Below are 275,324 nucleotides of genomic sequence, written 5' to 3'. Positions count from 1 at the left end.
TATCATGGACTAATAGCAATTTAAATCATATCAAAATTGTATACATAAATTGATATCATGGCCTAATAGTGATTTAAACCATATCAAAATTGTATACATAAATTGATATCATGGACTAATAGCAATTTAAACCATATCAAAATTGTATACATAAATTGATATCATGGACTAATAGCAATTTAAACCATATCAAAATTGTATACATAAATTGATATCCTGGCCTAATAGTGATTTAAACCATATCAAAATTGTATACATAAATTGATATCCTGGCCTAAAAGTGATTTAAACCATATCAAAATTGTATACATAAATTGATATCATGGATTAATAGCAATTTAAACCATATCAAAATTGTATACATGAATTGATATCATGGACTAATAGTGATTTAATCCATATCAAAATTGTATACATAAAATGTTGTCATAGACAAATAGTAATTTAAACCATATCAAAATTGTATACATAAATTGATATCATGGACTAATAGCAATTTAAACCATATCAAAATTGTATACATAAATTGATATCATGGACTAATAGTGATTTAAACCATATCAAAATTGTATACATAAATTGATATCATGGAATAATAGCGATTTAAACCATATCAAAATTGTATACATAAATTGATATCATGGCCTAATAGCGATTTAAACCATATCAAAATTGTATACATAAATTGATATCATGGACTAATAGTGATTTAAACCATATCAAAATTGTATACATAAATTGATATCATGGAATAATAGCGATTTAAACCATATCAAAATTGTATACATAAATTGATATCCTGGCCTAATAGTGATTTAAACCATATCAAAATTGTATACATAAATTGATATCCTGGCCTAATAGTGATTTAAACCATATCAAAATTGTATACATAAATTGATATCATGGACTAATAGCAATTTAAACCATATCAAAATTGTATACATAAATTGATATCCTGGACTAATAGTGATTTAAACCATATCAAAATTGTATACATAAATTGATATCATGGACTAATAGCAATTTAAACCATATCAAAATTGTATACATAAATTGATATCATGGACTAATAGCAATTTAAACCATATCAAAATTGTATACATAAATTGATATCATGGACTAATAGCAATTTAAACCATATCAAAATTGTATACATAAATTGATATCATGGCCTAATAGTGATTTAAACCATATCAAAATTGTATACATAAATTGATATCATGGACTAATAGCAATTTAAACCATATCAAAATTGTATACATAAATTGATATCATGGCCTAATAGTGATTTAAATCATATCAAAATTGTATACATAAATTGATATCATGGACTAATAGCAATTTAAACCATATCAAAATTGTATACATAAATTGATATCCTGGCCTAATAGTGATTTAAACCATATCAAAATTGTATACATAAATTGATATCCTGGCCTAAAAGTGATTTAAACCATATCAAAATTGTATACATAAATTGATATCATGGACTAATAGCAATTTAAACCATATCAAAATTGTATACATAAATTGATATCCTGGCCTAATAGTGATTTAAACCATTATCAAAATTGTATACATAAATTGATATCCTGGCCTAAAAGTGATTTAAACCATATCAAAATTGTATACATAAATTGATATCATGGATTAATAGCAATTTAAACCATATCAAAATTGTATACATGAATTGATATCATGGACTAATAGTGATTTAATCCATATCAAAATTGTATACATAAAATGTTATCATAGACAAATAGTAATTTAAACCATATCAAAATTGTATACATAAATTGATATCATGGACTAATAGCAATTTAAACCATATCAAAATTGTATACATAAATTGATATCATGGACTAATAGTGATTTAAACCATATCAAAATTGTATACATAAATTGATATCATGGAATAATAGCGATTTAAACCATATCAAAATTGTATACATAAATTGATATCATGGCCTAATAGCGATTTAAACCATATCAAAATTGTATACATAAATTGATATCATGGACTAATAGTGATTTAAACCATATCAAAATTGTATACATAAATTGATATCATGGAATAATAGCGATTTAAACCATATCAAAATTGTATACATAAATTGATATCCTGGCCTAATAGTGATTTAAACCATATCAAAATTGTATACATAAATTGATATCCTGGCCTAATAGTGATTTAAACCATATCAAAATTGTATACATAAATTGATATCATGGACTAATAGCAATTTAAACCATATCAAAATTGTATACATAAATTGATATCATGGACTAATAGTGATTTAAACCATATCAAAATTGTATACATAAATTGATATCATGGAATAATAGCGATTTAAACCATATCAAAATTGTATACATAAATTGATATCATGGCCTAATAGCGATTTAAACCATATCAAAATTGTATACATAAATTGATATCATGGACTAATAGTGATTTAAACCATATCAAAATTGTATACATAAATTGATATCATGGAATAATAGCGATTTAAACCATATCAAAATTGTATACATAAATTGATATCCTGGCCTAATAGTGATTTAAACCATATCAAAATTGTATACATAAATTGATATCCTGGCCTAATAGTGATTTAAACCATATCAAAATTGTATACATAAATTGATATCATGGACTAATAGCAATTTAAACCATATCAAAATTGTATACATAAATTGATATCCTGGACTAATAGTGATTTAAACCATATCAAAATTGTATACATAAATTGATATCATGGACTAATAGCAATTTAAACCATATCAAAATTGTATACATAAATTGATATCATGGACTAATAGCAATTTAAACCATATCAAAATTGTATACATAAATTGATATCCTGGACTAATAGTGATTTAAACCATATCAAAATTGTATACATAAATTGATATCATGGACTAATAGCAATTTAAACCATATCAAAATTGTATACATAAATTGATATCATGGACTAATAGCAATTTAAACCATATCAAAATTGTATACATAAATTGATATCATGGACTAATAGCAATTTAAACCATATCAAAATTGTATACATAAATTGATATCATGGAATAATAGCGATTTAAACCATATCAAAATTGTATACATAAATTGATATCATGGACTAATAGCAATTTAAACCATATCAAAATTGTATACATAAATTGATATCATGGACTAATAGCAATTTAAACCATATCAAAATTGTATACATAAATTGATATCATGGAATAATAGTGATTTAAACCATATCAAAATTGTATACATAAATTGATATCGTGGCCTAATAGTGATTTAAACCATATCAAAATTGTATACATAAATTGGTATCATGGAATAATAGTGATTTAAACCATATCAAAATTGTATACATAAATTGATATCATGGACTAATAGCAATTTAAACCATATCAAAATTGTATACATAAATTGATATCCTGGACTAATGTTATGTATTTATGTTTAATACAGTTATAAATGTATCATCTTTTGTTACGTAACCTTTAGTGGCAGATTAAGCAATGTAATCTTTCCCCTCACTACCAGCTGTATAGCAACCAGCTTGTTTATTGGTATAGACAATTTCAAGCCAATGCCAAGACAGGAAAGATCATCGGCGCCAGTGCTTGATTGTTTTTAAGCTAAACGTGTGATTATCTTAGCTAGCGTGGCTAACAACTTGGCACTATATATTGTGGCATTACAGATTGAGGGTATTGGCTAGCTGGCTCGACACGCACGGCAGGCGTTGTTTCTTTGCAGGGTTCTTTTTCCCCGTTAGACTAGTACTCTGCTACGACGTACACATAGTCAAAATATACGACAGTGCCAAGACGTCAAGCAAAACGATGGCATCTGAACCAACGCAGCCTGAAACCGAAATGTCAGAGTCAGCAACGTTCGAAACTTGGGCTCTTCAACATAACATACGACAAGAAACACTAGAGGTTCTGCGTAAGAAACAATGCGATAGCCTTCAAGTACTTCAACTTCTTTCTGCTGAAGAAATAGAATCGGCATTCAAGTTATCACTCGGACAACGCAAATTATTGGTTGCAGCCATTTCTACATTACATCGTGACACGCTGCCAAGCATTTCCTGTTCATTGAACTATTTGCAACATGGCGTTGCGTCCAACAGACTTACATCAAGAAATGGGGCAGATATCACGCGCAGAGAAGTCGACGGTACACCGACTGAAGAATACTCAGGGCGAAGTGGAGCACCACCACTCGGTAACACGACGTACAACACATTACCAAGACTTTTCGAACAGCCAAACGAACAGTTCATGATGCCCAGACCCGAGAGGACGTCACAGCCAGGTGCAGCGATCGATGCCGTACAGCTCCCGTCAAGCTTAGTGGACGCGACGACGCTAACAAGAATGGATCAGGACCCGATGGTATACTTACAACTCAATAGAGGTGAGAAACCGTTGGAAATAGTCGATTTTGTGTCGGCTAATACCATTACTGAAGACGAACAAATCCTCACGGACTCTGGGGGTAGTAAAATCGTACTCAGGTCGTCACAAAACAATCGCAAACCTAGTATCTCTAATGTGACTTTTTCTCAGTGGTGCGCTGCTAATACACGTATCATGCATAAACTTATTGTTACGGGTTACCTTAATTCGAAGTCCATCCATCACTATTTGTCTTACACTGTTAAAATTTGCGAGTTGGCAGAGTCCAATACCTGGGTCTCTGTCCTAAATTACGACAGGGAATACCGTTGGATGCAGGCAAATTATAAATTTCCATGGGGAAGTGATTCCCAGCATTTGAATAACACACGGCTAATTCCTAAAACTTATCAAAATAACCCCCCTCATAAACAGAGAGGGTTAGTTGCAGCCAATGGTGTTGAGATATGCAGAAATTTCAATAGCAAGTTGGGTTGCAAGTACACTAATTGTAAATTTGAACATTGCTGTATCTTACCACATTGTGGAAAGAATCATTCCCAGATTGATCATGCAAAAAACTAAGTGCTACCAGGGGGAAGGTATCTCTTATCAAACAGTCACATTCGTTAACCGATTATTATTCAAATTGGGAATGGGAACTGCGAGATGATCTTGACAAGGAATTTCTTTTAGATGGCACCAAACATGGTTTTCATATTGTGGATAATTGTGATGGGCTCTTCAAATCTGCTGAAACTCATAATTATGCATCAGCCACTGATCATTTAAACCATATCAAAATTGTATACATAAATCGTTATCATGGCCTAATAGCGATTCAAACCATATCAAAATTGTATACTTAAATTGTTATCATAGACTAATAATGATTTAAACCATATCAAAATTGTATACATAAGTTGATATCATGGCCTAATAGCGAATCAAACCATATCAAAATTGTATACTTAAATTGTTATCATAGACTAATAATGATTTAAACCATATCAAAATTGTATACATAAATTGATATCATGGACTAATAGCAATTTAAACCATATCAAAATTGTATACATAAATTGATATCATGGACTAATAGTGATTTAAACCATATCAAAATTGTATACATAAATTGTTATCATGGACTAATAGCGATTTAAACCATATCAAAATTGTATACATAAATTGATATCCTGGACTAATAGCAATTTAAACCATATCAAAATTGTATACATAAATTGATATCCTGGACTAATAGCAATTTAAACCATATCAAAATTGTATACATAAATTGATATCATGGACTAATAGTGATTTAAACCATATCAAAATTGTATACATAAATTGTTATCATGGACTAATAGCGATTTAAACCATATCAAAATTGTATACATAAATTGATATCATGGACTAATAGCAATTTAAACCATATCAAAATTGTATACATAAATTGATATCCTGGACTAATAGCAATTTAAACCATATCAAAATTGTATACATAAATTGATATCCTGGACTAATAGCAATTTAAACCATATCAAAATTGTATACATAAATTGATATCATGGACTAATAGTGATTTAAACCATATCAAAATTGTATACATAAATTGTTATCATGGACTAATAGCGATTTAAACCATATCAAAATTGTACACATAAATTGATATCATGGACTAATAGCAATTTAAACCATATCAAAATTGTATACATAAATTGATATCATGGAATAATAGTGATTTAAACCATATCAAAATTGTATACATAAATTGATATCCTGGCCTAATAGTGATTCAAACCATATCAAAATTGTATACATAAATTGATATCATGGCCTAATAGCAATTCAAACCATATCAAAATTGTATACATAAATTGATATCATGGACTAATAGTGGTTTAAACCATATCAAAATTGTATACATAAATTGATATCCTGGCCTAATAGTGATTCAAACCATATCAAAATTGTATACATAAATTGATATCATGGAATAATAGTGATTTAAACCATATCAAAATTGTATACATAAATTGATATCATGGAATAATAGTGATTTAAACCATATCAAAATTGTATACATAAATTGATATCATGGACTAATAGCGATTTAAACCATATCAAAATTGTATACATAAATTGATATCATGGACTAATAGCGATTTAAACCATATCAAAATTGTATACATAAATTGATATCATGGACTAATAGCAATTCAAACCATATCAAAATTGTATACATAAATTGATATCATGAACTAATAGCGATTTAAACCATATCAAAATTGTATACATAAATTGATATCATGGAATAATAGTGATTTAAACCATATCAAAATTGTATACATAAATTGATATCATGGACTAATAGCGATTTAAACCATATCAAAATTGTATACATAAATTGATATCATGGACTAATAGTGGTTTAAACCATATCAAAATTGTATACATAAATTGATATCATGGACTAATAGCGATTTAAACCATATCAAAATTGTATACATAAATTGATATCATGGACTAATAGCGATTTAAACCATATCAAAATTGTATACATAAATTGATATCATGGACTAATAGCAATTTAAACCATATCAAAATTGTATACATAAATTGATATCATGGACTAATAGTGGTTTAAACCATATCAAAATTGTATACATAAATTGATATCATGGACTAATAGCGATTTAAATCACATCAACAGGCATTAAGTATTTCTCTGCTGAAAATAAAAATGGTAATAGTTTAGAGATAGTAACATAATGGTGTGAATAGCATGTAATGCTTAGGTGATTATATAGCAGTGGATTAACAATACAATTGCCATTTCAGGCTGTACCTAAACGAGGACTAAAAATTTAGGGTTTAATACAACAATATTTAGTATCAGTTTGGTAGTATTTACTGAGTTTCCGATAACTGTATCAATAATGGTACAGACAAATTGACAAGAAACACTGTTAAGGTAGAGATGCAGTTTATTTGGCTTGCTTTTTAATTGAGTAATTAGACAATGAAGATGGTATTATATATCCAACATGTTATATATTTTCTGAAAGCTTATTATACAAACTTTGTGAAACTTGTCTTTATTTTGAATATCCAGAATGCGTTTTTGATTTTGGGTCAAAAATATGCTTTTTTGGGCAAAAGTTGTTTAAAAAAAATTAGCTTAAAAACTTCAAGTCCGTTTGTGGGTAAAATTACATCACTGGATACCTTGGTATACTACTAATTCAAATGCGTCTGCTCATCTCTCTAATGGCTATCAAAATCGCACAGCATGACCTCAAAGTTCACTATTTTTTATTTTTGCATAATTTATATATCTATATTAATTGCGGACTTGTTATTTTTGTTCCACTCGCCCTAATAAACTGTCCGTACGCATTTTGAAGGGGGAGCACCTTGTCAATAATGTGTGAAAATTTCGAGGCAAATGGCCAAAGCGTCTATCAGCTATTTTAAATTAAAACCCAAGAATTCACCAAAAATAGAAGACGAGAAAAGGGCTAATTTGCATATTTGCGTGTTCAACCGGGAATTACTGCTTTGTCATACTTCGTCAGACTTTCTAGACTATTGAAATTGAAAGTTAACATATAGAAATAGACATTTGATGCAAAATCGTTGAATCAGAACAACTGCTCTTGAATATATAAATCAGAAACACGTCATTCGTACCAGTGTTTTGATGGGGTCAGTAAAAACACGTGGCAATGCCCGGTAAATATGACGTCATTTCATGAATTATTAAACAGGAGGCGGTCCTAAGAAGGTGACCTTTTATCACGACCAAAACATCATGGCTTCTCTTCAATGTATTTTCAATAAAAAATCTACGAGTATTTCAGAGCCTATGGTTTACCGTGAAGAGTACAAAGTGAGATATTAAATTATTTATCCTCGATGATATTTATGTAGTATTGAGAACCAACTCCAGGAAGCGAACGCACAGTAATGAATAATCGCGTAACCCTAGAATTGAAACGCGAGGCACAGAAGTTTTGTTCAGCGTTTCCAATCGATTTTTTCCACTGCAACATATTTGTTAAAAGAAATATTTGAATTCTGTTCATTTTTTAAGGAAGCAATTTTTTATTTTTTCCGATTTTGGTAACGCCTTATTCAGGGATTTTCTAAGACAGTCGCAGACAATCAGCGCACAGATACACGTACAAAACATGCTGTTGTACTACTGGCGACGGTCGCCTGCAAGAAGAGAGCTCCAGCACATACCGTAAAAATTCTAAAATTTCGACGGGTTTTTAAATAATTGGTTTTGGAAATCTGACATGTTTTTGAGTGCAAAATTAAGGTGCATTTTCGAGCAGTCGAATTTTTCTGAATAGAAATCAGCAAATGAAAAAATGGGGATGCTAGACAGTGTGTTTCGTTAGTTTTGGAAAAATGGATTGTCTGTCAAATTGACGTAAACTTCCCCATTTTTCACGGTAAAAGCAAAGGTCGTGTCCGAGTTGTAGGCTAAAAAAATCAAAATCAAAACAAAGTCATCAATCAGTAAGTATTATAACAAGGAAAACAAAACATCAGACACGGAGAAGCGGTCAGCACAAAACTAATACATGTAGGTCAAAAGAGTTGTTAATGTATCAAGTTATCTCTCTCTGTGATTTATTTTTCATGGAAATTATTTGCTTGTTTTCAATTAATTTTAGCGTACCTCTGCAATTTATTTTAGCATTGTCAGTTGTTTCATTTCACGGAGTTCATCCGGCTACGAACAAAGCTGTCTCGCACCACCTAGCAAAACTTGCGAATGATCGAAGTACAAAAGATACGTGAAAGTTTGTATCTCCCGACCCAGTGCAATATATCCGGTTAGAATCAAAGCTCACGTGTCCCTTATTTGAGGGACCAGATTCTGCCGTAAATTCGGGATGGGATTTAGAAAAAAATAAAATGGGACTTTTAAGGTGTATTTTGGCGTCATTTTCGGACATTTCAATCATTCCTGATGCCTAAAATAGAGTCTAAGTTTTACCGTAGTCATTGGCGTCTATTCAAGAGTATGATGTTTATTGTGACTAGCGTGAATGGGTAAGCTTCGTTTCGACAATGAGCTGTTATCACGGTAAACAATGTTAAATTATTCTTCACATGCTCAGTTTATTTTTTGAGAACAATTATTTAAAAATAAAATCTCCCAGTCGATCAGAAACTCGGATTCACGCCTCCAAGGAAAGTCACGTTTGGACGCTCTCATCGATTTTGTTTTTCATTCGGCGGTCTGATGCCTTCAGTGTAGATTTTGCCTCTTCCGACATAGAAATCTTCTGAATCTTCTTTCTACCTCTCTTTCTTTTCACGCCACGCATAATGATAAAAATTAGGAAAAAACGCCGAGGAAATATAATGTTTGGTTTGCTAGCGAGCGAGAGCTGATTTGAGAATAATTGCACATGCGCGTGATTGAATGAACTATGACCCGTGCAATCGCGATTTGCATATTGTCAATCAAAGGTCCTGTTATTTGCGTACTCATGCAAATTAGGCAATTGGACATAAACATTGCCACGTGTGAGTGTTTTTTTATTTTTAATCAGAAAATAACCAGCAATTTTAACGGTGTTCCAATAAGAATTCATTGATCAAATTTTCACAGAATGTTCTCTAGATAAAAATCTATATGAAAAACGAAAAAAACTATTTTTGATTGAAATTCACAAATAAACTGCATCTCTACCTTAATTGCTATACAAATCTAATGAAACTTACTCTATTTGTTAATTCAAATTTATCATTTTCCAGACTTTCTTTTAAGTATCCATTCTCTATTTTCACTTCAACAAGTTCTTTGGAAATCTGTAACATTAAAATATATATTATACTACTAGTATTAACATATATGCATTTAAAACACTAAAATTATCATAAGGCCAAACAAAAAATAGCTTTTGCTTCTCGTCATCGTGCGAATCAGTTTCAAACATGCACCGAACACATTTTTTTGCAATTTAACAAAAGAAGCAAAACCTTTTTTTTTTTGGCCTAATAACATGTTGCAGTAAATTAGCCAGAACACTTTATGAAGGAATTTAAGGCCAACATTTTCATAATACTTACAGATTACACTGCATCTATCCAATGAAATGGCTTTGGTTCTAAATTAACACATATGTTTACAGCTTATGCTGGGGATATATATGCATATCTTAGATATACTTACCTCAATCTTTTCTTCTTCAGCACTGATACTTTTCAATGATAAGTCATAATTTGAATTGACCATTTCTTTCAGTTTATCTTGTAATACTCTGAGTTGATTCTCCAACTTGTATTTTTGTGTCAACCAATCATCCTATATGTATCATTGCATTTTCACATGATGTCATAATCTAATTATTATTAAACATTTTATGCTTTATGTATGTTTACAGTCAATAATGAAGGTTTTGATATAACAACATTATAATAGTATGTTTGATATATTTACAATTTGCGAAGTCAATTGAAAGACTAGCTGTTCTAACTTTACTTATACATGTATGTAAACAAGCCATTGTAACTCAAAGAAATCTAAATCCATTGAATTCACTGTTTGCAATTGTTTAGGCATTTTCAATATCTAGGACGAGGTATGTAAATGTGTCGAAATGGGCGTAGTGCGAGTGGTTAGTGTTAGTAGCACTAATCCGAAAAAGTACTAGATCTAGCGCTAAAATGTACATAGTGCGAGTGGTATTGATATTGTGTTGTCAACGACGTCGAGACATCCCGTAATTTTCAGAAAATAAAATAATATTTACGTAAAATTGTATCTTTCATTCATTGGAAATGTGCTGCAGTGGGAAAATTGAGAATGTACATGAATGTCATTGTCCACGTTTGTCGTAATAGACTTTTGAAAAAACGTGATCGGCCGGGAAACATCATCTAGCTCATCTTTGATGTCGATGATAGTTTGCAATTGCTTACACAAGTAACCAGTTAGCAGAATATGATATAACATCGCCGATTTTTTAACGTGACCATATAATATATGTCTAGACACTTTCTCAGCAATAATATTTTTTAGGAGTCCTTAGGATTTTTTGTTGTAGACTCTTGAAATCTTGTTCTTGTTACAGTTGCTAATAATTAAAACAAGTGAAATCTGTGAAGTTACAAGTTCGTCTGTTGAATTTCCGGTTGTGAATGCGTATTTTATCCCTTCACAGCTAAACAAACCCAGTGCGCATGTGTGATGACCGTAGTTTCATAATGTGGTATATTTTATGGTCACGTTGAAAAAACGGGACCAAGGGCGATTTTTTGGCAGTTTTTAACGTTTTTTTTCCAAATATTTTGGCGTAATTTTTCGGACATTTCAATCTTTCCTGACGCCTAAAATAGTCTATATAAGTTTTTTATTCAAGAGCGTGTTATTGTGACTAGTGTGAATGGGTAAGCTTTGTTTGGACAAAGAGCTGTTATCACTGTAAATAATGTTAAATTATTCTTCTAATGTTCATCAGTTCATCTTTTGAAAACAACTATTTTTTGATTTAAAAAAAAAATTCATTACATTTTACCATCAACATCCTAGGCAAAAGATCGTACTACGACATCGGCAAACAATTAAACAAATTTATTTTTTGTGCGTTATTATAATCACTACTGACTAATATTCAACAATTGTGAAATGCAGCATGACCGGATTGCGCAACCATGATCATTTGCTACTACGCAATGCAGTTGTGTTTTTATTTGAAACTTCTTTTAGAATATACTTTCGTTACCAATAAAATAAAAACAAATGTATTTGAAAAATGACACTGGGCGACATTGTAAGTCGGCGTTGAAAGTCTGCGTAGTTAGATACATGTACTTCAATGAAAATGGAAGTCCCCAAAAAATATTTGATGATTATTTTTTGAAATTTTGAGCCCCAAATAAGTGCCCATCAGCCGTGAAATCCCCAGGGCGATTTTTCAGATGGGCGAATTTATGGCAGAATATAAAGAAAGTATTATTATGGACATCTCGCGCATATTGCCGATGTTTTATACTGTTTGTAGTTTGCATATGAAAGTGGATGCCCCTCCTATCATTCGACGTCGTTGACAATGCAATAACAATGCCACTCGCACTGTGCACATTTTAGCACTAGATCTAGTACTTTTTCGGATTAGTGCTACTAGCACTAACCACTCACACTACGCCCATTTCGACACATTTACATACATGCTAGGACATAATATTACTAGTATTTGTTTGATATATACTTGATTGTAGTGCAAGCTGTATGTTTGATGACAACCATAAATATCTTTACAAGCTTTTATAGGAGGCTAATTAATGCTTTTTATGCTTATCAAGCAAAATACTTGTTTGTGTTTAAATTGGAATGCAAGATGCAGCATTGGATCAAGACAATCTACTACAAGAGTCGACTACAAGAATAAAAACAAACATGGCTGCCACCAGAGTTTGACCAGACTCCACATAAAGAAGTTTGTCAATTCTGTTGTAAACTTTTTGGATTTCAGCATTCCCATGATATATCATTGGGAGAAAAAATAATAAGGTTATTACGCATATAGTATATTAACCGAAGTAAAAGCATAATGATATTTGACATAATATATGAAGGCCAATAATTTATAACAATAAGGATGTGTTATTTAATTTAATATATACTGTGAAATACTTTATTTTTGCTGGAATTAATTTTTGCTGAAAAGATTTTTTGTGTGTAATTTATGGAACTTATTTTTACTGATTTTTGATGAGTTGAATGTAAAATTTATTTTCACTGAATCTTTTTATTCAGCAAAAATAAATTCTGAGAAAAAAGTATTTTACAGTACCACAATACAGTATAGGTAAAAAGAGATGGAACTGAAAGTCATCATCCTATACAATGTAGTAGGTAAATAATATCTAGTGTACTGTATGTTGTAGCTACAATGATTTGAACACTTACTTTGTTTTTCATGTTCTGCTGTTTATCTGCTTTTTTTGCTGCTATGTGTTCTCTTTGGGTGGATAATTGAGTGATTTGTTGCTCTAGTTTATTTATTCTGGTTAGATATCTCGTCAACAGAATCTATTAGTTAAAAGAAATACAATCAAACCTATGAACAACCACCAAAGTGATTTTATTGAAATGGTCTTTATAGACAGGTTGTTCTTATGTGAAGGTTGAATTATTTTTCAAGGATTGCCAACTTATATGTTTGGCCATTTCCTCAGAAAATAAAGAGACGGTTTTGTTGCAATCACATTTATTTGTCTTTGAAAACTAGCAGCCTCTCGGCTGAGATAGCTCCGCTGTTATTAATGCACATTTCAATTAAAGAACTGAAGATATCATCAGAAAATGAACAACATGTATAGTATTAAAGCAATCAGAGTTGCTGTTTTCAACAAAAATTTGAAAATATAACTTTTTATCAAAAATATTCATTAAAATTAGATAATTGAAGAACAAAATCATCTCGAAATGAACAAATCTGAGAGAGGTCTACCTGTAGTACCTATGTAGTTTATATAATATCAAAGCAATTAGCAATTGGTTTTTAACAAGAAGTCGAAAATATCACTTTTTACCAAAAATGACAAAAATATTCACCAAAATTAGAGAATTAAAGATATCATTACAAAATGAACAAATCTGAAAGAGGTCCACATGTAGTACCTAGATATGTAATATCAAAGCAATTGGACTTCAGGTTTTTAACAAGAAGTCGAAAATATCACTTTTTACCAAAAATGACAAAAATATTCATGAAAATTAGAGAATTAAAGATATCATCATGAAATGAACAAATCTGAGAGAGGTCCACATGTAGTACTTACAAATGTAATATCTAAACAATCGGACTTGCGGTTTTTAACAAGAAGTCGAAAATATCACTTTTTACCAAAAATGACAAAAATATTCATCAAAATTAGAGAATAAAAGATATCACAAAATGAACAAATCTGAGAGAAGTCCACCCAAGGTACCTACATACCAAGTATCAAAGCATTTGGGTTAGCGGTTTTCAAGAAGAAGTCGAAAATAGCATTTTTGACCCAAAATGACAAAAATATTCGCTATAAATAAGACAATTGAACATATCCACACGAAATGAACAAATCGGAGAGAGAACCACCCAAGGTACCTTCCTAGAAAGTTTCACAGCTATACAGTTTGTGGTTTTTAATAAAAAGTCGAAAATGTAAAGTTGATGACGGCGACGCCGACGGACAATCAGTAATACTATAAGCTCCGCTCGACTTCGTCGACAGCAGAGCTAAAAACCAAATTGATTCATAAATGGAATGATAATTATTATGTTGGTCTCCAATATATTAAATAATCATCAATGTTTCATAACAATGAGAAGAATTAAGATTACCTCAGCAACTGTTGTGTTTGTTATTGGGTAGTTTTTGATGGAAGATAACTGCTTGGCTATGTACAGCATAGATGTGGTAGAAATGCCAACTGCAGGATAGAAGTGCAACATAGCTGCAGTACAACAATTACCACCAAGTATATCTTGGAATAACCTTACAAATTGAACCTCACTGAAAAGATATTAATACAAACAATATCTTTATTTAAAAATCAACATTTGTGTACTACATGTAAATATAAGCCTGATTACTTAAGGATGTGGTAGAGTTATCATGCTCTAAAAAGTAAAAACTGTTTTCATGGGGAAAAGTGTTTTGAGGCATAGCAAATTATATATTTTCTTGAAGCCCTTGTTCCTGGCTTGATCTGCGACATGTACCACGAATTAGTCACGTGATTACTAAGTAAACATAGAGGTATTATTTTGAATAAAAAGTGAGTTGTGTATAAAAACCGTAGGGGTTTTGTAAAAAGAGAAAGATGAAAAATCAATTGCAGCATCAGCCCCGTCAATGCCTCGAGAGTGTTATAACATAGATTGGATATTTGTTTACAATGACATCAATTTACATTTTTCCTGTCATTTCACCCATAGACGAGTAATTTAAAAGCCTTTTATTTTTCATTGCGAGATGTTATCAAAAATGCTTCAAGGGTTTTATTCTGTGCCAATACATTATCAATGTGTGTGAATTTCATGAAAGTAGATCAATTTCTGACAACGCACAACTCACTTGAATGACCTCTAAGGCGTCAGATTTCTTCTGCCTGAAAACGCCAAAAAACAAAACATTTGTCACGTTGCGCTAATTTTGGACATTTAAAGCATCAGATGGACTGATTTTTACTACAAAACACATAACATGGAGTCACTTAGTAGCCTTGCAGTATTAAAATCCCAAACTATATAGTTTTGGGCCCGTATTCGTCCTCCAAAAAGGAGCGAAGTTGTTACAGTACACAGCGGCCCCGCATAACATTGAACAGTTAGAGAGATAAATGACGTCATCTCATTATATATTCAAATCATGTTTACATGCGAAGCGTGGTCTGTAAAACAAACGCTTGCCTAGTAATTGGAGAAAGAGGTCGACATGCCTGAACGCCAACCCCTAGTGCGAGTTAACTCAACAACATCCGACTTTTTGTCTTGTTCCAGCAGACACTCGACTTTCACCGCAACCTCGGAAACAGTGTTCTTTGTCGATGGGTGGCCCGGCGGCAATCCCACATAAGACACTAGTTTTTTCAAACCTCACCGACCTCTCCCAACTGCTCGTCCGACCAATACAGATTTTCGGTTGATATTAAATTGTCTGCCCGACTTTTTGGAAGATGGAAATTGATCATGACGAAATTTTTCAAACTTGAAGTGTGAATCCCATTGTACTGTCGGCAATGCATTTCTGTTATAGGTAAAGTTTCGCTTCCTCTGAACTGCGTTTTGAGTTTTTCCTTGTCGTCCTCTTTTTTGTGATTAATCAATCAGGAGCCGGAGTTGATATGACCGCGTCGTCTTCATGTGCACTGTTTCCGTTGTGAAGGGATTATGCAAATTACGCAATAAGTCAATGTTATTGTTTGCGTCCAGAATTGTATCTCAAAAACAAAGTGTACAATATCCCGTTATGCAAGTAGTTTTTCTTATTTTTTAACAAAAAAGGGTATTCTAGATGTGTATCAGTTTTAATTTTTATAAAATTATGAGCAAAAATAACTTTACAAAAGTAATAACAAAAAAAGCAAAATTCACGAAAATAACCGCATCCTTAACTGCATTTAATGCTTCAATAAATGACACAAGACACAAGGTTTTGGCAAAAGTGGAAGGGGGAGCGAATTGCGGACGCAGGCGTCGCAGCGAACAGCTCCATGATGCGACTCGCCTGTGAATTGCATCATGACGCTGAGCGCGTGGTACCTGGTTACAACCTTCCACCAGCAGAGACTGTACAGGCGGGCGTCATGGCTGGCGTCCCCCTGGCGGGAGCTTGCAGATAGACTCACAACCCCAGGAGGATGGACAGCGTGGGTACCCGTGTAAAGTCTGCTTGGTCTGTGGTGGAAACCCCCTTACCTGTTTATTGCTAAGGTGTTCATGAGCAGATAAACATGAGTTACACTTGAGTGAGATCGGTAATGGTATAGCAAGTGGTTATATAGAGACCTTTGCATGAATGGGTGGGTGGGAGGTCTGCCAAGACGATGTGTATCGTACGGTGCGGCAAAACGAACTGATGCTTGAAGAGGATGCGAGCACAGATAAGCAAATGAACAGTCTGGCGTAAATTAATGTAAATTCGACTGAAGGACGAAATGTGAGCAAATATTGCATGAAGTACAATGTGGCATGGGAGGTGTCAAAATATGAAAGGGGGATGCCAGCTTGGTCAATGCATGTCATAATTGAGCATTAACACAGATTATAAATTATATTCATAATCATACTATTAATGCTTCAATAAATGACACAAGACACAATGTTTTGGCAAAAGTGGAAGGGGGAGCGAATTGCGGACGCAGGCGTCGCAGCGAACAGCTCCATGATGCGACTCGCCTGTGAATTGCATCATGACGCTGAGCGCGTGGTACCTGGTTGCAACCTTCCACCAGCAGAGACTGTGCAGGTGGGCGTCATGGCTGGCGTCCCCCTGGCGGGAGCCTGCAGATAGACTCACAACCCCAGTGGGATGGACAGCGTGGGTACCCGTGTAAAGTCTGCTTGGTCTGTGGTGGAAACCCCCAAATTTAAAGGCAGGATGATGTGTTGCGGGAGATGGGCTTTACACGAAGAGTAAAACTAACTGAAAATTTACCAAAAAAAAAAAAACAAATTGAAAAACTTGCACAGCAACATAACGAACATACTGTAAATAAGAAAAAGAAACAAGCTAAAGAAACCGATAAAATTACAAAGTCTATCGCGATAAGATAAAAAAAAAACATGGTTAGACTGATAAAACATTAAACTAAATACACTGCAAATACACGTAGCGAAAACAAAATGAAATCTCAAAACAAATGACGAAGATACAGTTAAAAGAAGAGCAGTCAGCAATGGACAAGTGACCCGGACCTGATCGGATAATGCTGGGGGTGTGCTAATGTAGGTCTGGTAGGCGTCGCTGCGCCACCTGCCAAGCGCCTTGATCAACCAGTCCGGGAGATTTGCGTTGGCAGCTGTCGTGGCTGCGCCACTGCGGAAACTGCGAGTAGTGTAACGGTTACCATCTGGCACAGATGCGCGAGTGAGAAGGTCTTGAATGTGGTTGCTAACAGCTTGCCGCGTGAGGAAAGTACGTTTGGCGAACTGGAATGCAGGTAGGTGAGCGACGGAACTATGTAGTGCTTTGTACGCCTGGTATGCCTGCACAGCGCAGACCGATGACTGTGACGGTGCGATGATGATGTTACATCCCCGGCGGAATGGGTTTGTCTTAGAAGCCTTGAGCGCAATGACGAGGTCTGTGTTGCAAGTGATGTCTGCCATCAGTAAAGTGCGTTGTGGGTCGAAGGTGGTTGACACGGGTGCGACAAATTCGCTGACTCTCAAGAAGCCGAAGAACGCCAGTGTGAAGGCAGACCACAACATAGCTTTGTCATGGTTGCAAATAGTGGGATGGTTTGCGACGGTGTTCTTAAGAATTCGCATTAGTGCAATGGTAATTGGGAGTTTTACATGATTTGGCACGCCGTAATGTCTTTTAATGCCTTGCATAGTGAAGTGAAGCAGGAGGTTGTTGCGTATTGATGAGGTGAAGCCAGCTTCAATGTGTGCACAAATGATAGCTGCAAGGTAAACTTTTAGCGTACCATAGGTAAGTGACGACATTGCGAGATGTGTCATAAACAGAATCGTTGAGCGTTGCGTTAGTGGATAAGGATTCATTCCATACATGCGACAGAAGAGAAGATAGCGAGTTTGTCCCGCATGATATGTCCGTCGTGTACCTGGTGCAATGCTCAGGTTGATGTAGTGGCAGGCTTGTTGTGTGAGGTTGACAGGACTACGTCGCATATCAGAGCTGTTAAGAGGGTGCACAGGTCTGGAGTTTTGGTTGGGACCCAACATGAAAGTTATTAGATGCTGAAGTAAAGAACAGCAGTCGGACAAGTTGCATAATCTGTGGACATGATGAGGAGCCTTTTTTCCATATTTGGACGACTGATATGTTATCGCAGTGAAACCGTATTCAAAGACCTTACCACAAGTGGCCCCAAATTAAGGAAGATAGTTTTTTGTCTCGGTATCGCGGTGGCTAGTGGCAGTGTGGCCTGCAGAGTGGCAAGACGAACAAATGTGGAGACGATTATACCGACATGGAGTTTCGCAGCGATCTTGATTGAAATTACGGCACGCTGTATTGTTATAATTGTCAGCAGATTCGTTCACCCATGTATAAGGATTCCTGCTTCGTTGGCATTCCTGTTTGGTATGACCTTTTTGATGACAGTCAGGACATGTTGGAATGAGCAGATGGAGTTTTTGTTGACAGAATTTGTAATCAAGTTGGTTGTTAGGCAAACTCCAGTTCCGTAGGCCAGGGTAACGTGAGTAATCTAGACGGAATTCTTTGTCATAGGTGATCCATGCTTCTGGCTTGAACTCAAGAGCTCGGCTGGCGATGTGACGCTGGTAGTTGAATAGATGTACAGCCTCATGGGGAAAATAATGTGCCCTATAGGCAGCAAATGTTGACCAACATTCTAGCCAGTTTGCTAGATCGCGAATTTCATTCTTTTTTGCATGTTTTGAGAGAACAGCGACTGAGGGATCGTCAGAGTCCAAAGCCACTCGGGTGTTTGAGATCTGGGTGGCATTTGGTTTTCTTGAGTCAGGGTGTAAATCGGACAAATCAACAAACTTACCCCGGTTTGCTAGTTGATTGAGTATTTGCTGGTCGACGTGTGGTAAAAACAAGTCTGCAGGTGGGATGATAGGAGGAACTACAATGCTGGCATTGTTCATCATCGGCATCGCCTGTGTCACAGTGTTGATACCGGAAGCGGAAGTGAGAATGCCCTCATCGGCGAAACGTTGTTTGGGAGCGGCCATGTTGGTTGCATTGAAATGACCCTCGGTAGCAAAATTTTGTTGACTAGGATTAGCGTGAGCTAGCGATGCTTGGCTTGTAGTAGCTGGAAGTTGTTGGTGAAACATTGAATTGTCTTGATGAGCGGTATTATTGTGTACGATCGCATTATGTTGACTAGCTATTGGCAAGGTCATCGGAAGGCTGTTATTTGTGAGAGAGTCAGTTGCCATCGAACTTGATGGTGTTGTTTGGCTTGGATCACGTGATGACGCGAGGCTTGCCGACAGTTGTGGAGCAGCGGGCGGTTGCGAAATATTATTCGGCTGCGTCTGACAGTTCCCTTGCTGTTGTAGGCTACGAACGAGATCTGCGAGTTCGCTTCTGCTAACTGTGATGACATCGCTGGGGGAGTTCGTTGACTGTACTAGTACAGTGGGATCTCCATTGCGTGCTGATGATTCTTGCGGCGGTGAGTCAGTTACGTCTATAGTCTCAACATTTTGGAAGCGAGCTGGAGTACGACGATTTCGTTGGGACTTGCGACCGCCACGGTTGGTTTTAAATCTTCCGCGTTCTCGAGGCATGTTGGAACTGGATGTCGTGAAGAAAGACTGGTATTTGTGACAAATGAATGGCTGAAATGCTTTATCAAGGAATTCTGCCAAGACGATGTGTATCGTACGGTGCGGCAAAACGAACTGATGCTTGAAGAGGATGCGAGCACAGATAAGCAAATGAACAGTCTGGCATTAATTAATGTAAATTCGACTGAAGGACGAAATGTGAGCAAATATTGCATGAAGTACAATGTGGCATGGGAGGTGTCAAAATATGAAAGGGGGATGCCAGCTTGGTCAATGCATGTCATAATTGAGCATTAACACAGATTATAAATTATATTCATAATCATACTATAAAACAGACTGTGTTCCTGTGGTTGCAGTTATACAATAGTTAACAGGTTCAACATTTGTAAGAACAGGATATTTATGGGTTCAGCATTCAATAGGTCATTAGGTTTGACCCTCCAAAACATTGCATAGCAGCAGCATCAATAATGCAGACTTAGTAACTTGGATGAAACAAGAGCGTTTCAGTACCTGGAAGTGTAGGTTAATGGTTCTAGTCCCAAAACATGACATCGCAATACAATCATGCAGTGTTTAAATTTAAATATGCACAGCAAATGCAAAATAACCTGAAGCAGATTTAAGAGGTTAATAATAGATATGAAAGTAGTTCAAATCACAAGACAATATAAAGATAACTGGTAAGGCTGTTTGTCCTATATATGAGTACAATATAATAATTATCCTACCCAGAATTCATAGCTTTATGCCCTGGTGCCAGTTGCAAAGTTCTTAAAATGTTATCCATTAGATTGCCTTCAGAATTAGCTAGCTGTATTTCCAATGACATGTCAATAAATGTAAACCAGGATTTGGTAGAATGGATAACATTGTCATAGATCTATAGCACACAGAATAATAACATTAAAAGTTCAGTATATTATGATACAAAGTGGTCATCTCTAAGGCAGTAACAATTATTTATATGTGTACATGCTTAAACTAATTGTCAGGCTTTTATTTTATTAAAATGATAATTGTGTTCCATATTGGAAAAAAAGACATCATAAATTTTAATCACATCATATAATATTGAGTTATTTTATGACAAATTAGTCATATTGTTGGCAGTTTTGTAGTAATTTGATAATCGTTAGTGCCTCATTGCAACAGGGTATTTGAAATGAGAGACTACATTTGATGTTATTTTTTAATTATAGTTTACCTTTCTTTGCAATAAAGAAAGTGATATACACGTCAACATTTTAAGAATTGGACAGCAGCTAATAAACAATAAAACTTTTCCACAGATTTTTTTTAGTTTAACAGCAGTCAAAATTGATGTCCAACCATGCAATGATGTCAATAGAAAATGAAATCAGATATGCCTGGGAATTGTTTGATGACAATTTTTGTTTTTTGAACTAAAATGATGACCAGTTGGTGAATGGTCAACAAAACAAAAATACAATTTGCACATGGTGTATAAAATTATATTTTGTCATTGCATCTACTTCAATCTACAAATTGGTTCAAGTATGTCTGATAAATGACATCGGACAGATGCATGGACAGATGCAACCCAAAACAAAAGTACATATTTCAGACAACTTTCCCCTATGGATAAAAACACAAACTGAGTGTAATTGCAAACATAGTAAAATCACTTACAGCTGTCAGTTCCACCACAACAACAGTAACAGTATTTTTTAGACCACTAAAACTTTTTTGGGACCATGCTTGTTTCAATATAGCAGTTGCACCTGCAGATGTCTTCACTGGAATCTTCTGTAATTGCTTTCAAAATAAAATATGAAAACATTATTGAATTGATAACTGTAACTTTATTAGGCCTTATTTGTTTCTCAGTGAATTACTGTCAACACAGCTCTGTACATATACCATGTTTTGGACACAGAAGTGCAATGACAGAAAAATACAAAACAGTTTGCAAAATGTTTGACAGAAAGAAGTATGTAATTTGATAGTTAAAAGAAGTTTTCTATACATCTAAGATGCATTTAGCCATGATGTTTTGAGAGTGAGAATCATCTCTGAAAATGTAACCATGGTATCTGAAGCAGCTGTACTGGATTCTGACGTAAATTCGCCCAACGGCTGGTGGAGTTCAAATTTTCAATCAAAGTAAGCTTTAAGAACTCCCATGTGCTGAGAGTATTGGAGACACATTAAATATAATTCAAAATTACTTGTACTTGATTGAGATTGTGATGGAAAAGCTAAAAACTAATAATGCAAATTACTTGAGTGTACCAAGTTTTATTGAAATGTGATTGAAATTGAAATAAAATTATGAATTCTTATGCTAATTAGAGAATTAATATAAACAGATTTTAACCCCAAACTAATCAGGTTTGTACATTGTCCTAGAGCATCTTTGTACTAAGTTTCATTGAAATGGAATAATTCAATATGGATGTAACAGACATACTGATGTTATGGGCCGCATTCACCATGGCCTTCTTCGGATTCTTACGAGTAAGCAAATTTGCCTCTCCGTCGAAAACAACATTTGACCGTGAACGCACACTTCTTCGATCTGATGTTAATCTTGGTAGTGCAATCACCATCTACATCAAGGCAGCCAAAAATGATCCATTTCGGCGTGGCCACACACTGACTAAGTCTCATCTGACTCCTCGGACTGCGCAGTGCAAGCTTACCACAAATACATTGAGGCAAGTACACGTACCACTTTCTCCCAGCATGCACCAGCATTCCAGTTTACCAACGGCTCATATGTAACACGTCAAACCATCACCGACTCAATCAGAACCCTCCTCATGCAAGAAGGGAACCCAAGTGCAGAGAAATACTCATCACACAGCTTTCGTGCTGGAGCCGCCACAACAGCCGCCGAGGCCAACCTTCCCGACTGGCTCATCAAGACCCTTGGACGATGGCACAGTGACTCATACCAGCTCTACATTAAGACTCCAGCCACAATCCTTCATGCAGTGCCAAGGATCCTCGCCAACCACACCGAACCTCAGAACTAAGCCAACCAACTCACAATGTTTTTCAAACAACGCTATTAAGACATTCTATTCTTTTGCTGGCTCTGCTTGTATTTCACTTGCAATCCACACTAGTCATTTTTACATTTACCAATCGTCTCCAATCAACATTATAGATCTTTTGTTTCAATTGTTATTCACTTGCAATTTTTATTCGTAATTTTACTACATTGTAATTCCTGCTCTGTAACCATGTACTCGTACCCCATGAAGACTCTCCACATTCTAGAACAAGCGATGCTTGCCTCACCACATCATGCGAATTGTTCAATTCCACCACCTCCTCTTTAATTTAGGGAAAGTGCCGCACAGAGCATGCTGGCTCTGGTCAGGTACGACGTTGCCCTTACCATGAAATGAGTCAAATATATCTAAGTCTCCTGTCATGGGGTCGGCCGCTACGACGCCTGATGCAGAGCCACTGTGCCGGCAGGTGTTACTCAGGTAGCATGCGTCGCCACCTCATAATGACACTCAGTGGTTTTGAGGATCACTATGAGGTGACACGTGACGACGCCAAGTGTGACATTCACTTCCCCCACTTCAAACGGCAATCCTGTCTCATGTGTCATTTCTTAGCATTAACACAGATTTAAAGACAAAAACAAGTGTCAAGGATCTTGGACCTGGTTTTCAACAAGATATCTACAGTCATTTGTGATGATTGGCAAATCCTCGCAAGTAAATGGCATTACTAAATGCCTTGTAGAGCCAACAAACTTGATATGGTATGGTAAAACAGTTACCATTTATGAATTACACTGTAAAATAATTATAGAAATAATTATAGAAATGCTCCAATGCTCAGTTTTACTTACCATGATAATATCTTCTATACCTACAGAATTAATATATTTGGATGTATTTTTTATTTCTAGTAAGTCATTCACATCATGCTTACATAATTCATACATCTGCATAGCAACCACATGCTTCACACAAGTATCTACAAATCAATGACAAATGAACCAGAAATCAATATAGCAATGGTTTGGATTACTCAGATACTGGTATTACAGACAACACTAATGAGACACTATAGTCACAACATTTCAAAACCTTGTGAAGCAATTAGCCGTCGCTTGAACAGCGCATGGGACCAACCAACAACCAACAACTTTAATAATTTCCATCCCATAGGACCTAATAGTTGAACAGCACATGGAAACAACAACTTTTATCATTCCCATCCCATAGAACCCAATAGTTGAACAGCACATGGGACCAACAACTTTTATCATTCCCATCCCATAGGACCCAATAGTTGAACAGTGCATAGGACCAACAACTTTTATCATTCCCATCCCATAGGATCCAATAGTTGAACAGTGCATAGGACCAACAACTTTTATCCTTCCCATCCCATAGGACCCAATAGTTGAACAGCGCATAGGACCAACAACTTTTATCATTCCCATCCCATAGGACCCAATAGTTGAACAGTGCATAGGACCAACAACTTTTATCATTCCCATCCCATAGGACCCAATAGTTGAACAGTGCATAGGACCAACAACTTTTATCATTCCCATCCCATAGGACCCAATAGTTGAACAGCGCATAGGACCAACAACTTTTATCCTTCCCATCCCATAGGACCCAATAGTTGAACAGTGCATAGGACCAACAACTTTTATCATTCCCATCCCATATGACCCAATAGTTGAACAGCACATAGGACCAACAACTTTTATCATTCCCATCCCATAGGACCCAATAGTTGAACAGTGCATAGGACCAACAACTTTTATCATTCCCATCCCATAGGACCCAATAGTTGAACAGTGCATAGGACCAACAACTTATATCATTCCCATCCCATAGGACCCAATAGTTGAACAGTGCATAGGACCAACAGCTTTTATCATTCCCATCCCATAGGACCTAATAGTTGAACAGCACATGGGACCAACAACTTTTATCATTCCCATCCCATAGGACCCAATAGTTGAACAGTGCATAGGACCAACAACTTTTATCCTTCCCATCCCATAGGACCCAATAGTTGAACAGCACATAGGACCAACAACTTTTATCATTCCCATCCCATAGGACCCAATAGTTGATCAGCGCATGGGACCAACAACTTTTATCATTCCCATCCCATAGAACCCAATAGTTGAACAGCACATGGGACCAACAACTTTTATCATTCCCATCCTATAGGACCCAATAATTGAACAGTGCATGGAACCAACAACTTTTATCATTCCCATCCCATAGGACCCAATAGTTGAACAGCACATGGGACCAACAACTTTTATCATTCCCATCCTATAGGACCCAATAATTGAACAGTGCATGGAACCAACAACTTTTATCATTCCCATCCCATAGGACCCAATAGTTGAACAGTGCATAGGACCAACAACTTATATCATTCCCATCCCATAGGACCCAATAGTTGAACAGCACATGGGACCAACAACTTTCATCATTCCCATCCCATAGAACCCAATAGTTGATCAGCGCATGGAAACAACAACTTTTATCATTCCCATCCCATAGGACCCAATAGTTGATCAGCGCATGGGACCAACAACTTTTATCATTCCCATCCCATAGAATCCAATAGTTGAACAGCGCATGTGACCAACAACTTTTATCATTCCCATCCCATAGGACCCAATAGTTGAACAGCACATGGGACCAACAACTTTTATCATTCCCATCCTATAGGACCCAATAATTGAACAGTGCATGGAACCAACAACTTTTATCATTCCCATCCCATAGGACCCAATAGTTGAACAGTGCATAGGACCAACAACTTATATCATTCCCATCCCATAGGACCCAATAGTTGAACAGCACATGGGACCAACAACTTTCATCATTCCCATCCCATAGAACCCAATAGTTGATCAGCGCATGGAAACAACAACTTTTATCATTCCCATCCCATAGGACCCAATAGTTGATCAGCGCATGGGACCAACAACTTTTATCATTCCCATCCCATAGAATCCAATAGTTGAACAGCGCATGTGACCAACAACTTTTATCATTCCCATCCCATAGGACCCAATAGTTGATCAGCGCATGAGAACAACAACTTTTATCATTCCCATCCCATAGGACCCAATAGTTGATCAGCGCATGAGAACAACAACTTTTATCATTCCCATCCCATAGGACCCAATAATTGAACAGCGCATAGGACCAACAACTTATATCATTCCCATCCCATATGACCCAATAGTTGAACAGCGCATAGGACCAACAACTTTTATCCTTACCATCACATAGGACCCAATAGTTGAACAGCGCATAGGACCAACAACTTTTATCATTCCCATCCCATAGGACCCAATAGTTGAACAGCGCATAGGACCAACAACTTTTATCCTTACCATCCCATAGGACCCAATAGTTGAACAGCGCATAGGACCAACAACTTTTATCATTCCCATCCCATAGGACCCAATAGTTGAAAAGTGCATAGGACCAACAACTTATATCATTCCCATCCCATAGGACCCAATAGTTGAACAGTGCATAGGACCAACAACTTATATCATTCCCATCCCATATGACCCAATAGTTGAACAGCGCATAGGACCAACAACTTTTATCCTTACCATCCCATAGGACCCAATAGTTGAACAGCGCATAGGACCAACAACTTATATCATTCCCATCCCATATGACCCAATAGTTGAACAGCGCATAGGACCAACAACTTATATCATTCCCATCCCATATGACCCAATAGTTGAACAGCGCATAGGACCAACAACTTTTATCCTACCCATCCCATAGGACCCAATAGTTGAACAGTGCATAGGACCAACAACTTATATCATTCCCATCCCATAGGACCCAATAGTTGAACAGCGCATAGGACCAACAACTTTTATACTTCCCATCCCATAGGACCCAATAGTTGAACAGTGCATAGGACCAACAACTTTTATCCTTACCATCCCATAGGACCCAATAGTTGAACAGCGCATAGGACCAACAACTTTTATCATTCCCATCCCATAGGACCCAATAGTTGAACAGCGCATAGGACCAACAACTTATATCATTCCCATCCCATAGGACCCAATAGTTGAACAGCGCATAGGACCAACAACTTTTATCATTCCCATCCCATATGACCCAATAGTTGAACAGCACATAGGACCAACAACTTTTATCATTCCCATCCCATAGGACCCTATAGTTGAACAGCGCATTGAACCAACAACTTTTATCATTCCCATCCCATATGACCCAATAGTTGAACAGCGCATGTGACCAACAACTTTTATCATTCCCATCCCATAGGACCCAATAGTTGATCAGCGCATGGGACCAACAACTTTTATCATTCCCATCCCATAGAACCCAATAGTTGAACAGCCCATGGGACCAACAACTTTTATCCTTACCATCCCATATGACCCAATAGTTGAACAGCGCATAGGACCAACAACTTTTATCATTCCCATCCCATAGGACCCAATAGTTGAACAGCGCATAGGACCAACAACTTATATCATTCCCATCCCGTAGGACCCAATAGTTGAACAGCGCATAGGACCAACAACTTTTATCATTCCCATCCCATATGACCCAATAGTTGAACAGCACATAGGACCAACAACTTTTATCATTCCCATCCAATAGGACCCAATAGTTGAACAGCGCATTGAACCAACAACTTTTATCATTCCCATCCCATATGACCCAATAGTTGAACAGCGCATGTGACCAACAACTTTTATCATTCCCATCCCATAGGACCCAATAGTTGATCAGCGCATGAGAACAACAACTTTTATCATTCCCATCCCATAGGACCCAATAGTTGATCAGCGCATAGGACCAACAACTTATATCATTCCCATCCCATATGACCCAATAGTTGATCAGCGCATGAGAACAACAACTTTTATCATTCCCATCCCATAGGACCCAATAGTTGATCAGTGCATAGGACCAACAACTTATATCATTCCCATCCCATATGACCCAATAGTTGAACAGCGCATGTGACCAACAACTTTTATCATTCCCATCCCATAGGACCCAATAGTTGATCAGCGCATGAGAACAACAACTTTTATCATTCCCATCCCATAGGACCCAATAGTTGATCAGCGCATAGGACCAACAACTTTTATCATTCCCATCCCATAGGACATAATAGTTGATCAGCGCATGGGACCAACAACTTTTATCATTCCCATCCCATAGGACCCAATAGTTGATCAGCGCATGAGAACAACAACTTTTATCATTCCCATCCCATAGGACCCAATAGTTGATCAGCGCATGGGACCAACAACTTTTATCATTCCCATCCCCTAGAACCCAATAGTTGAACAGCACATGGGACCAACAACTTTTATCATTCCCATCCCATAGAACCCAATAGTTGAACAGCACATGGGACCAACAACTTTTATCATTCCCATCCCATAGAACCCAATAGTTGATCAGCACATGGGACCAACAACTTTTATCATTCCCATCCCATAGGACCCAATAGTTGAACAGTGCATAGGACCAACAACTTTTATCCTTCCCATCCCATAGGACCCAATAGTTGAACAGTGCATAGGACCAACAACTTTTATCATTGCCATCCCATAGGATCCAATAATTGAACAGCACATGAAACCAACAACTTTAATAATTCCCATCCCATAGGACCCAATAGTTGAACAGCGCATGGAAACAACAACTTTTATCATTCCCATCCCATAGGACCTAATAGTTGAACAGCGCATGGAAACAACAACTTTTATCATTCCCATCCCATAGGACCCAATAGTTGAACAGCGCATAGGACCAACAATTTTTATCATTCCCATCCAATAGGATCCAATAATTGAACAGCACATGAAACCAACAACTTTAATAATTCCCATCCCATAGGACCTAATAGTTGAACAGCGCATGGACCAACAACTTTTATCATTCCCATCCCATAGAATCCAATAGTTGAACAGCACATTGAACCAACAACTTTTATCATTCCCATCCCATAGGACATAATAGTTGATCAGCGCATGGGAACAACAACTTTTATCATTCCCATCCCATAGGACCCAATAGTTGAACAGCACATGGGACCAACAACTTTTATCATTCCCATCCCATAGGACATAATAGTTGATCAGCGCATGGGAACAACAACTTTTATCATTCCCATCCCATAGGACCCAATAGTTGATCAGCGCATGGGACCAACAACTTTTATTATTCCCATCCCATAGAACCCAATAGTTAAACAGTACATGGGACCAACAACTTTTATCATTCCCATCCCATAGGACCCAATAGTTGAACAGCGCATGGGACCAACAACTTTTATCATTTCCATCCCATAGAACCCAATAGTTGATCAGCGCATGGGACCAACAACTTTTATTATTCCCATCCCATAGGACCCAATAGTTGAACAGCGCATAGGACCAACATCTTTTATCATTCCAGTTCAATTGGACACTAATAATTTTCCAAAACTAATACCACGTGTGGTAGTCCCGTCAGAACATACTCTAGTTTTAGACTGTTGAGTGAACAATCTGCTGAAAAATAAAACCACAACCCCTCTGATGTGAGATGAATGACACTAGAAAATAAGAACAAGTGTCTTCGTTCTAATGTATATATTATTTAAATAGCAATTTTATTTTCACACTCAGTGTGCATGCTGTGTTTAATCACAATCTTACCATTGAATGTCAAGTGTTGAAAAATCTTCTCTAAGAATATAATAAGACATGCAGTAGTATCGTCTCCTGCCAAGTCTGATGGATGCTTGCCCAAACACAGTAAAGATACATTGAAGCCATGTAGGAAACTAACCATCAAAGGTTCTATAGATTTTTTAAATATCTCATTATTATTCTCAGATTCTTTAAAAAGTCTCCGAAACCTGTAACAAATTTGAAACCAATTAAAGATTTGTAAACAAATAATAAGCAAAATTCAATTTTGCTCTACTTTGGTGATCAAATTCTGGCCCACTTTTTGGCATTAAGTCTTTATACTATGTACCAAAACAGTTGTTAAACACAATGTAAATTGCAATCAATGAAACAATGATCAAAATATGTCTGAAAAACGGTCAAAACCATCATGTGTTATGTCTATATGTTTGAATCAATTCAAGGCATGCATGAGAAATGAATGCTGGGAACTAAAATGGACACCAGTCAGTCAGGGCATACATAAGAAATGGATGCTGGGAACTAAAATGGACACCAGTCAGTCAGGGCATGCATGAGAAATGGATGCTGGGAACTAAAATGGACACCAGTCAGTCAGGGCATGCATGAGAAATGGATGCTGGGAACTAAAATGGACACCAGTCAGTCAAGGCATGCATGGGAAATGGATGCTGGGAACTAAAATAGACACCAGTCAGTCAGGGCATGCATGAGAAATGGATGCTGGGAACTAAAATGGACACCAGTCAGTCAGGGCATGCATGAGAAATGGATGCTGGGAACTAAAATGGACACCAGTCAGTCAGGGCATGCATGAGAAATGGATGCTGGGAACTAAAATAGACACCAGTCAGTCAGGGCATGCATGAGAAATGGATGCTGGGAACTAAAATAGACACCAGTCAGTCAGGGCATGCATGAGAAATGGATGCTGGGAACTAAAATGGACACCAGTCAGTCAGGGCATGCATGAGAAATGGATGCTGGGAACTAAAATAGACACCAGTCAGTCAGGGCATGCATGAGAAATGAAGGCTGGGAACTAAAATGGGCACCAGTCAGTCAAGGCATGCATGAGAAATGGATGCTGGGAACTAAAATGAACACCAGTCAGTCAGGGCATGCATGAGAAATGGATGCTGGGAACTAAAATGGACACCAGTCAGTCAAGGCATGCATGAGAAATGGATGCTGGGAACTAAAATGGACACCAGTCAGTCAGGGCATTCATGAGAAATGGATGCTGGGAACTAAAATAGACACCAGTCAGTCAGGGCATGCATGAGAAATGAATGCTGGGAACTAAAATGGACACCAGTCAGTCAGGGCATGCATGAGAAATGGATGCTGGGAACTAAAATGCACACCAGTCAGTCAGGGCATGCATGAGAAATGGATGCTGGGAACTAAAACAGACACCAGTCAGTCAGGGCATGCATGAGAAATGGATGCTGGGAACTAAAATAGACACCAGTCAGTCAGGGCATGCATGAGAAATGGATGCTGGGAACTAAAATGGACACCAGTCAGTCAGGGCATGCATGAGAAATGAATGCTGGGAACTAAAATGGACACCAGTCAGTCAGGGCATGCATGAGAAATGGATGCTGGGAACTAAAATAGACACCAGTCAGTCAGGGCATGCATGAGAAATGAATGCTGGGAACTAAAATGGACACCAGTCAGTCAGGGCATGCATGAGAAATGGATGCTGGGAACTAAAATGGACACCAGTCAGTCAAGGCATGCATGAGAACTGGATGCTGGGAACTAAAATGGACACCAGTCAGTCAGGGCATGCATGAGAAATGGATGCTGGGAACTAAAATGGACACCAGTCAGTCAAGGCATGCATGAGAACTGGATGCTGGGAACTAAAATGGACACCAGTCAGTCAAGGCATGCATGAGAAATGGATGCTGGGAACTAAAATGCACACCAGTCAGTCAGGGCATGCATGAGAAATGGATGCTGGGAACTAAAACAGACACCAGTCAGTCAGGGCATGCATGAGAAATGGATGCTGGGAACTAAAATGGACACCAGTCAGTCAAGGCATGCATGAGAAATGGATGCTGGGAACTAAAATGGACACCAGTCAGTCAGGGCATTCATGAGAAATGGATGCTGGGAACTAAAATAGACACCAGTCAGTCAGGGCATGCATGAGAAATGGATGCTGGGAACTAAAATGGACACCAGTCAGTCAAGGCATGCATGAGAAATGGATGCTGGGAACTAAAATGCACACCAGTCAGTCAGGGCATGCATGAGAAATGGATGCTGGGAACTAAAACAGACACCAGTCAGTCAGGGCATGCATGAGAAATGGATGCTGGGAACTAAAATAGACACCAGTCAGTCAGGGCATGCATGAGAAATGGATGCTGGGAACTAAAATGGACACCAGTCAGTCAGGGCATGCATGAGAAATGAATGCTGGGAACTAAAATGGACACCAGTCAGTCAGGGCATGCATGAGAAATGGATGCTGGGAACTAAAATGGACACCAGTCAGTCAGGGCATGCATGAGAAATGAATGCTGGGAACTAAAATGGACACCAGTCAGTCAGGGCATGCATGAGAAATGAATGCTGGGAACTAAAATGGACACCAGTCAGTCAGGGCATGCATGAGAAATGAATGCTGGGAACTAAAATGGGCGCCAGTCAGTCAAGGCATGCATGAGAAATGGATGCTGGGAACTAAAATGGACACCAGTCAGTCAGGGCATGCATGAGAAATGGATGCTGGGAACTAAAATGGACACCATGTCAGTCAGGGCATGCATGAGAAATGGATGCTGGGAACTAAAATAGACACCAGTCAGTCAGGGCATGCATGAGAAATGGATGCTGGGAAGTAAAATGGACACCAGTCAGTCAGGGCATGCATGAGAAATGGATGGTGGGAACTAAAATAGACACCAGTCAGTCAGGGCATGCATGAGAAATGGATGCTGGGAAGTAAAATGGACACCAGTCAGTCAGGGCATGCATGAGAAATGGATGGTGGGAACTAAAATAGACACCAGTCAGTCAAGGCATGCGTGAGAAATGGATGCTGGGAACTAAAATAGACACCAGTCAGTCAGGGCATGCATGAGAAATGGATGCTGGGAACTAAAATAGACACCAGTCAGTCAGGGCATGCATGAGAAATGGATGCTGTGAACTAAAATATACACCAGTCAGTCAAGGCATGCATGAGAAATGGATGCTGGGAACTAAAATGGACACCAGTCAGTCAAGGCATGCATGAGAAATGGATGCTGGGAACTAAAATGGACACCAGTCAGTCAAGGCATGCATGAGAAATGGATGCTGGGAACTAAAAGTAAAACAGACACCAGTCAGTCAGGGCATGCATGAGAAATGAATGCTGGAAACTAAAATGGACACCAGTCAGTCAAGGCATGCATGAGAAATGGATGCTGGGAACTAAAATGGACACCAGTCAGTCAGGGCATGCATGAGAAATGGATGCTGGAAACTAAAATGGGCACCAGTCAGTCAGGGCATGCATGAGAAATGGATGCTGGAAACTAAAATAGACACCAGTCAGTCAGGGCATGCATGAGAAATGGATGCTGGGAACTAAAATGGACACCAGTCAGTCAGGGCATGCATGAGAAATGGATGCTGGGAACTAAAATGGACACCAGTCAGTCAGGGCATGCATGAGAAATGGATGCTGGGAACTAAAATGGACACCAGTCAGTCAGGGCATGCATGAGAAATGGATGCTGGGAACTAAAATAGACACCAGTCAGTCAGGCCATGCATGAGAAATGGATGCTGGGAACTAAAATGGACACCAGTCAGTCAAGGCATGCATGAGAAATGGATGCTGGGAACTAAAATGGACACCAGTCAGTCAAGGCATGCGTGAGAAATGGATGCTGGGAACTAAAATAGACACCAGTCAGTCAGGCCATGCATGAGAAATGGATGCTGGGAACTAAAATGGACACCAGTTGGTCAGGGCATGCATGAGAAATGGATGCTGGGAACTAAAATGGACACCAGTTGGTCAGGGCATGCATGAGAAATGGATGCTGGGAACTAAAATGGACACCAGTCAGTCAGGCCATGCATGAGAAATGGATGCTGGGAACTAAAATGGACACCAGTTGGTCAGGGCATGCATGAGAAATGGATGCTGGGAACTAAAATGGACACCAGTCAGTCAGGGCATGCATGAGAAATGGATGCTGGGAACTAAAATGGACACCAGTCAGTCAGGGCATGCATGAGAAATGGATGCTGGGAACTAAAATGGACACCAGTCAGTCAGGGCATGCATGGGAAATGGATGCTGGGAACTAAAATAGACACCAGTCAGTCAGGGCATGCATGAGAAATGGATGCTGGGAACTAAAATGGACACCAGTCAGTCAGGGCATGCATGAGAAATGGATGCTGGGAACTAAAATGGACACCAGTCAGTCAGGGCATGCATGGGAAATGGATGCTGGGAACTAAAATATACACCAGTCAGTCAGGGCATGCATGAGAAATGGATGCTGGGAACTAAAATGGACACCAGTCAGTCAGGGCATGCATGAGAAATGGATGCTGGGAACTAAAATGGACACCAGTCAGTCAAGGCATGCATGGGAAATGGATGCTGGGAACTAAAATAGACACCAGTCAGTCAGGGCATGCATGAGAAATGGATGCTGGGAACTAAAACAGACACCAGTCAGTCAGGGCATGCATGAGAAATGGATGCTGGGAACTAAAATAGACACCAGTCAGTCAGGGCATGCATGAGAAATGGATGCTGGGAACTAAAATGGACACCAGTCAGTCAGGGCATTCATGAGAAATGGATGCTGGGAACTAAAATAGACACCAGTCAGTCAGGGCATGCATGAGAAATGGATGCTGGGAACTAAAATGGACACCAGTCAGTCAAGGCATGCATGAGAAATGGATGCTGGGAACTAAAATGCACACCAGTCAGTCAGGGCATGCATGAGAAATGGATGCTGGGAACTAAAACAGACACCAGTCAGTCAGGGCATGCATGAGAAATGGATGCTGGGAACTAAAATAGACACCAGTCAGTCAGGGCATGCATGAGAAATGGATGCTGGGAACTAAAATGGACACCAGTCAGTCAGGGCATGCATGAGAAATGAATGCTGGGAACTAAAATGGACACCAGTCAGTCAGGGCATGCATGAGAAATGGATGCTGGGAACTAAAATAGACACCAGTCAGTCAGGGCATGCATGAGAAATGAATGCTGGGAACTAAAATGGACACCAGTCAGTCAGGGCATGCATGAGAAATGGATGCTGGGAACTAAAATGGACACCAGTCAGTCAAGGCATGCATGAGAACTGGATGCTGGGAACTAAAATGGACACCAGTCAGTCAGGGCATGCATGAGAAATGGATGCTGGGAACTAAAATGGACACCAGTCAGTCAAGGCATGCATGAGAACTGGATGCTGGGAACTAAAATGGACACCAGTCAGTCAAGGCATGCATGAGAAATGGATGCTGGGAACTAAAATGCACACCAGTCAGTCAGGGCATGCATGAGAAATGGATGCTGGGAACTAAAACAGACACCAGTCAGTCAGGGCATGCATGAGAAATGGATGCTGGGAACTAAAATGAACACCAGTCAGTCAAGGCATGCATGAGAAATGGATGCTGGGAACTAAAATGGACACCAGTCAGTCAGGGCATTCATGAGAAATGGATGCTGGGAACTAAAATAGACACCAGTCAGTCAGGGCATGCATGAGAAATGGATGCTGGGAACTAAAATGGACACCAGTCAGTCAAGGCATGCATGAGAAATGGATGCTGGAAACTAAAATGCACACCAGTCAGTCAGGGCATGCATGAGAAATGGATGCTGGGAACTAAAACAGACACCAGTCAGTCAGGGCATGCATGATAAATGGATGCTGGGAACTAAAATAGACACCAGTCAGTCAGGGCATGCATGAGAAATGGATGCTGGGAACTAAAATGGACACCAGTCAGTCAGGGCATGCATGAGAAATGAATGCTGGGAACTAAAATGGACACCAGTCAGTCAGGGCATGCATGAGAAATGGATGCTGGGAACTAAAATGGACACCAGTCAGTCAGGGCATGCATGAGAAATGAATGCTGGGAACTAAAATGGACACCAGTCAGTCAGGGCATGCATGAGAAATGAATGCTGGGAACTAAAATGGACACCAGTCAGTCAGGGCATGCATGAGAAATGAATGATGGGAACTAAAATGGGCGCCAGTCAGTCAAGGCATGCATGAGAAATGGATGCTGGGAACTAAAATGGACACCAGTCAGTCAGGGCATGCATGAGAAATGGATGCTGGGAACTAAAATGGACACCATGTCAGTCAGGGCATGCATGAGAAATGAATGCTGGGAACTAAAATAGACACCAGTCAGTCAGGGCATGCATGAGAAATGGATGCTGGGAAGTAAAATGGACACCAGTCAGTCAGGGCATGCATGAGAAATGGATGGTGGGAACTAAAATAGACACCAGTCAGTCAGGGCATGCATGAGAAATGGATGCTGGGAAGTAAAATGGACACCAGTCAGTCAGGGCATGCATGAGAAATGGATGGTGGGAACTAAAATAGACACCAGTCAGTCAAGGCATGCGTGAGAAATGGATGCTGGGAACTAAAATAGACACCAGTCAGTCAGGGCATGCATGAGAAATGGATGCTGGGAACTAAAATAGACACCAGTCAGTCAGGGCATGCATGAGAAATGGATGCTGTGAACTAAAATATACACCAGTCAGTCAAGGCATGCATGAGAAATGGATGCTGGGAACTAAAATGGACACCAGTCAGTCAAGGCATGCATGAGAAATGGATGCTGGGAACTAAAATGGACACCAGTCAGTCAAGGCATGCATGAGAAATGGATGCTGGGAACTAAAAGTAAAACAGACACCAGTCAGTCAGGGCATGCATGAGAAATGAATGCTGGAAACTAAAATGGACACCAGTCAGTCAAGGCATGCATGAGAAATGGATGCTGGGAACTAAAATGGACACCAGTCAGTCAGGGCATGCATGAGAAATGGATGCTGGAAACTAAAATGGGCACCAGTCAGTCAGGGCATGCATGAGAAATGGATGCTGGAAACTAAAATGGGCACCAGTCAGTCAGGGCATGCATGAGAAATGGATGCTGGAAACTAAAATAGACACCAGTCAGTCAGGGCATGCATGAGAAATGGATGCTGGGAACTAAAATGGACACCAGTCAGTCAGGGCATGCATGAGAAATGGATGCTGGGAACTAAAATGGACACCAGTCAGTCAGGGCATGCATGAGAAATGGATGCTGGGAACTAAAATGGACACCAGTCAGTCAGGGCATGCATGAGAAATGGATGCTGGGAACTAAAATAGACACCAGTCAGTCAGGCCATGCATGAGAAATGGATGCTGGGAACTAAAATGGACACCAGTCAGTCAAGGCATGCATGAGAAATGGATGCTGGGAACTAAAATGGACACCAGTCAGTCAAGGCATGCGTGAGAAATGGATGCTGGGAACTAAAATAGACACCAGTCAGTCAGGGCATGCATGAGAAATGGATGCCGGGAACTAAAATAGACACCAGTCAGTCAGGCCATGCATGAGAAATGGATGCTGGGAACTAAAATGGACACCAGTTGGTCAGGGCATGCATGAGAAATGGATGCTGGGAACTAAAATGGACACCAGTCAGTCAGGGCATGCATGAGAAATGGATGCTGGGAACTAAAATGAACACCAGTCAGTCAGGGCATGCATGAGAAATGGATGCTGGGAACTAAAATGGACACCAGTCAGTCAGGGCATGCATGGGAAATGGATGCTGGGAACGAAAATAGACACCAGTCAGTCAGGGCATGCATGAGAAATGGATGCTGGGAACTAAAATGGACACCAGTCAGTCAGGGCATGCATGAGAAATGGATGCTGGGAACTAAAATGGACACCAGTCAGTCAGGGCATGCATGGGAAATGGATGCTGGGAACTAAAATATACACCAGTCAGTCAGGGCATGCATGAGAAATGGATGCTGGGAACTAAAATGGACACCAGTCAGTCAGGGCATGCATGAGAAATGGATGCTGGGAACTAAAATGGACACCAGTCAGTCAAGGCATGCATGGGAAATGGATGCTGGGAACTAAAATAGACACCAGTCAGTCAGGGCATGCATGGGAAATGGATGCTGGGAACTAAAATAGACACCAGTCAGTCAGGGCATGCATGAGAAATGGATGCTGGGTACTAAAATGGACACCAGTCAGTCAGGGCATGCATGAGAAATGGATGCTGGGAACTAAAATAGACACCAGTCAGTCAGGGCATGCATGGGAAGTGGATGCTGGGAACTAAAATAGACACCAGTCAGTCAGGGCATGCATGAGAAATGGATGCTGGGAACTAAAATAGACATCAGTCAGTCAGGGCATGCATGAGAAATGGATGCTGGGAACTAAAATAGACACCAGTCAGTCAGGGCATGCATGGGAAGTGGATGCTGGGAACTAAAATGGACACCAGTCAGTCAGGGCATGCATAGGAAATGGATGCTGGGAACTAAAATGGACACCAGTCAGTCAGGGCATGCATGAGAAATGGATGCTGGGAACTAAAATGGACACCAGTCAGTCAGGGCATGCATGAGAAATGGATGCTGGGAACTAAAATAGACACCAGTCAGTCAGGGCATGCATGAGAAATGGATGCTGGGAACTAAAATGGACACCAGTCAGTCAGGGCATGCATGAGAAATGGATGCTGGGAACTAAAATAGACATCAGTCAGTCAGGGCATGCATGAGAAATGGATGCTGGGAACTAAAATAGACACCAGTCAGTCAGGGCATGCATGAGAAATGGATGCTGGGAACTAAAATAGACACCAGTCAGTCAGGGCATGCATGAGAAATGGATGCTGGGAACTAAAATGGACACCAGTCAGTCAAGGCATGCATGAGAAATGGATGCTGGGAACTAAAATAGACACCAGTCAGTCAAGGCATGCATGAGAAATGGATGCCTGGAACTAAAATGGACACCAGTCAGTCAGGGCATGCATGAGAAATGGATGCTGGGAACTAAAATGGACACCAGTCAGTCAGGGCATGCATGAGAAATGGATGCTGGGAACTAAAATGGACACCAGTCAGTCAGGGCATGCATGAGAAATGGATGCTGGGAACTAAAATGGACACCAGTCAGTCAGGGCATGCATGAGAAATGGATGCTGGGAACTAAAATGGACACCAGTCAGTCAGGGCATGCATGGGAAATGGATGCTGGGAACTAAAATATACACCAGTCAGTCAGGGCATGCATGAGAAATGGATGCTGGGAACTAAAATGGACACCAGTCAGTCAGGGCATGCATGAGAAATGGATGCTGGGAACTAAAATGGACACCAGTCAGTCAAGGCATGCATGGGAAATGGATGCTGGGAACTAAAATAGACACCAGTCAGTCAGGGCATGCATGGGAAATGGATGCTGGGAACTAAAATAGACACCAGTCAGTCAGGGCATGCATGAGAAATGGATGCTGGGAACTAAAATAGACACCAGTCAGTCAGGGCATGCATGAGAAATGGATGCTGGGTACTAAAATGGACACCAGTCAGTCAGGGCATGCATGAGAAATGGATGCTGGGAACTAAAATAGACACCAGTCAGTCAGGGCATGCATGGGAAATGGATGCTGGGAACTAAAATAGACACCAGTCAGTCAGGGCATGCATGAGAAATGGATGCTGGGAACTAAAATGGACACCAGTCAGTCAAGGCATGCATGAGAAATGGATGCTGGGAACTAAAATAGACACCAGTCAGTCAAGGCATGCATGAGAAATGGATGCTGGGAACTAAAATGGACACCAGTCAGTCAGGGCATGCATGAGAAATGGATGCTGGGAACTAAAATGGACACCAGTCAGTCAGGGCATGCATGAGAAATGGATGCTGGGAACTAAAATGGACACCAGTCAGTCAGGGCATGCATGAGAAATGGATGCTGGGAACTAAAATGGACACCAGTCAGTCAGGGCATGCATAGGAAATGGATGCTGGGAACTAAAATAGACACCAGTCAGTCAGGGCATGCATGAGAAATGGATGCTGGGAACTAAAATGGACACCAGTCAGTCAAGGCATGCATGAGAAATGGATGCTGGGAACTAAAATAGACACCAGTCAGTCAAGGCATGCATGAGAAATGGATGCTGGGAACTAAAATGGACACCAGTCAGTCAGGGCATGCATGAGAAATGGATGCTGGGAACTAAAATGGACACCAGTCAGTCAGGGCATGCATGAGAAATGGATGCTGGGAACTAAAATGGACACCAGTCAGTCAGGGCATGCATGAGAAATGGATGCTGGGAACTAAAATGGACACCAGTCAGTCAGGGCATGCATGAGAAATGGATGCTGGGAACTAAAATAGACACCAGTCAGTCAAGGCATGCATGAGAAATGGATGCTGGGAACTAAAATGGACACCAGTCAGTCAGGGCTTGCATGAGAAATGGATGCTGGGAACTAAAATGGACACCAGTCAGTCAGGGCATGCATGAGAAATGGATGCTGGGAACTAAAATGGACACCAGTCAGTCAGGGCATGCATGAGAAATGGATGCTGGGAACTAAAATGGACACCAGTCAGTCAGGGCATGCATGAGAAATGGATGCTGGGAACTAAAATGGACACCAGTCAGTCAGGGCATGCATGAGAAATGGATGCTGGGAACTAAAATGGACACCAGTCAGTCAGGGCATGCATGAGAAATGGATGCTGGGAACTAAAATAGACACCAGTCAGTCAAGGCATGCATGAGAAATGGATGCTGGGACTAAAATGGACACCAGTCAGTCAGGGCATGCATGAGAAATGGATGCTGGGAACTAAAATGGACACCAGTCAGTCAGGACATGCATGAGAAATGGATGCTGGGAACTAAAATGGACACTGAATTAAATCGTCCAGGCATACATCTGATGATATGTTGAAATATTGATTGTTAGTGTTTGTTTGCAACTAAAAGGTTAAGAAAAATAAAAAAATGTATGTATATAGAAAAAGTGTATAAATCTCCCATTATGTTAAATGGTTTTGTATTATTAACAAAATCAGTCAAAGCACAGTCTGAGATATAAAAGAACACATAAAAACAAAACATCATAGCCACCTGTTAAATTTTGTGTTTTTATACTTTATTTTGTAATTTGATCAAAATCACAAAATAACTACTAGAAGCTAACATTTTGTCTTGCCTTTGGACTAAATTTAAACAATATCTGTAAAAGTGAACCTAAGAAATGGGTAGAAAAAATGTGAAATGTGAACCAGAAATCAACCATAATTGACGTGAATACAAAGACTTTGTCCGGTCCGGACTACGGTAATAGCCCCTCTATACACCCAGCGACACCGACGCCAGCTGACTGTGGTAATAACATACAAAATTACTGCACGTCAAATACAAAATTGTTTAAAAACTCTCAAAACAGCAGCCACTCAGAGCTACATAATAATAGAGTGTGAATGTCGTTTTGGCAAGTTGAATTCCCGCTGACGAAAGACAAAACAACTACAACATCTTATGTCTGCGGATCTTAGTAGTCATCGATACAAGTTTCCGGCTCAGATCATCACAACAAGATCTAACTAGATCTGCTAACTAGAAATAACTCCATTTTATTGTACAACGTCATTACTCACGAGTATGCCGATGTTCCGTCCCTGTTGCCCACGGACGTTTGACCGAGCAGACGAACACCGCAAAGCTCCGCTGGACCGCCAAGTCTGCAAAGTACCTCTATGTCCATTATTCTTTGAAAATATTGATACGCTACGGTGAGAAACAAGGGTAAAGGCGTGTACGACCCAAAAATATAGACGATTCCTGTCATATCACGAAGACAGCACAAAACTCCTTCCCAGAGGCCATAGCGCGCACACAAGTTTCTTCATTACAATCACCACTATCGTCGTAAGTGGCGCCCTTTCATCGATTTACAGTTTTTGGTGCTTGTGCGACTTCCTTTGAAAACATGATAGGGATCTGACGCCAGCACCATTTCAAGTCAGCCAAAATGTACAAATATAATGATACCCTTTTCAGACAACTTCGCAAAAAGTTTATCTCGGACTAATGGAATATTTTTTGACATGATTTTCATTCATGAGCAGTTTATTCTGAAGATTGTTATGTCTTGAATGGTGCGTTTTTTAAGGTTCATATTTTAACAATTTAATTAATTTATGCTGAAATTGTAGACCTCACTTTTCAAATAGCATGTAATATGGGAAAATATTACATGGCTTCATACTGATGTCATTACTGCTTGATACGATATAGTAACATAGATTAAAAAACAAACAGGATTTGTTTGTTTCACGGTAACCCAGCATTCGCATATTACGTTCGCCATGTATAAACTCACAGAATAGCTATTTTATTGAAAAAAACACACCAAAACCAGGCAATAGACTGTATACATATAACCTGTATCGTTTTGGGGGATTACGAATACCAAATAAGAAGTTAAACTTAAAAAGTTGGCTCAAAAAGTTAGCAAAAAGTATGACAATCGAAAATTAAGGAATAAATACTCGAAATATGCGCAAGGCAAATTTGTTTCTGGCAACACCTAGGAAGGCTAAAAAAGCATGATAAAAGTGAAGCTCTAAATTTCCAGAAAAATAAAGATGCAAAAAGAGGTGAAACTCCTGTAGAGAAAATCAGTTAACAGCTTCGAATTTGAGGGGAAATACTGTATAATGATGGCTACTGTGGATGCATGAATGAAAGAAACACATAATTACCAAATCGTCAGCAAACTTGCCAACGAATCGCATGTGTTGATGTCTGGAGATCGTTAACAATATTTTTTTCTCGTTTTGCTCTATTTTAAATTTTAAATATTGAACTCAATAATAACAATTATTATGGAAAATTCATATACCGATCATTTCCCTCTCTAAAAGTATATTTGCCTCCTATTGAAAATGGGATGGCCTAATCTGATAACGATCCCCAGATGCTAGTTTGAACACAAGTCGGTAAAGATACGTGCAACTTTCGAAGTACTATGTGTAAAGTCGGCAATGTTACGTACAACGTCCAAAGTACTATGTGTAAGGTCGGTAAAGTTACGTACAACGCCCGAAGTACTATGTGTAAAGTCGGTAAAGTTACGTGCAACCCCCCACCCCCACCCCGGGGTGCCGCCCGACTGGGGTGCCATTTCACGTTATCTTGTTTAGAAGTGGGTAGTCATTTATCAATGTTCTGGTTTAGAAGTGTGTAGCATTTATTTACTTTTTCAGAGGTCCTTATATTCAAAGCTAATTACTGGAAGAGGCTGAATAAAATGCCTCGCCCAGGTGCGCTCACTGGTTGCGAAAATTGTGAGCTGGTGTTTTTTTTTCACCGAAAAAACTTGTGTTTAGAAGTGGGTATATAAATAGAAAAAAAAAATGTTTTAGAAGTGAGTATGGTTTACGAGAGGTGGGCTTCACACCCTTACCCACTTAATGTGGAAGTAGCCCCCCCCCCCCGAGCGTGCAACGTTCGAAGTACTATGTGTAAAATCGGTAAAGTTACGTACAACGTCCGAAGTACTATGTGTAAAGTCGGTAAAGTTACATGTACGCACAACGTTCAAAGTACTATGTGTCAAGTCGGTAAAGTTACGTCCAACGTCCGAAATAGTATGTGTAAAGTCGGTAAAGTTACGTACAACGTCCGAAATGATATGTGTAAATTCGGTAAAGTTACGTACAACGTTCGAAGTACTATGTGTAAAGTCGGTAAAGTTACGTACAACGTCCGAAGTACTACGTGTAAAGTCGGTAAAGTTACGTACAACGCTCGAAGTACTATGTGTAAAGTCGGTAAAGTTACATGTACGTACAACGTTCGAAGTACTATGTGTCAAGTCGGTAAAGTTACGTCCAACGTCCGAAATATTATGTGTAAAGTCTGTAAAGTTACGTACAACGTCCGAAATGATATGTGTAAATTCGGTAAAGTTACGTACAACGTTCGAAGTACTATGTGTAAAGTCGGTAAAGTTACGTACAACGTCCGAAGTACTACGTGTAAAGTCGGTAAAGTTACGTACAACGCTCGAAGTACTATGTGTAAAGTCGGTAAAGTTACATGTACGTACAACGTTCGAAGTACTATGTGTCAAGTCGGTAAAGTTACGTCCAACGTCCGAAATAGTATGTGTAAAGTCTGTAAAGTTACGTACAACGTCCGAAATGATATGTGTAAATTCGGTAAAGTTACGTACAACGTTCGAAGTACTACGTGTAAAGTCGGTAAAGTTACGTACAACGTTCGAAGTACTATGTGTAAAGTCGGTAAAGTTACGTACAACGTCCGAAGTACTACGTGTAAAGTCGGTAAAGTTACATGTACGCACAACGTTTGAAGTACTATGTGTCAAGTCGGTAAAGTTACGTCCAACGTCCGAAATAGTATGTGTAAAGTCTGTAAAGTTACGTACAACGTCCGAAATGATATGTGTAAATTCGGTAAAGTTACGTACAACGTTCGAAGTACTATGTGTAAAGTCGGTAAAGTTACGTACAACGTCCGAAGTACTACGTGTAAAGTCGGTAAAGTTACGTACAACGTTCGAAGTACTATGTGTAAAGTCGGTAAAGTTACGTACAACGCTCGAAGTACTATGTGTAAAGTCGGTAAAGTTACATGTACGTACAACGTTCGAAGTACTATTTGTAAAGTTGGCAAAGTTACGTCCAACGTCCGAAATAGTATGTGTAAAGTCTGTAAAGTTACGTACAACGTCCGAAATGATATGTGTAAATTCAGTAAAGTTACGTACAACGTTCGAAGTACTATGTGTAAAGTTGGCAAAGTTACGTCCAACGTCCGAAGTACTATGTGTAAAGTCGGTAAAGTTACATGTACGTACAACGTTCGAAGTACTATTTGTAAAGTTGGCAAAGTTACGTCCAACGTCCGAAATATTATGTGTAAAGTCTGTAAAGTTACGTACAACGTCCGAAATGATATGTGGAAATTCAGTAAAGTTACGTACAACGTTCGAAGTACTATGTGTAAAGTCGGTAAAGTTACGTACAACGTCCGAAGTACTACGTGTAAAGTCGGTAAAGTTACGTACAACGTTCGAAGTACTATGTGTAAAGTCGGTAAAGTTACGTACAACGTCCGAAGTACTACGTGTAAAGTCGGTAAAGTTACGTACAACGTTCGAAGTACTATGTGTAAAGTCGGTAAAGTTACGTACAACGTCCGAAATATTATGTGTAAAGTCGGTAAAGTTACGTGCAGCGTCCGAGTACTATTTGTAAAGTCGATAAAGTTACGTACAACGTCGGGAGAGTTACGTATAACATCTGAAGCAATATGTGCAAAGTCGATAAAGTTACCAGTAAAACCTGCTACGTGCAATGTCGTGCAATCAAGCTGAAACTCTTTGTGTCAGCAAAATTTGACCCTCAAAATGAAGGACTGGCGTTTCAGAGAATCTTCGGCGCAAGGTTGGTGAGCAGATCTCGCCCATCTGTGCAAAATTTCGTGCCGGCGCCTCTACGGTAGGTAATACATGTACAGAGATGAATTAGTTGTGTCCAGAGACCTTAAAGCGCGGTAGTCGTCGTGCTGCGCATGTTCGTCATTTGTGTTGATAAATATTGATCACAAATATGAGGTTTGATCTGGGCGCGACTTGCACTGATTACCGCCGGCGACTCCTTCGATACCTTCCAATCACATGTAAATTACCTAATTAAACGCTTGGAAACGTGTCAGTTCGTACTCGTTGATCTGCGCAACAGTCAAAGTCTTTGTTTATATGAGACCCATATATCTCGCACATGCGCAGTGCGACAACTACCGCGCTTTAAAGATTCGTGGAAAGTGTGCAGTTTGTGTCGCCAAGAGAGTGCGTGAAAAGTCGGTAAAGATAGGTTGAATGTTCGTAATACTACATGCTAATTTGGTAAATCTATGTGCAATGTCGGGAAAGTTACATGCACAGTAAAGTTGCAACTGGTTGGCAAGAAATAAAATTGCCTGAATAGTCCTAAAGAATGAGCGATTGTGGTCCATCTTGTTATCATAAGCAGGTTATAAGAGCGAGGTTATTTGTAGTTATGTTGGCGATCGCCTCTGTGTCTGCGGAAGTACTATCAGGGGGAAATCTCTTCTCTCTGGGGTTCTACACTGTCAGGGGGGAAACTCGTCTCGTCTCTCTATCTCGTCCCCTTGAGGTACGGGATCGGGAAAGTCACTTTAACTGTACAGTCAAATAAGGCACACACAACGAAATACGTTTCAGCTCTCGTCTTAGTCGATCAATCGAGCACTCTATAAGACACGAAACCCTGGGGAAAAAATCCCCAAGACTCTCGCAAGGCTGACCCAAGACTAGCCCAAGACTGGACTCTCTCAAGGCTCGCCCCTGGACTCTCTCGGACCCTCCGACTGCCCAAGGCTGCGTCTGTCGTGGAGTATTCGCCAAGACCAACTCAAACTCTCTTTATTCATTTTCAAAACTCTGACCAATTACAATGCAGTAAAAAGACTCTAGGGCGTAACCTTCAATCATAAAGCCAATCACACTAAGTACTGAATACGTCATATCTTTTGATTAATCGTTCACTACATTAATAACTACGGATGTCAGAATAGCGACGGTATCTTGTAATTAGTTCCAAACCACTGAGCCAAGTTCCGTCCAAAACTTCAAATAGACCTAAACGATGACAGACATAACACAGCAATTCAGCTAATAATCAGCTAATTAAGTCGGTCAACAGATACGCGAAAACAAATTCATGACAGTACTATGGGAGATTGCATGATGGGAGTGAAAATTCTTTTGACCAATAAAATAATTTTAGAAAAGTGAAAACTAGAGTGACTGTGAAATAAAGGTTGGTTTTAAATGTTAAATGTCATGGAATCTGGATGAAATAATGAAAGGAAATTGAACTGGTATGAAAGGGAGGTAACTGTAGCTGGAATGCAAGGTCAAATTCCGGGGATCAAAATACGTCACAATGCATTCATCATTGCGGCTGCAAAGTGACAACAACTATGGATGCAGTAAAAGACTTGATTTGCAGTTTGCGTGAATGGCCGGGAAAAACACATGCAAATTCTGTGTTTCAGTAACAGTGTCTGCTGCTTTTTTGTGCAATGAAAATTAATACAAGAAATGCTGCCAAAAGACATTTCCTTCTAGTAAACAAAACGTTTATCTTGTAAATGTTATGGTTCTGTTACAGCAAATCTCAGAAGTATTGGGGCATCCAATTTGCAAACTCGCTTCGAATCTCGCTGGCGCCGATTTGTGGTCGCGTCTACTCGGGGCGAGTCCATATTGCTTAGATGATATAAAATGCTTTTTCGCGGTTTGAATAAAGAGACATGTTGAGAAACAGTTTCCTACAAAGGAGGAGAAAATAAATTTTCACATCCAACCGCTAATAATATTCGACCTCATTCGTCGTTTTGGAGGTAGCCATCAGGACATCGATTACGAACAGCGAGTTACGAAAACATTGAGTCACAGAAATGACCACGCCCATGTTTTTGAAACCACGCCTACTTTTGTGAAACCACGTCCAAATTGTAACTCGATGTTCAAGGATGACAGTCGTCGTGGCGCGTCCTGTTCGATATGGGACTCATATCGACGTATACAACGCGTGTAAAATACGACCACCACGCTTTCAATTAACAGTTAACAGAACTTCGAGTTACGTGCACCATACATTTCGAACTTTAAATAACAGTTAATCAAACTTTGAGTCGGGGGGAACATATATTTTTTGTTTTGTATTTTTTTAACTCGAATTGTAATTAACAGTAAGCAACGTAGATTGTAGTTATTGTTCATCCAGATACTGTCTTTCATTTTTTACCACGCAATGAGATTGCTTGTTTCAACTTTTTGGGCTTAGTCCCTGTACATCTTCACAACATTACAGAGGCCAGAGTTGTGATACTTCCTCATCGGCGTCATCCCATATTTTCATCATCTCAGACTCTCTCTCTCTTTTATTATATAACGATTCATTGTAAATTAAAAAACCCACGAATGTCTTCCGTGTCACTGGTTCAACGTGTGAAAGCAGGCAAACATATTTTCAAATCTTCACATTACTCGATTTTGGTGCGTTTTGTTGCAATAATAACAGTAACATTGTTGCGACATTACACATTACACGTAGCACATGAGTTACCAACTCGAATTCGAATAACTTCTAATTAAAGTTACAAAATTTGAAAGTTACTGAATGTGGACGTGCAACACAGACCAAAATGTATGTTGCCCGTAACTCGAAGTTCCGTTAACTGTTAATAATGATTGAATATCGAATTACAATTTGGGCGTGGTTTCAACAATATGGGCGTGGTCATTTCTGTAACACGATGATTTCGTAACTCGATGTCCGTAACTCGAACAATTCAGCATCTCAAGCAGTTTGCCAATTCGCTAGTGAGTTTGCAAATTGGCTGTCCAAATACTTCTGAGACTTGTAATAATTTTCTAGAAACTGTACAGCAAATCACCGATTTTTATTATTTGTGGTCCATAGTTTTTCTAAATTTCAGGTTTTATTGTTCATAATTATTTACAGTAATAAAACAGTTTTCCGTTCTGAAACCATTTCCAGTTATTATGATTGTGTACATGCCCCCCCCCCCTCACATTAAGACAGGGTGATATGTACGGATATGTGCGAGTATGTTTCATGGAATAATAGGCCACTCCCTTGCTTCAATTCCAACTATATCTCTAGAAATATCACTTGCCGTTTATCATCCGTATTTCGATATCCCACAATGTGTCAATTGCGTGCCTGGTAATTCTAACTACTTTTTTTGCAAAATTTGCCCAGCCTTGCTTCTACCAGTCATTTAAGTGAACTCCCATATTGTCCTTCACAGTGAAAGTTAATGCAGATATATTGTAAATTACACAGAGGTAACACTACTATACATTTCCCTTTACATTCCCCTGCATTACACAACAGTCTTTGAGCTGAGGCAGTTATGGTTCTACAACCATCACCAGTTCTCTTGTGTATTCTATAGTTTTGCAAATTCATTCCATGTATTAAACGTTGTGTCAGTTCGCATACTCAAGTACTTTGTAGATGATATGTTTCTATAGTTTTATTTACGACCTTAATGTTATCACAATTATGGATTGTTCTCTGGGGTGTTTTAATTAACATATAATTAGTTTTGTCTGTGTTGATGGTTAATTTATTTGCATTGCACCAGTTGTGTTATTACTAAGATTGGTGTCATCTGCAAAAAGGCAGAAATCGAAATCGCTGGTAAAGTTGGCAATATCATTAATGTACAAACAAAATTGGACCAAGAATAGATCCCAGAGAAACACCGCAAGAAATATTTTTTGTGTCCGCTGGGCTCGTGTCAATTACAACAGATTGGAGAGGTAGTTTATAAACCACTTAGTACTGTACCCCTAAATCAATAATTTTTGAGTTATATATATATATATATATATATAGTCATTTGTTTGTCAACAATGATAACTAATGACAGAGAGAAACAAAACAAGTCTGTATTTTGTCTGTACATTTTATACATTTTTTTTTAAATGAAAAATAATTGCTGTTGACAATATGCACATTTCTAAACCCACCATAAAGTTTGCTGGTTCACGGGAAATTCACATCCACGTAATCGCTTCCCATGTTTGAAAAAGACGAAAAAAATCCCAGTTACATGGAAAGTCGGAAAGTTATGTGCAAAGTAATACACCAATCGACAACAAAATTCCACTAGCGAATCGACCAGATTCCACTAGCGTATCGACCAGATTCCACTAGCGTATCGACCAGATTCCACTAGCGTATCGACCAGATTCCACTAGCGTATCGACCAGATTCCACTAGCGTATCGACCAGATGGAGGAGGTGAGCATTTTTTTTGTTCTACGTCGTCGAAAAAGTCCAACATGACGATCAGAGAGAAACCATCATACAAGTAATACATTGTTTTGAGACAGTTATTGACCCAGGAAAGACGATGCAGGTAATTATGATTAGCCATTGCATGCATATCTCGTACCCCTCATGGGAAATGACTGCATCATTAGGCACACAAGTCAGAGATTGGGTGACAGGTAGGAAAATGAAAAAAATACCAGGAAATGTCTTAATAGGTTAGGAAAATAAAAAAAATACCAGGAAATGTCTTAATAGGTTAGGAAAATTAAAAAAAAATACCAGCAGTCGATGATCAATACAGTACAGCTGGTGGCACAGAAGTCACAGGGAATATCATCGTCTAAAGGGGTAAACAAGAAGTCAAAATGAATTAGATGTGATAGAAAAGGTCGATAGGCTCACACCATGGGCCGGCTTAGTTGTGACTGTCGTGTAGATATGTGTCAGGTAAATCAAACGGTGACCTGCAAAAAACACCTGGTACCTGCTATGAATGAAGTACTAGAAAATAATGAACCACAGCAGATCAAATAGAGTTGGAAGCCTCATCTTGAAGTAGCACATTTCCGACATATAGGGGTTTATTTTGATATGAGGGATTAATATTTGATATTAGTTCTGCATCAGAACTGTAGAGCAACTAAATCCTGAAATGTTTTGAGGGAAAAAGGCCTAACACTGAATGGAAAGAAATGTGTAATCCCAAAGTCTCATAACAGTCTCAATATGAGCATGCTATATGACCACTAACAGAAAAAAGTTTTTCTGAAAGGCTTGTGAACCTTTAAGTTCAACAGAACTAAGTTTTCTGGAATTGGTAACAGTTATAATAGCCGAACCGCTTCTGCCTATGGATACTTGCTTTAGAACACATGGTAGCCATTTTATCTGAAATTTGATGATGGCTCAGTTTAATTCAGAAAGAGTAATGAAGATAGCACAGTGCTTTAAAAATGCAATTTGTATAAAGAGCCAAATAAATTCCTTCTAGCCACACACAGCTACAGGAATTTCACCAGCCAAAGTGAGTTTCAAAAGATATATGAACAAAGGTGCCAGAAATAGGAGAAATTGGTGTGAAAAAAGAAGATGGATAAGACCTAGAAATACAGAACTGAAACAGGAATCAAAAGATTACCTAGATGCAGGTTGAAATACGAGGGAAAGCAGACTTCTGCAAGACGACAAGATTTAAGAAAATTGTCCCTACTATACGAGAAGATTCCATATTGGAGGCCAAGTGAAATGATGCAATCTTTTGCAAGTGTGCAACATTAGCACAACACATCTTGTGTTAGAAATTACCTTGAAATGACTCTGATATTTTGTGCGATACGATTTCTATGTGACAATAGTGCAACTCTACCTGAACCACCTGATAGCACATTCACACTTTTAGAGTATAATTTGTGTTACTAAACTATTTTGGTATACACAGAGTGACAGCTGTATGTAAGTTGTGGTAGTGTAGTCTGATCTAATATAATAGTATATTAATTTGAATTAGTGTTTAGATATACCAGAGTTTGAAGACATTTGTGTTATACAATATGCAAATTAAGGACAATTATACTGACATTCAGAATGTTTTTTTTCTAAGGGTTACATCTCTCATTTACATATTGTGATAAAGATGACAACATGCATTAGTTAAATCTGATGTTCAATCCAACCTATCAATTTCTTAAACATTGGTTAGGACTATTCATTTAAGGACTTATTTATTTTATTTTTTATCAAGTAACGATTCTTAAGTACTAAATCAAATGATATTGAAAAGGAATTTCTTTGCACCCTGGCATTAAACATTCAATAATCCAAATGACGATGATGAACTACAGGAGCCTGGATGATGTAGTTAAAAAAAAAAAGTTGAAAAAGACTTAATATGCAAATAAGGTAATTAGTATGGATGAATTTGAAGCCACAGCCAATCAATCCTTCACATTGTCTCTTGGGCTTGGCAACTATGTATCAAATTTCATTGAAACGCATTAATTGGTTCTAGGAATATCATTGGAAAAGCTGAACAACTATTTTTATTATAATTATGTAATAAATATGCACCCATTTTAACCTAAAACTAATCAGGTCTTCTCATTGTCCTAGAGTATCTAGATACCAAGTTTCATTAAAATGCAATTATTGGTTCTTGAGATAAGTGGAAAAGACATACATACATACATACATACATACATACATACATACATACACACAGAGCAACTACAAAGACTCCCTTTGTGTGCTTTTCACACTGTAGTAAAAAAACACATTCAAGCACTGCAATTCTTGAATAGTATTTTATTTTACCTTGTAAACATAATGAAGTTGCATACATTTCAATTCTAATACATTCACATGGATGTTACATACATTCATGTGTACTTTGACATTGGTTCAATCCAGGTATAACACGACTTTGTTACTCCTTGATCACACTAGTAGAAAACATGGTGTCATTTGGGGTTTGGAGGAAATAGCTTAGCTATTACCATTTTTAAAGACAACCTAAAAATGTTTTATTTTCCAAGCAAAGTTATTGATATATGTTTTCACATTGTATATTTTAATTATTTATTAAGAATTGTTTATTGTTTAGTGCCATTGAGATGCAGTCGAGTGCTCTAAATGTTTGCAAAAATAATAACAAATAAATGTAATGGTGCATTAAACCTTACATGAATTGACAAACAAGTTGATTATATATTCAAAAAAATGTAGCCATTGTATCTGCACTGAAGCATTGGCTGTATATAAACGTATTGCATTGATCCAGACTGGTGGTCTTTATGTAAATGCATCTTTTGCAGAGATGTATCATTGTAAGTTTGTTGGTCACACATCTTCAGTTGACTCGAAGCATAGAAACAAGACAGCATTTGATGGCTTGAGAAAATCTGTCAACAAACAAGCTGTTCTCTGATTGGTCTGATTGTTAGGGTTCTGTATCCAATCAGGAACAACCTTACAAGTAGCTAGTTCCACATATTGGACTGTTAGCACAATACATGTGTGTATGTTTAAGATAGCACTGTATGACTGCATGGAAACCATGGGAACTGCTGATTGTCCAACAAAATATACAACTTTAAAAAAACTGAGGTAGCACATTCCAGCCATGAACAGCAAGCTGCGTGGATATACTGAAGACTTCATCAGTCTATTAGTGTTTCATACTCATCATATCTGGCACTATTAATAAAGAGAAAAAACATAGTTAAACTATTGAACACCTTGTCCATTTTAAAAGACATGCCTAAATCTTTTTACCAAACGCTTCAGCGTGGTATTAAGAGTCTGTTTTCAGGGGTGGGTGATACCAAGGTGGTAAATGGTTGCACATATTGGGGTAATTCCTGGAATTGCAATAGAGAGGGTTCAGGCCGAAATACAATACATAGTGTTTTCATGTTTTGTCTGGTATTCTGCTGCTGTAAAAAATAAACTGCAGTACATATGTAACAATATGAAATACTTCCTTTCACTGTAAACATTTTTCCCCTAAAATAAATTCCAGTGAAAATGCCATTTCCCTCGTACTCTATTGAGCCTTGACACAGCACAGTGAAAATTGGATTCACATGTAATGCTTGAACACGAAAAAAAATTAAGTGAAATTCTATGTGACTTCATGAGAGTTGAAAATTATATGACACTCAACCCTACCACTCCATACACAGTGTAAACTGCACCCCCAAAACATCCATTCACTGATGTATTATATTTGAATTCAGGAGAAATTGAAATAAACAAATTATATGACAACAAGCTTAATTATAATTTCAGCTTCTAGTTCAGCACTGGTTAAATAAACTACCTCGTCTTTATGCCAACTTGAAGTTATTCATTGCCTAGATCAGTGACTTCAAAATCTATGTTTCAATCCCAGGAATTTCACTTGCTATTAATTGCATGGGAGTGCCAGTCTTTTATTTTCTATTGTAATATAAATTTCTTGCGATTACTCAATACACGAAGCTGTAACCACAGACCGTCTAGGTGCTGTAACTAAATCCTGGAATAAGCACCGGTTAGGCAGGCTTGAACTATGTATTTGAAACCAGCTGAGAGATATTATCCAATCCTATAGATTTCTCATTGTTTGGTAACTATTTGCTGCAAATGCAACAAAAATCAATATAAAAATATTACCCACACAGCATTCTACAGGTTACTTGTCCTGTCAGTGCTTGACCAGAATAATTGATTGAATGTTTGAGCAAAGTATATATAAGATGGTGAGTTGTAATCAAACATTTTACTTTCATCATGTGGATCTATATAATTTTACAGAAAATAAAAGCATTCAAAATAAATCTACTGATCACTACCTTTAATGAATGTATTAAGGATGCGGTAGAGTTATCATGCTCTAAAAAATAAAAAATGTTTTAATGAGGAAAAGTGTTTTGAAGCATAGCAAATTATATATTTTCTTGAAGCCTTTGTTCCTGGCTTTTTGAAAAAAATTATCTGCGACATGTATCACGAATTAGTCACATGATTACTAAGTAAACATGGAGGTGTTATTTTGAATAAAAATGAGTTTTGTATAAAACCGTAGGGGTTTTGGAAAAAAAGAAAGCTGAAAAATCAAGGCAGCATCAGCCCTGTCAATGCCTCGGGAGTGTTATAACATAGATTGGATATTTGTTTACAATGACATCAATTTACAGTTTTCCTGGTATTTCACCCATAGACAAGGAATTTAAAAGCCTTTTATTTTTCATTGCGAGAAGTTATCAAAAAATGCTTCAAGGGTTTTATTCTGCACCAATACGTTATCAATGTGTGTGAATTTCATGAAAGTAGGTCAATTTCTGACGACGCACAACTCACTTGAATGACCTCTATGGCGTCAGATTTCTTCTGTCTGAAAACGCCAAAAAACAAAACATTTGTCACGTTGCGCTAATTTTGGACATTTAAAGCATCAGATGGACTGATTTTTACAACAAAACACATAACATGGAGTCACTTAATAGCCTTGCAGTATTAAAATTCAAAACTATAAAGATTTGGGCCCGTATTCGTCCTCCAAAAAGAAGCAAAGTTGTTACAGTACACATCGGCGCTGCATAACGTTGAACAGTTAGAGAGATAAATGACGTCATCTCATTATATATTCAAATCCTGTTTACATGCGAAGCGTGGTCTGTAAAACAAACGCTTGCCTAGTAATTGGAGAAAGAGGTCGACATGCCTAAACGCTAACCCCTAGTGTTAGTTAACTCAACAACATCCGACTTTTTGTCTTGATCTAGCAGACACTCGACTTTCACCGCAACCTCGGAAACAGTGTTCTTTGTCGATGGGTGGCCCGGCGGTAATCCCACATAAACCACTAGTTTTTTCAAACCTCACCGACCTCTCTCAACTGCTCGTCTAACCAATACAGAATTTTGGTTGATATTAAATTGTCTGCCCGACTTTTTGGAAGATGGAAATTGATCATGTTTGCTGACGAAATTTTACCCTCTTGGTTTGAATACTCAAACTTGAAGTGTGAACCCCATTGTAGTGTCGGCAATGCGTTTCTGTTATAGGTAAAGTTTCCCTTCCTCTGAACTGCGTTTTGAGTTTTTCCTTGGGGGCCTCTTATTTGTGATTGATCAATAATCAGGAGCCGGAGTTGATATGACCGCGTCGTCTTCATGTGCACTGTTTCCGTTGTGAAGGGATTATGCAAATTATGCAATAAGTCAATGTTATTGTTTGCGTCCAGAATTGTATCTCAAAAACAAAGTGTACAATATCCCGTTATAAAAGTAGTTTTTCTATTCTAGATGTGTTTCAGTTTTAATTTTGATAACATTATGAGCCCAATAACTTTACAAAAGTAATAACAAAAAAAGCAAAATTCACAAAAATAACTCTACCGCATCCTTAATCTGAATTTTGTACATATATTATTCAGTACATAATTTTTATGAAATTGAACAAGAAATACTGAGTAACCTGGTGACAATATATAACGATGACAACAGACATAGTAACCACAGGCTGCTTTCCCATCATCTATTGATGTAGATATAGGCTTAATGCTATCATATGTTTCTTTCACACATTACTTTAATCTTTTAAAGTTGACTGACTGTTACACTGTATCTGCATTCTACTTTATTAGGCAATGCCAATTCCAAATATGGAATGATTACTGTAAAATGACTAATTTTCACTGGGTTTAAATTTCACTGATTTACCATTTTAGGCATATTCAGTGGGTTTTAAATTCACGGTTTTATCATTTAGATAATGTGTTCTATGCTAAATTTTACATATTCACTGTGTTTTAATTTAGCGCATTTTTCCAGTCAGCGAAATAAGCTAAATTAAAACCCAGTGAATAATTACCCTCTTTACAGTATGTAATAATTCTAAGATGGAGAACAGTTTGGTTAATTAATTGCGAAAAAGTTCTAATAATTTTCACCATCTTGCTCAGTTCTCAGCTGCACACACCAAGCATACACATAGACATTTAGTGTTAGGATCCTTGTATAGTATTAGTAGTGAAAATATGCTAATTAAAAGCAACCATAATCCACCTATGAATACTTTCTCATTTATAACAAATTAGATTTAATCTCATGAATAACTTAATCTCCTCTAGAGAAACCATATGTTACTTTCATGTTATGGGATCTCGGCATGTGCTGAAATTTGTAATCATTTGTGTTCACAGAGGGGTTACAATAGTTGCATTCATGTTAGTCGAAGTCGACTTAGGACCCATTCAGCTTGTGCCGAAATCACACCCGCATTCGTTGATCTGTTAATAGACCCAAACATGAAAAACAATATGCATATGATAATAATAATAATAAAATTATATCCATTTGCTGTTATTTCACATCTATGTAGCTGCACATAGATATACGTTGCTGATGACGGTTTGCATTAATTTCATTCATTACTATAGCATCCAACCATATACAGCTGCACATAGATATACGTTGCTGATGACGGTTTGCATTAATTTCATTCATTACTATAGCATCCAACCATATACAGCTGCACATAGATATACGTTGCTGATGACGGTTTGCATTAATTTCACTCATTACTATAGCATCCAACCATATACAGCTGCACATAGATATACGTTGCTGATGACGGTTTGCATTAATTTCATTCATTACTATAGCATCCAACCATATACAGCTGCACATAGATATACGTTGCTGATGACGGTTTGCATTAATTTCATTTATTACTATAGCATCCAACCATATACAGCTGCACATAGATATACGTTGCTGATGACGGTTTGCATTAATTTCACTCATTACTACAGCATCCAACCATATACAGCTGCACATAGATATACGTTGCTGATGACGGTTTGCATTAATTTCACTCATTACTACAGCATCCAACCATATACAGCTGCACATAGATATACGTTGCTGATGACGGTTTGCATTAATTTCATTCATTACTTCATTACTACAGCATCCAACCATATACAGCTGCACATAGATATACGTTGCTGATGACGGTTTGCATTAATTTCATTCATTACTATAGCATCCAACCATATACAGCTGCACATAGATATACGTTGCTGATGACGGTTTGCATTAATTTCATTCATTACTATAGCATCCAACCATATACAGCTGCACATAGATATACGTTGCTGATGACGGTTTGCATTAATTTCATTCATTACTATAGCATCCAACCATATACAGCTGCACATAGATATACGTTGCTGATGACGGTTTGCATTAATTTCACTCATTACTACAGCATCCAACCATATACAGCTGCACATAGATATACGTTGCTGATGACGGTTTGCATTAATTTCATTCATTACTATAGCATCCAACCATATACAGCTGCACATAGATATACGTTGCTGATGACGGTTTGCATTAATTTCATTCATTACTGTAGCATCCAACCATATACAGCTGCACATAGATATACGTTGCTGATGACGGTTTGCATTAATTTCATTCATTACTACAGCATCCAACCATATACAGCTGCACATAGATATACGTTGCTGATGACGGTTTGCATTAATTTCATTCATTACTATAGCATCCAACCATATACAGCTGCACATAGATATACGTTGCTGATGACGGTTTGCATTAATTTCATTCATTACTATAGCATCCAACCATATACAGCTGCACATAGATATACGTTGCTGATGACGGTTTGCATTAATTTCATTCATTACTATAGCATCCAACCATATACAGCTGCACATAGATATACGTTGCTGCTGACGGTTTGCATTAATTTCATTCATTACTATAGCATCCAACCATATACAGCTGCACATAGATATACGTTGCTGATGACGGTTTGCATTAATTTCATTCATTACTGTAGCATCCAACCATATACAGCTGCACATAGATATACGTTGCTGATGACGGTTTGCATTAATTTCATTCATTACTATAGCATCCAACCATATACAGCTGCACATAGATATACGTTGCTGATGACGGTTTGCATTAATTTCATTCATTACTACAGCATCCAACCATATACAGCTGCACATAGATATACGTTGCTGATGACGGTTTGCATTAATTTCATTCATTACTATAGCATCCAACCATATACAGCTGCACATAGATATACGTTGCTGATGATGGTTTGCATTAATTTCATTCATTACTATAGCATCCAACCATATACAGCTGCACATAGATATACGTTGCTGCTGACGGTTTGCATTAATTTCATTCATTACTATAGCATCCAACCATATACAGCTGCACATAGATATACGTTGCTGATGACGGTTTGCATTAATTTCATTCATTACTGTAGCATCCAACCATATACAGCTGCACATAGATATACGTTGCTGATGACGGTTTGCATTAATTTCATTCATTACTATAGCATCCAACCATATACAGCTGCACATAGATATACGTTGCTGATGACGGTTTGCATTAATTTCATTCATTACTACAGCATCCAACCATATACAGCTGCACATAGATATACGTTGCTGATGACGGTTTGCATTAATTTCATTCATTACTATAGCATCCAACCATATACAGCTGCACATAGATATACGTTGCTGATGACGGTTTGCATTAATTTCATTCATTACTATAGCATCCAACCATATACAGCTGCACATAGATATACGTTGCTGATGACGGTTTGCATTAATTTCATTCATTACTATAGCATCCAACCATATACAGCTGCACATAGATATACGTTGCTGATGATGGTTTGCATTAATTTCATTCATTACTATAGCATCCAACCATATACAGCTGCACATAGATATACGTTGCTGCTGACGGTTTGCATTAATTTCATTCATTACTATAGCATCCAACCATATACAGCTGCACATAGATATACGTTACTGATGACGGTTTGCATCAATTTCATTCATTACTATAGCATCCAACCATATACAGCTGCACATAGATATACGTTGCTGATGACGGTTTGCATTAATTTCATTCATTACTATAGCATCCAACCATATACAGCTGCACATAGATATACGTTGCTGATGACGGTTTGCATTAATTTCATTCATTACTATAGCATCCAACCATATACAGCTGCACATAGATATACGTTGATGATGACGGTTTGCATTAATTTCATTCATTACTATAGCATCCAACCATATACAGCTGCACATAGATATACGTTGCTGATGACGGTTTGCATTAATTTCATTCATTACTATAGCATCCAACCATATACAGCTGCACATAGATATACGTTGCTGATGACGGTTTGCATTAATTTCATTCATTACTATAGCATCCAACCATATACAGCTGCACATAGATATACGTTGCTGATGACGGTTTGCATTAATTTCATTCATTACTACAGCATCCAACCATATACAGCTGCACATAGATATACGTTGCTGATGACGGTTTGCATTAATTTCATTCATTACTATAGCATCCAACCATATACAGCTGCACATAGATATACGTTGCTGATGACGGTTTGCATTAATTTCATTCATTACTATAGCATCCAACCATATACAGCTGCACATAGATATACGTTGATGATGACGGTTTGCATTAATTTCACTCATTACTACAGCATCCAACCATATACAGCTGCACATAGATATACGTTGCTGATCACGGTTTGCATTAATTTCATTCATTACTATAGCATCCAACCATATACAGCTGCACATAGATATACGTTGATGATGACGGTTTGCATTAATTTCACTCATTACTACAGCATCCAACCATATACAGCTGCACATAGATATACGTTGCTGATGACGGTTTGCATTAATTTCATTCATTACTATAGCATCCAACCATATACAGCTGCACATAGATATACGTTGCTGATGACGGTTTGCATCAATTTCATTCATTACTATAGCATCCAACCATATACAGCTGCACATAGATATACGTTGCTGATGACGGTTTGCATTAATTTCATTCATTACTATAGCATCCAACCATATACAGCTGCACATAGATATACGTTGCTGATGACGGTTTGCATTAATTTCATTCATTACTACAGCATCCAACCATATACAGCTGCACATAGATATACGTTGCTGATGACGGTTTGCATTAATTTCATTCATTACTATAGCATCCAACCATATACAGCTGCACATAGATATACGTTGCTGATGACGGTTTGCATTAATTTCATTCATTACTATAGCATCCAACCATATACAGCTGCACATAGATATACGTTGCTGATGACGGTTTGCATTAATTTCATTCATTACTATAGCATCCAACCATATACAGCTGCACATAGATATACGTTGCTGATGATGGTTTGCATTAATTTCATTCATTACTATAGCATCCAACCATATACAGCTGCACATAGATATACGTTGCTGATGACGGTTTGCATTAATTTCATTCATTACTATAGCATCCAACCATATACAGCTGCACATAGATATACGTTGCTGATGACGGTTTGCATTAATTTCATTCATTACTATAGCATCCAACCATATACAGCTGCACATAGATATACATTGCTGATGACGGTTTGCATTAATTTCATTCATTACTATAGCATCCAACCATATACAGCTGCACATAGATATACGTTGATGATGATGGTTTGCATTAATTTCATTCATTACTATAGCATCCAACCATATACAGCTGCACATAGATATACGTTGCTGATGACGGTTTGCATTAATTTCATTCATTACTATAGCATCCAACCATATACAGCTGCACATAGATATACGTTGCTGCTGACGGTTTGCATTAATTTCATTCATTACTATAGCATCCAACCATATACAGCTGCACATAGATATACGTTGCTGATGACGGTTTGCATCAATTTCATTCATTACTATAGCATCCAACCATATACAGCTGCACATAGATATACGTTGCTGATGACGGTTTGCATTAATTTCATTCATTACTATAGCATCCAACCATATACAGCTGCACATAGATATACGTTGCTGATGACGGTTTGCATTAATTTCATTCATTACTATAGCATCCAACCATACATGTATACAGCTGCACATAGATATACATTGCTGATGACGGTTTGCATTAATTTCATTCATTACTATAGCATCCAACCATATACAGCTGCACATAGATATACGTTGATGATGACGGTTTGCATTAATTTCATTCATTACTATAGCATCCAACCATATACAGCTGCACATAGATATACGTTGCTGATGACGGTTTGCATTAATTTCATTCATTACTATAGCATCCAACCATATACAGCTGCACATAGATATACGTTGCTGATGACGGTTTGCATTAATTTCATTCATTACTATAGCATCCAACCATATACAGCTGCACATAGATATACGTTGCTGATGACGGTTTGCATTAATTTCATTCATTACTACAGCATCCAACCATATACAGCTGCACATAGATATACGTTGCTGATGACGGTTTGCATTAATTTCATTCATTACTATAGCATCCAACCATATACAGCTGCACATAGATATACGTTGCTGATGACGGTTTGCATTAATTTCATTCATTACTATAGCATCCAACCATATACAGCTGCACATAGATATACGTTGATGATGACGGTTTGCATTAATTTCACTCATTACTACAGCATCCAACCATATACAGCTGCACATAGATATACGTTGCTGATGACGGTTTGCATTAATTTCACTCATTACTACAGCATCCAACCATATACAGCTGCACATAGATATATGTTGCTGATGACGGTTTGCATTAATTTCATTCATTACTATAGCATCCAACCATATACAGCTGCACATAGATATACGTTGCTGATGACGGTTTGCATCAATTTCATTCATTACTATAGCATCCAACCATATACAGCTGCACATAGATATACGTTGCTGATGACGGTTTGCATTAATTTCATTCATTACTATAGCATCCAACCATATACAGCTGCACATAGATATACGTTGCTGATGACGGTTTGCATTAATTTCATTCATTACTATAGCATCCAACCATATACAGCTGCACATAGATATACGTTGCTGATGATGGTTTGCATTAATTTCATTCATTACTACAGCATCCAACCATATACAGCTGCACATAGATATACGTTGCTGATGACGGTTTGCATTAATTTCATTCATTACTATAGCATCCAACCATATACAGCTGCACATAGATATACGTTGCTGATGACGGTTTGCATTAATTTCATTCATTACTATAGCATCCAACCATATACAGCTGCACATAGATATACGTTGATGATGACGGTTTGCATTAATTTCACTCATTACTACAGCATCCAACCATATACAGCTGCACATAGATATACGTTGCTGATCACGGTTTGCATTAATTTCATTCATTACTATAGCATCCAACCATATACAGCTGCACATAGATATACGTTGATGATGACGGTTTGCATTAATTTCACTCATTACTACAGCATCCAACCATATACAGCTGCACATAGATATACGTTGCTGATGACGGTTTGCATTAATTTCATTCATTACTATAGCATCCAACCATATACAGCTGCACATAGATATACGTTGCTGATGACGGTTTGCATTAATTTCATTCATTACTATAGCATCCAACCATATACAGCTGCACATAGATATACGTTGATGATGACGGTTTGCATTAATTTCACTCATTACTACAGCATCCAACCATATACAGCTGCACATAGATATACGTTGCTGATCACGGTTTGCATTAATTTCATTCATTACTATAGCATCCAACCATATACAGCTGCACATAGATATACGTTGCTGATGACGGTTTGCATTAATTTCACTCATTACTACAGCATCCAACCATATACAGCTGCACATAGATATACGTTGCTGATGACGGTTTGCATTAATTTCATTCATTACTATAGCATCCAACCATATACAGCTGCACATAGATATACGTTGCTGATGACGGTTTGCATCAATTTCATTCATTACTATAGCATCCAACCATATACAGCTGCACATAGATATACGTTGCTGATGACGGTTTGCATTAATTTCATTCATTACTATAGCATCCAACCATATACAGCTGCACATAGATATACGTTGCTGATGACGGTTTGCATTAATTTCATTCATTACTATAGCATCCAACCATATACAGCTGCACATAGATATACGTTGCTGATGATGGTTTGCATTAATTTCATTCATTACTACAGCATCCAACCATATACAGCTGCACATAGATATACGTTGCTGATGACGGTTTGCATTAATTTCATTCATTACTATAGCATCCAACCATATACAGCTGCACATAGATATACGTTGCTGATGACGGTTTGCATTAATTTCATTCATTACTATAGCATCCAACCATATACAGCTGCACATAGATATACGTTGATGATGACGGTTTGCATTAATTTCACTCATTACTACAGCATCCAACCATATACAGCTGCACATAGATATACGTTGCTGATCACGGTTTGCATTAATTTCATTCATTACTATAGCATCCAACCATATACAGCTGCACATAGATATACGTTGATGATGACGGTTTGCATTAATTTCACTCATTACTACAGCATCCAACCATATACAGCTGCACATAGATATACGTTGCTGATGACGGTTTGCATTAATTTCATTCATTACTATAGCATCCAACCATATACAGCTGCACATAGATATACGTTGCTGATGACGGTTTGCATTAATTTCATTCATTACTATAGCATCCAACCATATACAGCTGCACATAGATATACGTTGCTGATGACGGTTTGCATTAATTTCATTCATTACTATAGCATCCAACCATATACAGCTGCACATAGATATACGTTGCTGATGACGGTTTGCATCAATTTCATTCATTACTATAGCATCCAACCATATACAGCTGCACATAGATATACGTTGCTGATCACGGTTTGCATTAATTTCATTCATTACTATAGCATCCAACCATATACAGCTGCACTTTCCTCCATCGTCACGCCATACTAGTATGAATCACTATCAGTACCGTAAAAACTCTAAAATTTCACCAGTTTTATATAATTGGTGTTGAAAATCTGACACGTTTTTGAATAGAAAATTAAGGTGCATTCTCGAACGGTCAAATTTTTCAGAATAGGAATCAGCAAATGGGAAAAAAAATGGAGATGATAGACAGTGTGCTTCGTTAGTTTTTAAAAAATGGAATGTCTGTCGAATTGATGTAAACTTCCCCATAATTCACGGTAAAAAGTTGTTGTAGGGTAGGCTAAACAACTCAAAATCAAAACAAAGTCATCATTCAGTAAGTATTATGACAAAGAAAACAAAACATCAAGATGCCGAAAAGAGGTCAGCACAAAATTAATAGGTCAAAAGAGTTGTTAATGTATCAAGTTACCTCTCTCTGTGATTTATTTTTCATGGAAATTATTTGCTTGTTTTCAATTAATTTTAGCGTACCTCTGCAATTTATTTTAGCATTGACAGTTGTTTGCTTCATTGAATTAAACGGAGTTCGTCTGGTTAGAACAAAGTTGTCTCGCACCACCTAGGAAAACTTGCGAATGTTCGAAGTACAGGTACCCATTGGACAAAATGCTGCCCAATCTGCCGTAAATACGCCTTGGGTTGTTAAATGACAGTTTAGATTATAAAAAAAATCAAAGGGGATTTTTTAAAATAAAACAAGCAGCCTGTCGGCTAATGTTAGCAATGCACATTTTACATTGTGAAGATATCATGACAAAAATATTCATCAAAATTAGAGAATTGAAGATATCATCATGAAATGAACAAATTTGAGAGAGGTCTACCTGAGGTACCTATATGTGTGGTATCAAAGCAATCAGACATGCGGTTTTTAACAAGAAGTCAAAATGAAACAACTAAAGTAAACTAGGATATATTAGAGCCAATGAATTCGTAATTTCTGACAAAAAGGGCCGGGAAAAAATACCCCTCAAAACAAATCACCGTCATAAGTCATCGTGTTGAGGGGCGGTGAACAAATGAGACATCGATTGTCAAATTGTTTGGGTAATCATCGCACGTCGATTCATTTCATTTGTACAGGGTACTCTGACACAAAAATAAGGTAAATCAGCCTACTTAGTGCTAATGATTTTGTGATTTCCCATAAAACAAGTCATTGAAAATTACACAGTCCCCGTTAAATTTTTGAAAGTTTTCTTTGTGCTCGTCATATTAAAGCGGAGGGGTTGTCGCGAGCGTGTCCTTAAACATGAGTTCCAAGTGGCGTATACAACAGATTGTTTATTTACATCAAAACACGTGTTCCGTGTTGTAGTAATATGGCCAAAAATAAAAACAGCCGTTATTCGGCCATCTTTGATCTGATTATGAAACACACTGATATGTATGATGTATGTGCCAAATACGAATGAAAATAGTACATAAATTGTGGAAATATAGTAGTAAGACCAAAAAGTCAGATGGCTGTCAATCGGCCATCCTTGACCAGATTTTGAAACAAATTGTCATGGACATGCATCCTAACATGTATAAAGTACATGTATGTGCCAAATTTGAATGAAAACTGACAGAGCACATCCAAGATACTGCATAAAAAACAAAAACAAGATGCCTGCCAGTCGACCATTTTTGATCCAATTGCGAAATAAATAGTCATGAACATATATCCCTAACATGTATAATCTGTGTACCAAGTTTGAATGACAACTGACAAAGCATGTCCAAAATACAACATTTTCAAAAAACAAGATGGCTGCCAGTCGGCCATTTTGAATTGAATTGCTGAACCACTGCATGTGCATATGTCCCACATAAGGTACTAGGCACATGCAAAGAATGAACGGAATTGGTTCACAGGATTCTGAAATATGACTCTGGACAGACTGACGCACGGACGGACACACGAACGGATGGACAGACAGACTCAGGAACTCAAGGATGGTCGGGAACATGTATGATCTATGTACTAAATTTGAATGAAAACTGACAAAGCATGTCCAAAATGTGACATTTTCAAAAAACAAGATGGCTGCCAGCCGGCCATCTTTAAACCAATTGTGAAATAAATCATCATGGGCATGTATCCTAACATGTATAATCAATGTACCAAGTTTGAATGAAAACTGACAAAGTATGTTCAAAATACAACATTTTCAAAAAACAAGATGGCTGCCAGTCGGCCATTTTGAATCGAATCTCTAAACCACTGCATGTGCATATGTCGCACATAAAGTACTAGACACATGCAAAGAATGAACAGAATCGGTCCAAGGGATTCTGAGATATGACTTTGGACGGACGCACGGACGTCCGAACGGGGACTAATAAAATCCCACAGCCAATAAGAAACTTGGATTCACGCCTTCGGGGAAAGTCCCATTTAGATGCTCACATCAACGGTAAATTCGAAACGAATTTCTGTCTGTGTCATTGTAGGTCAGTAGTCACTGAAATGCGGACTGTAGTACGAAAAATTAAAGAAGTGAACAGTGTTTTAACACTGTGGAAAGCAAAAAAAACTTGTGCTTCTGTACAAGAGCATGCGATCAGTAACAGGTTTACCTTTTTTTGCACGGAATATTACGCTGAATAACCAGGCCATATTTTTTTGTTTGTTTTGGGTGAAACCAAAACGTGCCGAAATTTTTGAATAAAAATAAGTAATTTTTAGTGAAGTCGAAAATTTGGAGGTCAATACAAATACTGAAACCCGGCAAACAACCAGACAGGCGAGTATTTGAGTATTCAGGCAGCAAATCTTGACACGTGCCTAGTTTTGGTTAATATCAGGGCCTGATATCAAGTTTTTTTCTAAACATGGTGACTCTGTCCCAACCGTTCAAGATCTCTAACTTGAACATCACTATAGTAATTTGTACAAGTACATGTACTTAGGGGCACACAGCAGTTACTTTGCAAGATGTAATTAAACTCAAAGATTACAGACAGATATATCAGTGCTGCTGTATTCAATGATAATTTAGCATAAATACAAGTAAAAAAAGTAATTCTCACCTTCTAGGACAGCAACACATCCACCAATATTTATCATCATCCATTTTAAATATACCAGATTCTGGTTCATCAGCACATTCAGACATGAATTTCAACACCTCACTTTTAGGACCACCATGTCTCTGATATTCCTATGAGATGATTACAAAGTTAGTGAGTCTACATAAACCTAAACCAGTACATAACAATAAGACAGACTATTAATGCTACTTCAACTTGACTCCAAATGTTGATTTCTCAATTAAAATATGATGTACAATATATTCTATTTACATCTTGCATGTTTTGTGATGTACATGACTAGTGTTGTGTACAAATTTAGAAGCATGTAAGTAAATTTAACTTAAAACATTTTGTCTGATGTAGTCCACCCACATGGTTATTTTCTACATAATTGATGCATTACTTATACATTGACCGTCACATCTTTATATGACTGTACATAAATTCAGTTGAGTCAAAGCAGAATTTGATATGTTGAGAAAAAACTGTCAACAAAGAATCTTTTCTCTGATTGGTCTGACTCTAAGGTGTTCAGTAGTCAATCAGACACAATCTTGTAAGTAGCTTTGCACTGACTCTATAACTTACCTTAACAGTTTCATAAGTATCCATGATAACTGAGATAAACAAGCTGAGTACAACGTAGATAAACAAACTAATAAATGTATAGAGAAAAAGTCGACTATATATCCATACTATAGTACTTTTATTGGACATCTCAGCAAAGGTGGCAAACATGTCATCTCCATTCACTAAAGAGAACATGCATTCTGATGCAGTGTTCAGGTCTTTGAACTGTCAACAAAAGAAAAGACATAATACAAGAATACAGTGGGGCAAGTGTTAGGATATCGTGACATAGACAGTTATCCTGACATGCTGTCTTGAATTTGATCATCAAACAAAATTAGATAATGTTTGAATATGACCAGTCAGGGTATATCAGAGATATGGCTCTGGAACAGAATCTGTTAAAGCAAACAAAGCCTCATAATGTCCAATGATTGTATCAAGTTAAAACAAAATCCATCCATACATGACCGAGACTAAATTTTGATGAAAGTTTAGCACAAAAATTACCACCGCTTGAATGGGATCATGAAACAAATGAAGGTGTCCAATGTCCAATGAATATATCGGTGAAGATATAGGATGTACCGGTATTGATTGAATGTGATCGAACCAGGCATGTAATAGTGCATGAGATTAAAGCTTCTGATTCCACTGGAATATTTCTAAAATATTTAGTATTTATAACTACCTTTGGATGATATGGTCCTAGTACAATCCATCCACAGAAACCATAACCCATAAATAACACTATAACACAGACCATGAATCTAATAACACTCGGTGCAGCTGTCTTCATTGTAAGTATCAAAATCTACATATACAACACTAATTGGTTATACATTGGTTATGTGTTGGTGACTACTTTTTAAGCAGTCTCAAGGCACATGATGTATTCTTGTGAGGAAAAGATGTATAATAAGGTTATTACGAGGATACTGCAAAGTATGCACAAACACGTACGCCGTCGCATCGACCTACGGTGTGTGTCAGTTGATACACCTACTGTCTTTGTGGATACTTTTTGGTATCCTCGTTATACTGAATGTAACCATGACTTACATTATATTTTGGGAAGAAACCAAGGTAATGCAAGACACCAAACCAGACAAGTAGTGATCCAGTACCCAGTAATATACTACATAAATCATAATTACTGGCAATCTAATATGACGACAAATAAAGATAATAAAGTAAGGATGTAATTATTCAAATATTTAACTAATGTCTTGTATCATACAATGCAAACAGATAATCCATTAACCTTGTCACCATCAGACATTCTCACCCCAAATCTTTCTGTACTTTATTCTTATACTCTTCAATATTTCTATAAATGAACCCTAATTTTGGAGCCAACAAACAAAATTTGAGACAATTTTCAGTTGAAGGAAAGTGGAGACTGAACTATTTTGTGAATCTCTAAGGAACTAGTGGTGAAAGGGTTAATGATACTATAAATGCTAATCAAATATGAACAATAACACAATAAAGTAAAAATTGTGGTCATACATAGAAAACTCACAGGGATCGACCGTGTCAAGAAAGGTGGAACCAAGTCAAAGGTTGCACATCATGATAATGTTCACTATTTGTGGATGGGTAAAGTAAGAAGAAACGATGAGAAAATTTGTTTTCAAAGTTGACCAAGAGGTGGATTGAACAGAAAATGTGTGAAATTATTTGACAATTATGACATCGATAAATTTGTGATGTTTTCATACAGAAAACTATAAATAAATACATGTGTGTATATATGTTTTTCAATGCATGAACCCCCCCCCCCCCCTCCTTCAAGAGGCAAGTCACACAACCCCTGATAAGTCGTGCTTTTTGCTTGAATCCCAACACCCACAACTCAGCGAGGGGTATTACTATGCTGAAATTAACAATGTTGTAACACACATTTTTAAATCAGATCAACATCATTAAGTATTGGTACTGAATACAAATGAAAGCTTGGGGTGTACTGCAGCGGCCATTTCCAGTTAGGAAAACAAATATACATTGCAAAGTGATTAAAAAGTACAAATGTTAACATCTTACCCTAGATTCAAGTTGTAGTTTCCACACTGATCCAAATATTACAAGGATGTCACTAACAACAATCAGAACATACCAAAAATTGATGAATCTTAATTTGTCATGTCGCTTTAATTCCTTGTTGAAATAATTACGGAAGAATCTGATGGTCAACTACAAATGAGAAAAACATTGAGTCAGTCAAACCATACCAATTGAGCACAAAAACCCTGTATTCTCTTGTTTATGCCAAGCTCTTTCAGTAGTGCATACATGTGTTAATGAGAATTTCAAAGTAAATTTGTTTTTTCGATAAAATCCATTCAGTAAGTAGAAGTGATCACATGTTTTTGAACTTGAAATATATCTAGCATTAGAAAAAACAATTCATTGATTAGAACAATTGTATTTGGCAAAATTAACAATCAAGAACACAAAATTATGTCTTGTCTTTGTACCAATATTGAGCAAAATCTGTCAAAAGGCATGTCAGAGAAATGGCCACAGATACATGAAAATAAGATCAACATTGTGTCCAGTTTGCTATTGTGTATCACATCCAAAGGCAAAGCATCATGGGACTGTTCATACAGAATTTACCGGGAACTAAATTTTGGCACAGGCATGCCTGAGAAATGCCTGCCATTCAGTTAAATTTCATCAAAAGTTCAAAACAGCTGATGACAATATTCATACCATTATGCAAAAAATAAAAAAAATTAGAGTCAAAGTTAATTTTTAGCACATAAATGAATACATACAAACAACTGACATTTTTGCATCCACTGCAATTGTCAGAGAACTAAACTCTGAAATTAACAAGTTTTAAGCAGTATTTTGAAAAGCAGATAAAATTGTCCTTTACTCTGTATATGATACTCATGTCCTTATGACAGACATGACAGACACTGCAGCTGTTTTATTTGTGTGCATGTAAGATTAATAGTTTCATAATTTAGCAACACCTCAAGGGAAGAATGCAACAGGTCAAAGGGAAGAATGCAACAGGTCAAAGGGCAGAATGCAACAGGTCAAATGCCACAATGCAACAGGTCAAAGGGCACAATGCAATAGGTCAAAGGGCACAATGCAACAGGTCAAAGTGTAACAGGTTAAAAGCTGGAATATAACAGGCCAATAGGCAGAATGCCATGTCAGTGTAATTTTTGCTTGTATGCTACAAGCCATTAGGCAACAAGTTTTATTCTTGTGTCATGAAGTAATTTTATTTTATTATTACAGATCTGTAAAAGTTTGGGAAAATTAAACCCAGTTAGATCATGGTCATAAAGTCCCATTAGGCGCAATGACTAGTTTTATCATTACCTTACAAGACTAGTTTGCTATGAATATAACCCTATTGTTTTTACTTGAGGCTGGTACTAGAAAGTCTAGGAATGGACAAGTATGCATAGTGAACTGTGCACATAAAAAGTCTGTCTCTACACAAAGAGGAACCAGATAACAGCATTGAGAAAAGATGGACACTTTGTGTCGTCTTTGAGAGGTGATGTGACGGTGTTTGGAATTCATTGTGTCAGAGTGACCATTAGTCTGTCAACCAAACTGGTGACATCATAAAAAGGCAAACAAGATGATTTTGTAAACTTTGGGTTATTGACAACAATTATCCATGTATGACAAAAAAGATGGTAGTGCCAATCGAGTGAGCTTTTCGAAACCGAACTGATTACATGATACGATAAAATATCATGAGTAATTATAAAACAGAAAGAGTGCCTATAACTTTATGACTGGAAACAAGATATTGAGATATCCCGATAGATGCTATTGTTGGTTAGTTTGACGGTTCCAGGGTATAGTACCATAATTAAATTTAAAAGTGAGTTTCTTTCAAATAAGAAATGTCAAAGTACAGACACTAACACCAAGGCCAACCAGAACTTACATTTCGTAGTCTCCAAGCTTTTATTATTGAGCGCAGACACAGTAAAGCTGAAATGCTGCATATAATGATAATACCAATATCAAAGATTATTACAGCCACCCTTTTAATAGCCTCAGCTGTAAAACAAAACGTGAAACAGTGTTCTAATGTTACAACAAAGCAAAACTATTTGTCTTAAGAGGGTTCAAGTTGTACTCAACTTTTGACTTTTCAGTGTGCTTCTGCACATGTAAGTAATGCTTGAAAGGAAATAAATTCCCATTGTACATAGAATATTTATAGGAGTACTAAGTATCCAATAGAATATTTATAAGAGTACTAAGTATCCAATAGAATATTTATAGGAGTACTAAGTATCCAATAGAATATTTATAGGAGTACTAAGTATCCAATAGAATATTTATAGAAGTACTAAGTATCCAATAGAATATTTATAGGAGTACTAAGTATCTAATAGAATATTTATAAGAGTACTAAGTATCCAATAGAATATTTATAGGAGTACTAAGTATCTAATAGAATATTTATAGGAGTACTAAGCATCCAATAGAATATTTATAGGAGTACTAAGTATCCAATAGAATATTTATAGAAGTACTAAGTATCCAATAGAATATTTATAGGAGTACTAAGTATCCAATAGAATATTTATAGAAGTACTAAGTATCCAATAGAATATTTATAAGAGTACTAAGTATCCAATAGAATATTTATAAGAGTACTAAGTATCCAATAGAATATTTATAGGAGTACTAAGTATCCAATAGAATATTTATAGGAGTACTAAGTATCCAATAGAATATTTATAGAAGTACTAAGTATCCAATAGAATATTTATAGGAGTACTAAGTATCCAATAGAATATTTATAGAAGTACTAAGTATCCAATAGAATATTTATAGGAGTACTAAGTATCTAATAGAATATTTATAAGAGTACTAAGTATCCAATAGAATATTTATAGGAGTACTAAGTATCTAATAGAATATTTATAGGAGTACTAAGCATCCAATAGAATATTTATAAGAGTACTAAGTATCCAATAGAATATTTATAAGAGTACTAAGTATCCAATAGAATATTTATAAGAGTACTAAGTATCCAATAGAATATTTATAGGAGTACTAAGTATCCAATAGAATATTTATAGTAGTACTAAGTATCCAATAGAATATTTATAGGAGTACTAAGTATCCAATAGAATATTTATAGGAGTACTAAGTATCCAATAGAATATTTATAGGAGTACTAAGTATCCAATAGAATATTTATAGGAGTACTAAGTATCCAATAGAATATTTATAGTAGTACTAAGTATCCAATAGAATATTTATAGGAGTACTAAGTATCCAATAGAATATTTATAGGAGTACTAAGTATCCAATAGAATATTTATAGGAGTACTAAGTATCCAATAGAATATTTATAGGAGTACTAAGTATCCAATAGAATATTTATAGCAGTACTAAGCATCCAATAGAATATTTATAGTAGTACTAAGTATCCAATAGAATATTTATAGCAGTACTAAGCATCCAATAGAATATTTATAGTAGTACTAAGTATCCAATAGAATATTTATAGGAGTACTAAGCATCCAATAGAATATTTATAGTAGTACTAAGTATCCAATAGAATATTTATAGGAGTACTAAGTATCCAATAGAATATTTATAGCAGTACTAAGTATCCAATAGAATATTTATAGGAGTACTAAGTATCCAATAGAATATTTATAGCAATACTAAGTATCCAATAGAATATTTATAGGAGTACTAAGTATCCAATAGAATATTTATAGTAGTACTAAGTATCCAATAGAATATTTATAGGAGTACTAAGCATCCAATAGAATATTTATAGTAGTACTAAGTATCCAATAGAATATTTATAGGAGTACTAAGTATCCAATAGAATATTTATAGGAGTACTAAGTATCCAATAGAATATTTATAGCAATACTAAGTATCCAATAGAATATTTATAGGAGTACTAAGTATCCAATAGAATATTTATAGTAGTACTAAGTATCCAATAGAATATTTATAGGAGTACTAAGCATCCAATAGAATATTTATAGTAGTACTAAGTATCCAATAGAATATTTATAGGAGTACTAAGTATCCAATAGAATATTTATAGGAGTACTAAGTATCCAATAGAATATTTATAGCAATACTAAGTATCCAATAGAATATTTATAGGAGTACTAAGTATCCAATAGAATATTTATAGTAGTACTAAGTATCCAATAGAATATTTATAGGAGTACTAAGCATCCAATAGAATATTTATAGTAGTACTAAGTATCCAATAGAATATTTATAGGAGTACTAAGTATCCAATAGAATATTTATAGTAGTACTAAGTATCCAATAGAATATTTATAGTAGTACTAAGTATCCAATAGAATATTTATAGAAGTACTAAGTATCCAATAGAATATTTATAGTAGTACTAAGTATCCAATAGAATATTTATAGGAGTACTAAGTATCCAATAGAATATTTATAGTAGTACTAAGTATCCAATAGAATATTTATAGGAGTACTAAGTATCCAATAGAATATTTATAAGAGTACTAAGCATCCAATAGAATATTTATAGGAGTACTAAGCATCCAATAGAATATTTATAAGAGTACTAAGTATCCAATAGAATATTTATAGGAGTACTAAGTATCCAATAGAATATTTATAGGAGTACTAAGTATCCAATAGAATATTTATAGTAGTACTAAGTATCCAATAGAATATTTATAGGAGTACTAAGTATCCAATAGAATATTTATAGCAGTACTAAGTATCCAATAGAATATTTATAGGAGTACTAAGTATCCAATAGAATATTTATAGTAGTACTAAGTATCCAATAGAATATTTATAGGAGTACTAAGCATCCAATAGAATATTTATAGTAGTACTAAGTATCCAATAGAATATTTATAGGAGTACTAAGTATCCAATAGAATATTTATAGCAGTACTAAGTATCCAATAGAATATTTATAGGAGTACTAAGTATCCAATAGAATATTTATAGCAATACTAAGTATCCAATAGAATATTTATAGGAGTACTAAGTATCCAATAGAATATTTATAGTAGTACTAAGTATCCAATAGAATATTTATAGGAGTACTAAGCATCCAATAGAATATTTATAGTAGTACTAAGTATCCAATAGAATATTTATAGGAGTACTAAGTATCCAATAGAATATTTATAGTAGTACTAAGTATCCAATAGAATATTTATAGTAGTACTAAGTATCCAATAGAATATTTATAGAAGTACTAAGTATCCAATAGAATATTTATAGTAGTACTAAGTATCCAATAGAATATTTATAGGAGTACTAAGTATCCAATAGAATATTTATAGTAGTACTAAGTATCCAATAGAATATTTATAGGAGTACTAAGTATCCAATAGAATATTTATAAGAGTACTAAGCATCCAATAGAATATTTATAGGAGTACTAAGCATCCAATAGAATATTTATAAGAGTACTAAGTATCCAATAGAATATTTATAGGAGTACTAAGTATCCAATAGAATATTTATAGGAGTACTAAGTATCCAATAGAATATTTATAGGAGTACTAAGTATCCAATAGAATATTTATAGGAGTACTAAGTATCCAATAGAATATTTATAGCAGTACTAAGCATCCAATAGAATATTTATAAGAGTACTAAGTATCCAATAGAATATTTATAGGAGTACTAAGTATCCAATAGAATATTTATAGGAGTACTAAGTATCCAATAGAATATTTATAGCAGTACTAAGCATCCAATAGAATATTTATAGAAGTACTAAGTATCCAATAGAATATTTATAGCAGTACTAAGCATCCAATAGAATATTTATAAGAGTACTAAGTATCCAATAGAATATTTATAGGAGTACTAAGTATCCAATAGAATATTTATAGGAGTACTAAGTATCCAATAGAATATTTATAGGAGTACTAAGTATCCAATAGAATATTTATAAGAGTACTAAGTATCCAATAGAATATTTATAGGAGTACTAAGTATCCAATAGAATATTTATAGGAGTACTAAGTATCCAATAGAATATTTATAAGAGTACTAAGTATCCAATAGAATATTTATAGGAGTACTAAGTATCCAATAGAATATTTATAGGAGTACTAAGTATCCAATAGAATATTTATAGGAGTACTAAGTATCCAATAGAATATTTATAGGAGTACTAAGTATCCAATAGAATATTTATAGGAGTACTAAGTATCCAATAGAATATTTATAAGAGTACTAAGTATCCAATAGAATATTTATAGGAGTACTAAGTATCCAATAGAATATTTATAGGAGTACTAAGTATCCAATAGAATATTTATAAGAGTACTAAGTATCCAATAGAATATTTATAGGAGTACTAAGTATCCAATAGAATATTTATAGGAGTACTAAGTATCCAATAGAATATTTATAGGAGTACTAAGTATCCAATAGAATATTTATAGGAGTACTAAGTATCCAATAGAATATTTATAAGAGTACTAAGTATCCAATAGAATATTTATAGGAGTACTAAGTATCCAATAGAATATTTATAGGAGTACTAAGTATCCAATAGAATATTTATAGGAGTACTAAGTATCCAATAGAATATTTATAGGAGTACTAAGCATCCAATAGAATATTTATAGGAGTACTAAGCATCCAATAGAATATTTATAGGAGTACTAAGTATCCAATAGAATATTTATAGGAGTACTAAGTATCCAATAGAATATTTATAGGAGTACTAAGTATCCAATAGAATATTTATAGGAGTACTAAGTATCCAATAGAATATTTATAGGAGTACTAAGTATCCAATAGAATATTTATAGGAGTACTAAGTATCCAATAGAATATTTATAGGAGTACTAAGTATCCAATAGAATATTTATAGGAGTACTAAGTATCCAATAGAATATTTATAGGAATACTAAGCATCCAATAGAATATTTATAGGAGTACTAAGTATCCAATAGAATATTTATAGGAGTACTAAGTATCCAATAGAATATTTATAGGAGTACTAAGCATCCAATAGAATATTTATAGCAGTACTAAGTATCCAATAGAATATTTATAGGAGTACTAAGTATCCAATAGAATATTTATAGGAGTACTAAGCATCCAATAGAATATTTATAGGAATACTAAGTATCCAATAGAATATTTATAGGAGTACTAAGCATCCAATAGAATATTTATAGGAGTACTAAGCATCCAATAGAATATTTATAGGAGTACTAAGCATCCAATAGAATATTTATAAGAGTACTAAGTATCCAATAGAATATTTATAGGAGTACTAAGCATCCAATTGAATATTTATAGGAGTACTAAGTATCCAATAGAATATTTATAGGAGTACTAAGTATCCAATAGAATATTTATTGGAGTACTAAGCATCCAATAGAATATTTATAGGAGTACTAAGCATCCAATAGAATATTTATAGGAGTACTAAGTATCCAATAGAATATTTATAGGAGTACTAAGTATCCAATAGAATATTTATAGGAGTACTAAGTATCCAATAGAATATTTATAGGAGTACTAAGCATCCAATGGAATATTTATAGGAGTACTAAGTATCCAATAGAATATTTATAGGAGTACTAAGTATCCAATAGAATATTTATAGGAGTACTAAGCATCCAATAGAATATTTATAGGAGTACTAAGCATCCAATAGAATATTTATAGGAGTACTAAGTATCCAATAGAATATTTATAGGAGTACTAAGTATCCAATAGAATATTTATAGAAGTACTAAGTATCCAATAGAATATTTATAGGAGTACTAAGCATCTAATAGAATATTTATAAGAGTACTAAGCATCTAATAGAATATTTATAAGAGTACTAAGCATCCAATAGAATATTTATAAGAGTACTAAGCATCCAATAGAATATTTATAGGAATACTAAGTATCCAATAGAATATTTATAGCAGTACTAAGTATCCAATAGAATATTTATAGCAGTACTAAGTATCCAATAGAATATTTATAGGAGTACTAAGTATCCAATAGAATATTTATAGGAGTACTAAGCATCCAATAGAATATTTATAAGAGTACTAAGTATCCAATAGAATATTTATAGGAGTACTAAGTATCCAATAGAATATTTATAAGAGTACTAAGTATCCAATAGAATATTTATAGGAGTACTAAGCATCCAATAGAATATTTATAGGAGTACTAAGCATCCAATAGAATATTTATAAGAGTACTAAGTATCCAATAGAATATTTATAGGAGTACTAAGCATCCAATAGAATATTTATAGGAGTACTAAGTATCCAATAGAATATTTATAGGAGTACTAAGCATCCAATAGAATATTTATAGGAGTACTAAGCATCCAATTGAATATTTATAGGAGTACTAAGTATCCAATAGAATATTTATAGGAGTACTAAGTATCCAATAGAATATTTATTGGAGTACTAAGCATCCAATAGAATATTTATAGGAGTACTAAGCATCCAATAGAATATTTATAGGAGTACTAAGTATCCAATAGAATATTTATAGGAGTACTAAGTATCCAATAGAATATTTATAGGAGTACTAAGTATCCAATAGAATATTTATAGGAGTACTAAGCATCCAATAGAATATTTATAGGAGTACTAAGTATCCAATAGAATATTTATAGGAGTACTAAGTATCCAATAGAATATTTATAGGAGTACTAAGCATCCAATAGAATATTTATAGGAGTACTAAGCATCCAATAGAATATTTATAGGAGTACTAAGTATCCAATAGAATATTTATAGGAGTACTAAGTATCCAATAGAATATTTATAGAAGTACTAAGTATCCAATAGAATATTTATAGGAGTACTAAGCATCTAATAGAATATTTATAAGAGTACTAAGCATCTAATAGAATATTTATAAGAGTACTAAGCATCCAATAGAATATTTATAGGAGTACTAAGCATCCAATAGAATATTTATAGGAATACTAAGTATCCAATAGAATATTTATAGCAGTACTAAGTATCCAATAGAATATTTATAGCAGTACTAAGTATCCAATAGAATATTTATAGGAGTACTAAGTATCCAATAGAATATTTATAGGAGTACTAAGCATCCAATAGAATATTTATAAGAGTACTAAGTATCCAATAGAATATTTATAGGAGTACTAAGTATCCAATAGAATATTTATAAGAGTACTAAGTATCCAATAGAATATTTATAGGAGTACTAAGCATCCAATAGAATATTTATAGGAGTACTAAGCATCCAATAGAATATTTATAAGAGTACTAAGTATCCAATAGAATATTTATAGGAGTACTAAGCATCCAATAGAATATTTATAGGAGTACTAAGTATCCAATAGAATATTTATAGGAGTACTAAGCATCCAATAGAATATTTATAGGAGTACTAAGCATCCAATAGAATATTTATAGGAGTACTAAGCATCCAATAGAATATTTATAGGAGTACTAAGTATCCAATAGAATATTTATAGGAGTACTAAGTATCCAATAGAATATTTATAGCAGTACTAAGTATCCAATAGAATATTTATAGAAGTACTAAGCATCCAATAGAATATTTATAGGAGTACTAAGAATCCAATAGAATATTTATAGGAGTACTAAGCATCCAATAGAATATTTATAGGAGTACTTAAGTATCCAACAGAATATTTATAGGAGTACTAAGTATCCAATAAAATATTTATAGGAGTACTAAGTATCCAATAGAATATTTATAGAAGTACTAAGTATCCAATAGAATATTTATAGGAGTACTAAGTATCCAATAGAATATTTATAAGAGTACTAAGTATCCAATAGAATATTTATAGCAGTACTAAGTATCCAATAGAATATTTATAGAAGTACTAAGTATCCAATAGAATATTTATAGAAGTACTAAGTATCCAATAGAATATTTATAGGAGTACTAAGTATCCAATAGAATATTTATAGGAGTACTAAGTATCCAATAGAATATTTATAGCAGTACTAAGTATCCACTAGAATATTTATAGGAGTACTAAGTATCCAATAGAATATTTATAGGAGTACTAAGCATCCAATAGAATATTTATAGGAGTACTAAGTATCCAATAGAACATTTATAGGAGTACTAAGTATCCAATAGAATAATTATAGGAATACTAAGTATCCAATAGAATATTTATAGGAGTACTAAGTATCCAATAGAATATTTATAGGAGTACTAAGCATCCAATAGAATATTTATAGGAATACTAAGTATCCAATATAATATTTATAGGAGTACTAAGCATCCAATAGAATATTTATAGCAGTACTAAGCATCCAATAGAATATTTATAGCAGTACTAAGTATCCAATAGAATATTTATAGGAGTACTAAGCATCCAATAGAATATTTATAGGAGTACTAAGCATCCAATAGAATATTTATAGGAATACTAAGTATCCAATAGAATATTTATAGGAGTACTAAGCATCCAATAGAATATTTATAGGAGTACTAAGCATCCAATAGAATATTTATAGGAATACTAAGTATCCAATAGAATATTTATAGGAGTACTAAGCATCCAATAGAATATTTATAGCAGTACTAAGCATCCAATAGAATATTTATAGCAGTACTAAGTATCCAATAGAATATTTATAGGAATACTAAGTATCCAATAGAATATTTATAGGAATACTAAGTATCCAATAGAATATTTATAGCAGTACTAAGCATCCAATAGAATATTTATAGCAGTACTAAGCATCCAATAGAATATTTATAGGAGTACTAAGTATCCAATAGAATATTTATAGGAGTACTAAGCATCCAATAGAATATTTATAGGAGTACTAAGTATCCAATAGAATATTTATAGGAGTACTAAGTATCCAATAGAATATTTATAGAAGTACTGAGTATCCAATAGAATATTTATAGCAGTACTAAGTATCCAATAGAATATTTATAGGAGTACTAAGCATCCAATAGAATATTTATAGGAGTACTTAAGTATCCAATAGAATATTTATAGGAGTACTAAGTATCCAATAAAATATTTATAGGAGTACTAAGTATCCAATAGAATATTTATAGAAGTACTAAGTATCCAATAGAATATTTATAGGAGTACTAAGTATCCAATAGAATATTTATAGGAGTACTAAGTATCCAATAGAATATTTATAGCAGTACTAAGTATCCAATAGAATATTTATAGGAGTACTAAGTATCCACTAGAATATTTATAGGAGTACTAAGCATCCAATAGAATATTTATAGCAGTACTAAGCATCCAATAGGATATTTATAGGAGTACTAAGTATCCAATAGAATATTTATAGAAGTACTAAGTATCCAATAGAATATTTATAGGAGTACTAAGTATCCAATAGAATATTTATAGAAGTACTAAGTATCCAATAGAATATTTATAGCAGTACTAAGTATCCAATAGGATATTTATAGGAGTACTAAGTATCCAATAGAATATTTATAAGAGTACTAAGCATCCAATAGAATATTTATAGGAGTACTAAGTATCCAATAGAATATTTATAGAAGTACTAAGTATCCAATAGAATATTTATAGCAGTACTAAGTATCCAATAGAATATTTATAAAAGTACTAAGTATCCAATATAATATTTATAGGAGTACTAAGTATCCAATAGAATATTTATAGGAGCACTAAGTATCCAATAGAATATTTATAGGAGTACTAAGTATCCAATAGAATATTTATAGGAGTACTAAGTATCCAATAGAATATTTATAGGAGTACTAAGTATCCAATAGAATATTTATAGCAGTACTAAGTATCCAATAGAATATTTATAGGAGTACTAAGTATCCAATAGAATATTTATAGGAGTACTAAGTATCCAATAGAATATTTATAGGAGTACTAAGTATCCAATAGAATATTTATAGGAGTACTAAGTATCCAATAGAATATTTATAGGAGTACTAAGCATCCAATAGAATATTTATAGGAGTACTAAGTATCCAATAGAATATTTATAGGAGTACTAAGTATCCAATAGAATATTTATAGGAGTACTAAGCATCCAATAGAATATTTATAGGAATACTAAGTATCCAATAGAATATTTATAGGAGTACTAAGCATCCAATAGAATATTTATAGCAGTACTAAGCATCCAATAGAATATTTATAGCAGTACTAAGTATCCAATAGAATATTTATAGGAGTACTAAGCATCCAATAGAATATTTATAGGAGTACTAAGCATCCAATAGAATATTTATAGGAGTACTAAGTATCCAATAGAATATTTATAGGAGTACTAAGTATCCAATAGAATATTTATAGGAGTACTAAGCATCCAATAGAATATTTATAGCAATACTAAGTATCCAATAGAATATTTATAGGAATACTAAGTATCCAATAGAATATTTATAGCAGTACTAAGCATCCAATAGAATATTTATAGCAGTACTAAGCATCCAATAGAATATTTATAGGAGTACTAAGTATCCAATAGAATATTTATAGGAGTACTAAGTATCCAATAGAATATTTATAGGAGTACTAAGCATCCAATAGAATATTTATAGGAGCACTAAGTATCCAATAGAATATTTATAGGAGTACTAAGTATCCAATAGAATATTTATAGGAGTACTAAGTATCCAATAGAATATTTATAGGAGTACTAAGTATCCACTAGAATATTTATAGGAGTACTAAGTATCCACTAGAATATTTATAGGAGTACTAAGCATCCAATAGAATATTTATAGCAGTACTAAGCATCCAATAGGATATTTATAGGAGTACTAAGTATCCAATAGAATATTTATAGAAGTACTAAGTATCCAATAGAATATTTATAGGAGTACTAAGCATCTAATAGAATATTTATAAGAGTACTAAGCATCCAATAGAATATTTATAGGAGTACTAAGCATCCAATAGAATATTTATAGGAATACTAAGTATCCAATAGAATATTTATAGCAGTACTAAGTATCCAATAGAATATTTATAGCAGTACTAAGTATCCAATAGAATATTTATAGGAGTACTAAGTATCCAATAGAATATTTATAGGAGTACTAAGCATCCAATAGAATATTTATAAGAGTACTAAGTATCCAATAGAATATTTATAGGAGTACTAAGTATCCAATAGAATATTTATAAGAGTACTAAGTATCCAATAGAATATTTATAGGAGTACTAAGCATCCAATAGAATATTTATAGGAGTACTAAGCATCCAATAGAATATTTATAGGAGTACTAAGTATCCAATAGAATATTTATAGGAGTACTAAGCATCCAATAGAATATTTATAGGAGTACTAAGTATCCAATAGAATATTTATAGGAGTACTAAGCATCCAATAGAATATTTATAGGAGTACTAAGCATCCAATAGAATATTTATAGGAATACTAAGTATCCAATAGAATATTTATAGGAGTACTAAGCATCCAATAGAATATTTATAGCAGTACTAAGCATCCAATAGAATATTTATAGGAGTACTAAGTATCCAATAGAATATTTATAGGAGTACTAAGTATCCAATAGAATATTTATAGCAGTACTAAGTATCCAATAGAATATTTATAGGAGTACTAAGTATCCAATAGAATATTTATAGGAGTACTAAGTATCCAATAGAATATTTATAAGACTACTAATCATCAGATGATACTTACTTTTGTCAGCAATAAAGTTTCCCTGATATGTTCCATCTAATGCACCCTCAGCATCTAACCGAATATTCACTTTTCCATTATGACCATTATTGTCAAACATGATCTACAACAAGTAAAATTAAATTAGAAATTTAATGATGCATGTTTTAAACACCTTTTATTTTGTTCATGACATTTAAGGCTATCCCTGAAACAGGCCGTACTGGCATCAGTAATTATTCAACTCAGTTATGATTTATTGGCAGAATACTTAAGTGGAGTGTGAGAAATGAGTGTTGGCGAATAAAAAAACTGATGTTGGTATCAAACCTTCATTATTTATTTGGGGAATAATATTCATCAAAATACAAAATAAAAATATCAAACGATTGATTATATAAGAGACAAATATTGTATTGTAAGATAACTTACTGTGATACTAAATATGTATATCTCAGGTGGTGATGCAATGTGAAAAGCTTTCAAGTCAAAGGTAACTTGAAGTTCAATCAATCTGAAACAATTACAACACAGTCATGTATTACATTATTTGAATTATTAGTAACATGTGCTTACATAATGCACTTCTTAGTATATTACTGCACATAAATGCAATGCATAATATAATAAACAAGCAGTCTGTCAGCTGAGATAGCTCCGCTGTTAGCAATGCACATTTCAATTAAAGAACTGAATATATCATTAGAAAATGAACAATATGTATAGTATCAAAGCAACAGGACTTGCTGTTTTCAACAAGAATTCAAAAATATCATATTTTACCAAAAAAATATTCACTAAAATTAGAGAATTAAAGATATTATCACGAAATGAACAAATCTGAGAGAAGTCCACATGTAGTATTTATATATGTAATATCAAAACAATTGGACTTGTGGTTTTCAAGAAGAAGTTGAAATTAGGCAAGGGTTCTTCGAACCCGCCTATTCACATAGTTCATACCCACCATAGACTCCGGTCAGTCAAAATGACTATTTTGAACTGTAGGCATTAATCAGCGATTCTGCCGGTGACGGAGAGATAGAATCTAGGTCAGGGGAAGCCCCATGACCTCAAGATTCTTTTACCCCTTACGTCACGAACCCACGTGACCGAGGCCACATGGCAACGCCATAGGCAGCCGTCCATCACTCTGGTTCCTTTCTCTCTGCCTCGAGGACTTAGACCAACACGACGGAAAGAGTGGGGAGGTTGGGGGGGGGACCGGGAGTCTATGGTGGGTATGAACTATGTGAATAGGCGGGTTTGAAGAACCCTCGCCTAAATTCACTACGTTCAATTACCCACCATAGACTCCGGTCAGTCAAAATGACTATTTTGAACTGTAGGCAGAGTCAGACACCGATAGGTGGCGGGTTTTTCCGAGCAAACAGAATAAAAAGGAATGATGAAAGTCTTTTCCCAGTCCGGGATGAAAACAAACTCAAAAAGACCTAAGTTAAGACCCAAGAAGGGTTGTGTCTTACCTTGCCTGTGCTGTCCCAGAAGCAAGAAGCCAATGCTGCTGTGGTGACAGGGTTCGGTGTGCCCCAGAAAGCTAGACCCAAGCCGAACTCGGGGGTGATAAGCTTGAAGTAGGACCGAAACAGTTCGCATGAGGGCGTAGGTCGACAGAAGCGAAACCTGGGAGCTTCCAGGAAGTGCTAGTGGAACAGACAATCTGCCCGCAAAAATGCAGAGACTGACTTATTGCCTATGCGCAGAGGCCCCTGCAGTCGTTCGGGCTGGGTCAGCAAACAAAGCCTGACCGGCTACGACGGGGCCTAACCTGAAGAGACCCTGCTCAATAGATTGGGAGTCTCCTAGGTAGTAGTTGATGAAGACGTTCTGCGTTCTCCAGAAGCCTGCCCTCAGAATGTGTTTGAGGGGGGCACCTGACGCTAGCGCTAGTGAGTTAGCAATCGCACAGACCTCATGTTCTTGTACTTGGTGTCTCTGCAAGGTCTGTGTTGAGGAGGATAGTGTATTATAGACCTCCAGTACAGTCGCAGTAATCCACCTGGGGATGGAAGTCGGGGAAACCGGCATATCCCGCTTGCCAGGGCCGTAACACAAAAACATGTGTTTGGTTCCCCGTCTAGAAAACCTGGTACGGTTCTCGTAGCAACTCAGCGCTCGGACCGGGCAGAGAAGCAATTCCTCCTGATCCTCCGGACTGACAATATTTGCCCGCCGGGGGATGACGATCGATTGAGGATCGTGTCCTGGGATTTGGTTCTTGGCGAGAACCCGATTCGTGTCTTAGTACAACTTGATCGCCCATAAAAGCGGCACAACCGTCCGCAAAGGATAGTGCGTGCCTAGCTTTGGCCGGCGCCTACCTGAGGCGAGGGCCAGTAGGAAGACTATTTTCCACATCAAAAAATTGAGTGGTGCTGATTGGAGAGGCTCAAAAAGCAGTCTGCTTAGAGCAGACAACACAGCCGACGAGTCCCAGTTGGGCGGCTCCCTTGTATGGGGTCTTGGCGTCTGGAAAGCAGTAAATAGTCTCCTAAAAATAGGACAATCGGCTAGTCTTGTTCCCGTACGTTCTGAGTGGTGGGGGACAAGACCGACCTGTAGCCAACGCGAGCGCGACCGAGGTCATCATTTCGATGATCCGTGTTAGTTCGCGGAGGGACACAGAGGGAACGCTGACTAGGCATTCGGCTAGGCTGCCTAGCGCTAAGCAATACGCCTGAAATAGCTAAGCCAAGCTTACCTCTGTGTCAAAACTCCATGCCCAGGGACACCAACTGCACATTGGGTCGAGGTGGGACTTGTCGATTTACCAATGAGCCCAACTGGTGAAGTAAATCCCGTGTTAGCCTGACACGTTTGGCTATTACCCCTTGCCCGGGTTGTTGGTAACCGGAAGTCTGGGTACGAATTGAGGTGTACTGACATCTGGTGAAGCAGCAGCACTACCTGGTTCATCACTCTGGTGAACACGTAAGGCGCTGTGCCTAACCCGAACGAGGAGGCACCTGAGATTCAAATACTTGGCCCAGCTGGGCGATTCGAAGGAGATGGCAACTCGCTGGGTGCATCGGTACGTGCAGGTAGGCTAGCCAGTCAAAACAGTGGATGGAGAGAAGAACCCTGAATGGTGTCTCCATGTGGAACCGATCGAGGAGCACGTACTGATTCAGTCTGCCTAGGTCCAAAACTGGACGCCTGCCATTTGTAGATTTGGTACTACGAACCCATTTGGGTAGAAGCCTGGCCTTAGCTCCGGCTGATGTACCCTGTGTATGGCGTCTTTCCCCAGCAAACTGCTACTTCCTGTCTGATTGCTTCTGCCTTGCGGGAGTCCCCTGGCAGTGCCCAACAGGGGAGACACTGATGGGGGGAAAAGGAGATTTCAGCGGTATCCCGTAAACTGATGTTACTACCTGGAAAGGTCCAGAGATCGGTCACCCGTTGTCTCCAAACCGGACTACACCGGCGCAATCTGTGTTGACAGGGATATGTGGCCACGTGTTCGGCAGTTGCGAGGGGGAGGGATGGGGTGTGCTTCCTTCCCCATGAGGTGAGTCCCCAAGGCCTGAAGTAGTCACCAAGTTGTGACCTGGCCATTCACCGAACACGTGCCTGTTCCCCCCCCCCCCCCCCCCCCGGTTGCAGAGATGAGCGTCAAACATGCCTCCCCTGCTGCCGGGTAGACGTCCACCCAGGGAGGGCGAGGAGCCACCACCTGGGTCTTACCTCCCTCGGGGCGCGCCACTAACCTCCCCTACCATGGAAGGGTATAAGCGCTTGCCTCCTGGCTGACTCCAGCTAGCGGACAACGCCCTAGGGCGTTGTGTTTTCTGTGCTTGGGGTGCCCTCCGATTGCCCATGGTAGGACCAACTGGCTAGCGGATTCAAACTGAACCCTCCGGTTCATTGCACTCCGAAGCTCCGAGACTGTACCCACCATTCCCTGAACAAAGAGGGTGGAGGAAGTCCAGTCTGCGTCACTGAGGCGGGGACGTACCCCGGCTCAGCTTGTCGGCGAAAACATGTGCGTCTAAGGCCGCGTCTCGTAGCACGGTTGTGACCCTGGCCAAGAGAGCCAGGCGACACTAGGGGGTGTCGCATGTAGATGTGCGGTGGCCCACCAGTAAAAATGTCGCCTGGTCTAGGAGGCTGGTGCGTTCTGCCTCCAAGGTCTCCAGAGTGCTGGTCACGCATAATGTGCTCAAGCAACTCTGCCCTCAGGGCTAGATGGGTCGTCTTCAATTGGAAAGGACACCCATGGAATGCGGCTATCCCCCTTTGCCTGGTTTGCCAAATTCGTGGTACCGGAGTCTGAGGAAGGAGCCTTGGAATCCGGTTGGGGGCGTTTTGGTCTCATCCCACGCTATGGGGTCTGATCCCGAAACCACACCGACCGGGTAGCGTTTGGTCCAGTGGGAAGTGTTGCCTTATATTATCCCCACTCGGGGGCCTTAAGCATTACCTCCTCCACGGCTGACCAACGCCGCCCATCAACACCGTTTGCATGCTCTGCGCCCCACTCCGCACTCGGAGGACAGGGAGAGACTTGCCGACGGGGTTGCTTTGGATCCCGACGCCCGTGATCCCATAAGCGTTGAAGCAACCTTAGGTGGTTGCTTTAGAATCAAGGGTGGGGGTATATACATCGTATCACTGGGATCGATGATACTCCGCCTCACCCCAAAAGCGTGGCTCACCGAGTCATACAGATGGATGACTCTGAGGGAACGCCCGGAGTACCGGCTGTATCCGACGTGAGCGAACTGCATCTCCTTTCACTTTAATATGTGAGAGGGAGCGTGTTCGACTGTGCGTCTCATGACAGGGTCGGTTCCCTCTGGGGACGCCCATGGGTCGGTAAGAAAGGAGTCAAAACCCACAGCGGGGACACAAGGAAAAACTCGTTACCATTGTACCGTTATCGCGTGATGAACCCTAGCTGGCTGAAAGTAGGGGGGGGTCAACGTGTGCCCTGCCCTGAAAGCCCTGCCCCGAGATCGGAGACTTGGCTGCCAACACCCCGTTGGCCTTCAGTGCCCGAGGATCCAGAGAAGGACCGGGGCAATTAGCCTGGGCCTCGGCCACCCCCCAAAATAGTGGGAGAGCCGTGCCTGGGAACGGGGGGTTCCCCGGAAGAGACGTGTTTGAATGCAAACATGCTTTCGTGTCTCTTCCTGCTTGCCCACCGAGGGGACACAGTGGAGACAGCTCGCTCCGACTGCGTCTGATCTACCCAGCCTGCCAGGGACGCAATTGCCCTGACAGTCCTTCGACCAAAGCCCTCAACTCGGAGGCAAACTTGGCGCCGTGCGAGGAAGGGTCCACGAAGAGACCCGCAACAGGCCCCATAGGAGGAAAGCCTCCAGGGGCTGCAGCCTCGCTGCAGCCGGTAAAATTGGGTAAAAACACCGCCTGAAAAAACAGACTGTGAGAATGCCCTCCGATCAGCGGGGGAGACCGAGAAAATATCGGTACCTCCGCCGTCGGGCCTCTTACTCGACGTCCCGGTACATGAAGTACCGGTAGCCGAGCGTGAGGACTTTCCACTCATGCAAAACACGCAACTCACTTTAACCGATTTGTTTACTGGACGCACGACCTTGCTGTGACGCGGTCAGTGTCAGCGATTTTGATGGCTTTGAAAGAAAATCTCAGGCCTCAGAACTCCAGTGAAAAAAACACGCTTTCACGCAAAACAACCCGAAACCCACACGTAGCCACGACAAAGTATCTCGGATGCGGGTTCTATGCTGGTAAATTCTGAATAAACCACTGTACGGTCGAAAGACTAGGAGACCGGAAGAAAAAGGCAGCGAGCCTTGGAGCTGTCATTACATCGATATATTGCTAAATACATTAAAAATAAAAGATGACATGCATGAGGGAGACGAATTACAGTTGTAAAAGGTGCCGTCATGAAATCAACATGTGACTACGTAGTGGCGCCGGATTTTGATTTCTTTGCTGTGAAAAATACTACACACAAAGGGGAAAACGACACGAGGGTAAAAAAAGACAAGGAAAACTTATCCTACCAGCTACCATGTCGAATGCCGAGCAGCGGCAACAACCCAAGCTATAAATCCGGACAGGAAAAAAAGCAGGCAATCCAGCAGAGCTCGCTAGATTTCATCTCCACTCGAGGCGGAGAGAAATTAAGAGTGATGGATGGCTGCCTATGGCGTTGCCATGTGGCCTCGGTCACGTGGGTTCGTGACGTAAGGGGTAAAAGAATCTTGAGGTCATGGAGCTTCCTCTGACCTAGATTCTATCTCTATGTCACCGGCAGAATCGCTGATTAATGCCTACAGTTCAAAATAGTCATTTTGACTGACCGGAGTCTATGGTGGGTAATTGAACGTAGTGAATATATCACTTTTTACCAAAAATTACAAAAATATTCATCAAAATTAGAGAATTAAAGATATCATTACAAAATGAACAAATCTGAGAGAGGTCCACATGTAGTAACTATATATGTAATATCAAAGCAATTGGACTTGGTCCAGGCATTTCTAAGATACAGGTCCGGACGGAAGCACGGAGGTCAAAACTGCGTTCGAACGGGGACTAATTAATTTCATATCATGTTTTTAACTATACTAAGATTTATCTGAAAGTAATATATGGCTTTTTCCTCCAACATTACAGAGCAATATTTTGAGATATAAATGAGTAATTTGAACCAATGCAGTGTAAATATGCATGTTTGGATAATTTTCCATGACATATGAACCAAAGCAGTGTAAATCTGCATATTTGGATAATTTTCCATGACATTTGAAGCAATGCAGTGTAAATATGCATATTTGGATAATTTTCCATGACATTTGAACCACTGCAGTGTAAATATGCATATTTGGATAATTTTCCATGACATTTGAACCAATGCAGTGTAAAGATGCATATTTGGATCATTTTCCACGACACTTGAACCAATGCAGTGTAAATATGCATATTTGGATCATTTTCCACGACACTTGAACCAATGCAGTGTAAATATGCATATTTGGATCATTTTCCATGACACTTGAACCAATGCAGTGTAAATATGCATATTTCGATCATTTTCCACGACACTTGAACCAATGCAGTGTAAATATGCATATTTGGATCATTTTCCATGACATTTGAACCAATGCAGTGTAAATATGCATATTTGGATCATTTTCCACGACATTTGAAGCAATGCAGTGTAAATATGCATATTTGGATCATTTTCCATGACATTTGAATCTTGAACTGACATAACTCAGATTGGCTCTATCATGAGCAGTTATTTTTTTTAGAATTTACTCTAGCTGGTTCACTGTCTATAGAATCAGTGATGTGCCAAACATCATGCCACATTATTTGTAAGCATATATAATAAGATATAAATTCATAAAATCCAATTACCTTCTCCATGTTATTGTGAGATTATTGTCATGGAAAAAACTTTGAACTGTTTCATTCACTTTTTGCTTGCTATAATCACGAGGTACACTGAAGTTGGCACAGTCTGTCAAGACAACAATTATGATAAAATATTAGGAAGCACCTGTTGTATTCTGTACTATATAGACTGTAAATGATCAATGTATTAAAGCCTTACTATATATGCTTCTTAGGTTGTGAACTGTGTACTGTTGCCCACTATACATGCACTGTTGCCCTCTACACATGCACTGTTCCCACTATACATGATAACACGTCTCTCTAATAACACCTCTCTCTAAAGATCTCCAATATGCAATAAACAGATCAATGTATCAATGTAGCCAGATCTGAAGGCCTTTGCCGCATTCTGGCCATGCTGTGTGGCGCGTATCGCGTGGACGGGTTTCACGTTCTCTGCACGTAATAAGCTCGGTTATTAAGCATCCTTTTTTGGGGATGCCCGGTGGCCGAGGGGAAGACGTGTAGTGGCGTGAAGCTAGGCGATTAGGTGCCGTACGCGAGCGCCGGTTCGAGTCACGCACGCAGTACGTATTTACTATAATTAGACATAGTCTTTACCTTGCCGTTTATTCGGTGTTATTTGCTTACTTTACTTCCTATGTCGACAGCAACTATGAGTTTAAAAATTATTTCTCAGTACTTATTCACTGTTAAAATGCTGTACCATTACTTTCACCATCCTACTACAGCCAGATCTGAAGGCCTTTGCCGCATTCTGGCCATGCTGTGTGGCGCGTATCGCGTGGACGGGTTTCACGTTCTCTGCACGTAATAAGCTCGGTTATTAAGCATCCTTTTTTGGGGATGCCCGGTGGCCGAGGGGAAGACGTGTAGTGGCGTGAAGCTAGGCGATTAGGTGCCGTACGCGAGCGCCGGTTCGAGTCACGCACGCAGTACGTATTTACTATAATTAGACATAGTCTTTACCTTGCCGTTTATTCGGTGTTATTTGCTTACTTTACTTCCTATGTCGACAGCAACTATGAGTTTAAAAATTATTTCTCAGTACTTATTCACTGTTAAAATGCTGTACCATTACTTTCACCATCCTACTACAGCCAGATCTGAAGGCCTTTGCCGCATTCTGGCCATGCTGTGTGGCGCGTATCGCGTGGACGGGTTTCACGTTCTCTGCACGTAATAAGCTCGGTTATTAAGCATCCTTTTTTGGGGATGCCCGGTGGCCGAGGGGAAGACGTGTAGTGGCGTGAAGCTAGGCGATTAGGTGCCGTACGCGAGCGCCGGTTCGAGTCACGCACGCAGTACGTATTTACTATAATTAGACATAGTCTTTACCTTGCCGTTTATTCGGTGTTATTTGCTTACTTTACTTCCTATGTCGACAGCAACTATGAGTTTAAAAATTATTTCTCAGTACTTATTCACTGTTAAAATGCTGTACCATTACTTTCACCATCCTACTACAGCCAGATCTGAAGGCCTTTGCCGCATTCTGGCCATGCTGTGTGGCGCGTATCCCGTGGACGGGTTTCACGTTCTCTGCACGTAATAAGCTCGGTTATTAAGCATCCTTTTTTGGGGATGCCCGGTGGCCGAGGGGAAGACGTGTAGTGGCGTGAAGCTAGGCGATTAGGTGCCGTACGTGAGCGCCGGTTCGAGTCACGCACGCAGTACGTATTTACTATAATTAGACATAGTCTTTACCTTGCCGTTTATTCGGTGTTATTTGCTTACTTTACTTCCTATGTCGACAGCAACTATGAGTTTAAAAATTATTTCTCAGTACTTATTCACTGTTAAAATGCTGTACCATTACTTTCACCATCCTACTACAGCCAGATCTGAAGGCCTTTGCCGCATTCTGGCCATGCTGTGTGGCGCGTATCGCGTGGACGGGTTTCACGTTCTCTGCACGTAATAAGCTCGGTTATTAAGCATCCTTTTTTGGGGATGCCCGGTGGCCGAGGGGACCACGTGTAGTGGCGTGAAGCTAGGCGATTAGGTGCCGTACGCGAGCGCCGGTTCGAGTCACGCACGCAGTACGTATTTACTATAATTAGACATAGTCTTTACCTTGCCGTTTATTCGGTGTTATTTGCTTACTTTACTTCCTATGTCGACAGCAACTATGAGTTTAAAAATTATTTCTCAGTACTTATTCACTGTTAAAATGCTGTACCATTACTTTCACCATCCTACTACAGCCAGATCTGAAGGCCTTTGCCGCATTCTGGCCATGCTGTGTGGGGCGTATCGCGTGGACGGGTTTCACGTTCTCTGCACGTAATAAGCTCGGTTATTAAGCATCCTTTTTTGGGGATGCCCGGTGGCCGAGGGGAAGACGTGTAGTGGCGTGAAGCTAGGCGATTAGGTGCCGTACGTGAGCGCCGGTTCGAGTCACGCACGCAGTACGTATTTACTATAATTAGACATAGTCTTTACCTTGCCGTTTATTCGGTGTTATTTGCTTACTTTACTTCCTATGTCGACAGCAACTATGAGTTTAAAAATTATTTCTCAGTACTTATTCACTGTTAAAATGCTGTACCATTACTTTCACCATCCTACTACAGCCAGATCTGAAGGCCTTTGCCGCATTCTGGCCATGCTGTGTGGCGCGTATCGCGTGGACGGGTTTCACGTTCTCTGCACGTAATAAGCTCGGTTATTAAGCATCCTTTTTTGGGGATGCCCGGTGGGCGAGGGGAAGACGTGTAGTGGCGTGAAGCTAGGCGATTAGGTGCCGTACGCGAGCGCCGGTTCGAGTCACGCACGCAGTACGTATTTACTATAATTAGACATAGTCTTTACCTTGCCGTTTATTCGGTGTTATTTGCTTACTTTACTTCCTATGTCGACAGCAACTATGAGTTTAAAAATTATTTCTCAGTACTTATTCACTGTTAAAATGCTGTACCATTACTTTCACCATCCTACTACAGCCAGATCTGAAGGCCTTTGCCGCATTCTGGCCATGCTGTGTGGCGCGTATCGCGTGGACGGGTTTCACGTTCTCTGCACGTAATAAGCTCGGTTATTAAGCATCCTTTTTTGGGGATGCCCGGTGGCCGAGGGGAAGACGTGTAGTGGCGTGAAGCTAGGCGATTAGGTGCCGTACGCGAGCGCCGGTTCGAGTCACGCACACAGTACGTATTTACTATAATTAGACATAGTCTTTACCTTGCCGTTTATTCGGTGTTATTTGCTTACTCCCACTATACATGCACTGTTGCCCACTATACATGCACTGTTGCCCACTATACATGCACTGTTGCCCACTATACATGCACTGTTGCCCACTATACATGCACTGTTGCCCACTATACATGCACTGTTGCCCACTATACATGCACTGTTGCCCACTATACATGCACTGTTGCCCACTATACATGCACTGTTGCCCACTATACATGCACTGTTGCCCTCTACACATGCACTGTTGCCCTCTACACATGCACTGTTCCCACTATACATGCACCTTTGCAGACTATACATGCACTGTTGCCCACTATACATGCACTGTTGCCCACTATACATGCACTGTTGCCCACTATACATGCACTGTTGCCCACTATACATACACTGTTGCCCACTATACATACACTGTTGCCCACTATACATACACTGTTGCCCACTATACATACACTGTTGCCCACTATACATGCACTGTTGCCCACTATACATGCACTGTTGCCCATTATACATGCACTGTTGCCCACTAAACATGCACTGTTGCCCACTATACATGCACTGTTGCCCACTATACATGCACTGTTGCCCACTATACATGCACTGCTGCTCACTATATATGCACTGCTGCCTACTATACATACACTGTTGCCCACTTCACATGCACTGTTGCCCTCTACACATGCACTGTTGCCCTCTACACATGCACTGCTGCCCACTATACTTCACTGTTGCCCACTATACATGCACTGTTGCCCACTATACATGCACTGTTGCCCACTATACATGCACTGTTGCCCACTATACATGCACTGTTGCCCACTAAACATGCACTGTTGCCCACTATACATGCACTGTTGCCCACTATACATGCACTGTTGCCCACTATACATGCACTGCTGCTCACTATATATGCACTGCTGCCTACTATACATACACTGTTGCCCACTTCACATGCACTGTTGCCCTCTACACATGCACTGCTGCCCACTATACATGCACTGCTGCCCACTATACATGCACTGTTGCCCACTATACATGCACTGTTGCCCACTATACATGCACTGTTGCCCACTATACATGCACTGTTGCCCACTATACATGCACTGTTGCCCACTATACATGCACTGTTGCCCACTATACATGCACTGTTGCCCACTTATACATACACTGTTGCCCACTATACATGCACTGTTGCCCACTAAACATGCACTGTTGCCCACTAAACATGCACTGTTGCCCACTAAACATGCACTGTTGCCCACTAAATATGCACTGTTGCCCACTACACATGCACTGTTGCCCACTACACATGCACTGTTGCCCACTACACATGCACTGTTGCCCACTACACATGCACTGTTGCCCACTATACATGCACTGTTGCCCACTATACATGCACTGTTGCCCACTATACATGCACTGTTGCCCACTATACATGCACTGTAGCCAACTATACATGCAATGTTGCCCACTATACATGCACTGCTGCTCACTATATATGTACTGTTGCCCACTATACATACACTGTTGACCACTATACATGCACTGTTGCCCACTATACATGCACTGTTGCCCACTAAACATGCACTGTTGCCCACTAAACATGCACTGTTGCCCACTAAACATGCACTGTTGCCCACTAAACATGCACTGTTGCCCACTAAACATGCACTGTTGCCCACTAAACATGCACTGTTGCCCACTAAACATGCACTGTTGCCCACTATACATGCACTGTTGCTCACTATACATGCACTGTTGCTCACTATACATGCACTGTTGCCCACTATACATGCACTGTTGCCCACTATACATGCACTGTTGCTCACTATACATGCACTGTTGCTCACTATACATGCACTGTTGCCCACTATACATGCACTGTTGCTCACTATACATGCACTGTTGCCCACTATACATACACTGTTGCCCACTATACATACACTGTTGCCCACTATACATGCACTGTTGTCCACTATACATGCACTGTTGCCCACTAAACATGCACTGTTGCCCACTAAACATGCACTGTTGCCCACTATACATACACTGTTGCCCACTATACATGCACTGTAGCCCACTATACATGCACTGTTGCCCACTATATGATACATAACTGAGCATTTGTAAACTTTCTCAAGATAATGAGATAAAACCATTAAATATACTTACATTTGCTGGTATTAGAATTAAAATTATAATTTGCAGTAAAGTTCAGCTTAAAATATTCCTTAACGCATACTTTTAATGGTGGGATGTACTCAGAGCTATGATTTCCAGTGTAATGGTAGGTACCAATAGATTTTGACTCCACCTGGGCATACTGAAGATCACATAGAAAAATAATTAATTTCTCTCTATGTGCAGTTATTGGTAATGATATATGTACTTGACATTTATAAACTACATAAACTTAGAAACCAGTACTTTCATTCACAATTTGATTGACCTTGACTTGCTACACTTCACACAGCAAAAAAGCCAAAACCTCCCCTAATTGTAGTTGACTAGTTCTCAATATCATACAAAGGATCTAAATTATGGAACACAATATGATTTTTAACAAGATAAACTTTTTTTTTCAGGTCATTCAAAACATCTATTAAACCATTGTCAAAATATTAAACTTTGAATTTGCCTATTTATTTATTTATTTATTTTTACTGTTTAGTTTTCTGTTGTTATAAGACACTGTCATCAACTTCTGTTCACTTATTCACAAAAAATCATTTTCTGATTTCCAAATCAACATACTTTTATTTATCTTATTAAACTATTTGTATTATTCTTATTAAACTATTTGATTATTCATGTTATGTTGTCACTACCATGCAATTACTATTGGGGGAATAAATATTTATTATTATTATTATTATTACTTAAATGGAAAATAAAATAAAATTGGTCTAGTTATCCTGGAACTGATTTAGATTTCAAATATTGCATGAATATAAATAAGTCTTTGAACAAAAACACCAAAACTATTTTGTTCATCATTAGACCATTTAGCCTCTATTATAGCATATAGCATAACTATTACAACCATGTACATTGAGAATATGGAATAAACAAATGAATGTACTGGTAATATGTTTTTTTTTGCATAGTAAAAGTGAGTATAAAAGTCCTGAAACAATGCAATAATATGTTATCTAAGCATTGTATGTGGGAAATACAGGCTAAAAAGTTGTCATATTTATAGAAAAAAATTAATTTATATTCAAGTTCCTCAAATAATATTATATGTACTGCATTAATCTCAATGTCCTTTATAGGATAATACAACAATTGTACAAATTAATAGTACAGCAACATATCTAAGCAAAATGTGTCCTTTAATATTACATATATTGTATTAATCTCAATGTACCTAATAAAATATTATAGCATGAATTGTAAAGAAGTTTCTAAATAAATAATGCAGTAACATATTTAGGCGAAATTTGCAAAATTTGAAAAAGGCAAGAAACACAGCACTTGTCACTGGTTTGATATATAATATACGATATTACACTTGTCACTGGTTTGATATATAATATACGGTATTACACTTGTCACTGGTTTGATATATAATATACGGTATTACACTTGTCACTGGTTTGATATATAATATACGGTATTACACTTGTCACTGGTTTGATATATAATATACGGTATTACACTTGTCACTAGTTTGATATATAATATACGGTATTACACTAGTCACTGGTTTGATATATAATATACGGTATTACACTTGTCACTGGTTTGATATATAATATACGGTATTACACTTGTCACTGGTTTGATATATAATATACGGTATTACACTAGTCACTGGCTTGATATATAATATACGGTATTACACTTGTCACTGGTTTGATATATAATATACGGTATTACACTAGTCACTGGTTTGATATATAATATACGGTATTACACTAGTCACTGGTTTGATATATAATATACGGTATTACACTTGTCACTGGTTTGATATATAATATACGGTATTACAATTGTCTGATTGATGATTACTAACATCTGGTTTTTATTATCAGCAGTATAAATGTCTTCATTCTGTCTAATTATTTCTATGTCTAACAAATGTTTTATTTCAGCCGAATTCTACCTCATATCTTAAATATTGCACATGCTAGTTACATCAAAATTAAACTTGGTTGACACTTTATAGTGATTGATAAGATTCACAACTTTAAAGATGATCAGATAAAAATTGTTTGTGTCATTGTAACCACAAAAAGAAAATATCCAAATTTGAAAGAAATTGTATAGAAACTGTTTTTTTCTATAATGCCTTGACTGATTTTTACCTTGTCTGTATCATCGTAGAAAAAAAGCAAATATCAGTCATGGCATGATAGAAAAAAAATGAGGAATGCACTAGGTGTACACAAAATACCTACTAGTAATATTTATTATCTCACCTGCATTAAAGTAAAATTAAGACGATCATAAAAGGTGTCTACATCATACACTGCATAGGAACCAGCAGTACTTGGATAATATAAACCATCAAAACTAGAATCCCAACTATAGAGAAATAACTGCTCAAATGCTTCAACATTTTGTTGTTCAAAATCAATAACTGAGAATTGATGATTACCAAAAAGAACCAACTGAAACAAAAGAAAGGATAAAAGTTATATTTGTGACATGTACAAAGTATAGTGAGAAAAGTCAACACTAGAACAATGTACAGCTTACATAATATTTGACACTATCAATTATTGGTGGGTCTATTTTATCATATTACTGCATGTAAAATACGTTATTTCAGCTAATTTAGTGAACTGTAATTTGACTAATTCAAGACATAGCTAACTTAAAAGTATACATGTCTTCTTACAATCAAATTATTGGCACTTTGGCTAAATTAGGATTTGCTTAAATGGCACGTAGCTATATAAAGTGCCATGAATAAACAAATTTTGTGTTTATTATCAAATTTTCCCACATTTTTATAGTTTGTTTACACAATAAACCCACCATGTTTCTTCCACATTAAGATTCTTTGTCATGTTCATTTGCAAAATTATCTTCAAGGGTGTTTTTACATGTATTTATGTACATTAATTAATGTTTAGCTGATGTTAAATGCTTCCAAGAACATTTCTTCCATCTTATGAGAAAGTCAAGACAAAAGCTACAAACCTGTAATGTCACAAGTAAAATTTTAAAAAGTTGAAGACCTAATTTCCAAGGTTTTCTGCCCTTTGCTCGATATTTTTCACATGGATTCATAAAAAAGAATTTGAGTTTTCTCCTCATTGTCTCCTCAACTGTGGTGGATGAATTCACAGAAGCAGCAGATATCATGGAGTCTTCACGTACAGGTCTTCTGCTATTCATTGTCCCGTAGGTCACTGAATCACCCATGTTGTCTAGTTCTGTAAAACACAACAGAAAAAAAAATGTCTCATGATATATATGAATAACAACAAATATCGTTAGATTAAGAAAGGTCAAAATACTGAGACAAAGTACAAGCTTGAGAATGTGGGTTTCTGCGGTCAGTAACAGTGAAAAATCTAAATATGAAATAATGAATATTCAGGATGAATACAAACTAATTAATTACTTGCTGTCATTTCTTTGTAAGGCAATAGTTAAGGAAAAACATAATATTACATCTTTAACAAAATCATGGTGACAAAATTTGGTGCAAAAAAATACTGGCCAACATCTTGGCAGTTAAAGTATTTGTCAAATTGTACATGCTGGTTACATTGAATTTTAACTTGGTTGATATTTATAGTGATTGTTAAGTTACTGTAACTTGTAACAAAAATAAAACAATTTAAGTGATATTTGACCAGTATCTTGAAGCAGGATGAACTGAAAGTACTTGTGTGTTAATTTAATTGGTAAATAATTAAAATTAATTAATTAATTGGGTCTTATTAATTTCTGAACGACTTTCCAAATTAAATATTTGTTTCTGGTTCTCCTTTTTGTATGTTTTATTGGTATAAAACATTGGTTTTTATTAGTTGAAAACAGCCACATGTAATTAGTATGCAAATTATATAAATTTAGTCATGTACCAACATGCTAGTGCTTAGTATCAACAAAATATGAAGGAACAACCAGCCTATCTGCTGATATAGTGATGCTGTTTAAGATGAGAAGGACCATGCAGACTGTCTGCTGATATAGTGCTGCTGTTTAAGATGAGAAGGACCATGCAGACTGTCTGCTGATATAGTGCTGCTGTTTAAGATGAGAAGGACCATGCAGACTATCTGCTGATATAGTGCTGCTGTTTAAGATGAGAAGGGCCATGCAGACTATCTGCTGATATAGTGCTGCTGTTTAAGATGAGAAGGACCATGCAGACTATCTGCTGATATAGTGCTGCTGTTTAAGATGAGAAGGACCATGCAGACTATCTGCTGATATAGTGCTGCTGTTTAAGATGAGAAGGACCATGCAGACTATCTGCTGATATAGTGCTGCTGTTTAAGATGAGAAGGACCATGCAGACTATCTGCTGATATAGTGATGCTGTTTAAGATGAGAAGGACCATGCAGACTGTCTGCTGATATAGTGCTGCTGTTTAAGATGAGAAGGACCATGCAGACTATCTGCTGATATAGTGCTGCTGTTTAAGATGAGAAGGACCATGCAGACTATCTGCTGATATAGTGATGCTGTTTAAGATGAGAAGGACCATGCAGACTGTCTGCTGATATCGTGCTGCTGTTTAAGATGAGGACCATGCAGACTATCTGCTGATATAGTGCTGCTGTTTAAGATGAGAACCATGCAGACTGTCTGCTGATATAGTGCTGCTGTTTAAGATGAGAAGGACCATGCAGACTGTCTGCTGATATAGTGCTGCTGTTTAAGATGAGAAGGACCATGCAGACTATCTGCTGATATAGTGCTGCTGTTTAAGATGAGAAGGACCATGCAGACTGTCTGCTGATATAGTGATGCTGTTTAAGATGAGGACCATGCAGACTATCTGCTGATATAGTGCTGCTGTTTAAAAAGAGAAGGACCATGCAGACTGTCTGCTGATATAGTGCTGCTGTTTAAGATGAGAAGGACTATGCAGCCATCTACAATATTAGTCCAGCCATATTCAGAATAACAAGAATACTCACTGAATCTGAGGAATGAATCAAATCAATTAGACAGTGGTCCGTCCAACGTACCTATATATAAAATATCAAAACAATTGGCTGGTGGTTTTCAAAAGGACATTTGTAGTGAGTATGAAACCCATACAATTGACGGTCAAAAATATAAAATTGACTTAGACTGGTAATCAGTAATATGAATAGCTCCACTCGTCTTTATCAAGAGCAGAGCTCGCAAAATAATTTACATGTAAATTAATAAATTATTAGAAACTCGTATTAGATATTCAACTACACAAACAGCAAGCATGTACAAAGTCTTGATTTATTTTAACTTCAAAGATGTGCAAAAAATTAAATTAGCTAATTACAATGAGCAGATCACTAAGGAAACTAAACAAGCAAACATTTGAGCAAACTGTTAGAATATAAACAAAACATGCTGATAGTTAATTAGTATGCAAATTAGCTAATTAGCACAAATTAATTTCAAAATAACATAGTGACATACACAAACAGTATTTATATTATAGCATTATCAATACCAGTGGATTTTATGACGTCATTGTAGCTGATTATTCGCGATAATGTATCCAATTAATGAGCATCAAGGCCCTGTCCCATGGATATGAATACAATGTTGTTTTCAAAAACGAATTTTGTGAGGGCATCGTCGTCTGCTCTGTACACTAGAGCATGTTCAGTTGAAGCATTCCATTTAGTACGTGCACTTCTAGATTCCGCGACTGATGCTGCTGTTCTCTTGATTAGTTTGCACTATCGTGTTGATGAAGTGAGGTTAACCGAGGGCGATTTATCCAAGCAAATGTGATAAACAAAGTGGGGGTACAATGTATGTCTACGAGTACAGAAAGATGAATTTGTTAGGTTTTTGTAGTGAGGAGTACCACACAATTTGCGAAACGAGATCGATGATGACTGACGTGACTTGTATTTCCGCAGCGTCGGCTCCTGGTAAATGTCACAGTCCGGGCACAGTTTGCATAAGCAAAAGAAAGTATCTGTGTTTTCAGGTGTGTATTTTTTTTATTTATACAGTCAGATTAAAATGTTGTATACCACCTGCAAATACGGCGTACCAGTCACGGTGCGCCGTTCGCTCGGGCGATCTCTGCAATGCGATCTCTGCAATGCTACTCCACACCACACATTCTCACTCGCAATGGAAATGAGTTCAATACAATAATATTGATGAATTAAAACTAGTTTCTTTCTTAGTTTGCCATATGAGATTGTGGAAACAATTTGCAGAAAGACATTATAAATTATTCAGATTCTCAGTGACTGAGAAACTATTTTGTTCACAGTGGATTTTCTCAAATTTTCCGCTTTTTAGAGGCAGCAAATTCACTGGTATTGACAACGCTACAAAATAATAATAATAATGAACTCAAGCACACTTTGTGCTCACGCCTCGTACATACATGTTGCACAAAGTGAGCTTTTGCCCATTATGGGTTGGCGGGTCATTCATTATTGTTTAATTATATACCGGTACTTTCAATCCATTCAAGCAAAAGGTTATAGTACACAGAAAAATTATAAAAGCCATTAATTAGTATGCAAATTAACTAATAAAAATGAACTCCATATACATGTATGTACTCGGCTAACGCCTCGTACATATATGTCGCACAAAGTGAGCTTTCGCCCAATATGGGTTGGCGAGTTTGGTTGTTACAGTACTGTGTCAACAAGACAACACAACATTGGGTGATGCACAGTACTGTGCCAACAAGACAACACAACATTGGGTGGTGTACAGTACTGTGCCAACAAGACAACACAACATTGGGTTGTGTACAGTACTGTGTCAACAAGACACCACAACATTGGGTGGTGTACAGTGCTGTGTCAACAAGACAACACAACATTGGGTGGTGTACAGTACTGTGCCAATAAGACAAATAGATCTTCGAAAATGAAATTATGATGCAATATATGAACTAAATAAACAAGCAGCCTCTCGGCTGAGATAGCTCTGCTGTTAGCAAGGCACATTTAGTATCAAAGCAATGGAACTTGCTGTTTTCAACAAGAATTCAAAAATATCACTTTTCACCAAAAATTACAAAAATATTCACCAAAATTAGGGAATTTAAGATATCATCACGAAATAAACAAATCTCAGAAAGGTCCACATGTAGCATTTATATATGTAATATCAAAGCAATTGGACTTGCAGTTTTTAACAAGAAGTCAAAAATACCACTATTTACCAAAAATATTCACCAAAATTAGAGAATTGAGGATATCATCACAAAATGAACAAATCTGAGAAAGGTCCACATGTAGTACCTATATATGTAATATCAAAGCAATTGGACTTTTTGTTTTTAACAAGAAGTCGAAAATATCACTTTTTATGAAAAATGACAAAAATATTCACCAAAATTAGAGAATTTAAAGTGCCTGTGAAATGGCTGCTATTTTCACGCCTAAAATTATCCATTGATACATAAATATTATTAATTTTTATGTTTCTAAGCATGAATTATTTTTTTTAAGTGAAAAAATGTGTTTTAAACTCAATCTATGTCAATTTTATTTTTGTGTATTTTAAAATGAGGCTCCTCATTAGCTTCTTATTTGCATACAGAAATTCCCCTTGTGACGTCAGAAGGGGAAGTCGCATGGTAGCTTGCATTGCCGATACGTGTAAATAAGGCAAATTTCTTGTGCAGTTTTCTCGTCTTTGACTAAATTTTCACTTATGTACTTGTTCGTCGTGGAGGAATGGACCATAACCAACACATAGTACCAATTTTTGATGCATGGGGTTGAGTTAGATGCAAAATATGTCCGTTCTGGTGTAGCTGGTCACCGGCGCACGTGTGTACACTGTCGCTGGACAAAATAGAATTTGACGTCAGAATTATCTCGTTATTTAGCAGGTTACTAGGCACGTCACTACACTGTTGTATTTCATCGATCGTCTGAATAAAACTTTCAAAATTAAAATAAAAGAACATATTTTGACATTCTAAACATTAGACTATAGTGATCACTATAAAATACTTAAAAAAACGACAAATCACAGTTACTAAATAAATGACAGCCGCGTGGAAATAAATTGAAATTTTGTTGAAATAGGTGAACGCGTCGGGTCACGACGAGGGCAAGTGCGTTAAAAGTGGCGTTTAATTGGATAACAAAAATAATCGGGATCGACACACATACAGATAAATTCAGAGTGGATTCGAATTATCATGATCCATGGAGTGATTCTCATAATTATAACATCATATTAAAACTTTATTTGGTGGAAACACATTGACCAAGCCCGGATTCTTATTTCATAAATTATTACGCAGATCAAGCTGCAAGCATGGAGGTAAAAAAAGAACAGAGGTGTGAATTCGACATTCAACAGTTTACACCAATCACCAAACAATTAAAAAACTTTTAGCTTTCGAAAATGAAAACAATTAGCAGAGTGTAAGGGCTGTGTAATTTCCTGTTTGTCCGACGCTTCGTTTTCGTGTCACTGTCAGAATTATTGCTACCTTTTACTTAACAGGGACTAAATGGACAATAATCAGGATCGCAAAAAAGTCAACTCATTTGAAACACTTGCCGAACGTCTCTCTCTTCTGAAATCCGCCTCGGTGATCATGGTTCGGAATCTACTTCTTTCAAAAGTGTTGTGCCAGGTTTGTTGTCGGCGTTTCTCTTCAAACCTAGTTGTTTTTTCATGGACGAGAACAGTTTCTCCAAAAAAGAGTCTGAGGTTAAGTGGCTTTCGTCCACTGATGTCGCACCTTTGGATCGATTAAAAACGTGTGAATACTTACACTATGACTATACGTTTCACTGCAACTGCCCACAACACAACATCTAAAAACTCTCTCTCAAAAAAAATAAAATAGACAAAAAAAAACAGAAAAAAAAAACGCCGACCGAAAAATGTATATTGTTTAAAAGTATACTGAATGACCAGTGTTATTATGGCTCAGGGGTATGACTTCCTATCACATTTTGGCATTTGGTGGCACACTTTCGGTGAGAGTTGGAAATCGGGAAACAGTCGACCGTTTCAGGATAGGTGGGCGTGGCTACAACACGAGAAATATCCCAAATTTACTTGGATACGAGTATTCATTTTCGGCAAAAAAATCAATAACTGCCCATTTCAGTGGGACACAGATCTAAAATGGGAAACGTGAGGGTGGGCATTGCACAGGCACTTTAAGATATCATCACGAAATGAACAAATCTGAGAAAAGTCCACATGTAGTATCTATATATGTAATATCAAAGCAATTGAACTTGCAGTTTTTAACAAGAAGTCGAAAATATCACTTTTTACCAAAAATTACAAAAATATTCACCAAAATTAGAATTGAAGATATCATCATGAAATGAACAAATCTAAGAGAGGTCTACCCAAGGTACATATACACCAAGTATCAAAGCATTCAGGCTTGTAGTTTTCAAGAAGAAGTTGAAAAAGTAAAACATTGACACACGACGACGGACAATCACTCATATGATAAGCTCCGCTCGACAAAGTCAACAGCGGAGCTAAAAATGTGTATACTGCTAGTCTAAGTCCCGGGTCCCTGTAAAGTTCATTGGATTTTGTGTGTATGGCAACCTGTGAATGGGCATGTTGCCCAGTATCGCTGGCAACCAGACAGAAAATGAACCTCTGGTTGTCATGACATTGATCTTTGCAGACATAATCAACCAATGGTAAAAGTGGATTAACGCAATCCTGTTGTTACATTGTACCATGGAGAGGTACTAACGGAAGACGCTATAGTTTTAGCTTTACCCTATGGTTGTTTGTCAATGTTCGTTCACAAACATTGGTCTCGTTAGCTCTTAGCCCCTTCTTACAATGGGTTACGCTAATCTCAAGCATTCGGTAACGGAAGGAGCCACAACGCATCTCAAGTGATCATTTAAGCCTCTTAAGTGGTTTATTTCCTTTTGTTTCAACCTAAGTTAATCCTGATAAGGACATTATCTAATCTAGCTCATCTTTGATGTCGATGCTTACACAAGTAACCAGTTAGCGGAATATGATATAACCTCGCCGATTTTTTAACGTGACCATATAATAATAATATATGTCTAGACACTTTCTCTGTAATGATATTTTTTAGGAGTCCTTAGGATTTGTTGTTGTAGACTCTCGAAATCTTGTTCTTGTTACAGTTGCTAATAATTAAATCATGTGAAATCTGTGAAGTAACAAGTTCGTCTGTTGAATTTCCGGTTGTGAAATGCATATTTTAACCCTTCACAGCTAAACAAACCCAGTGCGCATGTGTGATAATCATAGTTTCATAATGCGTGGAAGGGTGATTTTTCAGCAGTTTTTAAAGTTTTTTTTTATAAATATTTTGGCGTAATTTTTCGGACATTTTAATCTTTCTTGACGCCTAAAATAATCTATTTATTTATTTATTTTTATTTAAGAGCGTGTTTATTGTGACTAGTGTGAATGGGTAAGCTTCGTTTGGACAAAGAGCTGTTATCACTGTAAACAATGTTAAATTATTCTTCTAATGCTCAGTTCATCTTTTGAAAACAACTATTTTTAGATTTGAAAAAAAAAATCATGCCATTTTCCCCATCAAAATCCAAGCCAAAAGATCGTACTACAACATCGGTAAATCTCTTCCGCGATGCATTCAATAACATTAACATATTTAAATGAGCTATGGTGATTTGAACACGTTGGCATCATCCAGCATTTTGATTGGTTAATTAGCGATTTGACCTCAACTCAAGCAAGAGAAACATGGCGGATACCATACAGCATCAAGTGTTTATATGCGATCGGAATCATTTGCTTACGATGAAACTAAGTTGAATTTTATTTGAATTTCATAACAATTCAATGAATTTATTTTTTGCACGTTATTGTAATCATTACTAGGTAATAATCAACAATTGTGAAACGCAGAATGACCGGATTGGGCAACTGTGATCGTTTGCTACTACGCAATGCATTTGTGTTTAAAATATATTTTCATTATCAATAAAATGAAAACAAATGTATTTGAAAAATGACACTGGGGAACATTGTAATGAAATTTCAGGCGGTATACTTTTTAATTCAGCAAGAATTATTAATTATTGTTAATTCTGTAATCCTCGGTAGTTTCTTTCGTCTTAGGTGGCCCAACTGACGGCATTGAAAGTCTGCGTAGTTGGATACTTCATTATGAAAATGGAAGTCCCCCAAAAATATTTGATGATTATTTTTTGAAATTTTGAACCCCAAATAAGCGCCCACCAGCCGTGAAATCCCCAGGGCGATTTTTTGGATGGGCGAATTTACGACAGAATCCGGTATTATATATAGAAAGTATTATTATAGACATCTTGCGCATATTGCCGATGTTTTATACTGTTTGTAGTTTGCATATGAAAGTGGTTGTTGATGCCCCTCCTATTATTCGACGTTGTTGACAATGAATGCGATAACAATGCCACTCACACTGTAAACATTTTAGTGCTAGATCTAGTGCCATTTTAGCACTAGATCTAGTACTTTTTCGGATTAGTGCTACTAGCACTAACCACTCGCACTACGTGCATTTCAACACATTTACATACATGAGACAACACAACATTGGGTTGTGTACGCCACTGTGTCAACAAGACAACACAACATTGGGTGGTATACCGTACTGTGTCAACAAGACAACACAACAATGGGTGGTATACCGTACTGTGTCAACAAGACAACACAACATTGGGTGGCATACCGTACTGTGTCAACAAGACAACACAACATTTGGTGGTGTACAGTACTGTGCCAACAAGACGATACAACATTGGGTGGTGTACAGTACTGTGTCAACAAGACGACACAACATTGGGTGGTATACCGTACTGTGTCAACAAGACAACACAACATTGGGTGGTGTACAGTACTGTGCTAACAAGACAACACAACATTGAGTGATATACAGTACTGTGTCAACAAGACAACACAACATTGGGTGGTATACCGTACTGTGTCAACAAGACAACACAACATTGGGTGGTGTACAGTACTGTGCTAACAAGACAACACAACATTGGGTGGTGTATAGTACTGTGCCAACAAGACAACACAACATTGGGTGGATACTGTACTGTGTCAACGAGACAACACAACATTGGGTGGTGTACAGTACTGTGCCAACAAGACAACACAACAGTTCCTGCTTGAGATGCATTTGTATCACATTAAGGGAATATATCTCGTTTGGTTAGTCCTGACTGTAAGAATCGCTGGTTAGTAGTGGTAGGCTAGATGCGTGCTTTATTGTGTCCAAGAGAGTTGTTAGTAACAACAATGTTACAGAACAATTAATGTGTAACATGATCGATTCACAGTCAATTCGTCCCAATTCACATTCGTCCCAACACATTCGTCCCACAAGTCGATTCGTCCCAATTCACATTCGTCCCACAAGTCGATTCGTCCCAATTCACATTCGTCCATTTTTTTTAATTTTTGGTCAGCGTTACGATCTTGAGCAGGATCAATTTCTATGCCAACTGTTACTGACACGCTAACTAATAACTCTACGTTACGTGTACGGTGTATTTGTATTTATTTATTAACTAATAACTTGTACGTTGCATGTACGATGTATTTGTATTTATTAACTAATAACTTGTACGTTGCATGTACGATGTATTTGTATTTATTAACTAATAACTCTACGTTGCATGTAAGGTGTGTTTGTATTTATTTATTAACTAATAACTTGTACGTTGCATGTACGGTGTATTTGTATTTATTAACTAATAACTCTACGTTGCGTGTACGGTGTATTTGTTTATAACGTCGGCAAAAACAAAATGGCATAATGAACAATTACGCATGCCAGTGCATGACGTGTACGTGAACAGTTCGTTGTTTGGATGTGTTTGTGCTTATTTGGCGAGTTAGTAGTGGGCTAACCTTAAATCTGATGAATCGACTTGTGGGACGAATCGACTTTGGGACGAATAAACTTGTGGGACGAATCGACTTTGGGACGAATCAACTTGTGGGACGAATCGACTTGAGACGAATCGACTTGTGGGACGAATCGACTTGGGACGAATGTGATTTGGGACGAATCGACCGTCTCCTACATGATCGACGTATTTACGTTTACAACTGATTAAGAATAATAACATTGTACCATTGTTCTAATGCCCACTCATGTACTAACTATCCAGGACCAAAAATACGCGAAACCGCGGCTACGTTTAGTTTAGTTTACACTCCCTGGCCCAACTATCGAACATTTTATGTGAAATTAACAAATTACAGGGAAGTACTTACCTTCACTGAATCTCACATGCTGACTGTCCCGGTGTCGTCGAATGTTTGGTGTAACGTATTGACCCCTTGCGTTCATAAGGACAGGGGCTATGTACACATTATGGGCGTTATTAAAATGAAAATGTGATTTAAAATATAAATAACACGAAGAAATCGGCAGCACTGACGTAGTCTGCGAATTTGGGCATCATGCAGTGATGATCAGGTGACCACCGAACTGTCATGTGACTGGTGATCGAGCGACCGCAACGGTGAAATATGAATCTATTGATTTGAAATATTACTTATGAATAATATTTACACAATATTTACAACCAAATTAACTTGTATAGGAATTTAATAACACTATTCCAATTTAACTTTACATAAACACAACTTGTCAACGATAATTTGCCAGCGCAGTACACTTATGGCTTATACATGTACATTGTTGCCTTAGTGGCGTGTGATTCGAAATCGTTTAAGTCCAAAATATTCTGAAGTTCGTGTACACCAAGAAGAATATGCAACGTATTTCTTAAAATGAGAATAGTTTGTATTATATTATGGTTAAATATGAAGTTCTATAGTGTTGATTATTATATTATTTGCACAAAGTTAAACCAATGCACAGACTAGTAATATTACGTTACGTAATCATTTGAATTGATCTCCATGCTCGATTTATTAGATATTGGAAACTGTTTGAATTCTCTTATTCGGAGCAAGTATTCGTTTAATGAAATTCAAGAAATATTTTGTTACAAAATTGAACAAACAACATCAATGAAATTAATTAAACAAAACATATAGTGGTTCTTTTTGTGATGCAACTGCTTTATAGTAAAAAAATCAAATCAAACAAGTTTATCACAGATTCCAATTTGTTTCAGTCGAGTGGAGAATAAAGCGGTAGAATACTAAGGAATGATGACCAATAAGAATGTAAGGCTAACTTTAGTGACATACAAAAAACATGGCCGCACAGGACGAGTTAGGTAAGCTTAAAACTTTGATATTTTCTTAACCATTGCAAAAAATTATATATATATGTAACTATTAAAAAATTGCATTAAATGAGTTGCATATTTTCCTATGTACTAAGAATAATGTCTGTGCATTCTAGTACTACCCTGAAGGGCAAATTTTCATAATATATGTGTACTGTACATTGTATATGTACAGCTTAATGCCTACTTGTACGCGAGACGCGACGTTTACTTGAAGACGGAGACTGGTCGCACTACAGCTGCTCGTAAACATAAAATATATCCACTATTCGCACTGCAGCTGTGTGAAAAATTGTCCAGATAAAAATGACCAGGATTTCGTACAAATGTCGGGAAATGTTGAAATAATATTGCTGAGTCACAATTTATTTGCTCGTTGTTCAGGCACTCTAGTTATCATGTGATGCCATGCCTGCATGTTTGTATTATAATGACTAATAATGGTTTGGCAAAGTATAAGCGAAAAGCACGTCAAAGAAAGTGTCACATTGCATTGGTATTTCAGAAGACAACCTTGATTTATCGCCAATCACTTCACGACTGTGATCGTCAATGTACTAGCACAGGGAGCCCAGGAACTATGATAAACTGTACGCAGTCTTTATGAGCGGGGGGGGGGGGGGTATCGGCTGGTATCTCGTGTAAGAAATAGACAAGGGATGAAGGCTCCAGCCAGCTCATATTTTTTAAACTCGAAAAAACAGTCGTGGCCTGTTCAGAATTTGTCAAAAACCAATCACAAGACTGGTTACGAGCCAGTTGAGCGAGGCTAACCGAGTCGCAACCTTGGTGTGGTCATAACCAGTCTCATGGTTGGTTGTTGACAAATTTTGAACAGGCTACACCTCCAACTGTGCTGTGTGTTAATTACTCATAAATGGAGTCAATTTGTGTAGTTTTCTTGATTTATTCTGCAGATATCGGTAAAATGTAGGTCAGGCTTTGGCAAAATTTGAAAGAGCAACTAATATTCTTTAACCTGGTATTTTTTTAAGATTTTATTTTTCATTCTTTTTGACTGTTTTTCGAGTTTAAAAAATGTGAGCTGGCTGGAGCCTTCATTCCTTGTCTATTTCTTCTTTCTTCCTGGGCTCCCTGTGGTACTAGTACAAATATTACCTGACTTGATGTTCGTCATTAAAGTGTAATGTGCAACAGGCAATGACTAGTGTGTAATCACAGCCGAGCAGTTATTAATTATAAGAAAAATATAACTCCAGGCCTCGAAAATTCTCGCTGCCCGACGCCCGTGACAACTAGATTTTATGTCAGGGCAAGTGAAATCAACAACGTCCTCGTCCGACGGGCAAGCCATTTTGAAGCTGATGTTTATTTCCCTAAGCTCGGCCCGTGATAGACTGATACAAATTATCAACATGTTTCTATTTTACGCCAAAGTCACGCGTGGGGAAAGCGTGTGATAGCTGTCATTTATTTTTTCTTTCGTCCAATGAAGTGGTTTATCTTGCAACTTTTTATGTAATAAATAAGTGAAATCCAATCAAATTACGACTTTTATGTTTTAAATTTTGGTTTCAAAATTGGTTCATTTGAACTGTCTATAGCCTGGATCTCCGAATCATAGCCATGAGTATCGTCAGGTATTTTACCAAACCATCGGCACCCGAGTCACCATCGTCGGCAAACAACAAAAGACGCTTAGATCAGACTGTAGATAAGGTTGACAAGAGGTCAAAAAACCAACGCTATGATGATTCAAAGCGCCAACGAAAGTTTTTGCCTAAATGGATCGATCAGTGGCCATGGCTACAACACAGGCAAGATAAAATGTTTTGTCAAGTTTGTTTGAAATATCCCAGTATTGCAAAACCGTCGGGTAAGCGAAATGCTTTTTTTGATGGTTGCGATATTTTTCGCGTAGAATCAATACGATCACATGAAAGCAGCCGCCCACACTTGGAGTGCTTTGCGTATTTTTGTAGAGACGACGTCACACAGGTCATCGGAAGTCCCAACGAGTTGTCATCTCCAAATATAAATGCGACACCTATCGGGCTTGCTATGCGTAAATTGAATGACGACCAGCTACGACGATACAGCAACCTTTTTAGCACAGTGTTTATGCTTGCCAAGTATGGGAAACCGATGTCAGACATGCCGATGCAATGTGCCCTGTTGAGGAAAGTCGGCGCAGAGATCGGCGATAACTACCAGAACGACAAATCTGCTAGTGCTTTCCTAACACATATCGCCGCTGTCATCAAGAAAAACAACATCCACGAAATTCAAGATGCAGCTTTCTTGTCAGTATTAGCTGACGGCAGTGCCGATGTCAGCATAATCGAACAAGAAAATATTTTTGTTCGTTACGTTTCTAAGGGCGTACCAGTAACGACGATGGTAAGCATTGAAGCGCCGGCCCATTCCCATGCACTTGGTGTGTACGAAGCGATCAAAGACGGCCTGAACTCTGTCAATCTCAACATGGAAAATATGACTTCGCGTGACAAGCCTGGACCTAAATTAGTCTGTGCTAATTTTGATGGCGCATCCGTCATGCAAGGACGGAAGTCGGGAGTTGTTGCCCATATATTGGAGGAGGCACCCTACGTTATACCAGTGCACTGTATTGCTCACAAGTTAGAGCTCGCTGTACTTGACAGTGTCAAGCATCTTCCCGAAATAAACAAGTTTGAGAACACCATGAAAGGCCTCTTTAACTTTTATCACTACAGCCCAAAACAGAGACGGGATTTAAAGTTAGTTGCACAAATTCTGGACGAGGAATTGGCACATCTTGGATATATCAAACAGGTCAGTGTTTAATAAATTTTAATTACTTATTTTTCACAATTTTATTATTTTCGTCTAAACAAATATTTACTGGGTTATTCAATATGCGTGTTGAAATCCCTTATGTATATAATTGCCTTCAAGTATAATATTAATAATATAGAAATGTACAATATACTTTTCTGTTCATTTACCATGGTAATACTAGTAAGCAACAATGACACTTATTTTATTTTAAATTTAATTTAATTTAACTAGAATGATTTTTGGGTTTGCATGTTAATTTTCCTCAATTTTTCTATATGCTGTGAAGATTTTTTGTTTGATAAACTTAGCATATTTCAAAGATCTTGTACGTTTTCTTGTTTATATTCATGTACTATTAATTTGTTGATTTACTCCAAGATTAGATGGTTATCCAGCAAGGTCAGGGCAGTTAAAGCCATAAAGAAAAGTCTATCAGTTGTGGCATCTCATTTGGAGGATGTTGGTTCTGGGAAAGATGACACTGCAGCTAAAGCACGGGGATGGCCTAAAGAAGTACATAGTGTGTCCTTTGTCAAAATTTTACATATCATGTTGGATGTACTTCCAAAAGTAGCCGAGATTTCCCAGGTAAAATTTATTTTAATTCAATTACAACTACATATACTAACTGGAGAGTCATTCTGAGTCATCATAACAAGTGGTCTAAATTCATTAATGTATGTGTTATCCCTTGTTGCAGATCTTTCAGAGGGAAGATCTTTTAGTTACTGAGGTCTGTCATGAATTAGAAGCTGCAATATTGAAATTGGTGTCACTAAAAATAAAACCTACAAATGCAGCAAACATGGGAGAATTTTCCAGACTTTATGATCATGACAATAAGCAGTTTGGTAGTTTAACCCTGCATGGTCCATGTGCTGAAATTAACTTATCAGTAGACCGAGTTTTATTGCATTTAATTGATGGGATTTGCAAATATGTAGATAAAAGGTATTTATAGATTTATTTATGTATTCTTAAATGTTTGTGACATTTTTTAGCTGGCTCACCATGTCATAATTCCTGCTAATTACCATACATCAATTTGATTTGTTACAGATTATATCATGATAAGAGCAATACACTGAAACACTTACCTGACTAATATTGTTTTTAATTTACATATACATTTTTGTTTACAGATTTGACAACTTCTTTGAGCCACCTATCTCCTACTTTGAAGCATTTGACATAACTCGTTGGCCAGCAGAAAGGGATGAACTTGTACTTCATGGTGTAGATGATGTCACTGCTCTATTTAATCACTTCAGTCCTCTGTTTACTGAGGAGGAAGTGGCATTGGGCATTGAGCAGTACACCAATTTAAAATCAAGGATGAAAGATCTACCTGTCACTGGGATATATAAGATGTACCAGCATCTGCTTACTATCAGGCCTCAGGCTCATAATCTGCATGTTATCTTAAAGCTTGTTGATATCATGTTTACAATTAGCTGTAGTACTGCAACTTGTGAGAGATGTTTCTCTCACATGAAGCAGATCAAAACTGCCAACCGCTCCTGTCTAAAGCAATCATCCTTACAAGCTTTGCTTCGTACAATGTTACATGGGCCAACCATAGTAGAATTTAATCCACTACCAGCAATTCAACATTGGCTTGAAAGTGGTGGAACAAAACATATACATGGACACGCTCTTCAGCATGATGAATCAGAGAACAATATCATATCAGTAAACAAATAGCAATATTTGTGAATGTGATGATGTAACTGTTATGAAATAAATAATGTATTCCATTAATCCTAATCGTGTGTGTTTTCTTCACATAATGTTACACTATACACTTATGCAAAATGGGGCAAGCATAATTTTCATCAGGGCAAGTGATATTGAAAATCTACTTGTCCTGTGGCAAGTACATTTTTTTTTAAATTTTCGAGGCCTGAACTCGTGTAAATATAGAATGTTGAAGTGTCAAACTGACAATGTGTCAAGTTATTATTTCATGTGTAATTCACACACGATTCATGTTTCACTGTTGCTCAAAATGACACAATTCAAAGTTAAACTTTTTTCAGTCCATTACCAGAAATGATTGACTTGTTTTAGAAAAATAATTCTGATTATGGTATATAATAAATGAGCTCACTACAAAATGGCACTGCCCATAGACTGGAAATGCGCCATTGCAAACATTTAGAGTATTTGTATTTGGGTGTATCATTCAATACCAATGGCTACCTACACAAAACCATCAGGAGACTTGTAGATAATGGTAGGAAATCAGAATGCTCAATTGTAAACATCTATAATGGTATCAACAATAACACTAAAATTAAAACCAAGTTTTATAATACTATTCAATCACCAATCATTCAATAAAGTCACTATGAATCTAAAGCAATGGGACAAAACAGAAACAGAACATTTTTATTTAAAGACATATTTTAAACATAAACAAGCACAATTGGACATCGCTTTGAAATAGACTCTTACTGATCACAAAAAATTCAATATCAGGCAATTAAATATTATCAACAATGGTCCTAACCCAGTTTAACTCACCATGCAATTCTCAACCATGGACTGACGTCACAACTTTGCTAAGAAAGTCAATAGAGCTTTCAAACATTGAGAAACCCATTAGTGAAAAAAAAATTTACTTTATTCTGTGGTAAAGTTGTGTTTTCAAATTTTAGATTAAGGATATTTGTTTACATTGTTTTGAAACGTACAGTCTGACCTAACCATGATTTTACCGAAAATTTAACCACTGGAATTTTTTTTTTATTTATTTGTTGCAACCTTTTTAAATCAGTGGCTCACCAAAGGAAGTACACATCTAAGAATAAATCAATTATGAGAAGCAAAACACATATCTGAACGTACAAATAATTATAAAAAATTGGTTCAATAGGTGTTTAAAAAGTATGCATGTTTAGTTATTCGTTTTACGATACCTGGATGCCTTAGGGTTGAGAATGGCCTATCGAATCATACAACATATTGTAGGGTACCAGTAATGAGAAAATCTAGAGCCTCTACACCATACCAATATATTGTACGGTACCAGTAATGAGAAAATCTAGAGCCTCTACACCATACCAATATATTGTACACTACCAGTAATGAGAAAATCTAGAGCCTCTACACCATACCAATATATTGTACGGTACCAGTAATGAGAAAATCTAGAGCCTCTACACCATACCAATATATTGTACTGTACCAGTAATGAGAAAATCTAGAGCCTCTACACCATACCAATATATTGTACGGTACCAGTAATGAGAAAATCTAGAGCCTCTACACCATACCAATATATTGTACGGTACCAGTAATGAGAAAATCTAGAGCCTCTACACCATACCAATATATTGTACGGTACCAGTAATGAGAAAATCTAGAGCCTCTACACCATACCAATATATTGTACTGTACCAGTAATGAGAAAATCTAGAGCCTCTACACCATACCAATATATTGTACGGTACCAGTAATGAGAAAATCTAGAGCCTCTACACCATACCAATATATTGTACCACCAGGTAAACAAAATATTCATTTTTGTGCTACATGTACATTCCAGGAATATGGATGTATCATTGGACATATATCCATTGCCATCTTCGCTAGCCAAGGTCTAAGTTTATTCGGCCAAGCCTCTAAACAGACCTTGGCAGAACGACCATCAAATATGCGTATTCTAACAGCGCCCCCAGTAGTCAGTTGCGGCTAATCATTGTCCAATCAGTTTGCATGTTACAAATCCCTATTTATCGTTTCATTTTAAACAAAATGGCAGCGCCCATGAATTGTGATATTTGTGATGATAAAATTGCGAAAGTTTTCGGTGTTAGTGCCCTCAAGCCTCATCAGTTACAGGCAATCAACGCAGTTTTGTGTGGAAAAGATGTCTTTATAGCGACAAAAAGAGGAAGTGGAATTTTGTTTTATAATTTGGTACGTCCAAGCTGATTGGGCATCAATCAGATCTCACTGTTTAAGATACGCAATTAGCCTATGCGATCCCGCACGGTATCGTGTAGAGGCCTACACAAGACCATGCGATTCGGATGATGATCCATTGCAATCTGGCATTTATTAATATTTTTTTTCAGAATTGTTGGAAAGGGTCTTTCTGAGAGTTGGGTCTGCTGAAACTGATGAACAGCTTCAAAATGTGGTTTCTAAATTCCTAGCTCCTGTACTTCTCAAGCTATCAAGTCAACAGGAAGGAGTCCGGAAAAAGGTATGTCATATATTCAATATAAATCCCACTCTTTGGATGGTGAACTCTATGATGGGGACAGTGTATGATATATGTTATGGTACATTGTACATCCTTCTCTTTGGATGGTTGACTGTATATGTCATGTATGCTATGAAACTGATCAAAATCAGTTTAAATGTTAGCTGCCATACTAGTATCCTACCAGCAGAACAAATACTAGGGTTGTTGACAGCTATGTTGTATGTAAGTTCTTTTTAGCTTCTCAACTTTGTGGAGCAGAGCTTTTCATATGAGCGTCCGCGTCAACTTTTTACTTTTTCAACTTCTTCTTGGAAACTACAAGTCTGAATGCTTTGATACTTGGTGTATATGTACCTTGGGTAGACCTCTCTTAGATTTGTTCATTTCATGATGATATCTTCAATTCTCTAATTTTGTGAATATTTTTATCATTTTTGGTAAAAGTGGTATTTCCGACTTCTTGTTAAAAAACGCAAGTTCAATTGCTTTGATATTACAAATATAGGTACTACATGTGGACCTCTCTCAGATTTGTTCATTTTATGATGATGTCTTCAATTCTCTAATTTTGATGAATATTTTTGGTAAAAAGTGATATTTTCGACTTCTTGTTAAAAACTGCAAGTCGGATTGCTTTGATATTACATATAGAGGTACTACATGTGGACCTCTCTCAGATTTGTTCATTTCATGATGATATTTTCAATTCTTTAATTTTGGTGAATATTTTTGTAATTTTTGGTAAAAAGTGATATTTTCGACTTCTTGTTAAAAACAAAAAGTCCAATGGCTTTGATATTACATATATACATGTAGGTACTACATGTGGACCTTTCTCAGATTTGTTCATTTTGTGATGATATCCTCAATTCTCTAATTTTGGTGAATATTTTTGGTAAAAAGTGATATTTTTGACTTCTTGTTAAAAACTGCAAGTCTGATTGCTTTGATGCTATACCTATTGTTCATTTTCTAATGATATCTTTAGTTTTTATTAATTGAAATGTGCATTGCTAACAGCGGAGCTATCTCAGCCGACAGGCTGCTTGCTTGATACTTTGCATAACTGAAAGGTGCCAATTGAAAAATAAAAATTCACGTAGAAATCTGAATAATTTACATTTCGCACATGATTTTGCACATGGGATGTAATTGGGAAATATTTTACAGGTACATGTAGCAGCCTACTCGAGCTGGTGCTACAACTACAGTAACACCGTGGTAGTCCGATGTAATCTGTAGACTTTGGCAAACAGAGTAAAATGTGTCAACTGACAAACAGCTGACCAGAAAAAAATACATGAAAAACAAGGTTGTGGTTTTTTTGGGAATACATTCAGTGAATATATTTCGATCAACATGAACTCCAATCTGTTCAGTCATTAGCAAGTCAAGGAATCCACAAGTCCATACTCAAACAAAACAAAGGATAAATCCAGGGAAGAAATGAACAGTCAACATGTTTTATATAACAATGTGAATGATAAAATATGTCAACTGTCAATCAGCTGGGCCGAAAATATGTGAACAAAGTTTTGCATTATGTACAGCTTCCCTCAGGGGATCTTGGCTCAACACAGTGTTCATAGTATGTTAATTTCTGATGAATATGTAATGAATGGCTAATTTGCATAACAATTGGATGGTATATGTCAGTTCTACTGTGAACTTAGTTAGTGTCTGTCCAGCATTAAGGTAGCAAGAAGGGTTTTGTGACATTTTCGAATAAAACATTCTCTGTCTGTTGTCTCGTTCAGAAAAGTAATCTAGCTTATATATTTCAAAAGAATAAGTATAGAGGTACAAGTTCGCACAAACTGGACAGTCATTGTTTACATAATTATCACGTGACATCAAAAATGGCGAACCTTGTAAAAATGACTAAGTCCTCGATTGCAAGAGCACACTGCGTAATTTCCTGGTGAAATTTACGTCATGCATTGTCCGTAATCACGTCCATTGAAATGTGTCCCCGGTAATCAAAAGACCTATTATTCCGATTTCTATGCAGGTTTGTTTTTTTGTCCTCAAATTATTTCATACTTGGCACCTTTAACAGACTATTATTCTGTGACAAAGCATTTTCTTTAAAAACCCAGACATATTTCGCACCATCATTATCTTTTGAACGATAACTGTGAGTTTGAATGTCCTAGTCTGAACGCACTTGATTTGGCGGCGGTCCCAATGAGTCGTACTCAGTCAAAAGTTTAACTCGAGAAAAACGCGAAAAACAGTTTTGGTTAATAAAACACTGTAGATTTGCTGCATTATTATAAATACTAGTATACACTAAAAATTGCCAAAAATATCAACCTCTTATATCATAGAACTCATCAAAAGTGTCAGATAATGAATAATTTCAAGCTCGAGCGTGAAAAATGAAGAAAACTGTTGGCATTTGAGTCCGTACTCCAGGAACGTTCGGGTTTCCATTGTTATGCAAACGCACAACGAGGGATAATCCTCTGACAAACATTACTGTCCCACTGTACACGCTGACAGTTTACAAACAAGCTAATCCTTCAAGTGTCTCTGATAAGTGATCTAATAAAACGGTTTTCATGGTGAAACAAAATGGCCGATGTTTGAAAAAAAATTGCTGTTTCAGATTGCGACACTGAGTGGCAGATTTGTCTTTGCCCGTCTGTCAACGCTTTCTTTTCTTCGCCATTGCATTAGAAAAAATGGTATTAGTAAAATAGAATATTGACTTGGAAAATAAAACGATTTAAAAGAAAGTTGAGCAAAGTTACAGTACTTATTTCGCACAACCTCCCACCGCTTCCACTTTCCAATCACCTTTTTCACTCGCTTTTGCGACCACTTGTTGAGTTCGACCGGACAATTTCCGCTTTATTTTCGATCGCGCAAACCCCGAAATATCACTGCCCGCTCGCTCGCGCACATTTGAAATTAGGATTAATTGAAAAATTTCCGACGTTCACATTGTCTTATAATTGTCTTTCTGCTTTTATGAATGTTCAACAGCTGACAAAAGTTCAAATACTTTTTGTTTTAACTATCTATAATTATATGCACGCAATCTGATCCTTTCCGCGATTTGGCTTGGATTGAATATTTTATTTTGAACAATATTCTGACGTGAAATACAAAATGTATTTCAACACAAGTACGACATGGTTGTCTGGGTTTTCTTTCCTGATTGTTGAGTCTTCGCAATGTGTTTTGTATTATTATTGTTGTTTTCCCCCGAGGCAATGACAAGCTGAAGGACCATGAAGCTAAATGGCAGTTTCATGCAAAGGCTGAGTGAAAGGAAATATTTCTAAGCCTAAAATAAAACCTAATATTACACCTCTGTGTATTTGTTAATTTTACATATGTTTTTCATGACAGTATGTCTGTAAATATCTAGAAAAATCTCGTTTTCCGTTGATAATTTCGATTGTTTGGAATGTCTATTTACCGTGTTCCAATAATTTGTTTGGAATGTCGATCCCAGTTGGTTTCTCCATACTGAGTTTAGGAAGGGCGTCGATCAGCACAATCAGCCGAAACAGGACAAACATTTACCTAATTCATGGGGGTCATGTCCGTAATTTGTGGGCTGAAACCCCAAATAATTAAACAAGTACTATTATTATTATAATATATATATTATTTTACGCAAAACTACAACAGAGCTAGAGTTGTTTGCGGTGAAACAGCCGCCTTGAAGTCGATGCAACTTCAACTAGCCATTTCTTACCTTGAAATAAAAAATTATTCGAAGAGCATCAGGGAAAATATTAATAATCATTCTTATTAATCACTTGTTTTATTTTATTCAAATCCATGAAATTCACGAGTTTTTTGACATTTGTTGGCAAGTTCCGCTCTGAAAAAGATTGAAAATGTGGGTGTGGTTCTTTTGCGAGGTCCTGTTGATAACACGGACAAATATGGTTCTGTGACCCAGGTAGTGCTCCGAATGATCAATGATGTCGTAACAAAGCATATTTGACGTTAATTGAAGGTGTTGAGGGAGGTGGGTCATCGTACCATCCAATTTCCGGCGTCGAGTCGCATAGTGTTTTTGTGGTGTGACAGGCTTCAAAATTATTCGCTGAAAAACATTGGTATATTTTGACAAACGGATGGAATTTAACCTCAGTTCAAAAAGAAAATACTAGGCTTAGATACCACTTAGAGTCCACGGCTGGGAAATAAAGTAAACCAGAGTATGGTCGATGATTTTCAGCCCTGAATTGTTCATCGACTGGCCACCAAATATTTATAACTAAATTTGACATGTTTTTTTTTTAAGCCCAATAAATTATTCATACATTTCAAGCTCTGTTCGATTTATTCAGGGCATGTGGCCGTTTTTAGTCGAAAATGTTTTTTGTGGGAACACTTTTACGGTACGTATACGGTATAGACTGAACTCGTTCAATGTTCGTGACTTATTTTTGAAAATTGAATGTCAAATTTTACCAGACATGGAGCGACATGGATTCGGTATAGTTATTTTTGGAATTAATCATTAACATTTCCTCGTTTCTCTGCTTTGTCAAAATGAGTTATGTCATTAAAATAATCAAAAATAGTACATCTAGAACAAGCACCCAAAACATGTAACAAGAGGTCACAGTTCAGTTGCAATACAACTATTAGATTTGAAGTGTCGTTCAGAATTTAATGATACGTAGTTAATACTAGTTGTATGTTCACACTTTACTATCAAAACCACCATTTCGACCACTCATGTGCCAGTGATCCGTGTTTGGGCGAGCGGTCGGTGTTTCAATGAGCGAGCTAGCGAAAAAAGACGCGATTAAAATGCGGTAGGTTTCCGGACGGACAAGACCGCATGGTCGGAAATTAAGCGATAAGCGGTCGATGTAAAAGCGGAAGGTTGGGCGAAATGAGTACTGCATGCTCGGACTGTATGACCATGTTTCTCAGACGAAGTCTCGACTGATAATAATGCTGACAATGGACGTTAGATAAACACGCATTGTTTGCGACGGAAAGCTTATCACTGGTTATATCAGAATCGTCAACAACAGAGTATACAGATAAGATGTTATCATTTAAACCCTTCCAAAGATAAACATTATGCAAATATCTACGAAACGGCAGTTGTAGTCTTTTCTTCTAGCGTTTTAAAACACTAATTTAAGCAACGTTATTTCGCAATTTTGATCTTTTGTAAACCTGGGATGATGTATCAAGGTCTAAAGTAACCGTGAAAATTTCCCTTCTCGCTACCTTAACTGGCCTAAATACTGACAAGGTGATTTTGTACAGCTCCCAAGGAACTTCCTCAATTTTCATTATGCCCAGGTACAATGCATCTTTTTCAACCTCTTTCAACTCAATGGATGCTGGGTCTGGGTCTGGTATAAGCTGTCTTAATATTGAAGTTGTCTGGTGTTTGTCAGCCATCTGGCTTCATTCTATGGATTATGGATAACGGTATCCTGTCAAACTGTTTGAATAGATGTTTGTGTTTGAATTCATCTAAATTTTATTCAGATCAAATTACCGGTATGTAAATGAGTTCAATAAATCATTCAGTATTCATTAGGCTTATGAAACGGAGAAAGGTGTTACTATTAGGGAAGAAGAGAGTAAGACTTTTAATGCAATCTATTTTTTTTTGTTTCAATTATGCTTGGTGTCATTGTGATTTTTTGCATAGTTGTATGGTTCAAATGATGTTATAATAATAATATATGTAGGTCACCAACTTGGTCTGTCACTGGTAATTATTTATGTGCTTCTTGTTTTTCAAAGTAAAATTAAAAGATGTAAACACAAATTCTTTGTACACTCCAAAAATGGGTAAAAAGGACGATCATAGGATGGCAGAAACTTTTTAGACACTAAACATGTCATAAAAGAGGTCTGTACGCTCATATACTTGTTTATTACATGTACCGATATATTTTGAAATAAACCATTGTTTCCATTTGTATTGAAGCACACAAAGTGTGATACAATGCAAAACTTATGTAAACTATTTTCTTACTGTTTGTAGGTTATGGAGCTTTTAGTGCATATCAACAAAAGAATTAAAAGTAGACCCAAGATACAATTACCCGTGGAAGCATTGTTGCTGCAGTATCAGGTGACACTTATTTACTATTGACCTACACAAATATAATAATGTATATTGTAATTTATAAAGTTCTCAATTGGGCTTTTGTAAATTGTATATACTGGTAGTTCTAATTTATTTGTTGCATATAAAGTATATTTCATCTGTCAGAAAACTGATACATGTATCAGAGCTTGCTTAATCATAATGTCATATATTTTCCCAACAGGATCCTGCAGCAGTCACATTTGTTACTGTAAGTTTATATCTTGTTGTCTAGCTACTTGGCTCATCTAGTACATTATATTACAATAGTGTGACTTTGAAAATGAGTTCTAGAATGCAAAGTTTGGGTGTGATTTGTAATCTTGGCATTAAAACTGTTGTACTTATCTAGTTTAAATTGTGTAACTTAATTGTAGGAGACAAATAATCTTAGCACATGATGAATTTTACTATCCAGATAAATATTATATTATGTCTATAAATCAAGTAAAATCCAACTATTTCATATCATTGTGATGTTATTTGAATTAATAGGTCTTCTATGCTGCTAATGTTTATCACTGGCAACTCATGAGAATATTGAACATCTAAACTTGTGTTAAAAAGTGTTTTTGAGTTTTCCATGATTATCCACTGATGATTCTAAAATTTAATTCAGAGTGTTTTCCTGTTTTTCAGAATTTTACCATTTTGTACATCAAGATGGGCTATCCTAGAATGACAGTTGAAAAGCAGGCTGAACTTGCTCCAACACTCGTACAGTGTTTAGAAGGGAAGCCAATGGCACAACAAGACAGGTCAGTGAAATTTATTATGATAATATAAGGTCACATGACTCAATGGGAAGATTTGGCCAATGTTGTATGTGTCATAAATATTAAAAATAAAGACTAATTTAAATTGACTTATGGTACTCCTACCGGGGTACTTCTTTGATGATATAAAAAAACTAATAAAAGTAGTGCAGCAATCCAGACCACCTCCTTTTCTTCTTTGCATTATCATTCTTCACATTGTCTTCTATTGAGATAAAGGTGACTTATAGCATATTTGCATATAGTTTGTTGCAGTTATTGATACCTGCTCTGTACAAGGTCCAATACCCACCTGATGCTGATAAAAGAAAGTGTATGTTTGGTCTCAGTGAGAAACCAGCAACTGTGAAAATGCTGCTGAATTTTATGATGGATTATTTACTATTACCGTATACATTTAGGTATGTATTGTACTCAAACTACTGATTATTCAGATACAGATACATATAGCTCATAACTTTTTACAAGAAATTTGGCTATGTTTTTTTTCAAATATATTCAAATTCAGACAAGAGTGGGAGAATTTTCATCTCCAACCAAATTAATGCATATGCTTTCATGTGCCAATGTAAATTAAATGGATGTTATCAGTTCATATAAATCGTAGATTTTCTAAAATTGGTTGTTATTGACTGTTATTGACTCCTGTGTGTGAAGCACAAACACAATGGGAGTCTTCGTCGTAACCCTGCCTGTCTATTAGTGTGGCTGTGTAGATGCACTGTGATAATTCACAGATTTGATATACAGTACAGTATCATGTAAGCTTTGGCCTCACTTCAGCTTGGTATCAGCATTGCATCATTATGGCATTGGTATGGCTTCAGCTTCACATAAACAAAAAGTTGAGGCAGTTATCGCTTTGCTTCATTGTGGCCTCATTATGGTGACAATGTAGCATCAGCATCTTCATGAAACAAAGAAGTAATTTACATATGTAAACAATGCTGAGAAGTATCACAGTTAGCCGTATATGCATACACACACCTATAGATACTCTTTGCTGTCTTATATGCAAGTTCTATTCATCTAAATGATTGGAGGAGGAAGATCGAGTGTTGGTTTCTAAAATTTCGATTGGCAAGTTTTTAAAAACATAATGGCATCTTACTATGTTTTTTAGTTCCCTGCTTAGTGCGTGCATCCGGACCTGTATCTTAGAAATGCTTAGACCAATTACAATCAAACTTCACACATACATCATACATGATATTATACATATGATCTGATTCAAGATGGCTGAATGGCGGCCATTTTTGTGCTAAAAATCATCAAAATCAAGCATTTTTTCGGCTGTTTACAGATGGATTTTGTTCAAAATTGGTATATACGTTACACATTATAGGGCCTTGATGCACATCATTTTGTTTTTCAGATAAGATTCAAAGTGGCCGACTGGTGGCCGTTTTGTTTTAATGAATGTGGTTCTAGTGCCAGATCTCTGACTTGCTTTGACTGATTATGTTCAAATTTTAAATATTTATTATAGATCATGTCAACGATATACAGATATAAAAAATGACCAAATGGTGGCCATTTTTGTGCTAAAATATCATCAAAATCAAGCATTTTTTCGGCTGTTTACAGATGGATTTTGTTCAAAATTGGTATATCCGTTACACATTATAGGACCTTGATGCACATCATTTTGTTTTTCAGATAAGATTCAAAGTGGCCGACTGGTGGCCGTTTTGTTTTAATGAATTATAGTTCTAGTGCCATATCTCTGACTTGCTTTGAATGATTATGTTCAAATTTACGGGCTCCTACAGGGACTGTGCCATGCATGGCTTGTTTTATATTTGAAACTACACTGGAGTAAATCTGGTAAACAAAACGGATGTGAATTACTTTGACCAGGTTTAGTACAAAGTAACAACTGTGTTATGAAACTCCATAGCTACCATTGGCTAGTGGTGCCATCAAAAGTTAGTGTCATGGCAACCAGCTTTCTTTTGTTGCATCTAGTTCTCAACGACACTGTTACCTCATTGTGATTTAAATAAAAAGTCCTACTGAAGCGATGTCTTCTGTTTTTTTTGCAAAGAAATACTGTCACCCCCATGATCACGCCAAGTTTAGTAAGGTGCGCTGTACTGATTGTACCAAGCTCGATCTTGAGGATCGATTACATTTTGATCTTCTGTACATTTGTTTTTCTTTACTGCCTTTCTGTGTGCAAATAATGAGGTCATACTGATGCCACAATACTTTAAAGCTGATGCCATGTTGATGCCATGAGACTGTGAAGCTGAGGCCACGATCATGCCACAAAATAAGTGCGGCAAACACAGCTTCAATTTTCAATGACGTGAAGCTGATGCCACAATGATGCGATGCTGAGGCCACAATGAAGCCAAACGCCAAACCTTCCGCGATAGCTGTACTGTATGTGTTAAAATATGCATTTCTAATATAGCAAATTTGATACATGTACACATCTACATCTACAGGAAAATTGTGCTTGTTTTGTTTCAGTTCAACACCCCAGGATAGACCAACTACTGCTGCTGCACCTGAGCCTCCAGGAGCTGTAGGGGGACAGAGTAGATCTAGACCAAGTTCTGCTCCAGCTGCTTCTACTGCTACTACTGTTCCTGGACTCAGTCAGAATAATGTCAAACAACTACTAGGAGATACTATTCCTAATCCGGAACATATTGAAAAGGTATTGTGATAATCCAAAAAAACTATCATTCATTTGGTGGCATATCATTTATTTCCTGCTTGTAGTAATAATTTAATGAAGATAACATCCCAAAATGGCAATAAAGAAGGTTTTTTGACTGTGTGATCATTTGCGTTCAGTGTCTGTATTTAGTTTTCTTTACTCACTGATAGTGTTTAAATGTGATGTGTCCATGCAATGTTTTACATACAGATAAATTCTATTGTTGTGTAATAGATGTATAATAATTGGTTTATTTGTCCAACATCATTAAATATAGCATGTAATACTCTAAAAGTGTCACTGACAATTCTTTCTCATTGATTTTACACAACATTGTAATGTCTTTGTTAGTCATATTTTTTTGTGATTTTTGAAACTTGTTTCCTTCACATATTAAAGTTGGATATTGATTAACTGCTCTACACATCCACTTCTTAGAATTAAATAAATGTGTGTCTGGCTAAAAAACTGTTTAATACACATTCCACTCAAATGTGTAGTTGATGTTGCTAAATAATGTTATTCTTGCAGAATAAAGTTGGTGTGATTGGTTTTCTTGGTGCTGATATTTTACCACCACAAGATGTAGTTTGTCATCTTATAGTTGGTAGTTCTGATTCTAGATATAGTGTTGCTACTGCTGCTGATTTACAGTTAAAGAGTATGCAAAGGTAAATATGTTCTCGCTTTCAGACTGTGTGTATCATAATTTTGCTTGGTTTCTCTCTCAGACTAATTTAAGTACATAGTACCCTCCTCTGGTGTCTGACACCATATTACCCAGAATGCATTTCACTAGGTATTTCTCATTCATTCATGCTGATTGTGACGATACATGTCATATACAATGTACTAGTTCAGCATTTTTACTAAACTTGTATATTGCTTGTTCTTTGTATAACATTTATTATGTTTACACTCATTCATATCCATTTCTAGTCTGTGTTTTGTTTCTTTTTAAAATTTTGACACAAACAATGCAAAATTAACTTTGACCAACTTCTCCCTTATTCCTGGTTCCCGAATTGATAGTGTTTGCATGCTCATTGTTTGTGTGCCTGCGCATATCGTGTGACCTGGGGTCAATGAACCTGAAGGTAGAACAGGTTTTGAACGTTCCAACTCGCAACGTAAAAGTTCCCCTGAAATAAAACTGCCATCATCTTTCAACTAACTCGTACCAGCCTCTGAAAATTTGCACACTATTCTGCCTGAGCAAGAATAACAAGCATGCAAATTATCTTTGGCTATAGTGAAATATTTTTATGTTTTTTGCGGTATTTTGGGAGTAGAAAAACTCTTACTCTGTCAAATGCATACATGTCATCCTCTATTTCAGTCCATTTTCTCCCTTTGCTTAGTACTAGCAGCAAATGATTGCGGTAGCGCAATCCGGTCATGCTGCGTTTCACAATTGTTGATTATTACTCAGTAGTGAATATAATGATGTGCACAAATTATTAAATTTGTAAAAATAAATTTCAACTTATTTGATTGTGAGTGAATGATTCCGATCCCATTTTAAACGATCGATGCTGTAGAAATGATTATCCGCCATGTTTTGACTTGGGATGGTGTTCTTTGACCTGGTCAAATCACTAATTAGTAATTAAAATGATGGATGATATCATTGCTGATTTAAATATGCTAATGTTATTGAACGCAACACGGAAGAGATTTGTCGATGTTGTTGTATGATTTTTTGGCTTGGATTTTGATGGGAAAGCGGAATTAAATAAAAAAAATGTATCTTTTTCAAAAAATAACCAGAGCATTTGAAGAATAATTTTAACATTATTTACAGTGATAATAGCTCATTGTCGAAACGAAGCTTACCCATTCACACGTGACACAATTTTTATTTTATTAACACTTACTCCCCGGAGGGAGTGGCAATAGTTACAGATAATAGTAAAAGTATACAGTATTAATACACTAATAAGGAAGTAATAAAAAAAATTAAAAAGATATTAATAGGAACAAACAAACAATAACTAAACATACTCTTGAATAGGCATCAATGACTACGGTAAAGCTTTTAGCCATCCGGAAAGATTACAATATCACCTTAAAAAACTGACGAAATTTTTTTTTTTTAAACCCAATCTGCCGTTTAACGGCCCAGGGCAAATTTATGGCAGAATCTGGTAAATAGTTCTTCGAGCTGCTCTTGTTTGTACCCACCCATACTCACTTCGCTATCTTTAAAATACTGTTTAAAATATGCCCCGGATTTTTTCCGGGTTGCATGTCTACGGATGCTCTTTTGACTTTTTATATTTTTGTCCTACCATAGTCCATTGCTGGGTAGGTTTTGTATTGCATCTGACAGTAATTCGGGAATTCAAATGACTTACATTTCTGTGTCAGTGTGTCAGTTTTAATAATTCATGGACCCTTAGTGGCATTATTAATCTAATTGGCATATCTATTTGTTGCAGTGGTATTGATTGGAATGATATTGTGATAATAAAAAAGATGTACAGTATATTCCAAGGATCTGTAGTTGTCAAGGGGCAGGTGAGTGTTCACTTTGCTAGCTTAGTAATACATGTACCACAACAATTTCTCAGCAATTAACAAGCTCAGTTTAATCAAACTCTGTATCATACATTTTCTTTAAGACTGATCAACAATTCAAGTACTAATTTATGTTAACCCTGATTCTCTTTCCTCCAAGACCCTTTATTATCTAAATATTAAGATGAGATTTAGTAGATATCAATACCTGACTATTAACTGTTCCTGAATACCTTTGCAAAGTATTTTACCTCTGATCCCAAAACAGCTTTCCTACTTAATTTGCTAGAAGTATCTAGCCATTGTTTTAATTAAGTTACTGATATACCTATCAACACCTGTGTTGATCTGCTTAATAAAACAAATGTACAATATCAATTAAATTTCTATGTCATTCTTTGAATTTTCAGAATCTCCAGATAAAACCAGAAGACAGACGAATGCCTGCCAGCACCAGAATCAGAATGAAACTGTTTCCATTCTTAATGAAATCACGTGCTGTAGCTGATGAGTTTCCTTCATGTATACAGGTGAGTATATATTTGAAATAAATGTGACTTTTCCAAAAAAATAATCCTAATTTTTTGTGGGATTTGAATTCAGTCGGTAATCAACTACTACCACATGCAGTGAACATCAATGTGTGAGTACTTGTCAGAAATTTATGTTGACTTTAAATAATAACCTGTTAAGACAAGTGAGTTGTCTGTTGTCACTGTGTCAAGCCCTAACCCTAGCCCTCGTAACATTTCTAGGTTTTCTAGTAATAGCTGAATGCTGTTTCTTTCAGATTATTTTTGATTGTTTATTTGGTACTAATACCAATGCTAAGTTGCGTATAAATGCAGTACAGTTTGTACACCATGTGTGTGTCAGCTGCACTGATGCCAAGGTAACACCAATGGGACCAGTGCTCTTACTTGGTATGATGAAACTTATTGCAGAGGCTAAAGAGGTGAGTTAGTTACTAGTACATCACATCACATCACATCACTCCACTCACTTTACAAGAAATGGAAATAGTAGCTAAGCTATTGTGTGTACATCTATGTAAAGACAGATAATAATGATATATGATTTGGACTCAATATAATGAATCTGTGCAACCAAAACACTCAATGAATAACACTTTAATGGTGGAATATACTGTAGAAATATAAATTAGTTGCTCAAGGACTGTGTGTACGTCTGTACAACTGTGCGTGCATCTCTCCTTCCGGACCAACCTATATCTTAGACATGCCTGGGCCGATTACATTCTAACTTTATCAGCTACTTCGCTGTCACTTAATGTGGTGTCAATCTTTGCAATAACCGAGCGTATAAAAGTTTTTTGTTGCATGCTGGTATTCATTCTTAAATACATGTATTGAATAATTCTTTGTTCAAGCGGTTGTAGCACAGACATTGTATTGGCAGGGGAAAACTTCAATGTGATGTTAGGCAGCCAAATGTTTGGGCAGTTTGAGGTGGCATTGTCGAGAAAAAAAAATTAAAACCTTGTCTATGACGCATCAGGCTGTTTAGATCACGAGGATATTCCTCAAATAAAACACTTGTCATCCAGGCTTTCTTTTTGAAATTCCAATACACTGGCAGACTTTTTCGGTCAATATTTTTGAAGCACCTAGGTTTTTTTTCGCTTTTCTGATTACAAATTTATTGATTGTGACAGGTTTTCCTGTACATCATATGGCCAAATGGCGGCTGTTTCAATCTTTAAAAAATCATTAAAATAAATGGATGCTCACAATGGATGCTCTTCTTTTGCCATGTCCATGTCATTCTTTGGCTGATTGTAATCACGTTTCACAGCGACATTGCACTTCATGTGAAATATTTAGTTTACCTGGTATATTTCTTTGTTATGATGTTGGGAAATGCCACTGTTGGCTCGAGCATTTTTTTTATTATTATCAAAGATTTATTTCTGTGGATAGGGTGCCATTGATAAAATCCATAAAGTGTTCATAAATTGGTCTGAACCAGCATGCTGGTGTCCATACAGTGGGCTGAGCCAGCATGCTGGTATTCATACAGTTGGCTGAGCCAGCATGCTAGTATCCATACAGTGGGCTGAGTCAGCATGCTGGTATCCATATAGTAGGCTGAGCCAGCATGCTGGTATCCATATAGTAGACTGTGCCAGCATGCTGGTACATGTATCCATACAGCAGGCTGTGTCAGCATGCTGATACATGTATCCATACAGTAGGCTGAGCCAGCATGCTGGTATCCATATAGTAGACTGAGCCAGCATGCTGGTGTCCATACAATGGGCTGAGCCAGCATGCTGATATTCATACAGTTGGCTGAGCCAGCATGCTGGTATCCATACAGTGGGCTGAGCCAGCATGCTGGTATCCATACAGTGGGCTGAGCCAGCATGCTGGTATTCATACAGTAGGCTGAGCCAGCATGCTTTATTCATACAGTAGGCTGAGCCAGCATGCTGGTATTCATACAGTGGGCTGAGCCAGCATGCTGGTATCCAAACAATGGGCTGAGCCAGCATGCTGCTATCCATACAGTAGGCTGAGCCAGCATGCTGCTACCCATACAATGGGCTGAGCCAGCATGCTGGTACATGTATCCATACAGTAGGGTGAGGCAGCATGCTGGTACATGTATCCATACAGTGGGCTAAGCCAGCATGCTGATATTCATACAGTAGGCTGAGCCAGCATGCTTGTATCCATACAGTAGGCTGAGCCAGCATGCTGGTATCCATACAGTAGGTTGAGCCAGCATGCTGGTATCCATACAGTAGGCTGAGCCAGCATGCTGGTATCCATATAGTAGGCTGAGCCAGCATGCTGGTATTCATACAGTAGGCTAAGCCAGCATGCTGGTGTCCATACAATGGGCTGAGCCAGCATGCTGGTATTCATACAATGGGCTGAGCCAGCATGCTGGTATCCATATAGTAGGCTAAGCCAGCATGCTGGTATCCATACAGTAAGCTGAGCCAGCATGCTGGTGTCCATACAATGGGCTGAGCCAGCATGCTGGTGTCCATACAATGGGCTGAGCCAGCATGCTGGTATCCATACAGTAGGCTGCGCCAGCATGCTGGTATTCATACAGTAGGCTGAGCCAGCATGCTAGTACATGTATCCATACAGTAGGCTGAGCCAGCATGCTGGTACATGTATCCATACAGTAGGCTGAGCCAGCATGCTGGTATTCATACAGTAGGCTGAGCCAGCATGCTGGTGTCCATACAATGGGCTGAGCCAGCATGCTGGTATTCATACAGTTGGCTGAGCCAGCATGCTGGTATTCATACAATGGGCTGAGCCAGCATGCTGGTATTCATACAGTTGGCTGAGCCAGCATGCTGGTATCCATACAGTGGGCTAAGCCAGCATGCTGGTATTCATACAGTAGGCTGAGCTAGCATGCTGTATCCATACAGTAGGCTGAGCCAGCATGCTGGTGTCCATACAATGGGCTGAGCCAGCATGCTGGTGTCCATACAATGGGCTGAGCCAGCATGCTGGTATCCATACAGTAGGCTGAGCCAGCATGCTGGTATTCATACAGTGGGCTGAGCCAGCATGCTGGTATTCATACAGTAGGCTGCCCCAGCATGCTGGTATTTATACAGTGGGCTGAGCCAGCATGCTGGTATTCATACAGTAGGCTGAGCCAGCATGCTGGTATCCATACAATGGGCTGAGCCAGCATGCTGCTATTCATACAGTAGGCTGAGCCAGCATGCTGCTACCCATACAATGGGCTGAGCCAGCATGCTGGTACATGTATCCATACAGTAGGGTGAGGCAGCATGCTGGTACATGTATCCATATAGTGGGCTAAGCCAGCATGCTGGTATTCATACAGTAGGCTGAGCCAGCATGCTTGTATCCATACAGTAGGCTGAGCCAGCATGCTGGTATCCATACAGTACGCTGAGCCAGCATGCTGGTATCCATACAGTAGGCTGAGCCTGCATGCTGGTATCCATATAGTAGGCTGAGCCAGCATGCTGGTGTACATACAATGGGCTGAGCCAGCATGCTGGTATTCATACAGTAGGCTGAGCCAGCATGCTGGTATCCATACAGTAGGCTGAGCCAGCATGCTGCTTTCCATACAGTAGGCTAAGCCAGCATGCTGGTGTCCATACAATGGGCTGAGCCAGCATGCTGGTATTCATACAATGGGCTGAGCCAGCATGCTGGTATCCATATAGTAGGCTAAGCCAGCATGCTGGTATCCATACAGTAGGCTGAGCCAGCATGCTGGTGTCCATACAATGGGCTGAGCCAGCATGCTGGTGTCCATACAATGGGCTGAGCCAGCATGCTGGTATCCATACAGTAGGCTGAGCCAGCATGCTGGTATTCATACAGTAGGCTGAGCCAGCATGCTGGTACATGTATCCATACAGTAGGCTGAGCCAGCATGCTGGTACATGTATCCATACAGTAGGCTGAGCCAGCATGCTGGTATTCATACAGTAGGCTGCCCCAGCATGCTGGTATTTATACAGTGGGCTGAGCCAGCATGCTGGTATTCATACAGTAGGCTGAGCCAGCATGCTGGTATCCATACAATGGGCTAAGCCAGCATGCTGGTATTCATACGGTAGGCTGAGCCAGCATGCTGGTATCCATACAGTGGGCTGAGCCAGCATGCTGGTATCCATATAGTAGGCTGAGCCAGCATGCTGGTACATGTATCCATTCAGTAGGCTGAGCCAGCATGCTGGTATCCATACAGTGGGCTGAGCCAGCATGCTGGTATCCATACAGTGGGCTGAGCCAGCATGCTGGTATCCATATAGTGGGCTGAGGCAGCATGCTGGTATCCATACAGTGGGCTGAGGCAGCATGCTGGTATCCATACAGTGGGCTGAGCCAGCATGCTGGTATTCATACAGTAGGCTGAGCCAGCATGCTGGTATCCATATAGTAGGCTAAGCCAGCATGCTATTATCCATACAGTAGGCTGAGCCAGCATGCTGGTATCCATACAGTGTGCTAAGCCAGCATGCTGGTATCCATACAGTGGGCTGAGACAGCATGCTGGTATTTATACAGTGGGCTGAGCCAGCATGCTGGTGTCCATACAATGGGCTGAGCCAGCATGCTGGTATTCATACAGTAGGCTGAGGTAGCATGCTGGTATCCATACAGTGGGCTGAGCCAGCATGCTGGTATTTATACAGTGGGCTGAGCCATCATGTTGGTATTCATACAGTAGGCTGAGCTAGCATGCTGTATCCATACAGTAGGCTGAGCCAGCATGCTGGTGTCCATACAATGGGCTGAGCCAGCATGCTGGTGTCCATACAATGGGCTGAGCCAGCATGCTGGTATCCATACAGTAGGCTGAGCCAGCATGCTGGTATTCATACAGTGGGCTGAGCCAGCATGCTGGTATTCATACAGTAGGCTGCCCCAGCATGCTGGTATTTATACAGTGGGCTGAGCCAGCATGCTGGTATTCATACAGTAGGCTGAGCCAGCATGCTGGTATCCATACAATGGGCTGAGCCAGCATGCTGCTATTCATACAGTAGGCTGAGCCAGCATGCTGCTACCCATACAATGGGCTGAGCCAGCATGCTGGTACATGTATCCATACAGTAGGGTGAGGCAGCATGCTGGTACATGTATCCATATAGTGGGCTAAGCCAGCATGCTGGTATTCATACAGTAGGCTGAGCCAGCATGCTTGTATCCATACAGTAGGCTGAGCCAGCATGCTGGTATCCATACAGTACGCTGAGCCAGCATGCTGGTATCCATACAGTAGGCTGAGCCTGCATGCTGGTATCCATATAGTAGGCTGAGCCAGCATGCTGGTGTACATACAATGGGCTGAGCCAGCATGCTGGTATTCATACAGTAGGCTGAGCCAGCATGCTGGTATCCATACAGTAGGCTGAGCCAGCATGCTGCTTTCCATACAGTAGGCTAAGCCAGCATGCTGGTGTCCATACAATGGGCTGAGCCAGCATGCTGGTATTCATACAATGGGCTGAGCCAGCATGCTGGTATCCATATAGTAGGCTAAGCCAGCATGCTGGTATCCATACAGTAGGCTGAGCCAGCATGCTGGTGTCCATACAATGGGCTGAGCCAGCATGCTGGTGTCCATACAATGGGCTGAGCCAGCATGCTGGTATCCATACAGTAGGCTGAGCCAGCATGCTGGTATTCATACAGTAGGCTGAGCCAGCATGCTGGTACATGTATCCATACAGTAGGCTGAGCCAGCATGCTGGTACATGTATCCATACAGTAGGCTGAGCCAGCATGCTGGTATTCATACAGTAGGCTGCCCCAGCATGCTGGTATTTATACAGTGGGCTGAGCCAGCATGCTGGTATTCATACAGTAGGCTGAGCCAGCATGCTGGTATCCATACAATGGGCTAAGCCAGCATGCTGGTATTCATACGGTAGGCTGAGCCAGCATGCTGGTATCCATACAGTGGGCTGAGCCAGCATGCTGGTATCCATATAATAGGCTGAGCCAGCATGCTGGTACATGTATCCATTCAGTAGGCTGAGCCAGCATGCTGGTATCCATATAGTGGGCTGAGGCAGCATGCTGGTATCCATACAGTGGGCTGAGGCAGCATGCTGGTATCCATACAGTGGGCTGAGCCAGCATGCTGGTATTCATACAGTAGGCTGAGCCAGCATGCTGGTATCCATATAGTAGGCTAAGCCAGCATGCTATTATCCATACAGTAGGCTGAGCCAGCATGCTGGTTTCCATACAGTGTGCTAAGCCAGCATGCTGGTATCCATACAGTGGGCTGAGACAGCATGCTGGTATTTATACAGTGGGCTGAGCCAGCATGCTGGTGTCCATACAATGGGCTGAGCCAGCATGCTGGTATTCATACAGTAGGCTGAGGTAGCATGCTGGTATCCATACAGTGGGCTGAGCCAGCATGCTGGTATTTATACAGTGGGCTGAGCCATCATGTTGGTGTCCATACAATGGGCTGAGCCATCATGTTGGTGTCCATACAATGGGCTGAGCCAGCATGCTGGTATCCATACAGTTGGCTGAGCCAGCATGCTGGTATTCATACTATGGGCTGAGCCAGCATGCTGGTATCCATACAGTGGACTGAGCCAGCATGCTGGTATTTGTACAGTGGGCTGAGCCAGCATGCTGGTATTTATGCAGTGGGCTGAGCCAGCATGCTGGTATTTATACAGTGGGCTAAGCCAGCATGCTGATATCCATACAATGGGCTGAGCCAGCATGCTGGTATTCATACTATGGGCTGAGCCAGCATGCTAGTATCCATACTATGGGCTGAGCCAGCATGCTGGTATCCATACAGTGGACTGAGCCAGCATTCTGGCATTCTTACAGTGGTGCTTATATCTAAGACAATTTTCTTCGCTGCTATTTCATGCATTCTGAAGATTTTTATTGTCTATTTCATTATATAAATGTACTTATGTACATTGCTTTTGTATTTCAGAATAGTCAGTTACGAGGACTTGCATATGTCGCTGTCGGAAAATTGGCTAGGTAAGTACTGTCATAGTAGTGCATGTGTTAACCCTTTGCACACCATAGATACTTTGTTGCAACAATGTTGCAGGGCCCATTACTAATTTGCATATTTGTACTCCCATTACCCAAAACTTTTTACCAATTCAGTGTGAGCCAGGTAGGTTGACATGTACACAGGGAAAAGAAGACTAGGACACTGTAGTTTCATTTCATTTAAAAAAAAAACACACATTTTATTTACAATTCACTTGGTTTCTAATTTATGATAACACCGAAATAGGCACTCATTTCATCTCTGTCCGTTTCATACCAATGCCGGTCTACGCGCCCGGTAACTTCCTGTCTATGTCTAGCCATGGAACTATAAACCATGGTCTAGCGTATTTATTTGTTTCCCCGACCAACAAATCCAAAAAAATCGTCCGTAAAATATAATTTAAAAAAATCCAGTGGTTCCCCGTCGAAACCAACACCATGTCTTGGTCCTGAAAACTGGTCGTCATGTGCTGGAATGTTCACGTCGGTCCTTTCATTTGACCAGATGTTTGGTGTATTGGCGATGTCATCGGCATCAGAGTCCGAGTCACTGTCGGCATTGGCATTCAACAAGTCTAACAGTTCATTAGTACCGATGTCACTGCCACTGCCACAGTTGGTATTTTGGCATAGCAATTCACATCTCAATCTCCCTTCGTCTATTTCTTCCACTGTAAAGCCTTCAAACTCAGTGTCTGAATCAGACTCATCGAAAAATCTCAGAATTGCGTCACGATCAGTTTGCGATGACAGCTCCGAGTCGGCCGGTTGTTGTTGCATCCCGGTACTGGGGCCCGTAGTCTGCTGTTCGCTCACAGTTTGGAAATTCATCACTGAGTTAAAACTTTAAACGTATCACACAAATAGTTGTGAATAATTGCATAAAAAATCCAAAAATACTCGACAGGAATTTAATTCGTTTGATTACAAGTCAGCTGTGTTTACAAACAAATGCAAATACGCAGTGGAGGTCAACTGAATGATCGTGTCTGTCAACCACTGAAAAACCTTGCATATTCCCGCCACAGTCAAATTAGTGTGTAATTTATTCATATATTCGGAAGAAGTATTCCTTATTTGGCAGGATTCTTTATTAGGAATATACATATGGAACAGTAGGGCGGGAATTACCGGGGCAACGACACAGTGATTGTGTTTAAATATTCAAACCAACGGTAATTGATGACAGTGTCGTTTGGCCTACAGAGGTCATTGGATATTCCCGTTTAAAACCCCCATTTTAAAGCGATATTTGAACACTGTGAATGAAAAAAATACATGGATATCCAGTGGAAAAACAACAGAGGCCGAAATAAGGACTTGCAGTGAAAAATAGCAACGAAACTGGGATGCCTTTTTTACGGAACCAGCGACTACGGCAATTTTCACGTGTTGACCTCTGCTGGCACGCAAGACTGATTGCGATGACAGTCTGATTTTTCGACATTAAAAACTCGCCAACAAGGAAAAACAACATTTTATATAGGTAATTTATTTAAATAATGTTTCCAGTTCAGATGAATATAAATTTTATATTTATTATGCGTTTATTTTGGATAAAAACTGCGGTAGAATAAATGAACTTTCACCAAACATGCCGCTGTGTTTGTTTATTTATGCAAATTGTCACAGCTCTTCACAAACACCGTCCGAAAAACCCGTTGTACAAGAAAAGTACGAGGACAATTCGTATATAATTTTCAGTCTGAACGTACCTGTATTTCTAATTATTTTCATCAACAATTTATTTTTTCATGCAAAGATCATGGGAGATCAGAATCAACTTCTGTTTCAATCTATGAAATACCGGCCGTTTACGGCCGCATTGGGATTTTGACAGCGCATTAACGGGTGGCCTTTTACGGCCGGATTGGGTTATCTTTGGTCAGAAATAAGCGGCCGTATATGGCCGCATTGGGGGGCAAAGGGTTAATCAATGTATACCTAATAGGATTCAGCCCCTGGATTCTATGCCTTGTATGTCATTATTTGGACAAAGTTTAATTAACTAATTACAAATGTATTGAAAGTTGTATTATATATTATAGCAGGTTTCAAAAGTATTTGGGCAGCAATTTAGCAAACTTGCTTGATTATTTGCTCACAGCATTGGTTTCGACAAAGCATTTGACCATTGCAAGTAATTTTGTATAATTTTCAGTCCTGTAAAACCATGTGAATTTATTGTACTGTTCTTAGCAATTACTAGTATTTGATGGTGACAGAATAAAGGGTAATATTCAATTTGTAAGTTGTCTGCTTTAATCAACAGCACACTAACTGTACTCCATAATAGTCAGCAATATTCAGCTTTGTGACTAATGCTAATATCTTGATTGCAGGAGAGTTCCTAGTCTTGTAGCAAAAGATATTGGTATGGTTCAACAGTTTTTTGATGCAATGTGCAAGGTAAGAAATAAATAAAGATTTGAAAACCTCAGAGATTTGACCTGAATGTGATGAAGTAGAATTCTGCTTCATGATGAACCATTTTTAAAAATATATTTCATATTGACTAATTATATATGCTAAACAATTATGAAAAATATGCAGACTATTAATTTAACTTTTACACATGAATGCATATAAATAGAAGTATTTTTTACTCAGTACCGGGTATGTTAAGTATAAATTATATAAGTATTTCATAATTTGAGTAGTGTTTAAAACATATTAAGGACTCATGTGTTGATGTTTACATAATTTTTTAATTTGCTAGGAAGATAAAGACACCCGATTACATGTACAAGAGGCTCTATCTATGATGTCACCAGCATTAAAGAACTTAGAAGGACCTAATCTCAAATTAATGGAGGCATTGATAATGAGTAACATAGAAAATGTAAGGTTTGTTTGTATGAGTATGACAGTGATTTCAATATAAAACATATAAACTGTATTTGCTTTATTAAATGCATGTTCAAATGGAAGCACATATAAACCAAAAATTGCTGTTCAATCATTAAAATATTACTCAATTTGACCATAGAAACACCTCCCTAATTGAGCAAATATGGTATTTCATTTATTTTAAATGTCCTGTCAAAAATAAGCTTTGTTCATATCATAAGTACTTCTTAAGCTATCACTATACATAGTACTTGCATTTGGTTTATGTCATTCACACCAAACACTTTTGTGATTTGTGAGTTAGACAAATTTAGTTTAAATATCTCATCAGCTTGGGATTACAATTTTTAGCACTAATGAAAAGTGCCCTCTATCAACAGTTAGAAGATAGGTGCCATGTGCAGTGATGTAGAAAAGAGCCAAACCTACTTTTAATAAAATACTTGTTTGTTTTTGGCTTTTTAGATATTAGTGGCTTTCCAGTATTTTTGGGATCACCTACATTTCAATTATTGAAAGTAAAAATACATCTCTGTATCATGGTAACTGCTGAGTGAATATTGTTGATTGAATATTTGTATGCATTTATGGATATAGTTGAAACTTTTCAGAAATTGTTACAAAAATTACGCTACTATCAAATTAAAGTTTGATTTATTTGTTATAGAATGAAGCTCAAGCTAGGGTGATAGCAGTACAGTATGCTATCTCTGTATTCCCTCCTAGTCACATACCATCAAGATATGCACTTCTATTGGCAACTGGAGATGTGTAAGTATATATGTCATGTGAGGAAAGAAAGAATAAATTATCTAGATTCATTTAAGCTCAAGATGAATTAGTCAATAATATGTTTTATTAAAGTTTACAGTCAAGACAGAGTAAACTAAACTGAATTGAATTGAATTGAATTGAATTGAATTGGAGTCCAACAATCTTCATGTGACTCTTTCATAAACTCAAAGAAAAATACTTTGAATATACTTTGAATATACTTTGAATATACTTTGAAAATACTTTGAATAATACACCCAAGAATTAAAAATAAATTTTGAAAAACATGTCAACTAACACAACATTCCATGAAAATATATAATAATAATTATTGAAATCTCAAATATCAATATAAACCTTCAGAATGATAAAAATTTTAATTTTTTTACATTACCATTAAAAAATAATTGTAACTGATTTGGCTTTTACAGCAAAGAAGATGTGCATTCTGAGGCCACAAAAGCACTGAGAAATCCTTCTAAACCAGAGGATGGGAACATCAAGGATTGGAAACCATTTCCTTCTTTTACAGAATTAACTGAGTACATCCAGGATAAGGTGAGAAAGTAATTTGTCCTTAGCAACCAGAGTAAGATTTGTACTTTCAACAATGAAGGTATGGACAGAGTAATGCGTGTAGTTCATGTACTTGCCATGACATCATTTTTAGGTTCATTCCTCGACTAATTTCTGAATGTCTCGAGTACAATGACAAGTCATAAGGGTATACATAGGCATATTTGTTTGTTAACCAATATATACATATGCATGGTACAGAAACAAGTCATACCATTTTTGACTCCCGTGTGCGAAGCACAAAAGGGAGTCTTTGCAGCTACCCTGTCTGTATGTGTCTGTATGTGTCTGTATGTATGTATGTCTGTATGTATGTCACTTTTTTTGTTCCACCGTTATATCAAGAACCACTAATCAAATTTTGGTGAAACTTGGTACATAGATGCTCTGGGATAATGCGCAGAGTTGATTAGGTTTTGGTAAAAATCCATGAATATTAATTACCTAATTTGCATGATAATTGGCTGATTTTTAGCTGTTCCATGACTGTTCCACTGATATCTGAAGAACCACTCATTGGATTTTGATGAAACTTGGCACATGGATGCTCTGAACTAATGCGCAGATTTGATTAGTTTTAGGTAAAAATGTGTTTATATTAATTACATAATTTGCATAATGATTAATAAATTTTCGACTTTTCCACTGATATCTCAAGTACTAATCATAATATTTCAATAAAACTTGGTGCATAGATGTCATATGACACTGCACAGACCTGATAGTTTTTAGGGTAATATCAGTACATATTAATTACCTAATTTGCATAATTAATTAATTTTCAGCTTTTGATATTTTGACTAGTAATGATCACGTTTCAATGAAACTTGGTACATAGTTACTTGAGGACTGTGAAGAGACCTAATCAGTTTTGGGGTAAATATTTGTGCATATTAATCACCTTATTAGCATAATTAGTTAATTTTCAGCTTTTCACCTGATATCTAAGTACTAATCATCACATTTCAATGAGACTTGCGACATAGATCTTCTAGGACTATGCAGAGACCTGATTAATTTTGGGATAAATAATTGTTCATATTAATTACCTAATTTGCATAATTAGTTAATTTTTTGATGTTTTATGGCTGTTGCACTCATTGGATTTTAGAAAATATTTAAAAGAGTACCCATCACATTTCAATGAACTTAGGACTATACACCATATTAGTTTTTGTTAAATATTTATGCTTATTAATCACCTAATTAACATAATTAATTAATACTGATATCTCAAGTATTGATCATCCCATTTGAATAAAACTTGGTACATAAATGCTCAAAGACAATAGACAGCCTGATTAATTTTGGGTTAAAATCTGTTCATATTAATTCTCTAATTAGCATAATAATTAATATTTTTTCTTTCTAATCACATATCAATGAAATTGGTACATTGTGCAGACCTTATTAGTTTTACACTTAAATATGTTCATATTAATTACCTTATTTGCATAATTAGTTTTCTGTGTTTCCATCAATATCTCAAGTTCAAGTAATTTTGAATTTAATTTTTAATGTGACTCCAATACTCTCAGCACATGGGAGTTCTTTCTAAGTTTTCTTTGATTGCTTTTATTTTGACCATGGAAAAAACATGTATGCAATTTTATGTAATTTATGCAAGCCTATATGTTAATATTACTCTAATGATGATTCATATGCATGTTGATTTGACTTGTGGCATAATTGGTTCTATTTATTGTCTTATTCATTTCTCATACACTGACCAATTTAGTTGAAATTTGAAGACAGTCAAGACATACTGGTTTTCATATTCTTTTCAATTGTTTTTTTAGTTTTGATGAAATTTAATGAACACCAGCATCTTGTTTTATTTTTCCTCAACTGTTTCTTTGACAGGCTTGACCAATTTTGTTTAAACAGGGATTCCTGTTTGTCAATCTGTATATTGTTTTTTCAGTCTAGTCAACGATTGAAAAGTCAGTCCAGATATGTTGTAGGGACCACCAGTTTACCTTTTAACCCAACTACTTACAATGAGGTGAGTTTGTGTTCTTAATTCTGTGAATTTGATATACCACACCACACCAGAACAAACATGAAGTGTTCACTACTGTGTACTGTACATTTTTATGACATGAAGGTTATTGCAGTCACATTCTACAAGAGTCAACATTGTGGACAATTCCTTTTCACAATCCTTGTCTTGAGAAAGAAAAAAATAAGTGACTTGAATCTGCTTAAATTTTTACTATGTATACATCTGACAATGATGCCTTTGTTGACTCCCATGTGCGAAGCACAAAATGGGAGTCTTTGCAGTTAGTGTGTCTGTATGTGTGTCTGTATGTGTGTCTGTATGTGTGTATGTGTGTATGTGTGTATGTGTGTATGTGTGTATGTGTGTGTGTATGTGTGTATGTGTGTCCGACTGTTCCACTGCTATCTCAAGAACCATACATCGGTTTTTGATGAAACTTGGTGCATAGATGCTCTGGGCCAATGCGCAGATTTGATTAGGTTTTGGTAAAAATCCATGCTCGTTAATTACCTAATTTGCATGATAATTAGCTAATTTTTAGCTGTTCTATGACTGTTCCACTGATATCTAAAGAACCACTCATTGGATTTTGATGAAACTTGGTACATAGATGCTCTGAACATATGCGCAGATTTGATTAATTTTTGGTAAAAATCCGTGCATATTAATTACCTAATTTACATGATAATTAGCTATTTTTTAGTGGTTCCATGACTGTTCCACTGATATCTAAACAACCACTCATTGGATTTTGATGAAACTTGGTACATAGATGCTCTGAACTAATGCTAGGTTTTGATTAGTTTTTGGTAATAATCCGTGGATACTAATTACCTAATTTGCATAATGATTAGTCAATTTTCGGTTTTTCCACTGATATCTCAAGTACTAATCATCACATTTCAAATGAAACTTGGTACATAGATGTCATACGACACTGCACAGACCTGATAGTTTTTATGGTAATATCAGTACATATTAATTACCTAATTTGCATAATTAATTAATTTTCAGCATTTGATATAAGTAGTTAGCATTACATTTCAATGAAACTTGGTACTTACATACTCAAGGACTATGCAGAGATTGATTGTTTTCGATAAATATTTGTGCATATTAATCTTCTAATTTGCATAATTAGTTAATTTTCAGCTTTTCCATGGGTATCTCAAGTACTAATCATCGCATTTCAATGAAACTTGGTACATAGATCCTTTAGGACTATGCAGAGACCTGATTAGTTTTAGGGTAAATAATTGTGCATATTAATTACCTAATTTGCATAATTAATTTTCAGCTTTTCTACTGATATCTAAAGTACTAATCATTTACATTTCAATGAATCTAGAATTATGCAGACCCAATTAGTTTCCGGTAAATATTTGTGCATATTAATCACCTAATTTGCATAATTAACCAACTTTCACACTGATATCTCAGGTACTATACATCACATATCAATGAATGTACATGGATGCTGTAGGACAATAGACAGACCTGAATAATTGTGGGTTACAATCTGTACATATTAATTACCTAATTTGCATAATTAACCAATTTTAAGCTTTCACACTGATATCTAAAGTACCGTAAAAACTCCAAAATTTCGACCGGTTTTAAATAATTGGCGTTAGAAATGTGACATGTTTTTAGAGTCGTGGCCGAGTTGTAACTCAAAATCTAAACAAAGTCATCAATCAGTGAGTTATTATGACAAGCAAAACAAAACATCAAGACGCGCAGAAGAGGTCAGCACAAAACTAATAAGTCAAAAGACAAAGCTGTCTCGCACTACCTAGGAAAACTTACGAATGTTCGAAGTACAGGTACCCATTGGACAAAAGATACATGGAAGTTTAGCAAACTATCTCCCCGACCCAGTGCAATGTATCCGGTTAGAATCAAAGCTCACGTGTCCCTTATTTGAGGGACCAAATTCTGCCGTAAATTCGCCCTTGGATTAAAAAATAAAATGGGATTTAAGAAAATAAAATGGGACTTTTAAGGTGTATTTTGGCGTCATTTTTCGGACATTTCAATCAATCCTGCCGGCTAAAATAGAGTCTAAGTTTTACCGTAGTCATTGACGTCTGTCTATTCAAGAGTACACGTGTATGATTTTTATCGTGACTAGCGTGAGCGGGTAAGCTTCCTTTCGAGAATGAGCTGTTATCACTGTGAACAATGTTAAATTATTCTTCAGATGACCAGTTTATTTTTTAAAAACAACTAATTTTTTTATTTAAAAAAAAATCATGCCGTTTTCGCATCAAAATCCAAGCCAAAATATCGTACTACAACATCAATCTCTTCGCATTGCGTTCAATAACATTAACATATTTAAATAAGCTATGGTAATTTGAACACGTTGGCATCATCCAGCTTTTTGATTGGTTAATTAGCGATTTGACCTATTTGACCTAAGAGAACATGGCGGATATCCTACAGCATCAAACGTTTATACGAGACCGGAATCATTCGCTTACGATGAAACTTAGTTGACTTTTATTTGTATTTCATAACCATTCAACAAATTTATTTTGTGTACATTATTATAATCACTACTGAGTACAGTAATAATCAACAATTCAGAAACGCAGCATGCCGAGATTTTTGTGTTCGTTTTTATTTGAAACTTCGTTTATTTAGAATATATTTTCGTTACCAATAAAATAAAAATCTCTCAGTCAATCAGAAACCCGGATTCATGCCTTCGAGGAAGGTCCCGTTTGAACGCTCACATCGGTTTTTTTTTTCGTTTGGGGGAAAACTAAAACTGGTCGCAATTTTCGAATAAGAATGAGTCGGCAATTTTTAGTGGAGTCGAAAATTTGGAGGTAAATAAAACACCGAAACCCGGCAAATAAATAGCCAATCGAATTTTTAGAGGGGTCGAAATTTTGGAGTTTTCACGGTACTAATTATTCCATTTCAATGAAACTTAGTACAAAGATGCTCTAGGACAATGTACAAACCTAATTAGTTTGGGGTAAAAATCTGTTCATATTAATTCCCTAATAAGCATAATAATTCATAATTTTTTGGTTCTAATCACATTTCAATTAAACTTGGAGACATAGATTTTCTGTTACATTGCGCAGACCTCATTAGTTTTACACTCAAATCTGGTCATATTAATTTTCTGATTTGCATAATTAGTTTTCAGCTAAGTAATTTCGAATTATATTTAATGTGTCTCCAATACTCTCAGCACATGGGAGTTCTTTCTAAGCTTTCTTTGATTTTATCTTGATGCTTATTTTCAGAAATTATGGCAATGCTTGTGATATCAATGGGAAAGTGCCAACATTTTAATATTCCATGTAATGATACTTTTTTATTAATTACTCATGGTGTAAACATTGTATTTACAGGTATTACTGTACATGCGTATGTGTCTGGCCCATGATTCAGGACTATCCCTAGAATCAGATCTCAGTAATCCAACTATAGAGCATGCACCTGCTATTAGTCAGTATGTGACTAAGTTACTGAAGACTAGCAAAGATCACAGTGCCATACAGACATATATAGATATGACTACAAAGCTGCTGGCTACATCACATGGACATGTATCTATGTATTGCTTGTTAGAAATCATTGCTGTGGCTTCTGGTAAACTAGCTTCTCAGATTGTTGACAAGCTGGAGTGGATTAAGGTAAGGTGCATGTATGTAAATAGGTCTCTATGTGGTAGTTGAGTGCGGTAACTAATAAGTCAGTAATACCAAGAACAACACGGAAATATTAACACAACTCACCAAAACAAATATGGCGCCACTCATGAACATAACACCCCGAGTCCGACCCGAACGTCTTCGGAAATCTCCGGAAATAAGGGATGTCCAATAAATAAAGTTCGCAGGGGGAAAAAGTAAACAATAGTTATCTGTTACTGTCCGTCTCAGTTTTCATGAAGAAACAAGTTGAGCGTACACTCACTTTCAAAAGTAATCGTGGACCCAAACGATGGAATGCTTGAGATAGTTTACTTGTAAATTGAAGTCTTGCGGCCTAATTAACACCTCGACCAAGGTGTGACCACCTTATTGTTTATGTGTAATTGGTGGCATTTTACATTACAGATGTCACTTGTGGACAACTAACTAGTAGAGTCCCAACAAGAATGGGTGGGATGTGAAGCATTATATATATTAATAAATCTGTTTCCATCTTCGTTAGATAAATATGGCCAATTGAATATCGAGTTTTCATTAAAATATCAGTGTTCAAGTGACTATGCATACATGTAGCTCTGATGTATGCCGCACATCAAAATATCAACTCAATTGTTGTTATCACAGTGGGTGATGGCTGTGTTTTAAATTCAGACAAAGATTATCACAGTTATAGACAAAATGCCAGTGTCTGGTGATTTTTAATTCCAGTGACGTTACTAATCAGTGAAATACTAATTATCTGTGTATATCTAGGTCTACATTTCAAACGTATTTTATGAATGTTGGCAGTACGATCACGGAATGATTCACATACTTCAAACGTATTTGCATAAATGTTGCGATGTGCAACTTTGCACTACCACTGCTGTAGTGTAAATCTATGAAGGTTGATCCGGACATAAGAGCAAAATGGGAATGTACATTTCATTAGTCCCCGTTCGAACGCAGTCCGAAAACGGAGACTTATGTTTTGACCTATGTGCGTGCGTGCGTCTGTGCGTGCATCCGTGCGTGCGTCCAGACCTGTATCTTAGAAATGCCTGGATCAATTACAATCAAACTTCACACATACGTCATACATGATATTATACATATGCACGTCAATTTGTTTCACGATCTGATTCAAGATGGCCGAATGGCGGCCATTTTTGTGCTAAAAAATGATCAAAATCAAGCATTTCTCGGCTGTTTACAGATGGATTTTGTTCAAACTTAGTATATACATTAGACATTATAGGACCTTGATGCACATCATTTTGTTTCCTGATCTGATTCAAGATGGCCGAATGGCGGCCATTTTTGTGCCAACAAATCCTAAAAATCAAGCATTTCTCGGCTGTTTACAGTTGGATTTTGTTCAAACTTGGTATATACATGAGATGTTATGGGACCTTGATGTAAATAATTTTGTTTTCCAGATAAGAATGTGGCTCTCGTGTCATGTCTCTGACTTGTTTTCACTGATTATATTCAAATTTTAAATAATCATTATACATGATGTCATAGATAGACAGATATATTGGTTTGACGATCCTATTCAAAATGGCCAAATGGTGGCCATTTTGTGCTAAAAAATCATCAAATATCAAGCATTTCTGGCATTTATGGATGGATTTCGTTCAAACTTGGTACATATATTAGACAGGTTCCTGATTCACATCATATATTTTTCAGATCGGATTCAAAATGGCTGTCTGGCGGCCATTTTGTTTTAATGAATGGGCTTGTAGACCCATATCTCCGACTTGTTTTGACTGATTATGTTCAAATTTTAAATATTCATTATACATCATGTCATAGATAAACAAATATATTGGATCCTATTCAAAATGCCCGAATGGTTGTAATTTTTGTGCTAAAAAATCATCATATATCAAGCATTTCTGGCATTTATGGATGGATTTCTTACAAACTTGGTACGTACATTAGACAGGTTCCGGATGCTCATCATTTTATTTTTCAGATTGAATTCAAAATGGATGACTGATGGCCATTTTGCTTTAATGATTGGGGTTCTAGAGCCATATCTCTTAAATGCTTTGACTGATTATATTCAAATTTTATATATTCATTATACATCATGTTATATATATACATGTATTCAAAATGGCTGGTTTTGATTGCTGTTCCAGAGCAATAACTCTCAATATGGACAAAAATGTACAAGTACTTGTTTGACGATCAGATACAAATGTCAATCATTTTAATGTTAAAAAATCATATTCCAGCTATATTACCAAAAACAAAACTATATATCTTAAATTTAATAACTAACTGCGACTGTGCCATGCATACCTTGTTAATTAATAAAACGTCATTTTTGTATATGTGCACACTTTCACTTCATGCAAGTGTACACACAAGTGTCACTGAGCTTTGTTTACAAACTCTAGACAAAACAAACGTCAAAGTTGCATCTTTATTTCTATTTATTATTAGTAAATCAAAATGCTACTTCATGTAAAACTTCATGTATACTTCATGTATATTGAGTTGATTTTCAGGGATTGAATATTGACAAGGGAGCATGAAGACACACTAGAAAATAAAGTGTGTGACAAAATTGTGCCATTATATGTGAAACGGCTTGGTACTGGGTTGCAGTAGAAGCTACACATGTTCAATTGGTAGCTGATATATTAGATTCTCACTCTGAATATATATCAGGCTTCTCTGATCCAGTTGAAAGTGATTAAAAAAGACACTGATATTATGTTGGATGTTGTCATTGCCCCCTTCTACTCAATAAAATGATTTGTGCTTACCTGGAATGGAAACAGAAATATTCAAAAATAATGTTAAATAGTGCAGGTTGGTAAATTTGAAAGTTTCCCCCTCTGGTGTCTGTAACACAATTTTAAGAAATACAATTGGTACACCTTTGTACATTCAATTTTCTTATAATATTCTCTACACCAGGGTCTGATGCATTCAAGTCGTGAAGAAATGAGAGAGAATGCATCTCATTTGTTTGCTGTTGTAGCATGTACAATGGAGAGTGAAAGGTTATTACAAGTAATAAAAGAACTTACAAAGAATGTCAGCAGTAATAAGGTCAGTTGGTATCAGTCATAATGAGTCTATAATTTAGTAATTGCAGTATCATTGGCATGACTGAGCCACTATTTAATGGTTACAGTCAAAGCTGTACTATATATTTGTATCACATGACATGCATTGAAGCATTGTTACCTTTCCAACACAACTGTAATAACACAGAATATACAATTATGTTTATTATTGCCATATAGATTTATTCTACAGTAAAGATGCAAACTTATACTAGATTGTAATATGAAGTGAATAGTGATACTAAAGGCATCTTAGGAAACAGAAGGATTGTGTAACACTTATATATGAACAGTTACATATGCAAGAACTATATGCAGCATGGATCTTTATTAGCCCTTGGTTTTCTCTTTAATCTATATTTCCTCAGACATTAGAGATGCAGCATGGATCTTTATTAGCCCTTGGTTTTCTCTTTAATCTATATTTCCTCAGACATTAGAGATGCAGCATGGATCCTAATTAGTCCTTGGTTTTCTGTTTAATCCATATTTCCTCAGACATTAGAGATGCAGCATGGATCTTTATTAGCCCTTGGTTTTCACTTTAATCTATATTTCCTCAAACATTAGAGATGCAGCATGGATCCTAATTAGCCCTTGGTTTTCTCTTTAATCTGTTTTTCCTCAGGCATTAGAGATGCAGCATGGATCCTAATTAGCCCTTGGTTTTCTCTTTAATCCATATTTCCTCAGACATTAGAGATGCAGCATGGATCCTAATTAGCCCTTGGTTTTCTCTTTAATCTATATTTCCTCAGACATTAGAGATGCAGCATGGATCTTTATTAGCCCTTGGTTTTCTCTTTAATCTATATTTCCTCAGACATTAGAGATGCAGCATGGATCCTAATTAGTCCTTGGTTTTCTGTTTAATCCATATTTCCTCAGACATTAGAGATGCAGCATGGATCTTTATTAGCCCTTGGTTTTCACTTTAATCCATATTTCCTCAGACATTAGAGATGCAGCATGGATCCTAATTAGCCCTTGGTTTTCTCTTTAATCTGTTTTTCCTCAGGCATTAGAGATGCAGCATGGATCCTAATTAGCCCTTGGTTTTCTCTTTAATCCATATTTCCTCAGACATTAGAGATGCAGCATGGATCCTAATTAGCCCTTGGTTTTCTCTTTAATCCATATTTCCTCAGACATTAGAGATGCAGCATGGATCCTAATTAGCCCTTGGTTTTCTGTTTAATCTATATTTCCTCAGACATTAGAGATGCAGCATGGATCCTAATTAGCCCCTGGTTTTCTCTTTAATCCATATTTCCTCAGACATTAGAGATGCAGCATGGATCCTAATTAGCCCTTGGTTTTCTCTTTAATCTATATTTCCTCAGACATTAGAGATGCAGCATGGGTCCTAATTAGCCCTTGGTTTTCTCTTTAATCTGTATTTCTTCAGACATTAGAGATGCAGCATGGATCCTAATTAGCCCTTGGTTTTCTCTTTAATCTGTATTTCCTCAGACATTAGAGATGCAGCATGGATCCTAATTAGCCCTTGGTTTTCTGTTTAATCTGTTTTTCCTCAGACATTAGAGATGCAGCATGGATCCTAATTAGCCCTTGGTTTTCTGTTTAATCTGTTTTTCCTCAGACATTAGAGATGCAGCATGGATCCTAATTAGCCCTTGGTTTTCTCTTTAATCTATATTTCCTCAGACATTAGAGATGCAGCATGGATCCTAATTAGCCCTTGGTTTTCTGTTTAATCTGTTTTTCCTCAGACATTAGAGATGCAGCATGGATCCTAATTAGCCCTTGGTTTTCTCTTTAATCTATATTTCCTCAGACATTAGAGATGCAGCATGGATCCTAATTAGCCCTTGGTTTTCTCTTTAATCTGTATTTCCTCAGACACTAGAGATGCAACATGGATCTTTATTAGCCCTGGGTTACCTCATTGGTAGATATCTGTATCAGAGGAAATCTGGGATCACTGTAGATGATATGGAAACAGATTTGGAAGACAGTGTGGTGTCTGAACAGTTGAATGAAACCATTGGAGATGCTGTGAGAGTTATTAGTAAGTTTGTCAGCTCAGTGCACTATTTTGATGCTAACTAATCTTGTATATTACATTTGATCAATTGTTTTTTATATAAAGTTATCTAAATATAGATAAATTATAAACATTTACTTAATGATCAGTATTGTATACATTTTATACATAGTGATTGGACAAAGTTCTAAAACTATTTCCAAGCCTATTTTATCACTGCACTTTCATTTTCTTTCTTTACTTTCTTAATTTATTATAAGAAATAAATCAAATTGAATTCTGAGTAAAGTGGTTTTGTACACTATAGTATGTTTATCATTGTAAGTTACAAGTGTGATGCTAATTTACATATGAATACATAATCACCAATACAATAGATAGAATTTTGAAATCAATAACTTGTTTTCTTATTACTATAATAATAATTAAAAAGAACATAACATTCTGCTGTGACATTGCTTTTATATTAACATTTTTTATGATTTTATTTATTTAATATATTGTTGCAATTTAGAGTGCTGGATTTGTCTGATACCCCGCCCATGGGCGGTGTTTCAAATAGTGGGCGATGTTTTGGTCCACATATTGCCTGACTGAAAGAACAAACATCTTAACAGACCCCAATTTTGCCTTCCGACATCTAGCGCTATAATACTACATATGAAAAGTTACATTTATTAGTCCCCGTTCGAACGAAGTTTGAAAACAGGGACTTATAATTAGGTCTCCGTCTGTGCGTCCGCCCAGAGTCATATTTCAGAATTCCATGGACCGATTCCATTCATTCTTTACATGTGTCTAGTACTTCATGTGGGACATATGCACATACAGTGGTTTAGCGATTTGATTCAAAATGGCCGACTGGCAGCCATCTTGTTTTTGACTCCCATGTGCGAAGCACATAATGGGAGTCTTTGCAGTTAGTGTGTCTGTGTGTCTTGTGTGTGTGTGTATGTGTGTATGTGTGTCCGACTGTTCCACTGCTATCTCAAGAACCATACATCGGTTTTTGATGAAACTTGGTGCATAGATGCTCTGGGCCAATGCGCAGATTTGATTAGGTTTTGGTAAAAATCCATGCTCGTTAATTACCTAATTTGCATGATAATTAGCTGATTTTTAGCTGTTCTATGACTGTTACACTGATATCTAAAGAACCACTCATTGGATTTTGATGAAACTTGGTACATAGATGCTCTGAACATATGCGCAGATTTGATTAGTTTTTGGTAAAAATCCGTGCATATTAATTACCTAATTTGCATGATAATTAGCTGATTTTTAGCTGTTCCATGATTGTTCCACTGATATCTAAATAACCACTCATTGGATTTTGATGAAACTTTGTACATACATGCTCTGAACTAATGCTAGGTTTTGATTAGTTTTTGGTAATAATCCGTGGATACTAATTACCTAATTTGCATAATGATTAGTCAATTTTCGGTTTTTCCACTGATATCTCAAGTACTAATCATCACATTTCAATGAAACTTGGTACATAGATGTCATATGACACTGCACAGACCTGATAGTTTTTATGGTAATATCAGTACATATTAATTACCTAATTTGCATAATTAATTAATTTTCAGCATTTGATATAAGTACTAATCATCACATTTCAATGAAACTTGGTACATAGATGTCATATGACACTTCACAGACCTGATAGTTTTTATGGTAATATCAGTACATATTAATTACCTAATTTGCATAATTAATTAATTTTCAGCATTTGATATAAGTACTAATCATCACATTTCAATGAAACTTGGTACATAGATGTCATATGACACTGTACAGACCTGATAGTTTTTATGGTAATATCAGTACATATTAATTACCTAATTTGCATAATTAATTAATTTTCAGCATTTGATATAAGTAATGAGCATTACATTTCAATGAAACTTGGTACTTACATACTCAAGGACTATGCAGAGATTGATTGTTTCCAATAAATATTTGTGCATATTAATCACCTGATTTGCATAATTAGTTAATTTTCAGCTATTCCACGGGTATCTCAAGTACTAATCATCGCATTTCAATGAAACTTGGTACATAGATCCTTTAGGACTATGCAGAGACCTGATTAGTTTTAGGGCAAATAATTGTGCATATTAATTAACTAATTTGCATAATTAATTTTCAGCTTTTCTACTGATATCTAAAGTACTAATCATCACATTTCAATGAATCTAGAATTATGCAGATCCAATTAGTTTCCGGTAAATATTTGTGCATATTAATCACCTAATTTGCATAATTAACCAACTTTCACACTGATATCTCAGGTACTAAACATCACATATCAATGAATGTACATGGATGCTGTAGGACAATAGACAGACCTGGATAATTGTGGGCGAAAATCTGTACATAGTAATTACCTAATTTGCATAATTAACCAATTTTAAGCTTTCACACTGATATCTAAAGTACTAATTATTCCATTTCAATGAAACATAGTACAAAGATGCTCTAGGACAATGTACAAACCTAATTAGTTTGGGGTAAAAATCTGTTCATATTAATTCCCTAATAAGCATAATAATTCATAATTTGTTGGTTCTAATCACATTTCAATTAAACTTGGAAACATAGATTTTCTGTTACATTGCGCAGACCTCATTAGTTTTACACTCAAATCTGTTCATATTAATTTTCTGATTTGCATAATTAGTTTTCAGCTAAGTAATTTCGAATTATATTTAATGTGTCTCCAATACTCTCAGCACATGGGAGTTCTTTCTAAGCTTTCTTTGATTTGAAAATGTTGTATTTTGGACATGCTTTGTCAGTTGTCATTCAAACTTGGTACATAGATTATACATGTTGGGATACATGTCCATGACGATTTATTTCGCATTTGGATCAAAGATGGTTGACTGGCAGGCATCTTGTTTGTTTTTTTATGTGGTATCTTGGACGTGCTCTGACAGTTTTCATTCAAATTTGGCACATACATGTACTTTATACATGTTAGGATGCATTTCCATGAAAATTTGTTTCAAAATATAGTCAAGGATGGCCGATTGACAGCCATCTGACTTTTTGGCCTTAATACTATATTTCCACAATTTATGTACCATTTTCATTCGTATTTGGCACATACATCATACATATCAGTGTGTTTCATAATCAGATCAAAGATGGCTGAATAACGGCTGTTTTTATTTTTGGTCATATTACTAGTACACGGAACACGTGTTTTGATGTAAATAAACAATCTGTTGTATATGCCACTTGGAAATCGGGTTTCCGCTTTAATATGACAAGCACAAAGAGAACTTTCAAAAATTTAACGGGGACTGTGTCATTTTCAATGACTTGTTGACATATGTTATGTTTCGTTGTATAGCTGGAATGTTTGAGAGTTCACAAGCTATGCTGAATGGTGGTGCCTGCTTGGCTATTGGCGAAATTGGTAGAAATGGAAGGTTGTCATTACCACCAGGAGAAGAAGAAAATGATGATGTCTCTGAAGGAAATCAGAAGAAAAGAGCCAAGAAGAAAGAATCCCCTGTGAAGGAACTTAGTATGTTATCAGTGGTAGATACACTATCTCAGAAAATTCAGTCTTCTAAAGAACCACATCAGGTACATTGATGACAATGGATGTAATTAAGTTTTCTAGAAGAAATGATACATTTATATCAACAGTTTTATTGACTCCCGTGTGCGAAGCACAAAAAGGGAGTCTTTGCAGTTAGGTTGTCTGTCTGTGTGTGTATTCCACTGATATCTCAAGAACCATACATTGATTTTTTATGAAACTTGATGCATAGATGCTCTGGGCCGATGCACAGATTTGATCAGGTTTTGGTGAAAATCAATGCGTATTAATTACCTAATTTGCATAATAATTAGCTAATTTTTAGCTGTTCCATGACTGTTCCACTGATATCTAAATAACAACTCATTGAATTTTGATGAAACTTGGTACATGGATGCTCTGAGCTTATGCGCAGATTTGATTAGTTTTGGGTAAAAATCTGTGCAATATTAATTACCTAATTTGCATAATGATTAATCAATTTTTGGCTTTTCCACTGATATCTCAAGTACTAATCATCACATTTCAATAAAACTTGGTACATAGATATAGAACGCTGCACAGACCTGATAGTTTTAGGGTAATATCAGTACATATTAATTACCTAATTTGCATAACTAATTAATTTTCAAGTAGTAATCATCACATTTCAATAAAACTTGGTACATAGATGTCATATGTCACTGCACAAACCTGATAGTTTTAGGGTAATATCAGTACATATTAATTACCTAATTTGCTTAACTAATTAATTTTCAAGTAGTAATCTTACATTTCAATAAAATTTGGTACATAGATGTCATAGGACACTGCACAGACCTGATAGTTTTTAGTGTAATATCAGTACATATTAATTACCTAATTTGCATAATTAATTAATTTTCAGCTTTTGATATTTGAAGTAGTAATCATCACATTTCAATGAAACTTGGTACATAGATGTCATAGGTCACTGCACAGACCTGATAGTTTTTAGTGTAATATCAGTACATATTAATTACCTAATTTGCATAATTAATTAATTATCAGCTTTTGATATTTCAAGTAGTAATCATCATATTTCAATGAACCTAGGACTAAGCAGTGACCCAATTAGTTTTTGGTAAATATTTATGCTTATTAATCACCTAATTAAAATAATTAACACTGATATCTCAATTACTGATCATCACATTTGAATAAAATTTGGTACATAGACAGGCCCGATTAATTTTGGGTTGAAATTTGTTCATATTAATTCTCTAATAATAATTCATAGTTATTTTGTTCTAATCACATTTCAATGAAACTTGGTATATAGATATTACATTACGCAGGCCTTAGTATTAGTAACAGCTAACTTAATTTATTTGTTACACAGGTGAAAGAGAAGGCTTGCACTGCTCTCGGATATTTACCAGTTGGTGATCCAGAATTCCCTCATACAAGAAAACTAATTCATGGTTTACTTGACTCTACTAAAGTAAGTACACCATTAGCTCTGGAAAAAAAAAATTCTCTTTTTTCGGTTTCTGCCCAACTCTCCAAAAAATGTGTACCTATTTTAAGATGGAAATCAAACCAATTAATACATAGCTTATTAGTACAAGATAGTCTAAGTGATTCAAGCCTAAACAACAAGTTCTATGTTCAGCTGAAAAATTCTGTCACCCCAGATTACAATTTTTTGTTGTGTAATTAGATGTGCATACATCTGTTATGTTCTACGTCATTCACTGAATCAAGCTTGTTACTAACATTACATGCACTATTGGACACTAGTTGTGTTATCCATTTTCTCTGCCCTATTGAAATTTATTGTAATTTATTAAATCTACTGTCAAATACTGTATTTGTGACAAGTTGAATGAAAAATATTGTGACAATTTTAAAGTATTTTCACTCATTTTTATTACTGATTCATTCCTTCAGTGAAAATAACGAAAACTATTTCAAGTAAAATTAAGGTAATTTACAGCTTTTCTTTTCATTTTCATAAATGCAACTAACTTGCTTCTCAATAGGAAAGACAAGTCAATCTGCAGTTCTCAGTTGGTGAAGCACTTAACTTTGCTGCATTAGGTAGCAGTTCATCTGCTGCTAGAGACATGTGGACAGTAGAAGAGGCTGAGTTTTCTGTGAAAGACATTGGAAAAGCAGATGAAATGGAATGGGTATTAGACATTGTGTTGAGAAGATATGTAACTAATGAAGTACCCCATGTTAGACAGGTGTGTAACTAATAAAGTACCACATATTAGACAGGTGTGTAACTAATGAAGTACCACATGTTAGACAGGTGTGTAACTAATAAAGTACCACATGTTAGACAGGTGTGTAACTAATAAAGTACCACATGTTAGACAGGTGTGTAACTAATAAAGTACCACATGTTAGACAGGTGTGTAACTAATAAAGTACCACATGTTAGACAGGTGTGTAACTAATAAAGTACCACATGTTAGACAGGTGTGTAACTAATAAAGTACCACATATTAGACAGGTGTGTAACTAATAAAGTACCACATATTAGACAGGTGTGTAACTAATGAAGTACCACATGTTAGACAGGTGTGTAACTAATAAAGTACCACATGTTAGACAGGTGTGTAACTAATAAGTACCACATGTTAGACAGGTGTGTAACTAATGAAGTACCACATGTTGGAGATGTGTGTAAGTAATTAAATAATGTACATTTCTATAACAAGTGCTGGTGAGTCAAAATGTTGCACTTTACTTTGACTTGATGACACCAGCTGCCCTTTTTTAATTGTGGCCCACACTTGCTTTCACTACTTATTTTGAAAATACTTCCCACACTACTCTTACATGCCTCAGCATTATGCTGCTGTTTTTGTTATTAGGCTAGCTGTATATGGCTACTATCACTAGTAAAGAGATCAGGTGCCCATCCTGCAATTCAAAACAAACTGAAGGAAATACAGATGGCATTTATGAACATGTTGACTGAAAATGATGGTAAGTTGCACAAGAAGAATGATGAAAAATTTTAAGTGTTCTGAGCTGATTCCATTCTAATTCTATATCCCACAATATTCTGTCTTTGACATCAGAAGACACAAGTGATTACCACAAAAGTTTTGTATCAGTCCAAACCGTATTGTTATATTTCTAACTGATATACTGAATACATGCAATAGGTCTAATCATAATGATCAAATTAACATACATGTATGTTTACAAGTAGTAGATTACCGTATTATCATTGTTCTTTTTCCTAAGAATTCACCCAAGATGCTGCATCCAAAGGCTTGGGATTGGTTTATGATCACAGTTGTAGTGATAGTAGAAAGGAATTAGTGTCTATGTTGGTAGAGACACTGACTACTGGTAGAAAGTGAGTATATGGTTTGAGATTGGTTTATGATCACAGTAGTAGTGATAGTAGAAAGGAATTAGTGTCTATGTTGGTAGAGACACTGACTACTGGTAGAAAGTGAGTATATGGTTTGGGATTGGTTTATGATCACAGTAGTAGTGATAGTAGAACGGAATTAGTGTCTATGTTGGTAGAGACACTGACTACTGGTAGAAAGTGAGTATATGGTTTGAGATTGGTTTATGATCACAGTAGTAGTGATAGTAAAACGGAATTAGTGTCTGTGTTGATAGAGACACTGACTACTGGTAGAAAGTGAGTATATGGTTTGAGATTGGTTTATGATCACAGTAGTAGTGATAGTAGAACGGAATTAGTGTCTATGTTGGTAGAGACACTGACTACTGGTAGAAAGTGAGTATATGGTTTGAGATTGGTTTATGATCACAGTTGTAGTGATAGTAGAAAGGAATTAGTGTCTATGTTGGTAGAGACACTGACTACTGGCAGAAAGTGAGTATATGGTTTGAGATTGGTTTATGATTACAGTAGTAGTGATAGTAGAATGGAATTAGTGTCTATGTTGGTAGAGACAGTGACTACTGGTAGAAAGTGAGTATATGGTTTGAGATTGGTTTATGATCACAGTTGTAGTGATAGTAGAAAGGAATTAGTGTCTATGTTGGTAGAGACACTGACTACTGGCAGAAAGTGAGTATATGGTTTGAGATTGGTTTATGATTACAGTAGTAGTGATAGTAGAATGGAATTAGTGTCTATGTTGGTAGAGACACTGACTACTGGTAGAAAGTGAGTATATGGTTTGAGATTGGTTTATGATCACAGTTGTAGTGATAGTAGAAAGGAATTAGTGTCTATGTTGGTAGAGACACTGACTACTGGTAGAAAGTGTGTATATGGTTTGAGATTGGTTTATGATTACAGTAGTAGTGATAGTAGAACGGAATTAGTGTCTATGTTGGTAGAGACACTGACTGCTGGTAGAAAGTGAGTATATGGTTTGGGATTGGTTGATGATCACAAGTAGTAGTGATACTAGAACGGAATTAGTGTCTATGTTGGTAGAGACACTGACTACTCTTAGAAAGTGAGTATATGGTTTGAGATTGGTTTATGATCACAGTAGTAGTGATAGTAGAAAGGAATTAGTGTCTGTGTTGGTAGAAAGTGAGTATATGGTTTGGGATTGGTTTATGATTACAGTAGTAGTGATAGTAGAATGGAATTAGTGTCTATGTTGGTAGAGGCACTGACTACTGGTAGAAAGTGAGTATATGGTTTGAGATTGGTTTATGATTACAGTAGTAGTGATAGTAGAACGGAATTAGTGTCTATGTTGGTAGAGACACTGACTACTGGTAGAAAGTGAGTATATGGTTTGAGATTGGTTTATGATTACAGTAGTAGTGATAGTAGAAAGGAATTAGTGTCTGTGTTGGTAGAAAGTGAGTATATGGTTTGGGATTGGTTTATGATTACAGTAGTAGTGATAGTAGAATGGAATTAGTGTCTATGTTGGTAGAGGCACTGACTACTGGTAGAAAGTGAGTATATTGTTTGAGATTGGTTTATGATTACAGTAGTAATGATAGTAGAACGGAATTAGTGTCTATGTTGGTAGAGACACTGACTACTGGTAGAAAGTGAGTATATGGTTTGAGATTGGTTTATGATTACAGTAGTAGTAGTGATAGTAGAAAGGAATTAGTGTCTGTGTTGGTAGAAAGTGAGTATATGGTTTGGGATTGGTTGATGATCACAAGTAGAAGTGATAGTAGAAAGGAATTAGTGTCTATGTTGGTAGAGACACTGACTACTGGTAGAAAGTGAGTATATGGTTTGAGATTGGTTTATGATTACAGTAGTAGTGATAGTAGAACGGAATTAGTGTCTATGTTGGTAGAGACACTGACTACTGGTAGAAAGTGAGTATATGGTTTGAGATTGGTTTATGATTACAGTAGTAGTGATAGTAGAAAGGAATTAGTGTCTATGTTGGTAGAGACACTGACTACTGGTAGAAAGTGAGTATATGGTTTGAGATTGGTTTATGATTACAGTAGTAGTGATAGTAGAAAGGAATTAGTGTCTATGTTGGTAGAGACACTGACTACTGGTAGAAAGTGAGTATATAGTTTGAGCTTGGTTTATGATCACAGTAGTAGTGATAGTAGAACGGAATTAGTGTATATGTTGGTAGAGACACTGACTACTGGTAGAAAGTGAGTATGTAGTTTGAGATTGGTTTATGATCACAGTAGTAGTGATAGTAGAACGGAATTAGTGTCTATGTTGGTAGAGACACTGACTACTTGTAGAAAGTGAGTATATGGTTTGAGATTGGTTTATGATTACAGTAGTAGTGATAGTAGAACGGAATTAGTATCTATGTTGGTAGAGACACTGACTACTGGTAGAAAGTGAGTATATGGTTTGAGATTGGTTTATGATTACAGTAGTAGTGATAGTAGAAAGGAATTAGTGTCTGTGTTGGTAGAAAGTGAGTATATGGTTTGGGATCGGTTGATGATCACAAATAGTAGTGTTAGTAGACACTACAGTCAGTAGTACATGATTATCAGTGACTACTGATTTAGACGTCGTACTTACATGCTTCTGTAGCAGATATCAATCAAATTATATTTTTATATAAAGCTAAAGGTTATTTCTGTAATTGACAATATAATCAATTTTTGGAAAATGAATATATACCTAAAGGGGCAGGAATAGCCATAGCAACAGATTGTGTGAATTTATTAGTTCCCGTTCGGACACAGTCCGAAAACGGGGACTTATGTTTTGACCTCCGTGTGTGTGTGCGCGTGTGCGTGCGTCTGTGCGTGCGTCCAGACCTGTATCTTACAAATGCCTGAACCAATCACAATCAAACTTCACACATACATCATACATGATAATATACATAAGCACGTCAATTTGTTTCACGATCTGATTCAAGATGACCAATGGCGACTATTTTTGTGCTAAAAATCAATCAAAATCAAGCATTTTTTGGCTGTTTACAGATCGATTTTGTTCAAAATTGGTATATACATTAGACATTAGGGACGACGTCAAAAGATCGATGTCGGATAAAAAACTTAATTCCTTTAGTTTTTTTCCAAACCCCCCTACCCCCCACCCCCCACTGAAACTTAATTGATAAATATTGGTCATGGCGTCAGACTACATTCACCATTAAATACAAATTGATAATCAGACAGTAGTATTGCATAGCAGTTGGTTGTCGGGTGGGTGTAAAAGATTTTACAAATGCACCTCATTTGACGCACAAATTTACACTCGAACCAAACCATTTTTCTGTTTTTTTCCCTTTTTGGTTATTTCTGTCCATGATTGGATAGAAAAAAAACGAACTACAAATACTCCAAGATTTTTTTGACTTCATTAAAAAATAAAATCTTTTTTGTAGGATGGAAACTTTTTGAGGTCAGACCCCTCCCCCCCCCACCCCCAAACTAAAGGAAATCAGTTTTTTATCCGACATTGATCTTTTGACGTCGTCCCTTATGGGACCTTGATGCAAATAATTTTGTTTTGCAGATTAGATTCAAAATGGCCGACTGGTGGCCATTTTGTTTTAATGAATGTGGTTCTTGTGCCATATGTCTGACTTGCTTTCACTGATTATGTTCAAATTTTAAATATTCATTGTATATCATGTCATAGATAGACAGATATATTGGTTTGATGATCCTATTCAAAATGGTCGAATAGTGGCCATTTTTGTGCTAAAAAAAATCATCAAATATCAAGCATTTCTGGCATTTATAGATGGATTTTGTTCAAACTTGGTACATATATTAAACATTGGAGGTTTCTGATGCACATCATTTATTTTTCAGATCAGATTCAAAATGGCTGTCTGGCAGCCATTTTGTTTTAATGAATGGGTTTCCAGACCCATATGTCTGACTTGTTTTGACTGACTATGTTCAAATTTTTAATATTCATTATACATCATGTCATAGATAGACAGATATATTGGTTTGACGATCCTATTCAAAATGGCTGAATGGTGGTCATTTTTGTGCTAAAAAAATCATCAAATATCAAGCATTTCTGGCATTTATGGATGGATTTAGTTACATACATTAGACATTATAGGACCTTGATGCGCATCATTTTGTTTTCAGATAAGATTCAAAATGGCTGTCTGGCGGCCATTTTGTTTTAATGAATGGGTTTCCAGACCCATATGTCTGACTTGTTTTGACTGACTATGTTCAAATTTTTAATATTCATTATACATCATGTCATAGATATACGAATATGTTGGTTTGACGATCCTTTTCAAAGTGGCCAAATGATGGCTATTTTTGTACTAAAAAATCCTCAAATATCAAGCATTTCTTGCATTTATGGATGAATTTTGTTCAAACGTATAACATACATTAGACATTACAGGTTCCTGATGCACGTCATTTCATTTTTCAGATTGGATTCAAAATAGCTGTCTGGTGAGAGCCATATCTCTTAAATGCTTTGACTAATTATATTCAAATTTTATATATTTGTTATACATCATGTTATATATATATATACATGTATTCAAAATGGCTGATTTTGAATGCTGTTCTAGAGCAATATCTCTCAATATGGACAAGTACTTGTTTGACGATCAGATACAAATGTCAATCATTTTAATGTTAAAAAATCATATTCCTGACATTGTTATATTCCAGCTATATTACTATAACCAAAACTATATATCTTAAATTTGATAACTAACAGGGACTGTGCCATGCATGGCTTGTTATTTATCATTGTAGACCATCATTTTCTCTTACAAAATTGACATGTTATAATGACATGATTACAGTTTCTCAACTCCAATAGTATTTGAGAAAAGGTGATATAAACCTTGATTTTGGTACATACGAGTTACTCATGTCAATGTTCTGTTTCTCTTTACATGCCTAGATCAGCACAGTCAGTTACTGGTGATACTAGAGTCTTCCATGATGGTGCATTAGGAGAGTCACCCGCTGGGTAAGCAAGTTTATCATAAATTTGTGTTAAACACTATAAATAAAACATTAAACATTTATAATAGTCTTGAAGAATGAAGCTCAATGAAGTCATGCCAAATGAACATCAGAAGTTATTACCAATAGCTGAACATCACCGAGTAGTTCCATGGATGAATTTTCAGAATTTCAGGTTGTCTCTGAATTGCATGCTAGATTCTTTGTTTGACTATCTAAGATGGACTATTCTGTATGAAACCAATATTCATGTGAAGCATTTCCCATTAAATTAGTCTGAGATGCACATCATAATATTGAATGGTTTTCTGTATCTCCATTAGGTGCATTTCTTTCAAATTTACAGAATAACTATTTTTCTCATAAAGCAAATATCCTGATGTACTTGTTACATTAGTTAATGTTAATCTGTAGTAGAATGTACTACAGTCACCATGCAGTGTGTTTTGAATCTCATGTGAACAATTTATTTTACATATTGAACACGATGCTATGTGATGACTGTATCGTTTTAATTGAGGAACAAATTGGCTAATATTTTTCTTGTCAAATTTGTCTTTGATACATGTATTTTAGAAATTTTTATACAATTCATGGTATTTTATTCTATTGGGAATTTTGCGAATATTACAGTACATGTTGTATTATTTAAAAAAAAAATATCACTGTAAAATACTTTATTTTAGCTGGAATAACTTTCGCTGAAAAGGCTTATTATAAAAAAAAAGTGAAAATAAAGTATTTTACAGTAATTCATTTTTAGCTCCGCTGTTGACTTTGTCGAGCGGAGTTTATCATATGAGTGATTGTCCGTCGTCGTCGTCCGTGTCAATGTTTTACTTTTTCGACTTCTTCTTGAAAACTACAAGCCTGAATGCTTTGATACTTGGTGTATATGTACCTTGGGTAGACCTCTCTTAGGTTTGTTCATTTCATGTTGATATCTTCAATTCTCTAATTTTGGTGAATATTTTTGGTAAAAAGTGATATTTTCGACTTCTTGTTAAAAACCGCAAGTGCAATTGCTTTGATATTACATATATAAGGTACTACATTTGGACCTCTCTCAGATTTGTTCATTTTGTAATGATATCTTTATTTCTCTAATTTTGGTGAATATTTTTATCATTTTTGGTAAAAAGTGATATTTTCGACTTCTTGTTAAAAACCACAAGTGCTATTGCTTTGATATTACATATATAGGTACTACATGTGGACCTCTCTCAGATTTGTTCATTTTGTGATGATGTCTTCAATTCTCTAATTTTTGTGAATATTTTTGTAATTTTTGGTAAAAAGTGATATTTTCGACTTCTTGTTAAAAACCAATAGTTCAATTGCTTTGATATTACATATTTAGATACTACATGTAGACTTTTCTCAGATTTGTTCATTTCGTGATGATATCTTCGATTCTATAATTTTGGTGAATATTTTTGTCATTTTTGGTAAAAAGTGATATTTTCGACTTCTTGTAAAAAACCAATAGTCTGATTGCTTTGATATTACATATATAGGTACTACATGTGGACTTCTCTCAGATTTGTTCATTTTGTGATGGTATCTTCAATTCCCTAATTTTGGTGAATATTTTTGTAATTTTTGGTAAAAAGTGATATTTTCGACTTCTTGTTAAAAACCAAAAGTTCAATTGCTTTGATATTACATATATAGATACTACATGTAGACCTTTCTTAGATTTGTTCATTTCGTGATGATATCTTCAATTCTCTAATTTTGGTGAATATTTTGGTCATTTTTGATAGAAAGTGATATTTTCGATTTCTTGTTAAAAACTGTAAGTCTGATTGCTTTGATACTATACATATTGTTCATTTTCTAATGATGTCTTCAGTTCTTTAATTGAAATGTGCATTGCTAACAGCGGAGCTATCTCAGCCGATAGGCTACTTGTTTTATATGTGTTACATAATTAGAATGACTCACTATTCTTGCCCTATTTGGTCAGAATTGTTCATACCTAAATTTTAGCCAGTATTTTTTGCACAAAATGTCAATATATACAGTATCATAGCATTGTTTCAGGACTTTTGTACTCACTTTTGCCTTGCAAAGAAAGAAAAGATTGTGTATTGTTAATTTGTATCCAGCCATTCATTTGTTATTTAATCAAGATTCTCTATGGGCAAGTTTATTTTTGTTTAAATTTAGTACCAAGACAAGACATAATGGCTTTTTATATGTATGGCAATTTTTTTTGTCTCCTTTCTTTTTATTCCACAAAAATCAAATGCATATATAAACAGGGACTTACATGTATGTCTTGTGTTTCGCATGTTGCACACCTTAGCACAGAATACTCAATTATAACCCATGTTTTTCTTTCATGTATATAGTGGTAGTCTGTCTACATACAAAGAGTTATGTTCACTGGCAAGTGATTTGAATCAACCTGATTTGGTATACAGATTTATGCATCTTGCTAACCATAATGCAATGTGGAACTCTAAGAAGGTAAGAACATGTTTTATGTGTCACAGCTATATTGTCTTTCAAACCTATCTGTATCATCATAGTTGAAGAAAAAATGTATACGAGGGGGGAAATAGCTGTTGTTGACTCCAACATAAACTTTCCTTTTATTGTAACATTTTATATCCAATTTTTTTCAAACTTTATTATTAACCACTGTGTTAACACCATCATAGTTGAAGAAAAAATGTATACGAGGGGGGAAATAGCTGTTGTTGACTCCAACATAAACTTTCCTTTTATTGTAACATTTTATATCCAATTTTTTTCAAACTTTATTATTAACCACTGTGAGATCTCAGCCAAGTTTGATCATGGCACATTTTTTGCACATTTTTAGCCTTGTTTTGATGTACCGGTAGTTTTGTTACTGACTAAATACTCAATGTTTGCAGTTCTCAAAATCTATGTATGATTCTTTGTTTGTTGGCAGGGTGCAGCATTTGGTTTCAGTAGTATTATGGCTCAAGCTGGTGAACAGTTAGCACCATATTTACCCAAGATTGTTCCCAAGTTATATCGTTACCAGTATGATCCTAATCCACAGATACGACAATCTATGTCCAGTATATGGAATGCATTAGTGTCTGATAACAAAAAAACAGTAAGTGCATTAGTGTCACACCATGTGATTATTGTTCAGAGGAAATAGTAATTTGGGTAATACCCGGTATAGCAGATATAAACAACAATACTGAACACCTCATCATCTACAGATGCGATTGCCATCATCAACTGGACATTAATTGTCGTAAAATTGCTATTTACTAATTAATTGTTGACAGGTAGATACATACTTGAAGGAAATCTTACAAGACTTGATGAGTAATCTTACAAGTCATCTCTGGAGGGTTCGGGAATCAAGGTAATTTCTAACATGTAATAACTAAATGAATTAGACATGAAAACTATATAATGCATTTGTATATAAGTTAATTTATAGCATGAATGATAATTTCATTTCAATATCTTTTTAGTTGTTTGGCTCTCAGTGACTTGTTGAGAGGTAGAGATCTTGATTCAACTGTGGAATACTTACCAGAATTATGGGAAATATGTCTACGAGTTAGAGATGACATTAAGGTAAGAGAACAATAAACCAATTCACTGCAATAGTTGATTTAAAATTATGGCATTGTTGAATTTACATTTTGTCAGAGTGCATGAATTCCAAGACATATTTTGTGATTGTTGTGGAATATACATACAAGTATTAGTATTCTATGTGCCTTTTCTATGTTTTAAGGGTTGAAAGATAATAAAATAATAATAATAGTAATACTTTATTTTAGAATTAGGGTAAAAACAACCCATTATCCCATATAACATGTATACTAGAAGAGCCAATAAAAAAAAAAAAATTATCCCATATAACTTGTATACTAGAGCCAATAAAAAACAACCCATTATCCCATATAACATGTATACTAGAGCCAATAAAAAACAACCCATTATCCCATATAACATGTATACTAGAGCCAATAAAAACAACCCATTATCCCATATAACATGTATACTAGAGGCAATAAAAAACAACCCATTATCCCATATAACATGTATACTAGAGCCAATAAAAAACACCCCATTATCCCATATAACATGTATACTAGAGCCAATAAAAAACAACCCATTATCCCATGTAACATGTATACTAGAGCCAATAAAAACAACCCATTATCCCATATAACATGTATACTAGAAGAGCCAATAAAAAAAACAAATTATCCCATATAACATGTATACTAGAGGCAATAAAAAACAACCCATTATCCCATATAACATGTATACTAGAGGCAATAAAAAACAACCCATTATCCCATATAACATGTATACTAGAGCCAATAAAAAAACAACCCATTATCCCATATAACATGTATACTAGAGGCAATAAAAAACAACCCATTATCCCATGTAACATGTATACTAGAGGCAATAAAAAACAACCCATTATCCCATATAACATGTATACTAGAGCCAATAAAAAACAACCCATTATCCCATGTAACATGTATACTAGAGGCAATAAAAAACAACCCATTATCCCATGTAACATGTATACTAGAGGCAATAAAAAACAACCCATTATCCCATATAACATGTATACTAGAAGAGCCAATAAAAAAAAACAAATTATCCCATATAACATGTATACTAGAGCCAATAAAAAACAACCTATTATTCCATATAACATGTATACTAGAGCCAATAAAAAACAACCCATTATCCCATATAACATGTATACTAGAGCCAATAAAAAACAACCCATTATCCCATATAACATGTATACTAGAGCCAATAAAAAACAACCTATTATTCCATATAACATGTATACTAGAGCCAATAAAAAACAACCTATTTTTCCATATAACATGTATACTAGAAGAGCCAATAAAAAACAACCCATTATCCCATATAACATGTATACTAGAGCCAATAAAAAACAACCCATTATCCCATATAACATGTATACTAGAGCCAATAAAAAACAACCCATTATCCCATATAACATGTATACTAGAGCCAATAAAAAACAACCCATTATCCCATATAACATGTATACTAGAGCCAATAAAAAACAACCTATTATTCCATATAACATGTATACTAGAGCCAATAAAAAACAACCCATTATCCTATATAACATGTATACTAGAAGAGCCAATAAAAAAAAACAAATTATCCCATATAACATGTATACTAGAGCCAATAAAAAACAACCTATTATTCCATATAACATGTATACTAGAGCCAATAAAAAACAACCTATTTTTCCATATAACATGTATACTAGAAGAGCCAATAAAAAACAACCCATTATCCCATATAACATGTATACTAGAGCCAATAAAAAACAACCCATTATCCCATATAACATGTATACTAGAGCCAATAAAAAACAACCCATTATCCCATATAACATGTATACTAGAGCCAATAAAAAACAACCCATTATCCCATATAACATGTATACTAGAGCCAATAAAAAACAACCTATTATTCCATATAACATGTATACTAGAGCCAATAAAAAACAACCCATTATCCTATATAACATGTATACTAGAAGAGCCAATAAAAAAAAACAAATTATCCCATATAACATGTATACTAGAGCCAATAAAAAACAACCTATTATTCCATATAACATGTATACTAGAGCCAATAAAAAACAACCTATTTTTCCATATAACATGTATACTAGAAGAGCCAATAAAAAACAACCCATTATCCCATATAACATGTATACTAGAGCCAATAAAAAACAACCCATTATCCCATATAACATGTATACTAGAGCCAATAAAAAACAACCATTATCCCATATAACATGTATACTAGAGGCAATAAAAAACAACCCATTATCCCATATAACATGTATACTAGAGCCAATAAAAAACAACCCATTATCCCATATAACATGTATACTAGAGCCAATAAAAAACAACCCATTATCCCATATAACATGTATACTAGAGCCAATAAAAAACAACCTATTATTCCATATAACATGTATACTAGAGCCAATAAAAAACAACCCATTATCCCATATAACATGTATACTAGAGCCAATAAAAAACAACCCATTATCCCATATAACATGTATACTAGAGCCAATAAAAAACAACCTATTATTCCATATAACATGTATACTAGAGCCAATAAAAAACAACCCATTATCCTATATAACATGTATACTAGAAGAGCCAATAAAAAAAAACAAATTATCCCATATAACATGTATACTAGAGCCAATAAAAAACAACCTATTATTCCATATAACATGTATACTAGAGCCAATAAAAAACAACCTATTTTTCCATATAACATGTATACTAGAAGAGCCAATAAAAAACAACCCATTATCCCATATAACATGTATACTAGAGCCAATAAAAAACAACCCATTATCCCATATAACATGTATACTGGAGCCAATAAAAAACAACCATTATCCCATATAACATGTATACTAGAGGCAATAAAAAACAACCCATTATCCCATATAACATGTATACTAGAGCCAATAAAAAACAACCCATTATCCCATATAACATGTATACTAGAGCCAATAAAAAACAACCATTATCCCATATAACATGTATACTAGAGGCAATAAAAAACAACCCATTATCCCATATAACATGTATACTAGAGCCAATAAAAAACAACCCATTATCCCATATAACATGTATACTAGAGCCAATAAAAAACAACCCATTATCCCATGTAACATGTATACTAGAGCCAATAAAAAACAACCCATTATCCCATATAACATGTATACTAGAGCCAATAAAAAACAACCCATTATCCCACATAACATGTATACTAGAGGCAATAAAAAACAACCCATTATCCCATATAACATGTATACTAGAGCCAATAAAAACAACCCATTATCCCATATAACATGTATACTAGAGCCAATAAAAAACAACCCATTATCCCATATAACATGTATACTAGAGCCAATAAAAAAACAACCTATTATCCCATATAACATGTATACTAGAGCCAATAAAAAAAAAACCATTATCCCATATACATGTAACATGTATACTAGAGCCAATAAAAAACACAGAAATAAACAAAACATAGCTTGGTGTTGATTGAATACTGCAAAATAATGCTGCTTCTAAAACATTAGGACAGCACAGATTTCAGATTACTTATATAATAATTACTGATATTGTACATTTTATCAATCATGATATTATTTCTCCATGCTTGTATCATACATATATAAACTTTACATTGTTCTATCTACATGTATGTGTGCTTCATTCAAGCGGTAGGGGAAATGTGTATTCTGAAAACTTACACAATTATCAATCAACATATGATGTGGTATTATCCATTCTGCTATCCAAGATATCATATACTTGTCTTGTAATTTGGACATTACCATGACTTTGTTATTTCATTGTAGGAATCAGTAAGACAAGCAGCTGACAGTGCACTGAGAACTCTAAGCAGGGTATCTATCAGACTATGTGATATTAATAATGGTAAAATTGGTGAGCAAGCAATTGGTTTAGTATTGCCAATATTACTCAAAGAACTCACCAGCAAAGTTGAAGAAGTCAGATCAATCTGGTATGTATCCAGTTTAATGTAACAGTGGAAGTGATTTCTCACCACATTATGTCACCTCATGTACACAGTATTAGGAAATCTCTTTTCCTCTTCACACTTGGTTTTTCTTTTAATACAATCACTTTTTGATCTCTGATAACTTGTAACAAGTCTAGTAAGGATACTCCTTGACCAGTTTCAAATTTGAGTTCCATGACAAAAAACTGGAGATATGAAAATAAGTTTGAGAAAATAAAGACTAGAGCGGTGGATGACATAAAATAGAATGTTCAATATAATAGAATATTTCACGTAATGTCTCTTGGTGCAACATGTTCTATTACAGCTGTATTGTCTTAACATGTGTAGTAAAATAAGCCATCAATTCAAATCTGCAGTTAAGTCATTCACAAGTTACACCTGACTGATTTATTTACTTTTCATTTGGAATACTTAAAATCCAAATATACAAAACTGTTTTTCATCCTGCTTTGAAACATGCTCAACATAACTATCTTAGCAAGTGGCAGCAAATCTTATAAAATCTTATATAACATGTATAAATTTAGAAAAAAGTTGCTAAGACAACTTTAGATGTATGTGGGCATTCATCAAACAAATACTCTCTGATTTGCTATGCATAAAATTTTTTATAATTACAGCAAGTCTCAGAAGTATTGAGGCAGCCAATTTGCAAACTTGCTAGCGAATTGGCTAACTGCTTGGGTTTTGACTAAACAATTGGCTTTTGAATCTCGCTGGCGCCAACTTGTGGTCAAGCATTTCTCGGCTGTTTACAGATGGATTTTGTTCAAACTTGGTATATATGTTGGACATTATAGGACCTTGATGCACATCATTTTGTTTTTCAGATAAGATTCAAAATGGCTGACTGGCGGCCATTTTTTTTTAATGAATGTGGTTCTGACTTGCTGTGACTGATATGTTCAAATATTCATTATACATCATGTCATAGATATACAGATATATTGGTTTGATGATCACATTAAAAATGGCTGAATGTAGGCCATTTTTGTGCTAAAAAATCATCAAATATCAAGCATTTCTGGCATTTATGGATGGATTTCAAACTTAGTACATAAATGTACATACATCTGTACATTAGACATTACGGGTTCCTGATGCACGTTATTTTATTTTTTATGGCTGACTAGTGACAATTTTGTTTTAATGAATTGACTTCTAGAGCCATATCTCTGACATGCTTTGACTGATTATGTTCAAATTTATATATTCATTATACATGTATTCAAAATGGCTGATTTTGTTGACTCTTGTGTGTGAAGCACAAAAGGATGTTTTTGCAGTTACCCTGTCTGTATGTATGAATGTATGGATGTATGTATGTCACGTTTTTTGTTCCACCGTTATCTCAAGAACAACTAATCAAATTTCGTTGAAACTTGGTACATAGATGCTCTGGGATAATGCGCAGAGTTGATTAGTTTTTAGTAAAAATCATGAACATTAATTACCTAGATTGCATAATAATTAGCTGATTTTTAGCTGTTCCATGACTGTTCCACTGATATTTGAAGAATCACTCATTGGATTTTGATGAAACTTGGCACATGGATGCTCTGAACTAATGCAAAGATTTAATTAGTTTTGGGTAAAAATCTGTTTATATTAAGTACCTAATTTGCATAATGATTAATAAATATTCAGCTTTTCCACTGATATCCCAAGTACTAATCATAACATTTCAATAAAACTTGGTACATAGATGTCATATGACACTTCACAGACCTGATAGTTTTTGGGGTAATATCAGTACATATTGATTACCTAATTTGCATAATTAATTAATTTTCAGCTTTTGATATTTCAAGTATTAATGATCACATTTCAATGAAACCTGGTGAGTTACTTGAGGACTGTGCAGAGACCTAATTAGTTTTTGGGTAAATATTTGTGCATATTAATCACCTTATTAGCATAATTAGTTAATTTTCAGCTTTTCACCTGTTATCTCAAGTACTGATCATCACATTTCAACGAGACTTGCGACATAGATCTTCTAGGACTATGCAGAGACCTGATTAATTTTGGGGTAAATAATTGTGCATATTAATCACCTAATTTGCATAATTAGTAAAATTTTTGCTGTTCCATGGCTGTTGCACTGATGTCTAAAGAACCACTCATTGGATTTTAATGACACTTTTAAAGAGTACTCATCATATTTCAATGAACCTAGGACTATACACCATATTAGTTATTGGTAAATATTTATGCTTCTTAATCACCTAATTAACATAATTAATTGATACTGGTATCTCAAGTACTGATCATCACATTTGAATTAAATTTGGCACATAAATGTTCTAGCACAATAGACAGCTTGATTAATTTTGGGTTAAAAACTGTTCATATTAATTCTCAAATTAGCATAATAATTAATAATTTTTTGGTTCTAATCACATTTCAATGAAACTTAGTACATAGATATTATATTACGCAAATCTTATTACTTTTACATTGTGCAGACCTTATTAGTTTTACACTTAAATCTGTTCATATTAGTTACCATATTTTTATAAGCTTTTCCATCAATATCTCAAGTTCAAGTAATTTTGAATTAATTTTTAATGTGTCTCCAATACTCTCAGCACACGGGAGTTCTTTCTAAGCTTTCTTTGACAATCAGATACAAATGTCAATCATTTAAATGATATATATAAACCTATTCCTAAACAAAACTATATATCTTAAATTTGATAACTAACGGGGACTGTGCCATGCATGGCTTGTTTTTTTAAACTCTGCTGTATAAAATCAGTTTGCAACATACTTGTTTAGATGTTATTTATTGTTCATATGCTATTGCATTGAATTATACTTGTCTGAAAATTGACAATAAAGATAGTGTTTTGTTTCTACAATTGTTAAATTATATTTGTTTTCATTATCATCTGACCAGATGGTGGCCATTTTTACCCCCAAAAAAAACAATGTTGTCAACAGTTTTTTGAGGTGTGTCTGGTCTGGTTTAAATCTTGGTAGCCATATTCATTTGATTTGATGTCCTTAATGTCTGTGTATCATTATTAATTATATCTGGGCCAACCTTGCCATGTTTGGAACCCCACTTCTCGCCTAGTTGATTTTATACCCTTGCTGAAATGAACAAACAGAAATGATGTATCTTGTCAGTTACAAACCAATATTGTCTCCACAGTCTGCAAACCTTGGTGAAGATGAGTAAGAATGCTGGTCAACTATTAAAGCCCCATATCAGTCAATTAGTGATTGCTTTATTGGAATCATTGAGTGAGTTAGAACCACAGGTTATGAACTATCTGGCATTACATGTCAGTAACTATAAAGAAACACAAGAAAAGGTAAGCTTTATCTTTCAATCCATACCATAATAACCTCCACACACACACACATGCATCCATGCACACACACACACACACATGCATCCATGCACACACACACACACACACACACACGCACACACACACACACACGCACACGCACGCACACACACACACACACACACACGCACACGCACGCACACGCACACACACACGCACACACACACACACACACACACATAAAATTCCTATGGTGACACTGCTACAGTCTCCATATTCTATGGTGACACTGCTATGTACTCCATATTCTATGGTGACACTGCTATGTACTCCATATTCTATGGTGACACTGCTATGTACTCCATATTCTATGGTGACACTGCTATGTACTCCATATTCTATGGTGACACTGCTATGTACTCCATATTCTATGGTGACACTGCTATGTACTCCATATTCTATGGTGACACTGCTACACTCTATATTCTATGGTGACACTGCTACACTATATTCTATGGTGACACTGCTACACTCCATATTCTATGGTGACACTGCTACACTCCATATTCTATGGTGACACTGCTACACTCCATATTCTATGGTGACACTGCTACACTCTATATTCTATGGTGACACTGCTACACTCCATATTCTATGGTGACACTGCTACACTCCATATTCTATGGTGACACTGCTACACTCCATATTCTATGGTGACACTGCTACATTCCATATTCTATGGTGACACTGCTACACTCCATATTCTATGGTGACACTGCTACACTCCATATTCTATGGTGACACTGCTACACTCTATATTCTATGGTGACACTGCTACACTCTCCATATTCTTTGGTGACACTGCTATGTACTCCATATTCTATGGTGACACTGCTACACTCCATATTCTATGGTGACACTGCTACACTCTCCATATTCTATGGTGACACTGCTACACTCTCCATATTCTATGGTGACACTGCTACACTCTCCATATTCTATGGTGACACTGCTACACTCTCCATATTCTATGGTGACACTGCTAGTCTCCATATTCTATGGTGACACTGCTACACACTCCATATTCTATGGTGACACTGCTACACTCTCCATATTCTTTGGTGACACTGCTAGTCTCCATATTCTATGGTGACACTGCTATGTACTCCATATTCTATGGTGACACTGCTACACTCTCCATATTCTATGGTGACACTGCTAGTCTCCATATTCTATGGTGACACTGCTACACTCTCCATATTCTATGGTGACACTGCTACACTCTCCATATTCTTTGGTGACACTGCTAGTCTCCATATTCTATGGTGACACTGCTATGTACTCCATATTCTATGGTGACACTGCTACACTCTCCATACTCTAAGGTGACACTGCTACACTCTCCATATTCTATGGTGACACTGCTACACTCCATATTCTATGGTGACACTGTTACACTCTCCATATTCTATGGTGACACTGCTATGTACTCCATCATGGAATTACAGAAGTTTTGTTCTTTTCTTTCTAGTTGGACAATGCCAGAATTGCTGCATCCAAATCTTCTCCTATGATGGATACCATCAATTTTGTGAGTATTATGTTGTATACATTGTGTGCTAGATCTAGATGTGTTTGTAATAAACTACAACTTGTTATGTTCTTTCCTTCATAGTGTGTGCAATATATAGATGGGACTGTATTAACTGAATTAGTACCAAGGATAACAGATTTAATAAGAAGTGGAATTGGTGTTGGAACAAAAGTGAGTTTATTGTCCCATTATACAGACTACCCTCTAAGCCATGTTCTAGAAACAAGAAATTCTACCAAGCAATTTGTGATTGGTATACATTACATATACATTTTAATAGCTGTTGAGCAAACTGGATTTGTTATCAGAACACATATTATGTAATCTGAATTGTTTGAAGGAATATTTATTGGTGTTACAGAAATGTAGAAATTTACTTAAAAAATACACCCTTTTTATATTCAAATTAATTTTTAATACTTTTATGATTTCAATTATTGAACCTGATACATAGACGCTGGAAGATATGTTGAAATCAGTTTGCATAATACCTGGGTAATCAGGATATTTTCAGTGTTTTCATCAGTTTGCATAATACCTGGGTAATCAGGATATTTTCAGTGTTTTCATCAGTTTGCATAATACCTGGGTAATCAGGTTATTTTCAGTGTTTTCATCAGTTTGCATAATACCTGGGTAATCAGGATATTTTCAGTGTTTTCATCAGTTTGCATAATACCTGGGTAATCAGGTTATTTTCAGTGTTTTCATCAGTTTGCATAATACCTGGGTAATCAGGATATTTTCAGTGTTTTCATCAGTTTGCATAATACCTGGGTAATCAGGTTATTTTCAGTGTTTTCATCAGTTTGCATAATACCTGGGTAATCAGGATATTTTCAGTGTTTTCATCAGTTTGCATAATACCTGGGTAATCAGGATATTTTCAGTGTTTTCATCAGTTTGCATAATACCTGGGTAATCAGGATATTTTCAGTGTTTTCATCAGTTTGCATAATACCTGGGTAATCAGGATATTTTCAGTGTTTTCATCAGTTTGCATAATACCTGGGTAATCAGGATATTTTCAGTGTTTTCATCAGTTTGCATAATACCTGGGTAATCAGGATATTTTCAGTGTTTTCATCAGTTTGCATAATACCTGGGTAATCAGGTTATTTTCAGTGTTTTCATCAGTTTGCATAATACCTGGGTAATCAGGTTATTTTCAGTGTTTTCATCAGTTTGCATAATACCTGGGTAATCAGGTTATTTTCAGTGTTTTCATCAGTTTGCATAATACCTGGGTAATCAGGTTATTTTCAGTGTTTTCATCAGTTTGCATAATACCTGGGTAATCAGGTTATTTTCAGTGTTTTCATCAGTTTGCATAATACCTGGGTAATCAGGTTATTTTCAGTGTTTTCATCAGTTTGCATAATACCTGGGTAATCAGGTTATTTTCAGTGTTTTCATCAGTTTGCATAATACCTGGGTAATCAGGTTATTTTCAGTGTTTTCATCAGTTTGCATAATACCTGGGTAATCAGGTTATTTTCAGTGTTTTCATCAGTTTGCATAATACCTGGGTAATCAGGTTATTTTCAGTGTTTTCATCAGTTTGCATAATACCTGGGTAATCAGGTTATTTTCAGTGTTTTCATCAGTTTGCATAATACCTGGGTAATCAGGTTATTTTCAGTGTTTTCATCGTATCTGTTATAAGGTTTATAAGCTTTTTTTGATTACCATGAATGCCATTATTTCTGCCATCTGCAAAAGCATGGAATTACAGAATAAACGTTTGTTTTACTGAATCTAATCATTTCTTTCATTTTTTTTTCTTTATTTCTAGGCTGGCTGTGCTAATTTTATTATTATGCTAACACATCAGTGCCCACAAGATTTACAGCCCTTTGCAGGTAAGATAGTTTTGCTGTGTATAGTACGTCTATAGTCAAGATAAAAGGCCTTTATATTATAGTCTCATTGAAACTGGAAAATTGAAGGGCACCAATGCAGTCAGGTAGAGCGTAGAGGTAATTGCATTTGTGGCCTATTCTTTGAATAAGAAATATCAAATTATTGCATTACATGACCGACTAAAAAACATTGATATTGTAATTATAACAAACTACAGTTATGAGTCATATGCTAATTTGACATTTTTCAAGTTGTCTTGGCATCTTACTAGTAACTGTTGTTATCCAGTGTGAAATTCTTAAATCATTGTGATAAAAATGATAATGTTTGAACATGCATACAATGTCAAAACTGTGAATAATACTCATCATGGTCATGTGATAATTAAAAATATTCTTGAATTCTGTCTGTGTTATTTGTATTTTCTATACATACTGTTGAGAACACCTGTTTTAGCATATAGGAATTGTAAAGAAAAAGTCTGTATTTTTCTAAGGGCATCAAACTACCTTGGCATTAAAGCAACTGTCTTGTTCAGTCCCAGCTGTTGATAGTCTGACAATGCTCTTAGACTAGTACATACACACATTTTCTGCAATATACATTAAATAATAGTTACATAGAAATGTTTATAACTTTTGAGAAACTCTGTCAGGCATTTTGTCCACATATCATGTATCAGCATTGCAGGATCATTTCATAATTATATTGGTTTATAGGTAAACTACTGAGTGCCCATCTGGTTGGTCTGAATGACAGGAGTGCGGCTGTACGTAAAGCTAATGCAACAGCACTAGGACACATTGTTAAGGTAGCAAAAGATAGCAGTACTGAAAAACTGGTGATAAAATTACGGACATGGTATTTGGAAAAAGAAGAAGAGAATATACATATAGCTTGTGGTGTGACATTACAAGCCATGGCTAGATATGCTCCAGATGTCTTGAAAAGACATGCATCAATTGCTTTACCACTAGCCTTCTTAGCTATGCATGAAAAGAAGCCAGAAGGTATGCAAATTTGAAATCCCAGGGTATCAGCGTATTTTGCTTCCCAAATGAGTGGTGTATAAAATTTTGGCATTTCTGTGAACAAAAGCTTTGAATCAAACAATTATTACCAAATGACAGCTGAGTTATGATACTGGAAAGTAAACTTAATATACCAGGTATACTGGAATTCTGTCATAGTGTATAGTACTACAAATTACCCATAATTCTCTAATATTTGTACTATTGAACAGTGACTTCTTTAAAACCTTTTTATTGGCATACTATTTTGGACCCTATTAAATTCCTAAGGAGTGTTGTATTTGTTTTTCAAAAGTAAATTCTACAATATGTGGTTAGAATGTTAAATTTAAATACACGATACTTACCCGGTCTGTTGGAACAGTTAATTTAATTTTAATTGATGTCATGTACATACCATAATATTCATGTCATGTCATGTCATGTCTTTATTGAAACAATACAATAAATGTAAATATAATCACTGGAGGCAAACTCTGGTGTTTTTCATTTGTCCCGTGTTTACAGCATGTAATTGTTGTTTCAATCAAAGTCACGCCCATCCTGAATAAACAGACTCCCTCTGAAAACCGACCATAGATCCCAGTCCCAGTCATGGTTGGTTTTGACATGTTTTACTGTAACTACTTGCCCTCATCACCTGACAGCTAACATGTATATTTTCTTTGTTTTTTCCATTTAAAGACAGATGCATGGACCTAAGAATTGCATGCTTGTAAACTATTGATGTTGACAAAAATTGCTACTATGACCATTCAACCTTTTCACCACCAGACTTTCTCACTCAATTTTTTTCTTGCACTTTTTCTCTTATATTCTTCAGTATTTCTGGAAATGAACCATAATTGTGTAGCCAACAGACAAAATTTGAGTCAATTTTCGGTTTCTATTAAAAAAAATGTGGTTATTTTTGCCCCAATCTTCTGAAGGGAAAGTTCAGTCTATAAACAGGACTATTTTGTAAATTTTTGATGAAAAGAGGAAACTGGTTGTGAAAACCTTATAAATGCTTCATCAATAGTGAGGTACTTTAATTTGTAAGTTACTTAACACATTGTTGGAAATTTACCAATCTGGATACTAACTGTGAGTTTGTAAGTTGGACAAGTAACATTTATCAATGGCAAAGGTAGTTTTGATACCAAGAAGTTGTGAGGTCTCCAGAAGTGTGAATAACACACAGTAGATAAGACTATATGCACCACCTTTGATATACATTTTACCAATATAACTCACAAGATTGGTAGATTTTCAGGAAAAAAGGTCAAAGTAGGTTTTCTATTTGTGTTTGTAATAGAAACCTTAATCACATGTAACCTGCACGACCTGGTTAGATTTTCAAAATTACAGGGTTATCAAAGATATTTTCGGCCATAATTATGCATCAGTATGGTCTTTATTTTGATATAAATATTGAAATAATAAAGAAATTTGGCACTCGTTTGAGACTCAAAGTTATTTAATGCTTTGCATGTTATTACCATGGAATACATTTTGTATTATTTTCAACAGGTGAGGATGATGGCAAACAAACACCATGGGAAGAAGTCTGGTTAGATTGTACTCCAGGTACTGAAAGTGGTATTCGATTGTACATTGCTGAAATAGTAGTTATCACAGAACATATGTTAAATTCTCAGTCATGGCATATGAAATCCCAAGCTGCATCAGCTATGAGCACTGTGGCCAATAAATTATCATCCACTCTAAAACCACCACATCTTGGTATTCTACTCAAAGCTTTACTTAAAGGTTTATCAGGAAGAACATGGGATGGCAAGGTTAGTTAGCAAATTAACCAACATATGCAACAAATCATTTTACTGGCAAAGTTCACTCTTTCTATCATTTTGCATGATTTCTTTTATGTTATCAGCAAGACATTAGTGTCTTTCTCTGAAACTAAGGCTTATACAGTACCATTACCTCTAATCTGCTTCTATTGATAATATTTTTAACAAATAGCATACTATCTCATGTCACATATTCAGTCAAACCTGTGTTAGTAGCCACCTTCAGGCAGTCTCATAGCATTTAAAATACAGGTTGGACTTTGTGTTTCAAGATTTCCCACTAGTGACCATTTTAGTTGGATAAATGCACCAAAACAATTTAAAAAGTATGCACCTGTATGCACAGTTTTGAACTCACTTTCAAATTGGTATTACTTACTGTCATCACCATATTGCCAGCTCAGTTGTTGACTGGTTCGCTATCTCATTGGAAATACTGGGAACACAATAGAATGACTAAAAAACACTCCTATATAGCATAATAAATACTTGTGTATACCTGACCAGCCCCTATGTCTTAATACTTTTTATTTCATTACTACCAAAAAACAGAACAACATACAACAATACACTAGAGTGAGAATAATGTGTAATAAATAAGTAGATGTAGTACCTATCTCACTTATTTCTTTACAATGATCTTTCAAATCAAATACAGACTATGTTATTGGTAATGAGTCATTTATTAAAATATACTACTGTTACTATAAGTGTGAATCACATTACACAAATATTATACCCTAAGTACGGTATGAAGTGCATCTTCAGTAGAAGTCCATGTAAACCAAAAAGCACATTTCTTGTAAAATGAATCATTAAAATATTACTAATTTTGACCATAGAAACACCTAGTAACTTATGTAAGCATACCTACTTCCTATGCTCTGTGACATGACTTGTTATATTTTATACATTTATAGTGCATTTCATTATTGTTCTCTTAACAGGAAGCATTATTGAAAGCTGTACAATCTTTATGTGTGTCATGCAAGTGAGTACAATACATATTATTATACATCTATCACCCGTAACGCCATAAGTTACAGCATGCAGTAGGAAATGCAAATTCCAAATATGGAATGATTATGCGTGTAAGCGTCCTCTAATAATAACAACAACAACAAACATGGCTGCCACCAGGGTTTGACCCAACTCCACACTTCACTGAAGTTCACTGATTCTGTTCTAAACTTTTTGAATTTGGGCATTTCTATGGTGCATCCTTGGAAGGAAAAGATGTATAATAATAAGGTTATTACGAGAATACCTCAAAGTATGCACGCAGACAGTACACTGTTGCATTGGTTTCTGCATACTTTGAGGTATCCTTGTAATAACCTAATATTATTAATATAAACAGTAATATAATAAGCATGCATATCTTGGTCTACTCAGTCATTTGCCTCTTATCATAGAGTTAGACGTGTGTAGTTTCTGCCGAACTACTGAAGTCCTGTCCTAGGGAGAATATACAACAGAATTTTCACAACTCCACAAGAACTTCAACTCAAAATTGTCCTCATTAACATACTTCAGTGATACTACAACAACTGAATGGTGTCTATTTTGACTTATATTTGAGTCCATTTAAATTTTGCCATATTACTTTCCATTAAACAATTATAATTTGGTTTGGTTCATCTGTCCAGAGTAATTTTTCATACATACTTTGGCCTATCACATTTAAACACAAAGACCACTTACATATACATGTCAATTTTCTTAAAATTATCATTTGATCAAATATAGCTGACTATTTGTGGCTATTTGTGTCCTCACTTAGATGTTTCTGAAACCATTTCTCAGAAATGAACATCACTAACTAATTTCATCACTAACATTGAAAATGGGTTACAGGTGCATGTCATAGTTTTTTCAAGATTCATGTCTTACTCACTAACATATTGCCTGATTCATACCATAGTTTGTGATTTGATGAAATTTGTCAAATTTTCAGCCATTTTGTTTCCTGAAACCTGAATCGCAGTCTGTAAATGTATCCAGAATGGGTTTTTTTTTGGAATAAATGGGACTTTGTATCAGGTTCATATTTTAGAAAAATAGCTAACTAGCAATCATTGGTCCTTTTCATTTATCCATGCTAGTTTCTCTGTCTGTCTGTCTGTCTGTCTGTCTGTCTGTCTGTCTGTCTGTCTGTCATCTGTCGATCTGTCTGTCTGTTGATCGGTCTGTCTGTCGGTCGATCGGTCTGTCTGTGCTAATAATAATAAGTATGCATTCATATAGCGCCATATATCCAAAATTAAATGTTCATAGGCACTTAACAATATAAAAAAGATGAAGTTATAAACCATCAAAATAAAATCAAAAACTACTGACTATTAAAAGTCTGTCTAAAAAGATGAGTTTTAAGTTTCTTCTTAAAAATGTCAATATTGTCTGAGAATTTGATATGTAGGGGTAGTTCATTCCATAAGGCAGGAGCAGCATGACCGAAAGATTTGGTATTAGTTTTTGGCACGTTCAGAAGAAGTTGATTTGTGGAGCGCAGACTGTGGGTGGGTTTGTACAATGAAACAAGTTCGCAAATGTAGGATGGCAGGGTCTTGTGAATTGCACGAAACGCGATTAACATAATCTTGAAATTAATGCATTGTTGAAAAGGAAGCCAATGTTGGTTGTATAGAACTTCAGTGATATGGTAAAATTTCTTGGTCCTTATGATGAGGCGTGTCGCTGTACATGTTGGAGCTTATGAATATTCGTCTGAGCAATCCTTGATGTCACAAAAGAATATACTAATTGTTTTGTAGTTGCATTAGTTAGGTACTTCCTGATGGAACTAATATTGCGGATATGAAAGTATGATGATTTACAAATACTATTCACATGATTTTCCAATATGCTTGTCAAACTCGACACCAAGCTTACGAGCAGATGTTGTTGGCACGATGGTACAACCCTCAATCTGTATAGATGGTTAATTTAACTTGGCCAGATTTGGTCGAGATCCAATAAGTAACAGTTCCGTCTTGTTCGAGTTGAGTTTTAAGAAATTTGATGTCAACCAATTATGACTATCCTTGATTACACTTTCCATATGGCAAATGTTGATGTCAATATCGTTGGTCTTGAAACATAAATATAGTTGTGTGTGGTCAGCATAGGGATGAAAGTTAATGTTGTGATGTCGGATTACGTCACCAAGTGGTGATGTGTACACAGTGAAAAGGATAGGGCCCAGTACAGATCATTGGGGCACGCCATACTTTAACTTAATCACTACATTTTGTCAGTCTGTGCAATTACAATCATACTGCATGGTGTTTAACATGTACATGTGACTTGCACTCAACATTGAGATCGTTTTGTCTTCATGTGTATGTATACAGGATCAACTTTTAAGTTTATAATATTGTTTGTGAATGCATTGACATGACCTTTTATTGTCTGCAGAGATGTGTTACAGAATCCTCCAAATGATGCTGGAGAGCAGCCATCAATGGAAGAAGTGCTAACAGTTTTAATCAGAGAGTGTAAAAAAGAGAAAAAAGAATACAAAATAGAAGCTTTGTATTGTCTAGCTGCGATAGTGGAGGCACAAGAAGTGGATAAGTTTGAACAATTCAGCGAAATATTATTTCCTGTTATATCTGAGGTGTGTTTTTAACTCTGTTATTTCCTTTAGTTCAGTTAAATATATATCTCTCAATAGATATAAGTTACATGTATAGTAGGTATTTAGTGTAATTTTCATCAACACAACTGTCATTCCATTCTCAGATAAAAAGGGGATCATTGTAAATGAAATTTCTGAGGATGTATCATTAAAATGTAACTAAATGTGAATATTATTATAGTGAATGTGAACAAATGAACACTTAATGTTAACACATTGATAGCAACATAATGTTTACCCCATACATTATCTGCCACATTCAGTGTCATAGAAGTAATTCTCAAATACTATCATCTACCCACTATACAGGAGTAATATGCTGTTTAGGCTGTCAGCATTCTACAGGAGTATTATGCTGCTGTGGTGGTGTTCTTGGTTCTCAGGCTGTCAGCATTCTACAGGAGTATTATGCTGCTGTGGTGGTGTTGTTCTTGGTTCCCAGGGTGTCGGCATTCTACTGGAGTATTATGCTGCTGTGGTGGTGTTCTTGGTTCTCAGGGTGTCAGCATTCTACTGGAGTATTGTGCTGCTGTGGTGGTGTTCTTGGTTCTCAGGCTGTCAGCATTCTACAGGAGTATTATGCTGCTGTGGTGGTGTTCTTGGTTCTCAGGCTGTCAGCATTCTACTGGAGTATTATGCTGCTGTGGTGGTGTTCTTGGTTCTCAGGCTGTCAGCATTCTACAGGAGTATTATGCTGCTGTGGTGGTGTTCTTGATTCTCAGCCTGTCAGCATTCTACTGGAGTATTATGCTGCTGTGGTGGTGTTCTTGGTTCTCAGGCTGTCAGCATTCTACTGGAGTATTATGCTGCTGTGGTGGTGTTCTTGGTTCTCAGGCTGTCAGCATTCTACTGGAGTATTATGCTGCTGTGGTGGTGTTCTTGGTTCTCAGGGTGTCAGCATTCTACAGGAGTATTATGCTGCTGTGGTGGTGTTCTTGGTTCTCAGGCTGTCACCATTCTACTGGAGTATTATGCTGCTGTGGTGGTGTTCTTGGTTCTCAGGCTGTCAGCATTCTACAGGAGTATTATGCTGCTGTGGTGGTGTTCTTGGTTCTCAGGCTGTCAGCATTCTACAGGAGTATTATGCTGCTGTGGTGGTGTTCTTGGTTCTCAGGCTGTCAGCATTCTACTGGAGTATTATGCTGCTGTGGTGGTGTTCTTGGTTCTCAGGGTGTCAGCATTCTACTGGAGTATTATGCTGCTGTGGTGGTGTTCTTGGTTCTCAGAGTGTCAGCATTCTACTGGAGTATTATGCTGCCGGGTTGTGTACTTATGTACTAAACAAATATATGTTCAATTTTCAGTGAAAACAGTGTTGTTGTTTTTTTTATTAGAAAAAAAATACTTATTTCACTACACTCTCAAAGGAACTATTGTTGCCTATGGCAATCTTTCCAACATTTTCACTCACAAGGGTTTAATGCATCCTGCTTTAACAATTTTAAAATTAGGAAAGAAAAAATGGTGATGATGAGGATGATGATGATGCAGATGTGATAATGAAGGATAGAGAAATCAAGTTGGAATACAAATCCTGTGCCTATGAATGTCTAGGGAAAGCATGGCCAACCAGTAAAGAGACACAAGGTATGTACAAAGTATTTCATATTATTGACTTCTCCCTAACTAATCATATTGCCCCTTAGCTCCACAGTCAAATGTGACACTAACAATGACTTGTTTAATCATATTTTTGTTTCCTAGCAACTTATCAAGTTGAGTTCTGTAAATTATTGAGTCGTGGACTTAAAGTAACTACAATCAAAATCCAGTTGAAGATCATCAAGTCCATTGAATTATTCATAGAAAGGTACACTTATTCCTTGAACTGTTAGAGCTGGCTGGGGGCCGTAAATAATTTCTTGAATTGTTCGAGCCACATTTTACCCATAATTCCTCTCTAGAATATCAAAATGATGGACAACTAAAACTAATTAAAGAGTTGAATACTAGTATTAATACAACAAGAAGTGGTTTAGAAAAAATGTAAATTGCATTCCTCAGCATTCGCTTTTTCAACTGAGAATATCATGTTTTTAGTCTAGTCTTCTTTAAATAAAATAGATAAAACATAACATTGCTTTGGATGCTACCATTATTTGTCCATGGTAGCAAGCTTGATACATTACATGGCTACACTATATTACCTGTACAGGTATATAAATGTACCAAAATGAGCCAAGTATGGGTGTAAAGTACAGGCCGTACTTTTCAGAAAATAGCAAGTACGGGTGATATTTGTAGCGAGTACATGTGATATTTGTAGCGAGTACATGTGATATTTGTAGCAAGTACATGTGATATTTGTAGCGAGTACATGTGATATTTGTAGCCAGTACATGTGATATTTGTAGCCAGTACATGTGATATTTCTGGCAAGTACATGTGATATTTGTAGTGAGTACATGTGATATTTGTAGCCAGTACATGTGATATTTGTAGCGAGTACATGTGATATTTGTAGCCAGTACATGTGATATTTGTAGCCAGTACATGTGATATTTGTAGCGAGTACATGTGATGTTTGTAGCGAGTACATGTGATATTTGTAGCCAGTACATGTGATATTTGTAGCGAGTACATGTGATATTTGTAGCCAGTACATGTGATATTTGTAGCGAGTACATGTGATATTTGTAGCCAGTACATGTGATATTTGTAGCGAGTACATGTGATATTTGTAGCGAGTACATATGATATTTGTAGCGAGTACATGTGATATTTGTAGTGAGTACATGTGATATTTGCAGCGAGTACATGTGATATTTGTAGCGAGTACATGTGATATTTGTAGCGAGTACATGTGATATTTGTAGCCAGTACATGTGATATTTGTAGCCAGTACATGTGATATTTGTAGCCAGTACATGTGATATTTGTAGCCAGTACATGTGATATTTGTAGCGAGTACATGTGATATTTGTAGCGAGTACATGTGATATTTGTAGCGAGTACATGTGATATTTGTAGCGAGTACGGGTGGTATTTGCAGTGATGAACAGATTGTATTTGAAGCAAGTACATGGAGATAATTTAGCGAGTACGGGTAATAAAAAGTAGCGAGTACGAGGGGGGTAAAATATAGCGAGTATGGGGTGGGGGTATTGCAGGGTTAAATATATGGGATTTATACAGCAATTATGGGTGCAGCAAAACACTCCATTGTAAAAGAAAATATCAGTGGTAAGAACTGAAACTAGTTCCATCTTACGAAAACTAAATGTGGACGTGAAGCAGCCTTGTTTAATTAGTTTTAACGAATGTGGTTCTTGTGCCATATGTCTGACTTGCTTTCACTGATTATGTTAAAATTTGTAATATTCCTTATACATCATGTCATAGATATACGGATATATTGGTTTGACAATCCTTTTCAATATGGCCAAATGATGGCTATTTTTGTGCTAAAAAAATCCTCAAATATCAAGCATTTCTTGCATTTATGGATGGATTTTGTTCAAACTTATAACATACATTAGACATTACAGGTTCCTGATGCACGTCATTTTATTTTTCAGATTGGATTCAAAATGGCTGACTGGCGACCATTTTGTTTTAATTATTGGACTTCTAGAGCCATATCTCTTAAAATGCTTTGACTGATTATATTCAAATTTTATATATTCGTTATACATCATGTTATATATATATATATATATATATACATGTATTCAAAATGGCTGATTTTGAATGCTGTTCCAGAGCAATATCTCTCAATATGGACAAGTACTTGTTTGACATTCAGATACAAATGTCAATCATTTTAATGTTAAAAAAATCATATTCCTGACATGGTTATATTCCAGCTATATTACTATAAACAAAACTATATATCTTAAATTTGATAACTAATAGGGACTGTGCCATGCATGGCTTGTTGTTGTTGTTGTGCGTACATATATTGTCTTCATACTATGAATTTCCCTATAACTGACCAGACAAGATTAATCTTCAAACTACAATAATAAATAAATAGACTCATTCCCCTTGGCCTGACGAGAGTGACGCAACAGTGTTCGTAATAACACTTTTGTCTAAATATAACATTGTTTCACTGTAGTGTAAATTTTTGTTGAGTAAGCTAGTTGAATCTATGGCATGATTAACACCTTGGCGTTGAGGTGTGATCACGTTGAAGACCGTAATTGTTTACGAGGTGACAGCACTATGTGACACATAGATCTCTTTTAAACACGTCATTTTTCCCGACATCAAAAATCAAGCCAAATTGATATTTTCACACAGAATGGGACAAAGGGGTAATTTTAAAACAGAGTAATTATGTCACCGTATTCACATTATAATTATTCACAGCGCATGAAGAACTTGTTCTTTCGGGTCAACAGTTTAAATTTTGATTTTTTTTTCCTAAACGAGTCTATATCTTGTCGGGGTACCCAAGCATGTCGGTAGTATCTGCATCACCGATCCATACCTGTAACACTGCCTCCAGGTCTGGGGTACGGCATCGCAGGCTATGCCACGATATCTTTTTTAGGCAACCGTTGAAATATGAAAACACTGAGCAATCATTTATGGTGTATTTGTTTTGTGGCAATCGAGTTGCATGTGCAAACAATTGCTGTCTTGGTCATAAGGTCAAGCTCTAGACCATGGAAATTAGGTCACCCTTTCAATTGCGTTAAAACAGCTTTGTCATAATTACTGGTAACTGGCAATCATGTACCGCGCTTTTACCAGCCGTCGGTGTCCTTTTTTAATCCGATATAGGCACGACTATCATTCTTCACCAGATAAAGCAGTTTGCATGTCAGTATTATTATTGTTGTTGTATAATAAATACCACCTGTACTCGCAACAAATACCACCCGTATTCGCTACAAATATCACCCATACCAAATATCACTCGTACTCGCTACAAATATCACCGATACCAAATATCACTCGTACTCGCTACAAATATCACCCATACCAAATAACACTCGTATTCGCTACAAATATCACCCATACCAAATATCACCCGTATTCGCTACAAATATCATCCATACCAAATATCACCCGTATTCCCTACAAATATCACCCGTACTCGCTATAAATATCACCCGTACTCGCTATTTTCTGAAAAGTATGGTCCATACTTTTCAAAACTTCAAAACACAATTTTTCTACTATACCCAATAATGTAAACTTTAAACCACCTGTACACCAAGAATATGTAATGTGTTTGTGGCTTTCATTTTCCTAACTGCTACTACTACAATTAAACTCCAACCTAAAACCAATGGTTTAAAAGTACCAATACCATTATTGCAGCACAAAAATATTAGATTCAAAGTTGTGTAACTATTAATATCACTAGGTTATGCTTATTTGATATGGAAGATGTGCTTTCTAAAGATGAGATGGAAATTCTTACTGAGTTACTCAATCACTTTGTTGCTCCACTTTGTCAGTGTTTAGGTAAGATACTCTAAACTTACAAACTGTTTTCCTATGATGTTTCAATATAATATGTAAACCCTTATTCAGTCCATTAGAAGATCATTAGAAGTGTTGTGTCTGCCTATCATTCTATTGTTTTCTCTATTTCACTCCACTGTATAATCGGTTATTAATACTATCAAGATGAATGCATAACTTGCATTCAAATTCATTTACTTGATCTTTTACAAAGGGAGTGACATGTTATGTTGTTTCTCTTTCAGGATATGCAAAATATGGTGCTTTAAAACTTGATGTTGTTAAAGTTTTAGGGAAATTAGTAACAAAAGTCAAAGGTGAGCCATGTTAAATTTTGTAAAAGTTGACTAATGCCTTGAATTCATTATATTTATGGCATTATATCTATCAATATCACTGAATTCAAAAATATCTTTATAAGTACTGCCTAATGCCCACTGATCAATCATCACAATATGCCCACTGATCATATCACTACAATATGCCCACTGATTATATCACTACAATATGCCCACTGATCATATAACTACAATATGCCCACTGATTATACCACTACAATATGCCCACTGATCATATCACTACAATATGCCCACTGATTATACCACTACAATATGCCCACTGATCATATAACTACAATATGCCCACTGATCATATCACTACAATATGCCCACTTATCATATCACTACAATATGCCCACTGATCATGTCACAATATGCCCACTGATCTTATCATCACAATATGCCCACTGATCTTATCATCACAGTATGCCCACTGACCATATCATCACAGTATGCCCACTGACCATATCATCACAGTATGCCCACTAACCATATCATATCACAAAATATGCCCACTGATTATATCACAAAATATGCTCACTGATTATATCACAAAATATGCTCACTGATCATATCATCACAATATGCCAAATGATCATATTTGTTTTTTAACTTTTAGATAAAAATTTAACATCTGTTTTGAGTGATGAATTACGGAATATCCTGGTAAAATCCCTTGATGTGACATCATCAGAATCACATCCACAACTCAAAGACAATGCAACAGGTCTAAAGAAGATAATTAAAGAAATGCAATAAACCATCTCTTAATTCCTTTTATACTTCTTAATGATTCTATCATTGCTTTTTACTTTGATTCTAATGATCAGATTGCCTCTCAAATAAAAACATTAACTTATTGACCTTTTATGTTGTCTTAATGGGAATGAAGCTTTGCAAATGTGAACAATGGCACGTTTACGTGACCCTATACACAAGGCTAACTGGCAGTAGTCACCATTGTTAAAATGTGAACAATGGCACGTTTACGTGACCCTATACACAAGGCTAACGGGCAGTAGTCACCATTGTTAAAATGTGAACAATGGCACGTTTACGTGACCCTATACACAAGGCTAACGGGCAGTAGTCACCATTGTTAAAATGTGAACAATGGCACGTTTACGTGACCCTATACACAAGGCTAACTGGCAGTAGTCACCATTGTTAAAATGTGAACAATGGCACGTTTACGTGACCCTATACACAAGGCTAACGGGCAGTAGTCACCATTGTTAAAATGTGAACAATGGCACGTTTACGTGACCCTATACACAAGGCTAACGGGCAGTAGTCACCATTGTTAAAATGTGAACAATGGCACGTTTACGTGATCCTATACACAAGGCTAACGGGCAGTAGTCACCATTGTTAAAATGTGAACAATGGCACGTTTACGTGACCCTATACACAAGGCTAACGGGCAGTAGTCACCATTGTTAAAATGTGAACAATGGCACGTTTACGTGACCCTATACACAAGGCTAACTGGGAGTAGTCACCATTGTTAAAATGTGAACAATGGCACGTTTACGTGACCCTATACACAAGGCTAACGGGCAGTAGTCACCATTGTTAAAATGTGAACAATGGCACGTTTACGTGACCCTATACACAAGGCTAACTGGCAGTAGTCACCATTGTTAAAATCGATCAAGTGATGGGGACTGCAGAAAATTTAATAGGATGCATGACGTACACTATTATGGAGAGTGACACATCATCCGTGAGAGACTGTTGAGGTGAGGTGAGAGAGATTTTTGCCCAGGGCTATGAGGTTCCCTTGACGAAACTTGATTTTAATAGATGGCGCCTTCTAGAGACCTGGACACAACTCAGTGGTCATCTTTCTTGCAAGTGATACAACGATGTGATTTACAATGTATTGTGTGAAAATAAGAGAAAATAAAATATTCCTGTATAAGTGAAGCCAATTTTCATGGCTCAACTATGTTAACATTTTAAATTTCCCAATCGTAGAGTGTCCATGTAAGGCATTGAAGTAGAATGCAGTAATCATTTATTACCATACCAAACACCATGATTACACAAAACCTTGAACCTACAAAGCAGGATTTTAAAGAGAAATCGAATATGATTAGGCAGAATAATCAATGCATATGGTAAATTATTTTTAAGGAACACATGACATGACTAGACATGAAATGATAAATGATACAACCTTGACTGATGTACATGGCAAATCAGACATGTCAGACAACATGATACTTATTGATTGTACTAGTTTTTGGTCTCTGCACCACAATGGTAGCCTGCACTCAGGGGAGAGATTTTTAAGGTAGTGGGAAACGAACTTGTTCTGTGATTTCCAGTAACCTGCAGCCAGCACATGGTCAATGGTACTTCCATTGAGGTACACCAATAGGTTTTCAAGAAGGTATGAAGGCAGTGGTATATCCAAGAGTGGGCTTTAAGATGTGCAGTTAGAAGTTGCTGCTGATTTAAAAGCTCCATAGGTGGGGGTCGACTGACCCAGACATTACCTGATCTCCTGGCAGGCTGTTGACTGTTACGAAAGGGAGAAATTTTAGGTGCACCTGGGTGGGGTGGGGTGGGGTGGGGTGGTCGTTTTCGCATGAACTTTCTAAACATGTACAGTAAACCTGTGCTGATTGATAAACATCAGTATGGAATTTAGACTGGTTTAATGCTTATATTGAATCTATTCAAATTATGAATGTCATATCAAATGTCAATGGTGGATTATTGAAAATGTACCAACTGACAACACCAACTGTTTGTACAGTTTATAATGGTCAGTTTATGAGGTCATACCAAGTGTCAGAACTGCCAGTATAAAGCTATAATGTTTTTTAGCAACCATTCCACTGACCGTACAAAACACATACAGAGGTATCTTTGAGAAGACATGTACTACCAGGACTTAAGGGTCAAGTTGACTGGTGAGTGCAGAGCTTCTGTGAAGGTCAGCCAATCTCAACACCTGATGTTTGACAAGCCTTTCATCTCGTCATAGTGTCAACTTTTACAGTCAAATCTGGCAAGGGGTTAGTGCACCATGATGGATCAACAGACACAACATGAAATCAGGGAATGCACATTCTCAGTCACATCTATTGGAAGGAACTAAAGTAAGTTCAGCTCAACCCAGAGGTTTTTCAACCATCAGTTTAAAGTAAAATCATTCTGAGATATAACAACATGAATATCACCTACCCCGATACTTCCAATATGTCTTTACTATAACAGAGAAGGATAAAAGCTTTCAACAGTGTCTAAATAACTGTGTTAATCCCAGTCTCAAAACATCCCCATCCATATCTTGGACATGCATGGGCTGATCTCAAGTTCACACAAACATCATTTGTCTTGGGAGATGTATGCATACCAATGTGTTTCCTGGTCTTATTATTTTTGTGCTCAAAATGCACAAAAGTAAATCATTTCTGCAATTCCAGAATCAAACTTGGTCGTGTATGAATTGATTTCGGATTATGAGATCTGGATGTACCTCTGCCATTTCGTAAACCACATCTCTGCCTTGATCAATCACACTCAAATTTTATGCTTGTGCATTGTACATATATCATACATCATGTCACAAGTATGTACTTACATCAGTTGATAGTCCAATTCAAGATCATTTTAATATTAATGCATCAAACATTGCTGGTACCGTGTTGGTACATACATTAAACATAATGGGAACTTAATGCACAGCATTTTGTTTTGTTTTCAGATTAGATTCGAAATGGCCAACTAGTAACCATGTGTATAAGATTTCTTAATTTTGTAATTTAAAATAAGATTCCCTATTCTTTGTAAAAAAAAAAAAGGTAAAATAAAGTCACACAACACAATAATAAACCACAAATTAACCCAATATTAACAATTTAATATAAAAAAAATAAGTACAAGAATCTTAATATTGTGTAATAAAGAAAGACTAGTCGCCAAATACAACAATGGTATATTATTAACTGCTCATCAAGCAATAGATTTCACTTAAATTCTGTTTTATTCACTCTGAGCTTATATATAATTATTGATATGGCTGTAGTGTGACTCCTTAGCTTGCTGGTTATATACAAGTTAAATATAATTACAATTAAAGGTAGAATATGGCATTCATAAGTAAGTTCTATGCATTGAGAACATGTGTATCAATAACCAACTGTTACATATATATAGTTTGACAGATTTACATTTACAGTTCATGCATTATAAAATAAAAATACAATTAGTATTATTAATGCATATTACAGGGTAAATAATCAATACAAATAAATGACTTCAAAGACTTTTCAATAGTAGTAAATTTTACTATCACCAACATTTATGAAATCAGGATTTATAGATTATTGGAATTACTAAAACAAAGATTTTAATATAAACTCCAGGCTTTGTATTGTTTACAACATGTTAGTATATTAGTAATAAATGTTATCAATAAAGTACTTCAAATATAACTTTGTACTCTTAATCATTCAAAATAAAATAATGTAATGCACTTTTTTATGTATTTTGTAAATTAACATTTCAAAACAAATAATTCTTATCCAGTTATATGAGCTATGACATAGATAAATTGTACAAATGCTTAGTTGTATGAGCTATGACATAGATAAATTGTACAAATGTTTAGTTGTATGAGCTATGACATAGATAAATTGTACAAATGTTTAGTTGTATGACCTTTGACATAGATAAATTGTACAAATGTTTAGTTGTATGAGCTATGACATAGATAAATTGTACAAATGTTTAGTTGTATGAGCTATGACATAGATAAATTGTACAAATGTTTAGTTGTATGAGCTATGACATAGATAAATTGTACAAATGTTTAGTTGTATGACCTTTGACATAGATAAATTGTACAAATGTTTAGTTGTATGAGCTATGACATAGATAAATTGTACAAATGTTTAGTTAGTTGTATGACCTTTGACATAGATAAATTGTACAAATGTTTAGTTGTATGACCTTTGACATAGATAAATTGTACAAATGTTTAGTTGTATGAGCTATGACATAGATAAATTGTACAAATGTTTAGTTGTATGAGCTATGACATAGATAAATTGTACAAATGTTTAGTTGTATGAGCTATGACATAGATAAATTGTACAAATGTTTAGTTGTATGACCTTTGACATAGATAAATTGTACAAATGTTTAGTTGTATGAGCTATGACATAGATAAATTGTACAAATGTTTAGTTAGTTGTATGACCTTTGACATAGATAAATTGTACAAATGTTTAGTTGTATGACCTTTGACATAGATAAATTGTACAAATGTTTAGTTGTATGAGCTATGACATAGATAAATTGTACAAATGTTTAGTTGTATGAGCTATGACATAGATAAATTGTACAAATGTTTAGTTGTATGAGCTATGACATAGATAAATTGTACAAATGTTTAGTTGTATGAGCTATGACATAGATAAATTGTACAAATGTTTAGTTGTATGAGCTATGACATAGATAAATTGTACAAATGTTTAGTTGTATGAGCTATGACATAGATAAATTGTACAAATGTTTAGTTGTATGAGCTATGACATAGATAAATTGTACAAATGTTTAGTTGTATGAGCTATGACATAGATAAATTGTACAAATGTTTAGTTGTATGAGCTATGACATAGATAAATTGTACAAATGTTTAGTTGTATGAGCTATGACATAGATAAATTGTACAAATGTTTAGTTGTATGAGCTATGACATAGATAAATTGTACAAATGTTTAGTTGTATGAGCTATGACATAGATAAATTGTACAAATGTTTAGTTGTATGAGCTATGACATAGATAAATTGTACAAATGTTTAGTTGTATGAGCTATGACATAGATAAATTGTACAAATGTTTAGTTGTATGAGCTATGACATAGATAAATTGTACAAATGTTTAGTTGTATGAGCTATGACATAGATAAATTGTACAAATGTTTAGTTGTATGAGCTATGACTTAGATAAATTGTACAAATGTTTAGTTGTATGACCTTTGACATAGATAAATTGTACAAATGTTTAGTTGTATGACCTTTGACATAGATAAATTGTACAAATGTTTAAAGAAGTATATTTATCTTATAACTCATGGGAATATTACAAGTTGTTTCAAAAGTGTGTAGTTTTAGAATTATTATCTTCGTCAGATAAACTTGGTGAAGATGATGCTGAAGAAGGCATATCCTGCAATGGCATTTCTTCGGTAGCAATTTGAGCCATTTCTTCTACTTGCTGCAAAGCTGCAGAGTCTTGTAATGCATGCTCTTGCTGTGTTGACGTCACTCCCTTTCTGGTCGATGAGGTTCGTCTGTTAATCTGAATTTTAACCTCACTATGATAGTGTCTTTCTGCCGTCAGTCGTACTGTTATCATTTTCTCTCGTTTCATTACCGATACAGTTGGTTTCATCAGTTGTAGGGCAGATACCATTCTAGATTGCACTAGTGGTGATAACTGTGATGTCACTCCGGTTTCTGAAAAATAATAATCCTTTCTCTGATGAGATGATAATCGTTGATAATTGTTTATTGCTAGTGATGGTGATATTCAAAATGATTCTGACTTTTTCTCTCGTTATAAATTTATTTACCAAAATGAATCCTATGCCACTCAAATTTAATTACATATTTCCCACAATTAATTAACGTTTACAATGTCATTTAATTTCAATGTATACCATGTGATATTGAAAACAGCATTCTAATGTTTTGCAAACAGTTTGCTTCCAAAACCACAACAAATCAAATGTTTGACATTGTTTGTCACTCCGTCTGAAGTGCGTGATCAAATAAGATTCATTGTCGTATTTGTCAAGAGTTGACAAAAAGTATTAATTCCGTCAAAATCCAAACTTTGCAAGTCACAACAAGGCTCATTGATAAAAATGCATACTTAGATGCGTGTTGTTTACTCCTTTGTATCCAGTATTACATAAACACAAAGACACATGGCCTCAATAATAATCTAGAATATTCAAATTAGTTTACATGAGAGATAGAAGTATCAAATGTTGCAGTTCTAGTATATTACCTTCCCAGTGTGACATCATGCTTGTTACTGTTTCCTGTATTGCTTGAAGTCGTGACTGAAATAATCATAAATTATGGAGTATTGAATTAACAATCAAACAATCGATACCCTTCCTCATAATCCATTTTGCAAATGATTAACAATGTGTATATGTACATACAGCCCAGCACAATACCTTAGTTATGTATATTTACTTTTAGAATGACTCACCACAATAGCAGGATGCGTTCTGAAATGTTCTACCAATATTAATAGCCATATACAGACAGCCTTGAATTTAAAAAAATGTATATTGTGAATGAATAAGGGAAAAAAGATATTGCTTTCACCATTGGTTTTAAATAAAGAATCAGTCACTTACTGCTACGACATTTACGTGCCTCATTGGTGGAAGAGTGACATGAGATTCATTACAATATTGGGTGCACCAGTGTAAATATCATCTTCATTAAAAGCAGATATTTAAATAAAGACAGATATATTGCGTGTCGAAACGTGATTTATCGTGATTAACCATATTTTTGACCACGACAATGACTACGATTGCCCCCTAGGGATCGACCATGATGGATTGTGAACAGTATATTGACGGAAGTACTTGATCGTCATAACACGGTCATTCATGATCGGTCCAAACACTCGGTTTATGGTCTAAAAATAAGTAATTTCAAATTCTTTGAATTAACCGTTCATTTTAACCCGTCGGTATTGTTTGATTTGTATTTATAATTCCTATGTTTTCTTACAATGCTCTGCTCCAATATCACGAATACACATGTGTATACGTCACCATTGCGCAATTTGCTTGATAATAGTCAGCATCCAACCACAGTAGAGGTGGCACAGAGGGAGTCGTTCCCTCGAAGAAAATGTGTCAGCAAAATTTGCTCCCCAAAAACTTGCTTCAGAGGGTCTATATTTAAAAATTTTTAAGGGGGAGCATGCCCCTGGACCCCCCTGGTAAGGTCGCGCCTGCGGTGCAAGGCTTGATGAGCAGATGTCATCCATCCATGCAAAATTTGGTGCTGCTGCCTCTGAACCACATTTAACATTGTTTTTACTTGACCATGAACGACCATGATCAAATCATTGTAATGAGGTTGCTGTCAGTGATTGCAGTCATTTGATGTTTATCGTGATTGACCACCATTTCGTGGTCACTGTGGAAACAGATGATAAGGTATATGTAGGTTTTTGCAAGAATTGTCAGGGTTGGGGAAGGACGGAAGCTACCAATTTGATTCAGTCTATTCGGAGATATTTCTTGGATATGCATTGACTGACTAAATTCTTTTAAGCTTTCATTTATGCACGGTTATTAATAATTTTGAACGTAAAATATGAATAAATCCCATTGGCAAATTACAACACATCAAAATACGTACAAAGACATTTTAATCCCTCCCTCCCTCCCCCCAAGTTAAACGCATCTTGTCGGTTGTATGTCCAACTCGATCAGTTATCTGAGAAGCTGACCAGCTTTTGAGTAAATCAGTCTACAAATCAGAGGGATGTAAATTGTGGATTAAGGTACTAAACAGTACTGGCAACCTTCAACATTTCACATGTTATTGTTTACTTATAGAATCTATGCATTTGAAAACCCATAATTACTTATGTGAGGTGTTTTTAAACAGAGATCAGGAAATGTCAACATTTGTTTTTGAATGTTTCTCCACGATGTACAAAATTGACGCACATTCTTGTGTAGTTGAATTGGGACACATAAAACATTTATAATATATTTTAATCTGACTTATTATATTCCTATCTCTCTGGTATGCATTAGCCAGTTATGTTCATAGTTGCTACATATATATTATAATTCAATATGCGTCTATTTTATATATCAGTTTAATAAAACTTATGATACCGGTACAAACTATTATTTTTTAAAACAAGATTGGATTCCTGATGACCACCTGGCGGCTATTTTGTTTCATTATGTTTCTACACGTCTCTTGGATTCAAAATTACTTAATCTCAATCACTAAATATAATTTTTAAATGTTATTTATGATGAGCTGTCTTCGGTGGCATTGTGTATATGTTGAGTAGGCATGACATGGTTTGGGCCTCTTGGATACAATTGCATGTCTGACCTTTCCATGACCTTTGTAGTCCATCCTATTGATGCATGTATATTCCATACTTGAATTATTTAAATGGGATCTTTATGGCATGCAGGGATTATGCAAGTAGCCTTATCTAATAAGAGATTAGAAATAGCAAGCAAGGGTATTTGGTAGTTATCATATACCCGAGCGTACCGTTTATAACCTCATTACAATATGCTTGCACAAAAAATAGCTGTTTTGAGAGGTCACAATTTACCCACGTTCTAGATTTTGTATTCAATTTTCAAGGCTGAAATATACGCATATATGTGCAAGACGCATGTAATACAGACCATACACTATTTCCACACATGAACAAATGTTACAACAAAAACATTGCTATTTCTTTTGGATTAACGTGGATTTACGGAACTTAGGACAGGCCCGGCAAGTTCCAACGATGGACATATAGATGACTTTAGACTAACATGCTGTACTTATTTAAATTGAAATGAATGATTTCCATTTTATGAGTTAAATAATCAATAGTGAAACATTCTGTTACCATAGTGATAACCAACACTATAAAAGATGTGAAGACACAGTAGGGAAAATCATGCTTTAAAATGTTAGTGTGAACATTAAATATTCTCAACATTCGTATGAAACATCCTAAGAAAGAATATTATTATAATAATATTAGTTTATTAGTTTAGTAATGTACTAAACACTATTGGACAAGACAACATATTTCTAATATGCAATTAACCAGTATATTACCTCTCTCAAGGATCCCATTTGCTTTAGTGCAATAAAATAAAATGCAAATGTTAAAATAAAATAAATGTACAGTTAGATTATAAAACACTTGATATTAGTATGTGCACGGATACCAAACAATTACTTCCACTTATATATTTAGGTGTTACTACATGTATAACTATAATACGTACTGGACATAATTTCAACAATCTTACAAACATGGAATAATTAGTTTGAGCGATAATTGCATTCAGTAAAGCGAACACTGCACAATAATACCAGTGCAGAGCAGCAATACTTACTAAATAGCTTGGATCCATTTCACCCTCATAATCACCATAGCCCTGGTAAATGACATGTAGATTTATACATTTATCACCAATACATGCAGCCCAGAGAATTATCTACCAGGTCAGTGTCACCTCACCACATTGTTAAAACATGAGTAATATTGCTATAACCTTGGTCATTCACACAGAATCATGTTACGTTATTTTTCATGAATACAAATTGATTATCAGGAAATGCATTATGAAATAGTAATTTCAAATGTTTGTGTGGTTATTTCGGGAATGCTAGAATTTGACCACATGTTCTTAGCTGTATTTGTCACGTGATATTCTATATTAGATGCCCGTGGTTAAAGTTTCATTAGAAAGCAACGTATAGTAAATAAAATTGAATACAGACACAGTAACACTCTTCAAACAGTACATAAACACATATTAGAAACATTAACCATCACCTATGTACCACATTAGTATGTGTCAGTGGTGCATGTTACTTTTACTAGTCCTGTAACGAAACTATGTGATATTACCTTTATTTGTTCTTCGGGTACAGCTTGTATATATTTTTCAACCAACGCATTCATTAGCCAGTCAATGTCGTCACTGATTGGTTCTAAAGAGCCACGGTCTTCTACTGCTGTTCTCCAAATATCTCCAGCATAGGCGGAATTGGGACCTTGTAAAGTGGTTGCCAATGCTTCCCCAATAGCAAAGTGCAAAGCAATGTGTTCTGTTCTTGGTTGTACATGAATCTGGTGACAGTTATAAATATATGTTCCGTAGTATCAAAGCATTGTAACTAATGTAACTATATAGTATGGAGGTAATGTAACTATATAGTATGGAGGTAATGTAACTATATAGTATGGAGGTAATGTAACTATTTAGTATCGAGGTAAAGTAACTATATAGTATGGAGGTAATGTAACTATTTAGTATGGAGGTAATGTAACTATTTAGTATGGAGGTAATGTAACTATATAGTATCGAGGTAATGTAACTATATAGTATCGAGGTAATGTAACTATATAATATCGAGGTAATGTAACTATATAGTATCGAGGTAATGTAACTATATAGTATCGAGGTAATGTAACTATATAGTATCGAGGTAATGTAACTAAGACAGAATATACAATGAATGTATATGATAAGTGTAATAATGTGTACATACATCTGTACTATCTAAGAACCCTTGTATAATAATATTTCGATAAGAGAAGTGGGGATCTCCAACAGTCTGGTATGCCAAAGACATGGCAGCTCTCTCTTTCACCTGCAGTTATAAAATAATGATATACATGTACATAGACAGATAGACATAGACAGTTAGTGAATCTATTACAAACTTGTCATCTAAATCCACGAATAAATCAACGTTATACTATAGATTACGTAAAATATAATACCTGAATTACGTCATCTTCTGATAAAACCTTGCTCATTAAAATCTGGATGACATGTAGCTTTGTTATTTCTTCAACCTCATTACCTTGAGGATCTTCATCTTGTTGAATCTGTTTCGATCTACTTATATTGTCTATACCATTTAATAAAGGTAGTGGTCCATTTCTTCCAATCTCACCCAATGCCAGACAGGCACCTTCTACTAGCATAACAATAACGCTGTCCAATTTGACAACTGAAATATATTATAATAGATTCAGATTCTATCACCAATGAAGTATTATTATGTCACATGGAGTACATGTGTGTGTATTGTAGTACCAGTGTCAAGTGTTTTGCACAGCATTGTGGGTAAAGTGTAAGCACTGTATAATTTAATATGTGACAAAAATATATATATATACTAGTACAAATTTATGTTAAAAGGTACACATTGTTAAGCTCATAATCCCAATGTTTCATTCCAATGTTTGAATATGTTGGGGTGCATGTATTCGTATCCATTGTGTGATTCATTTTGATATTCATTGTGATTTAACAGTTGGTTAATATGTCTTGTGCGTCATTCCATTCTTTAGAGTGCAGTACATGTACGTAAATTAGAATAACGCAGTTTACGCAATCAATATCTTGAGTCTTAATCTCTAATAATGACTTATAAATTCAAGAATTACCACATCAATTATATCAAATCAGTTATACATACAGCCAATCAGAAGGCGTTTTTCTAGTTCAGATTCATGTTGCAGTCGAATCAGACCAACAAGGTGTTGCTGCTTCATCTAATCGTGCAAAATAGTGTTGTCATAACAACAATTTTCACTATGGACAGACATTACCTATTGCTTTTACTGCCTCGGTAAAAATGATGTCTTCATTGCTAGAATCCCCAATCATGTGTTCTATGTTCTCATGGCTAGCCAGTCGACCTCTTTTCTGCAAGTACCTTCCAATTACAAATCCTAATGCCAGTTCTGAGCCATGCTGAACCTCCAAATTCTGAATAATATGAAAATAGTGTTACTGTCATTGGTAAAGGTCGTTCTGTTTAAATGAACTCTTTCCAAGACATGATGTACAAGCAGCACATGCCATTTTTTTTACTGTATTGATTCGTATTAATTATGATTGAGAATGTATGCATGTAAACACAGCTAATATAAGTGTAATTCATTCACTTACCTGATTGTCCAGATCATGGGTGAGGGTTTGTATACTTGTGAGTAAAACTTGTTTGTCCATTAATGACAACACAATGGCGTACAATTCAGCTGCATACATTCTCATATCTGCATTTTCGGAGCTAACCAAAACCTGGAAACATTAGAAAATACAATTACACTATGCATGTACCCTTCACCAAAATAATTATGACAAAATATTCATTACCAAGTGTACATAAACACTAAGAGGGATTAAAAAAATAAAATGTGTACGAAGAGCACTGTTGTATTTGTAAAGATATACTTGCCTTGAGTTGATCTAACTTATCAAAGAATTGTGGTGCCAATCTCTCAGGGGCAGCAGCAACCAACTCTAACATTCTGTACATAGTTGCTGACCCACCTACAGCTGCTATGTACTGTCTTAGCATACCAAAATACAAAGGTATTGGACCTTCAGATAGACTTCCGTCATTGTCGTCTAATAGTTGATTTATCCGCTTGCTTAATACTGGTCCTTGTTGATTCATTTGTTCAGGGTGTATTACATGAGGATTAGTACCAGACTCATATGCCAAGCACATTCTTAGATAAATAGTTATCTGAAAAAATAGAATCCATGCAATAAAATAAATGTGCTTTCTGTATTTAATATGAAACTATATTCATACTGGCCAAGGTGACATCTAAATATTTAGTGTAAAGGGGGTAATTATTCACTGGGTTTTAATTTAGCTTATTTCGCTGACTGGAAAAATGCGCTAAATTAAAACACAGTGAATATGTAAAATTTAGCATAGAACACATTATCTAATTGACGAAACCGTGAATTTAAAACCCACTGAATATGCCTGAAATGGTAAATCAGTGAAATTTAAACCCAGTGAAAATTAGTCATTTTACAGTACACAAATCACTTTATTGTGATATCGACAATATGGTTAAAATAAGATATCCATGCGATCGTTCTATTCAGATATTTCATCCCCGACTGCACCAAAAACACATCATTCAAAAACATCTTCCTGCAATCTTAATCTTAAAGCACCTACAAAAATGTGTAAAAAACAATAATCTATATCACAAGAAATACTAAATGCTTTTAGGGAAAATAATCAGTTCTACTGACAAATTTAGCTCAAATTTATTTATATTATAAATTACTTTAGAATACTCAAGAGAATGTTGACTCACTTTCTCATATGCAGCTGGTGTGAATGGAATATGAAATGTTCCCAATGGTCCCTTGGATTTTATAGTCGCATCAGTCAGCTTTTCTCCTGCCTGAAAGAAAAGGATGTTCGTACACATGTATGCACTTCTATTAATAGACATTCAAACAAAATATAAGATTTATTCTGAAGTCATGCTCTTTTCCATAATTCAGTTTTTACCATAGACCATTACGTTGTGATAGCAACAGATATTTCAAAGATTAGACAGCTGTGTTCACCCCTATAATAAACAAGCCATGGATGGCACAGTCCCTGTTAGTTATCAAATTTAAGATATATAGTTTTGTTTATAGTCATATAGCTGGAACATAAACATGTCAGAAATATGATTATGATGATTGTTTAACATTAAAATGATTGACATTTGCATCTGATCGTCAAACGAGTATTGAGTGATATTGCTCTGGAACAGCATTAATTAAAACAAAATCAGCCATTTCGAATACATGTAATGAATATATAAAATTTGAACATAATCAGTCAAAGCATGTCAGAGATGTGGCTCTAGAAGCCCATTCATTAAAACAAAATGACAGCTGGTCAGCCATTCTGAATTTGATCTGAAAAATAAAATGATGTGCATCAGAAACCCATAATGTCTAATGTATGTACCAAGTTTGAACCAAATCCATCCAGAAATGCCAGAAATGCTTGATATTTGATGATTTTTTTAGCACAAAAATGGCCACCATTCAGCAATTTTTAATAGAATCGTCAAACCAATATATCTATGACATGATGTATAATGAATATTTGAAGTTTGAACATAATCAGTCAAAGCAAGTAAGAGACATGGCACAAGAACCACATTCAATAAAACAAAATGGCCACCAGTCGGCCATTTTTAATCTTATCTGAAAAACAATATGATGTGCATCAAAGTCCTATAATGTTCAACGTATATACCAAGTTTGAACAAAATCCATCTGTAAACAGCCGAGAAATGCTTGATTTTATGATTTTTGGAACAAAAATGGCCGCAATTGATGTGCATATGTATAATATCATGTATGATGTATGTGTGATGTTTGACTGTGAATGGTCCAGGCATTTCTAAGATACAGGTCCGGATGCATGCACAGACACACAAACGCACGGACACATGGCGGTTAAAACACAAGTCCCCATTTTTGAACTGTGTCCGAACGGGAACTAAAAAGTTGTCAAAAGTTTGTATTTGTATTAGTTCACGCACTCCTGTTCACTGTTTTATTTTTCACTAATATTGGACAATATCTATAATTTATATTATTTTATATAATTTGTAGTTCTAGTTGAATATATGTACACCGTATACAACTTACCCTAACACTCACAAAATTCACTAGTTGGGAAAACTCTGGGAACAAGTTTTCTTTTTCTTCACCGTCCTTTTTAGTTTGTTCTCTTAATATATCCAGTGCTTCGTTTTGGACTATTTTTACCCTGTTTAGATAATGATTTGAATAAATTACATGTTATTGTGTTCCTACTGTTAATCTACCAATGTTTAATGCAATTTGCTATCAATATTGTCTCCAGTTTACAACTTGTGGCTTGACAGCGCATACAATTCAAATATATAAAAAAAAAAATCTATAATATCATGGTACTTTTTTGAAAAATGGAGTTTAACAATACTTACGCATCGCCGGCTCCTCGCAGTAGAACATATTTAGATGCAGCGTGGTTTGATGGAAATATGGCACCAGCATATTGAACAGCCATGAGTCGAGACTGGGGAAGAGGCTATTGCCGATAATATAACAATACAATTTATTTGATATGTATGTACGTGATCACAACACACCACACATATATATTAATATTTCAATTAACAAAGACTAAGGCTTGAAATGGTCATGCATGTATGTCAGTGTGTTGATTCAGATGGTACACGTGTTTGACACCTTGATGGTTGACAATGGTGAGATTTACATACCTTTTCAATATTACACAAAATAAGATCTTCAAATAATGTAACTTTATAATCATCCCATTGTGTGTAATCTTCGGCAAGTACTGACAAACTTCCATTTACATATTTCCTAGCACGTTCGACCTGATGTAAATATTAATATTTTAATATTCAAATCACAAAAGTGGTTGGTATTATAGATTTACAGTACTGTGCTCAATAGAATATTGCAATGTGTTTGAAGAAAAATATGTTATATGCTGATTCCAAAATTGTTTTTGTTGTGTTTTGTTTTTTTCAATATTATATGTATGTAAAAACAACAAGATGTAATGTACCTGTAGTTCTAGGTTTTTCTGTAATATTTTTAGACGCTCTGTTAATTCATGGAAAGAAGGTCGTTGTTTTTGCTCCATCTGCCAGCACTTGTTCATTAAAGAATGTCTATGAAATAAAAAATAACCTACATTATTATCGTACTATCATGTTCATCTTTTCATATACCGGAACATATCATGTACAAAATGTGCAAGTAGTTTTGACATAACCAACAAACAAAGATGCTAAAACAATACTTGTTATAACACTAGTAGCTTCGCAGTGAGTGGCTTTCGCGGTGAGTGGTTTCGTATTGAATGGGTCTTGCGGGGAGTAGGTCTTTGTCCTAGTAACTGGTCCTTTCATCGTTGTTGAGAATCAAAGTTTTATGTTTCTTCAACAACTTGCGCTATCCTGGGAATACCATCCTTAGAAGCTATTAATTTGCCCTTATGATTTGTGCAGTTGCTCTGGCAGGAGTTCCAAAATAAGACCCATGCTCTGATAATGCCCATAGTTTCAAAGACCAAGAAACATTATCATTATGATCTTATTGCAAAGGATAGTTGAATATTGCTTATTAAAATTAATAATCCCCATAACCATTTTCCAATATAGATAAATTATAGTACATAACAAATATATAACTCAGTCTCAACAATGAAATAAAGAAATGTATATATATATATATATATATATATATATATATATATATATATATATTTACATTATTACTAATGCATTGCAATACAACTAATTAAATTGAAAGAAATTGCAATATAAATATTTCGTCTCTAACACTTCTCAAGGGCGTATTTTGCAGTCAGCGTTATTTACGAAAATATTTGTTTATAATTTTATAAATTGGTTTGGCAATTCCCACCCAAATTAGATAGTAATCTGTAGTGTATCTTTAATTTTATAAATAAATAAAATTCAAGATACACATATTTTAATAAATAAAATTAAAAATACACTAAAAAAATGAAATATTAATTATTGGCGAACAGCTTCGCTAGGATTGCCCTTATAATCTCTTTTGTTGGTGATACGCTCCGCTAGGATTGCGTTTATAATCACTTGTGTCATTTTGGCAACCCCCTCCGCTAGGATTGCCCTTATAATCACTTTTGTTGGCGATCCGCTCCGCTAGGATTGCCCTTATAATCACTTTTGTTGTTTTGTGTGTGTCTGTGTGTGTACATTTCCAGTGTTTTCACGTATGATTTCTTCTGTGATTTTTTTGGCTTGGCCGATTTCGTTCAAATTTGGCAGGTAGGTCACACCTTCACCCTAGTTATTAGGAAAAATTTGGAAAAAAATTTTGGCCCACCGTTGCCATAGCAACAGCCAAAAAACTGATTTTTTGATAGCTTCGCGCCAAATGTATCTCCTCCTACAAATTTGGGATAAAACACTTCAGACATAGCTCATTCTGGCGATCCGCTCTGCTAGGATTGCCCTTATAATCACTTTTGTTGGCGATCCGCTCCGCTAGGATTGCCCTTATAATCACTTTTGTTGTTTTGTGTGTGTCTGTGTGTGTACATTTCCAGTGTTTTCACGTATGATTTCTTCTGTGATTTTTTTGGCTTGGCCGATTTCCTTCAAACTTGGCAGGTAGGTCACACCTTCACCCTAGTTATTAGGAAAAATTTGTAAAAAAATTTTGGCCCACCGTTGCCATAGCAACAGCCAAAAACCTGATTTTTGGATAGCTTCGCGCCAAATGTATCTCCTCCTACAAATTTGGGATAAAACACTTCAGACATAGCTCATTCTGGCGATCCGCTCCGCTAGGATTGCCCTTATAATCACTTTTGTTGGCGATCCGCTCCGCTAGGATTGCCCTTATACTGTAATCACTTTTGTTTTGTGTGTGTGTGTATGTGTCTGTGTGTGTACATTTCCAGTGTTTTCACGTATGATTTCTTCTGTGATTTTTTGGCTTAGCCGATTTCTTTCAAACTTGGCAGGTAGGTCACACCTTCACCCTAGTTATAAGGAAAAATCTGAAAAAAATTGTTGGCCCACTGTTGCCATAGCAACAGCCAAAAAACTGATTTTTGGATAGCTTCGCGCCAAATGTAAATTTGATAAAACACTTCAGACAGCTCATTCTACTCAGCTTGAGTGTGGGCACAAAGTTACTATTTGAATTTTTGATATCTGTTTTCATTACCGAGAAATTTGACCCCAAAGTTGGGGTAACTTTTCACCAGCAACGGCTCGGCTGGTTTTGTTCAAACTTCACAGGTAGGTCGTGCCGTCACTAATTGGAAAAAAATCCTGGCCCACCACTGCCATTGCAACATCCCAAAACTGATTTTTGAATACTTTCGCCCCAAATGTATTACCTCCTACCAGTTTTGTACACAGTCAGCTGGCATCGGTGTCGCTGGGTGTATATGATAAAGGGAAGTTGTGCAACCAAATTTGTCGAGTTCGCAGTTTTTTGCCAATAAAAAAATAACTAAGGCAACAACTCACGGTTTTTCAGCATTTTTGTAATAAAGACATTATTCTCCATCAATAATCCGCCCAAAACACGAACATTTCTACTAATTCTTGTGTTTTTTCGACGTTTTTCGAAAAACCTGCGATTAGGCTGCGAAAGTAGAACATTACGGAGGGGGCGAAACGGAAGAGCCAAATTTAACGCGTAAAAATAGAACGCGTATTTTGACCTCTATGCGGTCGTTGCCAAAGAGCCCTGCGTCCATCGCCTGGTGAAGCTCTTCCGTTTCACCAGTTGCGTTTTTTTTTACTAAAATTTGGGCAGTACTGTCAGTCACGAAAATTGATGAATAAATTAATACACATAAAATATGAATCACGGGCTAATTCAATGGTCACCGAACACTCCACTACTAAACAATCTGTGGCAAGATAGTAGCGTACTGAATATTTGACCCAGATTTGACAAGCGTGTCCGTAATAACGCGCACAAAGGATTGTGGGACAGAGTCCTTTATTTGCTGGCATTCTTGACTTTTGACTGCAGTTCTTTTTTATATTTGAGAGTAAATGCTTCTGATATGCTCTTAGGTTGCTTAATAGCCGTCTGAAATTCTGGACTGTGGTCATATTTTTCGATTAGGAGTCGTATATTTAAATAACTCACCATGACTAGTGTTTTACATTATGAAGTATATTGTTATGAAGGTCAACACACTGCAATTTAGGTAAATATTTACCATTTCGTTATTTCGCTTTCCAGCATTTACAGGAAACGCTTCATTCTAGAAAATGCTATCGCAAAACGGTTGGAAATAAAAAATGTAACAGCAGAATACGTCCTAGCACAGTCACTCTACTAGTAGAGTGACTGTGGTCCTAGTAATAAACTGTTTATTCGGTGTTATTTGCTTACTTTACTTCCTATGTCGACAGCAACTATGAGTTTAAAATTATTTCTCAGTACTTATTCACTGTTACAATGCTGTACCATTACTTTCACCATCCTACTACAGCCAGATATGAAGGCCTTTGCCGCATTCTGGCCACGCTGTGTGGCGCGGATCGCGTGGACGGGTTTCATGTTCTCTGCACGTAATAAGCTCGGTTATTAAGCATCCTTTATTGGGGATGCCCGGTGGCCGAGGGGAAGACGTGTAGTGGCGTGAAGCTAGGCGATTAGGTGCCGTACGCGAGCGCCGGTTCGAGTCACGCACGCAGTACGTGTTTACTATAATTAGACATAGTCTTTACCTTGCCGTTTATTCGGTGTCATTTGCTTAGTAATAAACTAAGTGACTTCTAAAGACTGAATGGTGTTTGCGAACTTCGTATTAGTTATAAACCGACGTTAGCTTCACGTTTATGTCACACCACTGAAACAGCCAACAACATGTTGCTTGTTTTTGAGCGGAGCGGATCGCCAACCAGCCTACCGGCTTGTTTGTGTGTGTGTGTGTTTGTCTGTGTGTGTGATTCCCAGTGTTTTCACGTATTAATTCTTCTGTGATTTTTTTGCCTTGGCCGATTTTGCCCAAACTTGGTAAGTAGGTCACACCTTCACCCTAGTTATTAGGAAAATTCTGAAAATTTCTTTTGGTCCACCGTTGCCATAGCAACAGCCAAATCAAAGAAAGCTTAGAAAGAACTCCCGTGTGCTGAGAGTATTGGAGACACATTAAAAATTAATTCAAAATTACTTGAACTTGAGATGTTGATGGAAACGCAGAAAATTAATTATGCAAATAAGGTAACGAACAGATTTAAGTGTAAAACTAATAAGGTCTGCACAATGTACCAAGTTTCATTGAAATGTGATTAGAACCAAAAGAATATTAATTATTATGCTAATTAGAGAATTAATATGAACAGATTTTAACCCAAAATTAATCAGGCTGTCTATTGTCCTAGACCATTTATGTACCAAGTTTTATTCAAATGTGATGATCAATACTTGAGATATACAGTATTAAAGTGCCTGTGCAATGCCCGCCCACACGCTTCCCATTTTAGATCTGTGCCCCACTGAAATGGGCAATTATTGATTTTTTTGCTGAAAATGATTACTCGTATCCAAGTAAATTTGAGATATTTCCCGTGCTGTAGCCACGCCCACCTATCCTGAAACGGTCGACTGTTTCCGGATTTCCGACTCTCGCCGAAAGTGCGCCACCAAATGCAAAAATATGAGAGGAAGCCATACCCCTGGGCCGTACTTTTATATCACTGTGTCATTCAATGTACAACTGTACTTTTAAACGATATACATTTTGTAATCAGCGTTTCTTTTGTCTATTTTATTTTATTTTTGAGAGAGCGAATTTTTAGAAGTTGTTTTCACAACAAACTTTTATGATGGTTAAACGTTGTGTTGTGGGCGGTTGCAGTAATGCGTATAGTCATAGTTTAAGTATTTACACGTTTCCAATCGATCCGAAGGTGCGAAATCGATGGACGAAAGCCGTGAAAATAACGAGAAAAGGTTGGGGTGGACTTCTTCCTAACAGCGTCATATGCAGTGTCCACTTCACCTTGTCCATGACAAAACAACTAGGTTTTAACGAGAAACGCCGACAATACAAAACGTTTTCGAAAAAATAGATTCTGGACCAGCCCATGATCACTGAGACGGATTTCAGAAGGGAGAGAGATGTAGAGTACGTGTTTCAAATGATTTGATTTTTTTTGCGATCCTGATTATCGCTTTATAGAGACCACCCGTGTTATGTAAAAGGTAGCAGTAATTTTGATAATGACACGAAAACGAAGCGTCGGACAAACAGGAAATTACGCAGCCCTCAGGCTGTTTTCATTTTCGCAGGCTAAAAGTGTTGCCTTTACTTGCAGCTTGATCGGCGTAATACCGGTAATTTACGGAATAAGAATCCGGGCTTGAGCTGTCAATGTATTTTTTTAATATGATGTCATAATCATGAAAATCACGCTAAATCCACTCTGAATTTGTCTGTATGTGAGTCGCTCTCAATTATTTTTGTTATCCAATTAAACGCCGCCATTCACGGACTTGTCCCCCTCATGACCCGACGCGTTCACCCATTACAACGCGGCAGTCATTTATTTAGTAACTGTGTTTTGTCGTTTTTTTTTTAAAAATTATTTCTCTATTTTATAAATCAGTAGTGTCTCATAACCTGCTAAATAACAAGACGATTCAGCCGTCAAATTTGATTTTGTCCAATGCCGGAGTCCAGCGACAGTGTACAAACGTGCTCCGGTGACGGTGACGACCACGGTGACTAGCTACACCAGACCGGACATATTTCGCATCTGACTCAACCCCATGCAACAAACTTGATACTATGTGTTCATTATGGTCCATTCTTCCTCGACGAACAAGTACATAAGTGGCAATTTAGTCAAAGACGAGAAAACAGCACAAGAAATGTGCCTTATTTACACGTATCTGCAATGCAAGCTGCCCAGCGACTTCTGTATGCAAATGAGAAGCTAATGAGGAGCCTCGTTTTAAAATACACAAAAATAAAGTTTCCGTAGACTGAGTTTAAAACACATTTTTTCACTTAAAAAAATTAGTTATGCTTAGAAACATAAAAATTAATAATATTTATGTATCAATGGATAATTTTAGGTGTGAAAATACCACCAATTTCACAGGCACTTTAATTAATTATGTTAATTAGGTGATTAAGAAGCATAAATATTTACCAAAAACTAATATGGTGTATAGTCCTAGGTTCATTGAAATGTGACAGGTACTCTTGAATAGTTTCGTTGAAATCCAATGAGTGGTTTTTAGACATCAGTGCAACAGCCATAGAACAGCAAAAAATTAACTAATTATGCAAACTAGGTAATTAATAGGCACAATTATTTATCCCAAAATTAATCAGACCTCTTCATAGTCCTAGAATATCTATGTCGCAAGTCTCATTGAAATGTGATGATTAGTACTTGAGATATCAGGTGAAAAGCTGAAAATTAACTAATTATGCTAATAAGGTGACTAATATGCACAAATATTTACCCAAAACTAATTAGGTCTCTGCACAGTCCTCAAGTAACTATGTACCAAGTTTCATTGAAACGTGATCATTATTACTCGAAATATCAAAACCTGAAAATTAATTAATTATGCAAATTAGGTAATTAATATGTACTAATATTAGCCTGAAAACTATCAGGTCTATGCAGTGTCATATGACATCTATGTACCAAGTTTTATTGAAATGTTATGATTAGTACTTGAGATATCAGTGGAAAAGCCGAAAATTGATTAATCATTATGTAAATTAGGTAATTAATAATATTAACAGATTTTTACCCAAAACTAATCAAATCTGCGCATTAGTTCAGAGCATCCATGTGCCAAGTTTCATTGAAATCCAATGAGTGGTTCTTCAAAAATCAGTGGAACAGTCATAGAACAGCTTAAAATCAGTTAATTATCATGCAAATTAGGTAATTAATATTCATAGATTTTTACCCAAAACTAATCAAACCTGCATATTGGTTCAGAACATCCATGTGCCAAGTTTCATCAAAATCCAAGGAGTGGTTCTTCAAATATCAGTGGACCAGTCATGGAACAGTTTGAAATCAGTTAATTATCATTCAAATTAGGTAATTAATATTCATAGATTTTTACCCAAAACTAATCAAATCTGCGCACTAGTTCAGAGCTTCCATGTGCCAAGTTTCATCAAAATCCAATGAGTGGTTCTTCAGATATCAGTGGAACAGTCTTGGAACAGCTAAAAATCAGCAAATTATCATGCAAATTAGGTAATTAATATTCATAGATTTTTACCCAAAACTAATCAAATCTGCACACTAGTTCAGAGCATCCATGTGCCAAGTTTCATCAAAATCCAATGAGTGGTTCTTCAGATATCAGTGGAACAGTCTTGGAACAGCTAAAAATCAGCTAATTATCATGCAAATTAGGTAATTAATATTCATAGATTTTTACCAAAACCTAATCAGCTCTGTGCATTATCCCAGAGCATCTATGTACCAAGTTTCACCAACATTTGATTAGTGGTTCTTGAGATAACGGTGGAACAAAAAAAGTGACATACATACATACATACATACAGACAGGGTAACTGCAAAGACTCCCTTTTGTGCTTCGCACACTGGAGTCAAAAACTGATTTTTGGATAGCTTCATGTCAAATGTATCTCCTCCTACAAATTTAGGATAAAACACTTCAGACATAGCTCATTCTACTCAGCTTAAGTGTGGGCAAAAGGTTACTATTTGAATTTTTGATGTCTTTTTTCATTGCCGAGAAATTTGACCACAAAGTTTGGAGAACTTTTCACCAGCAACGGCTTTTAACTCCTCTGTGATTTTTTTTGCTCGGCTGATTTTGTTCATACTTCATTGGTAGGTCGTATCGTCACTAATTTGAACAAGTCATTGTCAATGACACGTCCCCGTTCCGTTCATATTTGAGTGACATATACATTCAAAGCAGATCATGACCGAAATGCACCTGCATATGTACAACACATTGTGCTAAATCTGAACAAAATCCATCCATGCATGACTGAGATCCGGTTCTGGAATTGTGAAAATATGTGATTTTGATGCATTTTCGGCCTTAAAATAGCCATCATTCCGCTATTGTTAAGCAGATCATGAAACAAATGCACATATCTATTTGTGACATGATGTACCATGTGTGTGTGAAGTTTGAACTTGATCAATCCAGATATGTCTTGGATACGGATCCAGAACTGAATTCTTTAACAAAATGGCCGCCAGTCGGCCATTTCGAACTTGATCCGAAAAAAAAAAGACGTGCATCAAGGTCCTATTATGTTTAATGTATGTACCAAATTTGAACAAAATCCATCCATGCATAACTGAGATACGGGTCCGGAATGGTGAAAATGTGCGATTTCAATGCATTTTCGGCCTTAAAGCGGCCCCCATTTGGCTATCGTTAATGAGATCATGAAACAAATGCACATACATATTTGTGACATGATGTACCTTGTGTGTGTGAAGTTTGAACTTGATCAATCCAGACATGTCTCGGATACGGATCCAGAACTGAATTTTTTAAAACAAAATGTCCGCCAGTCGGCCATTTCGAACTTGATCCAAAAAAAAAATGACGTGCCTCAAGGTCCTATTATGTTTAATGTATGTACCAAATTTGAACAAAATCCGTCCATGCATAACTGAGATCCGGGTCCGGAATGGTGAAAATGTGCGATTTTGATGCATTTTTGGCCTTAAAATGGCCGCTATTCGGCTATCGTTAATGAGATCATGAAACAAATGCACATACATATTTGTGACATGATGTACCTTGTGTGTGTGAAGTTTGAACTTGATCAATCCAGACATGTCTCGGATACGGATCCAGAACTGAATTCTTTAAAACAAAATGGCCGCCAGTCGGCTATTTCGAACTTGATCCGAAAAAAAAAATGACGTGCATCAAGGTCCTATTATGTTTAATGTATGTACCAAATTTGAATGAAATCTGTCCATGCATAACTGAGATCCGGGTCCGGAATGGTGAAAATGTGCGATTTCAATGCATTTTCGGCCTTAAAGCGGCCGCTATTTGGCTATCGTTAATGAGATCATGAAACAAATGCACATACATATTTGTGACATGATGTACCTTGTGTGTGTGAAGTTTGAACTCGATCAATCCAAGCATGTCTCAGATACGGATCCAGAACTGAATTCTTTAAAACAAAATGGCCGCCAGTCGGCCATTTCGAACCCGATCCAAAAAAAAAAATGACGTGCATCAAGGTCCTATTATGTTTAATGTATGTACCAAATTTGAACAAAATCCGTCCATGCATAACTGAGATCCGGGTCCGGAATGGTGAAAATGTGCGATTTTGATGCATTTTCGGCCTTAAAATGGCCGCTATTCGGCTATCGTTAATCGGATCATGAAAAAAATGCATGTGCATATGTCCCATATAATGTGTGATGTATGAGTGAAGTTTGAACTTAATCGGTCCATGCATGTTCGAGATACAGGTGATCACGGACGCACGGACGCACGGACGCACACAGGGCAAAACATAAGTCCCCGTTTTCGGACTGCGTCCGAACGGGGACTAAAAAAATCATGGCCCATCACTGCCATTGCAACAGCCAAAAACTGATTTTTAAATACTTTCGCCTCAAATGTATTACCTCCTACCAGTTTTGTAATAGCAGTGTTCAAATGATCATGCTTTATATTTTGGCTACGTTGCGCACTGGTAAGAGATCACCGACGCCGACATTGTTATACTGTATCAACGTAATCCCAACGCAGCTTTGAATTTTGAATGAACTGTAAATGCTGCCTTCATTCTAGAAAATACTATCGCAAAACGGTTGGAAATAATAAATTTAACAGCAGAATACATTCTAGTAATAAACTAAGTGACTTCTAAAGACTGAATAGTTTTTACGAACTTCGTATACTGGGTCCATTTAGTTATAAACTGACGTTAGTGGCGATAGATACCTCAATTATATTTTGATTTTAGTAATCGAAGGTAAAAAACGTATTTATGCTATGAGAAAGTGCAGATCTTGAATGTATACTTTAGTGCAAATACATCCTACCATCATGGCGAACGCGAATGCGAGTGAATTTCCCAAGCTGTATTTATTTATTTTTTTATTAGACGCATAAAATCCTTAGGAAAGGATAAAAAGGGTCTTACAAAATTAAAACAAACTACAATCTAAAAAAAAAAAAAAAAAATTTTCTAAAAAAAATAAAACAAATCAAAAACAATAAAGACAATTTGCAGCCAATGGTGAATACAGAATACATGTGTATAGAATGAACACAAAATGTGGCCTAATACACTGATAGTTGTTGCTGTTTTGTTCCATAGCTGTTTTTTAGGAAGACTGCTAAGGCTGGTGCTAGAGTATGGTTTGCCATAATCAAAATGAATATATTCTGACTACTTTCTTTATCAAAATTTGGAATTTTATTTTGTGCAGTCAGGAATAATTTGTCCCTATGGTGACTGTAAGCTGGACATTTCATTACAGAATGTTGCTCATCCTCAATTATATTTTGGCTGCACATATCACATGTTCTTTTATCCAGTGGCACATTATTATGTCTGCCTTTCTCAATTTTAAGATCATGGTTGCTTGTCCTGAATTTTGCAATTAACCTTCTAAGACTATGGTTCTGCATATTAATTAGGTAATTTTCAATTTTTAAATCTTGTTTGAAAAGTCTGTATGTTCTTAGTTTGTTTTTAACCAAGGTTTGTTTTCTATTATCATTATGCATGTCTAAGATCCATTGGTTCTCAAATGATTTTTTTATTTTTTATGAATAAAGTCTAAATTTTTCTTAATTATTTTTTTCACTTGAGTTTACAATGGTGACAACATCTATATCTTGCATGAGGGTTTCTGCACTAGTAAACCATTTACTTTTTGCATTCTTATTTACTAAGTAGGCTTCTCTTAGTAATGTGTTATCAGAGTTTGTTACCCGGTTGAAATATATTTAAGTTGTTGTTTCTTGATAAAACAGTCAATGGGGTACCTTCCTAAGCTCACCATAAACAGCCATTTTTGGTGTGAATTTTGAGAGACCAAGAATGAACCGACAAAATGAAAGATGGACATCCTCAATTGCAGACTTAGTTGTGCTTTCATCACCCCAAACATCACTACCATATACAATAATGGGTCTTATCAGTTTGTCAAATAAAGATAGTTGGAGGGGTATGTTTAGTGAGTTGTCATAACCGAGTTTGCATTTCAAAGCAAAGAGAGCTTTCATCCCTTTATTTTTTAAATTATTGATACCCTCTTTATGTTTGCCATTAGCACTTATAGTTATACCCAGGTAATTAATTTGCTTAACTATGGCAATTTCTTTTTCAGCGAAGAAGAATATATTATTGCTCAGGGCTCTGTTTGATTTATTGAATACAATAACCTTTGTTTTCTCTGTATTAACAGCCAGGCGCCATTTTGACGTATATATTTTTAAGTTGTCTAAACAGTTTTGTAGCCCCCTAGCAGATTTAGATAAAATGACAATATCATCTGCATATAGGAGACAACTTACTTTTAAATTATCAAGAACCGGGGAGTCACAGTTTTCAGAGTTGAAACAGTCAGGTAGATCATTTATGCCTTCTAATTACAGGGGAATAGCAATTTCAAGTTGTTTAGGTAAATTATTTAATAGTATTTTAAATTATTTAATAGTATTTTAAACACAAGACTAGTTTCATATCTAGAAAAAAATAATATCCTCTCTAATAAACAATTTGGATTCAGGAAAGACTGTCGAACAACAGACAATCTGTTTATCTTGAAAACTATTATTAATAAATACCTCCATCAGGACAAGGAGATCATCCATCAAGCAAATGATAAAAATAAATCGAAAACATCAAATAAAATTTATGCCTGCTTTGTAGACCTCAAAAAAGCCTTTGATAGTGTTTGACATGAAGGTCTTTTTTATAAATTGTTGAAAAATGGTGTAAATGGTAATATGTATAAAATTATAAAAGATATGTATGGTGATGTGAAATATAAGGTAAAAACAAGAAATGGTTTAACAGAATTATTTTGTTCAAATATCGAGTAAAACAAGGATGCAACCTTAGCCCAAGTCTGTTTAATTTATTTATTAATGACCTGCCTGATATTTTTGATAATGATCATTGTGACCCCACACTGCTACACAACACACCCATTAATTGCCTTCTTTATGCAGATGATATTGTGATTCTTTCAAAATCCAAAAAGGGATTACAAAACTGTTTGGATAAATTATCAGCCTACACATCAAAATGGCAGTTGTCTGTCAACACAGATAAAACAAAAATAATGATATTCAATAAGTGTAACAGACTCCTTAACAAGGAAATATTCTTTTATGAAGGAAAAGAAATCAATATAGTTAAAGATTTCAATTATCTTGGCTTAACTATGAGCCCAATTGGTAAATTTAAAGATGCCATGAAAAACCTGAAAAGAAAAGGAATAAAAGCTTTATTCTCATTAAAGACCAAAATTGGATCTGGTAATCTGGACGTGTCCATACTACTGTCACTATTTGATAAACTTATCAGACCAGGTATTGTGTATGGGAGTGACATTTGGGGAGAAGAAAGTTCTACAAAATCAATTGTAGAGGATGTCCAGCTTACATACTATCGGTACATTCTTGGTATCTCAAAAAATACACCAATCATGGTAATATATAGTGAATTGGGAAAATTACCTCTTGACTCTTTTATTAAGAAACAAATGATAAAATATGCCAATCGCATTGCAAATTCCACAAATACTCTACTTCAAGAAGCATACTATGTCAATAAAATTATTAAAAGTAAATGGTTTAAAAGACTTGATTTGATATTAAAAAATATAAACCATTCTTATCTTTTAAATGAAACAAATATTATCTCATTATCAAAACTAAAAACAATTGATGAGAAATTAAAAGAAGAGTTTACAACTGAGTGGAAAAATGAAATAAATAATGACAATAGGAAAAAATCAAATTCTAAAAATAAACCTATAAACCTGAAATAAAAGAACCTACAAACTTTTTAAAACCAAAATTGAACAAGAAAACTACTTAACAATTATGAAAAACAATGAACTTCGCAAATCCTTAACAAAATTTAGACTTGGCAACCACTGTCTGAAAATTGAAACAGGCCGGCATACAGGATTGGATTTTAAAGACAGAGTCTGCAATATGTGTGACAATGTTGAAGATGAACAACATTTTGTCACAAATTGTCCTCATTACAATGAAATAAGATCAAAACTTTACATTGTAGCTAATAAACGTATACCAAATTTTGACAAATTTAGTAATGAAAATAAATTCATATTTTATCTAAGTAACGAGAAAATGTCAATTCCTTCAGCGCAATATTTAAAAAACTGTTTTAATACAAGACAGCAGCACCTACATAAACTAAGCCAGTAACACATTCCTCGTATACAAAATTCAGAACAGCTGATCATATCTTTGTACTTAAACAGTTACTGAGTAAATATTTAAAAAGTAAAAAGCGAATCTTTGCATGTTTCATTGACTTTAAAAAGGCTTTTGATTCAATCTGGCACCAAGGCTTACTTTACAAACTCCGTAAAAACAACATCTCTGGTAAATTCTACAATATCATAGAATCAATCTATCAAAACTCTTTTGGTTGTGTCAAAACAAAAACAGGGCTTACACCCTCTTTCTCAGTAAACAGAGGGATTAGACAGGGAGATAACCTGAGCCCACTTTTATTCAATCTATATGTTAATGACATCAAATACCACATTGAATCATCACAAAATAACCCACCAACTCTTTTAACTAACCAACTATCTTGTTTACTGTATGCAGATGACCTATTACTACTTTCAGAATCAAAACATGGTCTCCAAAATGTCATTGATTCTGTAGGAATATATTGCAAACAGTGGAAGCTGGATGTCAATGCATCAAAATCAAAAATAATAATTTTCAACAAATCTAGGAAAATGCTATCAAAAAACAAATTTAAAATAAATGGACAAGAATTGGAAAACGTAACATCATATACCTATTTAGGACTAAAAATAAATTCTTCAGGTAAACTCAGCAAAGCACAGGAAGATCTTGAACACAAAGCAACAAAAGCACTATTCAAAATGAAACAACTATTATACTCAGAAAATAACATCCCAATAAAAACACACCTGAAACTATTTGACAGCATAATCAAACCAGTCCTACTCTATTGCAGTGAAGTATGGGCTCGTGATTGCATACTACAATCCAAAGATCTTCATAATAATATGCTTCCTATGGAGAAGCTACACACCAAATTCTGTAAATATGTGTTACAAGTTAACTGTAAAGCTAGTAATTTAGCATGTCTATTAGAACTTGGTAGGTATCCCCTACTTCTAACGAGCATAAAGCACTTAATAAATTATTGGCAAAAAATTAAAAATAAAAATGAAAATACTCTAGTTCATGAAGCATATCAACTTGGAATGGAGCTTGACAAAAACAATACATCTAACTGGGTAACTGGTGTGAAAAGCATACTAAAATATGTAAATGAAAACAATGTGTGGGAGAACCAACATCTGCATAATGCTGCCTCTATAACAAAAAAGGTTATGGACAATCTCCGAAAAATATTCAAAATTAACAGTCAAGAAAAAATGCAGGATGACAACAAAGAAAAAAAACAAAAAAACAAATTGCGCACATACAGAATGTTAAAAAATGACTGCTCATATGAGGAGTATCTTTCAGTAATAAAAGACTCTAAACATAGATCAGCACTAACAAAACTAAGAATTAGTGCTCATGTTCTACAAATAGAAATGGGTCGCTACAATAAAATAGATGCATGCAAAAGGAAATGCCCTGTGTGTGACCTAGACGAAATTGAAGATGAAAAACATTTTCTGCTTAACTGCAAATTATATGAAAATGAAAGAAACCAACTAAACACTAAGTCAAAAATGTCACTCCCAAACACGACAGATGAAGAAAAAATGATAGCTATGATGAACAACAATGAAAATAAAACAATTATAAAACTAGCTAAATACATTTACGAATGTTTCAAAATTAGAGAAAATAACATGAAAAAGCCTTCATTTTCATCCAAATAAATAACAATATTAATATCAAGGCATATCTGCAAGAGTTTTTTTTTTTTTTTTTTTTCTGTTATCATTTTTATGATATTTTATCTTATTGTCTTTCTTGTTTTTTTTTCATCCACACTTTATTGTAATTTAACTCAAGATCCTATAAAGGATACGATATCAATAAAGTTTATTATTATTATTATTATTATTATTATTACAAATTTATCTTTCTTTTTTTAAATGCTTTTTTGTTCCCTTACTTTTTATGTAGTTATTTTTCTTTTACTAATATTTGATTTGTAACCCTTTTCATCCCCTCCGGGGGATGTTGTGTGTTAATAAATAAATAAATAAATAAAATATGCAGTGTCCAATATGGCTACCAAGGGCAAAAACATTGTTATGCAAATTAGCTTTAGTTGAAAATTGAGTTTTCTCTGCGATATCTACATCAATTTGAACCAAAATAATGTCGGCAAGACTCAGAATATATATGACTGTGACAGCCACTGAAACGTAATTGAAGGCAAATGAACACGTCAAGCAAAAAAGACTTTTTCGAGTCCTGGCGTAAAATGGAGGCACATACCATTTTGACTCTTGAGGGGAATGGAAATCAGTTGATTTGAGGGTGTCACAATAAGCGAGGGAGTAAATCGTTTTTATGCTACAAAACAATTCAGACCTTGAACATACTTTTTGGACTTTAGTACAACGTCATTTTTGTTTGGTTACCTAACGTTTTTAGGTTCATTTGCTGCAAGTTACAGAGCACATACCTAACCAGCCGTCCCTCAGCAAATAATGAAGCAAAGGCATTTTCGATGTCAAAATCGCAAAACTCATCCTTTTTACGCAAACTGGGAAGTTCGAATAACTAAACGAAGTACAGGACGATGGAGATAAAATATCCAAGAATTAACACATACCAAAAATTATATCTCAAAATTGAATATTCATGGTGTATTTTAAGTCTTTAGTATAAGGTAGTAATAATAAATGTGATGAAAGTGTTAATATACTTACAGTTCGTCGGGACATACTGCAGGTTTATCCAGTCTGTGCCCTGCCCTTACCGCAACACGTAATTCTGCAAGTTTTGTATCTTCGTATGGTAGCCGACCTATACAGATAATTTAGTTAATAATTTGTAAATATAATAGTTATAAGTAGTATAATGCAATTTATAATGCTAAGTTGTCTTATCTGTTTTCCACTTACCAAGAGTTATAATTTCCCAAAGGATTACACCAAACGTCCACCTATGAATAGGAAAAGAATGTTACAAGGCAATAAACAATGTTATGTACACTGATGTAAGTGTTAGACCAAGTCGCAGCTGACACCAGGATTATGGAATAAATATGTGTGTGGTGTTTGAAAAAGACACTGCTTTCAGTTTTATTTCATATTTGACATAATTCTGATTCGCTCTTGATAGTTCTTTGATCTGTGGTATGAACTGTATATGTAATAATAATAATAATAATCATCTTTATTGTTATCGTATCCTCTATGGGACTTTGATTGAAGAATACAATAAAGGTATAGCAATGAAAAAAAAAAATTAAATGAGATTAAAAGAGTATAAAACAAAGGTATTAATAAAATATAATAAATGAAAGTAAATGTTTTTTATTCATTTTGAGGCAGCTGGTAGTACTTTTTTCAGGTTGTTCTCCCTGATTTTAAAACAATCATCTATGTACTTAGCAATTTGAGGAGCTAATTTTTTACTACCATTGTTTAGTATTGCAACTATTTTTTCTTTGTCGGGAAGTTTTGGAGGTAGCATCAAATTTTTGAGAAGCTCATTTCTTTCTTTTTTATAGAGACCGCATTTAAGAAGGAAGTGCTCTTCATTTTCTATTTCGTTTAATAATAACTTTATTAATAACTTTATTACACTACTAAAAACCTTCAGAGGGTTTTTGTATGGTAAGGAACATAAAAATATACAATACATAAGAGATAAAAATAAAATGTTAGTAAAATATAAGAAAAAATAAATTAATTACTTTCTGTGGTTTTAAAAAATTGTGCTCTTTAAGTATTTTGCTAAAGCTATATTATTCTCCATAATCTTTTTAAATATGGAATTCACATCCATTGTGTAAATATTTATTGAACACTCATCAAACAGTTTTTTTCTTTGTTCTATATAGCCAGTACAAAATAGCAGGAAATGTTTTTCATCTCCTAATGCTTTAGTGTTACATTTATTACAGTGTCTATTTTCTAATTCTATTTTGGGCTTTGTTCTTCTACCTAATTCTATTTGTAAGTTGTGGTCACTCAGACGGAATTTTGAAAGCATTTTCCTGAGGCTGAAATTTGAAATGTTTTGCAAATAATTTTCCATATTATAGCTTACTTTGAATAGTTTGTATGTTCTCAGTTTTGTTCCCCTATTTTCATTGGTTTCACTGAAATTTAGTTCTTCTCTCCATCTTTGAATATAAATCTCAGATAGTCTGAGTTTTACTTTTTTTAGTATTTGATTCCAATTTTCCATATTGTGATCATTTTTTATTTTAATTAGATCATGTCCCAGTGTAGCATTAATAGTCCTTACCCAGTTTGAATTAATTTTTATCATTTCATCCAGGGCTAATTTTAAAATGTGATTATCTGGCAGACTATATAGTCTATGGCAGTATTTAATTTGAGCCAAATTAATTTTTAATTTTACTGGTAACCTACCAAGTTCTGCTTTCAAACCACTAATTGGCGTCATTTTACTCACTCCTAGGATAAACCTGTAAAAATGACTGCAAACTTGCTCTAAACTGTTACTGTCAGTTGTGATTTCATTGGCCCAGATTTCTGCACCATACATGAGTATAGGTGAAATTAATTGGTCGAAAATTTTCAAACTAAGTGCTGGTGAGATTATTTTGTAGTTTAAGACTGTTTGTCTGATGCTGAAAAGAGCCTTCATTGATTTATTTTTTAACATAGATAAGTTTGTTTTAAATTTCCCATTTGGAGTAAATATTGCCCCTAAATAGCAAAACTCGCTAACAGCTGTTATGTCTTGGTTGTTGATTTTAAAATTCATGTTTTTAATCAGTCTGTTGCTGCAATTAAATACCATGACTTTAGTTTTCTTTACGTTTACTTCTAAATTCCAATTTATACAATAGTCATTTAATTTGTTCAAACAGCTTTGTAGGCCGTCTTCCGTTTCTGAAATAAGTGCAAGGTCATCTGCATATTGGATTCAATTTATAGGTTTCTCGCCCAATAGAACTGGTTTATCAATTTGATCCATAAATAATTCTGGCAGATCATTCAGAAAAATGTTAAATAAAGTTGGTGATAAATTGCAGCCTTGCTTAACTCCACAGGTAGACTGAAATCCATCAGTTATACCCTCTGACAATTTAATTTTATATTTAATATCCTTATACATAGATTTTATTATTTCATAAAAGTTCCCCGTGATACCACTGTTTTGTAACTTGAGAAAGAGTGCATCCCTCCAGATGCTGTCGAAAGCCTTTCTAAAGTCAACAAAACATGTGTATAACCGTTTTCCAGAACTGCTGCTTTTATTTTTATTATAAATTGTTTTTTCAACTGCTGTTTTTAACAGGAAAATTGCGTCTGTCGTTCTCCTGTCTTTCCTAAAGCCAAACTGCATGTCGGTAAATAATTTATTTTCTTCCAAGTATGTGGTCAATCTTTGATTCATTATGCCAGTAAATAGTTTTGAGAGACAACTTGTTAATGCAATAGCTCTATAATTACCAAGATTTAATTTGTCGCCTGATTTGTGTAGTGGAACAAGAATCGTAGATTTCCAGGTTGCAGGAAATATTCCACTATCTAGAATACAGTTGAAAAGTTTCTGTAAACATCTTATCATTAACTTATTTTTGGTTTTCAACATTTCATTGGCAATGCTGTCATCAGCAGCTGATTTATTGTTTTTTAGTTTGCTAACAGCGCTAAGAATTTCTTTGTATGTGATATTTGAGTTTAGATATTGGTTGGGAATTTGTCGCATTTCTTTTTCTATAAGATTATTTTGTAACTCATGATTTTTAATGTTTGTTTTATTATAGAGTTTTGAAAAATGATCAATCCAATTTTTTCCGGATATTGTTGTGTCTTGATTTTTGGTCTTTTGATTAAGTAGGCTTTTCAGCACAGACCAGTACTCATTTTGGTTGGCACTGTCCATATGTTCAAGTTTGGACACCAACATGTTTTTATATTCTCTTTTTTTATATTTTATAAGTTTTGTATAATGCTTTTTAAGAGTATAATATTGATGTTTGATATACGGGTTGGTTGGTTGTTTTGTTAGCAACTTAGAGGTACTAATTAATTCCCTTTTTACTGTAGAACACGACTTATCAAACCATTGTTGTTGTTTTGGATGTTTATAGTTTTTATTATTTATTGTTCTTTTATTGGTTACTTTTTTAAGGCAATTATCCGCTGCATTAATTAATATTTTGTTGAATTGATCTGTTGGTTCATTGACATCACTGTCTTTGAAATCATTGGCAAGGTAGTTTTTGAACATTGTTTCAAAATTTGAATTTTGTAACATGACTTTGTACTTTTGCTTTGCCTCAACGTCCCAAATGAATTTTTTACAGTGCGGTTTCAATTTATCCACAAGCTTTGTGTTCTTGGTGTGATTGTAATTTACAGTTATTGAGAAACCAATAGGGCAATGATCTGACAAGTAATTAATATCATGAATTTTAAGATAATCAATATGTCTGTGTAAATCCTTTGTGCTAATGCAGTAATCAACTGTACTTGAACCGACCGGATTATGACAGGTAAAGTTTCCATTTAAATCACCTATCTTCCTACCATTGGCTATTAAAAGATTATTTATAGTACAAAGATCGACTAATTGTTTGCCAAACTTATTGTTAGTTTTATCTTGGGTGTGCCTTTTTTCAAAATTTTCTAAAGTGTAATTATTTGGAGTGGGTACATGAATGTTATCTCCAAATGCAATGTAATCAATTAGATTTCCAGTGCGACTATTGAAATCACCTGTTATAATTACCTGGCCCTGATTGGAGAAAACTGTTATTTCTTTTTCTAAAATGCCAAAGTAGTCAACATCTAAGTGATAAACCGAATTTTCGGGTGGAATGTATATACAACCCAAATAAATATCATTTTCTAATGAGAAAAATTCCTTGTCCAATTTACACCAAAGGAAGTCGTTAATTTCAGACTTTATTTCCCTCAGCCCTCCCCTCAACCCTGATTTAAACAAAATTGCCACTCCCCCAGAGTTCCTCTTACTTCTAGCTGATTTGCATTTTCTGTCTGTTTTAAAATAACTATAACTATCTAATACATCTAATGAACTACTATTACTACCTAGACTACCTAACCACGTCTCTTGTAAGCACAAAATATCAAATTTCTTTAAAATAGAAGTAAAATCAGATTCTACACACTTAGCACCAAGGCCGTGAATGTTCCAACTACCTACATTAAGATTAGTCTGCCTAATACTGTTGACAGTTGTTGTTTTCATCATTATTCTATTCTCCACGATACGGGGTTGCAGGCCAAATTTTTGTTTTTTTAAATGAAAAGTAATAAAAAATTTAAAGTAAAATATAATGACATTAATATAATTACTTAATGTTATGATGATGATCTGCTGGAATATTGAATATTTAATTGACAAAACTGACATTTTCTTTTTGAACTGTCAATGTTTTTATGTCTTCCAGTTTCTATTCCTAACACATGAGCACTAATTCTTAGTTTGGACATGGATGACCTGTGGAAGGGATTTTGCACAGTTTCTAAATATTTTTCAAAAGTGAATTTTGTTTTTAGATGTCTGTATGTGCCGAGTTTATTCTGATGTTTTGTTCCCTTATTATCATCATACATTGAATCTAAACAGTATGTTTGAAAGTTGGCTGCAAGCTTTTCAGAGACTGATTTAGGCAGCTTTTCATCCTTGTAATGGTTTTCTTCCCAAATGTGACTCATGTTTAAATGAGTCAACAGATTCTTTATACCAGATGTCCAATTATAGATGTTTAAATTATCTAAATAAATGCCAAGTCTATAGGCTTCTGAAAGAAGTGTGTTGTTCTTTGTTTGTTTTATTTTACACCAATATTTAATTTTTTGTTTTATACTAGTAATAGCTAATGGATATCTTCCTAGTTCTAGTAGACAAGCAAGATTGGTAGCTTTGCTGTTTACTCTTAAAAGAGATTTTAATACAGAATTTTACATGCATTTTTTCCATAGGTGTTATCAAATTAAAGAAATTTTTTGCATGGTTGTTGTAATCAGTTAGAGTAATGTATTCATATATAGTGTGTATATAGAGTGTATTCATTTGATCTGTGGTATGAAATGTATATGTATAGAGTGTATTCATTTGATCTGTGGTATGAACTGTATATGTATAGAGTGTATTCATTTGATCTGTGGTATGAACTGTATATGTATAGAGTGTATTCATTTGATCTGTGGTATGAAGTGTATATGTATAGAGTGTATTCATTTGATCTGTGGTATGAACTGTATATGTATAGAGTGTATTCATTTGATCTGTGGTATGAACTGTATATGTATAGAGTGTATTCATTTGATCTGTGGTATGAAATGTATATGTATAGAGTGTATTCATTTGATCTGTAGTATGAAATGTATATGTATAGAGTGTATTCATTTGATCTGTGGTATGAACTGTATATGTATATAGTGCATTCATTTGATCTGTAGTATGAACTGTATATGTATAGAGTGTATTCATTTGATCTGTGGTATGAACTGTATATGTATAGAGTGTATTCATTTGATCTGTGGTATGAAGTGTATATGTATAGAGTGTATTCATTTGATCTGTGGTATGAACTGTATATGTATAGAGTGTATTCATTTGATCTGTGGTATGAACTGTATATGTATAGAGTGTATTCATTTGATCTGTGGTATGAACTGTATATGTATAGAGTGTATTCATTTGATCTGTGGTATGAACTGTATATGTATAGAGTGTATTCATTTGATCTGTGGTATGAAATGTATATGTATAGAGTGTATTCATTTGATCTGTGGTATGAAATGTATATGTATAGAGTGTATTCATTTGATCTGTGGTATGAACTGTATATGTATAGAGTGTATTCATTTGATCTGTGGTATGAACTGTATATGTATAGAGTGTATTCATTTGATCTGTAGTATGAAATGTATATGTATAGAGTGTATTCATTTGATCTGTGGTATGAACTGTATATGTATAGAGTGTATTCATTTGATCTGTGGTATGAACTGTATATGTATAGAGTGTATTCATTTGATCTGTAGTATGAAATGTATATGTATAGAGTGTATTCATTTGATCTGTAGTATGAACTGTATATGTATAGAGTGCATTCATTTGATCTGTGGTATGAAATGTATATGTATAGAGTGTATTCATTTGATCTGTGGTATGAAATGTATATGTATAGAGTGTATTCATTTGATCTGTAGTATGAAATGTATAATGTATAGAGTGTATTCATTTGATCTGTAGTATGAACTGTATATGTATAGAGTGTATTCATTTGATCTGTAGTGCTGTATATGTATAGAGTGTATTCATTTGATCTGTAGTGCTGTATATGTATAGAGTGCATTCATTTGATCTGTGGTATGAAATGTATATGTATAGAGTGTATTCATTTGATCTGTGGTATGAAATGTATATGTATAGAGTGTATTCATTTGATCTGTAGTGCTGTATATGTATAGAGTGCATTCATTTGATCTGTGGTATGAAATGTATATGTATAGAGTGTATTCATTTGATCTGTGGTATGAACTGTATATGTATAGAGTGTATTCATTTGATCTGTGGTATGAACTGTATATGTATAGAGTGTATTCATTTGATCTGTGGTATGAACTGTATATGTATAGAGTGTATTCATTTGATCTGTAGTATGAAATGTATATGTATAGAGTGTATTCATTTGATCTGTAGTATGAAATGTATAATGTATAGAGTGTATTCATTTGATCTGTGGTATGAACTGTATATGTATAGAGTGTATTCATTTGATCTGTGGTATGAACTGTATATGTATAGAGTGTATTCATTTGATCTGTGGTATGAACTGTATATGTATAGAGTGTATTCATTTGATCTGTAGTATGAACTGTATATGTATAGAGTGTATTCATTTGATCTGTGGTATGAACTGTATATGTATAGAGTGTATTCATTTGATCTGTAGTATGAAATGTATATGTATAGAGTGTATTCATTTGATCTGTAGTATGAACTGTATATGTATAGAGTGTATTCATTTGATCTGTAGTATGAACTGTATATGTATAGAGTGTATTCATTTGATCTGTGGTATGAAATGTATATGTATAGAGTGTATTCATTTGATCTGTAGTGCTGTATATGTATAGAGTGTATTCATTTGATCTGTAGTATGAACTGTATATGTATAGAGTGTATTCATTTGATCTGTGGTATGAACTGTATATGTATAGAGTGTATTCATTTGGTCTGTAGTATGAAATGTATATGTATAGAGTGTATTCATTTGATCTGTAGTATGAACTGTATATGTATAGAGTGTATTCATTTGATCTGTGGTATGAACTGTATATGTATAGAGTGCATTCATTTGATCTGTGGTATGAACTGTATATGTATAGAGTGTATTCATTTAATCTGTGGTATGAAATGTATATGTATAGAGTGTATTCATTTGATCTGTGGTATGAACTGTATATGTATAGAGTGTATTCATTTGATCTGTGGTATGAACTGTATATGTATAGAGTGTATTCATTTGATCTGTGGTATGAACTGTATATGTATAGAGTGTATTCATTTGATCTGTAGTATGAACTGTATATGTATAGAGTGTATTCATTTGATCTGTGGTATGAACTGTATATGTATAGAGTGTATTCATTTGATCTGTAGTATGAACTGTATATGTATAGAGTGTATTCATTTGATCTGTGGTATGAAATGTATATGTATAGAGTGTATTCATTTGATCTGTAGTATGAACTGTATATGTATAGAGTGCATTCATTTGATCTGTAGTATGAACTGTATATGTATAGAGTGTATTCATTTGATCTGTAGTATGAACTGTATATGTATAGAGTGCATTCATTTGATCTGTAGTATGAAATGTATATGTATAGAGTGTATTCATTTGATCTGTAGTATGAAATGTATATGTATAGAGTGTATTCATTTGATCTGTGGTATGAACTGTATATGTATAGAGTGTATTCATTTGATCTGTGGTATGAACTGTATATGTATAGAGTGCATTCATTTGATCTGTAGTATGAAATGTATAGAGTGTATTCATTTGATCTGTAGTATGAAATGTATATGTATAGAGTGTATTCATTTGATCTGTAGTATGAAATGTATATGTATAGAGTGTATTCATTTGATCTGTAGTATGAACTGTATATGTATAGAGTGTATTCATTTGATCTTTTATGAAATGTATATGTATAGAGTGTATTCATTTGATCTGTAGTGCTGTATATGTATAGAGTGTATTCATTTGATCTGTGTATATGAACATTTGTATATATCAAGTTTTTGTTTTATAAAATTGACAAACATTGCTAATATTACTTACACATTACTTTTGCCAGAATACAAATTATAGAATAGCGATTCATATGACATCCACCTCATATCGTCAGGTGTCTGAAAATAATTAAATATTCACAAATATGTGATATGTCCAAATGTGGGATGAAAACAAATTAACAGTAAAACAACAATTGCAGCCTTGCATGCCTGTACATCTGATTATATGGGCAAAATATTCACACTAACCTGTGATTCTCGTGGCAGTGACGCGTATCTACCCTCTTGTGGAAGTGGTATTGCATAATCCGTTACCCTGGCAACAAGGTTATCGCTTATTATGATGTGTCGTGTACTAAGATGGTGGTTTACACACTGAAATATTGAACAATTGTGGTTAATGGAATATGTAATCATATTAACATGTATATGAAGTGATTATTCACACCATTACAGATTGCCATGGATATATGAATAACAAAAAGTGATAAATTACTACTCATACCTTTAGAGATGCCAAGAATCCTAAACCCTTGGATATATCAATAGCAAAGTCTAGCAACTGTGGCAATACTTGTAGGCTGACATTAAATCCTGGAGTGTTTTGGCGCACAGGATCATGTAAACGATCAAATGTTCTCAACCAATGATGTAGTCGAACATTCTCTGGATCATCGTTTACTATCAAAAGTGGGCCTAAAAGGGAATAGTGTTCAATATAATTATATAAGGCTTGCAGTGCAAGAGCAAACCATCTTTTTCTATACATGATAGAAATATGTGATCTCATTGGTATGCATACATGTGAGAATAAGCAAACTGTTACTGATGTATGTATGATGGATTTGTCAACATTTATTGCCATGCAGGAAAGGTGGACATGTATACATAGACCATACATTCACTTACAGCCTATTGGCTGCAAGTCTGCCATCATTGCTGCTTGCAGCTATGTTTGTGAGTTTGTCAGATGATTGTCTCATCTGCTACTGCAAATTATAAAAGTATTACACAAATAGTTGTACATACAGTAATTAACACTTTATATTTACCATTTATCGTGCATGCACCAACAAGGTTCACTATGTTCATGTGTTTGCTGACTCTGCTTAGTACATCCAATTCTTGGTTAAGAATTTGTTTATTGCTGACATCGTTATCATCTGTGGTACAAATAATCAGATTATCAAATGCGACGATCTTCTCACCAACCTTGCGCAGAAGGCGTGACCTTACTAGGGGGCATGCTCCCCCTTGAAAATTATGAAATCTAGACCGCTATTTTCTTCATTTTGAGGGGAAAAATTTGCTGACACAAAGGGTTTCAGCTTGATTTTGGAGGGGCGATACAGGCGACTGCCCCCTGCCACATCAAAATATTATTATCAGAAACAGTAATATATAATAGTCACATTTGTGTAAAAGATGAAATATTTCTGCTTGAAGTTTTGTAAATAATAATACATTTTACAGATGAGCATTGATGTACAAATGTATTGTCACAACAATGTTAAATGGTTCATGTCTAGTATGTGTCAAATATACAAATCAGTTATACACCAGCACATACCTTTGAGTCTCTTTACACCAACATCTGCTACCTCACCATATGATTCCAATTGTCCTTCCCACAACTCTTCCCCAAATTTACCTTCCGCCAGAATCCTAATAAGTCTTATATTGCCTCTTGGAATTTCCCAGAATTTAGGTCTAGTTTTTTGAATATCTTGGAGGAGTGCGTACCGGTCTAAATCATAGTCAGCCTCATCATAATCCAGCACAGGTCCTGGGGCCACGGCATAAGTGATATCTGCCTGTAGAATATAACTTCTATTTAATGTGCTATTCTAGGCAAAAAATTGATTTTAATATTATGGGTGTTTAAAAATGTCATATCAATCATTTAATCTTATACTAATACCTAATACTAATTACCATTTTAGCGTCATGTGATGTTAGTAATTCCTTGTCACGTGTTTCATAGTCTTGCTTCTTTCGCCTACAGCAAAGCACACATACTGTGCAAATGATGCAAATTAGGAATATTAATATGATAATTGCAATGAGGAGCCACATCCACCAATCTTGTTCCCCGATAGATGCAGGTGCGAACAGAACATCTGTTAAAATGAAAAAAAATGCTTCAATATATTGTATCGTCAAAATTCACATGTGTTGACAATACTTATATTGTGTATAATTACATTAATCAAACCGTGACAACAAAGGTCACATGACTCAGTGTGTATTCAATTTTATCCAACTTAATACATACCTCCTGTTTTGAATATAACCAATGGTGTAAATACATTAGCTCCTTCTATTCCAATCACTTTCATCCGAAGGACATATTGAGAATCAGGCTTCAAGTCCAGCAGCATAAGTGAATTCCTGGTAATGGGTATGAATTTTGAATTCTGGAATGTTTCTGACGTAGTTTTATATTGGATGACATATCCACTAATTCCGTCAGTGAATTCAAATTTCCATATCACAGTAGCTGTAGTAGATTGTATGTCAATCACTCTAATGTAGATTGGTAAAGGTGGGGCTAATGCTGCAATAAAATGTAAATAATATGACCATGGTTATGAAACTTGGATAACTTGAAGCATTCAATATCATATTCATTCATTCATTCATTCATTCATTTATTCATTCATTTGATTAAATAATGAATAGCGCTTGTGTGTTTAATCATGTGTACGAACATTTATCAGGAAAACAAGCCTTATTAAGGTAGAGATGCAGTTTACCTGACAGGTATATTAATTAGTTAATTAGGAAACCAAGATGACCTCCCTTGTCCACCAAACTATATATTTTCCGAAAGCTTATTGTATGACTTTTAAAAAAATTTTTTTATGGACACTGTAGTTTGAAATATGCACAAAAATGTGCTTTTTTGGTCAAAAGTGATTTTAAAAAAAAAGGGCTTCTAAACCATGCTTATGGTTCCTGTTAAAATTGGTTTACGGGTACATCTGTTTACTATGAAGAAAGTGCCGTCTTGAAAACTGTCTACCAGTTGTCAATTTTGCAGGGCAGCAGCTCAAATTTCACTACTTCAAGTTTATGCATAAATTAACACCCAGGCTAGTTGTCTGTACGATTGTTGTAACACTGTTCAACCAAAAACAATGCCCCGATGGTGTTTTGAAGATAAACACATTGTCAATCATTTGTGAAAATTTCAAAACAAAGGGTCAAAGCATCTAGAAGCTATTCAGGGATGTGCACTAAAAAGAAGCTGAGATAATTGCTAATTTGCATAACAATTCACTCAGTAAGAAGTTTGCTAATGCGCATAATTAAAATGGCTGTAATAATTCCAAATTTAAATGTATTATCGTTTTGTAAAAAGTTAAATATAGTGCATAATATGGAGATCCAGTCATTTCTTTTTTTCACCATGTTTCTTTTTTATTATTTATGTACAGCCTTGCTAAATCTTGCTAAGCATTCAAAAGAAAGAATGTTTGCACCTGTTATCTATATTTTAAAATCGTCTTTTGATTATGTTCCACTATTCACAATTCTACAAACAGTCTATAGCCAAGACTGTTTGGATAATAAAAAGCAAAAAAAAAAAATTCACTCCCAAGTGCCCACGAACCTGCATCTCTACCTTAAGTGGTACGTGTTTTGTAAGGTTTAATGTAAAATATGTCACGAGGTAGAACATAATGGATGTGTAACACTGATACACTGCTACCGTGTTGTGTTTGTAACTAGTACAAACAATGCTCACCGAGTGTTTGAAAAAAGTATGCTGGGGTAGTGGTCACTTCTGTATTTGGATGTGTAAACACAAGGCGGAATATATACTTCGACATTGGAGATAGATTAACGAGAATAACACTTGTATTCGGCATAGCAATATACGAGGAATTTGACCAAGAAGTATTGCTCATTCTATATTGTACGATGGTGCCATCGACTGTCATGTTCTCCGGCACATCCCAGCTGATTGTGACAGAGACACTAGTGACGTCACTAACTCTGATGTTGTATGCAGATGGTTCTCCTGAAATAATTATAAGTAATCACATCATTAATCTGACATGAACAAACAACATATCTAATAGTAGCTTTGCTTGATGTCATGCGACTTACCTAATGTTATGAAGTTATAGAACTGTGACACAGACGTGCCCTGGTCAGTTGCTATGACAAGGAATCGAAATGTGTATGGCGTTCCAGGAAACAGTGACGACAGCTCGGTAGTATTATTTCCAGAAGGAATGAAAGAAGAATCAAACCAGTAGTCCCCATCAACAGTATACTGTATAATAATACCAGCCACATACGGCTCAACATCCATCTGCCATGTGAGTGTTGCAGTTGTGTTTGTGATATCAGTCACTTCAACATCATATGGTATTGGGAGACCTGTAAATTCAGATAGTGTTACTTACTGTCTGGTTGTGTAATAATTACTTGTTGTAATGTAATGTAATGTAATGTAATGTAATGTAATGTAATGTAAGTAATGTAATTTATATTATTTCTCTTTTATCATACATACATACATGTTTGACCATTAATAGTTGACAAATTATTCACTTTATTGAAATATTGAAATTCATAAATTGATGAATCACATATATGAAGTAATTAGGCTAGATATAGCTCACCTTTGGTCTCAAACGACTGTGGCTGTGTGTATCGAGTCCTTCCATCTCTGAAGACCACCTCCATTCTGATATCATACTCACTTCCTGGGGATAATCCAGTCAAATCATGCGAGCCACTAGAAGGAGGCAGTGACGTTACGTTTATCCAAGAATCCAATGGTCCATTGCTCGGTCGGTACTGTAGCACTAACATGTCAACTCCGGTGTTATCGCCCATCGTCCATTTGACTGTAGCACCCCCAGGCCCAATGTGTGTGATTGTGACATCTCTGGGAAGTGGAATTGTTGGTGGGGCTGTAATAGAGAAATGATATTTTGGGTTAGGTGTGGTCAATTTATACTGACAAATGTTACAACTTCATACAACATGGCAGTATGTTTTCTAAACAGGAATCAATTATTTCACATATCTCCATGAAACACTATCAGCACAGATATGATCTGGTCTGAATCTGTTAATACTTCAGACTTATTTCTTTCACATTATGACATTCCATTGCAGACCAATATCTGCAGCAGTACTAGGCGACTATCATGATTTAGGTGAATTCATAACTAGCTGGGTTAGTGATGTCATTCACATATTTTATTTCATGCTGCTATACAAGTATAGCCTTTCTACAATCTATTGATCTATTTATAACTGAGGCTGTAAATTTAGAATTACACATCAAGTAAGTTCATTGTTGATCTCGATCCATATCTACGGCAGACTTGCTGCAGTGCCAGATTATTATTTTAACATAGAGAGGGACTGGTAAGAAAGACAACATAAGAACCAAAATGCCGATTTCCATGTTGTTCCAGACACCACAAACAGGTGTTATAATGAACAACAGACTCGACATGGGTGTTATTATGAGGAAAAGTCAAAAGTCACGCTTTTTACCAATCCTATTAAAATATAATAAGGCACCCATCCAATGACTACACCACTGTGACATGCATTGTAATTGTCACAAAGTTAAAAGGTGATGGTTGTTTCACTGAATAATTGATATATTAGTTCAAATAGTTATCACTCACTTTTTGTCTCAAATTTTTCCTCATCTGTAACATCTTCATGTTCCAGGTCTTTATCCATAACTAGAATTCTAAATGTATATATCATGTGTGGAGTCAAATCAGAAAGATGAATAGACGATTCTGTAGGAGGTAGATCAGTAGAATTGGTCCATAAAACTCTATTGGCATCTCTGGCAATGCGGCTAGTGTCTTCATGGTATTGTACTATCACGTGATAAACATTGGAATCTTCATCCAATATCCATACGATGTCAGCACTTGTATCAGTTATGTTAATTACTTCAATGTCGTGGGGGAGTAAGAGGGCTGAAAAAGGGTGTGAAATATGTTAGTGTCTGTAATAAGATAGAAAACATTTTCATATTCAAATGCATGATAATTTACATGGCAACTTATTGTAATGTTCTGCACAAAGCATTGTGTTACTGCAAGGATATGTGTTACCAAAAATAAGTTCATCATTTGTAAGAATCATTCTGGTGCCTGAAGGTAAACTTACCAGGTGTAGTGAATGACATTTGTTGTGTTGAATTTACCACTGTGCCTGCATCTGTGACAATCTCCATTTTGAATGTGTAATCGTTATTGGGTGACAAACCGGACAGTGTATACGAACTGATACTTGATGCTAATAGTGGTGATCGTAAAAATTCTGATGATGACGTGGTCAATTTATAACGAATATAAACTCCTGTTGGTGAATCTGTGTTATCAATGGACCAGCCAATTTCCGCGCTGAATGGGCGAATGTCAATCAGAGATACTTCAGATATCGTTGTCACAGCTGGAATATAAGAAAGATAAATTTAACTACATACATGACATCAAATAACTTCTCCTGCCATATTGTAAAGCAATATTATCTGAAAGATGTATCGATAATTCATAGTACATTAGTTTATTATAAATATACTTACATACAGTTATAAAATGTTCCGATTCACTTTCAGATGATGTGCCATCATAAAGAACAACTATAACTTTGAACATATACTCAGTACCTGGCAGTAAACCAGTTAATCGCATGGTGCGGGCACCAGCAGTGGTTAAAGAGGAGTTCATCCAAGTATTATTTAGCTGGACAACTCTATATTGTACAATCATCCCACTAATTTGAAAAGTGATATCATCACGATCATATACGTCCCATGATACAGTAGCCGTAGTCATTGTTACAGACATAACTTTCACTGTAGTGGCAATAGGTATTTCTGTAAAATTAAAATTAATTTATAATATACTGTAACATTTTGTCAAGATTATGTCACATAAACAACAAGCACTGTCAATGTATTAATGATATTATGTAAATTATTACCAATTCCAATTGGCAACTTAAATTAGAATATTTGTTATCACCAAGAGTGTACAAATATATGCTATAGTTTATTAGTGACAGCATTATATCTTTTAAATAAATGGGCAACAACAAACCTTTTGTTTTGAAAAACACATAATTTGATATTGAGGTGCCTCCGTCAGAGTGTATTGCTAGAAGCCGTATCACATAATTGGTATTTTGCGAGAGTTCTTTGAGAGTGTATCTTGAAACAGACGTATCTAATGATATTGCATTAGTCCAATTCATACTAGTCACCTTGTACTGTAATACCAAGCCTGTCATCATTTCAATAGGTACAATTCTCCATAGTATCGTCGCTTGGCTTGTTGTAATATTAGTAGTACTGACATCAAATTGTACTTCTGGAAGATATAACAGTCAATGTTACTGTGCGTTAATTTCAATGAAGGTTATGGCTTACCTACAACTTACTTATTATATTCCTCCAACACAATATTTGACCTGGTTGTATACAAAGCCTCACTATTTTGAGAAAATATTTACATATAATGAATTACACAATATAATTAAATGCTGATATTACTGAAACAACTATAACAGTATTTTGGTTCCTATATCAACATTGAAAAAGTGTTCAGTGTAACTATTCATGGTGCAACAGTATTCGCTAATTGCAAAAGTTTCTACAATTGATCACCTACCTGCTAATGTAGTGAAACTGGTAGGTGTTGTCGATTTTGAATGTTGACCATCAGTACTAGTAACTGCGACCTGTATTGTATATGTTGTATTTGGTTTCAGATTAATCAAATCAACTGAGTTGTCTGATGATGCCACAGTCACATTCTGCCATTCATTGGAACCATCTGGCATGTAATGTACAATGACACTGCCAATTAGATCTCCATCTTCTTCTGGAATTACCCACGATATGGAAGCACCTTCATCACTGACATCAGTAATTTCCACATCTCTTGGTAATGGTAAAGCTGGATAAAAAACAAAAACATAATATGATTTACAGTAAGGTAAATACATATTTCCATATTTTCTCTGAAGTTATATAATATCAATGCAGATTAACACTTCTGTTGCAAAACATTTTGCTTTCACACACTGACAATTTCCCCTACTTTGTGGTAGAAGATTACCTTCAGTGGTGAATACAATCTCGTTGCTGCCTTTTGATCTTGTTTGATCCACAGTGACAGAAAGTAGACGAACGGTATATTCCACATTAACAGACAGGTTGGTGAGAGTGAACATATTTAGAGATGTTGGTAAGAATGATGTATTCCTCCAGTCTTGCATACTATTGGTAGGTTTATATTGCACTACTGAGCCTGATATATCAGAGTTTAGATCAAGCAACCATGTAACTGTTGCCTCTCTTGTTCCAATGTTGATGATGCTTATGTTATACGGGAGCAGGAGATCTAGTAGAGAAATGAAATGAGAATATCTAAATATAATCTTTTACATCAAAAATGTAAGTTAACAGTGGTGCATGGTGCATCTCCGAAGATGCCATGCATAATTGCAAGAACAAATGTAATTTTACTATAACAATATTTTGGTTCTTATATCAACATTGAAAAAGTGTTCAGTGTAACTATTCATGATGCAACAGTATTCGCTAATTGCAAGAGTTTCTACAATTGATCACCTACCTGCTAATGTAGTGAAACTGGTAGGTGTTGTCGATTTTGAATGTTGACCATCAGTACTAGTAACTGCGACCTGTATTGTATATGTTGTATTTGGTTTCAGATTAATCAAATCAACTGAGTTGTCTGATGATGCCACAGTCACATTCTGCCATTCATTGGAACCATCTGGCATGTAATGTACAATGACACTGCCAATTAGATCTCCATCTTCTTCTGGAATTACCCACGATATGGAAGCACCTTCATCACTGACATCAGTAATTTCCACATCTCTTGGTAATGGTAAAGCTGGATAAAAAACAAAAACATAATATGATTTACAGTAAGGTAAATACATATTTCCATATTTTCTCTGAAGTTATATAATATCAATGCAGATTAACACTTCTGTTGCAAAACATTTTGCTTTCACACACTGACAATTTCCCCTACTTTGTGGTAGAAGATTACCTTCAGTGGTGAATACAATCTCGTTGCTGCCTTTTGATCTTGTTTGATCCACAGTGACAGAAAGTAGACGAACGGTATATTCCACATTAACAGACAGGTTGGTGAGAGTGAACATATTTAGAGATGTTGGTAAGAATGATGTATTCCTCCAGTCTTGCATACTATTGGTAGGTTTATATTGCACTACTGAGCCTGATATATCAGAGTTTAGATCAAGCAACCATGTAACTGTTGCCTCTCTTGTTCCAATGTTGATGATGCTTATGTTATACGGGAGCAGGAGATCTAGTAGAGAAATGAAATGAGAATATCTAAATATAATCTTTTACATCAAAAATGTAAGTTAACAGTGGTGCATGGTGCATCTCCGAAGATGCCATGCATAATTGCAAGAACAAATGTAATTTTACTATAACAATATTTTGGTTCTTATATCAACATTGAAAAAGTGTTCAGTGTAACTATTCATGATGCAACAGTATTCGCTAATTGCAAGAGTTTCTACAATTGATCACCTACCTGCTAATGTAGTGAAACTGGTAGGTGTTGTCGATTTTGAATGTTGACCATCAGTACTAGTAACTGCGACCTGTATTGTATATGTTGTATTTGGTTCCAGATTAATCAAATCAACTGAGTTGTCTGATGATGCCACAGTCACATTCTGCCATTCATTGGAACCATCTAGCTTGTAATGTACAATGACACTGCCAATTAGATCTCCGTCTTCTTCTGGAATTACCCACGATATGGAAGCACCTTCATCACTGACATCAGTAATTTCCACATCTATTGGTAATGGTAAAGCTGGATAAAAAACAAAAACATAATATGATTTACAGTAGGGTAAATACATATTTCCATATTTCCTCTGAAGTTATATAATATCAATGCAGATTAACACTTCTCTTGCACAACAGTTTATTTTTACACGCTGGCAATTTCTCCTACTTTTGGAAAAAAGATTACCTTCAGTGGTGAATACAATCTCGTTACTGCCTTTTGATCTTGTTCGGTCGGCAGAGACAGAAAGTAGACGAACGGTATATTCCACATTAACAGACAGGTTGGTGAAAGTGAACATATTTAGAGATGTTGGTAAGAATGATGTATTCCTCCAGTCTTGCATACTATTGGTAGGTTTATATTGCACTACTGAGCCTGATATATCAGAGTTTAGATCAAGCAACCATGTAACTGTTGCCTCTCGTGTTCCAATGTTGATGATGCTTATGTTATACGGGAGCAGGAGATCTAGTAGAGATATGAAATGAGAATATCTAAATATAATCTTTTACATCAAAAATGTAAGTTAACAGTGGTGCATGGTGCATCTCCGATGATGCCATGCATAATTGCAAGAACAAATGTAATTTTACTATAACAATATTTTGGTTCTTATATCAACATTGAAAAAGTGTTCAGTGTAACTATTCATGATGCAACAGTATTCGCTAATTGCAAGAGTTTCTACAATTGATCACCTACCTGCTAATGTAGTGAAACTGGTAGGTGTTGTCGATTTTGAATGTTGACCATCAGTACTAGTAACTGCGACCTGTATTGTATATGTTGTATTTGGTTTCAGATTAATCAAATCAATTGAGTTGACTGATGATGCCACAGTCACATTCTGCCATTCATTGGAACCATCTGGCTTGTAATGTACAATGACACTGCCAATTAGATCTCCATCTTCTTCTGGAATTACCCACGATATGAAAGCACCTTCATCACTGACATCAGTAATTTCCACATCTCTTGGTAATGGTAAAGCTGGATGAAAAACAAAAACATAATATGATTTACAGTAGGGTAAATACATATTTCAAACATTTCCCCTGAAGTTATATAATATCAATGCAGATTAACACTTCTGTTGCAAAACATTTTGCTTTCACACACTGACAATTTCCCCTACTTTGTGGTAGAAGATTACCTTCAGTGGTGAATACAATCTCGTTGCTGCCTTTTGATCTTGTTTGATCCGCAGTGACAGAAAGTAGACGAACGGTATATTCCACATTAACAGACAGGTTGGTGAGAGTGAACATATTTAGAGATGTTGGTAAGAATGATGTATTCCTCCAGTCTTGCATACTATTGGTAGGTTTATATTGCACTACTGAGCCTGATATATCAGTGTTTAGATCAAGCAACCATGTAACTGTTGCCTCTCTTGTTCCAATGCTGATGATACTTATGTTATACGGGAGCAGGAGATCTAGTAGAGATATGAAATGAGAATATCTAAATATAATCTTTTAAATCAAAAATGTAAGTTAACAGTGGTGCATGGTGCATCTCCGATGATGCCATGCATACTTGCAATAACAAATGTAATTTTACTATAACAGTATTTTGGTTCTTATATTTACATTGAAAAAGTGTTCAGTGTAACTATTCATGGTGCAACAGTATTCGCTAATTGCAAGAGTTTCTACAATTGATCACCTACCTGCTAATGTAGTGAAACTGGTAGGTGTTGTCGATTTTGAATGTTGACCATCAGTACTAGTAACTGCGACCTGTATTGTATATGTTGTATTTGGTTCCAGATTAATCAAATCAACTGAGTTGTCTGATGATGCCACAGTCACATTCTGCCATTCATTGGAACCATCTGGCTTGTAATGTACAATGACACTGCCAATTAGATATCCGTCTTCTTCTGGAATTACCCACGATATGGAAGCACCTTCATCACTGACATCAGTAATTTCCACATCTATTGGTAATGGTAAAGCTGGATAAAAAACAAAAACATAATATGATTTACAGTAGGGTAAATACATATTTCCATATTTCCTCTGAAGTTATATAATATCAATGCAGATTAACACTTCTCTTGCACAACAGTTTATTTTTACACGCTGGCAATTTCTCCTACTTTTGGAAAAAAGATTACCTTCAGTGGTGAATACAATCTCGTTACTGCCTTTTGATCTTGTTCGGTCGGCAGAGACAGAAAGTAGATGAACGGTATATTCCACATTAACAGACAGGTTGGTGAAAGTGAACATATTTAGAGATGTTGGTAAGAATGATGTATTCCTCCAGTCTTGCATACTATTGGTAGGTTTATATTGCACTACTGAGCCTGATATATCAGAGTTTAGATCAAGCAACCATGTAACTGTTGCCTCTCTTGTTCCAATGTTGATGATGCTTATGTTATACGGGAGCAGGAGATCTAGTAGAGATATGAAATGAGAATATCTAAATATAATCTTTTACATCAAAAATGTAAGTTAACAGTGGTGCATGGTGCATCTCCGATGATGCCATGCATTATTGCAAGAACAAATGTAATTTTACTATAACAATATTTTGGTTCTTATATCAACATTGAAAAAGTGTTCAGTGTAACTATTCATGATGCAACAGTATTCGCTAATTGCAAGAGTTTCTACAATTGATCACCTACCTGCTAATGTAGTGAAACTGGTAGGTGTTGTCGATTTTGAATGTTGACCATCAGTACTAGTAACTGCGACCTGTATTGTATATGTTGTATTTGGTTTCAGATTAATCAAATCAACTGAGTTGACTGATGATGCCACAGTCACATTCTGCCATTCATTGGAACCATCTGGCTTGTAATGTACAATGACACTGCCAATTAGATCTCCATCTTCTTCTGGAATTACCCACGATATGGAAGCACCTTCATCACTGACATCAGTAATTTCCACATCTCTTGGTAATGGTAAAGCTGGATAAAAAACAAAAACATAATATGATTTACAGTAGGGTAAATACATATTTCAAACATTTCCCCTGAAGTTATATAATATCAATGCAGATTAACACTTCTGTTGCAAAACATTTTGCTTTCACACACTGACAATTTCCCCTACTTTGTGGTAGAAGATTACCTTCAGTGGTGAATACAATCTCGTTGCTGCCTTTTGATCTTGTTTGATCCGCAGTGACAGAAAGTAGACGAATGGTATATTCCACATTAACAGACAGGTTGGTGAGAGTGAACATATTTAGAGATGTTGGTAAGAATGGTGTATTCCTCCAGTCTTGCATACTATTGGTAGGTTTATATTGCACTACTGAGCCTGATATATCAGAGTTTAGATCAAGCAACCATGTAACTGTTGCCTCTCTTGTTCCAATGCTGATGATACTTATGTTATACGGGAGCAGGGGATCTAGTAGAGATATGAAATGAGAATATCTAAATATAATCTTTTACATCAAAAATGTAAGTTAACAGTGGTGCATGGTGCATCTCCGATGATGCCATGCATACTTGCAAGAACAAATGTAATTTTACTATAACAGTATTTTGGTTCTTATATTTACATTGAAAAAGTGTTCAGTGTAACTATTCATGGTGCAACAGTATTCGCTAATTGCAAGAGTTTCTACAATTGATCACCTACCTGCTAATGTAGTGAAACTGGTAGGTGTTGTCGATTTTGAATGTTGACCATCAGTACTAGTAACTGCGACCTGTATTGTATATGTTGTATTTGGTTCCAGATTAATCAAATCAACTGAGTTGTCTGATGATGCCACAGTCACATTCTGCCATTCATTGGAACCATCTGGCTTGTAATGTACAATGACACTGCCAATTAGATCTCCGTCTTCTTCTGGAATTACCCACGATATGGAAGCACCTTCATCACTGACATCAGTAATTTCCACATCTATTGGTAATGGTAAAGCTGGATAAAAAACAAAAACATAATATGATTTACAGTAGTGTAAATACATATTTCCATATTTCCTCTGAAGTTATATAATATCAATGCAGATTAACACTTCTCTTGCACAACAGTTTATTTTTACACGCTGGCAATTTCTCCTACTTTTGGAAAAAAGATTACCTTCAGTGGTGAATACAATCTCGTTACTGCCTTTTGATCTTGTTCGGTCGGCAGAGACAGAAAGTAGACGAACGGTATATTCCACATTAACAGACAGGTTGGTGAGAGTGAACATATTTAGAGATGTTGGTAAGAATGATGTATTCCTCCAGTCTTGCATACTATTGGTAGGTTTATATTGCACTACTGAGCCTGATATATCAGTGTTTAGATCAAGCAACCATGTAACTGTTGTCTCTCTTGTTCCAATGCTGATGATACTTATGTTATACGGGAGCAGGAGGTCTAGTAGAGAAATGAAATGAGAATATCTAAAGATAATCATTTACATAAAAAATGTAAGTTAACACTGGTGCATGGTGCATCTCCGATGATGCCATGCATAATTGCAAGAACAAATGTAATTTTACTATAACAGTATTTTGGTTCTTATATTTACATTGAAAAAGTGTTTAGTGTAACTATTCATGGTGCAACAGTATTCGCTAATTGCAAGAGTTTCTACAATTGATCACCTACCTGCTAATGTAGTGAAACTGGTAGGTGTTGTCGATTTTGAATGTTGACCATCAGTACTAGTAACTGCGACCTGTATTGTATATGTTGTATTTGGTTCCAGATTAATCAAATCAACTGAGTTGTCTGATGATGCCACAGTCACATTCTGCCATTCATTGGAACCATCTGGCTTGTAATGTACAATGACACTGCCAATTAGATCTCCGTCTTCTTCTGGAATTACCCACGATATGGAAGCACCTTCATCACTGACATCAGTAATTTCCACATCTATTGGTAATGGTAAAGCTGGATAAAAAACAAAAACATAATATGATTTACAGTAGGGTAAATACATATTTCCATATTTCCTCTGAAGTTATATAATATCAATGCAGATTAACACTTCTCTTGCACAACAGTTTATTTTTACACGCTGGCAATTTCTCCTACTTTTGGAAAAAAGATTACCTTCAGTGGTGAATACAATCTCGTTACTGCCTTTTGATCTTGTTCGGTCGGCAGAGACAGAAAGTAGACGAACGGTATATTCCACATTAACAGACAGGTTGGTGAGAGTGAACATATTTAGAGATGTTGGTAAGAATGATGTATTCCTCCAGTCTTGCATACTATTGGTAGGTTTATATTGCACTACTGAGCCTGATATATCAGTGTTTAGATCAAGCAACCATGTAACTGTTGCCTCTCTTGTTCCAATGCTGATGATACTTATGTTATACGGGAGCAGGAGGTCTAGTAGAGAAATGAAATGAGAATATCTAAAGATAATCATTTACATAAAAAATGTAAGTTAACACTGGTGCATGGTGCATCTCCGATGATGCCATGCATAATTGCAAGAACAAATGTAATTTTACTATAACAGTATTTTGGTTCTTATATTTACATTGAAAAAGTGTTTAGTGTAACTATTCATGGTGCAACAGTATTCGCTAATTGCAAGAGTTTCTACAATTGATCACCTACCTGCTAATGTAGTGAAACTGGTAGGTGTTGTCGATTTTGAATGTTGACCATCAGTACTAGTAACTACGACCTGTATTGTATATGTTGTATTTGGATTCAGATTAATCAAATCAACTGAGTTGACTGATGATGCCACAGTCACATTCTGCCATTCATTGGAACCATCTGGCTTGTAATGTACAATGACACTGCCAATTAGATCTCCATCTTCTTCTGGAATTACCCACGATATGGAAGCACCTTCATCACTGACATCAGTAATTTCCACATCTCTTGGTAATGGTAAAGCTGGATAAAAAACAAAAACATAATATGATTTACAGTAGGGTAAATACATATTTCAAACATTTCCCCTGAAGTTATATAATATCAATGCAGATTAACACTTCTGTTGCAAAACATTTTGCTTTCACACACTGACAATTTCCCCTACTTTGTGGTAGAAGATTACCTTCAGTGGTAAATACAATCTCGTTGCTGCCTTTTGATCTTGTTTGATCCGCAGTGACAGAAAGTAGACGAACGGTATATTCCACATTAACAGACAGGTTGGTGAGAGTGAACATATTTAGAGATGTTGGTAAGAATGATGTATTCCTCCAGTCTTGCATACTATTGGTAGGTTTATATTGCACTACTGAGCCTGATATATCAGAGTTTAGATCAAGCAACCATGTAACTGTTGCCTCTCTTGTTCCAATGCTGATGATACTTATGTTATACGGGAGCAGGAGATCTAGTAGAGATATGAAATGAGAATATCTAAATATAATCTTTTACATCAAAAATGTAAGTTAACAGTGGTGCATGGTGCATCTCCGATGATGCCATGCATACTTGCAAGAACAAATGTAATTTTACTATAACAGTATTTTGGTTCTTATATTTACATTGAAAAAATGTTCAGTGTAACTATTCATGGTGCAACAGTATTCGCTAATTGCAAGAGTTTCTACAATTGATCACCTACCTGCTAATGTAGTGAAGCTGGTAGGTGTTGTCGATTTTGAATGTTGACCATCAGTACTAGTAACTGCGACCTGTATTGTATATGTTGTATTTGGTTCCAGATTAATCAAATCAACTGAGTTGTCTGATGATGCCACAGTCACATTCTGCCATTCATTAGAACCATCTGGCTTGTAATGTACAATGACACTGCCAATTAGATCTCCGTCTTCTTCTGGAATTACCCACGATATGGAAGCACCTTCATCACTGACATCAGTAATTTCCACATCTATTGGTAATGGTAAAGCTGGATAAAAAACAAAAACATAATATGATTTACAGTAGGGTAAATACATATTTCCATATTTCCTCTGAAGTTATATAATATCAATGCAGATTAACACTTCTCTTGCACAACAGTTTATTTTTACACGCTGGCAATTTCTCCTACTTTTGGAAAAAAGATTACCTTCAGTGGTGAATACAATCTCGTTACTGCCTTTTGATCTTGTTCGGTCGGCAGAGACAGAAAGTAGACGAACGGTATATTCCACATTAACAGACAGGTTGGTGAAAGTGAACATATTTAGAGATGTTGGTAAGAATGATGTATTCCTCCAGTCTTGCATACTATTGGTAGGTTTATATTGCACTACTGAGCCTGATATATCAGAGTTTAGATCAAGCAACCATGTAACTGTTGCTTCTCTTGTTCCAATGTTGATGATGCTTATGTTATACGGGAGCAGGAGGTCTAGTAGAGAAATGAAATGAGAATATCTAAAGATAATCATTTACATAAAAAATGTAAGTTAACACTGGTGCATGGTGCATCTCCGATGATGCCATGCATAATTGCAAGAACAAATGTAATTTTACTATAACAGTATTTTGGTTCTTATATTTACATTGAAAAAGTGTTTAGTGTAACTATTCATGGTGCAACAGTATTCGCTAATTGCAAGAGTTTCTACAATTGATCACCTACCTGCTAATGTAGTGAAACTGGTAGGTGTTGTCGATTTTGAATGTTGACCATCAGTACTAGTAACTGCGACCTGTATTGTATATGTTGTATTTGGTTTCAGATTAATCAAATCAACTGAGTTGTCTGATGATGCCACAGTCACATTCTGCCATTCATTGGAACCATCTGGCTTGTAATGTACAATGACACTGCCAATTAGATCTCCATCTTCTTCTGGAATTACCCACGATATGGAAGCACCTTCATCACTGACATCAGTAATTTCCACATCTCTTGGTAATGGTAAAGCTGGATAAAAAACAAAAACATAATATGATTTACAGTAGGGTAAATACATATTTCAAACATTTCCCCTGAAGTTATATAATATCAATGCAGATTAACACTTCTGTTGCAAAACATTTTGCTTTCACACACTGACAATTTCCCCTACTTTGTGGTAGAAGATTACCTTCAGTGGTGAATACAATCTCGTTGCTGTCTTTTGATCTTGTTTGATCCGCAGTGACAGAAAGTAGACGAACGGTATATTCCACATTAACAGACAGGTTGGTGAGAGTGAACATATTTAGAGATGTTGGTAAGAATGATGTATTCCTCCAGTCTTGCATACTATTGGTAGGTTTATATTGCACTACTGAGCCTGATATATCAGAGTTTAGATCAAGCAACCATGTAACTGTTGCCTCTCTTGTTCCAATGTTGATGATGCTTATGTTATACGGGAGCAGGAGATCTAGTAGAGATATGAAATGAGAATATCTAAATATAATCTTTTACATCAAAAATGTAAGTTAACAGTGGTGCATGGTGCATCTCTGATGATGCCATGCATAATTGCAAGAACAAATGTAATTTTACTATAACAGTATTTTGGTTCTTATATTTACATTGAAAAAGTGTTTAGTGTAACTATTCATGGTGCAACAGTATTCGCTAATTGCAAGAGTTTCTACAATTGATCACCTACCTGCTAATGTAGTGAAACTGGTAGGTGTTGTCGATTTTGAATGTTGACCATCAGTACTAGTAACTCCGACCTGTATTGTATATGTTGTATTTGGTTTCAGATTAATCAAATCAACTGAGTTGTCTGATGATGCCACAGTCACATTCTGCCATTCATTGGAACCATCTGACTTGTAATGTACAATGACACTGCCAATTAGATCTCCGTCTTCTTCTGGAATTACCCACGATATGGAAGCACCTTCATCACTGACATCAGTAATTTCCACATCTCTTGGTAATGGTAAAGCTGGATAAAAAACAAAAACATAATATGATTTACAGTAGGGTAAATGCATATTTCCATATTTTCTCTGAAGTTATATAATATCAATGCACATTAGCACTTCTCTTGCACAACAGTTTATTTTTACACGCTGGCAATTTCTCTTACTTTTGCACAAAAGATTACCTTCAGTGGTGAATACAATCTCGTTGCTGCCTTTTGATCTTGTTTGGTCGGCAGAGACAGAAAGTAGACGAACGGTATATTCCACATTAACAGACAGGTTGGTGAAAGTGAACATATTTAGAGATGCTGGTAAGAATGATGTATTCCTCCAGTCTTGCATACTATTGGTAGGTTTATATTGCACTACTGAGCCTGATATATCAGAGTTTAGATCAAGCAACCATGTAACTGTTGCTTCTCTTGTTCCAATGTTGATGATGCTTATGTTATACGGGAGCAGGAGGTCTAGTAGAGAAATGAAATGAGAATATCTAAAGATAATCATTTACATAAAAAATGTAAGTTAACACTGGTGCATGGTGCATCTCCGATGATGCCATGCATAATTGCAAGAACAAATGTAATTTTACTATAACAGTATTTTGGTTCTTATATTTACATTGAAAAAGTGTTTAGTGTAACTATTCATGGTGCAACAGTATTCGCTAATTGCAAGAGTTTCTACAATTGATCACCTACCTGCTAATGTAGTGAAACTGGTAGGTGTTGTCGATTTTGAATGTTGACCATCAGTACTAGTAACTGCGACCTGTATTGTATATGTTGTATTTGGTTTCAGATTAATCAAATCAACTGAGTTGTCTGATGATGCCACAGTCACATTCTGCCATTCATTGGAACCATCTGGCTTGTAATGTACAATGACACTGCCAATTAGATCTCCATCTTCTTCTGGAATTACCCACGATATGGAAGCACCTTCATCACTGACATCAGTAATTTCCACATCTCTTGGTAATGGTAAAGCTGGATAAAAAACAAAAACATAATATGATTTACAGTAGGGTAAATACATATTTCAAACATTTCCCCTGAAGTTATATAATATCAATGCAGATTAACACTTCTGTTGCAAAACATTTTGCTTTCACACACTGACAATTTCCCCTACTTTGTGGTAGAAGATTACCTTCAGTGGTGAATACAATCTCGTTGCTGTCTTTTGATCTTGTTTGATCCGCAGTGACAGAAAGTAGACGAACGGTATATTCCACATTAACAGACAGGTTGGTGAGAGTGAACATATTTAGAGATGTTGGTAAGAATGATGTATTCCTCCAGTCTTGCATACTATTGGTAGGTTTATATTGCACTACTGAGCCTGATATATCAGAGTTTAGATCAAGCAACCATGTAACTGTTGCCTCTCTTGTTCCAATGTTGATGATGCTTATGTTATACGGGAGCAGGTGATCTAGTAGAGATATGAAATGAGAATATCTAAATATAATCTTTTACATCAAAAATGTAAGTTAACAGTGGTGCATGGTGCATCTCTGATGATGCCATGCATATTTGCAAGAACAAATGTAATTTTACTATAACAGTATTTTGGTTCTTATATTTACATTGAAAAAGTGTTTAGTGTAACTATTCATGGTGCAACAGTATTCGCTAATTGCAAGAGTTTCTACAATTGATCACCTACCTGCTAATGTAGTGAAACTGGTAGGTGTTGTCGATTTTGAATGTTGACCATCAGTACTAGTAACTGCGACCTGTATTGTATATGTTGTATTTGGTTTCAGATTAATCAAATCAACTGAGTTGTCTGATGATGCCACAGTCACATTCTGCCATTCATTGGAACCATCTGGCTTGTAATGTACAATGACACTGCCAATTAGATCTCCGTCTTCTTCTGGAATTACCCACGATATGGAAGCACCTTCATCACTGACATCAGTAATTTCCACATCTCTTGGTAATGGTAAAGCTGGATAAAAAACAAAAACATAATATGATTTACAGTAGGGTAAATACATATTTCAAACATTTCCCCTGAAGTTATATAATATCAATGCAGATTAACACTTCTGTTGCAAAACATTTTGCTTTCACACACTGACAATTTCCCCTACTTTGTGGTAGAAGATTACCTTCAGTGGTGAATACAATCTCGTTGCTGTCTTTTGATCTTGTTTGATCCGCAGTGACAGAAAGTAGACGAACGGTATATTCCACATTAACAGACAGGTTGGTGAGAGTGAACATATTTAGAGATGTTGGTAAGAATGATGTATTCCTCCAGTCTTGCATACTATTGGTAGGTTTATATTGCACTACTGAGCCTGATATATCAGAGTTTAGATCAAGCAACCATGTAACTGTTGCCTCTCTTGTTCCAATGTTGATGATGCTTATGTTATACGGGAGCAGGAGATCTAGTAGAGATATGAAATGAGAATATCTAAATATAATCTTTTACATCAAAAATGTAAGTTAACAGTGGTGCATGGTGCATCTCTGATGATGCCATGCATAATTGCAAGAACAAATGTAATTTTACTATAACAGTATTTTGGTTCTTATATTTACATTGAAAAAGTGTTCAGTGTAACTATTCATGGTGCAACAGTATTCGCTAATTGCAAGAGTTTCTACAATTGATCACCTACCTGCTAATGTAGTGAAACTGGTAGGTGTTGTCGATTTTGAATGTTGACCATCAGTACTAGTAACTGCGACCTGTATTGTATATGTTGTATTTGGTTCCAGATTAATCAAATCAACTGAGTTGTCTGATGATGCCACAGTCACATTCTGCCATTCATTGGAACCATCTGGCTTGTAATGTACAATGACACTGCCAATTAGATCTCCGTCTTCTTCTGGAATTACCCACGATATGGAAGCACCTTCATCACTGACATCAGTAATTTCCACATCTCTTGGTAATGGTAAAGCTGGATAAAAAAACAAAAACATAATATGATTTACAGTAGGGTAAATACATATTTCAAACATTTCCCCTGAAGTTATATAATATCAATGCAGATTAACACTTCTGTTGCAAAACATTTTGCTTTCACACACTGACAATTTCCCCTACTTTGTGGTAGAAGATTACCTTCAGTGGTGAATACAATCTCGTTGCTGTCTTTTGATCTTGTTTGATCCGCAGTGACAGAAAGTAGACGAACGGTATATTCCACATTAACAGACAGGTTGGTGAGAGTGAACATATTTAGAGATGTTGGTAAGAATGATGTATTCCTCCAGTCTTGCATACTATTGGTAGGTTTATATTGCACTACTGAGCCTGATATATCAGAGTTTAGATCAAGCAACCATGTAACTGTTGCCTCTCTTGTTCCAATGTTGATGATGCTTATGTTATACGGGAGCAGGAGATCTAGTAGAGATATGAAATGAGAATATCTAAATATAATCTTTTACATCAAAAATGTAAGTTAACAGTGGTGCATGGTGCATCTCTGATGATGCCATGCATAATTGCAAGAACAAATGTAATTTTACTATAACAGTATTTTGGTTCTTATATTTACATTGAAAAAGTGTTCAGTGTAACTATTCATGGTGCAACAGTATTCGCTAATTGCAAGAGTTTCTACAATTGATCACCTACCTGCTAATGTAGTGAAACTGGTAGGTGTTGTCGATTTTGAATGTTGACCATCAGTACTAGTAACTGCGACCTGTATTGTATATGTTGTATTTGGTTCCAGATTAATCAAATCAACTGAGTTGTCTGATGATGCCACAGTCACATTCTGCCATTCATTGGAACCATCTGGCTTGTAATGTACAATGACACTGCCAATTAGATCTCCGTCTTCTTCTGGAATTACCCACGATATGGAAGCACCTTCATCACTGACATCAGTAATTTCCACATCTCTTGGTAATGGTAAAGCTGGATAAAAAAACAAAAACATAATATGATTTACAGTAGGGTAAATGCATATTTCCATATTTTCTCTGAAGTTATATAATATCAATGCACATTAGCACTTCTCTTGCACAACAGTTTATTTTTACACGCTGGCAATTTCTCCTACTTTTGCACAAAAGATTACCTTCAGTGGTGAATACAATCTCGTTGCTGCCTTTTGATCTTGTTTGGTCGGCAGAGACAGAAAGTAGACGAACGGTATATTCCGCATTAACAGACAGGTTGGTGAGAGTGAACATATTTAGAGATGTTGGTAAGAATGATGTATTCCTCCAGTCTTGCATACTATTGGTAGGTTTATATTGCACTACTGAGCCTGATATATCAGAGTTTAGATCAAGCAACCATGTAACTGTTGCCTCTCTTGTTCCAATGCTGATGATACTTATGTTATACGGGAGCAGGAGGTCTAGTAGAGAAATGAAATGAGAATATCTAAAGATAATCTTTTACATCAAAAATGTAAGTTAACACTGGTGCATGGTGCACCTCCGATGATGCCATGCATAATTGCAAGAACAAATGTAATTTTACTATAACAGTATTTTGGTTCTTATATCAACATTGAAAAAGTGTTCAGTGTAACTATTCATGATGCAACAGTATTCGCTAATTGCAAGAGTTTCTACAATTGATCACCTACCTGCTAATGTAGTGAAACTGGTAGGTGTTGTCGATTTTGAATGTTGACCATCAGTACTAGTAACTGCGACCTGTATTGTATATGTTGTATTTGGTTTCAGATTAATCAAATCAACTGAGTTGTCTGATGATGCCACAGTCACATTCTGCCATTCATTGGAACCATCTGGCTTGTAATGTACAATGACACTGCCAATTAGATCTCCATCTTCTTCTGGAATTACCCACGATATGGAAGCACCTTCATCACTGACATCAGTAATTTCCACATCTCTTGGTAATGGTAAAGCTGGATAAAAAACAAAAACATAGTATGATTTACAGTAGGGTAAATACATATTTCAAACATTTCCCCTGAAGTTATATAATATCAATGCAGATTAACACTTCTGTTGCAAAACATTTTGCTTTCACACACTGACAATTTCCCCTACTTTGTGGTAGAAGATTACCTTCAGTGGTGAATACAATCTCGTTGCTGTCTTTTGATCTTGTTTGATCCGCAGTGACAGAAAGTAGACGAACGGTATATTCCACATTAACAGACAGGTTGGTGAGAGTGAACATATTTAGAGATGTTGGTAAGAATGATGTATTCCTCCAGTCTTGCATACTATTGGTAGGTTTATATTGCACTACTGAGCCTGATATATCAGAGTTTAGATCAAGCAACCATGTAACTGTTGCCTCTCTTGTTCCAATGTTGATGATGCTTATGTTATACGGGAGCAGGAGATCTAGTAGAGATATGAAATGAGAATATCTAAATATAATCTTTTACATCAAAAATGTAAGTTAACAGTGGTGCATGGTGCATCTCTGATGATGCCATGCATAATTGCAAGAACAAATGTAATTTTACTATAACAGTATTTTGGTTCTTATATTTACATTGAAAAAGTGTTCAGTGTAACTATTCATGGTGCAACAGTATTCGCTAATTGCAAGAGTTTCTACAATTGATCACCTACCTGCTAATGTAGTGAAACTGGTAGGTGTTGTCGATTTTGAATGTTGACCATCAGTACTAGTAACTGCGACCTGTATTGTATATGTTGTATTTGGTTCCAGATTAATCAAATCAACTGAGTTGTCTGATGATGCCACAGTCACATTCTGCCATTCATTGGAACCATCTGGCTTGTAATGTACAATGACACTGCCAATTAGATCTCCGTCTTCTTCTGGAATTACCCACGATATGGAAGCACCTTCATCACTGACATCAGTAATTTCCACATCTCTTGGTAATGGTAAAGCTGGATAAAAAAACAAAAACATAATATGATTTACAGTAGGGTAAATGCATATTTCCATATTTTCTCTGAAGTTATATAATATCAATGCACATTAGCACTTCTCTTGCACAACAGTTTATTTTTACACGCTGGCAATTTCTCCTACTTTTGCACAAAAGATTACCTTCAGTGGTGAATACAATCTCGTTGCTGCCTTTTGATCTTGTTTGGTCGGCAGAGACAGAAAGTAGACGAACGGTATATTCCGCATTAACAGACAGGTTGGTGAGAGTGAACATATTTAGAGATGTTGGTAAGAATGATGTATTCCTCCAGTCTTGCATACTATTGGTAGGTTTATATTGCACTACTGAGCCTGATATATCAGAGTTTAGATCAAGCAACCATGTAACTGTTGCCTCTCTTGTTCCAATGCTGATGATACTTATGTTATACGGGAGCAGGAGGTCTAGTAGAGAAATGAAATGAGAATATCTAAAGATAATCATTTACATAAAAAATGTAAGTTAACACTGGTGCATGGTGCACCTCCGATGATGCCATGCATAATTGCAAGAACAAATGTAATTTTACTATAACAGTATTTTGGTTCTTATATTTACATTGAAAAAGTGTTTAGTGTAACTATTCATGGTGCAACAGTATTCGCTAATTGCAAGAGTTTCTACAATTGATCACCTACCTGCTAATGTAGTGAAACTGGTAGGTGTTGTCGATTTTGAATGTTGACCATCAGTACTAGTAACTGCGACCTGTATTGTATATGTTGTATTTGGTTTCAGATTAATCAAATCAACTGAGTTGTCTGATGATGCCACAGTCACATTCTGCCATTCATTGGAACCATCTGGCTTGTAATGTACAATGACACTGCCAATTAGATCTCCATCTTCTTCTGGAATTACCCACGATATGGAAGCACCTTCATCACTGACATCAGTAATTTCCACATCTCTTGGTAATGGTAAAGCTGGATAAAAAACAAAAACATAGTATGATTTACAGTAGGGTAAATACATATTTCAAACATTTCCCCTGAAGTTATATAATATCAATGCAGATTAACACTTCTGTTGCAAAACATTTTGCTTTCACACACTGACAATTTCCCCTACTTTGTGGTAGAAGATTACCTTCAGTGGTGAATACAATCTCGTTGCTGTCTTTTGATCTTGTTTGATCCGCAGTGACAGAAAGTAGACGAACGGTATATTCCACATTAACAGACAGGTTGGTGAGAGTGAACATATTTAGAGATGTTGGTAAGAATGATGTATTCCTCCAGTCTTGCATACTATTGGTAGGTTTATATTGCACTACTGAGCCTGATATATCAGAGTTTAGATCAAGCAACCATGTAACTGTTGCCTCTCTTGTTCCAATGTTGATGATGCTTATGTTATACGGGAGCAGGAGATCTAGTAGAGATATGAAATGAGAATATCTAAATATAATCTTTTACATCAAAAATGTAAGTTAACAGTGGTGCATGGTGCATCTCTGATGATGCCATGCATAATTGCAAGAACAAATGTAATTTTACTATAACAGTATTTTGGTTCTTATATTTACATTGAAAAAGTGTTCAGTGTAACTATTCATGGTGCAACAGTATTCGCTAATTGCAAGAGTTTCTACAATTGATCACCTACCTGCTAATGTAGTGAAACTGGTAGGTGTTGTCGATTTTGAATGTTGACCATCAGTACTAGTAACTGCGACCTGTATTGTATATGTTGTATTTGGTTCCAGATTAATCAAATCAACTGAGTTGTCTGATGATGCCACAGTCACATTCTGCCATTCATTGGAACCATCTGGCTTGTAATGTACAATGACACTGCCAATTAGATCTCCGTCTTCTTCTGGAATTACCCACGATATGGAAGCACCTTCATCACTGACATCAGTAATTTCCACATCTCTTGGTAATGGTAAAGCTGGATAAAAAAACAAAAACATAATATGATTTACAGTAGGGTAAATGCATATTTCCATATTTTCTCTGAAGTTATATAATATCAATGCACATTAGCACTTCTCTTGCACAACAGTTTATTTTTACACGCTGGCAATTTCTCCTACTTTTGCACAAAAGATTACCTTCAGTGGTGAATACAATCTCGTTGCTGCCTTTTGATCTTGTTTGGTCGGCAGAGACAGAAAGTAGACGAACGGTATATTCCGCATTAACAGACAGGTTGGTGAGAGTGAACATATTTAGAGATGTTGGTAAGAATGATGTATTCCTCCAGTCTTGCATACTATTGGTAGGTTTATATTGCACTACTGAGCCTGATATATCAGAGTTTAGATCAAGCAACCATGTAACTGTTGCCTCTCTTGTTCCAATGCTGATGATACTTATGTTATACGGGAGCAGGAGGTCTAGTAGAGAAATGAAATGAGAATATCTAAAGATAATCATTTACATAAAAAATGTAAGTTAACACTGGTGCATGGTGCACCTCCGATGATGCCATGCATAATTGCAAGAACAAATGTAATTTTACTATAACAGTATTTTGGTTCTTATATTTACATTGAAAAAGTGTTTAGTGTAACTATTCATGGTGCAACAGTATTCGCTAATTGCAAGAGTTTCTACAATTGATCACCTACCTGCTAATGTAGTGAAACTGGTAGGTGTTGTCGATTTTGAATGTTGACCATCAGTACTAGTAACTGCGACCTGTATTGTATATGTTGTATTTGGTTTCAGATTAATCAAATCAACTGAGTTGTCTGATGATGCCACAGTCACATTCTGCCATTCATTGGAACCATCTGGCTTGTAATGTACAATGACACTGCCAATTAGATCTCCATCTTCTTCTGGAATTACCCACGATATGGAAGCACCTTCATCACTGACATCAGTAATTTCCACATCTCTTGGTAATGGTAAAGCTGGATAAAAAACAAAAACATAGTATGATTTACAGTAGGGTAAATACATATTTCAAACATTTCCCCTGAAGTTATATAATATCAATGCAGATTAACACTTCTGTTGCAAAACATTTTGCTTTCACACACTGACAATTTCCCCTACTTTGTGGTAGAAGATTACCTTCAGTGGTGAATACAATCTCGTTGCTGTCTTTTGATCTTGTTTGATCCGCAGTGACAGAAAGTAGACGAACGGTATATTCCACATTAACAGACAGGTTGGTGAGAGTGAACATATTTAGAGATGTTGGTAAGAATGATGTATTCCTCCAGTCTTGCATACTATTGGTAGGTTTATATTGCACTACTGAGCCTGATATATCAGAGTTTAGATCAAGCAACCATGTAACTGTTGCCTCTCTTGTTCCAATGCTGATGATACTTATGTTATACGGGAGCAGGAGGTCTAGTAGAGAAATGAAATGAGAATATCTAAAGATAATCATTTACATAAAAAATGTAAGTTAACACTGGTGCATGGTGCACCTCCGATGATGCCATGCATAATTGCAAGAACAAATGTAATTTTACTATAACAGTATTTTGGTTCTTATATTTACATTGAAAAAGTGTTTAGTGTAACTATTCATGGTGCAACAGTATTCGCTAATTGCAAGAGTTTCTACAATTGATCACCTACCTGCTAATGTAGTGAAACTGGTAGGTGTTGTCGATTTTGAATGTTGACCATCAGTACTAGTAACTGCGACCTGTATTGTATATGTTGTATTTGGTTTCAGATTAATCAAATCAACTGAGTTGTCTGATGATGCCACAGTCACATTCTGCCATTCATTGGAACCATCTGGCTTGTAATGTACAATGACACTGCCAATTAGATCTCCATCTTCTTCTGGAATTACCCACGATATGGAAGCACCTTCATCACTGACATCAGTAATTTCCACATCTCTTGGTAATGGTAAAGCTGGATAAAAAACAAAAACATAGTATGATTTACAGTAGGGTAAATACATATTTCAAACATTTCCCCTGAAGTTATATAATATCAATGCAGATTAACACTTCTGTTGCAAAACATTTTGCTTTCACACACTGACAATTTCCCCTACTTTGTGGTAGAAGATTACCTTCAGTGGTGAATACAATCTCGTTGCTGTCTTTTGATCTTGTTTGATCCGCAGTGACAGAAAGTAGACGAACGGTATATTCCACATTAACAGACAGGTTGGTGAGAGTGAACATATTTAGAGATGTTGGTAAGAATGATGTATTCCTCCAGTCTTGCATACTATTGGTAGGTTTATATTGCACTACTGAGCCTGATATATCAGAGTTTAGATCAAGCAACCATGTAACTGTTGCCTCTCTTGTTCCAATGTTGATGATGCTTATGTTATACGGGAGCAGGAGATCTAGTAGAGATATGAAATGAGAATATCTAAATATAATCTTTTACATCAAAAATGTAAGTTAACAGTGGTGCATGGTGCATCTCTGATGATGCCATGCATAATTGCAAGAACAAATGTAATTTTACTATAACAGTATTTTGGTTCTTATATTTACATTGAAAAAGTGTTCAGTGTAACTATTCATGGTGCAACAGTATTCGCTAATTGCAAGAGTTTCTACAATTGATCACCTACCTGCTAATGTAGTGAAACTGGTAGGTGTTGTCGATTTTGAATGTTGACCATCAGTACTAGTAACTGCGACCTGTATTGTATATGTTGTATTTGGTTCCAGATTAATCAAATCAACTGAGTTGTCTGATGATGCCACAGTCACATTCTGCCATTCATTGGAACCATCTGGCTTGTAATGTACAATGACACTGCCAATTAGATCTCCGTCTTCTTCTGGAATTACCCACGATATGGAAGCACCTTCATCACTGACATCAGTAATTTCCACATCTCTTGGTAATGGTAAAGCTGGATAAAAAAACAAAAACATAATATGATTTACAGTAGGGTAAATGCATATTTCCATATTTTCTCTGAAGTTATATAATATCAATGCACATTAGCACTTCTCTTGCACAACAGTTTATTTTTACACGCTGGCAATTTCTCCTACTTTTGCACAAAAGATTACCTTCAGTGGTGAATACAATCTCGTTGCTGCCTTTTGATCTTGTTTGGTCGGCAGAGACAGAAAGTAGACGAACGGTATATTCCGCATTAACAGACAGGTTGGTGAGAGTGAACATATTTAGAGATGTTGGTAAGAATGATGTATTCCTCCAGTCTTGCATACTATTGGTAGGTTTATATTGCACTACTGAGCCTGATATATCAGAGTTTAGATCAAGCAACCATGTAACTGTTGCCTCTCTTGTTCCAATGCTGATGATACTTATGTTATACGGGAGCAGGAGGTCTAGTAGAGAAATGAAATGAGAATATCTAAAGATAATCATTTACATAAAAAATGTAAGTTAACACTGGTGCATGGTGCACCTCCGATGATGCCATGCATAATTGCAAGAACAAATGTAATTTTACTATAACAGTATTTTGGTTCTTATATTTACATTGAAAAAGTGTTTAGTGTAACTATTCATGGTGCAACAGTATTCGCTAATTGCAAGAGTTTCTACAATTGATCACCTACCTGCTAATGTAGTGAAACTGGTAGGTGTTGTCGATTTTGAATGTTGACCATCAGTACTAGTAACTGCGACCTGTATTGTATATGTTGTATTTGGTTTCAGATTAATCAAATCAACTGAGTTGTCTGATGATGCCACAGTCACATTCTGCCATTCATTGGAACCATCTGGCTTGTAATGTACAATGACACTGCCAATTAGATCTCCATCTTCTTCTGGAATTACCCACGATATGGAAGCACCTTCATCACTGACATCAGTAATTTCCACATCTCTTGGTAATGGTAAAGCTGGATAAAAAACAAAAACATAGTATGATTTACAGTAGGGTAAATACATATTTCAAACATTTCCCCTGAAGTTATATAATATCAATGCAGATTAACACTTCTGTTGCAAAACATTTTGCTTTCACACACTGACAATTTCCCCTACTTTGTGGTAGAAGATTACCTTCAGTGGTGAATACAATCTCGTTGCTGTCTTTTGATCTTGTTTGATCCGCAGTGACAGAAAGTAGACGAACGGTATATTCCACATTAACAGACAGGTTGGTGAGAGTGAACATATTTAGAGATGTTGGTAAGAATGATGTATTCCTCCAGTCTTGCATACTATTGGTAGGTTTATATTGCACTACTGAGCCTGATATATCAGAGTTTAGATCAAGCAACCATGTAACTGTTGCCTCTCTTGTTCCAATGTTGATGATGCTTATGTTATACGGGAGCAGGAGATCTAGTAGAGATATGAAATGAGAATATCTAAATATAATCTTTTACATCAAAAATGTAAGTTAACAGTGGTGCATGGTGCATCTCTGATGATGCCATGCATAATTGCAAGAACAAATGTAATTTTACTATAACAGTATTTTGGTTCTTATATTTGCATTGAAAGAGTGTTCAGTGTAACTATTCATGATGCAACAGTATTCGCTAATTGCAAGAGTTTCTACAATTGAACCCCTACCTGCTAATGTAGTGAAACTGGTAGCTGTTGTCGATTTTGAATGTTGACCATCAATACTAGTAACTGCGACCTGTATTGTATATGTTGTATTTGGTTCCAGATTAATCAAATCAACTGAGTTGTCTGATGATGCCACAGTCACATTCTGCCATTCATTGGAACCATCTGGCTTGTAATATACAATGACACTGCCAATTAGATCTCCGTCTTCTTCTGGAATTACCCACGATATGGAAGCACCTTCATCACTGATATCAGTAATTTCCACATCTCTTGGTAATGATAATGCTGGATAAAAAACATAATACAATTAAAGTAAATCAAATGCATATTTCAAATACATATTGCTTATGTTTGTTGTTGATCTCTTTTGATCCACAGTGGCGGAAAGTATTATCCCAGATGAAATAACATTGTGAGAATTAGTGGAATAGAAGAAGGCATATAAATGCATGTATAAATGTATATTGATCGAGAACTCAATTGCACTCTATTTAGCTGAAATAAAAAAACGTTTTGGAAAACTTTCTATTGCATGAAGATGTGAGAACATTTCTGGAAGAATTGTTCTGTGGTTGGTAAAATGTTCTACATAAACTTTATTATGTCTTGAAACAGAACGATTATAGATATGATGACAGTCAATAGTAAAGATTTGAAAAAACAATAAATTATGTATGTTGCAATGCATAAATACATATTTTTAAGATTTTTATAATTCTGCCTTTACAACATGGTAACATATATTTAATGACATTATTCTCTATTTCACCTTGTCAATGTTGATACCTACTTTCAAGCGTTATAAAGGTGACATTTCTGGTCCTTCGTTGTTTATTTCCATCTGTGTTTTCAACCACCATATTAAATACATATGCAGTATTGGGTAAAAGATTTTCTATTTCAATGTAACTAGCATTAATGTCAAGTGGTATTACTGTCCAATGTCCATCATCTACGATCGTGTATTGTATAATCTGAGATCCAACCAAGTCTTTATCTTCTGGATATATCCATGATACTAATGCACTGTTGTCTCCAACTTTGTCCATTGTCATATACGGTAATGGTAAAGCTGTAAACATTTCAAATCATAAACAACGATTTATATGTAATCCCAAGCTTATAATATCTGGTACATATACTTCCTGGCATAAACATTTATAATGGTTATAATGTCTTGAGTACTTACCAAACGTATTGAAATAAAGTGTTTCGGTTTCACCAGACCAATTATCATTTACTGACACAGATGTAATCTTTGTTCTATATTCACTATCTGGTTGCAAATCAGTAAATTTGAAGGAGAGAGCTGATGCTAATACTGGCGACTTGACCCAACCATTCTCAGTACTTCGTTTAAGATGAGATTCTACAGGTTGATACTGAACCAAAGCTTCTAATATGGTAGAGTTTTCGTGTAGTTTCCATGTCAACAGGGCTTCTCTCGTTGTGATATTCACAACTTGTAAGTCATATGGAACGTGCTTCACTAAAATAAATGAATAAGTATAATGTTATATATGACAATTTGCTCATACAACCTGTAAATATTAGCCACTAATTACATAGACTCACCTTCAATTGTTGTAAACGTATAAACGTTTGTTATTTCTATCTGGTCTCTTTCAGGGCTGCTAACAACAAACTGAAACTGGTACTTCATTGATGACACTAAATTTGTTAATACCACTGACATTTCATTTCTACTTGTAATTGTTTTGTTACTCCATATGTCTTCATATTCTGCCCTATACTGTATTAGAATCTCCCCAATAAGGTGTATGTCATCATAAATCGACCACGATATGATTGCCAAGTCTTCTTGAACAGCATCCACATTAACATCCACTGGTATAGGAACAGCTTATACGTCAAGAAACAGAAAAAGTTTAATATTGTATATACTATCACTCAATCTTACATTTCTTGTATTTTTTCTTTTACTTTTATTCTGTTTTACTTATTGATGTAATTTTCTAATTGTTTACTCTATTTTGTTACTTTTTTAGCTAGCTGTTGTTTATTTAAACAACATTCTTTATTGTATTATTTTCAAGATCCCAATAAGGATACGAAATCAATAAAGTTATTACTTACTTACTATTATAACAACTATTATTTTGTTTTAAATCACAGCTGGCATATATCGTAGCATATATCACTAGACAGATAAAATAATTGCGCCAAATTGCGACATTCAATGGAAGAGTGTGCATATTTTACAAACCTAATGAACATGCGAAAAATTGACTTTCTATTGAAAGTGTATCGCCACTATTGTTATTTGACCCTTTGGCTGCACACTGTCTTATGCTATTTTAATGTGTGTAAATAGGTGAAATCATCATATATATACCTCTTGTCATAAAGTACTTTACATCAGTAGTTTCCAATATGTCATTACGATTGTTTGTTAATAGAAGTACATATTTATAATTTGTTGATGGAAAAAGATTCGTCAGTCGTATTTCTCCCTTATCCTTATTCATGCCAATTGTGCTTTGCCAGAGATGGACATCAGAACCAGGACTAGGAGCACCTTCAGAAACGGGGAGGTAGCTAACACCAATGTATTTTACATCCCCCGCATCAAGCCCAAGGGTCCACTTGATTAAAGTAGTTGTTGCAGAAATATCTGTCGCATAGAAATTTGCTATACGACCTGAAATAAAATATCAACAAGTGTGTACATTTTTAAATGTTATTTTTTCATATTTAGGGATATTATGTTTCATATTTGGAACAATACTCGTGACGGATGGAGACAGGTCTACTTAATATTTGAGGGTAAAACTATAACATTTAATAACCCACAATATCTCACCTTGAGATTGAGAGGTGGTCGAAAATAGCGTAGAAGATACTGGTGTAGTGGGAGGTACCGATGTAATGCCTTGGGATGTCATGTCTGCTATTGTGGAGAGATGCGAACTGCTAGGAATCGTTTCATCTACAGTAATCGTTCGATCTGCTACATCTGGAAATGTTGGTGCCATGCTTCCAGAAACAAACAGTGATGACTTCTCTGTTGTGTATGATATGGTTGTGAACTCAGCTTTGCTTTTTGTTGTCTGTTGTTGTGTTGACAGTTTGAATACGGTTGTTGTTGTTTGTTGCAATGGTGGTGTTGTATCGGATATAATAGGTTCTGGTGTGTTTATTGTTGTTGGATGTACTGGTGTTGTATCGGACATGTTTGAGAGGACTGTTGACTCTTGAAATGTGGTTGAAGGAGCTGTTGTTTGTGGCCGTTCGAATGTAGTGGGAGGTTGTGTTGTCTGTTTGGATGTAGTGGGAGGTTGTGTTGTCTGTTTGGATGTAGTGGGAGGTTGTGTTGTCTGTTTGGGTATGGTGGGAGGTTCTGTTGACTGCTCAGATGTAGTGGGAGGTTGTGTTGACTGTTCAGATGTAGTGGGAGGTTGTGTTGTCTGTTCAGATGTAGTGGGAGGTTGTGTTGACTGTTCGAATGTAGTGGGAGGTTGTGTTGTCTGTTTGGATGTAGTGGGAGGTTGTGTTGTCTGTTTGGGTATGGTGGGAGGTTCTGTTGACTGTTCAGATGTAGTGGGAGGTTGTGTTGTCTGTTCAGATGTAGTGGGAGGTTGTGTTGACTGTTCAGATGTAGTGGGAGGTTGTGTTGTCTGTTTGGGTATGGTGGGAGGTTCTGTTGACTGTTCGGATGTAGTGTGAGGTTGTGTTGACTGTTTGGATGTAGTGTGAGGTTGTGTTGACTGTTCAGATGTAGTGGAAGGTTGTGTTGACTGTTCGAATGTAGTGGGAGGTTGTGTTGACTGTTCGGATGTAGTGTGAGGTTGTGTTGACTGTTTGGGTATGGTGGGAGGTTCTGTTGACTGTTCGGATGTAGTGGGAGGTTGTGTTGTCTGTTCGGATGTAGTGGGAGGTTGTGTTGACTGTATAGATGTGGTTAAAGGTTGTGTTGACTGTTTGGATGGGGTAGGAGGTTGTGTTGACTGGTTAGATGTGGTAGGAGGTTGTGTTGACTGTTCGGATGTGGTTGGAGGTTGTGTTGACTGCTTAGATGTGGTTAAAGGTTGCGTTGACTTTTTAGATGTGGTTAAAGATTGTGTTGACTGTTTGGATGTGGTTAAAGGTTCTGTTGACTGTTCAGATGTAGTGGGAGGTTGTGTTGTATGTTCGGATGTAGTGGGAGGTTTTGTTGACTGCTTAGATGTGGTTAAAGGTTGTGTTGACTGCTTAGATGTGGTTAAAGGTTGTGCTGACTGTTTGGATGTGGTTAAAGGTTGTGTTGACTGCTTAGATGTGGTTAAAGGTTGTGCTGACTGTTTGGATGTGGTTAAAGGTTGTGTTGACTGCTTAGATGTGGTTAAAGGTTGTGTTGACTGCTTAGATGTGGTTAAAGGTTGTGTTGACTGCTTAGATGTGGTTAAAGGTTGTGTTGACTGCATAGATGTGGTTAAAGGTTGTGTTGACTGTATAGATGTGGTTAAAGGTTGTGTTGACTGTTTGGATGGGGTTAAAGGTTGTGTTGACTGTTTGGATGTGGTTAAAGGTTGTGTTGACTGCTTAGATGTGGTTAAAGATTGTGTTGACTGTTTGGATGTGGTTAAAGGTTGTGTTGAGTGTTCGGATGTGGTAGGAGTTTGTGTTGACTGTTTGGATGGGGTAGGAGGTTGTGTTGACTGGTTAGATGTGGTAGGAGGTTGTGTTGACTGTTTGGATGTGGTTCTAGGTTGTCTTGACTGCTTAGATGTGGTTAAAGGTTGTGTTGACTTTTTAGATATAGTTAAAGGTTGTGTTGACTGTTCGGATGTGGTTAAAGGTTGTGTTGACTGTTTGGGTATGGTGGGAGGTTGTGTTGACTGTTTGGATGTGGTTCTAGGTTTTGTTGGCTGTTCGGATGTGGTTCTAGCTTGTGTTGACTGTTTTGGTATGGTGGGAGGTTGTGTTGACTTTTCGGAAGTTGTAGGAGTTTGTGTTGACTGTTTGGATGTAGTGTGAGGTTGTGTTGACTTTTCGGATGTAGTGGGAAGTTCTGTTGACTGTTTGGCTGTAGTGGGAGGTTGTGTGGATGATGTGGTGGGAGGTTGTGTTGACTGTTCGGATGTTGTTGCAAAGTGGCTTGCAGTACTAGCAATATTAGTAGTAGAGAGAGAAGGAGTTGGTGAAGTTGCCTGTGTTGTGGATTCAGTCGTTCGATGATGCGTTGATTGATTGTGTGTTGTTTCACGCTGCATTGTTGTTGATATTATAGTAGTAGTGGTAATAGGATTTGTTGATGTCGTCGTCCTTTGTGTTGACGGTTTTGATAGTGTTACCGCAGGATGTGTCGTAGCTGGTGTTGTAGTAGAAGTTGGAGACGTCAACTGTGTTGTGGTTTCAGAAGTTACATGATGTGGTCTTGTCGTTTGCTTTTGCATGTTTTGATGCGTAGTTTGTGGTGGTTCAGTTGTTGTTGTACCTGTGAATAAATTCTACTTTATTATTTGCACATAAGCATGTATAGTTTAAACTCAATTATTTACACTTATTTAACATTTCAATTTAAAATTAATTTTTGAAAATAATATTTTGTTCAGTGTATAAACACACTACTTTACACGTTAAATCTCTCTATACTTACCATTATAATTCTGACAGACAACACCATACCAAGGAAATGGACATATACACTGACTATAAGTTTGAAGGTTAATGCAAACTCCGCCGTGTAAGCAAGGGTCTACAGAACATGCATCGAATGCTGTAGGTACGAACACATAAATTCACTATTTATTTATTTATTTATTTATTTATTTATTTATTTATTTATTTATTTATTTATTTATTTATTTATTTATTTATTTATTTATCGAACAATTGATTGGTTGATTAAACATGCATCGCTGTGGTGAAAAACATGAATTTATGATATATTGATTGATAGATTGAGCTACTGACTTTAAAAACACCATGTGATATTTTAAATAAAGCTTAGTTCATTGTGCATTTCAGAAATAATATCACTAGAAAAAACAAGATCTCACGACTGTCCTGTACCTATCAAATATATTGTTTTAGAATGAATTAATGTACATACGTTGGGTGCAGTTTTTCCCATCCCACGGTGGCCTTACACAGTTGCATCGGTACTTTCCTTCTTCTGTGCCTTCAATACATGTACCACCATTCTGGCATGGATTTGGATAACAATCATTTAACACTTAAAGCAAATCAAAAAAAGAAATATTGTATTATGTATTAGATAATGTACATGACACATATTTAGTATATTCATTTATACCATGTATGAACTGTGTATATTATATTCAAAGCTACTAATGAATAAAGGTTATGAACGAGATTGAAAACAGACCTATTTATTTAAAAATAGCATCATACCTACAACTTTCATGATTAGAATTGTGATACCATTTACCAACATTCACAAAACAGTGATTATAATATACGAGTTAATTAACAACTATTACTAGTATAATGCTCTTAGTCAGAACTGTATATCTGCACATCTCGTGTGTATATGAACAAAACTTACAGTGAGATACATATCACATCACATCGCATACACGTTGTTTCTAACGTCTAAGCTGTCGAGGATTTTGATAAAGGTTTCATTAAATATACGCATTAAAATTGTACTTTCAATGTCACGTGGTATCACTGAATTATTAATAAGCCAATTAGAGAACATAGTTAGTGCTGCACGTTGTGCAATTGCTTGATAAATATTTTTTTTTTCGTCTTCGGCGTTCGAAAAAACTATGGTTTTAACAGCCACGCCTCGTGCGATCACAAAATATATGTGCATAGGATTGCAACCCACTAATAGTCTTTAGATTAGTATTACAGAGTTAATGAGCAGTCTCTCGGTGATTACTGATAGTATATAGGATATTGGTGTTGTTGGTAGTTATATAAAGATGTTGTACACGTAGCAGACATGGTATTGGTACTAAACAGAATAACACGGCTAAATTGTTTTGCCTTGTAGTCAAGTTTTAACACAGTTATGATAATGTTATTTTTTAGCAGTAAGTGCTCAACAATTTGCATATAATAATTAGTAGTTATTCATTGAAAGAAGATCTACCTTTCTCACAGCGATACCCCGTATATCCAGTAAGACAAGAGCAGTACGAGTAGGATGGTGTAATAATACATACGCCACCATTGCGGCATATTCCAGGAGAACACTCACGAGCATCTACGAGTCAGAACAAATGTAGACAATAAGGCAACCTGATATTACTATAGGAGCATTTCTTATTAACTGACCACGCTGGTCTCGTTTGCATTGCCAGAAATGAGTGGACAAGATGGCCGACTTCCTGCCCTGGCCAGTGTTCCCCAGTCAAATAAACATCACAGGATGTGCCATAGAGAATGCATTGCATAAACATCTATTAAAACAAAATTTAATTTTGAGTTTATATTTTTCATTTTTTCACTTTTGTGTGCTTCGTAATAGACAGGTGACGTTCCAAGCTTTCGATATGTTATAGATGTTTTCATCAAAACTCCACCATTAAATGCCCAACTTGCCGTAAAACTTGATGATATATCCTACACTGGCCCAGTGTATTACCAATGGACGATATGTAATTGTGTGCCAAACTCTATTTTTAAAAATAGGTAAATGCAGTAATGCAGCTGACTGTTCAAGTTTGTTCGCTTCGTTCTGGATACTCTCTGGTTCAATGAACACGGCGACGCAGCAAACGCAGTTGTAGACGCAGTATTCGCTGCCCAAATTAGAGCTAAAATTCATGCATTTTTTACACAGACGTACGATCCAGTTGTTAGCAAATATAACTGTTTTAATCCAATTAACAACAGGAAGTAATCTGAATCAAGATTTAGTTTATGTCCGTTATTCCATGTTAAAAATTATCCCACTTTTCGAACGCGAAGCACTATCGCCATACTGCTTTTGATGCTGAAGGTCAGACCACAAGATCAATATATTGTATCGGCCGTTTTTCCTCTTTGTAAAAAAGGGGTTTCATCACACTGTCTGTCCGCGAGTTGTGTATTATTCTACGACAGTCTAGACTTTTGTTTTGTAATGCGTCAGACAAACGTAATTTGCATACCAATCGCCGTTGACTGCCACAATGATATTTACAAGATTAGTCTGTCCACATATTTTTGTATTAAGGATGCGGTAGAGTTATCATGCTCTAAAAAGTAAAAACTGTTTTCATGAGGAAAAGTGTTTTGAAGCGTAGCACATTATATATTTTCTTGAAGCCCTTGTTCCTGGCTTTTTGAAAAAAATGATCTGTGACATGTACCACGAATTAGTCACGTGATTACTAAGTAAACATAGAGGTGTTATTTTGAATAAAAATTAGTTTTGTATGAAAACCGTAGGGGTTCTGTAAAAAAAGAAAGCTGAAAAATCAAGACAGCATCAGCCCCGTCAATGCCTCGAGAGTGTTAGAACATAGATTGCATATTTGTTTACAATGACACCAATTTACATTTTTCCTGTTATTTCACCCATAGACAAGGAATTTAAAGGCCTTTTATTTTTTATTGCGAGAAGTTCTCAAAAAATGCTTCAAGGGTTTTATTCTGCGCCAATACGTTATCAATGTGTGTGAATTTCATGAAAGTAGGTCAATTTCTGACGACGCACAACTTACTTGAATGACCTCCATGGCGTCAGATTTTTTCTGCCTGGAAACGCCAAAAAACAAAACATTTGTCACGTTGCGCTGCGCTAATTTTGGACATTTAAAGCATCAGATGGACTGATTTTTACAACAAAACACATAACATGGAGTCACTTAGTAGCCTTGCAGTAATAAAATCCAAAACTATAAAGTTTTGGGTCCGTATTCGTCCTCCAAAAAGAAGCGAAGTTGTTACAGTACACGGCGGCCCTGCATAACTTGTCTGCCCGACTTTTTGGAAGATGGAAATTGATCATGTTTGCTGACGAAATGTTACCCTCTTGGTTTGAATACTCAAAGTGTGAACCCCATTGTACTGTCGGCAATGCATTTCTGTTATAGGTAAAGTTTCGCTTCCTCTGAACTGCGTTTTGAGTTTTTCCTTGGGGCCTCTTTTTTGTGATTGATCAATAATCAGGAGCCGGAGTTGATATGACCGCGTCGTCTTCAGTGTGCACTGTTTCTGTCGTGAAGGGATTATGCAAATTACGCAATAAGTCAATGTTATTGTTTGCGTCCAGACTTTTATCTCAAAAACAAATTGTACAGTATCCCGTTATACAAGTAGTTTTTCTTATTTTTTAAAAAAAAAAGGGTATTCTAGATGTGTTTCAGTTTTAATTTTGATAAAATTATGAGCCCAATAACTTTACAAAAGTAATAACAAAAAAAGCAAAATTCACGAAAATAACTCTACCGCATCCTTAAGCATATAACGGGTGGCTGTCTTCAATGCCATCTTAAGAGTGTACCTAAGGGTATATTGTCCTCTGGTAACCATAACCATTTATTACATGGCTTCATATGATCAGCTGACAAATACAAGTGAACACAGAACAAAGAAAACAATAGATTACCTCACTTACTATTGTTTCAAACCCCAAGCTGTGAACTACTTAACATAACAATATACTCTCAATTAGGCTAAACAATAGACCTTAAAAGTCTATGACATCATCCGTTGTCTTGAATAATTTTGCATGTAATTATAGTCACTGCAATGGGATAGACAGGAAATCTCTACTTGACCAGATTCTATTGTCTATTTCCGGCAATGGTACAACTTCGCTAAAATAGTCATTCCAAATACTTACATACAGAGCGAATAATCAATGTCAATTTATGGTTTTCACGAGTCTCGGGTACATGGCGTGTTGTACTTTCTAAGAGTTAAAGGCCGATTTCATGCTATTTTCGTGGCATGTGCACGTCATGTTTGTCTTGCTCTCTACTGATTTGTTAATCCTAAAGTTGTAAAGAAATGGTAATGGTGATTTGTGACCACCGGCGTAGACATCTCTGCAACAGAATACAAAGCCGTCACAAACACATAAGCTGAAAACTGCCAAAGGTAATTCCAATCTACACCTACCAATCTCACAGCTGTTTCCCGAGAATCCAGAAGTACAACCGCACACATATTGGTTTATCATATTTTCACAAGTACCGCCATTCTGGCATGGATTACTTACACACTCATCGACGTCTGTGAATTAGAACAATATGTTAGCTTATTAAGGTCCACACACATGAAATGGAAATAAAATTGTTATATGTAAAAATACTTTCCGTTTGTTTGTTTCTATGGCAGCGTAGAAAACCAGAGACGAATGCACGATGTTCAGTTAGAGGTGCGCATTTTTACAATAACGTAATTGTCGCATTGTATTGTGGGTATGAGTAATCGTGGGTTTAGAGTAGTCGCCCCTCTAAATACGTGACTGATGATACTTGTACAACGTTTATATTCTACTATCCGAAGTATATATGTGTATAGCGTGAGTCAAACAACGAATTTATATGAAACAATTAATTTAAATTTCTAGAATTTCTAGAACTGCTCAAATTTCTTTTGAGCAGTTTTCGGAGGACGATGAATGAATAATAAGCAATCTTAAAAAAACAATATTAGCCACCATATGACTGTGCTCATAATAAAATATGGATAACTCAGTTTATGAACCTTTCGTACGTATATTTAATAAGACAACATATGAAACATAGGATAGGTTATAGCATACCTGCTTCACAGTCATAGCCTGTCCAACCAGGATAACAGTCACACGTGTAATAATCAATATAGTCATTACACGTGCCGCCATTTAAACATGGATTCAACCTGCAAGGCCTATTGTCTAGGAGTAAAATCATTATCATTGTTACCATCTACCATAGCATAAACAAAGAATCTTTGTTTAAATCAGTGCATTGAAGCGGCATTGCAGCAAGCCAATGTTATTTTTGAACACCAAGCGATTCACATTACATTACATTACATTACATTACATTACATTACATTACATTACATTAAAACCGCAGCAGTGGTCCCGAGCAATGTATGCAGTTTATAATCGCACACTTGGGATATCCACATACCTAATTCACAATTTGTGCCACTATAAAATGTATCACAGATACATCTATACCGGTTTAACTCGTTGACACACTCAGCGTCGTTATGACAAGGATTACTAGAACATTCGTCAATATCTGGTGAACAAATAAATAAAATGCCACTACCAATATTTTGATTTACTTGTTATATGTGTTGCAATGGATTACATTGGAGTTGGTAGGGATATTGCAGACAATACTGATACATTTATTTAATGAGTAGTACGTGTGAAATTTCATACGTGTGAAATATTGCTCAATTACTGTTTTATGAGAGTTATATGTGTTTACTACAATAATACTGTGATTGTTGTGTAGTTTGGTATATGTGTTTACTACGATAATACTGTGATTGTTGTGTAGTTTGGTATATGTGTTTACTACAATAATACTGTGATTGTTGTGTAGTTTGGTATACGTGTTTACTACGATAATACTGTGATTGTTGTGTAGTTTGGTATATGTGTTTACTACGATAATACTGTGATTGTTGTGTAGTTTGGTATATGTGTTTACTACGATAATACTGTGATTGTTGTGTAGTTTGGTATATGTGTTTACTACGATAATACTGTGATTGTTGTGTAGTTTGGTATATGTGTTTACTACAATAATACTGTGATTGTTGTGTAGTTTGGTATATGTAATAATAATAATAATCTTTATTGTAATCGTATCCTTATTAGGATCTTGACAAAAGTGTACAATAAAGTATAGAGAAAAAAAAAGAAGTAAAATAAAAAAATAACATTAAACACATTAAATAAAATTAAAATACATGTAACTATTTAGATTTTGAGGCAGATGACATACTGTTTTTTTTAATATTTTCTTCTCTCAGATTGAAACAGTTGTAAATATATTTAGACAGTTCTATTATAATTGACTCATCATCACTAGTCATTATGGCTATCATTTTTTCTTCATTTGATGTAATATTATTAAGATGTTTTGTCATGGTAATTAGGGGTTCTCTCACATTTGTGTAGTGTTCTTCATCCTCTATTTCATTTTCATCACAGACTGGACATTTTCTGTCACTTATTTCTACATTACTGTATCTTCCCATTTCAATCTGCAAAACATGTGCACTTAGTCTAAATTTTGATAATGAAGATCGATGATGCGGGTTTTTTATTATGTCTAAGTATTTTTCAAATGTAAAGTCCTTGTAGGCATCACAAGCTCCCACAGGTATTACAGTCTTATGCCACCAACTAGAAACGCGTAAGACTGTAATACCTGTGGGAGCTTGTGATGCCTACATAGTTCTCGTTTAACCTCGCTGAAGATCATAATTTTGTGTTGCCTTCATACCTTGTACATACTGGTAATACTGTGGTCAGTCAAGTGAATATCGTGCTGTGAATGTCATATCCTAGATCATAAACCCGTGCAAGACAGGGAAATGAGTCTGAATCAAGGATATTCGCAAAATAGGGACACGTTATTCGACCTGGACCGAGCCAGTATGCAACTTGATAAGATACATCGTTTGAAGAAATCAACAGCTTCATATGGCGGTCATCTTACCAGAGTCTACACTGAGATAGACAGTATGATGTCCACAAAAGCAGCATACCAAGAAGTAAGCAAGAAAAGATGTGCTCTTGAGAAAATATTCAATTCGTATAAAAAAACTTGTCGTGAATATATGCAGTGTCTACCTCCAATGGCAAGAGGTGCTGTCG

General features: G+C 35.9%; 4 protein-coding genes and 1 long non-coding RNA gene across 9 annotated transcripts in view; 1 reads left to right on the top strand and 4 right to left on the bottom strand.

Moving 5' to 3' along the window:
• Positions 1-52,408: 52,408 nt before the first annotated feature.
• LOC102805661 (mucolipin-3-like) lies at positions 52,409-109,983 on the bottom strand. 2 transcript variants are annotated; one of them, XM_085503044.1, is made up of 15 exons: positions 109,776-109,873; positions 101,495-101,545; positions 99,536-99,771; positions 98,809-99,000; positions 96,557-96,707; positions 91,190-91,292; positions 84,242-84,323; positions 83,831-83,933; positions 72,112-72,227; positions 70,227-70,376; positions 69,243-69,344; positions 68,872-68,994; positions 68,199-68,405; positions 67,608-67,738; positions 52,409-53,314 (listed from the first exon to the last, which is right to left on the bottom strand). In XM_085503044.1, the coding sequence occupies exons 3-15, from the start codon at positions 99,758-99,760 to the stop codon at positions 53,278-53,280; spliced, it is 1,722 nt and encodes a 573-aa protein (XP_085359170.1). In that variant the 5' UTR covers positions 99,761-99,771; positions 101,495-101,545; positions 109,776-109,873; the 3' UTR covers positions 52,409-53,277. The 2 variants fall into 2 exon arrangements, with proteins under 2 accessions (XP_085359170.1, XP_085359169.1); XM_085503043.1 differs by lacking the exon at positions 101,495-101,545 and having other exon boundaries at positions 109,776-109,983.
• A 713-nt stretch (positions 109,984-110,696) lies between these two features.
• On the top strand, positions 110,697-191,690 carry LOC102802068 (proteasome adapter and scaffold protein ECM29-like). The gene is made up of 44 exons (XM_085503042.1): positions 110,697-110,752; positions 117,628-117,758; positions 123,751-123,840; positions 124,040-124,066; positions 124,495-124,613; positions 124,877-125,032; positions 127,110-127,299; positions 127,834-127,973; positions 129,744-129,822; positions 130,233-130,352; positions 130,613-130,777; positions 137,284-137,333; positions 139,697-139,763; positions 140,074-140,196; positions 140,872-140,975; positions 141,410-141,536; positions 143,479-143,559; positions 146,934-147,218; positions 150,159-150,293; positions 152,174-152,342; positions 155,686-155,924; positions 157,241-157,342; positions 157,884-158,090; positions 158,727-158,841; positions 159,106-159,220; positions 164,165-164,233; positions 166,587-166,704; positions 167,156-167,326; positions 167,508-167,587; positions 167,700-167,805; positions 171,653-171,819; positions 175,001-175,163; positions 176,674-176,733; positions 176,818-176,907; positions 178,532-178,598; positions 179,319-179,609; positions 181,143-181,411; positions 182,371-182,414; positions 184,841-185,042; positions 186,515-186,650; positions 186,768-186,873; positions 190,384-190,484; positions 190,730-190,801; positions 191,442-191,690. The coding sequence occupies exons 1-44, from the start codon at positions 110,731-110,733 to the stop codon at positions 191,579-191,581; spliced, it is 5,610 nt and encodes a 1,869-aa protein (XP_085359168.1). The 5' UTR covers positions 110,697-110,730; the 3' UTR covers positions 191,582-191,690.
• Positions 191,691-196,728: 5,038 nt separating this feature from the next.
• Positions 196,729-203,687, bottom strand: LOC102805434 (proteasome adapter and scaffold protein ECM29-like). 4 transcript variants are annotated; one of them, XM_085503564.1, is made up of 10 exons: positions 203,557-203,687; positions 203,214-203,373; positions 202,377-202,609; positions 202,142-202,243; positions 201,498-201,719; positions 200,980-201,021; positions 200,696-200,716; positions 198,069-198,128; positions 197,859-197,913; positions 196,729-197,302 (listed from the first exon to the last, which is right to left on the bottom strand). In XM_085503564.1, the coding sequence occupies exons 1-10, from the start codon at positions 203,659-203,661 to the stop codon at positions 196,938-196,940; spliced, it is 1,365 nt and encodes a 454-aa protein (XP_085359690.1). In that variant the 5' UTR covers positions 203,662-203,687; the 3' UTR covers positions 196,729-196,937. The 4 variants fall into 4 exon arrangements, with proteins under 4 accessions (XP_085359690.1, XP_006820085.2, XP_085359691.1 ...); XM_006820022.2 differs by lacking the exon at positions 200,696-200,716; XM_085503565.1 differs by lacking the exon at positions 200,980-201,021.
• On the bottom strand, positions 203,678-243,751 carry LOC100374104 (uncharacterized). The gene is made up of 33 exons (XM_085503537.1): positions 243,637-243,751; positions 243,187-243,474; positions 242,668-242,952; positions 242,217-242,504; positions 241,698-241,982; positions 241,248-241,535; positions 240,729-241,013; positions 240,279-240,566; positions 239,760-240,044; positions 239,310-239,597; positions 238,740-239,009; positions 238,223-238,516; positions 237,805-238,089; positions 237,306-237,611; positions 236,280-236,573; positions 235,759-236,034; positions 235,394-235,669; positions 233,918-234,199; positions 233,578-233,762; positions 233,213-233,456; positions 232,695-232,805; positions 232,148-232,338; positions 231,892-232,017; positions 231,689-231,759; positions 223,275-223,315; positions 223,080-223,176; positions 207,008-207,113; positions 206,694-206,813; positions 206,397-206,500; positions 206,077-206,197; positions 204,732-204,821; positions 203,842-204,139; positions 203,678-203,688 (listed from the first exon to the last, which is right to left on the bottom strand). The coding sequence occupies exons 1-33, from the start codon at positions 243,749-243,751 to the stop codon at positions 203,678-203,680; spliced, it is 6,894 nt and encodes a 2,297-aa protein (XP_085359663.1).
• Positions 243,752-274,638: 30,887 nt separating this feature from the next.
• The window catches only part of LOC146738052 (uncharacterized), a 12,485-nt gene continuing 11,799 nt past the window's right edge, over positions 274,639-275,324 (bottom strand). The window contains exon 2 of the long non-coding RNA XR_014930485.1: positions 274,639-274,708. This is a non-coding gene — a long non-coding RNA (uncharacterized LOC146738052). The remainder of the gene's footprint in view (positions 274,709-275,324) is intronic.

Source organism: Saccoglossus kowalevskii, chromosome 9, assembly GCF_978046115.1.
Source record: "Saccoglossus kowalevskii chromosome 9, keSacKowa6.1, whole genome shotgun sequence".
Classification (NCBI taxonomy): domain Eukaryota; kingdom Metazoa; phylum Hemichordata; class Enteropneusta; family Harrimaniidae; genus Saccoglossus; species Saccoglossus kowalevskii.
Note: the sequence above shows the minus strand (reverse complement) of the source record. Positions and strands in the feature narration are given on the sequence as shown.

Excerpts from the sequence above, each read along its gene's own strand:
- LOC102805661 (XM_085503043.1), bottom strand. The coding sequence starts at position 109,851 with ATGAACGCAAGGGGTCAATACGTTACACCAAACATTCGACGACACCGG. Across the intron at positions 99,001-99,535 it reads TTTTACTTGTGACATTACAG|TTGGTTCTTTTTGGTAATCA; the intron begins GTTTGTAGCTTT and ends CTTTTGTTTCAG. Across the intron at positions 67,739-68,198 it reads ATACTTATGAAACTGTTAAG|GAATATCAGAGACATGGTGG; the intron begins GTAAGTTATAGA and ends ATCATCTCATAG.
- LOC102802068 (XM_085503042.1), top strand. The coding sequence starts at position 110,731 with ATGGCCGCACAGGACGAGTTAG. Across the intron at positions 152,343-155,685 it reads AGATGCTGTGAGAGTTATTA|CTGGAATGTTTGAGAGTTCA; the intron begins GTAAGTTTGTCA and ends TTCGTTGTATAG. Across the intron at positions 171,820-175,000 it reads GAAGAAGTCAGATCAATCTG|TCTGCAAACCTTGGTGAAGA; the intron begins GTATGTATCCAG and ends TTGTCTCCACAG.
- LOC102805434 (XM_085503564.1), bottom strand. The coding sequence starts at position 203,661 with ATGAGAATGTATGCAGCTGAATTGTACGCCATTGTGTTGTCATTAATG. Across the intron at positions 202,244-202,376 it reads CAGAAGATGACGTAATTCAG|GTGAAAGAGAGAGCTGCCAT; the intron begins GTATTATATTTT and ends TTATAACTGCAG. Across the intron at positions 198,129-200,695 it reads AAATGGGATCCTTGAGAGAG|GCTGTCTGTATATGGCTATT; the intron begins GTAATATACTGG and ends TTTAAATTCAAG.
- LOC100374104 (XM_085503537.1), bottom strand. The coding sequence starts at position 243,751 with ATGTTCACTTTCACCAACCTGTCTGTTAATGTGGAATATACCGTTCAT. Across the intron at positions 241,983-242,216 it reads CAGTTTCACTACATTAGCAG|ATCTCCTGCTCCCGTATAAC; the intron begins GTAGGTGATCAA and ends TATCTCTACTAG. Across the intron at positions 239,598-239,759 it reads GATTGTATTCACCACTGAAG|CTTTACCATTACCAAGAGAT; the intron begins GTAATCTTCTAC and ends TTTTTTATCCAG.